Here is a 243,793-nt window from a genome sequence, read left to right as displayed (position 1 = left end):
GAGACACAATGGGTGAATGAATGAATGAATGAATGAATGAGGGGTTATCGCCCCACTCAGGCTAGGTGGCCGGGCACAGCCTGACTCCTCTCCCATAGCCAGAGTCTACCTGCTGCTTGAAAATTCAGGATGGGTATGAGAAAGCCTAAGCCTCAAGCTTTGCTTAACCAAGCAAAAATGGCACAAACTGGGTGACAAAGCAGAGAGCTAGCGAAATCCTCCCCCGAAGTGGACCCTGAGCCAGCAGCAGGGGCCCTTGGGCAGGTGACCCAAGAGATAGATGAACTGCTCCCTTGATTGCTGCATGTCCTACAGCCCCAGCCCCAGCCCCTCCCCTCCCTCCAGGGATGTGGGCAATGCGATGTTGGCATGGTGACCAGTCCGCCTGTCTCCCCCCTCCTCTGCATCCTGACGACAAAGAGGCCCTGAGGAGTAGAATGGGGCCCTGCGGGCTCTACAGGCTCAAGAATGGTCGGGAGAGTGGGGTCCAGAAACTGAGGGGGCCTGGCTGCGAAACTCCTGCGGTGGGGAACAATGGAGCCGTTGCCCTGGCAACCAGGGGAGGCCTCTCCCTGGGGCTCAAAGCTGAGTCTGGGAAGAGGTGTCCTAAGAGAGGGAGGTTGGGAACAGAGGAGGGGAGTGCCTGTTCTCAGAGCCGCCTGTCCCCCAAGGAAGGGGCAGGGGCCTCCTTTCCAGAGAAAATGATCAGAGTCTCTGTGGACCGTTCTCCAGGGCCTCTGAGGGAGACTGGGTGAGAGCCGGTCTCCAGCTCCCAGAGTGGGGCTCTGCTGAGTGGGTGGGGGACGCTTGCCTGCAGCATCCGATGGGGACTCGGCTCTGAGGCCCACTCCTCCTCCTCGCGGGCCTCCTGGGGGCTGCTTTCAGGGCCCAGGGCCAGCTGTGCAAGGGATTCCCCCCAACCTTGGGGCTGTCCTGCAAACTCTGGGGTGTGGGAGCAAGCTGTGGGTACAGGTGAGGTGGGAGGAGTAGGGCCACGTTCTCGAGCCTGATGGCAGACCCTTGCCCTGAGGGGTCCCAGGGTTTTGCAAAGGTGATAGCATCTGGAGCAAGATGGTCCTGGCTTCAGCTCCGCTCCATCACTCGCCATCCATCGGCATGACCCTGGGGAGATGGTTTTGTCTGCGGCTAGGTTTCCCCAGCTGTAAAGCAGGAAGGACACCAGCCCTGGCATGTTGGTATTGAATGCAGGGGACGGCCCCTGTGACGCACAGGGAGGGCGCAGAGTGGCCCATGGTGGGTTAGCTTCCCTTCCCTCCCTCGGCCACATGTCTCTCCCGCAAGCAGGCACCTGGATCCCTGGAGGGATCGCCTCAGCTCTCCCCAGGCTATGGAGATCCCCCATCAACACACACACATTCTCCCTGAAAGGCTCCCCTGCTCCTATTAGCCTCCCGAGGAGCACAGTCTGTGAGCGTCCTGGGCAGGACATAACCCTGTTGCAGTGACCAGAGTTGTCTTTGAGAATGGCCAGTAACAGGTGTCCCTTGCCTTCCTGAATTTTCTCCTTTTCCCCTTTGGACGTGGGTTGCTTTTGCCATAAAGAAAACGTTAAGGGGAGATGAAACACACCTTATCAAATGCCTGAGCACTCCGAGGTGCGGGAGGTGGACATGCCGGGCCCTGGGTGTGCCCTGGGCCTAAGGCCCATTGTGCTTGCCTGAAGAGAAGCCGGTGGCTGAGGGGGAGCCCGCCTCAGTGCGTGGCCACCTGAACAAGAGGACCCAGAGCGGGGGCTTGGTCCTGCACCGCCAGGTGCTGTCCCCCTCTGCAGTCAGCACCCCACAAGACCCGGGAGCCTGCGTGGGTGTTGGGGGGTGAAGGCGGGAGTCACGATGCCAGCCAGATGCCTTGTCCTTGCAGAACAAATGGGTCCCTCTTGTGGCCACGAGGCCTCATGGCAGGGGTTTGCCATCCCTGTGCCCTCTGCTGTGGCTCAGACAGGTGCCTGAAGGGAGGGCCACAAAGGACTCCGGAGCTGGTCTGGCCAGGCTCTGGTGTACCCAAAGTCAAGATCATACCTGGCCTGGCTCCCCGAGTCGAACTGGACCACAAGGCTCTTCCTTGCCTCTTCCCAAGCGAGAACTTTGTGGAGACTGAGACGCAGCCCTTCTGAGAGGGCTCACCACACTCAGACCCTGATGGGTGGGGTGAGGGCGGGGAGGCTGCTGAGCGGACAAGCTGGGTGCGGGGATCTCGCCCACAAAGGCGGTCTCAGATCAGAGATCGGACAAGAGTTCCCATACTAATTCTGGGGAGTCTCTTATGTCAAAGTCCTGGGCTGGGCTCGTTGTGGGGTGTGTGGGCAGAAATGAAGAAACTTCAGAAAAGGGCACTTGTGGCTTTCTGGTGCCCTCACCCTAGTTAGTGTGTTCATTCCAGACAGAAATCACCTGGGACACGTGGAGCAGCCTCGGGGGGGGGGGGTTGTGAACCCCTCAAATTATATGCAAAACACGGGCTCAGGAGCATTTTCCTAGAGACGGTCCAGAGCTTTCCCCAGCTTCTCAAAGGATTTAGAAGAACCAGAACCACAGTGAAAGTAGATGAGACCAGAACTTTCTCATCTGATGCTGTACGGGCCCCTTCAAAATGGTCACCCTGGTAGGAGGTAGATGTACTCAAATGATACTGTCTGCTTCCGTCTGGGGTTCCTTCCGGCTGTCCTCAGGGGTAGCTTTCCAACCACGGAGGGATGTCAGGCTCATTTCTCCCTGACCACATCTGGCTTTTGTCCCCAGAATGACCCAGCTTCATCACCCACCTTAGTCACCAGCTTTGGATCCAAATGACTGTCAGCCATTTCCAAAAATGCCATCCACCTTAACAAGGCAAAGATTTGTCACCCTCAAGAGCATTCAAGTGAACATGACAGCATTGCCGCAGGAGTTCCTGAAACTTACTTTAGAACTCCGTCCGAGTGGGCAAAGAGTATATAAAGGTGTATAGTCTTTTGTGTTGACTACTTTAAAGGGTCTGCTAGATCAGTAAGAACTCACTGATGTGACTCGGTAATGATGAATTGTAAGCATAACAGATAAACTAGCAAGACCCAGAAGGTGAGATAAAGGGTCAAGGAATGTGTAGAGGCAGTCAGAGAATGAAAGAGTTGTGGTGGCCAAGAGTGTGCCATCATTCATACAGCATTCAAGAGATTTCTCGATGTCCACTCTGGAGCCTCGGTGAATACGACAGGAGCTCTCAGTGGATGAAGGAGAGAGACCCTGCTTGTGTCACGTGTGCTAATACCCAACATCCAGGGATACAAAGGCCCTTTACTAGAGATTTCAGTACATTTTCCCATGTGTAGATATCTGGAAGGACCGGCACTGCTCGTAAAAGAAATTTACTCATCATGCAATAAATATTACTGAGCACCTACCATTGACCCTGTTCAAAGTGCTATGGCAAGTAAAATCTCCTAAGAAGCTTGAAGTCTAGTAGAGGAGATAAGTATAAATACACAGAAGGGAGAATGTGATCGAAGTGTCACAGAAGAGATCAGACAAGGGGCTGGGGAAGGCAAAACTTGGAAGGCGGCTGTGGTCAATGACCTTAATGGTTTTGGGTCCTCATTCCTCTCTGTGTCCGTGCCCATTGCCATGGGACTTGGCAGCACTCCCTCACTGAATGCAAGTTGTAATTCCTGTCTCAGGACAATGCTATTAGCACAGGCGACACAAGCAGGTATTTAAAAGCGCTCGTGTGATTGGGCTTGTTCTCTAGGGCTTCTGTCATTGCCCCAGGAAGAATATTCTGGGCTGGCTCCCTGGTCCCAGGAGAGCCTCTGGAAGTAGGCAAGGCAAGCAGAACCGATGTTCCAAGAACAGGGAAGGAGGTGAGGAGCCTGAGTGCCCCGATCCAGTTCATGGGTCAATCGGTGGTCACCTCGTTTTGATGACATTCCCTAACACAAGGAATTGAATCTGTAATTGCATTCCATTTGAATGCATAAATGGAAATGTCAGTAGGCAGATTGGTTAGAGGCTACCATACCAGCCAGGGGCAGGTCTATGAACTCCCTTCATGTCCCTTCCGCCTCTTCATCCTCTGTAGCCAGCGGCGGGGAGCTCCCTGGATTGTGAACATCTCTGCACCCGGAATGCCATGTGGTCTAACCCCTTAGTTACCAAGTTTGGTCCTCAGTGACTCAGCCTGGTGTCCAGCTGCCACCTGCAGGATTTGGAGAGTAAGGGCAGAAGTTGGCCTGGTCCTTCATCCCTGGGGCCCCTGGTCCTCACTAGCTTTACTCAGAGACACCTGACTATAGAGAGAATGGCCGCTGAGAACAACTCCGGACACATTCTCAAAACTCTTGGGAGATGCCTTAGTGGAGAAGCCCCAGGATCTCATCTGCCATTTTTATGAAGGCAACCTGTGGTAAGGGTCTGTCTGACTGGGCCTTACTTTCAAAAGGGGTCTGGGCTTGTTTCCAAATAAGAGGTACCTCCCCAAAGGAGCTGGACATTTTCAGAATAGCTGGGCTTTCTGTAATAGGGCCCCTGCAGAGATTTTGGGGATGAAGGGCATGGCCCAACTCTGGAGGAAGTAAACTCGAGACAAAATGGGAGTGTGCTCTGAAGCCAGTGGGTCTGAATGTCTTTTTTTCCATTTGAGCCCTTATGAAGAATGTAATTCATGTTTATCAGTAGCAATGTTTCTCACACAAGGGCTCATGTTCCCCAGGGGGAGGTTCCAGATTTCTTGGGGGAAAGGTCATATGTGGTATAGAATTGGTCTCTCCAAACTTCCAGTCATGAAAGCACATGGAGCACATACACTGGAATCCCCTACCCTCAACTTCGTCACACGCTATGGCCATGTATAGTAAATACTGAGCTAATGCAAAGTCAAGAAAGATAAATCACCAGATGCCAGCAACACTGCAACAACCCACAAGGCCTCAAAAAATCTCTATAGGCTGAGGAACTGTGGTCCTAGGCTCCACATAGGGCCAGGAATTAGGACTCCGGGACAACTGAGATTTGCAACTGGGCTGTGTAAGGACAGGAGATAGGGATGAGACTCTGTCCACTAGGTAAAATATTAGAACTCTCAGCCTCCTACCTGTGGGGAGGTGGGGCCCGAATTCCTTCTCCATACAGGGTGGAAAACCCGCAGAAACCTACGTGAAAATGTGTTTGACTTTGTAGAGATCCCAGTGGAGACCATCTCAAAAACTTCCTTTAGAGGGAGGTGTCCTCAACCCCAAGTGCTTGCGGGATTACCTCAGATGTTAACTTCTGCTAAAGAGAAAAAATATAAAATATATGAGGAAGTCCATCACCACTCATTAATTAACAACAGTTTTCCTTGGATACCTTTTGTGTGGCAGGGGTTAGAGATACATCAGGGTATAAAACAGTTAAAAACTTACTACACTGTATGTTAACTCACTTGAATTTTAAATTAAAAAAAACAAACAAAAACTTTGCAGTTAGAGCTTACTTTTAGGTTGGGAGTGATAGACAAATATGCATAGTAGACTCAATGATTCAAGTTATGGAGAGAAGTAAAGCAGGAAAGGGGATTAGGACATAGTGGAGGCAGATGGCGTAATTTAAAATACCATGATCAGGGAAGGCCCACAGGTGGTGAGGTGAATCAAGTGGGTGTCTGAGGGAAGAGCAAATGCAGATGCCCTGAGGCAGGAGCATGCTGGAAGTTTCAAAACATAGTCAGGAGGCCAGTGTGGCTGAAGAGGAATAAGAGGGAAAATAACAGATGAAGCCAGAGAGGTGAGCCAGATTGGCTTTTTTGGTAAGGCTTTATGGCATTGCAACTCACTGGTTTTAAGCAGAGAAATGACACAATCTGACTTATGTTTTAACAGGAGTTAGGATCACTCTAGGATTTTTTGACCCAATTAACTGGAAGCAGGGAACTGAAGATGGGAAGACCAAAGTTAGACAAGAATCTTTGGGAAGGATAAGGAATTCAGTTTTGGACCATGTGAAGATATGGGGTAGACAGATAATGAATCTGGGGCTAAAAGAGGCTATCTATGCGAGGTATGAATTTGGAGGTCACAAGCATGGAGATAGGATCAGAAACCACATAACCAGATGAGATCACTAAGGATGTGAGAGAATACGGAGAAAAGCAGAGATCTAAAGACTGAGAACCAGGGAATTCTAGCATCGTGGGGTCAACAGTCCACATGCCCAACAAGTAGAACTCATTCCTGATGAACAAGAAATAATAGATTTGAAAAGTAAGAATGCTGAAAATGTTCGGGTTTTTAAAAGAAAGACTAGCATCCACAAAACAAGGAGAGATCATGAAACATGAGCAGGCAGATATGATGAACAGGAACCACACAGAAATCCTACGAATGAAAAATATCACTACTGCAACAAAAATCTCAATGGATAAGCAGTAGACTAGGCACAGCTGAAGACGCAGTGGATTGGAAGACAGAATGAAAGAAATCCACCAAAGTGAAAAACAGATAAAAAGTTTCTTCAGGTGGCATTTCTATTAAATGCTCTCACGGGGCAAGCTCCTTACATTCCAGGTTAGGAATCACTGTTGGAAGCAGTCAAACTTTTGAATCGGTCCAGAAATGGAACAAAACTCTTAACATGAAGGAAAAAGTAATTTATTTCTAGAATTGGGAAGATGTGGTGGCAGGATTGAAGACCTCTGCTAACAAGAGCTAACATTTGCTGGCTGTGTGGTGTGTGCCCGTCCCTGCAGGATTCTCACCAAGGCTCTCCATGAAGCTTACCTAGATGAACCTCAGGATCAGCGCTTACCTGAGGGGATGTGACTTTGTGACTTAGATGATTCTTCCTTTCCGGGAAGGTCAATTATATACCCAACTCTCAACACTTGCTGATGGTGCATCTTTCCCAGTCAAACGTATCATGCTAATAAGTTCATCAACCATAAAGTCTAGTGATGGATTGTTTCTCCCCTCACCTTGCCATTGTGGAAAGAAAGGAAGATGAAGATGACCCAGGACTTGAGAGGATCAGATCCAGAGTTATCGCTGGCTTCTGAACTGTCCACGTTAGCCTGGTTTTAAAGAAAAAACACACTCCAGACCTATTTTGCTCATAAACAACTTTTATTTTTGTTCTCAGTATGTGCCCTTGAAGATTCCAAAATGTCTGGAGTTTCTGATTCTCCTGGGACCAGAGGTGAAAGCATTGCATGGAAACACTCAACCTTGGCGCATCGCTCTCTCCCGAGGAGCTACGTTTGAAGGCCTCAGAGAGAGGGAGCTGACACTCACACCTTATTCCAAGATGGGTAACACAATGAACAAAGAATTAGTAAAACATAGACTCAGTCTGTAGAGGGCTTCAAATATATATATTCTATATATATAAACCTGTTATATAGGATTTCAACTTATTGGTTTCCTTGTGATTTGTAATTAAAGTACAAATGATATAGAGGTTGTACACTGCTGCTTTCCCCTTCTCGGCGCCCCCCTCCCTCCCCAACATAAATAACATTACAAAGGTCAGGTGATCCTAAGAGTTTTTGTGGTTGTAAATATTTTGTTTTTAAAACTCATTTCCCCTTGCTCCCCTGCAAACTACCTCCGAGGGTTTGTGACATAGCAGCATGGACCGGACGCGACGGGGGACGGCATATGGATCTAACGGCGAGAGCGCACGACGTTGCTCCTCACTGGCACCAGATGGGCTTCTGCGTTTCCACTGACAACAGAGGCTGCGACAGGAAGCGGAGAATGTGCGACGCGGTTTCATCCTCCGCCAACAAGGAGGAGGCGGAGGACGGCTGGACCACTGAGAAAAGCCCTAAAGGCATCGAGGTTTTGGAGACAGAGAACAGCTCCAGAAACGTCTTGGCTCAGTATTTACACGGTATCTTTCCGCTGCATTTTCCTTTTGAGACATTTGTGTTTCTGAGGTTGGCTGGGCGAAGGGGGGACTTAAAAACAAAGACAAACTGATTCCCACATACGTAAAAGTCCTGCTGTAAGTCTTACTCAGTTATTTTCACACACATCATTAAAAGTAGATACTGACAATGATTGGTTTCTTTTCTTATGCTTTTTTTTAAGAGCATGAGAAGAGCAAGAAATGAGAGAGAAAGAGAGAGAGAGAGAGAGAGAGAGAGGAGGGTGCACTAAGGAGAGCGCCGTCCCTTCTTTAGCATTAAGTGACACTGGATGGTCTGGATTCGGTTCTTGGCCGGAACGAACTCAGGCTGCAGCTTCAGCGTCGACTCATACCACACCAGGGCCTTCTCAAACTCCTCCTGTGAGGGGCAAAGGGACAGATGTGAGAGGGATACCACCACCTGGCTAAGTATGTACTGTGACTTCTTCTTCCTCGAGAAGCACCTCTGTGCTAGGAGCAATCCTGCCGTGTTTTCTCAAGGGACCCACATCTCTGAGGAAAACTCTGAGGTCTGGAAGGGACCACCACCCCCAAGGTACAATATCACAAAGAAAAGGAAGGCAGAGCCCAAGAGCCAGAGGGGAAGGGGAGATGGACTTTAGAAAGGTCTGACCCAACAGTGGGAGTAATCCTGGAGGTAACAGTGAGGACCAACACTGCTGAGTACCGGCCGTGTGCCAGACACTGTGCCGGGTGCTTTATGAAAACCCTCCATTTAATCCTCACAGAAACCTCTAGAACTGGGCCTGGCAAATGCTCCTTAGGCATCTGCCTGAATTTTCTACTATAGCTAGAAAGATGGAAGTTAAGTATCTGTTAAGTGCTGTAAATTTTGAAACAGTTTTTTGGTCTCTGTAGCATTTAAAGACATGAACATCGTCTGGAAATGACTGTTGTCATATTGAAGGTATTAATCTTTTACTTAGACCAATAGTCTCAAAGAAGAGTCCAAACCAAATGGTTAAATGACTTCTTCTAGGCAAATGAGAGGCAGAATTCCTCATTCATAGTAGCAAATTTCACATTCACTGGGGACAAAAACAGATGCTTCGATTTTAAGAAGCAGAGAAGGAAATCTGCACATTCAGCAATACCTACCTGGCCAAATTATACTCGCTGCCTTTCAAGTCAAGGATGACACATAAAACTTACAGCTTCAAGCTGCTCATTCTATTAACCTTTATTGAAAGGACCTTGGGAATCGCCCCATGTGGGACACCAAGCTTTAGATGAAAATGCATGGCATGATTCTCATGTTAAATTCAGCTATGACAACTTCCAGGGGACCCCTGGGGATTTAAGTTCTGAACTCCGTCCTTGTTTCTGACCAGAATGAGGGTTCTGGATGATGGCTTTGCCATTTTCTCTGGAAATGGTATCCTGTGAAACTAGTGGCATGCCACCATTCATGAAACACGTGATGAGCACATAGTATGTGCCAGATGCTGTGACATGCTAGGAAGAGAAAGATGAAGAGGAATCTCTTCCCTAAGGAGTGCACTGTCTAGGGGGAGAGACAGATACTTAAAAAATTATAAAACAAGGCAAAAATATGGCAAGAGAGACATGTACAGGGCCTCATGAATGCAGTGACACAGGTACCTAGCCCCACCTGAAAGCAAGAGAGCCAGCTAAGGTTTTCTGGAACAGGTGAAGTCTCCAGAAAATTGTAGGTAAATCTGACTCTATTGTTAGCGTGACAATCACCAGGAGGAGCTACACAGTTGCAAATACTTAGATGAATTTCCTGTCCCTTTTTTTTTTTTTTTTTAATTCACAAACTCCTTAGCCATGAAATAGACCTCTGGTGGAGCTAGCAATCGGAGCCACAAAACACACAGGGAGCTGGAGGACACGGACACCATCAAGCGAGTTTGAAAGCAAAGGTGTGCCGGGGAGGGACAGCGGCGGAGCTGGCATGCCCTGCCCACCCCAGCGACCTCACCATCGCCACGTAGACGTTGCCCAGCGTGAAGTGGTTCACAGCAAAGTGTGGCGCGATCTCTACGGCCATGGTAGCCACTATGACGGCGTCGTTCCAGAGCTTGGCGTTGTGCAGGATGTTAGCCAGGCTGATCAGGGGCACGTCCTGGGAAAGGAAGGAGAATGGTGAGAAGGAAAGGATACTGATTTCTGAGTTTTCATTCCTGGTGGCTCCAATCCTTAATAATGCAGTAAGTTCTTCCTGGTAAGTGACTGAGTAATACAGCTGAACCTGCTGGTCTTCTGTTTGCCACTGGTCTGTGACAGATGAGCAGGCTGCATGGGGACATAAACCAATGCATTACTTTTTTCATTAGGAAAGTCTGGCCTCAAAACACAAAGCACAAGAGTCAACTGAGTAAACAATCTGCTTAGTGAAGTTGCTGGTGTACTGCTGGGGCAGGTTCCTGACTCGCTGCAGACTCGTACGAAACAGTTCGTGGCCCGACACCTGTCCACAGACCACACTTGGGAGTCTTGCTGTCGGAGAGTCAAAGTGTCTTCTGCAAGGTCCACGGCATCATCTGCTTGAAGCAGGGGCCAGCAAACTCTGGCCTGCTGGCCGGATCTAGCCTGCTGCCTCTATTTGTAAGGTTTTTTTTTTGGAATGTAACCATTCCTGTTCCTTTACGTATTTCTGTGGCTGTTTCAGGCCCACACGGCAGAACCGAGTGGCTCCAACAGAGGCTGTCTGGCCCGCACAGCCTAAATTTCTTACTGTGTGGCCCTTTACAGAAAACGTTTTCTGGCCCCTGACCTAGAGTATCCAATGGCTGGAAGTACAGAGCACAGAACGATGGGCTGAACAAGTAGCAACCCAAGCAAGTACCACCTGTATCACACTGTACAGGGTTCTACAGGCAATACAGAAGACCTAGGGAAAAAGGAACCCCCTTTGTCCTTACTGGACACTCGTAGAATGAGGTCATTATATAACTTGCCTAAGGTCACAAAGCTCACAAGAGGCAGAGCTCCGGACACCATTCCATACGCTGCCCTTACGAACCAAGGACACACGCGCCGTGTCTTCAGGAAGTCTGAGATGTGGAGGCGAACACAGAACTCAGCACGTGTGGATACAACTGCGCTGTTAAAAAGCTGAACGTTCTCAGTCATCACAGCAATAACTGGCATCTTTGGAAAAGACTGATGTGACACTGAGTTAGCAGGGCTTTTTGTTTTTGTGGGAAAGGTGAAGTCAGAGACGAGGAACTGGCCAATATGTAAGAAGAGATGGAAACTGCATCGGTTTCAGTGTCTGGAAACAAGCTTAGGTCAGCAGTATACATAAAACAAGCGTCACAGGCCTCCAGGCCCCTGGGGGTAAGCTAATCCCAGAAGGACTTGTGGGGTGACGGCCTGCCTACGCCGGTGTATTTGTTGTACGTTGGGTGGCTCTGCATACGGTGGAAGGGGCATTAAATGATGGAATCTTGAAGACCTTCCCCCTTGTTCCCATTTTCAGAGGCAGGGAAGGCATAAATGGGGCTGAAGTTTCTTCCAGTCTATGCTAGCATTTTGCCACTTTCTTACTGGCTGGGCATGAGGAAGCCTAGGTGAAACCTCATAACCAACAATGGAAAGGACCAAGAGCCAGAAATTTGCACCTCTGAGTCCCACTCACCTTCATCTGGTGTGGAGCATAGTGGAGGGCCTGGCGGAGGCAGTCGATGGCCTTCTTTCCTTGGCCTTTCACTCTCCAGTAGAGGGCTGCCATGCTGGAAAGGACCCAGGATGTCTGGTTCTACAAAGGAACGGTCAATTGAAGCTTAAGTCTCTTAAATATATATATTAGAGAGGTTAGTCCCTTGCCTGTGACATGAATTACGGATACATTCCCTCAGTTTTCTGATGTCTTTGGACCTATGGTTTTTTGTGTGATGTAGGTTTTGATGTCCACAGTTCAGCTGATTAATTTAGATGGCTTCTGGATTTTCAGTTGTAGCTGACAAGGTCTTGCTTACTTCAAGGTTATCAAGAAATTTTACCACGCTTTCCCCCCAGAACTTTTATAGTTTCATTTTTCACATTTAAATATTTGACCCATTTGAAATTTAACTTGGTGTAAAAGATATGGCTTCAACTTAGATGGTTACTAAGTTGTCCCAATAAAATGTAACAAATAATTCATCTCTCTTCCCCCAGTGTACCTTTACCATATACAAAATTTCAGCACTTAATATAGGTCTAATTTTGGAGTTTCCTATTTCATTTGCCCCCTTTGATATAGTCTCTAACTCCCAGCCATTACAGATGAAGCTATCAGAAAACTTACCCTATTTTCTACCTTCTTTCTTTCTTCCAATCTAATTTTTTTGGTAATTTTATTATTCTTCATTGTCAGGGCATGTAGTATTTATATTCTGTTCTATCACCCTATTTCCCATATTTGTTTTCCTATTGGTTTTGCAGTTAAATATATTCATTGATCATGACATTACTTTTGTGTGGTTTCCCCAATCATCTCGTGGTTGGCTGAGGTTCAGTCCAATACTGTTGGTGGGAACAATATTCTTGGGAGATTGTTACGGGCTGAATCGTGCTCCTCCAAGACACATATGTTGAAATTTCAGCCTCTCATACCTCAGAATGTAACTGTATTTGGAGATAAGGTCTTTAAGGAGGTAATTAAATTAAAACGAGGCCATCAGTGTGAGGGCTTAATCCAATAAGACTGGATTTATATGAAGGATTTACAGGAGAGGAAGAGATACGTCAGGGTCCTGTGTGCAGAGGGATGACCCTGTGGAGAGGCAGCAAGAGGCTAGCCATCGGCAGCCAAGGAGGGAGGTCTCAGAGGAAACCCACCCTGTCAGCACCTGGATCCCGGACTTGTGGCCTCCAGAAATGTGAGAGAACAAACTTCTACCGTTTAAGGTACCCAGTCTGTGGTGCATCGTTACGGTAGCCCTAGCAAACTAACAGACATGTCCAAAACTTTTTGTCTGCAGCCTTCGTACCTGAAGGACAGCTGGCTCATTCTTTCTTTCCTTGAATAATGTGTTGGCATTGTTCCATTGCCTGGTGGCTGCAAAGGAATCTGAGGCTGCCTGACTTATTCCCCCTTCTTAGTGACTTGGTCCTTTTGACTGGTTTCTCAAAAGGATTCTTTTTTAAAACTCAAATTATCTTTCCTTAATGCCAATGTTTCACACATACAAAAGAACGTTTATATAATTATATATACATATAACACGATTATATAAAAATATACACCTATGCTACAAAACATAAAGTAACGAATATCCCAGAAGCTGCCACCCTAGTGAAGAATGAAGCTGCAGCCAGCCACCTGTGTCTAGCCTCTTGCCTTTTCTCCAGAGGCACACACCATCCTAAATGCTGTTTGTTATTCCATTGCTTTTTAATTTTTTTTATTTAAAGCTTTTTATTCATTTGAGACACACACACACACACACACACACACACACACACACACACACATAGAGAGAGAGCGAGCATGAGCAGGGGGAGAGGCAGAGGGAGAGGGAGAAGCAGGCTCCCCACTGAGCCAGGAGCCTGACGTGGGGCTCGATCCCAGGACCCTGGGATCATGACCTGAGCTGAAGGCAGATGCTTAACCATCTGAGCCACCCAGGTGCCCCTCCATTGCTTTTTTAAACACTGTTCCATCTCTCTCTCTCTCTCACACGCACACACACAATTTGCTTCAACAATACTCAGTGTACTTAATCCCATGCATTATAAAAGTGGTCTATAAGGAGTCTTCTGGGACTTGAAGTTTTTACTGAATACTCTATTTCTAAAATCCATCCATGTTGTGTGTAGCTTTAGCTAATTTCCTTGCTGCACAATTAAATGTCCATTAAGTGAATATATTATACTGTATTTATCCATTTTCTGTAGATGGAGGCTCTGAGTTATCTCCTGTTTTTAAGTTTTCTGTTGCAAATGAATGTGCAGTTTCTCCAGTCTAGAGTAGGTACCTAGGGGTAGGATTGCTGGTTCACAAGAAATGCAAATGTCCAACAGAACAAGAGAATGCTAACTTGTTCCTTACAGGTGCTGCAACAATCTACAAACCCATCATCAATGTTTAGAAGTGCTTCTTGCTTTGTAGCCTAATTCTTGGTGTTATCAGTGGGGGTAAAACAGCATCTTACTGTGGTCTTGGTTTGCATTTCCTGATGATTAGTGAGACTGAAATTGTTTCTTGAGTTTATTGGCCACACACATCTTCTTTCAGTGAAGTGTCTGTTAATATCTTTTATGTACCTATTTTATTATTTATCTTTCTCATCAATTTGTTTATATGTTCTGCCTATCAGTCCTTGTAGGTTGAATGTGTTACACATACTTTCTCTCACTCTGGCTTATCTTTCATTTAAAAAATGCATTTAATTAAAAAAAGTTTAAACTTTAATGTAGTTGAACTTACATTTTCTTTTCTAGTTAGTGCTTTAGTATCTTAAGAAATCATTTTCTATTCCAAGGCCAGAAAGATCATCTCCCACATTTTATTCTAATTTTTAAGGCTTTGTTTTTCATACTCAAATCCTTAATTCAAATGGAATTCCTTTTTTGTGTTAAGTTGTGAGGTGAGGATGAATGAGCTCAGCAATTGCCCCAGCACAGCTTCCTGCAAAATCGCCCCTCTCCCAGCTGATCTTCCACAGTCCAATGTATGTCAGAGTCCGCCTCAGGACTTTCCATGTAGTACCCCCCAACCCCGTCATTATTTCTGTTTATTCTTGAGCACACAGCATATGCCTTGTTTTATAATTTTTCATAAAAGTAAGGCAATTCTCACAACCTTATTTTTTTCAAGAGTGTTATGTCTATTCCTTACCCTTCCATATAAAGGTCTGCTTTTCAAGTACCATAAAAAAAACCAAACTTGTATTTTGATTATAGTAGCATTGACTCTATAAATCAAATTAGGTAAAAGTGACATGTTTACGATGTGTGTTGTCTTATCCATGAACATTATATATCTCTCTATTTAGGTCTTTTAAAATGCCTTTCAATAAAGTTGTATCACTTTGTGCAGACAGGGCTTACAAATTTTTTGTTAGATTTATTATTGGGAACTTTATATTTCTGTAGCGATGGAAATACACTTTGAAAATTGTATTTTCAAATACTTTTTGCTGCCGTATAGAAACGCAGCTTATTTTTATTGACTTCACAGGCAGCTATCTTGATAAAAATGTTATTTCTAAAAATTTGTAGATTCTTTTGGGTTTGCTATATAATCACATTTCTGAATAATATTTTGGTTTTTTTCTTCCTAATACTTACACCAATAATTTTTTTTTTTTTTAATTTACTGTACTTGCTAGGACTTTTGGTACAAATTTGGAAAAAAGTGGTGATGGTGGGCATTCTCTTTCCTGATTTTGAAGAATTATTTTAAGTATTTCCCCATTAAGAATCATCTTTGCTGTGGGGTGCCTGGGTGGCTCAGTCATTTAAGTGTCTGTCTTCGGCTCAGGTCATGATCCCAGGGTCCTGGGATTGAGCCCTGCATCAGGCTCCCTGCTCTGCGGGAAGGCTGCTTCTCCCTCTCCCACTCCCCCTGCTTGTGTTCCGTCTGTCATATAAATAAAAAATCTTTAAAAAAAAAATCTTTGCTGTAATACTTTGTTGATTCTTCTCATGAGATTAAGGAAGTCCTGTCTATTCTTAATTTGCATTAATTTACATCATGAATGGTATCACATTTTATCAAATACAATCTACTGAAATAACTTCATAATTTTAAGCCTTTAATTTGGTTGATGAAATACAGAGTTTTCCTAAAGTCAGACCGTTTTTGTATTTCTGGGATAAACCCAACTTGATCAAGGTGCATCCTGTAAAAGAAAAATATATGCTGTTGGATTTAGTCTGTTAAAATTTGGCTTTTTGTTTTTTAAAGATTTTATTTATTTGACAGAGAGAGACAGCGAGAGAGGGAACACAAGCAGGGGGAGTGGGAGAGGGAGAAGCAGGCTTCCCGTGGAGCAAGGAGCCTGATACAGGGCTTGATCCCAGGACCCCGGAGATCACGACCTGAGCCGAAGGCAGGTGCTTAAGGACTGAGCCACCCAGGCGCCCCTTGGCTTATGGTTTTGATACCTATGTTTGTGAGTGAGCTTAGAGTATAATTTTTCTTTCTCATAATGTCTTTGTCTAGTTTTGTTTTCAAGGTTACACTAGTCTTGTCTCAAGCAATTAACCGGAAAGTTGTTTCCTTTTCCGCTGTCCAGAAGAGTCTGTTTATACTGAGATGGTGTATTTCTTAAAAGTTTGATAGAAGTCATATGTAAAATAAACAGACCTTATATTCTTTGTGAGAAGATTTTTTTTAACCTACTGCTTCAATTTATTTGAGTTATGATACCCAAATCAATTTGGGTAATTACATTTTTCTAGAAATTTGTCTTCTTTACAAATTGTTTTCAAGTTTATTGGCATAACTGTATCATTTTCTTATCTTTTTAGCTGTAGTTCTGCTTCCCTTTTTCCTCAGTATTGGTTATTTGTGCTTTATTTTTTCTTGATTAATTCTGACTAGTGCTTCGAAGAAACAACTTCTGGATTGTGGATCTCTATTCTACCTTTGGTTTGTTTCATTGATTTCTGAACCTAATAATAGAACTTAAAAATGCAAGAATAAAAAACTGATAGAAAATAAAATCTATACAAATTCAGAACTGTAGCTGTAGATTTCAATATGCTTCTCAATAACAGATAGAATACACAAAAAAAGGGTAAGGATAAAGAAGACATGAACAATATTATCAAACAACTTGACCTAAGTGACATTTCTAGAATACTCTAACAGTAGTAGTGTTCTTTTCTGATGTACATGGAACATTCACCAAGACACATCATTTTCTGGCTCGTAAAACAAGTCTGAATAAGTTTAAAAGAATTTAAGTCACACAAACTATGTTCATTTACTGCAATGAAATTAAATTAGAAATCAATTAAAGAGATCTGGAAAATGCCCAATAGTTGGAAACCCAAATAACATACTTCTAAATAACTTAGAGATCAAAGGAGAAGTTAGAAGGAAAATTATAACCTATTTTAAGCTGAATGAAAATACCAAAAATTAATGATGAAATGTATGGTGACTAACATAACATAATAAAATTAAATTAAAAAAAACTGAATGAAAATACGACAAAATTTGTGATATGCGGCTAAAACATAATTTAGAGGGAACTTTTAGCACTAAACACCTACCTTAGAAAAGCAAGGGATCAAATCAATAACCTAAACTTCCACATAAAGAAACACACACACACACACACAAAACCCCAGCAAATTAAATCCTAAGAAGCAGACGAGAGGAAATCGTAAAGGTAAGGGCAGACATCAGTGAAAGAGAAAATAAAAACAACAGGGAAAAATCAACAGATCCAAAACCTTGAGTTCTTGGTTGTTGGAGAGGATCAATAAAATGGATAAATTTCTAGTCAGTCTGATCAGGAAAAAAAAGAGAAAAGATACAAAGTACCAACATCAGAATTACGACAGCATATGTTACTACACATCCTACAGATGTTAGCACAATGAGAAAAAACAATATTATGAACAATTTTATGCTAATAAATTCAACAGCTTAGATGAAGTGGACAAATTTCTTTAAAGACACAACAAAACTCACTCAAGAAGAGAGATAATTTGAATACTTTTATTAAAGAAACTGAACTTGCCCTGCCCCTTGTTACATATTGTTTTTGAGATTGCTTACTTCTTGGGGGCGCCTGGGGGGCTCAGTCGGTTAAACCTCTGCCTTTGGCTCAGGTCATGATCCCAGGGTCCTGGGATCGAGCCCCGCATCCGGGGAGCCTGCTCCCCCCCCCACTCCCCCTGCTTGTGTTCCCTCTCTCGCTGTGTCTCTGTCAAATAAATAAATAAATCTTAAAAAAAAAAAAGATTGTTCACTTCTTGGCTTCTATTTGTTATCATTTTTTGTTGCTGTTGGTCTGATCCTTAAAGGCTTTTGTCTTTTTGCCACTTCTTGTTTTTTTTTTTTTTCTTTTGAGCCTCCCCTTCGTACCTTCATTATTTTATCCTCAAAATTTGGCATCTGTGCATTCTTTTTAATGGTTAAACTTAAATCTTTACTCAATATTTAACGTAAAGTCCAAGCAATGTGTTAATTCTTTCCTCCTAAATGTTAAGAGGCCTTGTGAACATCTTAACTCGGATCATCCCACCCTCAAATGCATATTGTTTGGTACAGTATTTCAGTTTAGCCATTTCTCTTAAAAATCCCACAAACTATCATTTTCTACAGACATGTTTGTTTGGGTTTGCATGCCTGTATCATTTTATCTGCTTAGCAAATCTTTTGTCTCAGACAATTCTTTGGCTTTCATATAGAGAAGTTCCTTTAGGTAGGACTCTTGGTAGTAAACTTTTTCCAGTTATCTTTAAATGTCTTTATTCTTCTCTCATTGTAAGGTACACAATTCTAGGGGGGCCCAGTATGCTTTCAAAACGATCATCTGGCTTAGATAGTTGCTATGAGAAACAGGCTGTCATTTTAACGATCATTCCTCTGTAATCTGTCCTGTCTCCATAAGGGCAGAGATCTTTGTCTAAATTTTTCTTCACTGACTTATCCCAAGCACTTAAAAAGTATTTGGTACACAGTAGGGCTTTGCTACATATTTGTGGATGAATAAATTCATGCATGCATGTTGTGGTCTTTATTAAGTGGTCAGATGCAAATCCAAAATTCTATAATCTGCTCTGTGGTACTGTGGCTGGAACTCTGCAAACCATAGTTCTCCTTTGCCAGCAGGCTTCCTGTTGGGGTCTGCAAATATGCACACTAGGAGACTGGAAGGCAAGAGGGGGAAGGGGCTTTTTTCTTCCTGTGTGTGTGCTGCACCTGTCAGTGTCATCTGAGCAACAGCACCTTGCACTCCCAGACCCAGCCTCACTGCATCCCTTCAGCAGCCAGGCTAGGCTCCCTCTTCAGAAGCCAGAACTCCCACTTGCCAGAACTCCTCCTGTGAACGCTTAGATTTTGAAAACCCCACTGCCTGCCTGTTTCTCTCATCCCTAGGGGTGGGAGCCAGGCCCAGCAGTTGGTATCTCTAGCTTACCAGTCAGGTGTTCCCTTTTTTTTCTTTTTCGCCCTCCCACAACAATGTAATCCATTCTTTACCTTCAGTTTGCTCTTCTGAATTACCTAATGTCGTTTCTGTTTTCCTGACAGTACCCTGAATGAAACAGATGCTTTTAAGATACCTTTGTCTTTGCTGTTTTACTATGATGTAGCTAGGCATGGAATTCTTTTTATTTATCCAGCTTGGAATACAGCACGCTTCCTGAATCTGTTGATTCACTTATCTTGTCTCTATAATATTTTAGGTAATTTTTTATACACAAAGCTCTCAATTCACTAGTTATTTGCGTCTAATTCACCCAATGAGTATTCAACCTAAACAAATATATTTTTATTTTTATTTTTTTAAAGATGTTATTTATTTGACAGAGAGAGACACAGCAAGAGAGGGAACACAAGCAGGGGGAGTGGGAGAGGGAGAAGCAGGCTTCCCGCGGAGCAGGGAGCCCGATGCGGGGCTCAATCCCAGGACCCTGGGATCATGACCTGAGCCGATGGCAGGCGCTTAAAGACTGAGCCACCCAGGCGCCCCTAAACAAATATATTTTTAGTTTAAGATGTATCAATTTGTTTTTTTAACTTCCTCATTTCTGATATGCTGTTTGCTCACCTTTGAGATAACATTTAAAAAATATTTTATGAGAAATTTCAAACATACACAAAAGAAGACAATAGTATAAGAACTTCCATGCACTCATCACCCAGCGTCAACACTTATCAACTCATGGTCACTTCTGATTTCCTCTAACCCCTCATCCATATTAATCTGAAGCAAATCCCAGACTTCATATAATTTCATCAGTAAGTTTTCCAGCGTGTACCTCTAAAAGATAAAAACTCATGATTAAAACATAAGATTAATAAAGCTTGCCTAAAATATTGAAAATTATCTTTTAATATCAATAGTCCTGTTTCCCCTGGTTGTCTTATGTAAGTTCGTTCTGCTTTTGTAATCTGAATCATAATCTAAATAAAGTCCGATTGTCGCCATTGGTTAGTGTGTTCTGTAAGTCTCTTGATTTCTAGGGTTCATCTTCATCTACTTTTTAACATTTCTGTAGAAGAAATGGGGTTATTCATCCTGTTATTTTCCTCTGACTGGATTCTGCTGATGGCATCCCAGGAGCCATCTAACATGCTCCTTTGTCCCCTGTATTTCCCATTAGTTGGTAGTCAGAGGCTTGACTGGCCTCAGATTTGACTTACCGAGGAGGGAGGGTGGCAAAACACTTCACAGGTGGTAACGTGAACGTCCAACGGCACCCCACACAGTGTCTAGGTGTATTTGTGAAGTTAGCAGTGAGTGATGATCACTGCCATAAATTAACTAGGAGCAGCAAAACTGTAATATTCTAATTTTATCATTTCTAGTTTACTGGTTGGAATATTCCTATAGATTTTTTTTCTCATCAATGAATCATTTACCCCAAAGTACAGTTCATTTAGAAAGGAAGGAAACATGTTATTTTTTCTTTACATTAAAAAAAAAAAAACCAACCAAAAAACAAAACAAAACAAAAAACTAAGTTGTTCCCATGCATCCCCCAAGACCAAATCCTCATAGTGAATTTGGGAGTTTAAATATCGTTTAATATATGTGATGTGTTCCACCCACTCAGTTGCTTTGTTGATTTTTGCTGCTCAAAGTGTTCCATCTTTGGCCAATGGGAGCATATTCCAGTTGGCTCTGAGTTCTTCTGACACAAACTTTGTTGACTTTGGGGGCCTCTTTGCTTTCCCAGACTTGGTAGAAGCCATTTCTCCAAGGAATTCTGGTTCCTTTTAGTGGAAAATGGTATCCAAACAGTATCTGGCACAAAGTGTGCTTACCAATACTGGGTTACTCACTGATACTAGTCTTTTCATCAAATAAGTTAGGAAATGTGTAAATACACGAGAAAGTTTTGCTATTATTTCTAATTCACGACTACAGACATTTACTTAACAACATTCTCACACTTTTATGTCCTTCACCCGTACCCAAACTCTAGTTCTCAACATCAGCAACAAAATTACTCGTTTATTTTGCATTGCACACACACAACCTCAGAACAGTATCAATATTATTAACAATACTATTATTGAAAACGAATAAGGTTTTCTTTTGTGCTTAGGGTAAATCCCATCAAGGGAGGCAGTCAAATAACTGTCTTTTAAAGTCACTTGGAATAGTTCCTCTTGATGTGGTTATACCACCAACTGAATACATAGTTGGGCTCACTTAATTTTATTTTTAATTAGGAATTGCCTTCTTAAAATTTGTTTTGTAATTATACAAAATATTTGTTTTCAAAGTCAAGTAGAAGAGACAATGTAGATTCAAGGAAAACTAGCTTCATGCCCAGTCTTTCCCGTCCAATTTCTTTCTTCCCTCTATGGAAAACCATTTAAAAGTATTTTTAAAAGTTACTCTTCCATTTTAAAATATCTGTTTCTCTCTACATACATCTCCCACCTTGCCATTGTTTAAAAAACAAAATATTGTAATCAGAGAGATGATTTTCTCCACTTTTCCTTTTTTTCACTGGCTATATCCTGGAGATTATTTCATAGAAGTTTATAGAAATTGTCTTCATTCTTTTTGACAGCTGTAAAAGACTCCATTGTGTGGATGTTCACACCCAATAAACACCCATGGATGAGTTTTTATTTAATCAGTTTCCTTCTGTTGGGCATTTGGGTTGTTTCCAGTCTGCTATTACAAATGAGGCTACAATCAACAGCCTTATTCATAGGTATTTTTGTATTAATTTTTTTGCCAGTATATTTTTAGAAAAGATTCCTGAAAGCTGGCTACACAGGTAAATGAATGTATAATTTTGCTAGATATAGTCAATTTTCTCTCCATAAAGGTTATTCCACTTTGCCTTTCCACCAGCAATGTATGAAGAGCAGTGCCAATTTCCCCATAGCCTCACTGAGTCTATCAAATTTCTGAATTTCTGCCAGTATCATTGGCAAGAAATATCTCACTGTAGTTTTGATTTGTTCTTTTTCTAGCTTTTTGAGATAAAAGCATAGATCACTATCCATTTAAGGGCTATAAACTTCCCTCAAGCACTGCTTTAGCTGCATTCCCACAAGTTTTGAAATGCTTTATATTTGTTATCATTCATTTAAAAATATTTTCTAATTTTGCTTGGGCTTTCACTGACCCATGGGTTACATAGAGGTGTACTGCTTAATGTCACCAAAATTGCTGAGGATCTTCCATCTATCTTTTTGCTTCTGATCTTTATTTTTTTAATTTAATTCCACTATGGTCAGAAAATATACTCTGCATATTATTTCAATATTTTAATTTATGACTCAGCTTATGATCAACATGGTAAATGGTCCACGTGCATTTTTTAAAAATTTATCTTAAGTGGGCTCCATCCTAACATGGGGCTCGAACTCATAACCTCAAGATCAAGAGTTGCATGCTCTACCAACTGAGCCATATGCTTTTTTAAAAATGAGAATTATGTCACAGTTTAATGCAACATTATATAAATATGTTAGGTCAAATTTGTTTTTTAGCAAGATGGTCTATATTTTTACTTTTTTTTGTCTGCTTAGTTCTATCACCTACTGAGAGAGGTTGACATCTATTATGATTGCAGACTCATTTGTTTCTCTGTATAGATCTGCCAATGTTTAATGCTTGCCTTATTTGAAATTATCTTATTGGTTACATACAGATTTACAATTTTCTATATTCCTGGTGGACTGACCACTCTATTATTATGAATTGTCTATTTCTGTAGTAATGCTTCTTCCCTTAAATTCCACATTATCTGATGTTAGTATAGTTAAACCAGCTTTCTTTTGATTAGTATTTATCTATCTTTTTCCCATCTGTTTAATTTCAACTATTTAATATCTTATATTAAAGTGTGTTACTTGTGAACAGCACATAATTGGGTTCGGTATTTTAACCCAGTCTGATAATGTTGGTACTCTAATTGGAATACTTAGTCCCTTTGTAGTTACTGTCATTACTGACAGTAATGATTGTGCTTATCTCTATCACTTTACTATTTCTATTTTATTTTACCCATTTTTATATTTTACATATAACATATATTTCTATTTTATATTCCTTTTGTCTTCCTTTCTTGCTTCTTTACTGAATTAATCAAACGTTTTCTTATTATTCCATTTTTCCTTAACTATACATTCTTTAACTGTTCTTTTAATGATTAGCCTAGAAACTATAATATGCATCTTTAAATTATTCCAGACTAAAAATACAAATTATTACTTTAATTTTACTACTTCCCTGGTAATGCTAAAACCTAACATCCTGCCCATGTGTACTCATGGGAAAATTAATCTCATGTGAATCTTTCAGCTGTGTTCCCCTGGAAACCTAATAAAGGTAGAATGTCAGCCATGTTACCAGCCAACACAGTTATGGTAAAGATGACCTGACTAAACTACAGTGGACTGTGAGAACTGTGACCATTCCCGAGTGTGACATTTCTTGGCCCTTGTTGGAATTCTTGGACTCTAGGCCCACCAGACTCTCGTAAAAGTTACTGGTTCCTATATGGAACTTGCGAGTTCTAAACCAGGGTTGTGCCCACACTCAACTCATGTGGTCTTGATCCCTTACGCCTGAGCTGTCACTTGGGGGAAGAGGCAGATAAGGGGCAGATAACTGTCCCCAGGACTGCTGCCAGACTGCTCTGGGACCTTTTTTTTTTTAAAGACTTTATTTATTTATTTGACAGAGAGAGAGATAGCGAGAACAGGAACACGAGCAGGGGGAGTGGGAGAGCAGGGAGCCCGATGTGGGGCTCGATCCCAGGACCCTGCGATCACGACCTGAGCTGAAGGCAGACGCTTAACGACTGAGCCACCCAGGCACCCCGGCTCTGGGAACTCTTGGAAAACACGTGAAAAGCTGCGTGGCTGGCTTACTGGGTTTCCTATTCTATCCTTCTGAGTGAAGGCAAGACCACAAGTGCACTGAGTTGTGCGAGTATAAAATATTTATCTAGCTGTCCAGAAATCCACTGACAGTGGATACTGCTGAGTGGTGGCAGCAGCGTAATGGACTTTCATATCCTTGGTTCAATGTGGCCAAGGCACTGTGACATAAAAGAATGCCCAGGGAGATGCAGATGAGACTCAAGTCTCAGTGGGGGGCCAATTTTCTCAGAGTCTGATGGCAAAAGTTTGACATTGTGTGACAGAGGATAAATCTTTCCATTGTGGGACTAGATGAAAGCTGGAGACAAATTTATGCTGACAGAAACAGCCTATTCCTCCCCTCCCCACTGTCCATGAAACGGAACTGACCAGAAGTGCAGCTCTAAGTGGGCTGGCTGGCAGGAATGACATTGCCTTGGGGTAGCTGATGCACTTGGGCCAAACTAGGCGCTGATGCTCGGCAAGGGGCAGGGAAGAGACTCGAGCTTGACTGTGTTTGTGACCGGGGCTGGAAGAGACAAGAGGGTGGAGCAGCTGGGTTGGCTCTGACCAAAACTGGGTTGGCCACAGATCTAATGAGCATGGAGTGGTGCCCATGAGCCCCTGGCTGGGGGAGTGGGGGACAGAAGTGGGAGAACTACTCTGCACCAGCACACAGGTCGAAAAGGGCTAGGTGGCAAGCTGGCACACAAACTGGCTACACTGGCAATGGCCACAGTGTGGTGCACATCTGGGGTGGCAGAGGTTTCTGAGCAGCTCATGTGGAAGCAACCTGGGGCAACCTGGGGCAGCACCCTGAGGGTTTAACCCTCACATGGGGACTGACCAATGTCATCTGCGGACACTTAGTGATAATTAATGGCAATGCAAACTAAAAACTCCTTGGGCTTTTGAAGAAATAACAAAGGATAATGACCATTCTAAAGTTGGAAGCAAAGAGGATATGGACATCCTTGTTCTTCTGTGAGTAATAAATGAGAAAGGGGTGCTTTATTTGTCATCACTCTCATTTTCTAAGGCAGTGGTTTCAAAATATGATCTTCATACCAGCACTATCACCCAGCAGCTTACTAGAAATGTCCATTTTCAAGTCCGACCCTAGTCCTACTAACTCAGGAAGCCCAGCAATCTTTTGAGTCTAATAAGCCCTCCAGGCGATTCTGGTGGACCCTGAAGTCTGAGAGTTGTATTAAAGTTAGTAACTCAAAGTCATGGAGGTTGGTCTGTGAGCCCACAATGGAAATGGTTACTAGATTAACCTTCTAGTTCTATTCTCCTGAAAACCTAATAAAGGGGGAATGTTCTCTTACAGGCAAGGTAGCTTATAGCAAAAATGACCTCAGTTGGTAAATTGTATCTGGGTGAGGAGAACTGGAAATAAACTATAAACACCTCATGGAAAGCCAGTTTTGAGCTTCTGAGTGCCATGGTTCTTGTAAATAGCTACGCCCTTTCCAGGACTTAAGGGGCTATCACAAAAGATACTGGTTTTTATATGGAACTTGGGACATCTAAGTCAGGATAGTTCCCACAATACATCATTTGACTTGTTCCCTTGTACTTGAACTGTGACTTGGCAGCAAAGCATGGCAGGCAGAGAACAGTCCCTGGACTAAATAAGGACTCACAACTGATGCTGTTGTACTTTCCTATCAGAAGATACTACTGTTATTACTTTGTACAGTCATACTCATTTATATTTACTCTTAATATTTACCCTTTCTGTTGCTCTCTGCTCTTTCCTGTTTCCAGCCAGGATAGTTTTCTTTCTGCCCAAAGAAATTCCTTTAGTGATTTTTAGTGCAAGTCTGTTGGTAACATCTTTCAGTTTCTGGCAGTCTAAAATCTTTATTTAACCTTCATTTTTAAAAACAGGTATAATTTACATAGAAATGCTCAGATCTTAAGCAAAACATTCACTTTTGACTACTAAAGACATGGAAAATTTCCAACACTCTAGAAAGTTCTTTCAAGTTGTTTCCCAGTCAACCCTTTCCTCCACAAAGCAACCAGTGATCTGATTTCTAACACCGTAGGTGAGTTTTCCTGCTCTCGAATTTTATGTAGTTGGAAATCATACACTATGCACGTTTTTGTGTCCGATTTCTTTTATTAGCATAGTATTTTTGAGATTCATCAATATGGATGTTGGATCTTTCTTGCTGAATCCATTAGTATAATTAGTATCCATTGTGTAAATACACCATTGCTCATCCATTCTTCTATTGATTGGCACCTCACTGTTTTTTTGGCTATTATGAATAAATCTGCTGTGAGCATTTTTAACAAGTACTTTGTGGACATGTATTTTCATGTCTCTTTGATAAATATCTACCAGTAAAATTCCTGTATCATATATGCTTAACTTTTTAATAGACAACCAAACTTTTCCAAAATATCTGTACTGTTACACTTCCACTGCCAACACATGAGAGTTCTGGTTGCTCTATAGCATCTCCAACATTTGCCATTACCAATCTTTTTCTTTTAGCTCTTCTAATGCTAGTTAGTGCTTCCTGCTTCAAAGTCTATTTTTTTTTTTAAAGATGTTATTTATTTGACAGAGAGAGACACGGTGAGAGAGGGAACACAAGCAGGGGGAGTGGGAGAGGGAGAAGCAGGCTTCCCGTGGAGCAGGGAGCCCGATGTGGGGCTCGATCCCAGGACCCGGGGATCATGACCTGAGCCGAAGGCAGACGCTTAACGACTGAGCCACCTAGGTGCCCCAAAGTCTACTTTTTCTGATGAGAGTATCGCCCTGTCACCTTTTTTTAATTGTTTGAATGGTATATTATTTTCCATCTTCATACTTTCAATACTTCTGTACCTGATATTTAAAGTGTTTCTCTTATAAGCAGCATATAGTTGAATTTAAAAAATCCATTCTATACTAAATGCATAAATTATATAACTTTTTTTTTTTTAACCTAACTATTGATATGCTTGGGATCTATACTTCCTATTTTACCATTTGTGTTTTATTTTCATGCGCCTTTTCCTTTCCTTTCTTTAGATTAATCAAATGTTTTATATTATTCCATTTTCCTTCTGTTAAATTACATTTTAAAACCATTGTTAGTAGTTAGCCTAGAGCTTAAAACTGTATTCTTACTTATCACAGTCCCATGCAAATTATTACTTTAGTACTTGGCTGATACCAATTAAACCTTAAAACTTTTAAACTCCATTTACTTCCCTCTCATCATCTGTTATTGTTACCGTGAATTTTAGTGATACGTAAAAGTGCAGCGCCTCAGGGTCCTGCAGGTATGATTTTGTACAGCTACTGTTCAGTCACATTTGTCTTCCTGGCGTTCTTCAGTCCCTCTTGCATGTCAATATTGCTATCTGGGATATTTTCCTGAGAACCTTAATTAATTATTATATCAGTGCAGGCCCACTGGTGCCAGATTCTCTGAATTTTTGTTTCTTTGAACTCATCTTTATTTCATCTTAATATTTGAAGGACATGTTTGCTGGTATAAAATTCTGGGCTTGCAGTTTTTTTCTTCTGGCTTGAAAGATGTTGTTACACTGGCCTCTGGTTTCTATCATCTCTGTTGAGATGCTGTCAGTCCCGTTGCTCCTCTGGAGGGACCCATGGTGCGTTAAAGATGGGCCATGTATTCTCTGTCATGACTAGCAGACGCAGGACGTTTCCCCTGCCTTTGGCTTTGAGCAGGCACGTGGGCACTCGCCTCGCTTGGACAGAGTGGTGCCGCTGCAGTTCTGGCTACGCATAGGCTCTCAGAAGCCTGTGTGCTTCTGCTTTCCCCCTTGTGGAGCCCCGAGCCACCATGGAGAAAGGGCCAGCTACCCTGCTGGAGAGACTCCTGAGACAGAGCTTCCCAGCTGTGCCCCAGCTATTCCAGCCACTCCAGCAGACGCATCAGACGTGCGAGTGAAAGCGTCTTTGGTGGCTAGTCCGAGACGAGTCTCTCCATGTCTGCAGTAGCATGAACGACTCCAAGTGAGACCAGAAGAAATGCCCAGCTGAGTCTAGCTCAGACTGCACAATCTTGAGCAAATAACGGTTTTGTCTGAAGCCAGTAAATTCTGGGGTGGTTTCTGAGGCAGAAGTGGATAACTGAAATACTGTTTGGTATCCAGAATGGAGTGCTGCCATAATAGAGACTTAGAACCTGTGGTGTTCTAGGACTGGGTTGAATACAACTGGCTGAGCATCAGTGAGACTATTAACGGAGGCTGGACAAGCACGGAGGAAATCACTGTTGGAGGCTGGAGAAGGGGCAGGCTTACCTATTGGCAAAACAAATGGTGAGGCTGTATCATGGAATACAGCAAAAATACCTAACCACGTTGTGGATCTGGCTAGGAAGACTTCCAAGAAGAATGCTGAAAGTGACAAAGGGTTTTTGAAAAATCCTCTATAGTAGGGTATTAAGAGAGAGAGAATTTAAATAAGAAACTGTGCAGTTTTCAAGCAGAATTTAGAAAAAATGCCTTTAAGCTTGCCAGGTTAGGAAATGAAAGTTTTTCAACAACCAGCTTCTCCAATCAGCATGAGGTTTTAAAGTAAAAAAAAAAAAGAAAAAAAAATCCAGAATGTTACCAGTAAAACTATGGCCTCGGGGTCAAGCTCAAATCGGAAGCATGGCAGTAGGACCCTTTGTTACTCCCGCCTCAGAAGGAGGTAGATGTAAGCCTCATAAGGCTCTTTCAGACAAAAAACGTCTAAAAATCTTAAGGGTATTTACACCCTGGACTCACATTCAAGGTAGACAGGGGCCTTCTTGAAGAGATTTGGGGAGTAGGTTCTGTCTGGAGTGACTTATAATTTGAAGGTCTACAAAGTCTTTTAAAGGGGTGGTGCAGCTTAGACTACAAGGGAGAGAGAGGTGGGAAGCAAGATGAGTGAGCTCTTCAATGGCCAGCCCAGGCCTTTCTTACAGAAAAGGAAAGACTGCTCAGAGAGAAGGGTCAGGAGCAGAGAAGCAGATTAGGAAACCAAGCCCAGGAAACCAAAATGGGCCATAATCAAGGAATAGTCCTTGAAACGCAAGTCATCATGGGAACTGGTGACATATGGCCAGACAGGGTTCAGAATCGACAGGGAACAGTGACTGCTAAGTCCTTCCCGTTTCCTCTCTTTAAAACTGCCATGACTTCCCTATTCCTGCCATACTGTCATGTCGTGCGAGAAGCCGAGTTGATTCTCTCAATCCCTAGGTTATAGTACCGCCTTAACATTACATGGTAATAAACTGGAAAGATACCTCACCCTAAAGTAATTAATTTTAGTTTTACAAAACCCCCTCTTTACATAAATGCCACACAGAAACAGATGAACAGTCTTAGAAACTCTGTTCTATGTTCTCTAGGCTCTATGAAAATGCAGTTTTACAGATATTTTGTTTCATCATTTCAAGAGAAGAAGATATTTAAAGTTGTGTTTCCCATCCACAATCTGAAATGCCAACTACTCTTCTCCACCAGAAGGACACCTGACTGATGTCATATACTGTGATTCCATGGTTGCCAGGACCCCCATCTCCATGTACCCACGCTGGAGTAAAGAAGACAAAACTGATGAGGTAGGTTTCACCATGGAAGGTAAGCAAAGCCGCCACAAAGAGTACTACTAACTGAGTGATGGAAAAAGGAATGGAAAAGTGATGGAAACTTTCAGTGATGGGTTGTTTCATGTCCTCCCTTTAGCTACTAAGTGCTGCGTAACTCACGGAAGAGGTCAGAGCCACTTCGTGGCAAATCATCTGGGAAAGTTAGAAGGTGGACGAACAGTAGTTTCCAGTTTTCCTACAGGGTGACTTACCTTTTCCAAAACCTTGGCAATTCGTGTGCCAATTTGTTCGAGTGACTGCTGTGGATATTGGTCTTTGCCAAGATTCTGCAGTACCTGGTGCAGGGAAAGATGGCAGGTGAGAGCAATGAAAGGAGCAGGATCTAGGTGACGCTGCTGATGCTGAGTTGGACACTAGAGCCCAAAAGCAAACGGCGGCTCTGGGGTACATGCTGTGGCCCTGCTGGTCGGGCACTTTGTGCAAGATGTGTGGAAGCCTTTATAGTGTCCCTTCCACCCCCTTCCACTTAACAAAAACTACAGACATGTAAAACACATTACAGCAACATTATAAAACAGAGTAATTTAAAGAAAATTAAAACTATCTGTAATCTTGTCACCTAGATGCAATCACTGCTAATATCTTTATACTGATCTTTCAGGTGTTTTTCTGAAATAATATGTATACACACATATTACTTCTCTCACAGAACATGGGATCACACTGCATATTGTCACCTATATTTTCACATAATATGAAGATTTCTTCATGCCAATAAATGTATCTCTACTACATTTTTCTTGAGGGCTCCCACTGTATACTATCTTATATCTATACAACATTTATTTAACAAATCTCTATTCTTGGACATTTGTGGTATGTTTCTCCAATTGTTCTTCTTGGTATACTGTTTGCTAGGTATATGTCAAGTCTGTTCACCTTCCTTGCCTTCTTAAGAATGCCAACAGGAAAGTAAGCTGCCCTAAATAATTCTTAGAAGAGTCTCTGTCTGATGGCAAGCTGAATGCTACCTACCTTGAGGAGTGAATCAGAATTAAACTTTCCTGGCCATTAAAAGAAAAGCATAAACTCAATCCCAGGGCCTGAAAGAAATTAGGCTTAGCCTAAAGTCACCAAGATGACAGCCAGCTGAAAAAAGACAAAAAAATATGGCTGGCCACTGGGCTTTCTGCTATCAGCTGCATCATCGCGGTGGTGCTAACAACTATAGACAGGCTGAATAAAGCTGAGCACTCACCTCTGTTAACTGACTCTCACCCGTGTAGTGAAGGCTGGCCCGGTTGGAGACCCCATGCAAGTGGTCCAGGGTGTGCATGCTCGTGGGGAGATTGCCGTTGCAAAGAGGCTCCATCGCTGGTTGCTGTATTGGAGTGGCAAAGTCGATGTGTTCTGTGATGCTGAAAAATGGAGATTGCCACATTAGCCATGGAAAACCTGAGTGGGTAGAGAGCAAGAGTATTAATAATCAGCTGATCGTAACTTCACTATGTTACTAGGACTGTCTGAAGCCACAGACTCACAGACTGAAGAGACCTCAGAAGTCATCTAGTCTGATCTCTCATTTTACAGGTGCAAGGATCCAGGGTCTGGCAATAACTGTCTGTTGAATGTATGAGCAGAGATCATACCCCAGGTCAAAGGAGCAGTGCTGGAATCTGAGTCCTGAACTCAGTGATTTCCTGGTCCACTCAAGCTGCCTCCTTTCTATGCACCATGGTGTCTGGTTTGGTCACTGCCACTGGCCACTTTTTCTCACTGGAGAAGTTTTGAACCTGGCAGGTTTTATTCTAAGATTTCTTTTTTCAGTGATAAATACCCACAAGTGGTTCCTATCTTTTATTTTCCCTTTATGCACAGAAGCCCACCCCACAGAAAAAGTGACCTCAAGTCTAAACAGTACATTTTAAACAGATGTAGCTGGTCAATATATCTATGCATAAGATGTTTACTCCCTTCTGTAGTCCCAAAGCGGTCATTTTCCTGCTATATGCAGGCTCAATGTTATATGCTATCATATATGCTGATATGGCAAACTAGCATGGTCAAATTTTATTTCTAACTATTTAAAGCTTTCATATATATTAGGCAAACATTCATTCATTCTTTATTCAGAGCCTACTACATGTCACACACCAGACCTATAAGGACTAACAAGACACACCCAATCCCTGCTGTTATGGTGCCTGTGGTCTTGTGAGTGACTGAGTTACTACACATGTTATAAAAGAGGAAAACAAGGTACAACGTCAGTACACTATGGGGGGGTATGTATCTCCCCCTGCTGATGGAGGAAAGGGGTGGTTAGTGAAGGATTCCCTGAGAAGTAAGATTTAAGTCAAGACCAGAAGGATGAGTGTGAACAAACCAGGTGGGAAAAAGGTGGTGAGAACATCACCGCACGCAAAGGGACACCACCGGTGTGAAGGCCCCGACAGGAGGGCGGGTGGTGAGGATGGAAAGACACGTAGCAGCAGATCATGAAGGGCTTTGTGGACCATGGTAAAGAGCAAGAAGAAGTTATTAGAGCATTTTAAGAATTATTTAACTTGTATTTGAGGAAGGAGTCTGAGTACTGTAGGGAGAAGGGGCAGAACAGAGTCACGAGTGGATAAAGCATGCGGCCCAGCTAGGAGTCTACTGAGTGAATGGAAATGGAGATGATGGGGATCTGTTTAAGGGGGCAGCAATGGAGACAAAGAAAAGCCGATGGCTTTGAAAAATACTCAGAGGGTGGAAAGGGTAAGAATGGGTAACAGACCAGATCCGAGTATTTAAGGGAAAGGAATCATTAAGGATGACTCCCAGGTTTCTAGCCGAAGCTCTGCTAGAGCTATCTACTAAGAATAAGAAACGGGGGCACCTGGGTGGCTCAGTCATTAAGCATCTGCCTTTAGCTCAGGTCATGATCCCAGGGGCCTGGGATCGAGCCCCCCACATCCAGCTCCTGGCTCAGCGGGGAGCCTGCTTGTTGAATGTATGAGCAGAGATCATACCTCTGCCTCTCCCCCTACTCGTGCTCTCTATCTCTGTATCTTGAATGAATAAATAAAATCTTAAAAAAAAAATTTTTTTTAAATAAAAAAGAAACAGAAAACACACAGAACAATGATTTTTTGGAAGGATAGTGGACAAGAAAATTATGAGTTTGGTTTTCCTGAGCTTGAGGTGTCTCAGAGGTATTGAGGCAGGGAGGCCAGGTAGGTAACCGGACAGATGGGTTGAGGAATTTGAAGAAAAATCTGACCTGGAGATTTGAATTTGAGAGCTGTCAATATATTGGTGGTGACAGATGTTCTGGGAGTACATCAGTCTGACTAAGAGTGATTCTAAGATAAGAAGGCTGAGAGGTAAATCTTGGGGAACTCCAACACTTAAAGGGTAGAAAAGGAACCAGCAAAAGAGAATGAGTATTCAGGGAGGAAAAAGTTATCAGAGGGGCAACCTTGCTCAGCTTGTGTCTTGGTGGGTGTTTGTAAATATGGATATGTTCTGGCTCCCTTTTTAAGTATATAATGTTAGTGAGAAACCACAGGTTTTTCTACAAAGAGGGATCCAGTCTTCAACTCTAAGTAAGTTACACACTTCTGGAGAGCTTACAAAGTGTGGGGGAAGGCACTAAGAAGGTAAGGCACATTCGCTGTTTCAGTACAATGGGCTGTGCCCACCTGTGGCCTGTGGTCAGCAATGGTCATCCTCGGAACCACCAAGCCTAAAAAGGCCGACTCTTCTAATAGCTGCTGACAAAGAAGGGCATCCCTGAAGTCAGCGGAGGCCCAACGGGTTCACTGGAACACAAAGGCCATGAAGGAGGGAGAGGTTCAAGATACTCACTCAATGTTTTTTGAAGAAACTGCAAGCCAGGTACTCACGATGGCAGTCAGCTCTACCCAGCGGAGTTTGAGGCACTCGTCTGGACTGGGCCATCCCAGACTCTGGTAGTCACGCTTTTTTCCTAGAAGGAAAGTATGTCATCAATGGACATAACTGCAAAGGAACAGAACCCACAGTGTCTTAGGTGCTGGTGATTACTTCACCCAGGCTGGTGTGCTTGGAGGTTCCCGTCATTCTTCTAGTCTTTAGGATTTTTACCATCTAGAGAATTAAACTCTTGTCATTCACAACAAAGGCAGTAAGATTATCTGAGTAAAGTCTTAGACTCAAAGACAGATGATGAAGTAAAAATAAATGAGTCCTTTGGATTTAAAACTGATCAACATAAGATAAGAGCTAAGATATTCTTCAGTGTTAACATCTTACCAAATTTCATTTTTACCCCTCCCAATTTTGATTTTATAAAGACAACTCCAACTTAGGAGAAGCACTTATGGCTAAAGCAAGGTTTCTCATCCTGGCAGTACGGACATCGTGGGCTGGAGGATGCTTTGTTGTGGGGGCTGTCCTGTGCATTGGAGGATGTGTAGCAGCACCCCTGGCTTCTACCGCATAGAACCAGTAGCACCCTCCCCCAGATGTGACAACCAAAGTGTGCCCTGGGAAGACAAAATCACTCCTGGTAGAGAACCACTGTTATAGAGAAAAGCAGCAGATGGGGAATAATGGTGATAATGAAAGGTTATCATTTATGTCCAGAGCACTTACTGTGTGTTCAGGTCCTGTGCTAAGGGCTTTACATCCAGACTCGTTTCTCAGATTGAAAAAATCTCTCTTCTCAGAGAGATCAAGTGACTTGCCCAAGGTCGCCTGGCTAGTATATGGCAGAGCCAGGATCCAGATCCAGGTCTGAGTCTAACAAGTATACTTCTAACCACCATGCTATTTAAAGCTATATTGGGCTTTTAAGGCTCTGTTAATGGACATCCTTCACAGGTACTACCTTTTGTGTATAGGCCCTTCACTTAGATTGAGTCCCCAAGAAAAGAACAGAACTAAGTCATGTCTGGGAAGGGGTCTTCTGGAGGACTTACAATAGAATGAATGGACAGGAAGGAGAACTTTGGTTCTGTGTGACTTTTTTTATCATGTAGGAATTTACCAATGACAGAAAACTGTTTGAGGTATAAGCAGGGCTTTAGATTTAAATAAAATAGAAAAGAACAGTTTGGAAGAGTTTCAAATAAACCCTGTTTACTTTTTATTTTATTATTTTATTTTTTTAAGATTTTATTTATTTATTTGACAGAGAGAGACACAGCGAAAGAGGGAACACAAGCAGGGGGAGTGGGAGAGAGAGAAGCAGACTCCCCACCGAGCAGGGAGCCCGATGCGGGGCTCGATCCCAGGACCCTGGGATCATGACCTGAGCCAAAGGTAGACAGTTAACGACTGAGCCACCCAGGCACCCCAAATAAACCCTGTTTAAATGAATAACTGAAAGAATTAAATATAAGTTTAACAATAAAGCTTATTTTTCTATTATGTTTAAAGAAATTCACTTGAAAAACATTTATTGAGCATCTATCATAAGGGCCTGGGAACTGTGTTGAGACACTAGGGATACAGAGGGGAATAATACAGAAGGGGCCTGCCCTTGAGTTCACAGTCCTGTGAGGAAGGTAAACACAGATCCTAGGATACAACAGGATGAGTGCCAGAGTGAAAGTATAGGACAACTGCACGGAGGTGAGAGCAACTAATTCTGCCTGAAGGTACTAAGGAAGGGAAGGCACGTAGAGTCTGAAGTTTAAGGACGAGTGATCTTTTAGCACTGCTGAGGTGGCAGGGGGCATTCCAGGCAGAGGGAACAGCATGTGCAAAGGCAAGGGGTAAAATAAAAGCATGGCTAGTTGAGAAAAATAACAGCATGAAGGCTAGAGACGGGCTGGCTGCTCGTACCCCACACGAGGGAGTCTGGACTTCCTGCCGTAGGCCGTGGGGAGCCTCTGAGCCCACATCGCCCCATCTTGTTCACACAGGAATATCCTAAGAGATTCCATTACATGCTTTGTTGAAATCTAGTTACACTGTGTTTATGGCACTTCTCTGGTCTTCCAGTGTGGTAGCCCTCGCCAAAAGAGGAAATGAAATTAGTTATGCATTATTAGTTTTACTAATTCTGAGTAAATCTACAGTGGTCCTTACTGATCTCCACTCTTCCCCATGGGCTCACAATCTATCTGTTTTATAATTTGCTTTAGAACTTCGTCAGGATTTTTCATGAAGCTTATCTCTTGGGAGTGAAGAGAATCCAGATTTATTTGAAAACCAGGATACTGAACCTCTCTGGCCATTTCTTCCAAGCCTTAGAACTTTTCACGTTAGTGACAGTAAGTAGTTCCCTGATGTCACCTACAAGTACATTCAGTGCCCTCCATGGGCCCACCCACTTGAATCCACTTAAAACCACTTAAGTGCTTTTCTAGAATCTCAAACCATACCAAGCTTTAAATTTCACTTTTACAAGAAATTTTTAGTTTTTTGTTTGTAAAAGTAATATAGAGTTATTATAAATTATTTAGAAAATGGAAAAGCATGTAGAAGAAAATAAAAAATCACACATATCCCTATCAGTACCCAGAGATGACTACTTACATTTTGGTATATTCTCTTCTATACTTGTTTCTATGTACTTGTTTATTTCAGCTTCTTTCATCAAATCTAAGCGGTCATAAACTGTAACGTGTACATTATTTTATATGGTATAAGAAAGAAAAATACTGCCAATTATTATGTAAAATATCATCAGTTGTAAGATGTATCTCAATTGTAGAGATATGGAAATGTGAACAAGTGTAATCATAATACAGTATATTTACTATTTTACAAAAACTTAAGTATTCTACCTGCTATTTTATAAACTGCTTTTGTTCACTTACTAAATTACAAGTGTCTTGGCAGCACAGTACATAGCATGGACATTCTGTAATTTATTTAGGCAATTACCAACATTTACATTTTTTACAATTTTTTACAATTTTTTATTATGATTTACAATTTTTTTACAATTTTTTTATTTTTTATTATGATAAGCGACCCCATGATCAATCTTTGCACTTCTGTCTTTGGCACCTATAAGATGATTTACCTAGGGTAAATTATTGGAAGTAAAATTGTTGGTATATTTTTAAATTTTCTGATATATATGGTCAGACGATCCCAAAATTCATCTCATTAACTCTGTGTATTGCACATTTAAAGACAGTTTGAGAAGCAAAAATGGCATGTTGCTGTTTGTGTTTGCCTATCTTTGATTGCTAGTGAGGCTGAACATTTTGTCACATGTTAAGTGGCCAATTGCACGTGTGTATTTGGTAAACGGTCTCTGTACTTGCACATATCCTACTGAAATGCTGTATTTTTCATACTGATTTGTCGGTGTTCTTATTTTTTTTAAAGATTTTATTTATTCGAGAGAGAAAGAAAAAGAGCATGCTAGCGGGAGGGGAGGGGCAGAGGGAGAGGGAGAAACAGATTCCCCGCTGATCGGGAAGCCCACGGTGGGGCTCAATCCCAGGACCCTGAGATCATGACCTGAGCCGAAGTCAGGCACTCAACTGACTAAGCCATCCAGGTGTCCCTGTAGGTGTTCTTTAAAAGATACTGATAATCAGTGCTTATCACATAGTCTGTAAAAATATAAATATTCTTCAAAAATACTTTGTTTCAGTCCTTTGCTTTTCTATTTTACGGTGTTTTCTGGTGCCAGAATTTTTCTTTTTCTCTCTGCCTTAGAAAGTCCTTTTCCACCTGGAAAGTATATAAATATTCATCTAAATTTTCTTTTATAATTTCATTACATTTACTATTTAATGGAACTTTCATTTCCATAATGATATTTTATATTTTGAATACCCTTTTCCTTGCTACAGAAGACATACCTAGTAGAGGAAGTGTTGCTTTCTTTCTGGAACCTGTTAACACACAGTGTCACCCTTAAACAGTAAAGCTACTGCATGCAGTCAACTCCAGTCATGACAAAATGTCCTTTTTGGTGCCCTTTGTATTTTTCACAAGTAACACCTCCCTCCAGGATTTAGCCAAACTGACCCCATTCTTTATATTTTATTATGTGCACCCTGCTTTCAGCTTTGGTAAGTACACCAAATTAAATAAGACATGTTTTCATGAATTTACCTTGAATTTTTGAAGTCTAAGATAGTGAAAATATCCTTTAAAAAAGAAGATTTTTTTTAAAAAGAAATTTGATCACCACTACTTCATTGCTAGAAAAGAAAGTCTACTGGGCCCATGGCAATGGCCCTGAACCTGGAGTCCCAAGAAAGATGCACTCCGGGACAACCATGAACCCTAAAAGTACATGACAAATTCTGATGTATATGCCTTTTTCTTGGGAGTCGTTCTAAAGCATTTATCCAATACTTAAAGAGATCTCTGACACATAAAATATTAAATGTTAATATTTATTGAGTCCTACGTGGCTAGTTCATTTAAAGCATTTTACATGTATAACTCCTATAGTCCTCACAACCACCCAATAAGATATATATGATCATATTAAACTAGACTATCAAGAACTAATAGGATATTTAAGCTCAAAATGATAAGAATATAAGCCCAGGGGCGCCTGGGTGGCTCAGTCATTAAGTGTCTGCCTTCAGCTCAGGTCATGATCCCAGGGTCCTGGGACTGAGCCCTGCATCGGGCTCCCTGCTCAGCAGGAAGCCTGCTTCTCCCTCTGCTGCTCCCCCTGCTTGGGTTCCCTCTCTCACTATGTCTCTCTCTGTCAAATAAATAAATAAAATCTTGAAAAATACTAAAATAAAGCACTGTCCTCATTTAAAAAAAAAAAAAATAAGCCTTATAGACAATGGTAAAAAAATCAAGTAATGTCACAACAAACGTTTTATACCAATGACCGTTTCTTCGTTCACTTAGCCCCATTACCTTCTCATCTGATCTTCAAGTCACAAACATATCCTTAGTGAGAAATAAGACTGTGAAATCTAAAAAAAGAAACTGGCATATTAAATATTCAAATTTACCTTGTGGCCCAGGAGATGCCACCTTTGGGCCAGTGATCTCCAGGTTCGCTTGGTAACGCTGTACATTTTCTGCTTGATTCTGTTCTACCTTTTTCCCAGGAGTTTTCTTATGATCTCCTTTGGGTTTCTTTACACGTTTGACCTGGAATGTGATCTGGAAAATGGAGCCATGTTGGGGACATATTAGACCAATTATCAAATCTGTAAACACTGTGGATATTGGTGGCTTTAAGAGTAACCGAACCTCGGGGCGCCTGGGTGGCTGAGCTGGTTAAGCTTCCGACAGGATCTCAGGGTTGTGAGATCGAGCTCTGCATCAGGCTTCACGCTGAGCGAGGAACCTGCTTAAGATTCTCTCTCTCCCTCTGTCCCTCCCCACCCCACCCCCCTCTTGCACTCTCTTTCTTAAAAGAAAAAAAGAGTAACCAGTCCTGTGCTAGAGCTTAGAGCTGATTCTCTCCTTCCGTTTAATTTTTACAGATCTAAGTGAAAAATGTTTAGTGAAATAAACAAAATAACAGCCTTGAAGGGTGTATAGAGGAAACTGAAAATGAAGATGTCTGAACTGGGCAGCTGCAGGCATGCAGGCTTGGAGTGCAGCTCAACAGTCTTCTGCTTCCGCTGCCTCCTGGAAGAGCTAGCAATACAGACAGAAGTAAAGGGAAATGCTTCCTGAAGAACAAGGCCCACGTGAAGACTGACCGGAGGGTGGAGTAAAGTGGTGCCACACCCCCAAGAGAAACATCACACTTTGCACCCCCACCACGACCTGGGCTACAGTTTGGTATGAACTGACTTGGCAAACTCTCACCCATTCTGTGGCTTCATCATCTTCACTTCTGCAGTCTCCGTAGCAAGAGCTTCTGGCCACTCCATCCTGGGGACCCTTCTTCAGCACTCGTATCCCCTGCAAGTCCAGACGCCGCCCTTTCATCTCCAGGGCTCCCCCAAAGCCATCCAGGGGCCATGCCTGTTGAAATTCGTCCACCAAAGCCAGTATCTCTTCAGACATTTTTGTTTCATCTGAATTCTCCATCTCATCAGAACCATTGCTCTCCTCAACCACTGTACCTGAAATTCGAGTGCCCACATGTCATTAAAAATTACGTAGTACTGTGCTCGCTTCAGCAGCACATACCCTAAAAACTACGTGGTACTCACTCCAGTACTTAAGTGACTCCAACCTTGCTGTTTGAGCAGCTTTGGCTCTGCTTAGAGGAGATTTGATAGCCCACCCATAAAAATGCCACTCATCATCCTCAAAATGCACAACACAACATCCTCCCTGCTGTGTAGCTTTGTCAAAAGCTTGGATAAGGACAACGGTAGCAGTGAGGTGGCAAGCAGGCACTGATTATATCACTGGTGAGCAGGGGGGGTGGCTATTTTATAAATGTATTTTTTTTGGAAAAAAAAAAGACCCCTTGCTTTAGATATAAGACACAAATGGCAAAGATGAAATTTATTATTATGTTATTTATTGAATATGTGGGATTCTTGACGCTTTCTTCAAAAAGCATATGACTGACATACCATAGCTGCATGTCCAGGCCATACAGTCTAACTGCCTTACCTGAACGATTTGTTTAATGGGAAATTATCCTAACTCTACATTCAGGCTCCTATTTTCACTAATGGCTAGTATAGGAAATAGTGATGGAACAGTGTAATGTTTTCCTAAAATGGTTATCAAGACATTATTTGTTATGTTGCTCAAGTTTCTTATGTAAAGACTTCCATGGATGCTTCCCAGTGCAATGGCCTAGAAAAATTCTTTCTCCTGAGAAGTCAGTGTTTCCATTGTTATACATTAAAGGTTACACAATCCTACGGGTTCCCCTCTATGCCTAGATAACTAGAACATGTAGGGCAAAAATTTCTGAGTTTCTTTTTTTTTTTTTAGATTTTATTTATTTATTTGAGAGAGAGAGAGAAGGAGAGAGAGAGCACGAGAGGGAAGAGGGTCAGAGGGAGAAGCAGACTCCCTGCCGAGCAGGGAGCCCGACATGGGACTCGATCCTGGGACCCCAGGATCATGACCTGAGCTGAAGGCAGTCGCTTAACCGACTGAGCCACCCAGGCGCCCCTGAGTTTCTTAATAGAATGCTTTCCTTTCTTAAAAGAAAAAAAACTTTATTACTTAAACTTTTGCTATTTTGAATTAATGGCTGAATCTTATATTGCGTGTTCCATGTAAGTTACCTGCAATCCTTTTTGGAAGTAGATAGGGTACAAAAAGAAATAAAATAGAATGCCTGCTTTTGTAATACGCATCTACTGGACAACCAGAGAGCTCGGGGTTGATTGCTCAGAAAATGCCAGTCTACATTATCCTCGTTAAGCTATCCCAATAACCTTCAGTTGGTAATTCTGGCTCGTTCAGTGATTTAGAACATGGAATTACTAAGGCCAAGGTCAGGAATCTCATTTTCGTATTGACCAGACCTGTAACCATAGTGAGTTTCGTATTGACCAGACCTATAACCACTTTAGAAATGCAGAGTATTAGTCTCTGAGGAGGCGTGGGGTGAGAAAGATGGCTGACCATCAAGGCTTAAAGCAACGTAAAGCTTTGAGCCCTACTCATAGAGTGTCACTCTTGGCTCTGGTGGCATCTCTATCTTCCATCCCACTTTCTATTCCAGAAAGTGGGAAGGTCTGTTGTCAGGCTGGGAGTACCATTAGAAATCTGCTATTCTTTCTTGAAAAAGCTAGAAGGCTCCTCCATTTGTTAACAAGTGACCCTGAAATGTACTGTTGTCCTTTCAAGTAGGTTTCTTTTAGCTTTTTGAACGAATCTGCTGGTTTTTCTTGATTATTATCATTATTATTAATGAAGTTCTGAGACAAGCATAAAGTAAAACAGGGGTTTGCAAAGGCATTTTCTTTAGGATATTCAGATAAAAATGGTTGGTTATTGCCCAAATTATGTGGCAAATAGTATAAATGTAGGGTTGACAAAGAGTTCTAATTTTCAGTTTCTATCTTGTTTACTACTATATCTTGTATGTCCAACATTGTACCTGACACTTAAGAGGCACGGTTGTAGAATGAGTTAATGGAACTTGGGAATAATTTGGTTTGTGAGGTTCTTGAGGATCTGCTGCTCCTACCTTTGCCTTGTCCTGGTGATGGTTCAAGACTTCATAAACTCTAAGGTTTACCTTGTCATGTGTTAAAGGCAGGCATCATGTCTTTAACATAGTGTCTGGCATACTAGATGATTTACAATTTTCTCAGTAGCTAACTCAAGAAAACACCTGGACAGGGTTCCTATGAGGAACCCAAAAAGCAACTTAATTAGAAGAACTGCCTGCCGTCTGACTTGTAGCAACAGAGTTCTAAGTATTCCTCATGTTATTTTAGCTTCCTCTCCTTCCTTGTCCTATGGCCACCATGGGCTTCCCTGCACCTAGTCCTGAGACAGGAAAGAGTTTTTGATAGATTTGGCTGCAGCCAAGAGTATGGGCTTAAAGAAAAGTAGCTTTTGGCCAAAGGTAGACTGCAGGTAACTAATTCCCCAGTGTATAGTTAGAGTTGCATATGGACGCTGTGTTTGGAAGCCTTATTTCCATTCAGTAACTACTACTATTTAGAAAGCATTCTAAATAAAGTTGTTCAGTTGCAAAGAATTCTGCAAGCCCAGTTCCAAAGGTTAATGCTCCCCTACACCCAGACCATATGGTAATATATATATATATATATATCATTACTGAAAAGTTCTTAGAGAAAGGGCCTTTCATTGACGGAAACTGGTATTCCAATCAAGACAAACTATGGAACTTGTTGTAGGCTTTTGCGGCTGGCAGCCACTAGTCCTTTCAAAGGCTGTAGGGGTTGCGGTAGTAGCAATTCCTAAAGAACAACACTAAATAAAGGTGAGGAATGGGGAGATAATAAATGAGCTATGAGTTAGAAACAATAAACCAATCTTTATTTATTTAGAACCTACTATGTGCCTATCTCCGCGCTATGAGCCATATAGGTGGGAACAAAAAGAATCTGACTTTGAGGAGTTAAGTACAGTTCAACAACATGGGGGTCAGGGGCGCTGACCCCTGCACAGTTAAAAATCCATGTAGCTTTTGTTTCTCCAAAAACTTACCTACTAATAGCCCGCTGTTGACTGGAAGCCTTACCAATAATGTAAACAGTCGATTAACACATATTTTATTTGCTATAGGTATTATATATTTTTATAATAAAGCAAGCTAAAAAATGTTCCTAAGAACATAATAAGAGAAGATAAAGTACTATATGGTATTTATATTAAAAAAATCTGCATATAAGTGGATGTGTGCAGTTCAAACCTGTATTATTCAAGGATCAACTGTATAATCAAGTTGGAGACACAAAACTATATAAACAATCAGAGAACAATTACACTTAAATACTTTTTTTCTAGAGGAAAAGCGTAATTGAGTGTGGTCACAACATGCTTCCTAGAGGAAGGCAGCCTACTGAGGCAGGATTTAGACAGGCAGGCAGAGGGCCAGAGAGGGCACTCCTGAGAGGGAGGAGCTTGACTGTGTATACTCTCCCACCCATATGTACACATACTGATGCAGGCATAAGGAAGGCAATACGTGAAGGCACTACTAATTTCACATGAACTAGAACAAAGAATGTATATAGATGATATCAGCAAACAAGATACTTAGGGAAGGTGGGTGACATTGAGGATGTCTGGGAAAGTTGGGAGGAAGATTCATGTTCAAGGGAGCCTCCTGTTTGCTAAGCAGAAGAATAACAAGAAGAGAGCCATAATGTGGCATATAAATGCCAGAGTGGTAAATCAGCTGGCATACTCGGGGGTGGAGAAGGAAGACAGAGGAGAGAGACCAGTTAGAAAGGTATTTCGACAATCTCTATATAAAGTTGTTTAAAGAGAAGCTGGCTTAGGGTGAGAACTATAAAAGGGGAATTTTGAAAAGGGAAGAGAAAGAGGTACATGAAGAAATTTCAGTGGAGAAAAATAGAATTTGGTGGTTAAATGGATACAATGACAAAGAATAGGGTAAGTTCAAAGATAATTTCAAGATTTCAAAGCCTAATGTGAAATAGGGCCCTTTTTACGAAATGGAGTTTTAGAATCTGTGAAAATGAAAATAATGCTATCTACAAAGACTATGGAATTAGGAGAGGGCACTTACCATGTTGGGATTTCAGACACTTATTAATTCATTTAAGCATTTGTTGCCTGTGTTAAAAAATGTGCTGAGGGCTTGTAATAGAACCACTCATGGACCTATGGTCTGGGTTAGAATGGACGGAGGAACATATCTCCAGACACTGTCTAATTCTGGAAATACAGAATTCAGGTTTGGAGAGAGGTCTGGACTACAGCAGGATGACAGAAAGTTTTAAATTATACTTGAAGCAAGAAGAAAAAGTAAAATATTAGGATTGCTGCTTGTGGGACCAATGGTATAATATAAACTAAAAACAGAGAAACTGAGATCCCATATCTCTATTATTTTCTTTATCTTCTTTAACATGTACCATTTTCATACTGGAAAAAGGAGAATAAATATTATGAAGTAAAGAGACTGTGAGCAACCACAGTGAGGCTTAGATGAGTTCGGGTTTTTTCACTTGGATGAATACTATCTCAGGATACTAGGAAAGCTTAGTTGAGTTTGAGCCACGTCAGATAATCTGTCAAGAATCACAGGGACTCGGAGAAGTGTTGAGAGACGAAGAGAGGTATATGTTGTCCTCAAAAAGAAAAAAAAAAAGTAGAAGAAGAAGAAGGGGAGGAGAAAGGAGAAGAAAAAGAAGTCCAACATAATCTTGCAATGTTCCAGACACATCTGAAGATTCATCGGTAAGTCTGGCACCGCAGTTTAAGAGATTTTCAAAGCAGAGCACATTGATAGAAACATGACTTGGTGAAAGTGCCCAAAATCATATTACATGAAGGACTGAAGATACCAAAGTGACCCCGTGGAAGGAACAGTAGCTGACATAGTACACACAAAAAAAATCAGGCTTGAAAAATATTTACTAGACTTTTTCTTCTTTTTTTAAACGTTTTCTTTATTTCATGTTTTGACAGAGAGAGTGCAAGTGTGGGGGGAGGGCCAGAGGGAGAGGGAGAGAGTTCCAAGCAGACTCCATGCTGACTCCAGAGCCTGACGTGGGGCTCAATCTCACGACGCTGAGATTGGGGCCCTGAGATCACGACCTGAGCAGAAATCAAGAGTCAGACGCTTAACCGACTGAGCCACCCAGGTGTCCAGAAAGATTTTTTTTTTTAATTCTATAAAGATTACTTTGAGATTGGTGAAGGTACTAAGCGCCCTAACCGGAGTTGTTCAAGGAAATAAGGAAGCTGAAGGAAGCAAAAACATAGGGGGGTAGGGTAGGTAGGAAAAGAGTCATCTTCAAATGTGATTTTAATGAGAGACCAGACTGACTTTCGTAGCTTCAGCGGGCAGGACCAGAGATGAGAAGTCACATTTTAGCTCAATATTAGGAAAGACCTTTGAACGGTCAGAAAGTGGAATGGGCTACCAAGGGAGACTGAGCTCCCTGTGCCTGGAGCAGAAGCCGAAGCCACACAATGACTTGTTAAGGACACTCCTGAGAGGGAGTGGAACATCAAAAGATGAGCAAAAGAAAAGTGACTGTATTGGGTAAGAAACAGTATTAATAATCTTGGAAGAGAGGTTTGTGTTAAGAAGAGTTTTAGGAAGAATGAAATGAAAGGTGAGTTCTACATTCAAAACAAAGCAGAGTAACAGCAAACAGGTAAAGATCACACATTCGAAGAGACGACCAGCAAAAAAAAAAGTCCTTCCTTCAAAATTTGACTCAAAACATCTCCAGAAACTCTTACAAGATTAGTACTAGAGTACTAATCAAGTACATAGGCTTGAGTACTAGAATGTGGTTTCTGAAGGCAAGCAGGGCACCTTCTACCTCTGAGAATGATACCACAGAGAAATACATCCATCTCATAAAATAAAAAGAATATACTGCGGAATTAGACAAATTTGGTTTCAAACAAAGACTCCACCACCATAGGGCCTTCAGCAGTTCTGTCTTGAGCTCTAGTATTTTCTTTAAAAGGCAGTGATCTGGTTTTGAAGTCACAGTATAAAGCTACAGACTTCCTTAAGATTTCATGCATAAACAATGGCATAATATTTAAAGCCAGTAATCACAAAGCACAAAAGGCTTAAATGAAATCACTCAGACTAAGGTAGGTAAGGAAATTCACTTCTGAGAAAAAAACAACAAATCATCAATTTTCATTTGCACCAATGGTGTTTTAGCTGGGTCGGTATAGCAAGAGAAAACTGGGGATTTCAAGAAGATAATCCAGAAAAGCAAACAGATAATCTTTCCTGTAACAACTCTTGTGCAAATGTCAGTGTTCCCTAGATGTTTATTGAGCAGATACTGTGTGTATGTACTTGTGAGGACTTCGGTTCACAAGCATCCTCTAAGTCTGGAAGCAGTAGAGTCACACCTATGTGTGCAGAAGTGAACACTGACTGAACTCCAACTGTGTACTGACCTCTAAAAGAAATGTTTCATTTAAATACTAATCACTTGAGGCATTTTTTTGTTTGTTTTTAAATTAATGAAGTAAGGGAAGCTCAGAAAGATTAACTTGCCCAAGATTTAACAACTAGTTGGTGTTGCTGCAAGGACATGGTAGCGGAATCTCTTAACTACAAAGCCTATGCTCTTCCTTCCTTATCTAAAGTTTATTGAGGGGGCACCTGGGTGGCTCAGTCTTCAGGCATCTGCCTTCGGCTGAGGTCATGATCTCCGGGGTCCTGGGATGGAGCCCCGCATTGGACTCCCTGCTCCGCGGGAAGCCCGCTTCTCCCTCTCCCACTCCTCCTGTGTGCGTGTTCCCTCTCTCGCTGTGTCTCTCTCAAATAAATAAATAAAATCTTAAAAAATATATAAAATAAAAAAAAATAAAGTTTACTGAGGAGGATTTTTGTATTAGATGATGAGGTATTAAAGCAGTGGTTTTTCCAATGTTAATCAGTGACACAATTTGTACCAATCCTTAACAAAATGAGAAACATAAAAAGGATATGTATATAAAATTATAATAAGCACACACACACACACACACACACACGCATGCACATCCAGATACAAATTTTTGGAGTAAGGTTGCTGACTGTTCATTTTTGAGAAAGACCTTTATTCTAAGATTGTCTTTGTACTTTTTGACATTAAAATTTTCTTTGCTTTTATAAAATAATGGTAACAGCAGATGCTAGTTTTCTTTAAAAATGACCTTACTAATTAAAAAATAAAGTTCTAATTCATCAACCCCCTATTTCTAAGACCCACAGGCAAAGGGTACAATGCATGGGATCAGAAGACCTGAGGATGAGTTTTAGTTATGCTATCTACTGACAATCTTGGGCAAGGGACCTAACTTCTCTGAGTCTCAATTTTCTCATCTATAAGATGGGCTTGATAATAATATCTATTTCACACAATTAACACATTAATTCATAAGTTTGTAAATTATATATAAGTGCTGCTGAAATGAGCATATGTTTGTAAATTGTAAAGTGTCATAGAAAGGTAGTGATTATCATAAGTTTATGGTTACTGGAAAGGGCTTAACTGTATGTCTTTAAATTTTCCTCCAAAAATAGAATTTTCAAAAATTCTTTAATGTCTATCCTTGGCTTTTATTATAACACACTATTTGCATTTTAAAAAATGGAGTTTTTCTCACTCTGATAACCACACTACAGGAAGCCTGCTGGTATAAACATACTAACATACCATGAGTATAGTCCCTGTGGACCTGTTTGTATCTAGGGAAAAGAAGAAGGTGCTCCCGGAATTCAGACATATGGTGAAGAAAAGTCAGTACCTGAGAGTGAAACTAGTAAGAGTCATCATTATACTATGGATTGAATTAGCAATCTGTAAAAGAATCCACCCTAAGACACAGTCTGCATGAGGCTGAAGGGACTTGGAAAAGACCCCATCTCAGCCAGGGTAACCATACTGCCTTTCCAGTACAGGGATGGGATGGAACGGCATGGGGAACACAGGACTAAAGAAACTTAACTCAGGCACTAGGTTATAATCTATCTCAAACAATGATGTACTACTTGGAAAATGAGACAAACAGCAAGATTCTGGTTGGGTTTTATTCCGAACTGTCTGAAGAAAAAAAGAGTCTAATTTGGTGGTCATGAGTGTTCTGGTCATTAGGGAGCTGTATTATATTGGAATAGGAACAGTTTGTATAAGTTGAATAGAATACCCCTTGCTCGGTTTCATCTGTGGTGATGCTGAGTTTATCAAGCAACCTCATGATGTCCGTTTGGTTGTGTGGGTACCTGATGCCAGATGGAGACAAGAGGCTGCCAGGTACCAGAGTGGAGCAGCTCCCTCGTAAATGAACAAACCGTCTATCTAGTTTAAGAATCCATCTCTTTTGAAATGTTAAGTGGAAATTAGTTTCCTTTAAGCCCAATGATTTCTGACAGAACTGATGAAACTAATTTTCTAAACCTGCAAAGGTGAAGGTCACAACTTCCCCTCTGAGGTCTAGCTTGCTTCTCTTAGACATCATTTTTTATATACAATACCACTTAGGAGGAAACACAGATTTTGTAATTCCTAAATATGCTAATCCAACCTACACAGGAAGGCAAATGCCACATTTCATTACTTTAACAAATGTTTACTGTACACAGAAATATACTTATATAGGACGTGATATATAAGAAGTTCACAGTCTGATGGGAAATAAGACACATAAGCATTCACATCGTATGAAATGTGCCTTGACAAAAAGTGGGAACAAGAGAGCATACGGAGCAACTAAATGCCTGGAGACCTTTGTGAATGCTTCACAGAGGAGGTGATATTTAAGCTGGATCTTGGAGATGCGTTACGGTCGTTGACATCAAGCAAAGAGTACACAGGGGCTATTCCCAGCCTGTGCAGACATGGAGGCTCCAACAGCATGGCATGTGATAGAAATGGTGGAAGGCTTATACATCCTGCTATGTAGAGCACCCGTAGATGGTATCACCTGGAGACAAAACTAAGGACCAAATTGCCACATCTCCTATACTATGATACCTAGATTCTTCCTATAGGTAGCACAGAGCCACTGAAAATTTTAAACATAGGCAACTTAACCTAATCAGATCTGATTTTAGAAACAACTCTTCAGACACAAAATATATTAGTAACAGGGGTTGCTTCTGCTTTTAAAATTTTGTACCAATTACATGTACTATCTCTCTCCTACACACACACACACACACACACACTCTCTCTCTCTCTCTCTCTCTCTCTCTCTCTCCATATGCAAACAAAAGTAAAGGACTAGATATTGGAAATTCAATTATGAAGCTACTGTGATTGCCCAAGCAGAAATGAAGAAAGTCTGAATTCAGGCAGTGGCAGAAGGTATAGATGAAGAGATAAACAGATGCAAGAGGTCTTGGATACAGTGGTGACTGGGTGAGCTGTGATGCCATTAAGAGATAGCAGGGATATAGGAATTAGAAGCAGTTCAAGAAATAGGATGAAAATGAGGACAAGTTCAATTTTGGATATGTGCAATTTGAAGTGCCTATGGCACACTGAGACAGAGACCACTAAAAAAGTGGAAATAAGATCTAGAGTTGTAGAGAATGTCCTAACTGAAAACAGAGATTTGGAGTCACTGTTATACTCAAAAGTATCTGAGACACCAAGAAATAACGCACAGAGGGTTAAGAAGAGGGATAAGAAAAAAAGACCAAGGTTAAGATCCTGCGTAACCCAACAAATAAGGGGCAAAGTAAAGAATAAGTCAAAGAAATCAAAAAAGATGTCCTGAGGACAGGAAGAGAGCCAAGAGCAAGTGATACCCTAGAAGCCAAGAGGAGAAGGAATAGAGTTTCAAGAAGCGGGGAGCTGTGCAGAGATCCAAATGCAGCAAAATGGTTAAGAAGGATGAGTACTACAAAGTCATTCACATTGGCAATTATACATTGAATGATAATGTCAAGAACTGTTCAGTACAGCATAGCTCAAACTGTGGTTGTAGAATGGAATTTTAGGAGAGGGCCTGGTAGGTATGTCTATTATTCCAAATCTTTAAATATTATTGGGTTAGCGTAAATACAAGTTATCTTGCTTTTTTTTCAATGACTTGCTCAGTAGACTCCTGATATTAAGAAGAAAGACTGGTATATAAATGAATCAAATTTGTCCTAGCAAAATAAGACATGGCGGTGAAAGAAAAAAGAAAGAAGTGTGAAGAGCTTTTTCACATGCTAGCCGGTCTTCCATCTCACACCTGCAGGTCACCCTTGTGATAATGAGTGGCTATTAAAAGAAGAAAACTATTTACGTAGAGAAAAGCCTAAACTCAAAGCTTGAGAGTTGATTTTACCCCAGAAGCACAGCTCAGGTCAAATCAACTTACTTTCAAGTCTAAGGGCATCTGAATCCCTCCCTGAATTCTCAACAGAGAGTACAGGCTCCTCCTCTGTTCCTGTCTCAGAGGGCTCCTCTTCGGCAGCATCCAGTAACCGTGAGTTGTCAAAATATTTCTGTTTGTCATGGCTGTTGTCCAGGGTTTTCTCATGACAATGACCTCAATGACAAGAGACACAGAGACAGCATATTAGAAACATCTCTCTTAGGTAGTCCCATGGCTCAAGGTCTTCAAGGAGCAGGAAGAGCAAAAAAGATGACAGTGTTAGTTTTTCTCCAGCAGGACACACCAAAATCAGTGAGCTGGAGCACCTCGAGCCAGATCTTTATTGTGACTCAAGATTTTGCACTGAAGTTCAAGTTTCACCTGCTAGGCCAGCATAAGAACCAAGTGTTTTGGGGAAAAATTATGACAACAAAGATCAAGTCCCAAGATCTTGTTTCATTTATAATGAATGACTGTGAAATATTTCTTTGAAAGTCAGAAACATCACAAAAAAAGTAGTTTTCCTTCTATTTGCCTTTCAAAGGTGAGAAATGACAAATTAGTACCCGAATAAGTCTGGAGACAGATGAACTACAGCAGAGAAATATAATATCCATTCTTACATCACAGCTTAAAATGAAAGATATATCAAAAAGCAAAGGATTATAAATTAAAAACCAAGGACTTAAAGAGGGATGGTGGTGGCAGGGAATCCCATGTTTAAGACTGCAATATCACAAAGATGTGAATTTTTTCTTTTGGAAAACAAATTCTGCTCATGGAAAGATTTACTATAATGTAAAAGGTCACATCTGGAATGTAATCATTGTGTCCTCTGTTACACTGTGGTATATATAGGGAGCCTGACCTCTTGCTACAGTTTTGCCAGTGAGCTGAAGAGCTCTGATCCTATTACGGATTGTGTGTTTATATGGATAAAGAGCCACTACCCTGCTCTACCTGATCACCATTCTCCGGGTAGGGGAATGTGTTAGTAGGCCGGTGTGTGTGATGTGGCAGTGATCTGGCCACCTGAGGACTCCTCTTCCTCTCTTACGTTTGATGTGCATCGTCACTGAAGATGCATGCTCAGTGGAAGCCTACACCTTTCCTCTCATGGAACAATTCTTCGGGTAAGAGTGTCTAAGTAACTTCCCTCCTTTACCAGAACATTCAAACACGCTCTACAGGTTTAATAGAAAACTGCCTCAAAGAGATGTATGTACCCAATTAAGCTCTTTCTGCAGCAATGGAAGTACAAGAAGTCTCTTTCTGGATTTGAAGATTCCCTTTTAGATTTCATAACTGAGGAAATCACTTCTCATGCCATTTCTGTTACTGTGCCAAGAAAACCTAATGGACTCAAAACCTTTCCCAACTCATGGAATTTGGAGTAAGGGGACTGCACGCTTAAGGAGTCATTTTTATTTTCCAGTTCTATACTCTCACACATCTGAGGCTACCATATTTAATAAGGTTACATCAGAAACCGAATTTTTTTGTTTCAGAGGAGCTTTAGCTCTCAAGCAGCTCATAAGCAACTTGGGAAGACAGTAAATACGGGACAACAAACAATAATGAGGGAGCATACTGTGCAAACTAGGTGCTTCAGAGAATGAGCTTTGAGCAGGTAAAACTTGAATTTTGAGCAATAGGTAGGACTTAAAAACGGGGAACTACAAGAAAGGGAGCCAGTATCTGCTGAGTGCTTTGTATTTTTTCTTCTATTTACCCCCTCAAAAATGCCTTGTGAAATAAATGATTTTCCTTTTACAGATAAGGAAACAGAGTCTCAGTGAAATTAAGTAACTTGCCTATGGTCAAACAATAAATAAGTGGTAGATCTGAGACTTCAGTCAGTTCTACCCTACTAGAAAGCTGCTTGGCTTTCTACCCGTCAAATGCCACCTCTTTATTAGAAAAGAGAAGGTGGCACTGTACGCAGGAAGGAATGATGTGTTGAGCAAAGCAACACGCACAGGAGTTCTCATTTGTGTTTGGGAGATGATGAGAAGCACAGTTTGAGAGATGGAAGGTGTGTGTTGCGGGTGGGTGTGTGTGTGCACACACTGAAGGCTGACAGGAACGATGCCAGGATCAACAACAGTCGCTGTCTTTCTCCAAATTCTTCCGTGAGAGAACAGAGGTAGAAGATTGGTTTCCACTTCTGTCTTTACCATCTAGTATGTGTAGGTAAGTATGGAGAAGCTAAGCATAAGAGCATTAAAATAAAGCAGTGACAACAAACAAGTGTACACACCCAAATGACTAAAATTTACTACGAAGAACATCACACTTCCTGGGGACAACTCTTAACTGGGATATAAATAAGCATGACTATTAAAAACACAGGGAAAATAATGATGACAACGATGTTGATGATTTTCACACATACGTTATTCCCAGTGACTATTCATTCTCTGCTTTCAGCTGTGGTGAGTTTGCCTCTAAAGCATTTTGCACCTTGACACAGGTTGAGTGAAACAATGTTACAAAAGCAAAGGACAAACCTTTAACACTGGGACCCAGTAAAATTCTGTGTTTTCTGCAGTTGATGACTTCCTCCTCCAACCTCTGCCTCTCTGATTTTTCTCTCCCACTCTCTTCCCATTATAAAAATTTAATTGGTTTCATCTTTTTAAATGTCTGCAATATTTAAAAATGCCTCATAGGTAATTTATAAGATATGATGTGCATAAGATCCTGAAGCTAAAATTAGTCCTCCTGCATGACCTCAAACCCAGACGCCCTCTTGAAGCAAGCCTTGTGCATTCTAAGAATGTCTTGTCCTCCAACTCAGGAAACTGGGGCCAACATCTCAGAGAGAGAGGGCAGAAGAGGGGATTAGGGAGAACTGGGAATAAAAAGGAATAAGAAGTTTACGTTATAGTATTTGTTGCAAGTAGGAAGACTCAAAATGATCAAGTAGAAGCTACATGCTTTAAGGAGTCACTTTCATTTTCATTAACAAGTTAGAACAGTTAATATAATAGGCTGACAGTTAAAGACAGACTGGTTCAGGGTTCTGTTGTGATTTAAATAATTATCTAGGCTAATAATAAAAAGTCACATTGCCTATCTTTTAAATTGCTCCTTTTGGTTGTCTGAAGGAGAACTGAGGCACTTCAAAAAGAAGGAAAGTTTCTGTTCTTCGGGCTAGAGTATAGGTCTACTCTAGCTCAGAGGGGAACTAAAAAAAGTTGCCTACATGGAAAAAAAATGTCACTTGTCTTCCCGGCAGAGGCAGAGATGATGTCCTCCTTAAAGAAATACAAGAAAATGTTGGAGAAAGAAAAATGGAAAGATACCTAAGAAGTAACAAGTCGTCTTCCATGCATACGACTATTATTTTTTGCTGATGCAGAAATGAGGAGATTCTGTGTCTGAGACTAACTTTGAGAGGTACGACTTTTTTTTTTTTTTTTTGAAGGAACTACATGATTTAAATGAAATGCTTTAGATAACAAGGTCCCAAGTGAAAATGGAAACACTTTTCTGTGCTTAATGCTCTATACTTGCTTGCAAAGCATTTAGCATCTAATTCAAATCCTGACAGTTTGGTTTTTCTTGGAAGTGGGTGACTACACAGCAATACCAACTAAGCATAAAACTCCAGGTAGGGTAGTTCTGATTCTGGAATTGTTATGAGATCTTAGACATATCAACATCCTTTTCTGTGGCTAGAGTATCACCTGCATAAACTGAATTATTAATATTAACCTATCCTACAAGGGTGTTCTGGAAAACAACTAAATATTTAATTTATCTTGTCAAAGCATTAAGTCTCCTAAGGCAAAGGCACAATTTATCCTGTGGCTAAACAGGTTTTCAGAGTAAACTAAATTCTCAGGAACTCCTATCATTACTAAGGGCTAAGGAAATCTCCTATTTTCTCATAATTCTGTTTACAGAGGTCCCAGAAGAATACTTATTTTCTAGAATTGGGTAACCACTTACTCTTTAAAAAGAATGCTTACCTTCTGAATCTTAAATATTGGCAAGACATTCTTGGTTGGGTACTTTAGGATCCTTTAGGATTAGTTACAACAAAGAAATGCCACAAATAAATTGAGAGGTGTCAGAACTTTGAAAGAGCCAAGTAACTAACTAGTGCTAGTCAAGCAGAACCAATGAAGGCTCATGTAGTTCTGTTGTGCTTACAGCATCGTGGCTAAGAGCTCAGATGAGCCGGACTAAACAAGTTCCAATCCTATTTCTACTACTTTTTTTTTTTTTTAAAGATTTATTTATTTGAGAGAGTGAGAGAGAGAGAGCACATGAGAGGGGGGAGGATCAGAGGGAGAAGCAGACTCCCTGCTGAGCAGGGAGCCCGATGCAGGACTCGATCCCGGGACTCCAGGATCATGACCTGAGCCGAAGGCAGTCGCTTAACCAACTGAGCCACCCAGGCGCTCCCTATTTCTACTACTTTCTAGCTGTATACAGCAGGGCAAGTTACTTTTACTCTTTTTGTGTATCAGTTTCTTCATCTGCAAATTGAGCTTCATGATAGTGTCCACTTCACAGAGTTGCTGAGATTCAGTGTAAGAAGTGAGACCATGGCCTAGCACACGGTGAGCTATTAACTGCTGTCTCTCCGAAAAGCTGCAAAGGAATAAATTATCCCAACGTCATCTCTTTCACCAAGGCCTTCAAGCTACAGCCTAACTCAGTCTCTGGTATGAGCAACTGGCTCTAGGAGTCACCAAGGGATCTAATTTCAACTGTCAACATATGTGCGTGTGTGCGTGTGTGTAAGAGATGATGAAGGCAGTACAGAGCTCATTTCTACCGGGCTTTTAAAAGAAAATAGCAATTAATTGAATCCTAAAGTATTTAGCACATTTAGAAATTTGCCTCAGTTTGCTCTGTGCTTTCTGAATTCAAGGCCTTACAATATGAAAACAGACCACAGATCCTCTGTTCAGTTAAATTTACCTCTCTGCACCCCAACAATGCGTGTTATGTTGTGACATATTAAAGAAGGCTTGCTCCAGTCTTCGCCCAAATTTTTCTTGCTCGAACATACTTTTCCCCCATACAATAAATAAGTGTAATACTCCTATGCTTCCTATTATATAATGATTTTTTCTAAGACATAAATAACTGATTTATAATGGGAACTAGAATTTGAATTTTATGTTGCTGAAGGCAAAGTAACAGATGTTAGAAAAATAGCCTTTGTGAACAGTGGAATATTCTAAAGATATTCCTACTCTCCCTCTTCTAACAGGATCATATTATACTCTAAAGTCTCCTTTCTTATGCTCATAAGAAAAGTTACCTTACAGGAGGCATTGTGGTGCATTCAACTAAATATAAGGTACCTGGGTGGAAAATACAGGTAACACTGTCCCCTTAATAGACATGAGTGTTTTATAGTATTTGTCTTTCTCCTTATCTTTCTACTCAACTGCACTCAAATTATGTAGCTATATAACCTGTTTTTTTTCTGTATATAGGTAACACTGTGAATGTTTTACTGTAATTTTAGATACCTCATAACTTCACGATTTTTATTTCCCTAGTAAGATAATCTTTTAGAAAAGGTAGTAAAATAAATCATGATGTGAACAGAAGTATATCTTTCAGTTGCTCATCATGCAAAATTACTTTAAAATATTAGCAGGAAATGTTAACTGTGGGTGATAGGTGGGGCTTGGTACAACACAAAGTACTAAGTCTATTTGGAGGAGAAAGAAACCTTTCTGGAAACAGGTGTCTTTATGATTTCCACCTCCAGAGGTTGTGACAGAGTTCCTGTAGACCTGGTTCCAAGAACATTCCACGGTATGAATTTGAATCCGGCCTTAGCTGAAGCCTTTCTGTATACACGTGAGCAAATCAACTTACTTCTCTGTGTCTCGGTTCTTTATCTGACATGAGAGGGCTCCTGGGACGCAGCATAGTGACCACCGTGAAGAGGGGCACGCAGAGCTCCCTGGGTCTGGGTGAGACCTAGCCTGCTGATGACCGTGCCTGAGACAGCAGGGAGGCAGTCTCACCTCCTGTGCCCTGTGCTGCGTTCTACTTAGGAAAGACAAGAGAAATCATTTCAACAGAAGTACTGGCTCCTTAGACTTGTTCTCATTCAGCAATTACTGCCAAATGAAATTCTTTGCAGGAGGTTTAAACTAATGGTTATGTACTGACTGACCTTAAATGTGCAATGCCAGATAGAAAACAGACCATATTAAAGACTTGAAATCAGCAACTTCAGAATTACAGAGGCTTTCCCTCCTGGTGAGGTGCATGAGTCAGAAGCAAGTTCAAAAAAAAAAAAAATTAAGAAAAGTCTATGACCTCAAATACAAGTGTGTGTGTGTGCGCATGTGTGTGTGTTTTCCTTTTACTACATATTCCAGGTCTGAACTCTATGCTGGGGACCACTCGGTCCACATACGGGAGGGCAGTCTGCTTTGCCTAAGGATTCAGAGCTGCACCGGTTTCTGTAGACTTCTATTCCTGGCCTCCGTTTAGAGGAGAACAGTGAGAGCTGGGTGTAAATCTGTCTTCCCATGTAGCCTTCTCTTAAGTGACTGTGGCATAGAGGGCAAAGTCAGCCGGCGGAGACACAGACACCATAACCTGTGGTCCGTGGAAGAAATGACTCCAGTGATGTAATCCAAACTCTCGGCAGCTACTGTTTCCTCTAGAAATGTGAAAGACCAGATTCGATCTCTAAACAAGGGAATTCAAACATGCACCAGAAGTTCACTGTGGAAGATCCTCCCGTGCAGAAAGTATACTGAAGAAGAAAGCAGTTAACTGCCACAGCTGCTAGGAGTACCACTGGAGTCTCAGGAGTAGTCACTGTCACAGTATTAAACTGAAATCTCTGGTTTCGTTCAGCTGAGGCAAATTTGTTTCAAACGAGTGTGCTGGGGAAATAAACCCAACAGGTTTTCTCTGACTTACTGATTCACCCATAAATGATAGTTTTTCCCCAAGGGTCAACAAGGACATTTGTTTGTAACTTTCGTTAACAACAGTGCATACGGGGAGTGAGAGAATGCAGGCTATGAGACACGTCAGCTTCTAGTGGACAAGAGAGACAATATGGTTCCTTTCGTCTTCTCCCTCCTATGATGTGGGAGCTGCAGACCTTAAAAGAAGATCTGTATCTATATATGGATATTGGTGTAAAGCATTCTGGGTAAACAGTGGGTGGACACAAGTTAATTACTCTTTATTACCCTCAGTAGTTCAAACTTGAAATATCACCAGCTACTTTGCCATTTAAGTACATTCTATGTGCTAAATAAGGGGGGGGGGTGCAGAATGCATGGTGGGCCAGAGTATGAAAATGAAAAAAAGGACTGGTTCCTGCTCTCAGCGAGCTGAAGAAGTCTTGTAGGACAGTTGTGTCTCATACACAAATAACTATAATGGCAAGACACGGGAGCTGAAGGGGAGGAACAGGTAGAATGATCAGCTACAGATTACTTATAATTAAGGGGCTGGGTAAGGCACATGGCAGAAGTGGGCCTTGAAGGATGGGTAAGATTAGGGTTTTTGTGGGGGGAGGGCCTGATGGAGGGTGAGGAGGAGCTGCAGAACCAACACGAGCAAACCCAGGGATCCGGGAAAGTGGGGTGTGTGTAGTAACCGAAACAGGCTACCCACAGTATCATCCTCGTACATTACGGTTTGTTACCATTTCCACTGACTTGGCCAAAGGCAGAATGATATTAAACTTCTTATGTGGTCAGTGAGCTTAAATTCTGCACATCTATCTGAGTCAGCCACACACACTTGAGTTGGTTTCACTCAATTCTTAATACTTAGATTAAGCCTACAAACAGGTGGTAGGGCAAGAGGCTTAGATTTCCCAGCTACCCACAACCTTGGGTGTTTATCATTTGACTCTTTCTCCTGCTGCAAGTGAATGGTCACCTGATGATGTCGAGGAAAGGAATCTAGCAGGAAAATCAATAGACCTTAGCTCTGGTCCTCTTCCTCAAAATACAAATGGAGCCACAGAGATACGCATAGTGGGGAAGGGAACCACCATCAGAAGCACTTGTTGGGCATATCAGGCTTGCCTTTTTTTTCCTATTGCAAGGGTATTATGCTAGGTCAAGGCCAATAAAATCTCAGAGGCTACTTGGTCTTTTTTTTATTCCTCAGGGTAAGTGACTTATAAGGATGTCTTTAAATGAGAACTCAAGACCCTACTAATTCTAGAATCGATAAGGACTTGAACCTAGTAATATCTCATAGGACTCGGATGTGAAAACAAAGAGCATTAACAATTGTCCTTTTCATTGGAATGGGTAGTGAGTATGATATTTAAACCAAGGTTATTTTTTTTAAAAAGGCCACTTAAGTCTCTCTACCATAGAACATTTTAAGGAGGGCCTTATGGATTTCAGAAACAAAGTTCCCTAGTTGCCTGACTGCAGACACCACTTCGTGTGGAAGGGATTAAGACAAGCACTTTGATTAGAGCATATCTAACTCCAAGTATACACAGCCAAGGCACTAAATCAAGTAAAAAGCAGAGAGAAATTAATGGTGCTATCACACTTTTTCCTTTTGCTTTATGTCACCAAATGAGAGCTACCTGGAGGCATTCACCTGGGCGGCCACTTTGCACATAACATGGTTTCTAAGACCTTACTCTTTTCCAATTTTTAACATTTATGCTTTTTAGGCAGTGAGAGAGGTGGCAAACTGTTTAATTTTTTTGTTCATGTTAGGTTTTTCCATAGCTATATTTCACATTGTCACGGGAAACATGGCTATGCTATTACAGGTGCAGCAGGAACAGGAACATTTGATCAACACCTGGTACGCTATCAACTGTTAGTGACCTCCAGCTCTTTTTCCTGAAATTTGATATGCTCGTTATTTTTTTATAATAACCACTTCAGATATGTGATATGACTGGGTTATTAATCAATGCCTGATAGCTAAAGAGGTTTAAATTGCTTTGAGTTTGGCAAATTTTGAATGGCAAATCTATGCTTGTTGTTATAAAAAGCAATTAAATGAGAAGACAAATCCAAAGCTGTGATCTTTTCAATAGCTATGAAATTTGATTTAAATTTCTCCTGCACTTTCAAGATCATAACCAAATAAAACCTTGGTGACTAAGAAAAAGTAAGAGATTACTGAAATTTTCTTGGTCAAAAGAGCAGAGTAGTTTAGTATGATATACATTTAACTACTAGTAATGACAACACTAGAAGAAAAAAAAGGGGGGGGGGAACAAAGCCAGAATTCCACGTACACAGATAGATGCCAGGTATCCTCAGCCACATGTATTTTAAAACTAACTAATGTTCTTTTGTAGTGATTATCAGGTTCAACTGCTTTATTTCCATCAGGCCATGAAACTGAGTAGAAATCATGCAATGATTAAATTTGTAAAGGGGTTTAAAGACTTAGTGCTCATTGTATTAAACAAAAATTTCAAAACTGGAAATTCACTTCAACGAGTTGGCTCACAGCACACATAAAGAACTTACTGAGGCACAAATCACTTAAAAAAAAAAAAAAGAAGAAGAGTTCAGGACGCCTGGGTGGCTCAGTCAGTTAAGTGTCTGCCTTCGGCTCCGGTCATGATCCCGGGGTCCTGGGATCGAGTCCCACATCGCGCTCCTTGCTCAGCAGGGAGCCTGCCTCTCCCTCTGCCTGCCGCTCCCCCTGCTTGTGCTTTCTCTCTCTCTCTGACAAATAAATAAATAAAATCTTAAAAAAAAAAAAAGAGTTCATTCTACCAATGTAGACTGGACTTCGTGTGTGTGTGTGTGTGTATGTGTGAGTTCTGCAATCAGAATGATCTTTATGAATGGGGAAGAGTCATGCAAATGCTTGCTATGTGAGATGGCAAAATATCTCTAAAAACATCAGCAACAATGAATGGAAGTTGAAATTCAAAAAGAAAGACAGTAACCAATGAACTTGCCTAAATTATAGAATTAGCTGCCTTCAGTTCTAATCAGGAGACTGATCTACAACTGCAGTGACAAACCATATTAAAAATATCTTGTTCAATAATTAATGAGGGCTAGATTAAATAGATCCCATCTTGCTCATCCATCCTATTTTCTTGTAGGTGTACAATCACTTTGTCCATAGTGATATGAGTGTAGGAAATCACAGTAAGCTCCTGATGTACAATGGAGCCTACATACAAAGAAAGATGTCCAAATGTAACTTCTCAACCCCATCTGTAGATAAGTGATCATAAAATCTGATTACTTATGCCACCCAGTGGGTATCCTCAAACTACACACAGAGCAGAAAGGAGGCAGAACTGTGTCCTAAACCTAATTTAGTACCCAAAAATATACCTGACTTCCTTTTGGAGACTCAAGATAGTAACCCTAATACTGATGGAGACCATTTGCACACCTCAAGTGTTAAGCTCTGTAATTCAGAGATATTACAAATTTATTTTTAGATCAGTGAATAAAAGTATTCCATAACTGAGTAACAGCCTCCAGTGCCATCCCGTCCTCACTGACGTCAAGCAGTGCTACAGAAAGGTCTGTAGTGACAGCTCAGTTGCTGCCCTGAGTCTCGGTCCTCCTGGAGCATCACAGACAAAGCTGCACTGATTCAGTTCCAACAGACCATGGAGAGTGAATAAAATCACTCGCTCTGTGTATACCACATGCTGAGGCTTGGAATACCCTCCTGATAAATGCCCTCTTGCTTTGCTCACCTGGCAAAATTTTCTATTTTATTTCAAACATAGTTACTTTTTCAGTATTTCTAACAGGTGAATTTTAAAAATCTTCCTTATTTGCATCTTATTATTAATACTTTTCTAAAAAAATGTTTCTTGGTATCATTATCTACTGGCTTTAAAGTTATTTTAATCACTGGGTGACAGGCTGAAACTTGAGTTACAGTTTAGAAACTACGCCAAAGCTCTGAAAGTAAGAGCTCATTTTAACACTTCTATTATCCTCAGCTTTATTTTTGTTTTAGTGTAGCTATCTCCCCATTTGACAGAAAATACTTTTGATAAAATGAAGTCACCAATGACTTTCTAAATTGTTAAGCCCAGAGCATTCCACACTATTCATCTGCCAACTACGGCCGTGATTTTTCCGTAGGTACCAGCACCATTGTTTACATGTTTTTCTTTAAACGGATTCACTGTTTAATCTTAGATTATGTTAAAAGGGGAAATCAGTATCATTTTTCATAAATCACAGATTTATACATTTTTATAGTTATACATTTTTCCTAATGCCCATCAGAATAAACCATAAGTATTAAAATTACTTTAAAAATTTTTTTAAAATACTAAAATTATTTAAAAAGGTTAGCCTAAGTACCACCTGAAAGCTGGTGCGCCTCCAGTGCTATCTGTACCATACTTGGGGAACCAACACAGAACAGACTACTATTGATTCCTTCTTCCTTCTCAAACCCTCTGCTCTTCTGACCTTCAGGATCTAGCTCCCCCCTGGCTTCCCAATACCGCTCTAACACCTTCACTGGCTCTGCTCCTTAAATACTAGTATTTTCTAGGATTCCAACCTGGGCCTTTTCCTCTCACCTTGCACACTCTCTCTGATGAAGCCAGAGGCATCTCTAAATGAACATGTCTGTCACTGAACTTATTCTCCAGTCTTACATCAATGCATAAATGGTTTCTTTTCCATTTTCTCTCTCTTAATTAATGACATTGACATTTATGCAGTTAACCAAAGTGAGAAACTTCTCTGGTCAACTCACATTCTGAGTCCACTGTTTTCAGCCTTTCCTGTCTCAACATTATCCACAACACCCTCTGCCTCTCTTCACTCTGATCTGACAACTGTCCTCTCTTTTCACTGAGAAGCAATCAAAAGTCCACATCTATACCTATATATTGTCCCTGCTCCTATCTCAAGACAACCCCTATCTTACATTTGTGCCTCAGATGCCATCCCCCCATCTACTCAAGAACTTTGCTTCTATAATTAGCTTCTTTCTTTTTTGCATCTTTAATTTCTCCTTCTTTACTGGATCAGTCCTATGCAAACATACTGCAAAATTTTCTATTTTTGGAACAAAAATTATCTTTAATCCCACATCCCTCTCTAACTTCCATCCCATTTTCTGCTTCTCACTATAGCAAAATTCCTTGAAAGAGTTGCTAGCCATCTCCACAAATGTCCTTCACAACCCATTTCATACAAACTTTTAGAAGACTGCCAACAACCTCCATGTTCCTAAATCCAATATGGCTTATTCCTTGTCCATCTAACTCAACGTCTTAGGATGCATCCGTTTGGTGCAGCAATAATGATACAATCGATCACTGCTCAAAACATTTTCTTCATTTCTTGGGACAAAATACTTGCCTGATGTTCCTACTGTCTAGCTGGCTGTTCTTTTATTGTTCTTTCTCTTCTCAACCTCCTAATGGTGACTGGAATGCCCTAGTAATTCACTGTTGACCTACTTTCCTTTTTATACTAACCACTGAGGAAACTTCATCCAAGCTCATGATTTAAAACACCACTCCTAAGCCCATGGCTCATAGATTTTCATCTCTAGCCTGGGGCTCTTCTCTGACCATCAGGACACTCATATATCTAACTGCCTCCCTAACACTTGCACTGAAACATTTAATAAGCAATGCAAACTTAACATTTACAAAACCAAACTTGTTTTTCTCCCTCAACCTGCTCCTTTTTCAGACTTTCCTATCTCATTAAACAGCACCAATGGTGATTACAAATCTCATTAAATAGCAACAGTTGCTCAGGTCCCAAATTTAGGAGTTACCCATGAACTCTCTTTCCTTCATTTCCCACATTCCCTCTGGTAGTGTCTTGCTGGTTCTATTTTCAAAAATGCACCCCAAATACAATGACGGCTTCTCACCTTCTCCTCCTTCACCTGGCTGGTCCGAGCCAATATCATCTTTCACCCATATTTTTGCAACAGCATTCGTAATTGGTCTTCCTGCTTCTGCCCTTACCCTATCACAATCTATTTTCACTAGAGCAGCTAGAGGAAACCTGCTAATATGTAAATCAGATCATTTTTCTTATCTGCTCAAAACCTTCCAAATCATATATTTTTCTCTTGGAATAAAAGCCCAAATTATTAGAATGGTCTGCAAGGCAGTAAAGATATGGTTCTATCCTCCCCCCATCCATCTCTGTTTTCATCTCTTCTAAGTCCACTGCAACCATACACGCCTTCTTGCTGTTCCTTGCAAAAGCATTTGCAACAACTATTCTCTCTGGCTGAAATGCTTTAATGCTCTATGTCTGCATGGCCTAAACCCTCACCTCCTTCAAGTCTTTGCTCAAATGTCACTTTCTCAGTGGGGCCTCTTTGAACAACCCAGTTTGAATCTCACCCGACTTGCTGCTCTATTTCCCCTTTAGCACTATCTTCTAACATACTAAATAACTTCTTTATTATATTTATCATCTGCTCTGTTTCTCTCCACTAGAATGAAGCTCCATAAGACCTGGATTTTTTGTTTGTTTGTTTGGTTTCCAGTTCCTAGAATAGTGCCTGGCAGACAAGAGGTAATAGTTGGATGAATGAATAACTAAGCCACACTCAGTCTCCTTTAGTTAAAACATTCTGTTGCTTTGGAAGGTTATATCCACCATCAAATTTTACTTTTTTCTTAAATATTATTTGGACAAGTTAACAATCTATAATAACTTGAGGATAGCTGTGGAAAGATCTTAGGCAGGGGCCAATAGGCTCATTCCTCAAAAGAAAAAATATTTCAAAAAGTTCACATCAAAAACCAGAATGTATTTAAAAACTAAAATGAATAACTTATATTTAACGTCTTTCAGAGGCTGAAGTATAAAAAGCCACTGGCTATCTGAATTTGACTTACTGTCCTAAGTTCTTATGAAAACCTAAGGTAACCATTCTGTTCATGAAAGCTAAACACTGGGAATCCCAAAAGATAAATGTTACCTACTGAGATAATAATGCAAGCACAGCCACCAGCTCTGTGTTCAATCCAAGGCTATGTGGCCATCTAATGACACAGAATTCAGAGGAGACAAAGGTGACAAGCTAAACTGAAAGGGACTGTTTTAGGTGTGCCTTTAGGGTTATGACTGCCCCCCATAATCTAGTTCAGGTTCATGTTTTATACAGGGATGTACGTATCTCTTTTCAGTGATGACATAAAAAGTCAGTGATTATACCACTTTCACAAAAAATGTCTCAAGAATCCACAAGTATGAATTATTTTAATCATAGCAGTGGAACAGGTTATGACTCATTGGGAGTAACAGAATTCTGCACAGGAACCACACTGGCCTTGGAAGGCAGAGGACTCAGATTTCAGTCTCGGCTCTACCACTCAGTGACACTTGACTTGAGTAACTCATAATCTTTGCTTCTAAATTCATAAAAAGGGCTCTTTACTTATCCCCCCTCTACCACAGAGATACTTGTCAAAGGATAATTTGTTAACCAAATAATTAAAGCCCTAAAAAAAGTAAAGAAATACAAAAATCTAAACACATTACATATAGAGAGTTACATTTGGCTTTGTTGCAAGATATGCTTGCATTTTAGGATTCTGAAACCTGTAGTAAATTAACCAAAGTTTTAATTCTTCTTACAGAAATAAATGGAGGGAAGTTAACTAGTAACCCATGGCTACTAGTTAAATATAGCATAAAAATGCTATAAAAACTGGATCTTTAAGAGGGTGGCTCAGTCACTGGGCGTCTGCCTTTGGCTCAGGTCATGGTCCCAGCATCCTGGGATCGAGCCCCGCATCAAGCTCCCTGCTCGGCGGGAAGCCTGCTTCTCCCTCTCCCACTCCCCCTGCTTGTGTTCCCTCTCTCGCTCTCTGTCAAATAAATAAATAAAATTAAAAAAAAAAAAGACTATCTTGTTTTTTAAAGCAGACATCTTCATTAATTTTTATGAAGAATGTCATAAAGCAAAGGTCCTTAATTGCAGGTAGCACGTGCTGGATAGTCCACAGGAGGGCAGCAAAATGCAAGATTTCTTTTTCTTCAAAATCTAAACTCCAGGTAAAATTGTTTTCAGCTACAAGTTATAAATCTACAGAAATTAAGGTTGAAGAGCACAGACTAAAACCATAGGTAATGAACCAAATTATAAAAGAAGATATGATTTAGGTAAGTAAAATTATTAGGTAAATAAAATTATTAGGTAAAAGAAATTTCTTTCTCTAGTGGTGAAAGCTTTCATATACATATTATAGAAAAACCTGCATAAAATTGTAAGCATACCTAAGTATTAAAGTCTGAGTTCTACTGTACAACATTTATCCATCATTTCTAAAGATCTGGTCAATATTTTTAAGTTGGCATGTGTCTCAGTGAATTATGAAAAGACCAGAGAAATACAGGGTTAGATGCTTAATTATATTCAGCAAATACCAATGCCATTGTCACTGGCATACCTGTAAGCATCTCATGTAAATGAAGTCTAATAAATATGACCTGCCATTGGTCTGATGTTTTCTAAAGAAAAATAATACTGGATAAAAATACTAAAGTAAAACCATACATATCAGAGACATAATAATAATAAAATAATCTAGACTGATTAAATAGTAGAAAAATACCTTCACTAGATCTAACTGATTTGCAAATTAGTGAAGTTGAAGGAAAAAGTACTTAGAAAATATTTCGGAGTAATAAATGCTTGGAAAATCTACTGCATGTATTTCTGGACTTCTCTACAGGTTCAATATTTAACCATTCTGCTTATACTGTAATTAAAATTTATTTTCCATTTTTGGTCCTTAGTTATTACCTCATGAAGTTTTATTCTTTCTGACACCTTTATTCTTTCCAGTTAAAAAGAAAAGTCCTTATTTTAGTGTTCAGCAGTGAAAAGAATTTACTTATACTCGAAAGCACTGAGTTTATTTAACAGATTCCATTTTACTTTAAAAAGGGCCAAGTATGTTGTTATTGAAGAATGGGTTTGTTAAAGCGGCACATACAGTTCTATTTAAGTTAAATCAAATTGTAAAATAACAAACCAATAAATGTGGTAAAACAGCATGTATTTCAAAGCTGCCACAATAAATAAATGTGGTAAAACAGCATGTATTTCAAAACTGGTCTTTTCATTTTAATCAAAACTGAAAGTGCTAACTTCCCTTTTAATAGTCAACTCAAGAGTAGACAATTTAAAAATCAATCTATTAAGTTTTCCTTCCCAGCATCCTTGAAATGGGGGTGGTGATATAAAACTACCTATAAAAGAGAAGAATTTATTAAAAGCTATTCAAAGGAGAGAGAAAGAGATGATGTCAAGCACTTGCTATATAAGAATATACACACCTAGCACATGGCAGTCAATAAAAGTTTGGAAAAACTGTCAGGTAAGTAATTATGCATTGACACATTTTTCAGCTATAAAGCCTTTACAAGTGGAAACATTTTGTAAGCATAGTGATTACGTTTTTTTAAGTTGAATGAAGTTGCATTACCTGTGCAAACATTCCAAGAAACATACACTGAAAATCTGTGTGAAAAATTCCATGATTACATATGAAAACCAGTAAAATACTTGCTTATGTTAACACACTGCCTATGCCTACAATTTTAGCATTAAATTCATATTACCCGGGGGCGGGGGGATGGGTTAGCCTGGTGATGGGTATTAAAGAGGGCACATTCCACGTGGAGCACTGGGTGTTATGCACAAACAATGAATCATGGAACACTACATCAAAAACTAATGATGTAATGTATGGTGATTAACATAACAATAAAAAATGATTAAAAATAAAATAAAATAAAAAAAATAAAAAAAATTCATATTACCCAAGAGATTATACTGTTACAGCTGCTATAAAAATAGTTACTAACATGGATCTTTAAGGAAAATTTGTTGAAAATTAACAATGGTCAGAAAATTATTAAAGAAATGTTTTCTACGAGTAATTAGCTATTTTTTATCTCGAAGAAAAGCTTATCTGTAAAGCTTTTAAATGGTAGCTTTTCAAACAGACTTTCATAAGAGAATGACAGGTTGGGATGGAGTGGGTAAGGGCAGCTGAAATTCTTTTCTAATAAAAATCAACATGAATTCCTTGATTACTATATGGAAAAAGAATCATAAGCCTTGTTGATATCTTGAAAACTTCATACTATCACAATAAACACTTTAGATAATGTGTCAGACATGCAGGATAACTTATAAGGCTTATTTCAGTATTGCAAAAATGAAAAAGCAAAAGGCAGACAATCATCTGAAGGTACAGAAATGCCAATCATTATTCAGAGGTTTTTCTCTTTTTTTCCTCAAGCATTTAGTAAAGCTCAGAGATAGAGGAGATGAAACTGGGTTTTCAAATAAAAGAAGTTTATGGTGCCTGCGGAGATACTTGTTGCTTTGAAGTTTCAGCTTTTCAAAGCTGGAACTCAGCAAAGCAACTGTTAATGTACAGGATTCCTGTGGAAACAGTAATGCAAAAACACTGTCAAAGAAAAAATCAATACGGAAATGAACTCAGTATTGTCCATGAAGTTGTAAACTTAGAAAATGCTATAGCATACATTTCCATCAGGGGGCACCAGTATTTAGCAGATGGTGGATTCTCTCCTAAAGTAATTAATCGCAACATAAAAGGGGCTAAATTAAAAAAAAATTTATTAATGAGCTCTCTCTGAAACAACTAAAAAAAGTATTCCCTCTTCCCAAGTCAAATTATTTTCTTTTTTCTATTAGATGAAGTAATAGTATCTGTGGGATACCTGGACAACTAAATACTAAGATACTACAACTTTGTAAATTTGTTTCAGGTTATTAGTTTCCTGGGCTAGTTGAAATTATGCTCTGGGGAAAAAGCTCAAGACAACTGAATTCCTTCTCTTGACATGAGTGACATAAAATAATAATAAATTTCAAGAAACTGAAATCCTAAGCAAAAGCATGTAAAGTAATATTAACAAAAAGGCTTTTTAGAAGAGGATCACTATATACATACAAACTCTTCTTTCCAATAACAGGAAAGAGGCGAGGAAGATGATACCAGGTAAAAAATACAAGAGACTCTATAATAAAAGCAGCTCATTGAAAAAAGTGAAATTCTGTTTACAAGGCTACTGTCAGGTAATCTAAGGAATTTAAGACACCCCAACATATTTTCTGGAATTAAGTAAGAAGATAAAGATCCATAACTTGCCAACATAACATAATAAAATAAAAAAAAAAAAAAGATTCATAACTTGCACCACTAAGGTCGAACTATTTGGTATTATTACGAATTTCTAATGGCTTACTTTTATCTAACACCTATCATGTGATAAGGATCTTATTTAATCCTACCAACAAGTCTATGGGACAGATTTTCCCTTTCATTTTATAGATGAGGACAGAAGTTACTTCACAGGGATTAGATACATAGCAATGGCAGAGCTAAGCTCGAACATGAGTCTGTAGGACTCTGTTGCATCGCTGAACTGTTGCATTGCTAACACATTGTCTTAGGCTTTCAGCATTCATGCAAGAACTCTAGTTTAGATCCTCTGTGGATCGGTACTGACCCACAACTGAGCTATGGAGTTATGCTGCTACTAGATTTTTGGTTTCTTCACTAAAAAATTGGGCTCTGAAACCTAAAAATGTAAACACTACTTACTGCCTGTCATTTCATTAAGATCTTAAGGCAGACTAGTACGGTGAATCTGGAAAACCAGTTTGAGGGATTTTTTTTTTTCTTTAAGTGAAGGAGAAGGACTGATAGTGCTCTGCTTAAATATTACAATCTGACCTGAACATTAGTAACAAGGCACCCACGGTGAGTTCTACATCAAGCTTCTGAGGGTTCACATATATGTAAACCTCACCTGTCATAACTCAAATCAAACCCTTTTTATTCTTGTAGTGTAAGTTAAACAAGTAAACATAGTGGAACCCTTATGGAGTTCTAACTGATGGATTTATAATAGTTACAATAGTTCAGACAGATATTAACTCAAATATTTTTTTTACCCAGATGGACACACTTATGCACATTCATATATATATATGTATATATATGTACCGGTGGCTGTGGGAGAAAGTGGAAGAATGAAAGAAGATACCCCTTAATGTCAGGAGACTACTTTAAAGGTGCAGTCAAGATCTGGATCATCTTCACTGAAAGGCTACGGATATATTTCAGTGAATGAGGATCAAATCTTCAAATGCTTCAAATCTTATTGCAGATTATCTTTATGGACAGAAAATATATCCCTTACCATTAATATTGGTCATTAAAAAACATCACAGGTTTTGGGGTAAGAAAAAAAATCTCACAGTCTATCAATCTCAGTTGAATCTACTTTAGTCAGCCTTTTTTCAACTAGGGTTCTAGAAGAGAATTAAGCCCAATACCCTAAGGCATCTGTATATAAGTAATGAATTAATTTCCTTCCTATGTATCTAGAATTACACTAGTGATATAAAATCCCCGGGAAAAACTGAGAAAAATCATTTTCTGTGTTCTGCTGATCAGAATAGGAACCCTGGTTGAGCTCATTATTTTGCCAGCATTTAACAGCTGCTTACCACTGCAAACAGAAGAGGTGATGTTGTATAGAAAAGGATAAAACTGCATACAGCGTATCAACTTCAGGCTGTTTTCACATTCTGGGCATTTGGTAGTTAATTTCAAAGCCTGTCTAAAGGCCTCAAGTGCCCCACTGATATTCTTCAGAGCAAGATAAGCATTTCCCAGGCTCAAAAAGGTCAGGGGCTGAAAAGAAAAAAAAAAAAATCAGAAAAATGTTAATGAATTAATATTTCTTGAGAGTTACAAAACTTTTAAAGTATATGTCTTTTCGCTTCTTTTAGGTTATCCCATAATAGTTCATGGCAAACTGTCCATTTTAGCTACATCAGCCAATTCTACACTGTAACAGATATAAATTTATATTTTACCTTTTTACTAAAATAAAAAATAAAGTGTGTAATATACACTAGTCTTAAGTGTACAGCTCAATGAATTTTTATATGTGTAGCTCAATGAATTTTTATATGTATATATATCCCTGTAACCACCTCTCATCTCAAGATATAAAACATTTAGAATGTTTCTAACACCCCAAAAGATTCCCTTGGGCAACCCAACCCCAATCCCAGATGTAACCAGTGTTATGTTCTATCACCAGAAATTAGCTCTACCTGTTCTTAAATTTCATATAAATGTAATCAAACAGCATGTTTCCTTCCATGTATATATAAACTGTACCCTTTTGTAGATTCTTTCACTCAGTACAATATCCAAGGTTTAAGAAACTTAAGATGTATGTGCTCATTTTCCCTGGATATATACTCAGCAGTGGGTCTTAAGGTAGGTATATATTTAGTTTTATGAGATACAGATAGTTTTTTTTTTTTTTTAAGATTTTTATTTGTTTGAGAGAGAGAGTACGAGTGGGGGTAGGTGCAGGGGGAGGGACAGGGACAAGCAGACTCTGAACTGAGCGTGGACCCCAAGGTGGGGCTCAATCTCATGACCCTGAGATCACAACCTGAGCCAAAACCACGAGTTGGATGCTTAACTGACTGTGCCACCAAGACGCCCCACAACCAAAGAGTTTTCTAAAGTGGATGTACAAACTTACACTCTTATCAGGAAGTATGAGAATCTACTGACTTAGGACTGTCAGTCTTTTAAATTTAGCTGTTTTAGTGAGATGATGAAGTAGCATCTCAATGTGGTTTTAATTTGTATTTCCTTGATTAGTAATGATGTTGAATATTTTGTCATGTGCTTATTGGCCATTTGGATATCTTCATTTCTGAAGTGCCTATTGTTTTCCCCATTAAAAAAAAAAAGGTTGTCTTTTTCTTACTGATTTGGAGTTCTTTACACATGTACTAGATATGGGTCCTTTGTTGGAAATATTTATTGCAAATATTTTCTCCCAGTCTGGGGTTTGCCTTTTATCCTCTTCCTGGTATCTCTGACAAATAGAAATTCTTAATTTTGATGAGGTTCAGTTTACAGATATATACATGTGTATGTATATATAAAAATATTTATATATTTATACAAATACATATTTTACAGTCAGTGCTTTTTTAAATCTTTGCCTACTATAACATTATGAAGACCTTCTCTTATTTTTTCATCAAGCTTTATTGTTTCATGTTTCACATTTTGGTACATGATCCACCTCAACTGTATATGAAATTCGGGAGAAGTGAAGGTTCATTTCTTTTTCCATAGGGATATCCAAGTATTCCAGCACTACTTACTGAAAAACCAATAGGTGTCCCCACCCCCCTGAACTACTGGTGTGCCTTTGTCATAAATCAAGTGACCATACATACAGGGCCGATTTCTAATTTTTCTGTTGTGTTCTATTGATATGTTTGAGTATCCTTGAGCCAATACCATACTGACTTAATTACAGCAAGTCTTGAAATCTAGTAATATAAGCCTCCCAACTGTTTTTTTCTCCCCCTCACCTGCAAATTTTCTGGCTATTCTACATTCATTTCTGTGTAGATTTTAGAATCAACGTATCCATTTTACACATACATATACATGCAATAGCTGGGAGCACAGGATTAAATCTATAAATCAATTCTGGAGAGAACTTACATTTTTTAAAAAATTTTATTTTATTTTATTATGTTATGTTAGTCACCATACATCATTAGTTTTTGATGCAGTGATCCACGATTCATTGTTTTCATATAACACCCAGTGCTCCATGCAGTATGTGCCCTCCTTAATGCCCATCAACGGGCTAACCCATCCCCCCACCTAAGAACTTACATCTTCATAATACCGAACCTTCCAATCCATGAATATAATGTCTCTCCACTTATTTGGGTCTTCTTTGTCTTAGCAATATTTTGCAATGCAGTAGAGAAATCTTACATATCTTCCTTTAAATTTATTTCTAGATATCTGATTTTTTATGCTATTATAAACAGTTTTTGTATCCTATTTTCCAATTGTTTGTTGAGACTGTTTTTATAAGCAGCCCAAAGTATTTTTAGGTCATTTTAGTTGAAATACACCTATGCTTGGTAATTTGTATTTGCTTGTATACAGACCATTTATTCTACACTTATTTTATCATTAAAAATATTTTAAAGGATCTAAGAATGTTTTATTTTCAAACTGTACAATATATCCCTATGAAAAGCAATACCTATGATTTATCCAACTACTAGCTTGTTTTTTTATTTTTCTTCCAACTACTTGCTTTTGATTCAGGCTATTAGGTCACCCATAATATCTCACTATAACCAAGCCAAGGTATACAAAATATTCCAGATTACAGAGGCATAATCTAAGTAGCTCTCAGATTCCATTTAAAATTTTACTTAGAGGTTTATACCCAGATGCAAAATTAAATCCCATATTTAGATTTCAAAGTGTCTTTATATTTTTACATAAGGAAACAAAATGTTTAGTCCTATGATCAGAATGATGGTTGTGCAAATATCTCATACTGAGATAAACTAATTAGTATTTTGGGAAAAAAATGAATTTTCATCAGTTCATCCAGAAAATAACTACTGAGTGTTTACCAATGTTTTAGATACCGGGGCTACAGCAGAAAATAAGAAAGATAAGTCCCTGCCTTTGTAGATTTTTAGTCAAGCGTCACAAAACCATGGGGGATTAACACAAGCATGAGAAGAATGTGATGGAGAAGAGTATAGCAGGGAAGAGACGTTAAGTAGACCAGAGTGGGTAACAGAGTGCCATTTTAAATAGTGTAGGAAGGGAAAGACTTACTGAGCTTACTGAGTAGTTAGTATTTTAAAGGATTTTTAAGGAGATGAAGCAAGATATCAAGAATCTTGGTGGAGTGAAGTATTCCAAACAGAGAGAACAAGGTGCAAAGGGGCTGAGGTGGGAGCATGCCTAGTATGTTCAAGGAACTGCAGAGGTAAGTGAGGCTAGAACAGAATGAGCAAAGGAATGATTGCACGGGCATGAGGTCGGAAAAGTAACAAGGTCATGTAGGACCTTCTACACTATGAGTTACATGGAGAACCACTGCGGAGATTTGAAGAGACAAATGACAACATCGGACTTTTTATAAGGATCTTACTGAGGGGACAAAGGCCAAAAGCAAAGAAGTAAGGCAGGAGGCTAATGAAATAATTCAGATAAAAGATAATGGTGTATTGGATCAGACAGCAGTGGAGATGATGGTAAACAGTACAATTCTGGGTGTATTTTGAAAATACCAGCAAGGTTAGGTAATAGACTGAATTTACCCTGAAAGAGGAAAAAAGGTATGAAGGATGGCTCCAAGTTTTTGTCCTGAGCTACTAGCTTTACTGTTTCCTGAAATGGGAAAGACAGAGAAGACAAGACTGGAACAATGTAAAGGAGCTTAGTTTTAAAGTATGTTTTAGACATCCACATGGAGATGGTCAAGTAAGCTGCTGGATAAAGGAGTCTGTAGTTTAGAGCAAAGGTGACAGGTGATTCAAGAGGGAAACACAGGGTTCTCAAGATGTGGTGCTGGAACAACCGGATGTCTATGTGATATGAACTTTGATGAATGAACTTTGATCCCCACTCAACATTACAAAAAAAATTTAACTTGAAATGGATCACAAACCTACATGTAAAACCTAAAACTAAAAATCATCTAGAAGACAACATAGGAAAATATTTTAGTATATTTGAGTCAACTATGTAAAGACAAGTAATAGATAGCAAAACCAAAATAGAACTAATTGTTTTCAAACTTCTTATGAGGATACCTTAAATCTAACAATAAAAATCAAGAGAAAAGACAGGCAAATTGAAGGGTATTTTTAAAAAGATAAGATAAAAAGAGAAAATATTTTTTAATGTATGATGGAGTTAAAGATTTTGTATAAAGAGTTTGTATAAAATAAAAAAAAACCCTAAATTCTAACAAAATGAGCAAAATGCATACACAAAGTTTTACTTTAAAAATACAATTAAAGGGATGCCTGGCTGGCTCAGTCTGTGGAGCATGTGGCTCTTGATCTTGGGATCGTAGGTTCAAGCCCCGCATTCAGTGTAGAGATTACTTAAAAAACAAAACAAATCTTTAGAAAAAATTAAGTAAGAAAATAAAAATACAATTAAAGGATAAAGAAATTTATAACACAGGAGTGAAATTTTTTAAAGTAAATTTGTTTTACAAATGTTAAGTCAGAGCCAGTGTGACATGGCCAAAGGGTGTGAGCTCTGTGGCCAATCTCCCGGAGTTCAAATAAATCCATGCTCTGAGACTTTTGGTAAATCCCTTTGGCCCTTTCTTTATCTATGAAATGGGTAAATCTTATCTCACAGGGTTGTTGTGAGGATTAACTGAGTTATCACATGTAAAGTGATCAGTATGGTGCCTGGGTCTAGTAAACAATAATAAAAGTTAGCAGTTAGTTCAATTGCCCAATTCTGGTGAAGCTACAGATGAAATGAATACTTTCCAACCTTGATGATGGCAATATATATTGGCCCAAATCTTTTGGTACATGTTTGGCATTTTGTATCAAAACCATCAAAATACTCATTCGCTTAGTAATTCCACTGCTAGCAATCTTTCCTAAGAAAATTACCTGGAATGCAGAAAAAGCCTTATGCAGAAAACCATCAGTGATAATAGGTAAACACTATCAGCAACCTAAACATCCAACGACAGAGGAGTAAACTGTGATACATAAATTCATAAGCAGCCATTACTGATGGCTAGAAAACCCAGGTGGTAATAAAATTTTTTTATATGGTAAGTTCTAAAGATCACCAGTGCAACAGTGCTGCAACACTATGAAATATTTGAATAGAAGAAAAACTTACAGGAATCATTTCCAAATGTTGATAGCTGGGGGGGAGAGTGGGGATTAAGGTGTATTTTTGTGGTCTCTATTCTGATCCACTGATTTATCTTTTTATTATTATGTAGCACCACGATATTTAACAACTGAAATTTTAGTGTAATTTTTTCAAATATAGAAAGGCAATTAATCTCTAAAGGAGCTCTTTTTTCTTCAGAAGAATACTGCCTCATTGCCTTGGCTGGTGGCAGTAGAAGGTGAAACAAGTATCGCGGGAATACAGCTGTGCTGAGCCTTCCCTTTGGGGGCCCAGTCATCACATCCCATATATAGCATCTGTTCCCACTGTACCTACACCTGGCCCATAGCAAACATTTGATAAAATATTTGATATACTTTGGCACCAGGCCTGTTGTACAGTATAGCAATTACAAACTTTGGCTTAAAATCTACCTGTGAATTTGTGTATTTCTAGGGAAACTCTTAACAGGCAATATTTTCTTCTCATGCTTAAAAAATTAGTTCTGAGATATCACAAATAAACCTAAACCACTCATGCACACTTCTTTTAAAAGTTTTTTTGGAGGGGCACCTGGGTGGCTCAGTCCTTTGGGTGTCTGACTTCGGCTTAGGTCATGATCTCAGGGTCCTGTGATTGAGCCCTGCGTTGGGCTCCCCATTTGCTGGGGAGCCTGCTTCTCCCTCTGCCTCTGCCCCTCCCCTGCTTGTGCTCTTTCTCAAATAAATAAATAAAATCTTTTTAAAAAAATAAGTAAAATAAAACAATTTTTGGATATAAAACTTAAGAACATGTAAACACTAGGTATAAGAGCAATTCTTTTTTTTAAGATTTTATTTATTTATTTGACAGAGAGAGAGTACAGGCAGGGGGAGCAGCAGGGAGAGAGAGAAGCAGGCTCCCACTGAGCAGAGAGCCTGATGTGGAGCTCGATCCCAGGACCTTAGGATCATGACCTGAGCTGAAGGCAGTCGCTTAACCGACTGAGCCACCCAGGCGCCCCGGTACAAGAGCAATTTAATTGTGTATTTATTATAACTGTATTTCATCAAACCTAAGATGTCATCAATTGTAATATGCATCGTTATTTCAGAGATGTTAAAATATTAAAAAAGAAGTTGTATCTTAGAAACTATGAACTAGAGTAATTAACTACACAGCAGTGATTAACTCCATGGGCTGCATGTTGGAGGTTCAGGGCACGAATATTAACCCATCTATCTATTCTTATCAATGCAACCTTTAAACTGTGTTCTGGCTTGGTTGGTATAAAGCTATCTATAAATTAAAGCTGTAAAACAGTATAATATTAAGCAGCAGGCATACAGTGATGAGTAGATAACGAGATGTTTCAGACTGACATAAAAAGTGGCAGTATATTTTTAGCAGCTATGTCCCTCTTACTTAAACATAAGTTCCTAAAAATAAATTAACTACATAATTATAAATTTCACTCATTTAAAATAAAGAAATGACACAAAACAAGAGAACTACAGGCCAATATTTGTGATGAACATAGATGCAAATATCCTCAACAAAATACTAGCAAACTGAATCCGACAATACATTAACAAAAATCATTCACCATAATCAAATGTGATTTACTCCTGGGATACAAGGGCGTTCAATATTCGCAAATCAATGTGATACATGACATCAGTAAGAGAAAGGATAAAAACCGTATGATCACTTTAATAGACATTGAAAAAGCATTTGACAAAGTACAACATCCATTCATGATAAAAGGCCTCAACAAAGTAGGTCTATAAGAAACAAACCTCAACATAATAAAGGGCATATATGAAAAACCCACAGCAAACATCACCCTCAATGGGGAAAAACTGAGAGCTTTTCCCCTAACGTCAGGAATAAGACAAGGATATCCACTCTCACCACTTTTATTCAACATAGTACTGGAAGTCCTAGCCTCAGCAATCAGACAACAAAAAGAAATAAATGGAATCCAAATTGGTAAGGAAGAAGTAAAACATTTACTGTTTGCAGATGATGTGATACCATATATAGAAAAGCCTAAAGACTCCACCAAAAAATTATTAAAACTGTTTAGTGAATTCAGTAAAATCATAGGATACAAAATCAATGTGCAGAAATCTGCTGTATTTGTACATACTAATAATGAAACAGCAGGAAGAGAAATTGAAAAAACAATCCCATTTACAACTGTACCAAAAATAGTAAGATACCTAAAAATAAACCTAATCAAAGAGGTGAAAGACCTATACTCTGAAAACTGTAAAACACTGATGGAAGAAATTGAAGAGAACACAAACAAATGGAAAGACATTCCATATTCATGAATTGGAAGAAAAAATATTGTTAAAATGTCTATATTACCCAAAGTGATCTACACGTTGAATACGATCCCTATCAAAATACCAACAGCATTTTTTTTGCAGAACTAGAACAAAAAATCCTAAGATTAATATGGAACTACAAAAGACCTTGAATAGCGGAAACAAGCAAAGGAAAAAAAGAGAGACAAACCAAGAAACGGACTCTTAGCTATTGAGAACAAACTGATGGTTACCAGAAGAGAGGTGGGCAGAGGGATGGGTGAAAGAGGTGATGGGGATTAAGAAGGGTGCTTGTGATGAGCACCAGGTGATGTATGGAAGAGTTGAATCACTATATTGTACACCTGAGCCTAATATAACACTGTATTTTAACTACAGTGGAATTAAAATTAAAAAATAGAAATTAAATATATCTAAGAGAGATCTGTGAGTAAAAACAAGAAGATACAGAAAAATGTCATTAGCATGATTCTACATTTGCACAAAGTAAGACAAATCAATATAAAAAAAACATATCAAAAATAAGACAAAACAAAATCTGTTTTATATCATCTCAAAGTATGCAAACTCTACTCATAAAAATATGAGGTTTTTTTATGCCTTCCCCAGAAAAATACAAATTGTACCCTGAATTTGAGTTACCCCCACATAGTACATGGAGCTACAAAGAAACATAAAACCTCACCTCAGAGCTATTGATGGCCAAAGCTTGAAGTAGCAGCTTAGTGGCATCAAGATGGAGACCATAGTGAATCAAAAGGTTGGCCAAGTTCACAAGAGGAATGTCCTGGTATTGAAGTGGAGCCAAATTCAAAGCCCTCTGAAGACAAGCAATAGCAAAAGTGCTGTTTCCTACTGCTCTCCAGTAGAGTCCAGCTTCATTGAGTATCAGCCAGACAGGGGCATTTGGCTGAAAAACCCAAAATATCTCAGTTAATACAAGAATACAGTACTAGTTCTAACAAGGATTTTTAATGCATGCACTTTAACTTTTAATTACAATTACTAAGCATTTAAATTTCAGATGTCTAAAGCAGGTGACTTACCTTATTAATAGCGTGAAATAAGAATGACCCAATTTCTTCTTCTGGGATAGTATAGTTATTAATACGGGAAAGCAAAATCTGAAAATATCAAAAGGAAGACTGACTCAATTGAAAATAACAGGGAAGACATTTGAAAGAATTCTATAGATAGCAGTCTTTACCTGAGCTCCTCAGGAACAGCTAATCTGAATAGATAGTTATAATCATATATCTTATATATAAAACATGAGGTCATCAACATACCAACAGGTGTTGACCTGCTTACATGAATGCCCTAGTTTCCTCTAACTAAAACATGTTAAAAGATGTATATCACATATACTATTAAGGTGATATACCATACCCCATTAAAGTCAACCTAAGTATCTAAAATCAAATGAGAAATTATTCAAAAGACAACAGTACGTAACACATGATGCAACAAAAATCTTCTATCTTTCCTAGCTGGAAAAGCACTGGATTCTCAATTATGCCATGTTCTTGAAACATGTTTATAACTTTGAGCAACTCTAAGGTAGGGATCATGGTCTATTTATCTTTCCTAGCATTCCAAACAGTGCTTGGCACATAATGTTTTTCGCCTCAGTAAATGTTTGACTTTAAGTAGTAACTGTTCATACTTTTAAAATTAAATTTTAAAAAAGGTTGTTGTGATGGTCTGTTTTCTCTGCAAAAAAGTAATTTTTTCATTTGTATCTAATGTAGAACGGTATGTAATATAGAATGTAGATACCATTCTAATGGAATCTAATGTAGAACTAAATTTCTAGTCAGTAATAAACATTCCTAGTTATACATAACTAGTAGGAATTAAAGAACAAAGCATAACAGAACTTATCTACAGTATCTGTAGTTATCAAATTCATACAAACTTCCAAGGACCTTATATATAAGGCCAAAGCAGGGTTGATAAGGCCAAAACAAGAATCTTCAAGCTTTCAATTTATACAAACTCCTGGAGGCCTGAAGGATGCAAAGCTAAATTGAAGTGGTTAGAATGGCCTCCAATAGATGAACTCTGCAAGTAAACAGAGTTCTGTGTTGCTCCTCCCTGGGGCACTCTTATTAGAGAGAGTGCTTATGTGGTCTGTGTGACCAGCACACTTTTCTGGCAATCCTTCAATAGCATGAGTGTCTTCTTAATGATTCCACCAATTCTTGACCTCTGTTCTCAGTTTTAAAAACTTTAAGTTCAATAACTGCCTTCTATCAAATTTTTGTTCCATCTAAGAGGCTTGTGAAGTCACCCAGAATGGACGGCAATAAACACCAGCCTAAGTGAGCCTTACTTTTCGTGCATGGTCATCTGGCATTTTGGCTTTCAGATCCATGCGGACCTCTAATTCTTTGACTAAGTAGGACAGAGTCTGGCTTTTTCTGAAGTCAGTTATGGAACAGTCGGGGGTTTGGGCCTCTTCTTCTGAAGAATAATCATCACTGTTGAGTTCGTGGATCCTGGCACAAGAAAAAGGAACAAGATTCATATTTTCAAAGTTTGGGTGATTTCAAGATAAAGACTTAACCTTTCAAGTCCAAGGCTGGTGCTCTCAAAGAACTGCCAGATGACAATCATGCAGAATCAAGTGCTTTGCCAAATCCATCAGCACTTGCCTGAGTCCTTTGTTTTCTGGAGGCAGAAAATATGTTGGCAATTCCCCGCCAAGAGGGACTCTAGGATAGCTTTCTGCACAATCTGCTCTTTTAGGCCAAAGAATATGCTGTTTGTCCTAATAAAGAGAAAAAGTTCTCATAAATTTTCTTGGATTCAATATTTCAACATGTTAAATAAACTTTTAAAAGAACATAAATATACTAGGATAATTGAACAATTTAGTATTTTAAAATAATTGTAGATACTGTGGTAGACTCTATAATATTCCTTCTACTGAAGACTATTAGTCTAAGTCAGTAATTCTACCTGCTTTACCATAGACTGGTTCGGGGCTGGGCAGGCCTAAGTCCGCTGAGCCTAATGAGATACAAGGAGAGGGTTGCTTGGGGCTTCTGGGAAAGAAAAGCCAGTCTTAGTCTCTTATGCCACATAGGAACAAAGAACATGTTGCTCCAAGTTGCTGCTACTGGCTGTCACCTCATGACCGTGAGGAAGACAAGCTTTAGGATGAAACCAATACCGTGGTTCGTAAATTGAAGAAAAGGAAAGAAATGGGTCACTGACGACATCACTGGCCCATTGAATCAACCAAACCCAAAGCTTGCTCTGATCTCTGGACTTTCTGTAATATGAAGCATACTTTCTATTAAGCCAATTTAAAGTTTATGATTTGTCCTGAAAGCATATATAAGCTTGTAAAACTGGCACAGAAAACTACTTTTCCCTGAACTAAGACCTTTTCTTTGCCAATGCCAAAATTTAATAATTGTTTTGATTTGTAAAATGTTCATTTTCCTAAATATAAATAACACACATCACAAAGGCTTACTAAACTTAAATCTTGAAGCTATCAAACTTTGGGGAATTTATTTTATATAGAATTAAATCTAAGTGGCTATATTAATTCTGGTTGAAAAGAACTCGATTAAATTCTAAAAATTTAATATTGAATAAAAAACACACGGTATCTGTCCTTATACCTTGGTATCCCCATGGGCTAACATATAATTATTTCTTAGCTAGCTCAGAAGTATATATTTATTGGGGCGCCTGGGTGGTTCAGTGGGTTAAACGTCTGCCTTCGGCTCAGGTCATGGTCCCAGGGTCCTGGGATCAAGCCCCGCATCGGGCTCCCTGCTCAGCAAGGAGCCTGCTTCTTCTCCCTCTCCCTCTGCCGCTCCCCTTACTTGAGCTCGCTCTCAAATAAATAAAATCTTCAAAAAAAGAAATACATATTTATTAACTTATTATCTGTATCATCTGACAGAATGTAAGCTCCACCAAAGAGCTGGCATACTATATTCATAGTACCAGCCTGACGCACAGACGGGAGCTCAATAAAAGAAAGCTGATTAAAAAGTGGAATATAGCTGGCTCTTGAACAGCATAGCTTTGAACTATGCAGGTCCACTTATACATGGATTTTTTTAATAAATATAGTGCAGTATATAAATGTATTTTTCTTCCTCATGACTTTAATAACATTTTCTTTTCTCTAGCTTATTTTATTGTAAGAATACAGTACATAATACCTACAACATAAAAAGTACGTGTTAATATAGTTTATGTTCTCAGTAAGGCTTCGGTCAATAGTAGGCTATTAGTAGTTAAGTTTTTGGGGAATCAAAAGTTATATGCAGATTTCTGACTGCATGGGGAGTCGGCCCCTAGCCCCCAAGTTGTTCAAAGGTCAACTGTATATACAAGCATATACTTAGGTCAAGTTTAGAAACTTTCTAGGGTTGGTAATTATACTCAGAGCTCAAAGTTTTAAACTAAAATCAGAGTGTCTGTATGCCCCACTTGATTGGGCAGAAGACCGCAAGGCAGACCCTGTGTCTTGCTACTCTATGACCTAGCAGACTGCCTTCTGTTTAATATAAGTTGACTAAGTGTTTGCTGAACTAAGCTGAACAGTCATAGGGACCGTATTATTCAATGAAGGCGAGGGCCAATGCTTCCAGAAATCTTGTCTGAAAAAACTGCATCATCCTCTATTAACTTACCCTATATGCATCAGAATCCCTCCCCCAGATCCAGAGAATGGAATGGGCTATGGGAGAAGACTTGACCAAATCACTGATATCACTCTGATTTGCCTGAACATCAAAATTCACAGACATCATACTGGAGGTTGATGAATCCTCACCAAACTAGAAAATGAAAAGAAAAGTTGAATCAAATGGGAAGCAGAAAAGAAGTTGTGACCTAAGATTTAATCCAACCCAAAACATCAGTGAATACTGAAACCCAGTAGGAAATCTGAAAGTAGGTCAGTAATAAAGCAATCAGATCTTTACGTTTTCAGAACTAGGCCCCAACGCTATTCTCTCAGAAAATGCCTAGTTAGCAACTTTCAATCAACTATGCCATTGGAGTATGAGAAAAATGGCATGGATTCTTCCTTTCTTTACTGTCCCCCTACTTCCTTTCTGTGATTTAGTCTCTTTTAGGGTTAAAGGTGAGCTGATTCTCTAAGAGGTTTGGCTCATTATTGCCCTCCCCTATCTAGACTAAAATGATTGCTACTCTATAGAATTAGTGTGCTGTGGTAGAAGCAAGGGAACTTGAAAAAGGGCTCTCAGGAGTTTAATATAGCTATGACTTAGGCCTCATAACTATTATACAATCAACTCCAAATATAAATACAGCCTTCCTCCAAACCAAGGTAAATCAGTTTGATATTCTTAGGGGATACCCAATTCCTGTGTATTTCTAAAACCTTGTTGGATAAGAGAATGGGACCAGGATGGGAGGGAATATAAAAGAATGGATTCTTTCACTATATAAGAGACGCAACTTATGGATATTTAACACTGAAGCTACACTTTTACAGGGGAGTCTTCCAAATGGTCTGTCTTGAGACCATCATGATATCCAAAAGTTATCTTGGTTTCCGTCTCTATCATTTGTAAATATCACTCCCTTTTTCCCCCCCTTAAACTAATGCCTGGATTTAAGACAGGGAGCTATAGGGGCGCCTGGGTGGCTCAGTTGGTTAAACATCTGCCTTTGGCTCAGGTCATGATCCCAGGGTCCTGGGATTGAGCCACACATCAGGCTCCCTGCTCAGCCTGCTTTTCCCTCTCCCGCTGCTGCTCCCCCTGCTTGTGCTCTCTTTCTCAAATAAATAAATAAAATCTTAAAAAAAAAAAAAGGGAGCTATAATATCAGATGTTAAGTCTGATCTCCCTTGACTGTGTTCCGAAAGGAAGCTTTTGGTCCCTATTACTACTTCTCCCCTAAACGGCCTCTTAATTTTTGCTTCTTTTTCTCAATGAGGTCTGGGTTTTTTCAGATTAAAGAGTACTAATTTTTCGTGGTTTGTCCTCCTAAAGAAGCTGTTCTGATCTATTAATTATCTTAACTACTTATCTCTGGAAATTCCTGTATCTATGATTAAAGACATGATAGGTTTCAATAGGATATGATGAATTTTACTTTATTTCCAACATCCCTTTGCATGATATTTGGAACTCTGGTTGTGCTTACTATCTGTATCAGCCCAATTAGATGCTCTCTGGTACCATTATAAATATGTGTTATTTCTTCCCAACTAGTTAGCCTAGGATTGTATGCATGTGTATGACTGCATGTATACGTATGGATATACACAGAGACAGAAAGAGAGAGAAAACATCCATGCATGTAGCAATAGTGCTTAATAAAAATTTTGTTGATAATGATCATTTTGTTAATGTTTTTAGTTGAAGCAACATAATAACTGGACTGATGACTTTAGGAAAAAGCATGGCTACTCTTTTCCAAATTTTAAATTACTGGTCTTACTTTAATAAGTTAAAAGGGAGATGAAGGCTTTGAGTTAAATACTAGTAACAGCCCAATCTAGCTCTCATGGTAAAGGAGGAAAGAAAAAGACATACAGCTAGTACGTGGGGGAACTGGAAATGTCATGCATGAAGTAACTGAGAAATCTGACTACGAAATATTTACATAGACAGTCTATGAAATCTGACTTCATAAACATACTCAAAACCTTAAATTAGTCACAAATCTGGGGATCAAATATACAAGGAACCGGGGGGGAGGGAACAATATTACTCTTAGATACGCAAAGTTATAAAAACTAGAAGAGACCAAGAAAAAGACCTGAACATAGTCCACATTTTCAAAAATATCTCCACGATGGTAGCGCACAGGTTGGTCCCACTGGCAATGTAAACTATGCTGCTGGTTGACTAGACGGCATATCTGATGATTTCCTGGAATAAGAAAGGAAATTGCAATTGTTGAGAAAGATCAGCAATGCCAACATGATTTCATTTAGTTTCAGAGCCTGGCAGAGTACTACACAGGCGGTACTATAGAGGGAAACACTCATTAATGGTTAGCTAAATTAAATCATTCTAAAGAAGCCTCAGTTTCTCCACCTATAAAAAACAAAGGGGCTCCACTAAATCACCAAAATATCTTCTGGTAATTACATTCTATGACAGTAAAATCTATTGATTACATTGTTTTTAGAGACTTCTGCCATTTCTCTGGAGACAATCTGTTTTATGTACTTCATAATTCTGTTTAAAAATTATATACAAGAGCCCTGGTTGTACTGTAGTACAAAGCAAGCAGTAAATAACCCCAAGAACTGAACATATTCTTTATATTCAAAATAGCAAAGAAAACGTATTAGGTGGATTGTAAAATGGACTTTAAATGGTCACAGCTAAGGGTCAAAGACTTAAGAGGGCTTCCAGATCAATATATTTATCAAAGGAGAAGTATATAATATAAGGGACTCTGTTAATTTATTCTTTGGTGTCAGCTGTTAGATCTACTCCCTTAGGGTTTTATCAGAAATGAAACATTCTGGATATAATCAAGTCACTGATAACCTGTCAACCCACGTGCCCTTAGACAGTGGTTCTATTTCTGGGTCATGGACTCTAAGAGATTTTAATAAAAGCTATATATGCCTTCTTCCCAGAAAAAAAAATTGTGCACATACATATTACTGCATGTAATTTTGGGGAGGATTTCATAACCACCTGAAACTAATCCATTGACCCAGGTTAAGAATTCTTGCTTGAGAAAAATTCTAGCCTAAAATCTTACTTCTAAAATAAAATATTTGTTTTTAAGGGAGGAAGAAAAGTAAGACAGCCTTATTGCCAGCGTTGGCTTGACAGTGTGGATGCTTTGTTTCAAGGGTGTGTCTGACCTGTGTTTACTTGGTATGAGGCCATGTTACTCACATTGTGTTTTCAGACCAGCAGCAACAGACATTAACTAGGAACTTGTTAGAAATACAGAATCTTAGGTCGTACCTCAGACCTACTGATCAGAATCTGCGTTTTAACAAGGTCTCCAAGAGACTGGAATGCATACTAAATCAAAGTGGGCCGAACAACTGTTGTTAAGACTTCTAGGATCTAAAAGATGTAATTTTTACTTTAAAATGTGAATTTAAAAAAACCTAGAGAGACCAAACCAGCTCCCAAGGCCTGCTGGTATACCCGCTATGATGACTTGATTTTAAGACTGAGGGAAGTCATAAGCACAACTTTATACTGCTTTAGGGCTACACAAAAGTTATGAAAGTAGAACATGCTAGAAGTGAACTTCCTAACCTGTCTTTAATTATTTGGAATCAATACTCACCTAATTGTGCCTCTTTTGCCATCTGTGTCTCATGGATGATATTTCTTAAGATTTGCTCCTCCTGAATCAGCTTATGTTTTTCTAGGATCTCCTGCTGTCTCAGGTAGTGGTCATGCTGTTTTTGATATTCTTTCAACTCATTCAGTGTTCTCTGGAGGGATCTTAACATTTTTTAACACCAGAAAAAAGTTACAGAGCTTTAAAACTGAATTTTTTATATATATATTTTAAAGATTTTTATTTATTTATTTCAGAGAGAATAAGAGAGAGAGCACATGAGGGGGGGAGGGTCAGAGGGAGAAGCAGACTCCCTGCTTGACTTGATCCCGGAACTCCAGGATCACGACCTGAGCCGAAGGCAGTCGCTTAACCAACTGAGCCACCCAGGCGCCCTAAAACTGAATTTTTAAACCCACTTACTGCATAGATTTTTCTGGTCCTCAGCAATAATTGCTAGTTTTTTCCTTTTAACATACAACCACTGTACCACAAGTTTAGAAATGATGGGGCAAAATAAATCTATTGTTTTATTAAAACTTAGAGGCAAAAAGAGGATGCAAAATTCTTCCCTTACATACGACTATCTTGACAGTAAATGGTGTGTTGGACTGTTCAGGTACCTAAAAGATACACAGCAACATAGTATAAATCTTGACATATTCAACAACTATTTCCCTCCACAAAGTCTGTATTAGTTCCACAGACATTCAAAGCCACCTTCTCATCTTTTCTTTTGATTCTACATAAAGACAAGGTTAAAAGAAAGGGCCAACAGTACCTTGCTCTTGAACTCTAGCTCCTTGGGTTTGTGGATTTAGGAAAAAATCATAGAAACCTGGCTTAGTAAGAAATATTCTCTACCACCTGGTATCAGTAAATCAGCTGCCTGATTATACTGAATCACAAAATCCTTTCTACCTATTACATTGTAACACATGGAGGTTTAGGAGCTGTACAGATTGTGTATGAGAGAACCAATTTGCTCAGCCAGGACAAGTTCTGATCAGGTGTAACAGAAGCCAGGTATAAACAAGTAAGTGGTCATTTCTCCCTTTTCACCACATTATGCTTTAAACTGACTGGAAAATAAGGAAATGCAATAGTTTAATGAGTTCCAAATCTCCATTTAATTCTCTAATAATCAAAGTTGCCTCAAAACATTAAGGCTAATTCCGTAAGAAGAACAATTCATTTCGAGTTATGTGATGTTTCCTAACAGGCCCTGCTACTTATGAAATCAAATACATTTTTATTAAGTATATTGCAAGGACCAAGTATAACAGAACTTTATCACTGTACAATTTACAGAAATCTGATTAAAATATGGGCCAAATAATGTTTCTCAATGTCACTTAACTAACGTAACATTAGCCCAACCCTAGCAGCTAAAGGGGAGAAAGATCAAATACAGCACGTGCAAGTGATTTTACTGACAATATATTCTGTGGAAATTAAAACATAACCGAATTACTAATTATCTGGCAGCACCCCCACTCCATCTGACTTCATAAAGGTAATCGATGGTCAGAAGTATAAAGACCTAAATGACAGAATTTATGCAAACATTCTCTAGTTCCTGGAATTCATACTGTTAAAGATTGCTGTACACAACCCCTGAGCTGTGCTAAGCCCCCTGGATCCGGGGAAAAGGGATAGGACAAGCAGTCGTGAAGAGGTGTTTTTAATTCTAAAGAACAAATTAACACTGACATCACCCTACACAGGTCTAATCTAAGATTCTACAGTGCTAGGGCTTCAGTGAAATTTTCTCACCCAATTACCTATGTTGGGCTTCCAATTTCTGCTCGAGTTTTTGCTGACAAAGGACAGCATGCTTCCTCTTTATAGCTTGCTCAAACCCAGGTTTGGCCTGCAAAGCATGGTCGTAACAGAGCACTGAGTGGTTATACTCCCCCAGCATCTGAAGAGACAAAAACAAACACACACATATACACACACAGAGGAGGAAAAACATTAGCCACAGCGTGGGTGGATCTGTCCAAACCCCCTAATGACTTATGAGATCACACTTGTATCTCACTCTGTAGTGAACATTATTATGAACATTATTTTTGATCAGTGACAACATAAGATATGCTGTAAGACGGCTTACCTAGAAAATATTGCTATCTCCAGAAGCATACTCTGCAGGAATTTATGATTCCTATTAATTTTTCTTTTTTGTCAAGAGGCTAGGACTATTAGGATACATTATTGTGTTGACTTATTTTCCCCCTAACTTCTTAATTTCCATTCCCTTTTCCTTGTTCAGACCAAAAGAGGAAAGGGAAAAAGGTATTTTTTAGTTGAAAATAAATTTTTTAAAAAAGAAAACAGCAACTGGTTTGCTCATGAAAACAAAAAGTTGTATTTACTGCATATATATTTCCCAAAGTGTAATAGCTGGTGAAGAAGTCACTGTCATCCAGAGCTGCGTGGACCACAACAGCAGCATCTGCAGAGAAGTGCGCTCTGTGCAGAACATTTGCCAAGTTGACCAGGGCAATGTCTTTATTGTGCCTAAAAGAGAAGGAGAGGAGCAATTAGGTGTTAGGAGAGAAGTGTGTGCTCCATGATTCCATATAACTACTTGATAAAGGAAAATTACATTCGAAGTTATTGAACTTAGGAAAATAACTTTGAGTGTACTGATGGAGAAAATAATTTAAGAAAATCATACTGTTACATTTTTATATAACTGATGATGCTTATTCAATCTGACAGCTACAAATTTTGCACAGAAATAAGGTCGGGCAGACATTTTATGATTTTAAAATGTATTTAGGGCTCATTATTTGCTTTGAGAACAATTTAATTTATGCTAATTCCTCCAGGCAAGGTCCGTATAGTCAAGTTTCAAGTGAATCAGAGGGTGTCTACATTATATATTTTTTCCTTAATAGAAATCAGAAGAATTTTGTGCTATTAACAACTGTGAACTCTTTGACTTCTGTCATATTTTTGTGATGGGACTAAATTCTTTGAACAGGAGTAGAGGAGAGTGTAAGTACAACACAATGCTTCCTCATATTGTTTTCTTACGTACTGCTTCTTTACCAGTCCTGAAATATGTGGAGAATCAGGAAGTCCAGAAAGGGAGAAATCTTACCTGGAAGAGAAGTGAAGTGCTCGCATGGCACATTCCACTACTTGATATGGCTCATTCTTTATTCTCCAATAAAATGAAGCCATGTTATACAGTACCCATGAGGAAGAATTCTAGAGATTAAACAAATAAGATGACAATCAAACACAACTCAACATACTTTCTTCGACTTAGAATGTTCAAAATGAGCACCTTCACTATTCAGTCTCTTCTGAAATTTAAGCTGAAGAATAAGACATTACACCAATGAATAAGCAGGGGACAAGGTACCAATAAACTACACCTGTCAAAAGAGCCGCATGATCACCAGTTGAGCAAGTTAAGTGCCTTCAGGTGTCACCTCCACAGAGGGACCATTCAACTCCAAGCTCTTGTTCCAAGAGTTCGGAAATCAAGCTGAAAAGCCCACCAAGTGGCCCAAAAACTTGTTAGTTCCTATTTCAGGACTTTACAAGTTAGGACCTAAACTACTTAGAAATGCCAGTTGTTCTAACATGAAATTCCTGAAATTAACAGTTTCCTATTTATTTAAATATCTGAATGGAGGTACATACATAAGCAAAAGACAGGTTTATCCTTTTGGAAACGATGAATTTTTATTTGTTCTTCTTTCATCTGTGTTCACAATACAAACCTTCACTGCTAAAAACAGTCTTTAGTATAGAGTAATAAGTCTATTATTTAGTGAAGTTAAACAGAAATTCAAATAGGTTTGCTCCTTCTGTGGCTTGGATTTTTTTCATCTTGTAACATATACTAAATTTCAACCACACAGAGGTCAAAACACTGAACTGGACCATGACAAAAACTCAATGTAAATAGTTTAAGCCCATGCAGAGAAATTTCAAATTCAGCATGGCAAAAAAAGTCATATAAAGTTAAAAAAAAAGTCAAAGTTTAAGACAAACTGGGAAAAATATATATGACACTCATTGTTTATTATCTTTAATACATAAAGAGCTCTAAAAAGAAAGACAAGAATACAAGACAAAATACGAGAGAATACGGGCCAAAAACATGAACAGACAATTCAAAAGTACAAAACAATGGCCAATTAGCAGGAAAATAATGTAAAACTTAACAAAGAATATAAATAAAAAAGATACAAATTTTCCTTTTACAAATTTGCAAAGATTAAAAAGAATACCAACACTCACTGTTGGCTACACTGTATATTAACTTCAGATATTAACTGTAGAAATGTTAGGTGAATACAGTATTTCTGGGGGACAGTTTTACAACATTTATGTAAAAAGCCTTAAAATATGATTACCCTTGGACGCTCGAAATTCCACTATTAAAATTTTATCTTAGGGGGTGCCTGGGTGGCTCAGTGGGTTAAGCGACCAACTCTTGATTTCGGCTGAGGTCATGATCTTAGGGAAATGAGATCAAGCCCTGCATCAGGCTCAGAGTTCGGAGCCTGCTTAAAGAAGCTCTCAATCCCTCTCCCTGCCCACCACAGCCCCCATGTTCTCACTGGTTCTCTCTCTCTTAAAAAAAAAAAAAAAAAAAAAAAAAATTTATCTTTAGAATAACTAAGTTTTAACTATAAAGATGTGTAAGAATAAAAATACAAAAGACTATATTGTAAGACAGTAATTATCTCTGAGTGTTTTTTTACTTCCTCTTTTATACATTTTTTAATATAGTCTGAATTTTTTCCACGAGGAGAAATTGTTTTCTTCAAAAATAGTTATTTTTAAGATTAAAACTAAGTATAATTCTGCATTAATCAGCCTTAAGTATTCTTTTCAAGGAATGTATAGGATTTGCAGGTGATGCAAATGAGGGTCTAACACTTGTGTAGGTGGTTAAGGGATATGTGCCACATTCTTTCAGAACTGACTTATAACCTGGGTTTCAGTCTGTTTTGACAGCCCTTTGAGAAAGTTTTTTTTTCAAATCAACAAATGCTTTGATTTTTATCTCTTATATTCAGACTTTACATTGTGAATTGGGACCAAAAAATCTATTACAAATTCTACATGAACAAGTGAAAACACTGTGATAAGTAGAATACTCTGTACATCATAGTATATTGGAAGTAAGGGAAAAATATCTTTAAAGAACTTTTTCTGTTAGATTTCTCATAAAATTCCCCCCACAAATCTATAAATGTTTGAATGTCACTATCAATACTTTCTCCTTTTCTTGAACACTTTTTTCCCTTGGCTCTTAGGAGACCACATTCTTCTGGATACCCTTTTGGATCTCTTCTGCTGGCCTCTCCCCCTTTGCTTGACAGCTAACCGTGGGAGGACCAAGGACTCAGAGTAGCCTCGTCTCAAACTTCACCTTCCTCCAGATGACCTCATCTAGTCCCATGGCTACCAACACTCCCTACTTAATTATCCTCTATCTATATAGCCAGCTCTGACCCCTCCTGGAGCTCAAGTCTCATCCAGGTATTTCAAATTTAATGTGACCAAAACAGACTCTATCTTCTCTTCCTCCACCCCAACCCTGCTCCTTCTTCAAGTTGCTCATGCCAAAACTTCAGGAATTAGCCTCAATTCCTCTTTTCCCCTCATACCCTACATCTAACTCATCAGCTTCTAAACTTCTAAACGTTTCCTGAAATGGTTTAAGTTCTTCCATTTCCAATACTAACCATTAGAACTGATCTCTCTGTTTTCAGTTTGAGTCCCTTCGGTCATTTCTCCAACTAAGTTTAAGAGTATATTTTAAAAAATATTAACTAAATTATATCATTCCTCTGCTCTAGCTTCCCAGCACTCATCTCGGCACCCAGAGTCTTCACCCTAGCTTTCAGAAGCCTACTTAGAACGGCCCTGGGCTACTTCTCTGGCTGCATTCCCTATCGACCTCTCCTTTGCTCACCAGGCTCCACCTTATTGACCTTCACCTGTTACAGATTGAATCTTTGTGTCTCTCCCTGCGCCCCCCCATTCCTATGTGGAAGCCCTAACCCAGTGTGACTGTATGTGAAGACAGGGCCTGGGAAGAGATGATAAGGGTTAAATGAGGTCCTAAGAGTAGGGCCCTAATCCAATAGGGCCAGTTCCCTCATAAGAAGAGGAAGACATACCAGATCTCTCCCTCCACACGTACAGAGAAGGGGACATGTGAGGACACAGTGAGAGGGTGGTCATCTGCAAGGCAGGAAGAAAGTCCTCTGCAGGAACTGAATCAGCCAGCACCTTATCCTGGACTCCCCGACCACCACAATTACAAGAAAGAAGTTTCTGTTGTTTCAGCCACCCAGTCTGTGGTATTTTATGATGGCAGCCTGAGCAGACTACTACACTACTGAGCTCATTAACGGCTTCAGAGCCTTTGCCTTGGCTTAGAATGCTCTTCCTTGATCTCAGACAGTTGGTTCCTTCTTCTCATTCAGATATTGGCTTAAATTTCACCTTTCCAGAGAGGATGATCCCAACTGTTCAATCTAAAGTAGCCACACAATTACCCTCTATTTTAATTTTCTATAGACAACTTACCACTATTATCTACTTTCAACTAACCATCCTTTGAAGGATATTTTAAATCCTAGGCCAGTTTTCCTAGGTAGTTTTTATTACTCATCAAGTTCTGGGGCTGCAATGTTTTACATTACCTTCATAAAAACAAGATGAAGACAGTAACTTAACTACAAAATCATACACACACACACACACACACACACACACACACACACACACACACACACGTGTATATATATGATGTATTTGAATAAACTCTATATAAATGTTGCCCTTTCACATCTGAAATGTATCGAATAAACTCTATATAAATGTTGCCCTTTCACATTTTACTTAGTACCATTATAATACTGCTTAAAAACTAGCCTCCATTTTGGGGTGCCTGGGTGGCTCAGTCGGTTAAGCCTTCTGCTCTTGGTTTTGGCTCAGGTTGTGATCTCGGGGTCGTGGGACTGAGCCCTGCATCAGGCTCCACGGAGCCTGCTTGAGAGTCTCTCTCTCCCCCTCTTCCTCCGCCCCTCCCCCCACTCTCATGTGCTTGCTTGCTCTCTCACACTCTTTCAAATAAATAAATAAGTAAATAAATATCTTAGAAAAGAAACTAGCCTGCATTTTATGATACAACTCAGGCACAGAGAAGAGTAAAAAAAAAAAACAAAAAACAAAACTGTTTTCTAAATTCCCACATGTTATGCAGAATGATATATTTAACTTCTTGGGTCCTATTACACAATTCCCTATTTCATGCTTTTCAAAGTAGATGGTACCTTAAAAGAAAATTTTAAGAAGACTTTATTGTTAGTGGTGGTTCTTTTCTTGTCCAGAGAACAGTGACGATCTATGTATTGGGTAGATATTTCAAAGACACTAATGTTAAATTTTCTTTCACATTCAAAATATATAATCTAGCCTATAAGCCCTGCTGCTTATCTTGGCTTATAATTTCCTTTTTCATGAATTAGTTTATTTTTTTATTTTTTAAAGATTTTTTTATTTATTCATTTGACAGAGAGAGACACAGCGAGAGAGGGAACACAAGCAGGGGGAGTGGGAGAGGGAGAAGCAGGCTTCCGGCAGAGCAGGGAGCCTGATGTGGGACTCGATCCCAGGACTCTGGGATCATGACCTGAGCCGAAGGCAGACACTTAACAAGTGAGCCACCCAGGCGCCCTTCATGAATTAGTTTAAATAAAACTTTTGGCATCCCTTCCTGGTAAAGAGGACTAGACTACCAATGTTTCTCCCTAGCTTTGAACTACATAGTTTACATTAATGTAATCATATTTAAAATCATCCTCTAGACAAAAACAATCTAGACGGGTTATTTTCTGAGAAAAAAAGACCTTCTGTGCACAGAGTCTCCGGCTCTTTCAATCACTGATGACTTACCTTCTGCAGGCCTTCATGAATGAGGTGACCTATGTCATCTATACTTCTTCCTAGTCGTTTAGATAAATATGTGAAGACTGGATCTTCTTTAGGTAATAGAGGTGCAGAAAGATTAACTCTCTCTTGTACACCCTGAAGAGAAGAAGAAAAAAATTGAAAAAAACAAAACCACATACACAGAAAAAAGAGATCACAAGACAAAAGGTCACAAGTAACTCAGTATCTTATAGCACTTATTTTAAAGGAGTTTTAAGAAATAGGATATGTTTGTAAAATTATAAAGCTGTTTAGAAGGGGAGAAGAAAAAATATTTATAAGAGACTAAATTACAGAAAAAAATGTAAAAAAAAAAAAATCCCAAATCTCTCTACTTACTCGCAGGTGTTGAAAAGCATGTATACTATATGGAAGTTCTAGAATTTTGGTACAATCAGGTTGCTCAGGGTCTGGAGGGACAGGAGATTCTGTGTCTATATAATCTTCAGGGCTAAAATCAAGAAGCCGGGAGCAATAAATGAATGAAAGGTAAAAAAATGTCTTAATTTTTCCCTAACTGAACTATATTCTCATAGCATCTCATCTTTACAATCAGTATTAGTCATCATTCAACCCTTTTCACGCAGCAACTGTTGGGAGGCAATATTTTAGGAGTTTAACTTAAACGAGATAAATCAAGAGACAGAAAACAGTAGGTAGACCAAAGAACGTTACGATTATGAGCTTTTTAAAAGTTTTTTTAATATTCTTCCCAGAAATGTTAAACCAATTTACACTTCTGTTGACAGCCTCTCCACATTTTTACCAGTTACTGATTTTTAAATATTTTTCCCCATTTGATAGGTGAAAACTATCTAAATGGTTTATTTTGTACTTATTTGATCATTACTGAGAGAGAGGTTTTCCACATGTTTATTGGCCATTTGTATTTCTTTTACTATAAATTGTTCAATCTTCTGTGGTATTAAGTATTTTTAATTGATATTTAAGAATTCTACGTGTAGTGTATTTTGAACTTTCAAATTTCGATAAACTCATCTGTGATTGAAGCTTATCCTCATTAGATAAATAATTTCTTATTGACTTGAGAAAGGTCTATTCAAGAAAACGTTAATTTTATTTCTGGAAAGAGAATTTCTTTACCTGATGTCTTTGCTTTCCAAAGTTATGTATGTGCCATCATACAGATCCAGGTCCCCTAAGGGCACTTTGGCTTTGATGCAGTCTGGATCTTCTTTATTATGTCTCTGTTCCAGTCCTGTATCTCTGTCCTCATTCTCTTCTATATGAATTTTTTGAGCAACTAATTGCTTCTGTTAAGAAGACAATGAGAACACAATGGATTTTTCTAATATCTGTCTAAATACCACGTAAGAGAAAGGAGAATTTAAAATCCTCTATATGAAGGAAGACAAGGATTCTGAACAAAGTAGTCCCCCCTTATCTGTAAGGGCATCTTCCAAGACTCCCAGTGGATGCCCGAAACCACGGATAGTACCAAATCCTATATATATTGCATTTTTCCCTATACATATATACCTATAATGAAGTTTAATTTATAAATTAAGCACAGTAAGAGATTAACAATAACTAATTATAAAATAGAACAATTACAACACTATACTGTAATAAAAGTTATGTAAATAAAAGAATGGGGTCTCTCTCTCTCAAAATATCTTAGTATACTTTACTTATCCTTCTTGTGATAATGTGATATAATAAAATGCCTACATGATAAGATGAAATGAAGTGCATGACGTAGGCATTGTGACATAGTGTTAGACCATTATTGACCTTCTGACGATAGATCAGAAGGATTATCTGCTTCTGGACCACAGGTGACCCATGGGTTACTGAAACCACAGAATGCAAAACTGTGGATAAGGGGGAGTTACTTAGTTGATATAAATAAGCTTCTCTAAACAAGTGTCCATATACAGAAAGTAACAGTATATGACATTTATGATAATGGCAGCTGAATACCTTCATAATAGGATCTCTGACTACCTATAAACTGCATCTATCAACTTAACTTCCCTGGAATAGAATGGCTCAGCAATTAAAACTACCTTGAATTGTCCACACATCATATTTCAGTCCTTCAAGACATCCAGCATGTTGGGCGCCTGGGTGGCTCAGTCGTTAAGCGTCTGCCTTCAGGCCAGGTCATGATCCCAGTGTCCTGGGATCAAGCCCCGCATTGGGCTCCCTGCTCTGCAGGAAGCCTGCTTCTCCCTCTCCCACTCCCCCTGCTTGTGTTCCCTCTCTTACTATGTGTCTCTCTGTCAATAAATAAAATCTTAAAAAAAAAAAAAGACATCCAGCATGTTGATACTGTGGACTGGAATAATTTCCCCTAATGCCCTGTATTCCAGGTGAATTCCTGCTACTCACAATTTTGTTTCTTCAAACATATAGAGGAATTACATAAAAACCTAAGTTTCCACCACCCACCCACATCTATCATATGATAACATTTGCCATACTCATTTCAGATTTTTTAAAAAGGAAAAATAAGGTAGTTGAAACCTTTCTTTACTGCCTTCAAAATCCCTCTCTCCCTTCCCAAAGTTACCACTATCCTGAATTTGTTTGATGTATCACTTCTGTGTATATCTTTACAAAATATTACTATATTATTCTTATTCTCTTAAAATATTTTATATATATGCATATATGTGCATATATATCCATATATATGTCCCAAATCAACATCTAGCATTGCTTTCCAAGCTTAAAAACTTTATGTAAACAGTATCATCCTATATCATTCTACAACTTATTTTTTAACCTTATTATGTTTTTAGTATTTATCTACAGTGATCAGTACAGCTCTAAATTTTTCATTTTAACAGATGAATAAAAATGTATTTATCCATTTTTCTATAAACCTTTAGGTTGCTTCTTTTTTATCTTTTTGCTATTAAAAATGCTGTGATATTCTTATAAAAGCCTCCTTGTGCACATGTATAAAAGACCCAGAAGGGGTAAAAATATGGGGTGCAGGGGACATATGGGATGCACATTTTCTGATTTAGACACTGTCAATCTGTTTTTTAAAGTTGTTATAACCACTAGGATTCTACCAACAGATTATCATAATACCCATATCCCCACAAACTTACCAACATCACATTTTTAGTTTATGTCAATTTGATGGGCATTAAATGTTATGATTATTGGGGTAGACTGTATTACTATTCATGAATCTGCTGCAACTCCTTACAAAGGAGTCAACACATCACTGTTCTGCTTAACTCAGATGTGGCCAGTATGACTTACTTTGACAAATGTAACATGAGATGTGCCACTGAATCCTCTGAAGGGAAACATTTTTTAGAGCCAGTGTATGCTTTACTGCGCTCTTTCTTTTCCCTCAGATACTGAGAATGGCAATATGCCTGACAGTGGCTGTTCTGTCAGCCTGGGTTCTGGCATTTGAACCAGAGTGACAATTAATATGACCTTATTGTTTTAAGCCATGAAGATTACTGGGATGTTACTAAGTGATGTTTCCACTTACTCATTCCCTCCTCTTTTCCCGTAGATAGGCTATACTATATACTGCCCTATGACGTCAGGCTTGCCCATGTGACTTGATCTAGATGATGGAATGTGAGTAGAAATGATGTCACTTCTAAGTAGAAACTTTAAACAGTCTTCTATGTTTGGTTACTCTTCCTTGAGCCTCCACCTTCCTCCATGAAACAGCACTGAGATTTTTGGGACTGTTTGTTGCCAATGCAAAAGCTGTCATCCACTACAAAATGTAGCCATCTTAACTAATGCAATCATTAATGTGACTGAACATATTTTCATATGTTTATGAGATATTTTGTAACTTGACCTTCCAAGTCTGCCTATTTTCCCCCCTTTTTTTTATTGATTTGTAGATATTTATGAAGAGTGATTCTGTAAACTCATTCTTTATCAGTTATAGGTACTGCAAATATCTTCTCCTGGCTTAAAGCTTATGTTTTAATTTTGTTCATGGTGTCACTTGCTAAAGAGAAACTTTTAGTCTTAAGATGGTCAAAACTATCAGTTGTTTTCTTAATTGTGACTTCTACGTTATTTGAGGAATCCTTCCCTACCCTAATGTCATAAATAAAATATTTACTGATGAAAAACTTAACAAAGTAATAAGGTAAGGGCAAGCACTAGAATAACAGAAATGTAATCTATAGTTCTAATCCTTGTAATTTATTTGTTAAACAAGTTGTGTCATTTGTTCTGCAGAGTCTGCCACTCTATAGGATTTTGCTGATTGCATCTCCTAGGTTCATTTAATGCGTCCCTTTCTTTGTCCTCTGTATTTCCTGAATATTGATAGCAGGATCCAGGGGTTCTTAACTCTTTCGTGTCATAGACTTCTTTGGCAGTCTAATGAAACCTGTAGACCCCTTTCTCAGAGTCGTCTTTTAAATACATAAAAAAAAAAGAGAGAGAATGACAAAGGAAATCAATTATACTGAAAATACTACTTGAAAGGTAGCAATACTCTTAAATTTTTAGTATGTTTGTCCATAAATTTTCCAACAGGATTTTAATTTATTCAGTTAGTTTTACCTTCTCCTAAACATGACAGAAGAGTCTAACAGGCTTTAACTAATCACTGAACATGCTTCATCCCAATTACCTAGCTTTACCTTTCAAAGTGCAAAAAATAAGTAAGTTTAGCAACTTCTTCATCAGTATTTTCACTCATCATTATACATCCTATGCATATCTACTGGGTTTACTTTTCTTCTTGTAGAAGTACATCTTTGATTTTTCTTAAAAGTGAGAGTTTGCAGTAAGTAAACTCTTTGTCAGAAAACATCTTTGTTTTGCCCTCACTCTTGAATGATGGCTTATAAGAACATAAAATTCTAGTTTGATTGATTTTCCCTTAGCACTCTGAGGCTACTCCTCCACTGTCTTCTGATACTTTAAGAAGTCCATCTGGTTGTCACTACTTTGTAGATAAATGGTATTATTTAGTTTCATGGCTTTAAGTCTGTATTTCAATGTCTAACAAATACATATCTGCAGCCTGTACCTTTACACCAGAGTCCCCACTACCTTAATCAAAACCTGATGGAATCAACACTTTTCATTTTCGTTTTCATTGACATGGTGAATGGCATTTTCCCCTTTCATATACTCTTATTTAAGTCTCTTTATATTACATAATACTGCCTCTTAAAACAAGAATGGCAATAAACATATACAATATGTATATGCATCTGAAAATAAAAACTATTTTCTGCACCACTGCATTTTTTTGAACACTGTGGTTAAATAAAAACAGATAAAGCTTCCAAGCATGAAGCAGTATAAATATACCTATTGTCTTACTCCTACTTTTTCAGATAACTGATATTGTTTGTTATTAAGCAAAATCAGTTTATGGAAATCAATGATAGAAACAAAAAGGTCACACTTTATTAGTATGAATAGATTTCAAGATTTCAAAGTGCAAAGTGATTAATGCTTTCACCTCATCATAAAAAAACACACAATAACAAGACCCTGCTCGGGAATTAATAAAAAAATACATTCTTTTACAGAGTATTGAAACCATTCTTCCTTTTTGTATTTTACCCAAACTCTCCTTCTAAACATATGCAGAGAGATTATTCCTTTTCATACTTGATGGAGAAACTTATACATGGAATCCCTGTTCGAGGATATAGTCAGTCAAGAATCAGGCAAAACCCAGGGTAGTCCGTTTCTCTTACTATTGCTCAAATGTCATTCCAATTAAATGTTACTTTTAAAAATGTGATTAAAAGTATATATGAAACTGAGAAGAATAGGGCTTAAGAAATAATGCGCTTTCATTTTTCTTTGAATATAACAGCTCCTGTGAAATGCAACAAGTTTCACCTGCATATCACATTCCCATTGCCTCACCTCCAATTCTTTGAGGTAGTTAACTGTTGTTTCTTGTCTCATTAATATGACTAAGTCATGGGGATGCTTCAAGTTCATTGGTGAATCCACCTGCAAGCAAGCAAGCAAGCAATAAACAAAGCTCAGATTTCATCAACACTTGTTTGGATTCGTGAAGTTTCCTTTAATATGCTTTAAATTACTGTTCAACCACCATTATAATCAGTGTTAGGTGCTCAGTAAAACTCAAGGGGTATTTCAAAAGCGATCGCACATAAATTTCAGCAAAGAGAATGACATGTTCAATAGCTGCCCCTTCAATTCCAACATTAAAGAGTAAGCTTTTGAAGCTAACATTCTAACTTGGTCAGTCATATAAGAAATATTCAAGAAGAGAAGTATTTGGCAACAAATGATAAAGTAAATTCCTTAAAAAGATAATTCACACCTGTAATAATAAAAAAGGAATTGTCTTGTCTTGACAGAACATTCCATATCTGAACAGGTTTAGAGTGATAAAAGGAAAATACTAAAAGCACCTACTTTTGAAGGCTATTTGTGGAAGCCATAAATCAAAGTTAATATAAAATAATCTTGAGATTTATTATTTACAACTCATGTTCTCTGGATCATAAACGGGTGACTATGTTGTTGAAGATGTAGGAAAAATGAACCCTCATATGCTAGTAGCAGGCTTATAAATTTGTTCTTGTTGCCTAAAGGGTCATTTGACAGCATGTATCAAAATGTTAAAAGTGCATACCTTTTGATATGGCAATATTAACTCTAGGAAACTATCCTACAGACATTGTTAAACAAGTAGGCAAAAATAAACACAAAGACGCTTACTACAACCCTTTTAGCTGCAAAAAAAATTAAACACAACCTAAGTCCATCAATAAGGGAATAGGGAGGGGCGCTTGGGTGGCTCAGTTGGTTAAGCTTCTCCTGACTTTTATTCTCAGCTCAGGGTCATTATCTCAGGGTCATGAGTTCGAGCCCTGCATTGGGCTCAACTGGGTGTGGAACATACTAAAAATAAAAAATAAGGGAAGAGGGAAATCCCTGTCTAAAATGGGATATAGAAAGACTAGATCTACTGTCATGAAAGGATGTTCACAATGTATAATTAACTAAAAATAAAGAATAATAAGTATACTATGATATTTTGTTTAAGAAATTACATATGTATATTTATAGATATAGATATATACATGTCTCTATATGCACAAAACTAAGTAACTTTATAGTGGTTTCTTTTGGGAAGCGGGATTAAGGAGAGAGGCACACTCACGTCTATATACTGGTATATTTTTAAACTGTTTATAATGTAGACATAATATATTTATAATAAAGAAAAAACAACACACATGTGCACATACACACATGGTTTCTGAATTTCAGAAAACTCTGACAGTGGCCTTGGTACCTAAGGGATGAGATAAAGTTTCTGCTATCCCATGGTGCTAGACTGGAGCTGTCAAATTATATACCAGCCCTTCAGGAAGTTCCACTTTGAGGAAAAACTATTTTTTGGAACCTCTAAGAAACTGGTATCAACTCAATTAATCAAATTAAGGGCTAGCTTTTTTTTAAGATTTTATTTGTTTTTTTTTTGAGAGAGAAAGAAAGAGTGAGCATGTGTGGGTGAGTTGGGGGAGGGGCAGAGGGAGAGAGAGAATCTCCAGTGGACTCCATGCTGAGCACAGAGCCCTACCCAGGGCTCAATCTTATGACCCTGAGATCATGACCTGGCTTAACCATCTGAGCCACTCAGGTGCCCCTAGAGCTAGCCTTTTAAGTGCAGAAATTAGGCTTGCATAGATCTTGGTGATAAAAGAGTCTATTAAAAAGAAGATTTTAAAGAGAGGAAATAATAACAACATGAAATAAAGTTGGACAGTTGCTTTAATAATATACATTAAATTGGACAATGTTAAGTGACTACAGATAAAACTCATCTCAGAGACACCAGAGGAAAAAGAGATGCTAGTCTAGAGTAACTTCCATACTTTCACTGCAATTATCTGAACTACATAATTATTACTGTACAGTTGTGGATAATTATCATCGCCCATGGTCTTGCTTTTAAGATGAGATCCCTCCACTGCTCCCCCTGGCCTTCCCACTATATTGGAATCTGTATCAAAACTGGACTCTGAATTTAAAAGGTACTAAAAATACAATAGCAAGGCCTATAGTACTTGACCGCCTGAGCTGTAACTCTCCTCTACCAAACAATCAAAGCTAGCAAAAGCCTACAAGCAAAATGCTGGGTTTATCTCAGTAAGAAACAGAAAATTTTCTCTTTTCATAGTATTTGAACATATGCCCAACAGTCAAAGGCATGTAGGGTAGGGAAAGCTACTATAATGGATTGAATATGGACTGAGTTAACTCCAAAGCCCAATGATCTTTTTTACAACAATGTAATAAATTACAGCACACCATAATTTTTATAGAAGAAAATGTAAAAGCTACAGCCAGTGGCCAGACTGCAAAAGAACTTTTCATAAGGAGGCCAAAGAAAGTCGGCTTACTTTGCTACTTTGTCCAGAACTTCAAGAGGTAGCTATTTAGTACAAGACTCTATAAGGATTTTTAAATGAGGTTTTTAGGGGAAAAACAAAACAAAACAAAAAACGAGATGGGGGAGGAATGAGGGAGTATGACAGTCTAATTCCAAAATACCTAAACAATCTGTTCACCTGATATTTGGAGAACTGCAAGAGGAATGAAAGAATGAGATAAATGAAGATTTACACTGAAGAAATACTGAAAGCACACTCTTAGTTTTAGAGTAAAAGGATACTAGCTAATCAGGACTTTCTCATATTTGAATAGCATGGGATTGGCCAACATTCAATTGTGAGGAAGTACTTTTCATTTCCTTGAAGCTTTAAGTTCAACAAAGATATAAGAGCTAGAGGAGGCATAAAGGTAAAATTATTAGCAGAAGGAAGGAAGCGAGCCCACAGACAGCTGTGCTTCTCTTTTAGACATGGCAGCAAATGGCATGGATCTTTGCCAGACAAAGGTTGGTTGCAGATTTATAGCCTGACATGTATTTTTATTGAGGTAACCTCAAGTTCTTAAAAGTTAAGATTTTATAATTATCTTTGGCAATGCCAATCGGCTTGAATTTCTCTCCTTTTGAATACCTCCCCTCCTTAGGTTACAAAAAAGAGTATGCCTGTAAAGACTACAACATACATTCAGCCAATGAAGGTTTATTAAACCTCTATAAACCAGGCCCACTATGTCAATATTTGAAGCCTATGTACTCCAATTTTATACACAATGTGAATGCCTTCAAAATCTTTAGCATTTAGAAGAGGCTGCTATCAGCCCAGGAGCAAAAAGTGACAGGAATTAGAGTGGTAGGTTAAAAAGGACATGACATACACATAAGACCTCAAAGCACCTTGTGGCTTTTTCACAAGGGACAAGCAATCCTACAAACGTCTGTTACTTCACAGCATAATAAATGATACTTGTAATGACCTGAATCATAAAGAAAAAGGAATTATTTTCAATTTGTTCTACTTAAGATGGTGAAAAAGTATGAAATATATTTTATTTATTTTTTTTTTTATTTTTTATTTTTTTTACTTTGAAACGGTTTTATTTTAAAAGGTGAAACTTTATACATCAGTATAAGATATAAAAATTCAAAAGTTCTTGGACAAGTCAATCACACAAAGCTGTTCAATGCAGCAATTAAAGAAGTCACAGAATCCGATCACAAGTTGGATCTCCAGTGGTTCGAGTGTTTTATCTCACACAATGAAGTATGATCAGTTGTAAGATAAAATTCCTCTTCTGCATATTCTGTCCCCAGTCAAGGTCTTCTTTTTTTTTTTTTTTTTTTTTAATTTTTTATTGTTATGTTAATCACCATATATTACATCATTAGTTTTTGGTGCAGTGTTCCATGATTCATTGTTTGTTCATAACACCCAGTGCTCCATGCAGAACGTGCCCTCCTCAATACCCATCACCAGGCTAACCCATCCCCCTACCCCCCTCCCCTCTAGAACCCTCAGTTTGTTTTTCAGAGTCCATCATCTCTCATGGTTCGTCTCCCCCTCTGACATACTCCCCTTTTCTTCCTCTCCTGTTATCTTCTTCTTTTTCTTTTTTCTTAAAATATGTTGCATTATTTGTTTCAGAAGTACAGATCTGTGATTCAACAGTCTTGCACAATTCACAGCGCTCACCGTAGCACATACCCTCCCCAATATCTATCATCCAGCCACCCCATCCCTCCCACCCCCAACCACTCCAGTAACACTCAGTTTCTTTCCTGAGATTAAGAATTCCTCATATCAGTGAGGTCATGTGATACATGTCTTTCTCTGATTGACTTATTTCACTCAGCATAACACCCTCCAGTTCCATCCACGTCGTTGCAAATGGCAAGATCTCATTCCTTTTGATGGCTGCATAATATTCCATTGTGTATATATACCACTTCTTCTTTATCCATTCATCTGTCGATGGGCATCTTGGCTCTTTCCACAGTTTGGCTATGGTGGACATTGCTGCTATAAACATTGGGGTACATGTACCCCTTCGGGTCCCTACATTTGTATCTTTGTGGTAAATACCCAGTAGTGCAATTGCTGGATCGAACGGTAGCTCTAATTTCAACTGTTTGAGGAACCTCCATACTGTTTTCCAGAGGGGTTGCACCAGCTTGCATTCCCACCAACAGTGTAGGAGGGTTCCCCTTTCTCCACATCCCCGCCAACATCTGTCGTTCCCTGACTTGTTAATTTTAGCCATTCTGACGGGTGTGAGGTGGTATCTCATTGAGGTTTTGATTTGGATTTCCCTGATGCCAAGCGATGTTGAGCACTTTTTCATGTGCCTGTTGGCCATTTGGATGTCTTCTTTGGAGAAATGTCTGTTCATGTCTTCTGCCCATTTCTTGATTGGATTATTTGTTCTTTGAGTGTTGAGTTTGATAAGTTCTTTATAGATTTTGGATACTAGCCCTTTATCTGATATGTCATTTGCAAATATTTTCTCCCATTCTGTTGTCTTTTGGTTTTGTGGACTGTTTCTTTTGCTGTGCAGAAGCTTTTTATCTTGATGAAATCCCAATAGTTCATTTTTGCCCTGGCTTCCCGTGCCTTTGGCGATGTTTCTAGGAAGAAGTTGCTGCGGCTAAGGTCGAAAAGGTTGCTACCTGTGTTCTCCTTTAGGATTTGGATGGACTCCTGTCTCACGTTTAAGTCTTTCAACCATTTGGAGTCTATTTTTGTGTGTGGTGTAAGGAAATGGTCCAGTTTCATTCTTCTGCATGTGGCTGTCCAATTTTCCCAACACCATTTGTTGAAGAGACTGTCTTTTTGCCATTGGACATTCTTTCCTGCTTTGTCAAAAATAAGTTGACCATAGAGTTGAGGGTCCATTTCTGGGCTCTCAATTCTGTTCCATTGATCTATGTGTCTGTTTTTGTGCCAGTACCATACTGTCTTGATGATGACAGCTTTGTAATAGAGCTGGAAGTCCGGAATTGTGATGCCACCAGCTTTGCTTTTCTTTTTCAGTATTCCTCTGGCTATTCTGGGTCTCTTCTGGTTCCATACAAATTTTAGGATTATTTGTTCCATTTCTTTGAAAAAAGTGGATGGTATTTTGATGGGGATTGCATTGAATGTGTAGATTGCTCTAGGTAGCATTGACATCTTCACAATGTTGATTCTCCCAATCCATGAGCATGGAACGTTTTTCCATTTCTTTGTGTCTTCTTCAATTTCTTTCCTGAGTATTTTATAGTTTTCTGAGTACAGATCCTTTGCCTCTTTGGTTAGATTTATTCCTAGGTATCTAATGGTTTTGGGTGCAATTGTAAATGGGATAGACTCCTTGATTTGTCTCTCTTCTGTCTTGTTGTTGGTGTATAGGAATGCCACTGATTTCTATGCATTGATTTTATATCCTGCTACTTTACTGAATTCCTGTATGAGTTCTAGCAGTTTTGGGGTGGAGTCTTTTGGGTTTTCCACATACAGTATCATATCATCTGCAAAGAGTGAGAGTTTGACTTCCTCTTTGCCGATTTGGATGCCTTTGATTTCTTTTTGTTGTCTGATTGCTGTGGCTAGGACTTCTAATACTATGTTGAATAGCAGTGGTGAGAGTGGACATCCCTGTCGCGTTCCTGACCTTAGGGGAAAAGCTCTCAGCCTTTCCCCATTGAGAATGATATTCGCTGTAGGTTTTTCGTAGATGGCTTTTATGATATTGAGGTATGTACCCTCTATCCCTATACTCTGAAGAGTTTTGATCAAGAAAGGATGTTGTACTTTGTCAAATGCTTTTTCTGCATCTATTGAGAGGATCATATGATTCTTGTTCTTTCTTTTGTTAATGTATTGTATCACGTTGATTGATTTGCGGATGTTGAACCAGCCTTGCAGCCCAGGAATAAATCCCACTTGATCGTGGTGAATAATCCTTTTAATGTACTGTTGGATCCTATTGGCTAGTATTTTGGTGAGAATTTTTGCATCCATGTTCATCAAGGATATTGGTCTGTAATTCTCTTTTTTGATGGGGTCTTTGTCTGGTTTTGGGATCAAGGTAATGCTGGCCTCATAAAATGAGTTTGGAAGTTTCCCTTCCATTTCTATTTTTTGGAACAGTTTCAGGAGAATAGGTATTAATTCTTCTTGAAATGTCTGATAGAATTCCCCTGGGAAGCCATCTGGCCCTGGGCTTTTGTTTCTTGGGAGATTTTTGATGACTGTTTCAATTTCCGTAGTGGTTATAGGTCTGTTCAGGTTTTCTATTTCTTCCTGGTTCAATTTTGGTAGTTGATACATCTCTAGGAATGCACCCATTTCTTCCAGGTTATCTAATTTGCTGGCATAGAGTTGCTCATAATATGTTCTTATAATTGTTTGTATTTCTTTGGTGTTGCTTGTGATCTCTCCTCTTTCATTCATGATTTTGTTGATTTGGGTCATTTCTCTTTTCTTTTTGATCAGTCTGGCCAGGGGTTTATCAATCTTGTTAATTCTTTCAAAGAACCAGCTCCTAGTTTCGTTGATCTGTTCTACTGTTCTTTTGGTTTCTAGTTCATTGATTTCTGCTCTGATCTTTATGATTTCTCTTCTCCTGCTGGGTTTAGGCTTTCTTTGCTGTTCTTTCTCCAGCTCCTTTAGATGTAGGGTTAGGTTGTGTATTTGAGACCTTTCTTGTTTCTTGAGAAAGGCTTGTATTGCTATATACTTTCCTCTCAGGACTGCCTTTGCTGTATCCCAAAGATTTTGAACAGTTGTGTTTTCATTTTCATTGGTTTCCATGAATTTTTTTAATTCTTCTTTAATTTCTTGGTTGACCCATTCATTCTTTAGTAGGATGCTCTTTAGCCTCCATGTATTTGAGTTCTTTCCGACTTTCCTCTTGTGGTTGAGTTCTAGTTTCAAAGCATTGTGGTCTGAAAATATGCAGGGAATGATCCCAATCTTTTGGTACCGATTGAGACCTGATTTGTGACCTAGGATGTGATCAATTCTGGAGAATGTTCCATGGGCACTAGAGAAGAATGTGTATTCCGTTGCTTTGGGATGGAATGTTCTGAATATGTCTGTGAAGTCCATTTGGTCCAGTGTGTCATTTAATATCTTTATTTCCTTGTTGATCTTTTGCTTAGATGATCTGTCCATTTCAGTCAGGGGGGTGTTAAAATCCCCCACTATTATTGTATTGTTGTCAATGTGTTTCTTTGCTTTTGTTATTAATTGGCTTATATAATTGGCTGCTCCCATGTTCGGGGCATAGATATTTACAATTGTTAGATCTTCTTGTTGGATAGACCCTTTAAGTAGGATATAGTGTCCTTCCTCATCTCTTATTACAGTCTTTGTTTTAAAATCTAGTTTGTCTGATATAAGGATTGCCACCCCAGCTTTCTTTTGGTGTCCATTAGCATGGTAAATGGTTTTCCACCCCCTCACTTTCAATCTGGGGGTGTCTTTGGGTGTAAAATGAGTCTCTTGCAGACAGCATATTGACGGGTCTTGTTTTTTAATCCAATCTGATAGCCTGTGTCTTTTGATTGGGGCATTTAGCCCATTTACATTCAGGGTAACTATTGAAAGGTATGAATTTACTGCCATTGTATTACCTGTAAGGTGACTGTTAACTGTCTGTTGTCTGTGTTCGTTTCTGCTCTTTGCTGCTTTTAGGTTCTCTCTTTGCTTAGAGGACCCCTCTCAATATTTCTTGGAGGGCTGGTTTCGTGTTTGCAAATTCTTTTAGTTTTTGTTTGTTCTGGAAGCTTTTGATCTCTCCTTCTATTTTCAATGATAGCCTAGCTGGATATAGTATTCTTGGCTGCATATTTTTCTCGTTTAGTGCTCTGAAGATATCTTGCCAGTCCTTTCTGGCCTGCCAGGTCTCTGTGGATAGGTCTGTTGCCAATCTAATGTTTCTACCATTGTAGGTTACATATCTCTTCTCCCGAGCTGCTTTCAGGATTTTCTCTTTGTCTCTGAGACTCGTAAGTTTTACTATTAGATGTCGGGGTGTTGACCTATTTTTATTGATTTTGAGAGGGGTTCTCTGTGCCTCCTGGATTTTAATGCCTGTTTCCTTCCTCACATTAGGGAAGTTCTCTGCTATAATTTGCTCCAATATACCTTCTGCCCCTCTCTCTCTCTCTTCTTCTTCTGGGATCCCAATTATTCTAATGTTGTTTCGTCTTATCGTATCACTTATCTCTCGAATTCTGCCCTCGTGATCCTGTAGTTGTTTCTCTCTCTTTTTCTCAGCCTCTTTATTTTCTATCATTTGGTCTTCTATATCGCTGATTCTCTCTTCTGCCTCATTTATCCTAGCATTTAGTGCCCCCATTTTTGATTGCACCTCATCAATAGCCTTTTTGATTTCGATTTGGTTAGATTTTAGTTCTTTTATTTCTCCAGAAAGGGTTTCTCTAATAACTTCCACGCTTTTTTCAAGCCCAGCTAGTATCTTTAAAGTCATGATTCTGAACTCTAGGTCCGACATCGTACTAATGTCCGTATTGAGTAGGTCCCTGGCTGACGGTACTACCTCTTGTTCTTTTTGCTGAGGTGATTTCTTTCGTCTTGTCATTTTGTCCAGAGGAGAATAGATGAATGAGAGAACAAAAGGCTAACAGGTTTACTACGTCCCCAGCAAATATACTGTATACAAATCAGAAAAGACCCGAAACCAGGGGAAAAGAAAGGGAAAGAAAGAAAAAAGAAAGAGAAAAAGAAAAAAAAAAGAAAAAAAAGATAAAAACAAAAACAAAACAATTCAAAAAAGGCAGAATATGATCAAATATGATCAGGCTAGTGCATAGATCAGTGCCACACACTAGATTTTGGGCGTATTTTGGTCTGTTAGAAAAAAGTGCCTCCTAAAATTTTAAAGGAAGAAAGACATATATGTACAAAATAAGGGTTTATACAATGAAGGGATGGAAGATGACTGTAAAGATGAAAATTATAAAAGATTTTATAAAAGGACTTGGTAAGATAAGTTGTTTGAAAAAAGAAAGAAGATTTAAGGAAAAAAAAAAAAAGGAAAAAGGGAGAGAATGTGATCAGGCAGGAGACTAGAACAAAGCCATACACTAGTGATTTAGGGTATATTTTGATCTGTTAGAAGAAACTGTACCTCAAAATTTTAAAGAGAGAACAACTTATATATATATGCCAAAAACAAGGATAACTACTATGAAGGGATAAAATATGACTCTAAAAATGAAAAAAAAAAATGTTTTTTTTTTTAAAAAAAAGGGATTTATAAGATGTTGGTTGAAAAAGGGAAAAAGAAAAATAAAAAAAAGTCAACAAAAATTAACTTTGATGAAATAATGAATCATGGTAAAAAAAAAAAAAAAAAAAAAAAAAAAGCCATGAATCTATGTGCAGTATTCCCCTAGCGCTGGAGTTCTCCTATTCTCCTTGATCGATCAACTTGGTCTTGGCTTGCTGGCTGTTTGTGTTGATCTTCTGGGGGAGGGGCCTGTTGCTGTGGTTTCCAAATGTCTTTGCCGGAGGCGGAATTGCCCCGCCCTTGTCGGTCCGGGCTAAGGAAGCTGCTCCAGTTTGCTCTCAGGAGCTTTTGTTCCCTGCAAGCTCTCGGCACAGCTTTGGAGGACCAGGGCGAAAATGGCGGCCTCCCAGTCTCCGCCCGGAGGAGCCGAGAACTCAGGGCCCCACTCCTCAGTGCGCCCCCAGAGAAAAGCAGTCACTCCCGTGTCCCCGGTCTCCGGCCGCTCTCCATGCTCACCCGGCCTGTGATCGAGCGTTGCTATCTCTGGCACCCGACCCCGCTCGGAGTCTCCAAACCCAGCAGATCCCTGCAGTGCGTTCCCGCACCGCTCCTCCCCGGGAAGGAAGGGGAGTCTCCCCGGATCTGCTGCTTGTTGGGTCCTTGCTGGGGGAGCCGTGCCCCGACTGGGCCGCAGATCACAGTTTATGGCAACCCCGAGCTGAGAGCCCGCGACTCTGCTCCGTATCTGCAGCCGGCTTCCCCGCCCCGACACCTGGGAGCTCTGCCGCACTCAGGCACCCCCGGTCTCTCTGTGACCCCAAGGGTCCTGAGACCACACTGTCCCGGGAGGATTCCACCCCCCGCTTAGCCACTGCAGCGACGTCCCTCCGCCGAGCCAACTTTTAAAAGGTCCGATTTTGTGCTCCGCGGCTCTAGCACTTGCCAGAAGCGGCCGGCGGAGGCCCCTCCCCCGCCGTTTATCCTCCCGAATATCGCCTCGGATTCACTTCTCCGCACGTCCTACCTTCCAGTAAGTGGTCGCTTCTCTGTTCAGAGAGTTGTTGCTACTCTCCTGTTCGATCTCCTGTTGAGTTCGTAGGTGTTCAGAATGGTTTGATCCCTATTCAGCTGAATTCCTGAGACCAGACAAAATCTAGGTCTCCTACTCCTCCGCCATCTTGCTCCGCCTCCCATGAAATATATTTTAGAGCAAAGTTCATACTGCAGGGAAAAGCTGACCGAATATTTGGAAATTAGCTATATGGAATTGTATTATATAGAATGATTCATTCTCTAAGAGTTCTCAATTCAATTTCATCTTTCTCTGAATACATTATGTAAGTGCATGTGTCCAATTATATAGAACAGCAGTAAATATCTTACTCATATCAAGTTCATTTTCATATATTTCAAAATTTGCTGCTGTCTCTATCATTAACACCTACATTTCTAATCTGGAGCCCTACCTCTATGAATTCAGTAAATTCACATGGTAACAGGGAAAAGTCACTATATAAGGATAATTCATTCACTGCCAAATCAAATAAAGGGTGAATACTTTAAACTTAAAATAACCAGTCTAAGGGTATAAACATTTTTGAGTTCTACAAAGGCATGAGCGAGTCCATCACTTTCCACTGGTCCTTTATGACAGGAAATTGATCATTTCCATTATAATATTAATTCCAGCTCTCATATGCAACTTATTCTTCACATATGCTGAACATTCGTACCTCTTACTTTTTGATGGTATTCAAACGAGTACACGAGAGCAGCATTATTGAAATCTTATACTACACCGTACCCGTTTTTAAAAAATTCCCTTTAATTAGAAACTAGGGATGGAATATTTTAAATCTTTTATTCAGAATTTTGGATTATTTACTGAGACAGTATGATGGAAAACATAAATAAAAATCTTCAAAGCAATGAAGATTTTACCTCTACTTTAAGTGATCCCACTTAGTAGGTATTTCTAGTGTTTGCTATCTCGTATCTGCAATTCCCTTCTTGGGGCAAAAACACCTGCCTCGCTTGGCTGGAAGCATCCTTCCCCACATGGGAAGCCCTAGTCAGTGAATTCCTTTCCCTTGGTCATGGTGATTATCTCCGAGAAGGGTTATCAACCAAGCGGTCGGTTGGCACTAAAGAGACTGTAATCTAGAACTTCTGTTTGAGTTATGGGGACCAGTCATCTCATATGGGGTTAAAGAAATGGAGAAGTGAAGACAGAGAACAAACCTATCATGGTTATACTGTTTCAGCCATGGATCAAACTGTATCTGCAGCACTTAGAATATGTTCAAACATTCCAATAAAAATTTTCAATACAGAAGTCTTGATGCTATTTCTCAACATCTGCTGAATTTTCTTGGGCCCTCTGCCTAGGGTATCCTCTTACTCTGGTGGCTCTCAGACCTTCCCTTGCACATGCTAATTCCCCTACTTGGAACACTCCTACTTGGAACTCCTACTTGGAACATAACCTTATGCTTTTGGTGAAAGCCAAATGACTGGGCTCAAATGACATTTCTTTTGTGAAGCCACCCTTCTCCTGAGCTCCCACGGTACTCTTCACATACTTCTTTAATAGTGTTTATTATATTGTTTAATTATTGTATGTCTGTCTCTCCAAAAAAATTTTTTTTGTATTCGTCTTTCTACTTCCAGTACTTAATAGGCTTTCAGGTACATGTCAGACACTTAATACACTGTTGATTCCTTGATGAAGTTGTATGATGTCACATCTGTTAGAGAATCCATCTCCATCGGCATTATCATTCAGTGATGACTATCTGTAAAGGAGGCCTATGGCTAGTCCTCAGGAATCATGACAAAATAAGTCCTTGACAGGTCTATGACTGGCTATGTGACCTAAAGCAAACCACTTTCCCTGCATTGGCTTCTATTTCCTCATCTATAAACTGAGGGGACCCAACCTGATGACTTCTAAAGTTCCTTATACTCTTCATATCCTACCCCCATAAAAGATTTAACACTACTATAAAAGCATCACATTTTTACCAGTCTCACGCACCACTGAGGTAATCTAATGTTCAAATGAATGAAATGATCATTCTTCCAATTAGCCCGGATAAATCTGTTCTCATTCTAGCTAGGGACTCTTTCCAAAGCTGCAGCTAAAAGTTTCTTTTCAAACTGTCAATTTGTCAAATTAAACCAAGGTTCCAATTAGCAGTGGCTATTTATTTCTGAGCAGTGAGGTTGCTCATTGTATCATGGGCAAAATTAGCTCTCCCTGTCCTTATGCCACTTAATTCTAACAAAGTTCAACTGGAAAAAAAAATTTCTTTTCTGATCATAAGCTAAATATGTATGTTATTGAAAAACAAATACATTATGGATAATATAAAGAAAATTAAAGTTACTGGAAACGTCACCTTCCGAGATACCTGTTGTCAGATAACTATGTCAGGATAACTTCAATGCGCGCGCCTGCGCGCGCACACACAGACACACAGACACACACACACAGCTACGCAGATAAATATTTTTAAAAAAAACAGGATCGTATTTACTATATTGTATCCTTCCCTTATTCACTCTTTCTTAAATTTTATCAGATTTCTTCCTCAGGAATATAGATCTATATAAATCTATATCATCCTATTTAGTTAATATTATATTAAAGTTATTTATCCAGTTTCCTACTAATTAAAATATGGGCTTTTAGTTATTCTCCCTTTTTAACAATATTGAGATGAGTATCCTTATAAATTTTTTTGATTGCTGCCTAATTATTTTCTTCCTAAAAAAAGAACTGCTAGGTTAAAGGGACTGCACTTTTAAATTTATATTTTTTTGCTAATTTTTCTCCAGAATAGCTGAGTCAACTTAAATTCCTAACAACAGTCACGAGTTTCTACACACTCTTAAGAACACAGGGAAAAGGGCGAATACATTTTAATCTCTTTGTTGGCCATAGGTATTTCTTCTTTTGTGTACTTATGAAAAAATCTTCCTCATTGCCTCACTTTAAATCCATCTGATAGTTTACATCACAATTTTATGAACAGTGGTTTCTAGATGGTGGGCCTCTAGGTGATTATCTTCTTGTTTTCTGTTCTTCTCAAACAAACACATTTTTTTTTTTTTTATTGCTATCTACCGGTCTTTTTTGAAAATGAAACTTTAGAGTGCTATACATGTATTTTTAAACAGAAAACAACTGTAATGACAAAAAAGCTTAGGTCTGAGGAACAGTCTTGTAGCTTTTCCTTATATATTCATAGAGAAAAAGTACCTCTCCCATATGTGGGGCCAGGCAAAACACTTCAAAAAGGTAACATCTTTTGTATTTTCTTGTTCCTTACCTTACTCTCCTCAGATTTTTATCCTTATTTCAAATCTAGTTCACTACCATTTTCAAATGACTGCCCAAAGAACCCTCACCTTTGTGACTCCTGTCAGGCAAATTCAGGGGCAAGCAAGATGAGTTCAGAAGGATGGAATGAGGGAGACAGAAGTCTGTTGCCCGACTGCATGCGATTCTTTCCTCAGGATTCAAGTCTAACCATCATGGACCTGCACCTTCCTCTAGGTTGAGAGAAGTGCAAGTTCACAAACAAAATACCAGTCCAGCCTCGCCTCTTGAGAGGAACTTACATGGGCTCCTGGCTATAATAATTTTCAAAACTCTAATATAGGAGATCTTTTACTAGAAATACTATCAGATCAATAAAACACTATCATTATGAACTATCAGGACTTGGAAATATTTTTGTTAAAGATGATTTTTTTTTGGCCATTAGGGTACTTGTACAATATGGAATTTTAAAGAGAAATTAAAAAAAAACATGCCTCAGTTTTATATCAGAAATCAGGTTATCGAAACTAAAATAAACTTTAAACAAACAAAAATACTAAATCTTGATCACATGAATTTTAATGGCCTGATATCTCTATTTTCTAATGTTTTACCCTCAGTTAGATTTTACCTTCTCATTTTCACAGTTCCTGGAAGATAAAGTTGTAAATGCTTAAATGCACTTAAAACAATCTAGGTATTTGAAGTGTATCATACAGCTATAATCTAGACTGGACCACGTACAGTGTTGCAGCCAATTTTTTAAAACACTTTTTATTTATTTATTTAGAGAGGTGGGAGAGAGAGAGAAAGCACAAGTGGGAGAGGCAGAGGGTGAGCCAATCTCAAGCAGACTACTGAGCAGGGAGCCTGACACGAGGCTCAATCTCAGGATCCTGAGATCACTACCTGAGCCGCAATCAAGGACACTTAACCAACTGAGCCACTCAGGCGTCCCTGTTGCAGCCAATTTTATGAGAACATTCAAATCACACAATCACCATGTCCTCACTGAAAGCAAGTTAATAACCATTTTCAACAATAACAACAAACGAACAACTTCTTATAAAAGCGCTACCAGTCTACATGTTCTGATTTGTGTCACCAGGAAACATACAAATAACAAAATGAATAAAGTAGACAATTTACAACTTTACAAGAAAAGAAAACGAATTGCTGGATCAGGACTCAAGAGTCACGGATATTTCTCATTTGTATATTTATGATATTCTTGTAAATATATACAGAAAAATGTCGCTGTGCAGGTAGAGCTATTTTATATTTAACTCAGAAGTGACTCTCATTCCAGCAGCCAATACTTATCAAACACAGAATAATAGCCCAACAAAGATGTCCATGTCCTAATCCCAGAACCTGGGACTAGTTAGGATACATGGCAAAAGTTAATTAAAGTAGCTGATGAATTAAGGTTGCTATTCAGATTACTTTAATTAAGACAGAGAGTATAACCTGATTATCCAGGTGGGCCCAATTTAATCACAAGGGTCCTTAAAAGTGAAATAGGTAGGTGAAAGAGAGAGACGTCATTAAGAAAGGTCAGAGCCAGGGAATGTGGGTGGCTTCTGGAAACTAGAAAAGGTAAGGAAATGGACTCTCCCCCAAAACCTCCAGAAAGATATGCAGCTTACTGTCCCCTTGATTTTAGCCCAGTGAAACATGGGTTGGACTTCTAACTTATAGAACTATAAGATGTTAATTTTGTGTTGTTTTAAGCCACTAACTTTGTGGTAATTTTTACCAGCAGCAAATAGAAAACTAATGCAAGTACCCACTAAGTTCAAGGCATGATGCCAGGCTCAATGGTGATAAAAAAGCACGTGTGAGCTTGAAAGTTCTTAGATGGATACTATGGACTGAACTGTGTGTCTCCCCAAAATTATATGTTGAAGATGTAACCTCCAATGTGACAGTAATTGGAGACTGGGCCTTTGAAAGGTAATTAGTTTAGATGAGGTCATAGGTTTATATGACAGGATTGGTGCCCTTATAAGAGGAGACATCAAAAGTTTGCCTTCTCTTTCTCTCTGCCATGTGAGGACACAGCCAGAATGCAGCTCGTCTGCAAGTCAGAAAGGGAACTCTCACCAGAACCTGATCACTCTGACACTCTGACCTTGGATTTCCAGACTCCAAAACTGTGAGAAAATACACTTCTGTTGCTTAAGTCACTCAGTTTATGGGATGTTGTTGACAGTCAAATTAAGATTTGTTAAGCAAATATTGGAAAAGGGACACTAAAATGAGTGCCAGAAGTTGAACCTTAATTTTATCATTACTCAGGTGATGGCAAACTCAACAGTCAGGAAATTATTTTGCTATTTCATGCTAGAAATCACTGCTATAAGACACGATTGAATAAAGTTCAATTTGATTACTCATCAAACAGTATTAACATGGGGGAGGGTCAGCTTGACTAATTTCTTTTACTGCAATCCCAACAAGTGTGAACTAAGCATTAACGACAAAGGTTTAATTTTTCTATGAAGAAAACCAAACCAAACTGAAGGCTCCTTTTCATACTTTCACTGATGGGCACAACACTGTTCGCTAGGGCAATGGATGGGATAAGGGGTCTTTCACTAGGATCGGATTATATAAACAAAGATGACATATCCCAAACACTGTCGGGCATTTTCAAACACTCCTGATGTAGTCCTTTAAAAGGAGGATTTGGCAATATCTAAGAAAATTAAATATGCATTCTTCAAACCAGGAAATTCCATTTCAAAGAATTCATCTTACAAATATACTCACAGAAGCATGCAAAGATCTATGAATGAGCATGTTCACTCACTGCAATATTGTTTGATAGTAAAAGCCTGGAAACAATCTAAATGGCTATCATTAGGGAACTGGTTAAATAAGTTATAGAATAGCCATTCAACCAAATACTATGCATTTTTAAGAGTAAAGAGAGTAGCTTTTCATTTCTGACAGATATCTACCTCTTATTAAGTGAATTAAAAACTAGTCATGAGATAAAATGTTTCCAGTTGTGGTTTTTAAAAAATCTATATGAGGCAATTGCATGGGAACTTTTTGGAAGAATACACAAATAATTCTGTGATTACTTCCAGGAAGGACTGTGAGTGGTTATGAAACTTCCACTTTTCATTTTATGTCATACTAAGTAGCTTGAAAAAAACGTTTTGAACTATGATCGTGTATTTTAGTTTTAAATTCAATTATAAAATTAAAAAATATATTGGTGTATTATAGATAAAACTACAGAACTATTTTTCTTTATACTGGTAGTAATGCTTAGCAGTACAGAGAACAGAGCCTAGGATGGGATCTGAGCTGGAGTTCACACACTGCCACTTCCTACCTTCATGGCCTTGTGCAAGGAGTTTAACCATACTCAGCCTAAGTTTCTGTATTTAACAGAGAGATCAATACACACATCTTACTGGGTCTACAGGAAAATAAAATGAGATATGAATATGAAAACACTTGGTAAAGAGTTCAGTCAAATAGACATTAAATTTTATTACTATAGAAATAAGTCAGAGAGAGACATGTATCATATGACCTCACTGATAAGAGGAATTCTTAATCTCAGGAAACAAACTGAGGGTTGCTGGAGTGGTGGGGGTGTGGGAGGGATGGGGTGGCTGGGTGATAGATATTGGGGAGGGTATGTGCTATGGTGAGCACTGTGAATTGTGCAAGACTGTTGAATCACAGATCTGTACTTCTGAAACAAATAATGCAATATATGTTAAAAAAAAAAAAAGAAGAAGATAGCAGGAGGGGAAGGATGAAGGGGAGTAAGTCGGAGGGGGAGACGAACCATAATAGACAATGGACTCTGAAAAACAAACTGAGGGTTCTAGAGCGGAGGGGGGTGGGGGGATGGGTTAGCCTGGTGATGGATATTAAAGAGGGCACATTCTGCGTGGAGCACTGGGTGTTATGCACAAACAATGAATCATGGAACACTACATCAAAAACTAATGATGTAATGTATACATTACAATAAAATGTATTTTTAAATACATATAAATGTATAAAATTTATACATATTTTATACATATGTATTATGTATAAAATAATTTTTATTATTTTTATATAATAAAAATAAAATTTTTAAGAAGCAAATAAAAAATTTTTTAAAATAAAAAAACTTTTAAAAAGCAAAAAAAAATTGTATTACTATAAAAGTTACCTGTTCTCTTCCCCGAAGCGGCCTGAAGTGGCCTCTGAAAATGGTTCCCTATTCGTTTGACCCAGAAAACCCTAAAAAATCATGCAAATCAGGAGGTTCAACTCTTCATGTTCACTTTAAGAACACACATGAAACTGCCCAGGCTATCAAGGGTATGCATATTCGAAAAGCCACCAAGTATCTAAAAGATGTCACTTTGCAGAAGCAGTGCGTGCCATTCTGTCGATACAATGGTGGAGGTGGTAGGTATGCCCAGGCCAAACAGTGGGGCTGCACAAGGGTCAGTGGCTCAAGAAAAGTGAATTTTTTACTGCACATGCTTTTTAAAAAAAATTTTATTTATTTATTTGACAGAGAGAGGCAGAGAGCACAAGAAGGGGGGGCAGCAGGCAGAGGGAGAGGGAAAATCGGGCTCCCTGCGGGGCTCAATCCCAGGACCCTGGGATCATGACCTGAGCTGAAGGCAGACGCTTAACCGACTAAGCCACCCAGGTGCCCCATTACTGCACATGCTTAAAAATGCAGAGTCATGCTGAACTTAAGGGTTTAGATGTAGATTCTCTGGTCATGGAGCAAATCCAGGTGAACAAAGCCCCCAAGATGTGGCATAGAATTTACAGGGCTCATTGTCGGATTAACCCACACATGAGCTCTCCCTGCCACACTGAGATCCTCACTGCAAAAGAGCAAAGTGTTCCTAAGCCAGAAGAGGAGGTGGCACAGAAGAAAAAGATATCCCAGAAGAAACGGAAGAAACAAAAACTTATGGCCTGGGAGTAAATTCTGCATAGAATAAATGCAAATAAAAATAAAAACAGAAAAAAAAAGTTGACTTTATCCCAAATTAGAGTCGCTTCCATGTATGACTGTATAAAATGCAAACTCTGTGAAGGCAGGGACCATATCTCCCTCACAGCTGTATCCCACCTACCTAACACAGAAAGCATTCCAAGATGTGTGTAATGAGCTAGCTAAGTCTGCCAAATATAATGGCACACAAAAAGCTCTCAGCAAATACTTGCTCAAACAAAAATGTTCCTGACTCCATTTGACCACTTTTGGCATGTATCATTCCCTTGAGTTTTACTAAGGATTAACTACCCATCTCAAATCTCCACCTAGCAATTAGACTCAAGGTAGAAAGGGCTGTTGGGGTGTGGTTGGGTGTGGGTGTGTGGGTGGGTGGTGTGTGTGGTCTCTCTTGCCGGTCACCTGATTTCAATTTAAATAAGTGCCTCACTGATAAGTAAATACTGAAATAAGATGTTAGTAACAAATACATAAATGAGTTCTTTTCAAAAGTTAGACACATGAAGTAGTTAAATAAATATGGAAAGCACAATCTGATCTGTCCAGTGTGAATTTCTGGTAGTAGGTCCTGAAAACAAATATGTACTTTAGCTTATATAAAATTGTCATGATGGTATAGATTTTTAATAAATGCTTCTTTTGTACATGTTTATAATAAAGAAATGTCTTAATGTTAAATGACTTACCTAAATTTATACAGTATTCAATAATTTAAATAATGCCACAATCTCAAAGTTCTTTGAGCATATCATCAAAGGTATGTTGAAGAGGTAATATATCTAAATAGCCAATCGGAATTTAGGTTATCTGAAGCACCATTTTACAACTCTGGTTTAGAGATACTACATTCTTAAAGAAGTCTTAGTCTAGACCTTTTATTTTTAACAGGGAGAATGAATGAATTGGCTTGCCCCCTTTAAAGTAAATACACTGTGGGGCACCTGGGTGGCTCAGTCCGTTAAGCAGCCAACTCTTGATTTCGGCTCAGGTCATGATCTCATGGGTCATGGGATCAAGCCCTAGGTTGGGCTCCATGCTCAGCAGGGAGTCTGCTAGGGATTCTCTCTCTCCCTCTGCCCCAGCCCCTGCTCATACACACACACACACATGCACGCACATGGGCACATGCTCTCTCTCTCTCTCAAATAAATATATCTTTAAAAAAAAATAAAGTAAATGCACTGTGCTTTCTCCAGACTACCAAAACGATGGTGGCCCATCACTGTGCTGATATGCAAAAGCTATTACAAGTGTGAATAACTGGGGCACCTGGGTGGCTCAGTCAGTTAAATGTCTGCCTTTGGCTCAGGTCATGATCCCAGGACCCTGGGATCGAGCCCCGCACTGGGCTCTCCGCTCAGCAGGGAGCCTGCTTCTCCTTGTGCGCATCTCTAATAAATAAATAAATCTTTTAAAAAAGTGTGAATAACTGCTTGCACACATACATGCAGGTACTCTCCCTTTCTCTTAAGTATTCAATATTTCCTGAGCGTTTATGATGTTTCAGCCACTGTTTCAGGCATGGGGGTTTCCTCAGTGACCATACAGAGTTCTATGAAAAAGTTAATATTTTCATTGAAAGACTGGCAATAAAATATATATTACAACAGAAAATAGGTGCTATGAAGAAAAATAAAGCGGAGTAAGAAGACAGTGATGGAAGGAGATGCTGTTTTAGATAGTGTGGTCAAAAGACAGGTGACATGTGAATAGAGACTTGAAAAGAGAGGTGATGAGCCATAAGGATGTCTGCAGAAGTTTTTCAAGCAACAGAGGGAGCAGGAACAAACTAACTTTGTGCTCTAAAGACCACCCCAAAGGCCAGTATGATGGCTAAAGCACAGCACACAAGAAGGAAAGTGGTATTTGGGGCACAGAGATGGTCAGGGGCCAGGTTCCAGATCTTGCAAGGGCCTTACAGGCCATGGTAAAACTCCCAAGTTTTATTCTTAAAAGTATGATGGGAAACCAATGAATGTCTCCTGATGCTCTTTCCTTTTCTTCCTCTACATCTGTTAAAGGAATCATAGGACCAGACTTTGGATCTGGGGAGAAAAGACTCTGTGATGCAAAAGTGGGAGCAAGGAGGCTGGTTAGCAGGCTACTGTGCTTAGGTCTAAGAGGAAGATGAAGAGAGTCTAGACTAGGGATGGAAGAAGTATGGGTGGAAAGACATGGCTTGATGCAGGAGACATTTTGGAAGTAAAGTTGACAGGTTATTGATTAGGTATGAGACATAAGAGTTGAGGAAGATTTTGGACCTGAGCAATTTGGTAACAGGTGTGGTGGGATGGGAAATAAAGAGTTCAGTTTAGGACATGATGTATTTGCGGTGTCTATCAGACAGCTAAGTGGAGATGTTGTGTGGGCAACTGTCTGGAGTTCAGGGAGAGACTGCAGATATGATTTGGGAGAATCCTCAGAATATATATCATATTTTATGCCATGAGACTGCATAAGATCATCTGATGAGCACATCAGTATTTAAGATTCACAAAGAAAAGAGGAATTCAGCAGAAGAGAATGAAATGTCATGGTCAGGGATTCAGAAGAAAGCCAGGAGTGTATGTCCTGGAAGCCATGGAAGGAAACAGTTCAATATGGTCTGAGAACAAGTGCTGGCTGGGGAGGTCAGAGGTTAAGAGAGATAACTGAGAGCAGAGCACAAATCTGGCAATAAGGCAGGCCCCGGGATATCGTGACAAGAGTCCCAGGGATGAAGGACTGACTGGAGTGGCTTTAAGAGAGATCTATACAAAGAGAGCCCATGAGCACAAACAACTCTCTTGAGGTGCCTGGCTGAAAGAGCCACCCAACAGAGGAATTCCCCTTGCTTTTGCCACCATGGAGTCTAACTGAGATGCAGGTAGGGCTCACACCCTGCTCCCTACATTCTGGAGTGCAAAGCTGTCCTAATTTTTGACCCGACCTACTGGCAAGCCCTCTTATTTCTCACTGTCAGAGTGCCTTCTGTTCACTTCCACCAATGCTGCTTCTAAACTGCAACAACTGCTGAACCCCACAGCTGATCCTAATCCCCCCTCAACAATGCAGCTGCCATTTCTCATCCATCTCGCTTCTGCCCTTTCTGATGATAGTTTTGTTTTTTTTTTTCCTTGTCTCTTGTCACCTCTCCATACGTTTCAATGCCTGAGCAATAAAGCTGACCTTTTAGATATATCATCAGTGACAAAGGATTACTTCCTTTGCATACACGATCTGACCACAGAAGACAGTCCAAGAGTGATCTCTGAAAGTACGGCTCTTCTCACGTGCATACAGCACCTTTTATGAAGGCCCAATGGCTGACTCACTGAGGAGTTACTTGGAGCTTTAAAGATCTTCCAGGAGTCTGAGGCTTCCGGTAGGCTAGCCTCCAGGATGACTATTACATTAGTGAGTACTGTAATGCTTCAATCACACAGTAGTAAATTCCTGAAGGGCAGGAACCGGTTCTCACACTGCTTTATGTCATCCATTTAACAGACAACTATTGTAGCCTAAGGGATTAAGCATGAAAGATGCAGGAGGTGCAGAGAAGACGGATATGGCTTCTCCCTTCATGGAGCATGTAGTAGTCTAGTAGGGCATTTCCACAGGTAAATTGACACAATATGGCATGGTAAATGTCCTTAAGGGAATACAGGATACTATGAAAGCACACAGAAAGAACAGCTTATTCAAACTTGGGCATTAGAAGCTTCTCTAAGAGTGATGTTTAAGTTGTGAAGAGTATTGAGTTAGCCAGATTGGGAAATTTCAGGCGAAGAACATGTGGAAGGGCCCAGAGGCAAGTGAGAACAGAGCATATATCTGGGGATACTGACAAGTGTTAAATATAGCTAAGATGTATATGTATGTATTTTGAGGCGCGGGTGAGGCACTCAAGAATGAGCAAAGATAACACTAGAGACAAGGAAGGGCCAGATCACAAGACATGTTAAAGGAGGACCATATCCTGGGATATGCACCAAACTAACTGTTCAAGGTAGTCTTCCTTGGGGAGTGAGAATGGAGAGAGGTGGGAGGACTTCACTTTCTTACTTTAAATACTCCCATAACATCAAGCATTTATTTTTACAATGCCACACATTACGTCTGTAATTCAAATTTGTAATTAAACAAAACGAAGAAGGTTTTAAAAGATTAGTTTAGGGGCACCTGGGTGGCTCAGTCATTAAGCGTCTGCCTTCGGCTCAGGTCATGATCCCAGGGTCCTGGGATAGAGCCCCGCATCGGGCTCCCTGCTCCGCGGGAAGCCTGCTTCTCCCTCTCCCACTCCCCCTGCTTGTGTTCCCTCTCTCACTGTGTCTCTCTCTCTCTGTCAAATAAATAAATAAAATCTTTAAAAAAAATAAAATAAAAGATTAGTTTAATTGCACTGATGAGAATGGACTGGAAACAGGACAAGACTAGGGCAGGGAGAACTATTAGGAAGCCGTGGCAAGAATCAGGTGGCCTGAATTAGAGCCACAGTAGTGGCTATGGCAAGAGATGTAATTAGAAATGGATAAAGAAGATGTGGTGTATATATACAATGGAATATTATGCAGGCATCAAAAGGAATGAGATCTTGCCATTTGCAATGACTGGATGGAACTGGAGAGTGTTATGCTGAGCGAAATAAGTCAATCAGAGAAAGACATGTATCATATGACCTCACTGATATGAGGAATTCTTAATCTCAGGAAACAAACTGAGGGTTGTTGGAGTGGTGGGGGGTGGGAGGGATGGGGTGGCTGGGTGATAGACAGTGGGGAGGGTATGTGCTATGGTGAGTGCTGTGAATTGTGTAAGACTGTTGAATCACAGACCTGTACCTCTGAAACAATACATTATATGTTAAAAAAGAAAAAGAAGAAGATAGCAGGAGGGGAAGAATGAAGGGGCCGAAATTGGAGGCGGGGATGAACCATGAGAGACAATGGCCTCTGAAAAACAAACTGAGGGTTCTAGAGGGGAGGGGGGTGGGGGGATGGGTTAGCCCGGTGATGGGTATTAAGGAGGGCACGTTCTGCGTGGAGCACTGGGTGTTATATGTAAATAATGAATCATGGAACACTACGTCAAACACTAATGATGTAATGTATGGTGATTAACATAACATAATAAAAAAATAAATAAAATAAATAAAAATAAAAAAGAAAGCAAAATGGAAAGATCTTGGTAAGGAATAAAGGAGACAACTAGATTTCTGACTTGGGCAAATGGGTGGATGGTGAACGGTGGGATCTTTCATTCAATTTGGGAAAATGGCGTGACACAGGTGTGGGTAGGGTAAAAATGAGATCTGGTCGTATTAAGCTTGAAGTACTTAGAGGACATTCACATGGAATTAAAAGTTTAGAGAGATCCTGAATTTATAACCCTGGAGAAAAAAATAGGAGTTATAGAAAGAAAGGTGACTATTCCCTGCATATATATACTAATTTAAGTCCTGAGAAAAGATGAGATTGCCCAGGTATATGTAAAGAGTAAAAACAGAAGGCTGGAACAGAAGTTGGAGGTAGAGCAATATATAAAACTGAATTTCTCAGAATGATCTGTGACCCATCTGTATCATAATCTCCTGAGGGGTTTGATAAAAATGGAGAATTCTTGGCTCTACCACCAACCTACTGAATCAGACACTTTAGTGGCCTGGGAATTTGTATTTTAAGCAAGCACCCCAGATTATTTTTGTGCAAAGTGAAGTTTGAGAACTGCTGATCTAAAAGATGAGTGGAGGAAGAAGGGCCAGGGAAAAGAAAAAAAGAAAAAAAGGTTAAGAAGGACCTGTACTCTGCTCACCCTCAAGGAAAAATGAGAATTTCATGTCACAGTTGCCATTGGAAAAGTGCATATTCATCAAAGCACAGTGGGCTGGTGAAAAATAAGCAGACAATAAATATTTGTTCAATAAGTAACTGGGAAAAGTAAAGTTATAATTTACTTCTGTATATTTATAAGCTCCTATTAACTACTGTAAGTATAAACAAAGTTAACACCTGGGTGATTTATAAGAAAAAAAGGTAATAGTGGGAAGTCTAAAAAAATGGATTGAATGAGAATCGCTTTGATGCCAACGTCTAGGACAAACTGCAAAGGTTTAGCAAGTTAGTGAATAAGCCACCATGACCTCTCAGGTCCAAGTAAATCCCTCAAGTGTATAAACATAGAAACAACACTTTATGACAAAAAGATGGGCTCGAAAAGTACTGAAAGAAAGCTGTCAGCTTCATAGTATCATCTGGATGCCCTCTCCCAGATGAAGCAATTACTTAGTATCAGACCCAAATTAAACCACTCCTTCACTTATAAACTATTAAAGACCAAGAGATTAAGATTTAGCCTGTCTGTCCAACTAAATCCGACAGCTCTTGCCCAAATCACAGTTGCTGAAATAACTGCCTGTCAAACACTTCTTATGCCAAGGTTGCTAGGCTTCAGAGCATCTGTTTTACTAGAAACCTCATTTGTTCTAAGCGGTTAAAAGGATCTGTACTCTATAACACATTAGCTTGAGAGAAGGCAAAATGATTAAATAACCCCAAATTAATTCACACCTAATTCACACCCACTCCCAACTTAAAAGTCACCACAAAATATTCTGCAGAGGTAAAGCAAACTGGCCAAGAGAAGACTTTTTACTTCATTATTCCCATTTTTCCTTTTCCTTTTCTTTCTATTCTTTCATTTGTAGGTACTATGAAGCGGGCGGGAGTACTTCAATCTTACTGAGTACAAGCTGCTCACCTGCATGCTACTACAGATTTTTACTTAACTGCTATCACTAAATGCCACTCATTAGTTGTGTGACTTTGGACGACTTTCTCTCCTATGAGTTGTACTACATATCTTTTAAGAATTGTTTCCAAATCTAAAGTTCTATGGATCTTAGAGAAGAGGGAAACAGTAGCCAAGAAAAGAAGTATTATAATGTTATGACAGAGTTGGTAATGATTATACTCTTTATTTACTTCAAGTTTTAGACCTCCACTTATAAAGAGACTATCAAGAGGCAATGAACCCAGGGCTAGAAGTACCACTTTTGAATTCAGTAAGTCTAAGACAAACTGGTAACATTTCAGGAATTCATCTGTTACCTGGTAATTTAGAACATGGAATGTTGTTTTTTCCACAGAAATGATGTGATACATTAATGGTTAGGATCTTAGGCTAATTCACAAAAGTTCATTTAACCTTCCATTCAAGTGACTCTCCAGACGGTTTTGGTAAAAATAGAAAATAAATGTTGCCATACTAGTAATGAAGAAAAAAATAGAAAAAAAGGAAACAAAAAACCCACAAAATTTATCTTAAAGCCTATTCTTCACAATGAAGTCAACCAAATGATCCACTGACCTGATTACACATAGATCCTCCTAGTAATCCAGATAATAGCTCACTACTTAAGTCCATGGACCCCAAGGATCCTTGCTTTATTTAGGGTACAGGGGTCACTAGGTGATCAGAGGTATGTCAAAGCCCAAAGCTGGGAGAAAAACCTATAGTTGAGGAGAAGCGGAGCACCTTTTCTTAGCTGTCCCTTGACTGCAGTGGGACAGGAACTTAGAGACTAGAGCATTCTCTTCACATCCCAGCTCCATGATTCCCTGGACAATGCTCCGGGGAGTTCAGTGGCAGCTCAGTGAACATGGAACCTAAAAACATATAAGACATGCTTCCCAGCTCAGGCAGGGATTGTGGAAAGGAACAATTCCCTGAGCTGCCACGCCAAGTGCTCACTACTTGCTACTGCCAGAAGCAACCACAGCTCTGACAGTGAGGAGGCTGCCTGGAGGAATGGCTGCTTCCGGCTCTAACTGAAGCCCCATTTCAAGCCCCTTACAGATCTAGGGCTTCCAACACATTTGCATGTTCACAAGTCAGCAGTCCCTGACTTGTGGGTACTTTCCTTTATCATTTGCTAAGGCTTGAAATAGAAAAATCAAACAAATGTTCTCTTCTTCTGGGAAGAACTGCTTAATGTACTTAAAACTTTAACTATAGTGATGTTAACTATCCCTGTGTAAATCTGTATTTTGGGCAATTCAGATTTTTAATTCATAAGTACTTCTCCAGTTCAAAATGGAAAACAATTACCTCTTATATCTAATTTGGACAGGTTTAAATATCAGGCAAAGAGTTTCAAAAGGTATTTGCCACTCTAATATTCTAAGATTGCCATTTCAGTTTGCCCTTAGCCCTCTCCCTGATATTAGACCACTTTAAAATTAAAGCACCCTTCTGTTCTCATTCAGTTATTATAACGAAAAACAAGTAGCAAGGCATTTGGTACATCAGTTAAGATATCATTTATATATATATATTTTAAAGATTTTATTTATTTGAGAAAGAGAGAAAGAGAGAGAGCACGAGAGGGAAGAGGGTCAGAGGGAGAAGGAGACTCCCCGTCGAGCAGGGAGCCCGATGCGGGACTCAATCCCGGGACTCCAGGATCATGACCTGAGCCGAAGGCAGTTGTTTAACCGACTGCACCATATATATCATTTATATATATAATATACCATTTATATATATATATGTCCTATATATATGTACAACTTTTAATTGTTTCTGAACATATGAATAGATTTGTAGTATACCCAAATCCATATACTAAAGGATCTTTCAATTCTTTAATAACCATAAACAAATGTGATAATTAATTACAATCAAAACTGAGGTTTGGATTCTGCCTGCATTCAAATTACTGCCAGGAAGGGCAGCATGGATAATGCATACACAACTATCAGAGTGGCACTCAGAAGCTGATCATGTATTCAACTCTCTTACTTTATTTATAAGTGTTGCTTTTCCCTCAGATTAAATCCAACTTTCCTTCCCTGGCCTCTTCTTGTTTTAATTTAAATTTATTCGAGGGAGAGAGTGCACGCATGGGGAGGTTAGGGGGTGGGCAGAGGGAGAGGGAACAAGTGACTTCATGCTGAGCTCAGAGATCATGGCCTGAGCCAAAAACAAGAGTGGGTCGCTTAACCAACTAAGCCACCCAGGCACCCCCTTAGTCTCTTCTTGTTATGCTGTAGACACCAACTTTATTTCTTCTGATATAAAATTTTGTGGTTCTCTGAACTTAACATTGTAAATGCTATGTAGCAAAGTATTGGAAAATTCACTGAAAAAGATAATTTTTAAAAGCTTGTAGTAAAGAAATCTTGCTTTCCTAACTTTAAACCTAACTACTAACTGCAGGGGTACTTGGCAGATTTCCGAAAGATTCTTCAGATTTCTCCCTTTCTGAGGCAAGTTAACAGTAACCCCTACCTTCCCCCCCCCCACTAAAACATAAGTATCGAATGTGCAAAAAGAAAGAATTTGGTTTTGGTTTTGTTTTTTTACACAAATCAGGTTCTACTTTCCCATTGCAAGGTTCAGCAAATAATACATTTCTACCAGCTTTCACTTTTCAGATGGGCTACTTCCTTGGCCGAGTGGCAGGACACCAAAATGGGAGGGAGAAGTCAATGTCATAGTATATAAATAGCTGTGGCCAAAAACAATATTGCAGAAGAGCCAATAGGAGAAGGGCTCCCCAAATTGCAAGAGTGACTTAATTCCATGTATCCCTTCATGAGGGCCTCAGGGAAAACTATCACCAGGAAACAAAAGAAAAGGGGTGGAGGAAGCAGCCAGGACTCACAGAAGATTTCTAACCTTTTGTTAAGGAAAGAACTAGCAGTGTTTAATCTAGTTTCTGAAACACACACCTATCTTTTAAATCTAAAATGGTATGGCCATGAAAAGGAAATTTCTTCTAATATGTTAGGTATATAGAAAATGCCATCCAATAAAAAGCCAGTCCTTTTTCTCACATATACTGAAAACCACTCACCAATGCCAACCCGATTTTTAAATTGTTTAACTCACTCATTATACTTGAGGTAAAATTTGCCATCACGTGAACTTCACTTTATACAAAAGTAAACCCGGCATTGTGTTCCTATCATCATTCATTACACGCAACCCAAAGGTCCATAATTTCACACGATAATGATTAATACATTTGAAATCAGTGAGCTAAATTGCACGGGGCACACAATTCACTTGCTAAATGTTTGCTGGACTTTTCAGGATTGGTCTCAAGTGTTGGAAGTCATTAAGTTTACCAAGATTCTGTAGCAGAGCACACACACGTAGTGTTGAGGGATCAGCAGCATTCACAAAATGTAGGCAATCATAAAGTTATGTAAGAAAAGCAATCTCTCCTCTGAGCAATTCGGGCACACAAGAATCCAGGAAATCGCATATCCTCCTTGCGGGGCTGGGTCACAGGAACTAGGTAAAGAAACAATGCAAAGTACACTGGGAAACGAGGGCAGTTTCAGCTGAAAAGATGCAGGCAACGCCACCAGAGGCATCTTCAAGCATTCCTTCGGAAGGAAAGTGTGTGTTGTCTCTAAAGAGCCCCTGCTGACCTGGGTAACGGTACAAGCTGAAACCACCACAGCCCGACACATGTGTAAGAGGAGACTGGGGGAAGAAGCATTAGATGACCCACTGCCCAGGAGTGCCGAAGCTGTCACCGCCCTGGGACTCGCGCACACCCCGGCGCTGCCACATGCTTTCTACTTCTTCGGGGAGGGCTGGTGACGCGTGGTGGGCCCGAGAGGAAGAGGCAAGGATAATGAATCTGCGGTTTCTAAAGCCCAAGCACTACAAAATGTCCCCAGAGTCCGACCCCCCACGGCCGGGCGACTCTACCCACGCGGCAAGCTACCCCAGGGGTGGAAGGCTAAGAACTTGCAGGAGGCTGAGGCGAGGGCCAGAGGACAAATGGGGAGGGGGCTACTCCGGGTCTGAGTACTAGGATCGCTCGGGCCGCGGCGCCGGGACCGTGGGAAGGTAGGCTGGGGGCGGGACCGCGTGGAGCCAAACAGCCAGGGCCCGGACCTGGGAATCCCCCGGGGCGAGGGCGGGCGCGGGCGGAGAGGGACGCCCTGGCCGCTACCTGCTGCTGGATCTTCCCGTCCTCCGTGACGACCCAGTGCGTGGTGGCGAAGGCCCCTCGAGCCGCCACACTCAGCAAGGCGGAAAGGCTGAGGAGCCAGCCTGGGCCGGAGCACGGCGGCAGCTCGCACCGGCCGCGGACCCCTACTGCCGCCGCCATCTTGCCCCCCCGGCCCGGCTCCTCACACCGGAAGCGGAAGCCGGCCCCCGCCGCCCGCCATCTTGGGGAGGTCGGCGCTGGAGGAGGTGGAGCCCGGGAGGTGCTGCCCGCTGACGACCGGCTTTCTCAGCCTCGGTTTGGGCGGCGGGACAGCCGGGTTTGGCTTCAGGTCGGAGACCGCTTTTTTGTTATTTTCCTGTACGCGATTCGATCTCGTGGCGTGGGAACCAGAGGGAGATAAAAGTAGTGTTCTAGGTGGAGCCTAAGCCGAAATGAGAGGGCTCTGTGTGTGTGTATATATATTTACATATATGTGTATTTATTAAAACCTTGGTTTTCATTTTAGTTCATTTTTATTTCTGGTTGTGTCATATAGTTGAGAAATAAAAGGTATGTTTTCGAAACACTTAAGGGAGGAGATGGATTCTCTTTTATTCTTGAAGTCTCGCAGTAGTGGAAGCTTCAGAGTTGGGCGTGTTGTCAGTCTAGGGCAGCGCTGTCCAGTAGAAGTATGTGAGGCGCGAGCCACATATGAAATTTTTAAAAACTGAAATAACGCATTTGATTTAACCCTTATATACAATACAGTATTAGTTCAATATAAAATCTGTACAAATTCCTGAGCTATCTTATTTTTAGTACTAAGTCTTCAAAATAGGTATGTATTTTAGACTTCCAGCTCATCTAAATTCAGACTGGCCGGATTTAGGGGCTTAAGAGCCCCACATGTAGCTAGTAGCTACCTTACTGGGCAGCACAGGTCTAGGCTGGAGGTCTAGATCAGGAGACCAACAGCATTGGCATCACCGGGCAGTTTATGTGAAATGCACATTCTTGGCTCTTTTACCCCTCCCCACCAGATTCTGCCTTTCAGCAAGAGCCCCCGTGACTGGTATGTACATTAAGAAGCACTTCTCTCTAGTGAACCAACATGTAGGCCAAGCGACTAGCCTGGCTTCTAGCTTCTAGTAAGATAGGTTGTTTGTTTTAGGTATTTCAGGATTGCCTTCTGGCTTTGTGTGTCATTTTGTGTTTAGGTTCATTATGCTTTTGGTTTTCTCTTTGGGAAGAGGAGGCTGAGAGTTTTGCCTGACCGCCTCCCTACCCTGGCATATTGCTGGAAAACAAAAATAATTGCCAAGTGTTTAAACATCTCTTCGTACTATGGAAGCAACGACCACAGCATTGGTTTTTAGTTCTATCTGAAAGTAGCTTTTCTTAGAGGATTGAAGTAATGAACATTCATCTCTCTAAAAATGTGTGACTTACCCACTTTTTTGCCTAGTTCTCTGCTAGACAGTGGGTATGGAAATCTGACCACTGAGCAATGTGCAGTTTAGTGGAATATTGGCAGGTTAACAATTGAAATATAGGATAATGGGGCTGTATAAGGGCACATGTGTAGAAGGGAGAGCGGCCAGCCAGGTGAAAGGCTTCAAGCAAAGGTGCTGATTCAAGCAGAATAAGCAATACATGTGAAAAGGTGAAAACATTGTCAGGTTGTAAAGGTTTCTTCTATGTCTTACCAAAGAATTTAAACACAGACAATAGGAAGTGCTCCAGAATTTTGAAATAGAGAAGTGGCAAGTGAGTCTCCCTGTTCTCAGCATCTTATTTTAAGGTGTAGACATCAATCCTCTTACCTGTATATAAAGTTGCTAAGTAATGGCAATTGTCATCATCTAACGTTTGTTAAGTGTTTTAATACATACTGGCACTGTACACACATAGTAATCTTTGCTGACTTACCAGGCATAGACTAGTTAAGTAATTTGGCCAAGATCATATAGCTAATAAGTGGCAGACCTCAGATTTGGACTCAGATCTACCTGATTGTAGAGCCTGAGCATGGCTGAAGGATGGTGAGGAATTTGAGAGAAGCCCCAACATCACCTTTTAGGCCACCAGCAATTTCTTTGACACTCATAAGTTAACCTGTAGAGGGGCGGAATCATAGCTTCTGTAGCTTTAATGTACCCCAGGCCTCTACTTTCCCTAGATGATATCCCTTGTCCTTAGGGATCCTGTATTAGTTTCCTGTTGTGTAATAAATTACCATAAATTTAGCATCTTAACACATGTCTATAATCTCACTGTTTTCATGGGTCAAGAGTCTGGCATGGCATGGCTGTGTTCTCAGTGTCTCACATGGGTGATATAAGGCTGCTTTCTTTCTTCTCCAAGGTTTGGGGGCCTTTTTCAAAATCTTGGCAGAATTCAGTGTTCTTGCTGGCAGCTGACTGAGGCCATTCTCAACTCCACCCACCATTCCTTGCTACCATGACCTTCTCAACATGGCAATTATTCCTTCAAGGGAAGCGGGGAAAATGTCCACTGCTTGAGTCTCTGACTTCCTCCATTTCTGATTGCTGGGCCCAGATTTAAAGGGCTCATGTGATTAGATAAGGTCTGTCTGAATAATCTCTTTTGATTAACCCCAAAATCAATTAATTTGGGTTGATTTGTAATCTGTCAGTGGACATTTGGGTTGCTTCTATATCTTGGCTGTTGTAAATGATACTGCAGTAGACATAACAGTGCAATATATCTTTTCAAATTAATGTTTTTATTTTCTTTGGGTAATTACCCAGTAGTGGAATTACTGGATTGTATGATATGTCTATTTTTAATTTTTTGAGGAGCTTCCATGCATGGCTGCATCCATTTACATTCCCACCAACAGTGCACAAGAGTTCCTTTTGCTCCACATCCTCGTCAACACCTGTTATCTGTCTTTGATTCTAGTCTTCTGATAGGTGTAAGGTTTTGATTTGCATTTTCCTGATGATTAGTGATGTTGAACATCTTTTTATGTGTCTGTTGGTCATCTGCATGTCTTTTTTTTTTTTTTAAAGATTTTATTTATTTGTTAGAGAGAGAGAGAGCACAAGCAGGGGGAGCAGCAGACAGAGGGAGAAGCAGGCTCCGCGCTGAGCAAGGAGCCCAATAGGGGACTCTATCCCAGGACCCTGGGATCATGACCTGAGGCGAAGGTAGACGCTCAACCGACTGAGCCATGCAGGCATCCCGATTTTTTTTTTTTAATGTCTATTGAGGTCCTCTGCCCACTTTTTAAAAGAAATTTATTTGAGAGAAAGTGTGTGTGTGAGTGGTGGGGGGGGAGGAGCAGAAGGGGGGAAGACGACTCCCTGCTGAGTGTGGAGCCCAGATTCTGACCTGAGTGGAAACCAAGAGTCAGCACTCAACTGACTGAGCCACCCAGGCGTCCACCTCTGCCCATTTTAAAATCAGATTATTTGTTGTTTATTTTTTGGTGTTAAGTTATTTATATATTTTGGGTATTAATGCCTTAGCAGATATATCATTTACAAATATCTTCTCTCATGCAGTATGCTGCCTTTTCATTTTGTCAATGGTTTCCTTTGCTGTGCAAAAGGTTTTTGTTTTTTGTTTTTTTGGTTTTTGTTTGTTTTTTGTTTTTGTTTTTTGGTGTAGTCCCAATACTTTATTTTTGCTTTATTTTCCTTGCCTTAAGAGACATATCTAGAAAAATGTTGCTAAGGCCAATGTCCAAGAGATTACTGCCTATATTTTCTTGTAGGAATTTTGTAGTTTCAGGTCTCACATTTAGGCCTTTAATCCATTCTGAGTTTGTTTCTGTGTATGGTGTAAGAAAATGATCCTGTTTCAGTCCTTTGCATGTAGCTGTCCATTTTTCCCAGCACCATTTATTGAAGAGACCATCTTTTACCCATTGTACATTCTTGCCTCCTCTGTTGTAGATTAATTGACTAGATAAGGGTGGCTCAGTTAGGTGACTGTCTTCGGTTCAGTTCATGGTCCTGGAGTCCCAGGATTGAGTCCCATATCAGGCTCCCTGCTCAGCAGGGAGTCTGCTTCTCCCTCTGACCCTCCCCCTTCTCGTGCTCTCTCTCTCTCAAATAAATAAATAAAATCTTTTAAAAAATTGACTAGATAAGCATAGGTTTATTTCTGGGCTCTCTATTCTGTTCCATTGGCCTATATGTCTATTTTTGTGCCAGTATCATACTGTTTTAATTACTACAGCTTTGTAGTATATCTTGAAATTTGGGATTGTGACACCTCCAACTTCTTTCTTAAGATTGCTTTGGCTTTTTGAGGTCTTTTATGGTTCTGTACAAATTTTAGTATTATTTTAGTTCTGTGAAAAAGATTGTTGGTGTTTTGATAGGGATTGCATTGAATCTGTAGATTGCTTTGGGTAGTACAGACATTTTAACAATATTTGTTCTGGGGGCACCTGGGTGGCTCAGTTGGTTAAGCGACTGCCTTCGGCTCAGGTCATGATCCTGGAGTCCCGGGATCGAGTCCCACATCGGGCTCCCTGCTCGGCAGGGAGTCTGCTTCTCCCTCTGACCCTCTTCCCTCTCGTGCTCTCTATCTCTCATTCTCCCTCTCTCAAATAAATAAATAAAATCTTTAAAAAAAAAAACAAACAATATTTGTTCTTCCAGTCCATGAGAATGGAATGTCTTTCTATTTGTTTATAGCACCTTAAATTTCTTTTGTTAGTGTTTTATAGTTTTCAGAGTATAGGTCTTTCATTTCCTTAAGTTTATTCTTAGGTATTTTTTTTTAAAGATTTATTTGAGAGAGAGAGAGAGAGAGAGCACAAGTTGGGGGCAGAGGGAGAGGCAGGCTCCCCACTGAGCAGGAAGCCCAATGCAGGGCTCGATCCCAGGACCCTGGGATTATGACCTGAGCCGAAGGCAGATGCTTAACTGACTGAGCCACCCAGGCGCCCCTATTCTTAGGTATTTTATTCTTTTTGGAATAATTATAAATGGAATTGTTTTATAAATTTCTCTTCCTGATACTTCATTATTAGCATATAGAAATATGATTTCTATGTATCCTTCAACTTTACTGAATTCATTTTTTACTTATAATAGTTTTTTGGTGGAGTCTTTGGGGTTTTCTTTGTATAGCAACGTGTCATCTGCAATCGTGACAATTTAACTTGTTCCTTACTGATTTGGATGCTGTTTCTTTTCCTTGTCTGATTGCTGTGACTAGGACTTCCAGTACTATGTTGAATAAAAGTGATGAGTGAATATCCTTGTCTTGTTCCTGATCTAAAAAGGAAACACTCTTGGTTTTTCACCATTGAGTATGATGTTAACTGTGGGGTTTTCATAATATGGCCTTCATCATGTTGAGGTATATTCCCTCTAAACCCACTTTGGTGATGGTGAGAGTTTTTATCATGAACAGATGTTAAATTTTGTCAAATTTTTCTGTATTTATTGAGGTGATCATATGATTTTTATCCTTTGTTTTGTCAATGTAGTGTATCTCATTGATTGGTTTGCAAATATTGAACCATCCTTGCATCCCTGGAATAAATCCCACTTCATCGTGGTGAATGATCCTTTTAATATATTGTTGAATGCAGGGCGCCTGGGTGGCTCAGTTGGTTAAGCGACTGCCTTCGGCTCAGGTCATGATCCTGGAGTCCCGGGATCGAGTCCCACATCGGGCTCCCTGCTCAGTGGGGAGTCTGCTTCTCCCTCTGACCCAACCCCCTCTCATGCTCTCTCTCTTTCTCTCTCTCAAATAAATAAAATCTTTAAAAAAAATATATATATTGTTGAATGCAGTTTGCTAACGTTTTGTTGAGGATTTTTTTCTTCTATGTTCATCAGAGATGCTGGCCTGTATGTATGTTTGTTTTGGTAGTATCTTGTAAACTCTTGAGCAATTCTTTTTTCAGTTAGTTATACATTGTTAGCATCTGATGGCAGGAAGCATTTCCTATACAAATATATTTTTGTCTTCCAGAAAGCTTGGTTAGTTTGACTTTTACTTACTATCTCTATAAAGTATAGAATTTTTGAAGCTAGGAATTGGATAATGATAAAATGAACTTCTGGATTGTTTCCTCCTTTGGGCCATTTTATCCGAAAGTTGCAGAGAATCTCCATACTGTTTATTCCTTAGAGAAAATACAAGATATAAAGATACCTGAGAGAGTTAACATTCTGTTCAAATTCTGTTATCTTTTGCTTCATGGTAAACCAACTTAAATTTTAGTGGCTTAAATGTTTAATTTTAAAACATGATTTATTATATTTCAGTTTGTTGGCTGGAGTCAGCTGGGTTGGTGGTTCTTCTGCTGTTGGTTTGGGTCACTCATGGGGCTGCATTCAGGTGGGACTTCAGCTGGGGCTGGAATGTCTTGAAGTGGCTCAACACACATCTAGTACTTTAGCTGGAGTGGCTGAAATGGCTAGGGGTGGCTATGCTGTCTCTCAGGGTAGTTATAGAGGTTTCTTACACGGTAGAAGCTGCCAGGCTCCTTGAGGGCCAGCCCCAGAACTGGCAGTGTCACTTTTGCATTCTACTGGTCAAAGAAGGGAATAAGGATAGCTCAGATTCAAGGGGAAAAGGAAATAGATTCATCATCATAAATGAAGCAGCCATATTTAAGCAGAAATGGGAGAAATTATTGGCAGCCTACTCTGCATATAATTAATTCCTTTAGAGGGATTTTGAATTGATAGATGCTGATAAGGTGGGTAAGGACGGAGGCTAGCTATGGCTGGAAGGGCTGGAGAGGTCTGTCTCCCCAACAGCTATATGCAAAGTGAATAGGATTTTCAAAGAGGAGACAGAGGATACCTAAATAGAATAATTTCATTTAGAAATAGTTTGCCAAATAGATCAAGCAGTCTGAAGCATGAGGACTACTCTGGATGAGACCAAATGTCCAGGCTTCTAGTTCACAGTGACACTAGGGCTGCTCTGAGGGTAGCATGATGGTCAGCCTTAAAAGAATTTTCCTGATACAGACTTACCAGACAATTTATTGAAAGCCTTGCAGCTGTTACTATATTTGGGGAGAACAGTTATATTTGGGGCGTAATTGTATTGTGACTGTTCATTCTGTAAGTAACTAATGGCCATACCTACTCCCACCCCCAGCTTTTTACTCCCACATACACTCAAGTTTCAGTATCCTCATTTTATGATGAATCCAAGTTCATTCTATTCAAACCTTTTGTGAGTTTGTGCTTTTTGACGTCATCACCCTATGGCAAGCTAAATTTTAGTTTTTCCTCATAGGAATACCATTTCCTTTTTTTTTTTTGCTCTTCTCTGTTCCTTTTCTATTTATTTCTTGAGAAATACCAACTGGAACTGTATGTAGTATTTCATCTATCTAAGGCCTTGTCTCAGATCTTGTTTGTAATACCAACCTTTTATGACTAGAATTTTATGGGATTTTATTTGTGATTGCATTAGTTTTAGGGAGTAAATGTACAACTTCTGGGAATGAATCTATGATTTCTTAGGTTTTTGATAAATTAGGTTTCATTAGTCTAAATTTTAGTTTCCATCACACTTATTAGACTTGAATCTCATTTGCTGTTTTCCATCCACCCAGAACTGCTCCGAGTTCTTTCTTCCTATGGTTTCTAACACGGGGAGATCATGTGCTGAGGCAGCACACAAGTGGATGGTCCTGTACCCAACTTGGGAGGAAAGGCTTCCCAGGGAGAGTGAACTCTAGTGTGATCTGAAGGATGAATCCTAAGTTAGCTGGATGAATGGGGGTAGAGAGTGGGGGGTAACAGTGATTTTCTGGACAGAGGAAACATGCCTCAGTCTCAGAGTACAGTGCCCTCTGAATTAGTCAAAGTAGTTCCTTATCATAGATGAGGAATTTAGGAGCCCAGGGGTTGAAACTAGGCATCTAAAAGCTTTGGGATAGCCCCCGACCCCCGTTTCTGTTTTGTTTTAGCACAGCCTGGTGCTCTTAAAGCCAAGTGTTGTGCAGGTTTTGTTGCCTCCATCTCAAATGATTTTTCCCTGACCTCTTTACTGGGCTGGCTCCAAATCCTCATCCAGGTCTCAGCTCAGATTAATAGACTTTTCCTAACCGTTCTTTCTATGCTAAGTCACATTAGAATGCGTTTGTTCTCATACTAGTACTCTCTGAAATCAGCTTACCAGGCCCGCATAATAGAATGTGAGCTCCCATGAGTTTGCCTCTCTTGTTCACCGCTATATTCCCAGTCTGAAACACTGCCTTTTTCATTGAAAACTTACTGTGTACCAAGCACTGTTTTAGGTAGTTGCAATTATCAGTGAGTAAAATACAAAAATCCTTACCTTTGTGGCATTTTAGCCACATTACATTCTATCAGGGAGAGGCAGAATAAACAATGCACAAGTAAACTATACAGTATGTTAGAAGTTGGCAAATGCTTTAGGGAACATGTGGTAGGGTTAAGTGGGATTTGGAGTCTTGGCAGGATAGAAAGGGGTATTGCAATATTTAATCTTCCTTGAGAAGGTGATCTTTGAAGATTTGAAGGAGATGGAGATGGAGTTAGATAAGAGATAGAAAAGAAAGAGTGGCTACAGGGACCAGCTAGTGCAAAACCCCTAAGGCAGGAGTGTCTTTGCCTCGCCTGCATGAAGCTAGCTGACTGGGGCAGAGCGATGGGGAGGAAGAATAGCAGCTGAGGTCAGGGATGGAAAGCCATGGCAATGTTTGTTATTTATGAGCCACTGAGCAGCTTTAAGTAGGAGTGGATGTCTGCTGTCATGTTTAGAACAGTCTGTAAAAGAGTCAAGTGTAACAGCAGGGAGATCCATTAGAAGGCTGTTATGAAATTCTAGGCAAGAAATGATGGACATAGAAATTTGGCAGTCCTCAGCATATAGGTGATATTAAAGCTAGAGGACAGGCTGTGATCACCAGGGGAAATTAGTTATCTTGTTCTATCCATCTAAATTTTGGCTTTAGAACACTCCTAAACATTCTTGGTGCTACTTCAGGAAGACTTTTAATAAAGGCTGGTTGTCAAATTAAGAAGTTCCGACTTGCTTTCCATATTAACTTGAAGATGGAAATTATTTCCTAACAATTTGGCAAGGATGTATCTGATGTTTTGCTTCAATAAAAATAACCAAATCATTTTTTTCGGAACAGCGTATTAACTTTTAAAAATAAATCTCCAAAAATGAAAATTAAAGGTAACTTGCAAGACTGAACTCCTTGAAGGCAGGAGAGCCATAACTTGTCCATCTTTATATTTTCATGGTCTAAAACAGTTTGGCACAACAGAAACAATCAATAATGTTTAATGGATATCCAGGAATCTTAAGTTATCATAATCATAACACATCAAGACACAAAACAAAATTACAAAAGGAAATTTATTTCAAAAGCATAAGGGAACATTTACATTTGAACAAGGTGATAACAGGTGTCTTGCAAAAGAAAAAAAATTCATGGCATGAAGTTTTTCTTTCAAATTTTTGAAGCAAAAATAACCTAAGTTGTGCACTATTGCCTTTGGAAAGGTAAGAGGAACAATGAGGTGGTAAAGGAAGGAACACAGTCAACTCAGTATCAAACTTGAGAAAGTAAAGTCACTTCTGCTCAGCTTTGAGTTTACAAATATGCTTTAAAAAAGAAAAAGAGGAAAAAGTTAGACTTAATGTTCAAATTTATATAACTGTAGTCCCAATACAGTTTCTGTACTTGAAATGGCTTTAGGCCACCGGCTGATGCCTCTGAGGTCCAGACTATCTGGTCACAGTTTTCAAATGGCAATTCTATGTTCCTATGTCTGTTCAGATTCCAAGGGAGCTTTAGGTTCAGCTCATAGTCTTTTGGAATGTTTAAGAGATTATTGCCACCACTCCATAGTCAAGCTGACCAACTTCTTTTGCTCACTTGTATCATTCTAGTCTTTAAAAAATATTTTTCCCATAAACATGTGCAGTAATTCTAACAAAGGGGTTTTGCTTTTTCCCCAATGTAGAGGTAACAGTAATGAAGACACCTGCATTAGAATCACAAACTATTCCTCAAAAAATATGTCAAACTACTAGAAAATGTCATTCAGGCATTGAATTTGAATAGCAAACTTGGGGAGGGAAGATTAACTGTGGAACAAAAATATATGAAACATTCAAATGCAGAGCAAAGGGCCTATGCTACTAAAAATGCCCATGACATTAATCACTCCACAAACCCCCCGTCTGTTGTTTTAACCTAAAGAATCTATTAGCTAACTTATACAATAATTTTGATTAATAACCTGAGAAGTTAAAATCTTGAAAGTGGCAAAAGCAAACCGAGAGAGCATCCCTTGCTTATTGGTACACCATGTTTTCAAGTCACTTTTCCTGGGTTGCCCTGGTTATTAAATCCCCAAATTCTAAATTATTCTATCTCATCCTGTAGAAACCTATATGTACATCAGATTCAATATTTTGGCTGTATTTCTCCAGCAGGGATCTCCAAATTTATCTTTGAAAATGCAGCCTTTGTTTATTTTTAGTTTTAAATAACAATAATCATGTAAGTGCAACTGACTCAAAATTCCTCACTACTGGGAGGAAAACCTAGGTAACAAGTTAATAATGGATTCAGCCTCAAAAAGGATCATCACCGTGTCAAAGACTACCCGTTCCAGGAATTTTAAAAAAATGATTTATGTTGTGTAGTCAAGTTTCACAGCATGCATGTATATATACACACATATATGCTTATGTATGCATGTATATTATACATACACATTTCTATTCAAATAGTAAGATCCCATAGTCAAAAGTTTATATCACAACATATGGAGAAGAGTTAAGTAAGCAGTGTAAAGCAACTTACTTACTCCTAAAAATGTAATGTCATTTCTACATTTTAAGAAAGCTGATAAGTATTTTGCTTTTATAACACTAGGTAGGAAATGCCTAGCAGCTTTATTAAAATTAACAATGAAAATAAAATGTTAAGATTGACCATGACTCTTCTCCATATGTTGGGGAAGAAAAAAAGAGAGTAGAGGAAATCAGTAACCTTTCAACTGATCATCTTTACCAGTTATCAGAAACAGACTGAATTTCATTACATTTTAGACTTGAATAGATTTCAATAACAAATTACCAAGATGTTTAAAAGTAAAAGATTCACAATATGAAGTCTGAATAATGATGATACTGCAAAAACAAGTCAAGATTGTGGACAAAGCATCCAAAAATATCACTGTGGTTTTTACCTTGGACACAACCATGGTCTGTTACAAAAGTAGATCATACATACAAAGGTATAAAGAACATTAAGTTTTTAGCTGAAGGCAGCAGTCCTTTTAAAGGGACATCCCCGGCAATCCAATGAGTAGTAGAATTTAAGTATATTAAGCTCATGACAATGCTGAAGAATGTGATGTCTTATTCAGTAGAGTCTTCCCCGACTACGATTTCCTCGTGCTCCCCAACCTCGGCCACCTCTACTTCCCCTGAAGGCTCCTCTCTGCTCTACGAAAAAGCGAACAAGGGTTTAGGTCTTGCTCAGGACTTCATGGTACAGCAAACACAGAAGAAATGTAGCCCGTAGCTTTGAGTGTATAGCAGTAGGCTCTATAAAAGCAGCACTGGTATTCTGCTAGTCTATAAATTCAATTGTACATAAAACCAGGGCAACATATATACTAAAGCACATATTCAGAGTAGGTACTCAATTAAATGTATCCCTCTAACAAGATATTTCAAGGTGACAATGTTATAACTACATTTCTTCGTTCTTTGTTTTGATGCCTATCACTACTAAAGATAATTAAACTACAAAATTTCTATACTTGATATGGAATTAACAAGCCACTGGTCTTCAAAAGCTAGTGCCATGAATGCAAAATACCTTAAATTATCAATGATCAGTTTTGAAAAATTAAGCTAGACTGACAAGCATACCTTTCAAATGCAATGAATGGGCAATCTGTTTTGGTCACAGTATTTCAGGCACCTGGACTCACAAAAATGCAGGTATAAATGCCAACAGCTTTTCTCACTGCTTTATCAGCTACGTGAGCTGCTCAGAGTACTGCCAAAAAGGTGATTATGTGGCATACTGATGCAAATTAAGTATATCTTTTGCTGAAAAATCAAGTCACTTGTGTCATACAGTAGAATGAGTCTTTGATTCATTCACTGGTTACTCTCTTTTTATAGCTCCAGAGAACTATTCCTTTAAGGAGTCTTTCCAGTGAAGAAAATTGATTGAAGTTATCAGCCAGGTTGGACTTTTCATCATACATAAATAAGTTAAGAGTCTCAAACTTCTAATTCCAGAGATCAAATCTCTTCATTGAACTTTCAAACTTCCTCATTGCAGCAATCTTGTTAGGAGCAATAAAAACCACCTGGCGTTGCCGTTTTGGATCCATAATGTTGAATGCTTGAAAAATTCCTATTAAGTCCATATTGCAATCATTTTTTTGCCATTATGGCTAGAAATATAATTTGGGTAATGTTTTGTTTTTTTTTTCCCCCCCTCCAGCAACCATGAGTTAGAAAACTAACTCGACCTTTCCCCAACTTAGCCAATATTTATCTAATAGAATGGGATCTGATTCAAAGTCATCTTTCATGTCATGGCACATTTTTCTAAGTTGATCTGTTTGAAAGCCATTTAAATGACACCACCATGTTTATTCCCCCTTGAACATATTCAGAAAATCAGAGGTGGTCTGAGGGTAGGATGCTCCCAGTAACTGACGGAGTAACTGCATCAGGGAGTGTAGCAACCCTTATGTAGGCTGTAACTCTTGCATTTTTGACTGTTTAAGACTTGGCCTCATCTATGCAGATGTCAGCACATTTTCCCCCTACCGTACTCATTATAAAACCTTCATTTTTCGGTTAATTTAACAACACACTTAACAAATTAACATCTTTATAGATATCATTATTACCTATAAGCTACCTGACTACTAAAATACACCCTTTCAATTGTTTTTTTTTCCTTAAGATTTTATTTATTCATTTGAGAGAGAGACAGAGAGAGAGAGAGCGCACAAGGGAGGGGAAGGGTAGAGGCAGAGGGAGAAGCAGGTTCCTCCGCTGAGCAGGGAGCCCGACCCTGGGATCATAACCTGGGCTGAAGGCAGATGCTTAACTGAGCCACCCAGGCGCCCATCAATTGTTCAGCTATATCTAATAAGTATATTATATACACTGTACGAAGATATTATTTGATATGGTTATCTTTTCTATACTGGCTTTTTTTTTTTTTTAAAGATTTTATTTATTTATTTGACAGAGACAGACAGTGAGAGAGGGAACACAAGCAGGGGAAGAGGGAGAAGCAGTTTTCCCACTGAGCAGGAGCCTGATGCGGGGCTCGATCCCAGGACCCTGGGATTATGACCTGAGCCAAAGGCAGATGCTTAACCGACTAAACCACCCAGGCGCCCCTACTGGCTATTTCTTTTTGATCTGCAATGGATGCAGCCATTCCTACAGTTCAGGGAGTCTCCAAATTTTCTTTTTTTGAAGGGCTCCAACCTGAGGGACCATTCTGCACTTTCAGGATCTTTTCAGTGGTTTCAAGCTTACATTACTAACTTGAAAAACCCCTGCTCCCAGTTAAAATTATACTTTAAGTTATTTTTACATTCTAGAAAGGTAAAAGATGAAGGACACAAGTCACAACATATAGCATGTTTAGTACTTCTGGGTTACTGGGCAACTCTGTATACAGGAGGGAAAACTAAAAATGAGTAGATGTTTGTAAATACTTTGATTGAAAATGCACCAGGAATTTGAACTGAGTTCATATTTATAAAGCAAATAAGAGACCCTGGTTACTAAAGTGATACTTGAATAAGGAAAAGAAGTCTACGTAAGCCTGCCTGAACTCAAAGAACAATCACAAATTCTGGTTCCTCTTCTATGATGAATAAATTCAGGCCTATGACACTGGCACAGTCTATTTCTTTGACTGTAATAAGACAGTATATCAATACTACCTGATTCTCTAATAACCAAAAAGAGTCAATTTCCTAACCCCTCAGCATACGACTTTACAATAAAAAAAAAAAAAAATCCAACCAGTGTTCAGAAAGATAAAACAAAACGTGAGTTTGACAGACACAGAAAAGTGGAATTACAATGATTTTAGCAAATGTGGTTAAGAAAATCTATGTACTAAGTGACATTAAGAACACAAAACATGTTCTCCTCTCCAACTTTGAGGCAACACTGACATCCCAGAAAAAAAAGGCAACGTGCTTCTTTCTTCTGGACACAATATCAGTTCCCTAAGAAAAGGACATAAAAAAGGTGGAAAAAAAACTTTACGTAGATAGGTCTTCCAAATCTCATCTGTAGTACCAAGAACTGTTTTCATTTGGATGGGTAAAAGAAAGCTAAAAAAACTCTTAAAATTCCTACTGTGAGAATACCTATAACCTGTTAACATTCAACTCCGAAATGTAAAATGCTAGCAGAAATTTTGCTGCTACTTTCCAATAAAAAGAGTCAGAGTTTAGTTTGCTTTGTAATTCTGTTTATGACCAGCACCCAAATGACAAGGTTGACCCCTTTAGGAATATTAAAGTGCTGTAATATCAGACACAAAAAACAATTAACAGGAAAGCTTGTTCTGCCCTTGCTACTTTGAGGACTATGAACAACTATAGTTATAAGGGGCTCAGATTTTTTTCTACTAACAGTGAAAAACAATCACAATCCAAGGCTTTGTATTTTTCACATCTCTTTTCCACATGCATTATGTCATCTGATTCTCACCATCAGGCAGCCAATGAGTTTCTTAGGGCAGAATCCTCATGGAAACTCTAAGAGTAACTCACTTGCCCAAGTGACAAGGAATACAATTCTCTATGTATTGCCATTGCTCTCAATTACTTTAAGTCAAATATAGGATCTGAGATAATAGTTGGATTTTAAGAATAATTCTCATAGACACATTAAATCATACAAGTGACTGAAGACAATCTTTTTTGCAATGAAATAGCAGAACCCTTTCCATTTATAAAATGTTTTCACAAATACTGTTTTTTTTCCCCCTCTTATTTGAAGTTTTTAAGAGCTCTGTGTTATCCCTATTTTTCAAGTAAGAAAAGAGGCTAAGAAATGCACATTTACATAATAAGTAAAAAAGTTCAGTGATCTTTCCTACTCTAATTTGCCTCCAAGTCTGACTGGAGTAGAAGGGTCATTTCACAATCTAAAAACTGCCTTTCTATGATGTTTGCTTTTTATTTAGCTATTGTAGGAAGATTTTAATGTCACGGTTATCTCACCTTGCAAATGATTATAGACAGTGTATGTTTCAGATTGTGTTTTAAGAATAATTACTGCAGCATTAACTCTGGTAAATTAGACCAGTCATAAGCATATTTGGTTGTATTATTAAGCTTTGTCTTAAGCAAGGTTAAAGAGCTGACTCGGTGATATTTCATCCATTCTTCTTTGAAAGGATCCATCACGCTCTCAGTCAAATGAAACAAACTTTGCTTCTTCACCAGCACTGGGAGAGAATGGACTAGTGGGAAGCTCTCCTGGCACCAGTGGCTAACGCTGGGAGGGAGACTGCACTCTGGGCAGTGGAGAGAGACTGCAATGGACACATCTTCCTTGCCAGATGATACTTTTAACATCTGACTGCACTTCTAGGACTTCTCCTTTTGAAATAGTTAAGAAGATGGAAGACAAGCAGGAGGCAGATAAGGTCCCAGATCATTAATATCATCACATCTGCCAGAAGCTATAACTATTCCTGAGGGAGAATGCACACAATGTCTTCCCTTGACGTTACAACAGGGAAAACCAAGAATGGATGGTTCATGCCAACTTTGTTTTGTTACTTCCTCTGAATACAAGAGACATATTTTTCTTTTCTAAGTTCTTTTCTAAGTATTGCATGCTCAATTCAGTGAGCCCACAAGAGAGGGTCAGAAAGGAAAGGGGTAACTTGTTTCCCTAAGAGCTCTAGTTTCCCAAGCTAACTCAGAAGTCAGTGGAAAGAGGTATTGTATATGTAAATATATATAATAATTAAATTAAAGTACAACACAATTTCTGCCTAATTTCTCATATTGCTTGTACCCAAACGGAAACGCTCACCATAATTAAAGTTGCTCAAATTGCTGCTGTATTTCCCACTAGGAGGATTATATATCTGCCTGGCATCCCTTTTTGGTCCTGCTGGAGATTTCTTGGGTGGTGAACCGGAAGTTGTATCTTCATTGGCTCTCTTTTGCCTATAATGGTAAGAAGAATGGCAATAAAAAAATTCTATTACCAGAGGACATTAAAACACTTGTAATTTAGCATATCACTTACAAAAGACATCCTAAAGATGATAGTCACATCAGAAAAAAGGAAATAATGTTCTGAGGTCATCAAATTAACTGTGCCTTAGTTATGCAGACAGTGCCAGAGGGCATTTACAAGGCTTGAAAATACTCTGGAATATGTGGCTACAAAATCTTATGTAAGGACAAGTGACTAAGTTGTAAAATTCATCAAAAGTCTAGTTATGCTGCAGAAGTACAGACAAGCCTGAAAATTCCAGGGTTGTATTCCACCCGTTTATTTGATAAACACTGCAATTAGACTTTATATTTTAAGTCATGCTTATTTTATTTACATATTTTAACATCTTATTACGATTATTTAACTGGTAAGGTACCATTTTGTATAATAAATATCTGAATTCAAATTTTCATATTTATAAATCTTAAATATCAGAACCCTTAAATCTCTTTTAAATATATCTTACCCAATTTCAACCTTCTGTACAGGTTTCCAGGATAATGTTACTGTGCTTTTATAAGAAGGAGGAATGTGGAAAAGATCCTAAAAAGACAAAATGAAGACAAGATTTCTAATATATCTGGTGGTACAGAGAATGGTGATGAGGGTAACAAACATGGAGACATCTTAAAGTTTAGGAGAGAATAAGCTCTAATCTATTCTTGTTCACCTAAAAAAAAAAAGTTGCCTGAGAAAAACAGATGATTTTTTTTTTTTACAAATTATACCTATTAAACTTCATTAATGTCATTTTGTATACATCACTTCAAAACTGTAGCTAAGTTTTTTTTCTTTTTCTTTATTTATTTGAGAGAGAGTGCAAGCTTCAGCACGAGGTGGGGGGCAGAGGGAGAGGCAGAAGCAGACCCCTGCTCGCTGAGCAGAAGCCTGACATGGGGCTCAATCCCAGGACACTGGGATCATGACCTGAGCCAAAGGCAGATGCTTAACCGACTGAGCCACCCAGGCATCCCTAGCTAAATTTTTTCTAAACGATCATTTAGAATTCCAGGATAAAATATATTAACTGTATTAAACGATGTCTTAAGTATTTCTTTTGCACAGCTGCAGTCACCAAGGTGCTTTAAGGGAAAAAGAATGGTGCAAACTACATTTGCTTTTGCAGACTTTTAAGTGGTTCAAAATTAGAACAAAATTAGAAAACTAAAGCCCTGGCTAATCATATTTTTCTTCTTCTCAAATATCTATAAATTACCAATAAGGGAAAAACCCACAAGATTTAAATACCAAAATATTAGTATGTGGTAATGCAAATGTTTGCTGAATTTAAAAGTTAAAGTAATCTAGAACTGAAATAATCTAACGTCAAGATATCCTCAAAACTTGGATGGATTTCTAAATATATTTATTCTTAGTATTTTACCTTTCTTATCAGCTTTAACTTTGATTTTTTAGAAGATTTTATGTATCTATTTGAGAGAGAAAGTGAGTGGGAGGGATGGGGTGAGAGTATCTGAAGGAGACTCCATGCTGAGCAGAGCTGAAAACGAGGCTCAATCCTGTGACTGTGAGATCATGACCTGAGCTGAAACCAAGAGTTGGACACCCAACCGACTGAGCCACTAAGGCACCCCACTCTGATTTTTATATGTAGGTAAAATTTGATTAAACTGTGTTCTTTCCACAGTTAAAACATACTAATAAAATCACCTACTATATGAAACTTAAGTCTACTGTGCCAGATAAATGCAGGGAATTAGTGATAAAGTCCTTTGGATCAAAAATGCTTGAGGTTTCTAACTGGACTGATTTAACATATGATGTTATTAAAGGGATTTTACTTTATATGAGAAAATGGATGTTGGCTCTATTTGTGGTATATATATATGTATGTTAATCATATTCTGTACTTTAAACTGATACAATGACATGTGTATATTCTCAAAAAAATCTCACATTTTGATATATGAATTCAGTCTGAAATTATTATTTTTAAGGTTTTGAAATGAGTGGTGGCTAAAATTATGCAAAGAGCCCAAATGTCCATCGACTGATGAATGGATAAAGAAGATGTGGGGGGTGTGTGTGTGTGTGTAAGAATATTACTCAGCCATCAAAAAGAATGAAATCTTCCATTTGCAACAATGTGGATGGAACAGAAGTGTATTATGCTAAGTGAAATAGGTCAGAGAAAGAAATAGCATGATTTCACTCACATGTGGAATTTAAGAAGCAAAACAGATGAACAGAGGGGAAGGGAAAGAAAAATAAAATAAGATAAAAATAGGGTGGCAAACCATAAGAGACTCTATAGTTAAGACAACAGAGGGTTGCTGGAGGGGAGGTGGGTGGGGGGATGGGCTAAATGGGTGATGGGTATTAAGGCACTTGTTGGCATGAGTACTGGGTGTTATACGTAAGTGATGAGTCACTAAATTCTACTCCTGAAACCAATACTACACTTACTTTAACTAACTTGAATTTAAATTAAAAAAAAAAAAAAAGTAAAATTATAAAAATTTTCTTAGGAGATGGGAGTATTTGTACCTCTTCTCTTTCCATGATACTCATTCCTTAATGTCTCACTGTTGCTTTCTCTGAAAAGTTTCCCTCTTTTCTGATAAAAAGTAATTATTCCATGGGATTTTTACCAGATTAGTGTTAGGGTATACCACTAGTCCTAATTTTGTTACTGTCAGGCTTTGTGCTCTAGGTGTTACAAACATCAGTGCTTTTTCCACCTGGCTACAATACTGTTAACTTATAGGAACAGATGATGGTTACTTTGTTGTGATTCTTCTTTTTTCCCCCTCAGATTGTCTTTTGTTTAGATTAATGGATACTTGGGGAGGATAAAGAGAATTGAAGGGTATTTATGGTTTAATGGTACGGTACATCTTAGTCTACAGTACAGAAAGCTCCCAATTTATTACATAGACAAGTTAACAGAAAAGACCACAGGGAAACATTTCATGGGCCACACAGGCTTGTCCATCTTTAATGTAAGCAAAGCAGGGTTTTACTGGCCATTTGAAAGGACCCAACAGACCACCCGAACTTAAGTCAGTGAAATTTCTGAGTCTAAATGTATTTGTTCCAATGCTTTTGGGTCAGAGAAAATCTGCATGCCTCCCTTTGTTTGCAGTATTTTCTGCAGTAATGTTTAAATAAATAATACAATGTATGACTTTATGATAGCTACAGAAATGGCACTTGGTATCGTAAAAAGGATAAAGCCTTAAAAGGCTGAAAGTCTGGAATACAATGGTATCTACCCTTTAACAGTATCATCACAGACCTAAAAACACATGGATAACCTCTTGCACAAACTTCCTAGCTAGCTGGAAGGACTGGGTAAGAAAGGAACACTTACCTTGATTAAAACATTAATATTATTTGTTATTTTCAGTGCAACAACTTTAATCTTGTTCTGCAAAAGGAAAACAAAATTAAAGTGCCAATAAACTTTTGTGATGCATATCCCATTCCCATATAGAACTGGAGTGATTACACTTCTCTTTCAGAATCATTTCTGCTTACTCCCACTTCTTGACTCTAAACCAGTGTAGAGATGGCAAAGAAAGCAAATAATCTTTATGTTCCCTTGACAGGTTAGAACATTAAACTGTTATTTACCATTTATCTGAAAAAAATGAGTGAGAGACAGGTCATATGTACATAGGAGTTGTTTTAAAAGTCATCAGCTTAAGTTACAGGAAGACATAATGAAAACTTAAAATATTTCATTACAATTGGGATGAAGATTGATTAAAATAGGTGAGATCAGAGAAATCCAAAAATCCCAACACAAACACACATATAGTTTGGTTTAGAATTTATCTTTTTTTTTAAATTGCTTTTTTAAAGCAATTTAATCTTTTTTCAATGTAAATTGATGTTTGGTTTTCCAAAAGGTAAAAATTAAAGTATCACAAATGTCAATCAAATATTTGAACAAAATGTGCTAATGAGACCCTAATGAAAGACTGGTATGTATCTAAATTTGGGAACACTGTTCACAAACTTGAAAATACTCAAAATATTTCAACAAGGATAAAAATGTAACTTAGCAAATAACAAGGCAGACAATCTTCTAACATCATATTGTATCTTCAACACAGACTTATATTACCAGTTCAAATGAAGTCAAATGTTACATTTCAACATATGAATTGAGCCTGAATTTGTACTACATGCTGGCTATTATAAAAAATTTCCTTACAAGATGTGACCCAGTATTCTTACCTCTTCTGTTTTTAAGGCCTCGCCTGTTTTACCCTGCAGGGCCAAGCGAAGTTGTCGGATATAAACCTGCAGTCCCCGTGCAAAGTATTGCAACCTAAATAAAAAAGTATTGGTTAGTTAGCAAATCACTACTTCAACTTTGTTTTTAAGCTCAGAGAATCTTCTATTATAGCTAAATGTTCTTAACAATTTTTTTGAAGAAATTTTTTTATTATCAATATATGATCCTAAGAGATACATAAATAAGTGAAATAAAAAGTTTTCCTTTACCAAAAACGGGAATAAATCCATACTCAACCTGGCAAGGGAAAGATTTGTAACACTGTGTTTGTTATGTTAACCTGTAAGGCGTGGTCAGAGTGACCCATTCAGGAGCCATGGATTAGAATCAGATGGCCTGGGTTCTGCTCTTTCACTGGCCAACTGAAGGTCAAGTGACTTTAGACAAATCACTTACCCTCTATGTATTTATCTGCACACAGTGTTTGATCCCCAAGGTCTAGTTAAAAATAAAACATAATTGCTAATCTGAGAATTTATTACAAACTCTCATAAATTTCAAAGGGTTCGAAGAAATACCCTTTTCAAGTTTGTTCCCAGATAATATGTGAAAAAAGGCAGTATACAGCCCCATCTTGCTGACTTCTAGAACTCTGCTTAATAACCTGGTATCATTTTTTAATTTTTGCAGGAATTTCTTAACTTGTTGCTTCTGACCAAATGTTTCACCAAGTATTAAACCACTGCCTTACCAAAGAACAGAGGACAGTAACAGATGTACAGTGGCCAAGCATTTCAAAATTTAAGATGTGAAGTTGTTAATAAAATGAACAAAGTGTGTTCATGAAACGACTTATTTCTCCAGTGCTGCTCCCTTAGAACACGCTAAGACATTAACAATGGCAGCTCCAATTTACATAGTACCCACTATGTACCAGGCACTGTGCTCAAAGCTTTCTATTCACTGTCTGATTCTCAAACTCTATGAGGCAGGTGCTGTTATCATTTAATGAACTGCTGAGGAAAATCAGGGGGTTAGAGAGGTTGGGAACCTGCTCAAGATCATAAAGCAAGTGAGGAGCCTGAGTCTGTTTTTGAAAAAGTTCTCTCCCCCATATAGATTTGTTGCACCACAGGTTTATATACATTCTTGTTTTATGGATCTTCTATTTTGTCCCACCAGGTAAGGAAGGGTGGGGAGACAGCTCTTGTAAAAGGAAAAGAAAACCAAGGGAGTATCAAGATAGCCATCATCTTTGCCAAGGATTGGGCCACTTCAATCATACATCACCTAATTTTAAAATCTTTCAGTTTTTCTGCATTCAGTTTGGCCGTTAAGAAATCTGGAAGTTTTCGGCCCAACTGGTGAAAGCTGTACAACAAACATTCCACATAGCTGAACTGCAGCTTGGGTTCTTCATTACCAGCATTCTCCCCATTTTCTGCTTCTTCTGGAGGGAGAGGCATATACTCCTAAGAGATGAAAATATAGAGGTATTTGCAATCTGCTGTAAATGCTCTAATTATAAACACACAGTGAAGTAACTGCAGGGCATGCTTTTAAGGCATGAAGCATTAAAAACTACCAAAATCAGAAATTTAGGTAAGATATTCCTTTTACCTACCGGATCAATGACCTAGCCCGTCAACCCCTCCATATTAACCTATGTTGTACCTGCTGCCACCACCACCACCGCTACTATTACTGACAGTGAAGTAGCTAGTAACATTAACTAGGCACTTACACAAATGAGGGAACTGAAATTCTGACAGCTTAGGTAATTTTTCTATGGTGAAAAAGTAAGATGAAGAATCAGGATTCAATCTAGGTTTGCCACCAAAAGCTGATGCTTTTAACCACTTTATTATGCTAATTCCAAAAATCTTTTCTGAACATTTTCCCACATTGTTTGAGTCCCCTTACATTCCAATTACTGCCAAAGGCTGTCACACTCCGGTAAGCTGTACAGGTCTGGAAGAGCTCCAGATGTTGGATGACTCAATTCATACTATAGGTCTAATGCTTATCACTCACTGTGTCAGTTATACAAGTGCTTACATCCAACAAGAAAATCACTTGGTGATGCTGATAAGGATTTTATCAGATGGCCTATTTTTTCCACAATTATGACTTAAATGATTTTATTTCCTGGCTGCTATAGCTACTTGGCCTTGGGCAGCAACCTGGAGCAAACGTGAAAAATATTTTGATAAAGGAAGAGCAGAAACACCTACTATAAAAATCCTGTATTATCTTTTATGCAAACCGTCAACAACAGAAAAAATGCCAAAGATTTTCTTTTAAAAGTAGACAACAGGAGCGCCTGGGTGCCTCAGTTGGTTAAGCTACTGCCTCCGGCTCAGGTCATGATCCTGGAGTCCCGGGATCGAGTCCCGTATTGGGCTCCCTGCTCAGTGGGGAGTCTGCTTCTCTCTCTGACCCTCCCCACTCTCATGCTCTCTCTCAAATAAATAAAATCTTTAAAAAAAAAATAAAAGTAGACAACATGTGGCCTGAACAACCAAAAACACTTGCTTAGAATTATTCTATCTAATCTGAATTTCAAAAGTTGGTTCTCTAGAAATTACATCACACTATTACATACTGATTATGCCATAAGAAAAGAAAAAAGTTCTTACCAATAACTTATCAAATAGTTTTCTTAAATTTGTTTCTAGCTTTTCCATGTCACCACAAAATGAACTCATCTCTGCCAATAGTTTCAATACCTAAAACACAAAATTCACTGTTATTAGTATTATTTTTTTTGAATGGGAAAGGGCTGTAAGGTAAGAATGATTCTAGATAACTTTTTAAGGCTGCTTTCTGCTACAGTTTAATATTGTACTAAGAAGAGACACTAAGGAAGAACTCTTAACAGCAAAGAATTATTTACTAACATTTAGAATAGGCTTCATTTGCTATTAAATTTAGTCTCTGGACACTAACTCAAAGTATCGGTAACTGCTACTATTCTTGAGGTCCATTTTTCTTTTACTCAATCCCAGTCTAATAAGCCAAACTCAAGCCCAGTCTAATAAGCCAAACCCAAGACATCTGAAGCAAATGACAGCAACAGTATACAGTGGGTCTCTTCTCTATCCCAAAAACCTAAGAGGGAAATGGCACATACATTTCCACATTTCAGCTCAATTCAATAATCATTTCGTGCCTTTCAGAATCGGGCTCAGCACTAGATTCTAGGGCTATAGAGATGAATCAGTGAAATGTGGAGAGAGAAATAAATGTTACACGTGCTGTGAAAAAAACGTATATGTACATTACAGCAGAGATACAAGGACAGAGTCCTCAAGTATACTGGAGAAGGGATAAAGGATATTTTGTATTAACCCAGTTTAAATCTGGCTCTCTCAATTATGGATGGGGTAGCAACAGTCATGAATTAAACACCTTGTTTACAAGTATTAAGGCTACAAAGAGAGAATCATGAATACTATAGGCAGTGCTTTCCCATTGCAGCAAACCTTCATTAAATTCATAAAGCATTCCTATGTGATTAATCCTGGGACAGATTACTAGCTAGCCATCATACCTTTATTCTCTTAGAAATCAAATCTCTGTTATTTATGTTAAAATATGGGAATGCCTTTTTAGTACTAAAAGCAGACATTTTTCTCTTACCTCCAACTGTATATCGAGACCCTCCACTGGTGTAGTCAAGGAACTGAGGTTAGGGAGAACCTGCTCACAGAAGTAAGTCACAAACCTTGTGGAATGCACATTTTTCTGTAAAAATCCGAGAAACAATGAGTTGTCAAAAAAAAGGGGGGATACTCTTTCAAATATAATAGCAGAATGTCATTCAATAAATACTGAGCATAACATCAAGTACTGTGGCTATAAATACAATACAGTGCATACCCCAGTGCACCCCAGAAATAACCTTGGTAGACAATATACACTCTGTTACAAAGTAATCTGGAGCATTTGGACATCTATAAATTCTCAAACTCTTCCTCAATTCTCACATCAAATTTTTGGGGATATTTTAGTGTTGAATTTTGTACATTTTTCAAAAGGGAGGAGTCCTTTATACAGTGTTTTTCAAACTATTCTATGCACATCCTGGAAGACTCATGGCCAGGGGAATCACAAAGCCATAGAAAAAGAGCATATTTACCTAGAACAACGATCTGTTAGAAAATTTAAGAAAAAAAAGCTAAATTACTAACCCAAATGGTTTAAAAACTCAGCCAAACCATAAAGTATGATGCAAAACTCTCTAGACTTTAAAAAAATCTCTAAGCAAGACTTTAAAAAGAAATTTCTTGCTGCTTTGGGCTCTCACCAACCCCACAAGGCCTCCATAAAGTAAATATTCACTCTATTGTCTTACTATTTTATGCAGAAGTTTGAGGAGAATGCTCAAGTGAGTATCTATAGAAATATAAGCTTCAATAGAGTAATTAAAATAGCAACTAGGTAAAACAAAGAGCTCACAGAGAAGAGGGGTACTGCCTGCCGAGTGCACTGTAAGAGCCTGTCCACACAGTCGGGATCCGAGGGATTGAAGGTTTGCTCCAGGTCGGCTTGTTCAGCCACGAGTTCTACAAGTTGCTGCCTTCCACTCACTGTCTGTAAGCTTTTTAACCCAGAGAGTATCTTCATGAACAGGACAAATTCTTCACCAGTCACATCTTCTAGGACCTAGAAAAAGACAATTCAGAATTATAGTATTGGCATCACTTGAATGGGAAAGAAAGAGCAATACTGAAAAGTGTAACAAATTTGTCCTGTATTAAAGTCAGATTGCTATTAATATTTCTGAAATACCAATGAGAGGACAACTTCTGGCTTCAGTCAATTTAGCTTTAGAGTACACCAGGCATTCTCATTGGAGCGCCTCATTGTCTCCAAGGGAGCAAAACTTGGTTCTTGGAAAATTTACTCTTTTTTTATGTATAAAGTACAGATACACAGAGTGCATAAACAGATACAATGGCATTAAAATTTCACAGGAGAACAGCTAAGAAAAAATAGTCTAAAAAGGCTCTCTTTGTTGGGGGGGTGGTAAGAGCAGAAAAAAAAAAAAGTAGAAGACTTCTATAGTCAACTGCCAAATTAGATTCAGTTTCCTATATTTAAGAGCAGCTCAGGGCACCTGCCTGGCTCAGTCAGTAGAGTATGCGACTCTTGATCTTGGGGTTGTAAATTCAAGCCCCAAGTTAGGTATAGAGATTACTTAAAAAAATAAAACTTTAAAAACATACAAAAGCAACAACAGTTAATTAATTCACATTAATATGGCAATTGTATACAAAACAGGAGATCATACAAACCTTAAGTGCTCCACATCAGTGGGTCTAAGCCTTTCTATTCATTGACCGAAGAAACAAGCAATCATGACATACTCCACCAGGTTATTAGCTGGGGCACAGGTAAAATATGTTGATATTCCCAGCTGGAGAGCTGCTCCTTTCGCTCTCACTGAAGAAATCTCATCAGTAAGCAAGTGAGTGGTGGTGTTAGAGACAATTTTGAATTTTCCTGAACATATATATAAAAGCAATGATCTTCAAACTTTGGCACTTTATGAGTGAAAAGTTCGCTGTGACAAACCTTGCGAATCTTAGCATTTCTAACTATGCTGGTGCTGGGAGCACAAACAGGCATGGTCTCCTTATAGTGATATGGGGTAAGATGAAAAAAAAAAAGGCATTTCAATGTGTTTCCTTGTCATTTTGAAATGATCCAGAATACTACAGGAGAATATCCTAAAAGTGGGGAGAGGAGTGGAAATTAGGTAAAATTTCCTGAAGGAAATGATTTGCACAGAGTACTGAAGAATGCATAAATTTTGAGGATAACACCACAAAAGATTTAAATGTGATCACATCCCTTTAAATTAACATGCTGATTCATCATTACTGATGACCAAAGTGCAAAATACAAGAAAAGCTTGACGTTCTATGGTGATTTTAACAGAATATATCATTTTATACGTAAGCTACATACTGCTAATTTCATTTTTTTTTTTAAGATTTTATTTATTTGAGAGAGAGAGAGTGAGGAATAGAAAGCACAAACGGGAAGAGGCAGAGGGAGAAGACGACTCCCCACTGAGCCACCCAGGCGCCCCATACATACTGCTAATTTCAAATATGTTCTTTTGCTTTAAAGAAATCCTGTTAGGGGCGCTTGGGTTGCTCAGTCATTAAGCGTCTGTCTTTGCTCAGGTCATGATCCCAGGGTCCCGGGATCAAGCCCCGCATCGGGTTCCCTGCTCTGCGGGAAGTCTGCTTCTCCCTCTCCCCCTCCCCCTGCTTGTGTTCCCTCTCTCTGTCAAATAAATAAAATCTTAAAAAAAAAAAAATCCTGTTAAATGATGACTGAAGCTTACCTTTTTGGATTCAGTTAGTATAAGTTCCTCTACTTCCTTTGTTAAGACTTCATCTGGTAAAGTCTTAAGTTTTGTAGAAAGGAATTTGATTGCTCGTTCTCTAACAATGTCCTCTCCTTGAAGTATTTGGCTAAACAAGCCACCTAAAGTCCCTGCAAAACAAAACAGTTGTGTGTAGCAAGTCAATTCTGTATCTTCATGAAGTTTTCCCCTTTAACTCATTTAACAGTTATTTAACAGTTATTTCTTTTCCAGTGAGTTAAGAAGCATCCTGAATATCATTGATTCTGGCTAAATTAGTCTGAAATATCTACAGCCCCAACCATAACAGTAATCACATGCTTGTTCGTGGATTCAGAAACAACCTGAGTATGACTTTCCCTTTTTAATAATTATTAATAAAAAAAGACCCAGGTATTTTGGAGAATTTCTTTAATGTGGCGAAGGGAGTCTTCCAACAAATTACCAATGGAAAAGTTTGATCTGTTTTTGCAATTACTTCTGCTGGTTTTTTGAGTCACAAATATCTTGTGCTAAGTAACTTTTTTTTTTTAAGGTTTTATTTATTTATTTGAGAGAGAGCGCACAAGCAGGGGGAGCAGCAGGCAGAGGGAGAGGGAGAAGCAGGCTCCCTCCCCGCTGAGCAGGGAGCCTGATGCGGGGCTTGATCCCAGGACTCTGGGATCATGACCGAGCCAAAGGCAGATGCTTAAGCCACCCAGGCGCCCCTGCTAAGCAGTTTTAAAGAACACTTAGAACTTTTATGAAACAGAACTCAGGGTGAATCTGACTTTATCCTTAATGAATAATGCCAAGCTGCCCAATTCTTTTTTAACACAACAAGCACAATTCAGAACAAGAGGTGGCCTTACCTTTTGCATCCATCTTAAATATACTTAACAGGGCATTGTTCACTAAGTTAAATTCTGCAGAGTCATCTGGAGAGAGAAAAAGTAGTACAATGTGTAAAATGAAAAATATCATATGCTTCATTTTCAAACCTAAAATTCAACATAGTTTCTCATAGACTACATTGAAAGCAGAGATACAATTAAGCATTCTTCTCAGGTACCAAGAAAATACACCTTCCCTATAAAGGTAAAGAACCTGATCTGGCATACCAGGAAAGCTTTTACGTTAAGATGGTACAATTAAAAAACTACAGGAAATTGGGGGGCAGGGGGGAGTCATGATACATAAACATTCCCAAAAGAATCACTATGTCTTTATAAACAATTAAAAACAAAGGAAAACAGCATTAGGAATTAGATAATCACAATCCAATAAGCTTCAAACTACTGATTGAAAAAAAGAATTTTAATTTCGATTAGAAGTAGTACCTCCAAGCCATAAAGAAAAAAAAGCTAAAAACAGAGTCACTTTTTCAAAGAGAAGTTATATTTAGATAAAGGGTAATAATAAAATTCCTTACCTGTCTGCAGAAGTTGAGTTAGTATATCTGCCACCCGGGGAAGATTTTCTCCAGTGGCAAACTGAGGCAGCTCTTTAATTGCTTGCCGTCGAATCTGAATACGATTTCAAACAAAAAATTAAGCAAATACCATCATCAACACAAACAACAATCCCAACCTTTAAGGAAAACTAAAACCACAGAGAAACCACAATTAGGGGCACACGAGTCACAAAAATATAAAACATGAGACTTGTAGCAGTTTTAGAAATAATTTGTTCCAATTTAATAGTCAAGCTTCACAGAATAAATATGTGGTAGAAAGGAATGTTAAATACAATTACCTGATTGGAGTAGACAGATTTGAGATCATAAGCAAAGTTTATATACTGATTACATGTAACTGTTGGGTCTTTACTACCTTCGGGCATATACTACAGTAGCCCTTATGGCTAGAGTGGCAATGACCTATCTAGTAACTATATTTACTTCAGAATTTCCAGTATTAACTACTTAACATAACATCTGTGAATGTGTTCTGTGTACTTAATCCCAAATTTGTGGTCCTGGCTTATTTAGTTTAAAATAAAAATGGATACGACTTATTTTTTTTAATTTACCTTTATTATGTTATGTTAGTCACCATACAGTACATCATTAGTTTTTGACGTAGTGTTCCATGATTCATTGTTTGCGTATAACCACCCAGTGCTCCATGCAATATCTAGCAAATTGTGCATGAAATGTTGGCGATTCACTAATTTCATTTGAAAAGCCAGGAGGTGATATTTGAAAGTTCTCAGGAACCTGAATCAGCAGCCAGAAATGCTGACAGTTAATTCTGTTTCAAGGAAAAACTATTTCTTCTTTTTCTAGTAGTCACATGTAATGATTACACAGACCAACTATTTTTTTGTTATGCATAATATTTAGGGGTGTTGAAACTATATGATGTAACACTTAAATATCTAAGCAAGTATAAATTGATTGAAAACTAACATTAGTCTAATTTCATGTGCACAATGTGTAACAATCTATGAAAAAATGTGAGCCACAACCCATTTTTTCCAGTGGATAACAGATAAGCAAAACAAAATATTTTGTGATTCTATGGATTTTTCAGTTGAAAGGTGGTGAAAGAGGGAATACATTTTCGCAAACATAGATTTAAGCCTCAGTATGGCATCACGCCAAACGACACTGCAGTATTTCATTGTGCATGGATATGACTGGTGCTTCAACTACATTAGCCGCACATAGGAAGTGTCTGAAAATGGCAAGTGAGACATATGAAAGCTTGTTGAAAGCATCAATCATAAACTTACTGATACATCTTCATCCTCACAGAGGTCTAATTGTGCATTGATAGCAGAATCAGCCAATTCTGGAAAATGTTTAAAGAATTTCGGAATAAACTGGGCTGCTAATCTTTTTTCTTTCGTACCACCTTTCACACCATCTAGTATCACTTGATAGGCATCTTTATGCTGAAAGAAAGAATAAGGCAGAAAAGAAACAATTTTTAAGGATGGGAAGCTAAACAAACTTGAGTCTGCTTTAAATTAGAAAAGTTTTACATAGGCTAAAAAAAAGTAGGGCTTATTTTTGGAGTTTTACTGTTTAAATTGGACACCTATAGTCCTACCATCTTCTCCTCTGCCCCCTCCCCGCCCCCATGCGTTATTTGTCAGTGGGGAAAGAGAGAAGGATGACTCGAATTTTAAATGGAGAAATAAGTTTGTTGATGCACCAAGGCTTCCTTGTACTAGTGATTACTGACCTGACCTTGTAACCATATTCATGGTTAAACATTATAATTAATATCATATCACAGAATTCTCAAAGAATTGTGTTACATCTACTTAATCATATTTATCTGATTTCAACTAGCATCTTGATGAAGGCGGAGAGAATACAATCTTGAAATTAAGCAATAATAGGAAGGTTAGGAAGCTTTTTTGGTTTCATTTATTTTATGATACAAAAACAAATTCATTCTAGATAGTTAACTTTGGATTTAGATTCTAATGTTACATGTTTAACTTTTTATTAGAATACATTAAAAACTCATTTGTTTCCTTTTATTTATTTTTGAGAGAGAGAGAGAGAGGGAGAGAGAGAGAGAGAGAGAGAGAGAGAGAGACAGCACACAAGGGTGGGGGGGAAGGGAGAGAGAAAAAGGGGAGAGAGAAAGGGAATCTCCAGCAGACTCCATGCTCAGCACAGAGCCCAAGGCAGGGCTTGATCTCATAACCCTGAAATCATGACCTGAGCTGAAATCAAAAGTTGTATGCTTAACCGAATGAGCCACCCAGATGCCCCTCATTTGTTTCCTTTAAAAAAAAAAAAATTCAGAAGTGCTCTCCCTTAGATACTCATAATGTGAAGGGTCAACAAGTTCCCAATCCCCCTTACACCTTGCCTCTAAACCAGTCCTTTTCTTAAATGACAATGATCAAGCTGGCAAACAGGAGTAATAAATCCTGAGATTATAGATACATCTTCTGTTTGGACATACGAATAAAACTTCTAATTACTGAAAAACATTAAACATTATAATAATGATACCAAATGTACACACAGCATAGTGTTTACTTACTGTGTTCAAGGCAATGCTCTGTTTTAGATTATGTGCTTTAGATACTTCCATGCCATCAAAAGGAAAATAACCAATAAAAATTCAGTGGGTTATAGAATTGCCCAAACTTTAGTTTTATAATAACTCTTTTCATGGACAATACTATGTTAAGTGGAAAAAAATAAAGCAAAATGCGAAGTTACCTGGGTACAGTAGGATCTCAATTAAGGATTTTAATAACAGAAATAAAGTGTTCTAGGATCAAAAAGGCTACAGTCAAAATTAGATCTTTTAAAGGTACAGGTTTTAATATATTCTGCAAAAATACTGGATTGAAACTTCAAATACTGCCACCTATCTAAAAAACATAAATTCTAAAAATTAGTTCCAAAAAACTAAAATCCCACCAACTGACTGACAACTCCTTTTAATATCTTAAACATAACACCAACTCCTAAATAAGAAAAATTTCCTGAATTAGGTTAGCTTCGTCATGAAGTGCAGACACAAAATCAGTCGTTAGGAGTTAAAGCATACTACACACTTTTTAATGCAAAGGTTTGAAAAATTATGGCTAACTTCTCTACCACTGTACATTCCTGTGGTTTGTCTCATGTCTTCCAGATAGACTTCATAAAATCAAAGTTTTAAACAGTTCTGACACCCTTACTTCTTGCAGGGTATCAAATCCAAGTTCCTTTAAATCAAACAAAGCTTTACTTATAAAGCCTTTTGAAGAAAATCCTTACATTATCTAAAATTAATTGAAGAATCCCTACTTCAAACAATTCATTCTCTTGTCAAGAAAAAAATATCTGAATAGAGTAAAAAAGGAATCATTAGCGACATTTATTGAAAGCCTACCGGGATTGAGTAATGCCTTGTGTACATGCCTCACAGTAATCCTGTGAGTTAGGTGTTACTACTATCCGTATTTTTTAGATGAGAAAACCAAGACTCAGAAAGTGAAATAATCTGTCCAGAGCTACACAGCTAGACAAGTAGCAGATCCAGACCTGAACATAGTTCTGATAGGCTCTAAAGTCAAGACCTGTGCCTAATACCAAGCCTCTTTAAGTTCTGAGATCTTTGTTAACAAAGGAAGAGAGAAAGAAAGCTTGCCAGATCTAGGACTGTCAGAGGGAAAACTTGAGTCCTAAATAGAGGCTCCATACAGGCATGTACACTGAGATACAGCATCCCAAACACAGCAAGTCCCTTGAAAAGTTAAGCATTTTAACATATTCAAACTAGAAATCTAAGTTTCTACCATTTGTAGGCATCAGTTTTACCAAATAATTTCTATAAACGTTACTAACAGACTTCACACTGATTACCCTTCATATAACGCAAAATAAAATGCTCTTCTTTGCCAGCTCTTTGTCTTCTAACTGTAGCACAGGGACAAGACTTTTTACAGAATCTCCCTATAGTTGTTACTTCTGGTTTTCCAAGTAGGAAATAAAATATGTGATATTTTCAATGATCACAGTGATTTAGTGACAGGTAGACTGTAACCATAATAAAGCATTTCAAATACTACACAGCATGGCTTATTTTTTTCTCTTCCAACACAACAGTATATTTCAGCTAGATAAATAAATCTGTGATCCTAATAAGTTTTAATTGTAAATATTTTAATGCATTTCTGAAACTATGTATTTGTGTGTGCTTTTAATAGCTAATTAAAAAAGCAAACTCTAAAGAAATCACTAAAATATTTTCAAGTAAAAAGTCAGCTACAATAAGATCCACATTCAGCAGATACCTTCTACAATAAGAAATGTGATAGTGATTGTCAAAACACAACCAATATATTTAAGTGATCAGTGACATGCCAGGTAAAGCCATGTTTGAGACCAGGATGCGGCTTCTAGGAAATAAACAATTATTTTATTTATTAAGATTTATTTATTTATTTTAGAGAGAGAGAGGGCAGCAGCGGGAAGGGGAGAGAGAGAGGGAGAAAGAATCTTAAGCAGACTTTGCCTGAGCATGGAGCCCTACACGGGGCTCGATCTCATGACCCTGAGATCACAACCAGAGCCAAAACCAAGAGTTGGCTGCTTAACTGCACCACCCAGGTGCCCCTAAACATTTATTTTAGAGAAGAAATGATATAGTTCCAACAAACATTTCTCAAGTATGACATAAAAAGAAAACGGATATGCTAAGCTATATTACTTTCTTCTTCACTCAATTTATAATCTAGTTTGTATGTAATACTGAATTAACACTTTATTTAGTGAAGTATAGCTGACATACAGACATCCAACACAGGGATTTGACAATTCTATATATTACTCAATGTTCACTACAATAAAGTGTAGTTGCTGTCATCATCCAACATTACATTATCGACAATATTCATACTTTTACCTATTTCTGAAGGATTATAAACTTGGTCTGTGATTTTAGCTTAATCATACAAAAAAAGAGTGCTATTTCATGAAATATAAATCAATCAAGCTTACACTCTTCCATGAAGAGCCAACATACTCCCGGGTAAGAGAACAAAGGAGAAATTGGAGTTCAGACATTATATTGATTTTTTCTTAAAGATTTTATTTATTTATTTGACAGAGAGAGAGAGAGAGAGAGAGCAAAAGAGGCAACACAAGCAGGGGGAGTGGGAGAGGGAGAAGCAGGCTTCCTGCTGACAGGGAACCCGATGCAGGGCTCGATCCCAGGACCCCGGGATCATGACCTGAGCCGAAGGCAGATGCTTAACGACTGAGCCACCCAGGCACCTGGCATTATATTGATCTTAACTCAGCCTAACTGCCCCAGTCCTTTCACAGGTGTTTTTTTTTTTAAACTTTAAAATGTTTTTGACTACATAATAAAAAACTAAATATATCTACATTTAAAAATTAAGTAAATTCAGAAAAATTAGAAACAAATGTAGATAATGGACAACAGCTTGCTCTATGATGGCGAGTTGGGCGCTCTAGGCAGAGCACAGTGGAAAGGGGGTTAGGGAGGTAATGGAACACTGGGCAGAGGAAGGAGAACGGAAGGAGTAGTAGCAGAAGCAGAGTGGGCGGGAAGGGAAGCCAAATAGTAGGTGGAAAACAGGAGCTACAAGAGGGAAGCAGACAGACTGGAGGGTTTTGAGGCATTAAATAATGCTTCACTTAAAATCTATCACTCGAAGTTTCCTTATTAGAAAAGACACTCGTGGTTTAAATATATGATGTGAGAGTATAAAGTTCTCATCTTCATTCATATATATATATGTGTACACACAGTAATTACATTTATATATCATTTATTATATAACATATTAACTGTATAATTATAAACTTTATTATTAATATAATTATACCTGCTCTTTCTTTGAATATATTTCTTCAACTTTAAAGAAAAAATGTCTACTGAAGGGCAAGGCACAGTGCAAGGAGAGAACAAAAAAATGAGTCTTAACCTCAAGACTTTATAATTTGGTAAGGGAAGAAGAGAAGTCCTCACGTGAAATAAAATATAAATCTGAAGTACTATAAATGAATACACAGCGTCAAGGAGGTTCATCAAGAGAAAGATCTGATCTGTTTGAGGAAAATTAGCTGAAAACCTCAGAGAACTTGTGTTTTTCCTAATATATTCAGAGAGCATTACTCTCAGAGGAGAATTGACAGTAGTGAGGACGGCACTCCCCTCATGGCAGCAGCATGAGCAACTGTGGTACTCCGCTCTTTGACAAAGGATAAAGATAAAAATAAAAATAAACGTTAGAAGGAAGTTCTAGACTAAAAACTCAAATATGGTCTCAGAAATGTCCAGATAGGTACCTGCCAGGAAACTCAATGATCTTGACTGCAAACCTTGTAAGTTAAGCGAAAATCAGGCTTTGCTACACTACGAATGTAAACACTTTTTCTCCTTAAAAAATAGTGTTCTTTCATTAAGTTGGCTCTTACTTTTAGTTAAAATTCACATGCAGTATCCTGAAACCCACTATCTTTTTTGGTAAGCAGTTTTAGGACTTTCTCTAAAAGGGGAAAAGTTATTACACAATAGAGCAGAATTGGTAGCCATATGGGTTAGTCCAGCTTCAGTCCTCCCAGAATTCACTGTTTGAGGCTGAGAAAATCACACTTCATTATGCACAGGTCGTTTTGTCTCAAATAGTTCCTGACAGCTGTCATTACAGTGTCATGAAGGTACCAATCTCACATCATGCTAAGGAATTGTGCTAAAATTTTAGCAACTGGCACAGTGTTTGGCACATGGTAGGCACTCAAAAAATGTACTGAATAAATGAAACTGTGGGCCCTCACTGAAGCCTGAATGAAAAAGCCCCTCTCCTGTTTTTCACAAACTTCTGTCTCCTAAGCGCTCTTTCCAAATTAAAAGCAAGATTTTTTGCCTTGAGAAAGACATTTTTGACCTCTTGAGGGAGAATTCTCAATCTTACCTGGTATTTAAGATTAAAGATGACATTAAGAGGAAAATGTGAGCAACTCTCAATTATTCACAATGTATATGTAAATTCCAGTTTGGATTCTATTTGCCCTAAGAGACTCTAAGTATGTGGCTGTCAACCTTTTTGCTATCCAGAAAAGAATGAGGGAGGGGGTATGGGGCATGACTATGTACACAGTTTCTATGCTTCCCTAAAAAATTTCTGATCTACCTCTTTGGGAGAGCACCATTTACAAACTGAGGATCACTCCTGGTTTCTACCCCATCTCCTCTGCTGATCTGCAACAAAGTCAATTTTAGGTAGAACAATTTGCTACAATATTCCTCAAATCTGTCACAACGAATGAGAATATCTTCACTACTAAATCTTTCTAGGACCAACAACAAAATCAAAATATGACTGATCATAGTTTTTCCAATCTTGTCTTAATGGGCAGAAAATTTCTCCTTCAGTACCGACCTAACACACACCCTATATTTATCTACAACAGACTGTCAGTATATTTCTCATTGATGTCAAAATTCCCTACTGAAATGGAAATATATTTGGAAGGAAAATAATCTGGAACTTTCAACTGGTATATTTACAATTCTAGGTTAAGCTTAAGGAAGGTCCTGACATCACAATTTCTGGTGGTGGTGTTCAGCTGGGAAATAATTTCCCTGAATTACACATGTCCAGAAAAAGGGGCTGGGTGGGGCCGTGCCACACAGCCTTGCTAATGTTAGTAGTAGACTACAGGATCTTCCTACTCCATGGGATAGACAAGCAGAAGAATCACAATAAGTTCTAAGCACCGAAATAGAATTTCTAACAACAATGATCAAGATTACTTCTGGGAGAGCCTGGTTCTTTTCCCAAGAAACACACACACACACCCTACGCCCCCCCAACTCCTTAAGTTCAATGTACTCCAGTACTTGAAAACTCACAAAGAAGCCCGTATGGTCAACTCAACACTGCTGAAACTGTGTGTCTTGGGGAAACACTGCGGAGAGCTCTTGCCAGACAACTCTATTTAAAGCCGCTCTCTCCCCCTCCCCCCTGCCACTGCACGGTCCCGTTATATTTTCTTCACAACACTTTCCGAGGCGGGTACCCAACTTTCTTATTTATCATTAGTCTCCCTCACTAAAAGTACCTTTGGGGAGAGCACGGTAACTTTCTATCTTGTACCTTCAGCGCCGGGCACAGCGCCTGGTGTATAGTAGGCACTCAAAAACGTACTGAATAAATGAAATCGTAAACCCTCGTTAAAATCCGGGCAAAAGGGCTCCTCTTCTGTTTTTCACAAACTTCTGTCTGCTAAACACTCTTCCTAAATTAAAAGCAGATTTTTTGCCTTGACAAAGACATTTCTGACCTCTTGAGAACTCTCAATTTAATCTTCCGATGGGCTGAGGTCCACCGGAAAGGAGAAAGACTTAAGAGCAATCTGCAGGGCAAGGCTCGGGGTAAGAATTAACGGGGGGGCTGACGAGGCTGAGTTAGGCAACACCACGGTGAGAAAAGGCTGGTCAAGCGAGGCAGAGGGACCTGGGACCGGGATCTGCGCTCTCCCTGGCGAAGCCGGAGTCTACACTCCCAGAGGGGCCCACCCCGACGAAACAGCCGGGGCGGCTGGGAGCCCGCGGGAGGACGAAGCAGCAGCCCCCGCCCGGCCTGGGGAGCGCTTTCGAGAGGCCGCGGAGCACCGGGCCCTGCAGGCCGCTCGGGGACTTACCTGGCCCACTTGCTCCGTAGCATCGGCTAAGATGCCATAGTTGCGATAAAGCTCCTCCACGGTCGGCATCGTGAGCGACAAGCCCAGGGCCCGCTCCTGCTGTCGTCGTCGACGCCGGCGCCACCGCCGCCTCTAAAGTTCTCCAAGCCCGCGACCCGCACTATTACGCCTCCAGCTGCCGCCAGTGCCGCCGCCAGTCACCGCGCTCAGTACGGCTCCGCCCCCAACGTCTACGTAAAGACGTGCGCGTTGGGAGCGGCCTTCATTGACGGCCGATGCACGGCCTGGGGTTATAGCGCCCTCTAACGCTTGGCTGTGCAAAAAGCGACAACGATGATTAATTAGCTCATGATCCTTTGAAGGATTGTGCCTGGCCAGGAGCACTCGGTGGGGGGTGGAGGAAAATACAAAGATGACTGCGTTTCTGCTCTTAAAAGATCTCCCATTGTCCAGGAAAGTGATCTTAATGGGAGAAAAATAGGATGAGGGGTCGGAGAGTTTCAGGGTTGAAACATTAAACTATTATAGATGATAAATTTCAAAGCCAGATCAGTTTATGCAGAATATGCCCAGGCAATGGTCACAAAACAATTCCCTGGCTCTTGTACTCCTCGGTCAGATTAAGAATATTAAATGGGTGAGCCCGGTGATCGGTATCAAGGAGGGGACGTATTGCATGGAGCACTGGGTGTTATATGCAAACAATGAATCATGAAACACTACATCAAGAACTAATGAGGTACTGTATGGTGACTAACATAACATATAAATAAAAGAATATTAAAAAGGATTAGGGAGCAGAAGGAGAGGAATTGGTGAGGTTTTGTTTTGTTTCTGAGAGAAATGTGCTTAGAGATGTGAGTAGCATAGGGCAGTGGCCATCTCCTTCCCTCAAGCCTGGGTCCATTCTGAGGAATCTGAAATATGATGCCTGTAGCTGGGAGTTGCAAAAGACTGGTTCCCGATGTATGCTGAAGAAGTTTGAGTTTCCTGTGGCAGCAGAGTGGAGGTGACCATGTTGAGACCTACCTACATTCCCAGATTTTGCTGGAAGAAGGGTGTTGGAGTGATTTCCTTGTGCCAGAAATGGGCCATGCAACAGAGAGAGAAAGATCCATTCAGAGTCCTGCTCCAGGGGTCTTTGGCCTGAGACTGAGAAAGACCCATGACAAGAGTCAATGGCAGCAGGAACTAGGTGGTGATTGAGAACAGCAAATTAGCCCTTCAAGGGAGTCCTACAGAGTGACCCATGTAAAAGGCTTGGTCTCTACCAGACCAGAGAACATCTGGATTACTGCACAGTTCAAGACCTTTCTTATGTACTCATTTCTTCTCTCTTCTTGCTCCCCTTATACCTAGGAGGGCTCAGAAACTGCCTTCCAAATTTAGTCATGGATGAGAAGCAGAGGGGCAAGAAGGAGGCCCCAGCTGGAGCAGAAGAGATCTAACTGCAAATCAAATTTGGAATTTGGGTTCACATGTTGGAATGGACATTTTAATTTCTGAACTGAGGACTGTCTTTTAACTAAAAGGGAGCGGAAAAGTCATGGGTCTAACAGAATTTCTGTCTGGGACCAGAATGAGATTACTCCACCTGAATAAATCTTAAAGAGATCATGGAAGACAATAATAGAAGTGTATCTTGATGACATCCCCCGAGTTAGTGTCATCATCACTACATCAATGTAGTGTCGGGTGTATGTGTAAAAGTAGAGAAAAGGATCAGGGGCAGGAAGTGAGATTGTGTGTGTTCATGTTTTGCTTTGGCTTCGTGTTTTAATTCATTACAATAAGAGTATGCTAATATATACATGCTATGTGTTTGTATGTCTCTATATAATTTACATACCGAAAATTTTAAACATAAAAAAAGACAAAGATTCAAACAGTGTTCCTCTGTTCCAAAATATAAGCTAATCATACAAGTTCTTTCCAACCTAATCTTACCTAACATTCTAGGCAGTTTTATTCAGCACGATGTCCTTCCCTTCCTGGTGCCGTCTATTAATTAGTAAGCCGCAGTAATCAGGCCTGTGAACTCTTCTTGTTTTCTTATTCCTCTCTGACTCTCACTCTCGGAGAATGCTTTAAATCATTTTATATTTTTCTCTATTTCCAGCTAGTCACCTAAGCTAAGGCCTAGGACTGATAATGTTCATGATAATGCTGCTGCTGGTGGTAATAACAAAAGTCATTCTACTAATAACCAACATAGACTGAGCAATGATGAGGTTCTAAGCACTTTACATGAACTGATTCATAGTATCACCTCTGTTTATAAACGGGCAAACTGAAACACTGAGATATGAGCTAAGTTGCCCAATGTCCCTTAGCTGGTAAATGGCTCAGGTGGGCTTTGAGTCTTGGCAGGTGAATTCCAAAGCCCATGCTCTTTACTATGAAAGTATATTGCCTCTCATCCCCAAACTGCACCCCCTCCATCCCACTACATTCAGTCAATCACAAGTCTCAACTCTATACCTGAAATCTATCACATGTTTATCTCTTTCTCACCCTTCTTTCTGCCCCAGTTCAGGCCCCATTGCCTCATATTTGAGTGATGGTCACAGCTTCTTAAAAGGTTTCCTTGTCTCCAGCCTCAGTTGACTCTACTTACTGAGTATCTTTTCGTGATTTTGAGTTTTTTCCTTTAATTAAACAAAGTAATATAAGAATAGGGCACTGTCATAATTCATTCAAATACTACAAAAATATTTCACATAAAACCCGAATGTTCCTCTTCACATCTCTCTTCTCCAGAGATAACTATGGTGACCCATATGGCTTATATTCTTATAGACCTTTATATGCAATGTATAGTTTTAAACATATATATGTAAATAGGAGCACATTGTACATTTTGTTCTGTGCCTTGATTTGGTTACTTAACCTATGTTCTGTAGATCTTTCCATGACAGTCATGCCTAGTATCGATGTACCATAGTTTATTTCTTTTGGGGCATGTAGGTTGTTTCCCATTTTCATTATTACAAACTCTGATAAATGGGTGATTTTTATTTCTTTCTTTGTGCTTTTCTATCTTGTCCAGCTTTTCCAAAAGGGGTTTTGTAGTTTTACATATATTCTCTCTCTTTGCCATTGGATCTGTGAATGGGTTCAGAGGTCATTTTTGTAGAATTCCCTCTCTTCTTACAAAGGCAAAATTAAATCTCAGAAAAGAGAATTGAATTGGCTCAGCTGAGGTCACATATCTGCTTTGGTCCAATCAGTTAAGACCAAGAATGCAACATCATGGGACGCCTGGGTGGCTCAGTCGGTTAAGCATCTGCTTTCGGCTCAGGTCATGATCCCAGGGTCCTGGGATCGAGCCCCACATTGGGCTCTCTGCTCAGCGGGGAGCCGGCTTCTCCTTCTCCCTCTACTGCTCCCCCTGCTTGTGCTCTCTCTGTCTCTCTCTCTCTGTCAAATAAATAAATACAATCTTTTTTTTTTTTTTAAAGAATGCAACATCATACAAAGGAAACATAGTTCTAGGGGCCCATGTTACAGATGGAGGAGGTTGGGACTGCTCCCATAGAAGGGAGAGATGAGGAGGGTGTCGATCTCCTTTTGGGGCAATTGCTATGGCATCCTCTACCAATCGGAATGTTTAAAGGCCATCTGGATTCCATTCTACCAAGCTGCGTGCTTGAGTAGAGGTTGTGTTTTTTTTGGCTTAACTATTCCACAAGTATTTATTGAACGCCTCTTATGAGCAGGTACTCTTTTAGGATGCAACCAGGCCAGGGAGGCATGAAGCTTACATTCTGGTAGAGGGAGAGAAATGATAAACAAAATACTCAAATAAAATGCATTTGGTTTACAACAAAGCAATAACATCAATATCTAGTACAACCAGCCGAGAGAAAGTTCTCATAGGCTGACACAGTGGTATGTGACTGATGACCCAGTCTGAAATTAGCTTTACAGGGAGGCGAAGAGATCTGGACGGTTGTCTGATTTACCACTTTGCCCGGAAACTTGTGGTGAACATCTCTTTCCTTTTATTGTTCCTCTACAACACTCAATTCTTTCCAGCCTGGATTGCAGTTGTTTGTATACACCACCACTAGATAATAAAATTTGGAACTATTTATTATTGGGCAATAAATGTTCAGTAAATGAAGGAATGAGCTAAGGAATAAACAAATGAATTCAAACTTTCCTGACCATTTTATTACAGTATGGCAAGTGCTCCTACAGATTCCTTGGCAGTAGGAATTTTTTAATTCGTTTTTAATTTCATTATTTTATTTTTTAAGGCAAACCATTCCCTCTGTCTCCTTACCTCCCTTTCCCTCACCTACCTACCAATCAGTGGCATCTGCCCTAGCAAATTTTGACATTTCCAGTGCTGTGACTACCTTTGAATCTACTTATTTTGTAATTTTGAGATTGGGTTTAATTTTCTATTAAATATATGTTGAAAGGCTTAAAGGACCGCCCCCCTCCCCTGCCATTATTTTATATGCCTTGTACTTTGGATCAGTCTGAAAGCCTACATTCTGAGAGCTTTTATTTTAATCCAATTTCTGTCTTCCAAGGATGCCTTTTTGATTCTAGCAGAAGAAAAGATCATGGTTCCCTACATATATCAGAGAAAGATTAAGGTCCAGCTGGGTCTTAATTGAACTAGTGATGATAACAATAGCAAATATCCATTGAGTGTTTACTGTGTGCTTAATAGCATGTGAGCTACAGCAATAACTAAATCTTATGGAGAGCCTGTGATCTGCTAGTCTTCATCCTAAATGCTTTACGTGCTTTCACTTACAATGAGCTTATGTGAGGTAGCTTCCAGCATTATGCTCATTCAAGAGATGGAAATATTGGGATGCCAGGGTGGCTCAGTCAGTTAAGCATCTGCCTTCGGCTCAGGTCATGATCCCATAGTCCTGGGATCGAGCCCCGTGTCAGACTCCATGCTCAGTGGGGAGTCTGCTTCTTTCTCTCGCAAATAAATGAAATCTTAAGAAAAAAAAAAGATGGAGAAGCCAAGGCACAGAGAATTTAAATACCTGCCCAGGATCACATAGCTGGTGAGTTGAGGTTTTGGGGTTCATACCCAGGCATTCTAGCTCTGATGGTTGGGCCCCTAACTACTACACCTCACTGTCTCTTGGTTAAATGTGTTTCTTTCTTAGATGGGTTATATTATGTCTAGAATCTTGCAGTTCTTTATCAAGGCACAACCTCTGAATCTAATTTGAGCCCAGTTAGGGGAGATTTACATGCTTATCAGTGAAACCCACTTTATATGGTTGTGAAGAAGATTAAATGAAATAGTAGACGGGCTGTTCCAGGCCCACAGTGAGTGCCCAGTCAACCTGAGTGCCCTTCCCTTGTACCATTGTAAGATCTTATTCATTTATATTTCGAGAACAAATGGTCTTTGGTCACCACAAATTGCTCTCTGGAGGTACGTGCACAGGTTCTGGGGATTAGGAAGTGGACATGTCATTTTGGGGACCACCATTCAACCCACTGTAATGGGTTAAGAATAGATGCTTGGGAGTCAGACAGCCCTGATTCTGGCTCTGCTGCACACTCCATAGGTAAGAGGTTCTTTAGGGCAGGGTCCATACAAGTGTCTATTCTTCTTGCAAATCAAGGGTCAGCGTTTCCTTTCCTCTCCATCCCAATATAGAGAAGATGACAACTGACGCTGACTTCCTTTTCCTAAAACTGCAGTGAGCTTGCATTCATCAGAGTTCTCCAGAGAAACAGGAACAATAGAATATGCACACATAGAAAGACATTTGCTATAAGGAATTGGCTCACACAGTTATGGAGGCTGGCAAATCTAACTCTGAGGTGTTGCCAGGCAGGTAGAGACTCAGGAAAGTGGGCGGTGCAGTTCCAGTCTGAAGGCAGTCTGCTGGAGAATGTTTTCTTACTGGAGGTAGGATTTTTTTTGTTGTTGTTGTTCTGTTCAGGCCTTTAACTGATTAGATGAGGCCCACCCACATGGTGGAGGGCAATCTGCTTTATTCTGCTGATTAAAATGTTACTTTCAAGTAATAAATAAAATCTTAAGAAAAAAAAGGGATGCCTGAGTGCCTCAGTTAGTTAAGTAGTTGCCTTTGGCTCAGGTCATGATCCCAGGGTCCTGGTATCGAGTCCTGCATTGGGCTCCTTGCTCGGTGGGGAGCCTGCTTCTCCCTCTACCTGCCACTCCCCCTACTTGTGCTCTCTCTCTCTCTCTGACAAATAAATAATAAATAAAATCTTTAAAATGTTACTCTCATTTGAAAACACCCTTGTAGATACACCAAGAATAAAGTTTGACCAAATATCTGGGCACCTCTTGGCCCAGTCAAGCTGACATGTGACATTAACCATCACAGGGCTTAACCATTTGATTCTACAAACACTGGTTGGGGGCCCATTGTGTCACAAAGCCCAGGAACTCAGACCAGTTTCCTAAGCAATAACCAAGACTGGGAGAACAGCCAGAGGAAAAGTTGAATTGTTTACCTGGAAAAAAGCTCTGGAGGAGCAACCTGAGGGTCAGCTAGCTCACATCCTCCCACAGTCTGCCCCCTGTTGGAACACAGTAGGCCCACATGTTGCCCAAGATGGTTCCTGCTACAGAAGGGCAGTTGAGAGGCAGACTCAACAAGTGGTTAACAGCACTGGATTGGAAACCCAACAGAGGAGGCCAATCACATTTTTACCCCCGTGATTTTTAGCAAGTTACTAAATTGTTCCAAACCTCAGTGTTCCCATCTTGAAATGGGAATTGTAATTATTCCACATCAGAGGGTTGCTGTAAGGTTAAAATGTGAGCACATCTCCCAGAGCCTGGCCCATAGTGATGGCCTAATAATAATTAATAATAATAATAACGGGTACCATGTTTTGACATGCTCCTGGGCATCCCCAACTTCCAGATAAAATGACTGAGACTTAAGGAAGACCAGGAGAGGTTAATGGCAGCAGTTTGTATTATTAAAGCTTCTCTGCCACTCAGTTCATTTTACTCCTTCAGCCTCCTTTTTTCTATCTTCAGGTAAGAGCAATTCCTACATTCATGTGTTGCAAAGATTGAAAGGATATAAAGTACTCTGAGGATGAGCAACTTGTTTTCTTTTAAGGAATTTGGGCCTATGCCTTAGTTATTAACTCCTGGCATTACTTATTTCATACATTTGAAAAAGCCTTACGCTTGGACACTTTGTTTTGCAAAGTGCTAAAAGCTCTGGAAATTGGCTCTCGGTTTCTTAAATAAGGACTTTGTAAAACTCAGAGAAACCATTGAGAATGGTTTCTCTAAGCTAAAGAAATTTCATGTTGTCTGAAGTGTGGCACATGGGGCAAAATGTTTCATAAATATTGTCTCTTTTTTGTTGTTTTAATTTTTTTTCATTTGAGTATAGTTGATGCATATTGTTACATTACTTGCAGGTGTACAACCTAGTAATTCGACATCTCCCTACATCACCCACTCACCACATGCATAATTACCGTCTGTCACCCTATAACGCTATTACAATATCATGGACCATAGTCCCTATGTCGTGCCCTTTATTCCCACGACTTATTCAATAACTGGAAGCCTATATCTCCTACTCCTTTCACCCATTTTGCTCATCCCCCCCATGCCTTCCCTTTGGCAACCATCAGTTTTTTCTCTGAAGCTATAGGTCTGATTCTGCTTTTTTTTTCTTTAAATTTTTTTATTGTTATGTTAATCACCATACATTACATCATTAGTTTTTGATGTGGTGTTCCATGATTCATTGTTTGTGCATAACACCCAGTGCTCCACGCAGAACGTGCCTCTTTAATACCCATCACCAGGCTAACCCATCCCCCCACCCCCCTCCCCTCTAGAACCCTCAGTTTGTTTTTCAGAGTCCATCGTCTCTCATAGTTCATCTCCCCCTCTGACTTACTCCCCTTCATTCTTCCCCTCCTGCTATCTTCTTCTTTTTTTTCTTAACATATATTGCATTATTTGTTTCAGAGGTACAGATCTGTGATTCAACAGTCTTGCACAATTCACAGCACTCACCATAGCACATACCCTCCCCAATGTCTATCACCCAGCCACCCCATCCCTCCCACCCCCCACCACTCCAGCAACCCTCAGTTTGTTTCCTGAGATTAAGAATTCCTCATATCAGTGAGGTCATATGACACATGTCTTTCTCTGATTGACTTATGATTCTGCTTTTTGTTTGTTTATTCATTTTTTTGTTTTGTTTTGTTTTTTTAGATTTCACATATTAGTGAAATTGCATAGTATTTGCCTTTCTCCGTCTGACTTACTTCACTAAGTACAATACCCTCCAGGTCCATCATGTTGACACAAAGGGCAAGATCTCATCCTTTTTTTTTTTTAACGGCTGAGTAATATTCCATTATATATATATATATATATATATATATATATATATATATATATATATATATAGACACTTAGGCTGCTTCCATATCTTGGCCTTTGTAAATAATGCTGCAGTAAACATAATGGTGCAGATATCTTTTTGAATGAGTGTTTTCATTTTCTTTGGGTAAATACCCAGTAGTGGAATTATTGGAACATATGGCATTTTTACTTTTGATCATCAGGACATTTAACAGTTTATGAGTTAATATAAAGAAGCAGTAGAACCTGGGGCTGCCCACCTTCCTCGCTTGGATTGGTTGCCAGCCCTGTGGGATCTCAGAGGGTGGACAGCATGTGAGAGAGGGAGGGAGAGTAGCTGAGACGTTGCCGTGGTTGCTGCTGATAATAATGGTAATGACAATTACAAAAGTGACACTTCACCTATCATTTGCTCTATGCCTTGTGCCTCTCCCTTTTCCCCTTCTGGTTTGGGAAGTATAGGCTTAATTTTGTGCCATATCATAGAAGTCAGGAGGTGACATGAATTTCCAAGCTGGCTCAGCTTGATTGGTGACAGAGGTGGGATTTGAACTCTGATCCATCTGACTTCAGAGCCTAAGCTCTTAGATTCTACAGTTTTGTGTCTTCTCCACTTTTTTGCAATTGCAGAAGCCGACTGAAACTGACAAGAAAACTCCTTCCCTCCACTTGCTTTCCCTTCATGAAGAAGGAGCAGAGACTATTCCCTCCCTGCTCTCCATTCGTTAATCAAAACAGGCTTACTGGGTGCAAAGAGATGAAGGGAGGAAAAGAATACATGAATTAAAAATACAAAAAAAGTTGCCATAGATCGTGTCAGGTGCTGTGATACAGAATGACAGGTGGACATGGAGCTTGGGGATGGTCTCTGTGAGGACAAAGCAGTTGCTTTAAGACCTAGAGGATAAGAAGGAGCCGGTCACTTGGAGAGCGGTCCAGAAGGGGGAGCTATTCGCATGGCTAACTTACTTAACTTTTGAGTGTCTCATTCTCTTCATCTGTAAAACGATGATAACAATAGTAATGAACTTCAAGGTAAAATGATGAGGATTTAATGAACTCAGTGTAAAATGCTTGCATCATTGCCCAGCTTGCATTTTTATTTCATGGCTGTCTCTGCCTGTAGTCCTTGGGTAGTGGTGGCACGAGCTGTCTGTATTCCTCCCTCTGTCAACCTGTGTCTTAAAACTCAGCCCTTCACTGGCTTTCATCAAAACAAACAAACCACCACCACCACCACCAACAAAAAACCCACAAGCAAACAAATTAATCAAAAGCATATTAATAAATGATAAAAACAATTTCATTCTTATGAAGCATTCATAAATTTTTTAAAAAAGATTTCTTTATTTGAGAGAGAGAGAGAGAGCATGAGAGAGGGTAGGGTCAGAGGAAGAAGCAGACTCCCCGCTGAGCAGGGAGCCTGATGCGGGACTCAATCCTGGGACCCTGGGATCATGACCTGAGCCAAAGGCAGATGCTTAACCGACTGAGCCACCCAGGCACCCACATTCATCAATGTTTAAAGTCCACTTTACTGAAGACTTGGGGATCACAAGGGGGAGTGACGTTAGCACTCAGAGGTCCATCATCTTGTGAGTTTCCTCTTTTCTTCCTTTCCTGTGTCTCTCTCTCTCTAGAGCAAGACTTTCTTTCCCCATCTCATGCATAGATGTTTAGCTTCTCTTTGTGGCTTGAGCATGGCACAAGTGCTCATCATTCTGTGTGCATTGCAATATTTTTCCCAAACAGAGGTGATGCTGTTACTAGGCAACCTGGTTTTGTTAGGCTCCATCTTGCTCTGCTGTAGTAACAAACATCTCTGAGATCTCAGTGGCTTAAAACAAGGAAGATTGATTGGTTGCCCATATCATTGTCTTTTGTGGGTTTGGGTGACTTCTTTTTTATTTGGGTGTAGCTGACTCACAATGTTACAGTAGTTTGAGAGGTACAACATAGTGGTTCACCATCTCTATACCTTATGCTGTGTTCACGACAAGTGTAGCTACCATCTGTCACCATGCAACACTATTACAATATTATTGACTATATCACCTAAGATGTAGGTTTGGGTGACTTTTTAGGGCGGCCCCCCTGCATACAATGGCTCGGTGTTGCATTCTATTTACGTGAGCTGCCAAAAGTCACTGCAGCAAGATAAGAGTGTCATGGAATTGAGCCCCGCCGATTTAAGTGATACTCACTTCCTCTCATATTTCACTGGTGAGAGCAAGGTGTATGGCTCTGTCTAACAATGAGGAGGAGAGAAGTACAGCCTTGCTTGTGCCCAAAAGGGGAGGGAAACAGGACATTGGCGAAACGTGTTTCATGTCTGGTGAAAAAGTGATCTTGACTTCATTACCTTGAGACAAAGTGAGGGGCTGCTAGAGCAGGATGAGAATCCAGAACTCTGGTCATCCATTCTGGAACCCTTCCTCCTGGACATGATACCACCATAAGGGAAACTAAACACCTACTGAGAACTTGTGTTCTGAGATCAACTCCACCCAGACTATGCCTCGTGGAAACAAAAAGAGAGAAACATTTAAGTGTGGTTTCATTTCACAAACTGGACACAATAAAGGTACAATGATTCTGAGTTCCTTTTTGGGGGAGCATTTCATCTACATTGAGCAGAATATTCGTAGGGTACATTAAAATGCTTCCATGTCATGTAAAACATCAAAGCTCAATATATCTTCACAACAAGAAAATCAACACAAGTTTAGCTTTTGTGAAAAATATATCAGCAGTTGACTTTGAGACAAATTGTCAGGCAAATGCAATCGCTCAGATCAGGCCTGGCCAATGGTTGGGGCCCATTAAATCTTTGTGGAATGAATGGATGAATAAACTCTACCCTCCACCCAGCCCTATTGCATGTATTCATTCAACAACAAATATTGAATGCCAATGTGATACATGATTACTTTGGGGGCTCCCAGGGGAACATCCCTCCCAGTACTCATACCCTGGTAATGACCTCGCACATTCAGCCCTGGGCTCGCTCATATGACTTGCTTTGTCTGAGGGAACGTCAATGAGGATGATGCAAACAGAAGCTTGGTAAACACTTGTGCACTGGGGCTGATGCCACCAGCATGGGGGTGGGGGGAGATGTGGTCCAGCCTTCCTGAGGATGAAAGAACATAGGGAGAGAGCAGCTCAGTTATTATGGCTGTCCCAGCTGAACCCACCCCCCAGTTCATCCTAGAGCTGAGTGAGCCTAGGAGAACGGCGGCAGAATGACATAAACCATAGCACTGTGAGATGTAGAAAATTCTTTGCATAGGTCAGTGGTCAGCAAGCCTTTCCTGGAAAGGGGGCCAGATAGTAAATATTTTAGGCTTTCATACAATTTCTGTCGCGATGACTCAACTCTGTCATTACCGTGTGAAAGCGGCCTACGGTGATATATAAAGAAATAGATATGGCTGTCTTCCAAGAAAACTTTATTCTCAAAAACACGCAGCAAGCCGAATTTGGCTTGGACCAGAGTTTACTGACCCTGTTTTAGGCTACTAAGTTTGGGACAGTTTGTTTTGCTGGGGTAAATAACGGAAATAACCTGCCATCTTCTTCTTCTCCCAGGTGTCCTTGTTCCTGGGAAATTTCCACGGCTATGACTTCATTCCTGATGACTCCCTGGGGTGGAATGCCCTCATTTCTCAGGCCTGGCCCTAGGAAAATTAAGAAGTCAGCAGCATATGTTTTTAGCTTCCCTGTCGAAAGGTTCTACGAGGGCTAAAAAGAAATGGTTGTGGAAGGTGCCAGCTCCTAAGTTCCAAATGAGTGGAGGAGACTCTCGTCCTGCCCCAGGACCCCCAGACTCCATAAAGTCTGAGCAAAATGACTTAAAGCTGCATAAGAGGCAGTGTCCTAGGAAGTGTCCTAGCCTGATGGTCTCGTTATGTCATTAGAGACTCAGCTGTCCCCTTAAAGTGGTGGCTTCTGACCCACAATCTACACATTGCTCAGAAGCCCTCAGATTTCCTGGAATTTCTACCAGAATTTCTAGAACTCTAAGTAATGGTCTTCAAAAAATCGGAATTATTGCATAAGGAAGGGTTAATCACCAAGGAGATAGAGAAGCTGCCCTGTTATTATTTCTGTTCTAGTTGGCAGTATATCTGGTACTGATTCTGGAATCAGGCTGCCCAGAAGCAAATCCTGCCTCCCATCCACTTAATCACTACATGACCTTGGGCAAATCATTTAATACTCTAAGCCCAAGTTAACTCAGTTATAAAATGGTGATAATAATAGCCTTTACCTTTATGATTTTTGTGATGATTGAATGATGTCATCCATGTAAAATATTTGTCACAGTGCCTGGCATATACTAAATATTCAGTAAATGGTAGCTTTTATAATTATTGACCCACTGCCAGTCAATTCAGCAGAGTTTCTGAATTCTGTAGATTTTTATAGACTATTTATTTCATTTCCTGAAGTGTTCTCATCTCCCCTAACTCATTTATTTGCCTAAAAAAATTGGGGGCTAGGTAGCTCAGTAATAATCTCAATTTAAGGGGGAGGTAAGTGAGGTTGAGGTGTTAGGTATTCTTTTATTGTTCCGGTTATCCTTACCCTTGCCCAGGGAAGTGGTAAGAGACAAGTATCTTTGTCCCCATCCTTGTTGCATATACTCAGTTTACAGGTCTGAAGGAAAGAGGCAGGGGCGTGGCAAATACAAGAAATAACTACCATTTAAGTGTTGCAGGACAATTTCCCAAGAAGCATACTGAGATTTCCATGAAACAATTTCACTGGAAAGTGCTCTCTGGGTCGACGGCTGTGGGGAAGGGAAGGAAGCAGGAACAGGCAGAGGGAAAAGTTGGGGTGGGATTCAGATGCAACAAAGGTCTTGGTTATCCCACCAACTGACCAGTCACTGGGTGTGGGCCACACCCAGTGAGAGGTGTGACCTGGGGCAAGGCTGCCATCTTTGTTTGAGAAAAAGTTTCAGGACGGACACAGCTGGGAGCGTTCCGCTGTCACCACTCTGTGCTGAAGATTTTGGGGGTGATCTGGGTCTATGACACATCCATGTCCACAACATACAGCTTCTATTGTGTGCCAGGCATAGTGCTATGGACCGTCATGTACATCACTACTTCATTCAAACGTCACAACAAACATGAGGAATAACTTATGAAGACAGCTATGATACATTTAGTGCCTATATGTCCAGAGGTTTACAAACTTTTAGTTCTTGTAATTTTTTTAACAGCTCATCAAGGTTGAAATTGTTTTGTGCATCTGGTGGAAGAGAAAGTTCAGAAGAGAAAATTGGAAGTTCCAAAAAGCCAAGTGAGTGCTCAGTACACGAACCCAGCTCTGTTTCATATTGGAGCCGGTGCCCATCCCACTGGGCAGTACTGACCCATTTTCCAGATGAGGAACTTGATGATTAGATTAGTGAAATTAAATGACTTTCCTGAAGTTCAGAGTTAGTTGAGGGCTGAGGTGGGGCTTGAAGTCAGGTCTTTGGGGTGTTCTTTCTTATGTACCATGCTGCTCTGGTGGAATGAGAAAGTTGTACATTGGGAAAAAGGAGCAAGACCATGACATAGTGAGGAAACGGCAGCTGAGATACAGCATAACTTCTCTTGAACCCTGTTAACTTCATCCTTGATGTTTCAAGGGCTTTCAGATGCTTCCTGATAGCGACAGTTTATGGGCTTTGAGCGGTTCACTAGGGCTGCTGAGAAGGCTTTAGGAAACTACCTCTCTGTTTTGCTCCCCCGTCCACCCCCTCTGCTCCTGTATCAGCCCCTAGGACCTGGCCACGACTTCGAGGAAGTAGGTGGGGAGAGGCTAGAAGATCTTCTTACCTGGGAGTGTGAAGTTACCAATGAAGTCTGGTGCTTTTGGCGGTGCTGTTTGCTGTGCTCGCTTTCAGTTGGGGGCCACTAGATGGCGTTCACCCTCCATTCCTGAGGCTTCGGTTGCCAGAGGGGCTGGAATGTCTCCCTCCTTTCTTGTCCTGTATTAACAGTATTAATAGCAAATAGTTATTGGGAAGTTACTGCGTGCCCAATAAGTTACTATGTTAAGTTCTTTACATAAGTTATCTCGTTTAATACTTACCATAACCCTTTAAAGTAGGTATTGTTATTCCTAATTGACAAACGAGGATAAGTAACTTCCCTGGTAACTAACTTGTGCTGGCTGGGCGAGCTCCCGATTGAAATCAGGTTGTCTGACTTAGAGCTCTGACTTCCACCTTCTACCGGCTCCTGGGTCATTATATAATAACGACAACCGAGTGTTTACTGTATACCACAGTGTGTTAAGTGGTTTGTAAAGTTTACTTCATTTAAAACTCAAAATTTTCTCTCCCTCCCTCCCTCTCTCTCTCTTTCTCTCACACACACAGAAACAAAAGTATGTGAGGTGATGGATGTGTTAATGAACTTGATGGGGACAATCCTTTCGCAATATGTATGTATACAAATTGTACATTTTAAATATCTTGTTAATTATAACTCAGTTAAAAGAACTCCATAGGATCCTGTGTGGAAATCACTCCTATTCTCCTTCATTTAAAAACTAAGACAGTGAGGGGTACCTGGGTGGCTCAGTCGTTAAGCGTCTGCCTTTGGCTCAGGTCATGGTCCCAGGGTCCCAGGGTCCCAGGGTCCCAGGGTCCTAGGATCGAGCCCTGCATTGGGCTCCTTGCTCAGCGGGAAGCCTGCTTCTCCCTCTCCCACTCCCCCTGCTGTGTTCCCTCTTTTCCTGTGTCTCTTTCTCTGTCAAATAAATAAAATCTTTTAAAATATATTTAAAAAATTAAAACTAAGCAAAAGACAAAACCGTATGATCTCACTTATGTGTGAAATCTAAAAAATAAAGCTCATAGATATAGGTAACAGATTGGTGATTGTCAAAGGCGGGGCATAGAGCGTAGACGAAATAGGAGAAGGAGGTCGGAAGGTACAAACTCCCAGCTATGGAATAAATAAGTCCCAGGGATGTAATGCACAGTACGGTGACTATAGTTAATAATACAGTAGTGCATATTCAAAGTTGCTAAGAGAGTGGATCTTAAATGTTCTCATCACAAGAAAAAAAAATTGTAACCATGTATGGTGACAGATAGTAACTAGAGTTATTGTGGTGATCATTTCTCAATATATACAAATATATATATATATATATTTTTTTTTTTTGCAAGAGTGCACAAGTGCTGGTGGGGAAGGAAGGGCAGAGGGAGAGGTAGAGAGAGAATTCCCAAGCAGACTCCTCGCTGAGCGCCCTGGACTCTGAGATCATGACCTGAGCCAAAATCAAGAATTGGACACTTAACAGACTGAGCCACCCAGGTGCCCTAAATATATATACTTTTATTGAAGTATAGTTGACACACAATGTTATATTAGTTACAGGTGTACAACACAGTGATTTGACAAGTCTATATGTCATTCTACGCAGCTACCATCTGTCACCATACAATGCTATTATAATACCATTGGCTATTAAGTATTGATTTATTATGTTGTACACCTGTAACTAACACAATGCTATATATCAATTATACCTCACTAAAAACATTAAAATAAAAGTGAGAAGATTGAGGGATAGAAAGGCTAACTAATTGCCAACTTACAGCTAATAAGTGGTGGGACCCAGATCAGGATTCAGATTTCCTAGGCTGTGAATCCCAAGAAGGTCTACCCTCTGAGGGGTCACAAAAAATGAGAATACTGGAGGACCTGGATTCCAGAGTCACCCTAAGATTCTCTCTGTGTGTACCTTTTGCTTCTTCTCAGTGGGCTTACTCTGCTGGGAGGCAGCCCAAGCTTTGAGTCAAATTTAGGTTCAAATATTGGTTCCAGTGTTTTCAGGCTCTGTGGGACTTCTCTCAGCTTTTGCTGCCTTAGTTGTCAACATGCAGACATTATGGTCCCAGTACTGTTGTGTTACTGTAAACTCACAGGCCAGGCAGGGAAGGGGCATTCAAGAAATGGTGTCTTCTTCTCCTCTCTCTCAGAGTCCCCATGGCTGAAGGAGGCCCAGGAGGAGCATTGGGTACCACTTTTCCCAAGTGGTCAGAGGTCATTTAAGACTGATGCCAACTTTTCTGAAGATGCTGAGAGAAGCAATTATTTAATCCATTTGTTTGTACATTTCCTCGATGTCTCTCTCCTTTTCTAGTCCAGCATCTGCCAATAGAACTTCTTGCAATGATGGAAATGTTCTATATCCGTACTGCCCATTATGGTAGCCAAGAGCCACTTATGGCTTTTGAGTACTTGAAATGTGGCTTGTGAAACTGAGGAAATAAATTTTAAATTTTATTTGATTTTAATTACTTTAAATTGAAATAGCCAATCTGGTTATCTACTACTTTAGCAGAGAACAGAGCTCTAAATGGTTCAGTGTTCAGTGTTGCCTCCTCAGAGCCTGGCATAGCATGTGCTCTTGGAAAGGGTTGGGTAAGTAGAACAAAGATGTTACCCTAGGAAGTTAACAGTCTAGAGGCTCAATTAGGCCACCACGTGTAAACTCAGTTACATTCATAATCTCTACTTTTGAGTTAAAATCAGTGATCTGTGAAGAATACTGGCTCTTTCCATTTTTCCTATGGAGTCTCTCTTCCCTAAGGCTCTAGCTCTCTCTCTTTCCTATGGACCTAGTGTAAATTTTTCATCATTGTCATCATCATCATCATCATGATTCATTGAGCATATACTGAATGAATGAATTACATCATTTAATCAACAGAACTCTGAGGGAGATGATTATCTTACATCACATTTACTGAACATTTATTATGTACCAAGTATTCTAACTCTTTACATGTTCATAACCTCCCCACTCTCCATGGGTAGGTGCAATTATCATCATCATCATCATCATTATCATCATCACTCAAATTTACAAATGAGGATGCTGTGAATAGATGGGTCGAATAACTTGCCCAAGACTATACAGCTAGTAAGCAGCAAAGCCAAGGTTTAAATCCTGGGAAACTGGGCTCTAGAAATTATACCGTCAGGTTCTGAGAGTTACCATATATGTATTAACTCTTAATCTTCATAATAACCCTATGAGATGGAGATTATAATGATCAGACCCATTTTACAGGTGAGGAAACTGGTTGAACAAGGTTAGGTAGCTTGTCCCCAATCATACAGGTGGTTAGGGCTGGAGCAAGGATTTGAACCCAGGTATTTGGACTTCAGTAGTCACCCTCAAAAACCACTAGGGTGGAAATACTGGGTTGAATAGTGTCTCCCCAGTCATGTCCTTCCCAGAAGCCCAGAATGTGATTTTATCTGGATATAGCGTTGTTGCAGACGTAATTGGTCAAGATGAGGTTATAGTGGAGTAGGGTGGGCCCTTCATCTGGTGTGACTGCTGTCCTTTTAAGCAAGAAGAGGAGAAGAGACACACAGATGCACAGCAGACATGGCCATGTGGAGGTGGATGCAGACATCGGAGTGACAGATCTGTGAGCCAAGGAATGTCGAGGGTTGCCAGGAAAAGCATTCTCCCCTACAGGTTTCCGAGGGAGCGTGGCCCTGCTGATGCCTTGATTTCATACCTCTAGGCGCCAGAACTGGGGGAGAACAGGTGTCTGTTGTTTAAGCTATTAGGTTTGTGGCACTTTGTTCCAGCTGCCCTAGGAAACTAAGACCGTGGAGTACGCATTCCAGGATCGAGAGAGGGCAGACCATTCTGTAGCCTGCTCACCAGCACAAAGAAGCCTAAGCTTTGAAGTCTTCCCAAGAGCTAAGGTCGAGGGCATGTTTTGTGGAAGGTGGCGGAACAGGCAAGCGAATAGAAGAGGCAGCCTGACTTCCTCCTTCAGTGACTGTATCTCACACAACCAGGAAGGTGCAGTGCTCGGTTGGCCCTGAGTACAGCTGTGAAGGTTCAGGCTTTGGAGGCAGACAGACCCAGGTTTACACCAGGTTCTTACTATTACCTGGTGACCTTAAACACATTTGTCAACATCTGCAAGCCTCAGTTTCCCCCTCTGCAGAAGTGATACTCTTTAACGTGAATGCAGTTGGGAGGATTACATAAAATACTATAAAGAATGCCCCTGGATGCCCATATTAAGCCCTCACTGAATTATGGTTGTTTTTCTTCCGGGAGTTGACAGACTGAGGAAAGACAGGGCCTCCGGCCTACATGGTTTATGTTCCCGGGCTGAACTCAATGATCAGAGGTTTGAACCTACAGTCTCCAAGGTCTTTTGCAGTTCTATAATCCACCCCTCTTTTTGGCCCTTTGCAGACTTAACAGCTGAAATCAATGAAATATTTTGCTATACTCTTTTCTTTCCTAATCCAGTAGGTGGCAATACGCCTCCATCATTGTTCTTTATCCAGACTGGGCTCTTCAGCCCTAGTGCAGGCTGTGTTGTGGAAGGGGCCACTGCGAGTGGCTGAAACAATTCAGACTTAGGGGCCTCCTTTGGGAAACATTAAGCCCCCCTCAGCCCCAAAGAGGCCTCCATCTCCTTCCCAGAGGGACTTCCCTAGAGCTTTTCTGGTGATTTTTATGCCCAATACAGCAACCACAGATACAAAATTTATATTTGTAACGAGAGACCTTCTATTTTGTTACCAGAAAGAGGGTAAATCATCTTCCAGCGGACTCCCAGTCCTAATGGTTAAGAAGTAAACCCCACCTCACTGGCAAATCTCATGGTATTTTGCAAGGCATCTACATGTCTCAGTGAATTCTGGATCCACAGCGAGGGCACCACCTGGGAGTTTCTTAGAAATGCAGAATGTCAGGCCTCATCCCAGACCTGTCCAACCGGCATCTGCATTTTAACAAGCAACCGAGGTGACTCATACTCATTCAGGTTTGAGAAGTTCTGGTTTACAGGATCCTCAGGAGAAAACGATTCCTCCTGCCTTCCCATAATTAGTTCTTTTAACTCAGCAGAGAATAATTAGGTAGCATTGTCATCAGGTGTCATATTTACAAGGGGTGTTTTTACTCCCCAAGGACATTTATATATCATCCTATTTGATCGCTTTGTGCAGATTCCGGTGGGGGGGGGAGGGGTGGGGGTGGGAATCAAACTACAGCCTAGAGCACATGGTCCTCCTTCTGACCAATCCTCAGAGGGTCAATAGTAGCCTCACGCGGGCGCCTGGGTGGCTCAGTTGGTTGGGCGACTGCCTTCGGCTCAGGTCATGATCCTGGAGTCCTGCGATCAAGTCCTGCATCGGGCTCCCTGCTCGGCAGGGACTCTGCTTCTCCCTCTGACCCTAACCCCTCTCATGCTCTCTCTCTATCTCATTCTCTCTCTCAAATAAATAAATAAAATCTTAAAAAAAAATAGTAGCCTCACGCTGTATCAGGACGTCACAACGCTGCGTCCTTCTCATTTCATCTCATCACGTAGGCTTTTTGTCATCTCCTATCATCACAAGAAGGGTGAGTACAGTGCAATAAGATATTTGGAGAAAGACCACATTCCCATAACTTTTATGGGACAGTATAGTTGACCCTTGAACAACACGAGTTTGAACTGCACGGGTCCACTTGCATGTGGATTTTTTTTCTTTTTTTGATAAGTACAGTCTTGTAAATGTATTTTCTCTTATGATTTTCTAACCTTTTCTCTTCTCTAGGTCACTTTATTGTTAAGACTACAGTGTATCAGTGTATCATACAGATAACATACAACAGATGTCCTGCACGCACGACTTTATGGTATCGGTGAGGCTTCTGGTCAATAGTAGGCTATCACTAGTTAAGTTTTTTTTTGGGGGGTGTCAAAAGTTATATGTGGATTTTCAACTGCACAGGGGCTTGGTGCCCCTAACCCCACCCCCTGCCCCTGCTTTGTTCAAGGGCTAACTGTATATTGTTATAATTATCCTATTTTTTTATGAGTCATTGTTATTAATCTCTTACTGTGCCTAATTTATAAAATAAAAGTTATCCTAGGTATGTATGTATGTCATAGGAAAAAACACAGTATACACAAGGTTTGATACTGTCTGTGGTTTTAGGCATCCACTGAGGGTCTTGGAGTGTATCTTCCATGCTTAAGGGGGGACTACTATAATAGAAATAAGAGCTGACCTTCAGTCCTCACTATGTACCAGGTCATATAATTATGTTAAATGCATTATTTCATATAACCCTCCTTACAATTCTAAGGAGAGGGTACTATTATTGTCACCATTTCACAAACGAGTAAATGGAAGAGTAGAGAGGTCGATACACTGGTCCAAGGCCATGCCGCTGCTAAATGTGTGACTGATCTAGAATTATAACCCACACCAGTAGGACTCCAAGCCTGAGAGTTTAACCATTACAGCTTAAGTTCTCCCCGAGGGTTGTATGAATTCCTGGTATATATGGCATTTTAAAACATTTGCCTGGGGCACCTGGGTGGCTCAGTCGTTAAGTGTCTGCCTTCGGCTCAGGTCCCGATCCTAGGGTCCTGGGATCAAGCCCCGCATTGGGCTCCTTGCTCAGCTGGAAGCCTGCTTCTCCCTCTCCCACTCCCCCTGCTTGTGTTCCCTCTCTCGCTGTGTCTGTCAAATAAATAAAATCTTTAAAAAAAAATAAAACATTTGCCTGTATTTATAATATACTTTTGAGTAAATCATTTTAAGCTTAAAATTATTAATTATTAATAATTCAGGACAGTTTCTTCCCCAATGTTCAGTCTCTTCTCTTAGTACCTGTGTTAATTTCCTATGGCGACCATCGGTACCACAAACCAGATGGTTTAAAACAACAGAAACTTATTTTCTTCCAGTTCTGGAGGCTAGAAGTAGAAAAATCAAGGCTTCCTCTGAAACCTGTAGGGGAGAATCCTTCATCACTTTTTCCTTGCTTCTAGTGGTTTGCTGGTAATCCTTGACGTTCCTTGGTTTGTAGCTACACATTTCCAATGTCTGCCTCTGTCTGCACCAAGCATTCTGCCCACATGTGTCTGTTTTCTCTTCTTACAAAGGCACCGGTCATAAATAAAGGGTATTTATTGGATAAAGGACCCACCCTACTCCAGTATGATCTCATCTTAACTAATTACCTCTGCAATGATCCTCTATCCAAATAAGGTTACGTTCTAAGGCACTGGAGTTAGGACTTTGACATCTTTTTTGGGGGGCGGGGGGGGGGATACAACTTAACCTATAACAGCATCTCCTAAGATAGAATAGTGGCAAAGCATGTGGGTTCCAGAGCCAAAGTGCCAGGGTTCCAATCCTAGCTCTGTCACATAAGGTGGGTGACTTAGAGCAAGTTACTTAGACTAACTGAGCCTCACTTTTCTCCTCTGTAAATCAGGAGAACCTCATAGGAATTTGTCATGAATTAATACACCTACAGCACCTACCTAGAATGATGTAGTAGAAACTGCCAGTGTCCCTCCCAGATCCCTTTACCAGTTGGTGTCCCCATTCCCATCCATTGTTAACAGCTTACACCAGTAGCCTTCTATGGAGACTTGTCCTCGTCTGCGGGACCCACCTTGTTGGAGATGCCTCGGATGTTGATCTCTCCTGCCTGGTTCACTGACCAAGGCTAGACTTTGAGACTTTATCTCAGCTCTTTCCTAATGTTTACTCCCTTATAGGTCCTTCCTGAGAGCATGGCCTTAATTGTCCTGATGCTCTGCCTCAGGTTCTGCTTCTCAGGGACCCTATTTGACATGAATGCCCAGGATGAAAGCATTGGACTGATGTTACCATTTTCAAGGAGCCAGGAATTAACCTCTCAGTCTTCCTGCCTTTTTTCATGATTTGGTACTGCAATTAGGTCTCATTTTTCCTGCCATTAATCTTACGATGTCAAGGATGGTCAAGTTTTTCCCATACACACTGACTGGTTCATGGGCTGAGACACCCAGGGGAAGCATCTCCTTCATTGCTACTGGTCACCTCTCAGAGTGTGTGCAGACCCCAAACGCTTCACCCTACTTCCACCCTGGACTGCCACAGGCTCTTCCTTGCTTCACAGTGTCTTGCCATTTCTTAGCGCTTGCTACTCAGTCATTTGTATAGAGAGCCAAGTCTGCTTTATAACAGGATCAGGGATTAGTAATTGTTTTTGCATCAGCCCAACACAGTTCTACCTGTCTGTCCCCAGTTGCGGACACCTTAGCCCCATCCTTACTGCTATCATCATAAATAGCTACACTTAGTGAAAGACTAAGGTGTGACAGACTTATATAGTATATATAATAACATGGAAATTAGTTTTAACCCTTGAAAACCCTTTGAAAGGGAGAGTGATATCCTCGTTTTACAAAGTACAGATGGTCGGAGAAGTTACATCACTTGTGGTCATGCAATGGTTAAGTCGGTCTCGGAATCATGACGATCTGGTGGGGAAAGCAAGTGTAACTCTCAAGTTCCTTGTTGAAAGTACATTCTCTAAAGCACTCAAACCACAAACCACTGATTTTTCACCCTGTGAGTAGCACTTTTAATAGCTGGGGTCCTATTCCCTGCCTAGCAAGGTGAATTGGTATCTTAACTTCTTAAATTGTTCTTTTCCTTTTTTCTCCAGTCGGGGCTTAAAGTTTTCTCCTATCTTTTTACTTCTATCTGCCATCTCATCCTGCTTTGAGCTTCTGCACCAGCATCCCTGCTCCACCCCCATTCCTCAAACCCCAGGCTAGCAAATGCATGCATATTATTCACCCGTTTCCTTCTGTCCCCAAGATTTCATCTTCTCCAGCATTCCATTTATGTCACTCAAGTTCCAATTAATCACAAAATATGCATTTCAGACTCACATTTAAATCAAGGCGTACGTAATTCTTAACTTGCCATAGACTTTGAGAAGGGGTGTACCGGTCATGTCCTTTATCATAGTTTAAGTATAATGATGCCTTGGGAAGATTTCATTAATTAAGCTCCCAAACAAGGCCTCCTTCTTTCTTCCTGGTAGCCCAACCATTCATTAGAATTAGATTATTTTGAAATCATAACTTGGGAGAAATCTGTGTCAGACATCTAAGTTTCTTTCTTTCTTTTTTTTTTTTTTAAGATTTTATTTATGTGACACAGAGACACAGTGAGAGAGGGAACACAAGCAGGGGGAGTGGGAGAGGGAGAAGCTGGTCTGCGGAGCAGGGAGCCGGATGCGGGGCTCGATCCCAGGACCCTGGGATCATGACCTGAGCCAAAGGCAGACGCTTAATGACTGAGCCACCCAGGCGCCCCAGATATCTAAGTTTCTTAAGAAATCATGGGGGTCCTATGAAATTGCATAGAGAAAGCTTTGCAAGTGAATGTATCCACTAATGGACTCACCACTTACAACAGTTCCCAGTCAGACATCCTTCCCTGATCAGCCCTAGCCTCTATCCCCTTATATATGTGGGTGGCTGTCAGGTTCTTGATGATTTATGAAGGGCAAACATCTGATAACTGCAGTTCAATGTAAATCAATTGCAAAGTGAAACTGGGAATACTGCAAAAGGTGTAGGATTTCACGAAGTCAATGGAATTGATGTTGGAAGGCTGTCTGAATCACACGCATACTGTTTGGCAAAAGGATTGGGAAGAATGCTTAAAAATTGAAGCAGCTGACAAGGGTAAGGATGCCTGAGTTTCTTCAAGAGAGAACGCTTAGAATATCAAATGCTTAAGAGAGTCCCTTGGGAAAACCGAGAAACACTTTATATTTTCCAAAAATGCCTCTCTTTGCTCCTGCTGTGCAAATTAAATATGAAATCAAGAATACACCATTGTGCAGTCATACAGTTTGTGGAAAAATTATGCAAAAGGAATCAATACATGATACATTCTTTGTTACGGAATAATAATGACCTGAATTTTGTTAAACATAAGCAAAAATCAACTTTTCCATTTTTAACAGAGAGCCCCTGACAAAGCTGTTTTTTCACTATTTACTGTGACATTTTGCTCTCCTTTTATAAAAGTAGCTTCATTCTATAGAGATCAAGGTCAATTACCCTTGGAGATCAGAGAACTTGCCCTCTTGGAGCTTATGGTCTTATGGGGAGGCTTTCCTAACCCACCGGGGACAGGACAGTGATGAGTGAGAGGTTCCCCCTTTGCCAGGTTGCAAGTACAGTTTCACTGTAGGAAGGAGGAGAAGAGAGAGGCGGGAGAAGTGTCTTCGGTTGCCCCAGTCTTTAGCCTGGCCCTGGCTTTCTTTGGCTTCCAAAACGACTCTGCTACTACACAAGCCTTTCCACCCGCCGCTGTCAGTAACGTGTTGACAAGGCTCCTTTGTCGGCTTCCTGAGGGAGCTCTTGAAAAGTGCGTTGGGAATTCAGCAAAACACCGGGGCTCTAACCACTTGAATGAGACAGAATTAGAAAATGGTTTCAAATTGAAAACTTAATTTTCAATTAGTGTACATTCAGGCAGGAGTGGGAGGGATTAAGGGATGGCAGCTTGTTTGGTTAACATGCTTTTTAGAAGACATGCTTGCAAGCTATTCGTTAGCTTCTTCCTTCCTCCCCTTCCCACCCCCCACCCCCCAAGTGCTCCTTGCTCTGTGATTTGGCAGCGGCTGCTCAGGGGCCCGCTGCGTGCTCAGTCCCTGACGAGCTCAGATGCAGATGGCAATGGCAGCAGCCTCAGGAGGTGGGATGCAGCCTGTCACCTCTGAGACTGGCTTGTGTGTGTCATCCTTGCTGTGGACCCTGTGGGACCACAGGTGAGCTTGTCACCTCTAAAGATGCATGCCCTCTGATGACTTTGCAAAACACATTCAGAACACATTTTTCTCTCTCCAACGTATTTTATCATAGTTTGAGGCTCTCCACTGGGCAAACATACTCAGTATAACTTGAACGTTTGGGATTCGTGATAAGAGTGGAGCTGAAGGTGGTCGAAGAGATGACGTTGGGTGTAGGAGATGGAAGGGGCTGCCCATCGGGGGCATGAATGGCTTTATTCGTCCCCTAGTGTCTTCCTTCCTGTCTTTAGTTGGAGCTCCCTTCCTCCTCTTCCCTCCCTTCCCCCCTTTCCCAACCAGAAATACTTAACGGGGCTTAGAGTGTTCTGGCAACCATGGTAGGTTCCCTTTGGTCAGCCCTGTTTTCTCCCAACATTTTGCTACCTGTGATGAGTTCACTGTGGAGTCAGTGTCTCCAAAGCGCTGCCTCAGTTCACATGTGAGCACTTTTCACAAGGTGTGTTTACAAGCACTGGAACTGGAAATCACTAATTCAGTTGGCAGAGCGATAACTTCATTAGGAACTTCCTTCTGTCATTAGCAGGCTCGAGGAAGCAGGCTACAGGGACTAAACACGCCATCTCAGACGCAGCAGGCAAGACTGCTGGCTGCTTGGCAGGCGCTTTTCATCTGTTCTTCTAACTTCCAACTCTTCTCCGACACAGCAAAGTTGGCAGCGACGGGTGGAAGGGAGCCTCCCGTCCTTCTAACAGACGTGGCTGCTGGCTCCGCAGATCTGACACTAGGTAGGGTTTTCCTGACTTCTTCTCTGACCTTGGCTCACATCCCAGCCCCAAGCTCCCGGGGACATCTGCTCCCCACGGATTGGCCTCAACAGATTCCAAGTGCCTTTACTTAAGGCTCTCTCAGTGAGCGCAACCCTACGCTAATTCCTGCAAGCCTTTCTCAAATGGACCGGTGTCTTCAGCCACCTTTGTGCAAGCCTCCCCAAGGTCAAACTGCTCTCCAGAGAAATGATCACCGCACACTGTTTCTTTCATTAGTCTTCTCATGCCAACGAGCAACTGTTGTTAATTCTCTTTTTCCACCATCCAAGCTGTAGCCTTCCAGCCAGGTTCCAAGAAATGCTGGATTTCACTGAAGAAAGGATGAGAGGGAGACATGTAGTGGCTCAAATGCTAACACAAGCTTCCAGACTGACAGAGGGAACATGGGAAGGAGAAGTTTTGAAAAACAGCTTCTGCTAGACAAACACCAGTAAATCCTCACAGCTTAGACACAATTAATTTAGAGAAACAAAATGGAAAGCTAGGATTTTGGAATTTGGATGGGGCTTAGAAGTCTTGTAATCCAGCCCTCTTGTTTTATAAGCAGGCAACTCTGACTTCAAAAGGCTAACGGGCCTGCCCAAGGGACTAGGGAATGGTAGAGAAAGGTCTCCAAAGCCTGTGACTCTCCTGTCTCCTGCTTTATTCACTATACCACATGGCCTGTCTCTTCTTTCCCTTTGTGAAAGCAGTTGAGAAGGTTTTTGGTGAAGGGGTCAAAGCTCACCTACTTATGATTTTTAAGGATGCCAATATGCTCTTCCCCAGGATGTAGGGGCATATCCATCAGAACTCCTTCAGATGCAAGAGACAGAAATACAACTTGTCAGAAAGGAGAGGTCATTAGCGCATGGAATCTAGCAGAGATTGGCTGACCAGACGGTAGAAATCTGGGGCAGGCGAAGGACTAGAAGGAGGACCAGAACATCACTAGCCCTTTCATTGTTGTTTTTTTTTTTTTTTTTGGTGTCTCTTGCATTCTTTCCTGGAGACTGCTTCTTTGGCATCCTTTTTTCTTTTTTTCTGCATGGAGAGAAACCATTGTTATCAATAGATCTGTGTTGTGCCTTATAGCTCTTAACATTGGAGAGGATATAATCACGCAATCTCAATATTTGGAAAGTGTCTGCTGGCTTGGGGGGTGACGAGAGACTCAGGTGGCCTCCCCTGAGCCAGTCATTTGTAGCCAAGTGGATGAGGTACTGTTATTGGCCCTGCTTGAGTCAGGGCCCCATCCAGGACCAAATATTTGTGCTCACAGGGTTGGGATCTGTACGAATGTGGCTCCTCCTATATAAACCTCATGGTTCCAGCTTTCATGTGGGGAGGATGGGCAGGGAATGACATTTCCACTGGGAAGCAGGTGCTGGGTAGACAAAATGACAGTCATTCTACCATCAGGGCTAACCCTGTCTCCTCTCATTGAATGAATCCTATTTCACGAGATGACATAAGGCAAATTTCTGAGTTTTTTTTTTTTCAGTATTTCCCACCACCTTTCCAAATACAAAGCAATTGAAGTTGACAAAAATATATGGCAAAAAAAAAAAAAAATTCCCGTTGAAAGCATCTCATTGGACTGGTCAAATTTGAAAAGGAGAAGCATTAACGTGTCCCCTGCTATAGCCTAATGAATCCAACCCTTGAATTTATAAATAACAGTATATTCTTTACTGTTGAGTTTGTTCATCATCTGTGCCCATTCCATCCCGTTATGGTTGTGAGCTCTCCCATTGGTCTATTCTAGAGAACTCAGAGGCCTTAAAGTGATTCTAACACCTTTACATCACTGGGGGGATTTTAGAAAGCTCCTTTTTTCTTCTTTTCATAACAACCTCTGGAGTACAGTGTGTTTCATAAAGTGAATATGAGTTATTGTTACTGTGAAACTCTGAAACTTCCATTCCTTCTCCAGGTTCACACTGGTAGCTTTCCTGATGCTAGGGGATGTTTCACTGGTTCCAGTGATTATTTTATCCCATTCATCACGGGATGTACAATTAGATCAGCAGTCAATAGAATAATAATTGTAATAACATTGATACTTATTGAGTGCTTACAAGGCGCCAACTACTGTTATTTTTACATGTTTTAACATCCATGATCCTCCGAACAACCCCAGGAGTTTAGTACAATTAATATTCCTCCTTTGTAGGTGGAAATAGTATAGCAGCACAGATAAGTTAAGTCACTCGCCAAGGTCACACAGCTGGAAACTGGCAGAGTTGGGATTTGAACCCGGACCATCTGGTTTGTGGTATGTGCATTAAAGCATCATGCTAGTCCATCTCTTAAGTGGCCAGACACTATTATGGGACTTAGGAAGTTTTGGAAAAACTTGTTCTACTTCCTTATACACTTTACCTACCTGTTGAATAAATGACTGATCGATTGAATTCAACGTACCTATTTTACCATAAAAAGTAGAAATAATCCCGGAACAATATCCTATTAATTTTGATTAGTAAATTACCCTCAAATTCAACAGATATGTTTTTTAAAGGTTTTATTATTTATTTATTTATCGGGGTTGGGGGGAGAGAGAGTGTACAAGCAGGGGAAGTGGCAGGCAGAGGGAGAAGCAGTCCCCCCACTGAGCGAAGAGCCCAACGCGGGACTCGATCCCAGGACCTTGGGATCATGACCTGAACCGAAGGCAGACGCTTAACCGACTGAGCCACCCAGGCATCCTCAACAAATATTTCTTGAGTGTCTGCTACGTGCTCCAGCTCATCCACTCGATACAGAAGTACCATGAAGTGGGTGGTACGGTCTCCATTTTACAGGTGAGGAAACTCAGACTTGGCTAGGTTACATGATTGCCAGAGTCACATGGAAATACGTGGGCAAGCCAGGATTTGAACCAGGCCTGCCTCACGGTCGATGAGCTTAGTGCTCGCTGTCATACTTGTTAATGAAATGAATCTGTGAGATGTCTGCCACTTGGCAGAGCAGATTTTAATAGAGAAGGAAGGTGGAAAGTGCATGACCTTGCGTCCTTGCAGGAGGAGAGGTGAGATCCCTTGAAGGGTCCGAGGGGGCTGGTGCAGGAAGAAACCGAAGAGTAGATGTGATAGGCTATCCTAGAGAGGACCCGTTCTCTCCGTTCGCTGCCCAGAGAGAAGGAAAACATTTACTTAGCTCACATTTTTGGAAGGCTCTGGCAATTAGGGTGTTAATATTCTGCATAGTCACAATTATGCTATAACTACCAATTATGGGAAAATTCTTCATTTTACTGTAATGTAATTACATTAAGTAACACCAGTCGTGTCAGTGCAAAGACTGGGGCAGCCTCGAATTATCCACTGCACCCAGACACCTCAGCCTGGGTCAGGAATAATTGGTGTAATGCAGATTTGCCTTTAGGGGTAGGCCTCAGTTTCCCTCAGAAAAGCTTTTCTTGTCTTCCGATCCTCCCTTGTGTGTGTGTGTGTGTGATTCGGCTGTGTTTAAAATCTGGAAGCAGGGGCGCCTGGGTGGCTCCGTTGGTTAAGCAACTGCTTTCAGCTCAGGTCATGATCCTGGAGTCCCGGGATCGAGTCCCACATCGGGCTCCCTGCTCAGCAGGGAGTCTGCTTCTCCCTCGGACCCTCCCCCCTCTCATGTGCTCTCTATCTCTCATTCTCTCTCTCTCAAATAAATAAATAAAATCTTTTAAAAAAATAAATAAAATCTGGAAGCAGATGAGATGCTAACGTGCCCAATCTAGGTGTGACTTAGTATTTCCGTCAGCAAGAAAGGATTAGGGAGGAAGTTTCTCTAACAGGTGGTGAGACCCCCTGAGGGTCAGGACTACCTTTATTCTTCTTTCACCATTGCAGGGGACAGGGAATGAGACTAATTAACACATCCTGAGTGTCTCCCTTATGCCAGGGACTGTGCTAAGCACTTTATATATGTTTTATTATTAATTCTCCAAACAGCTCTATAAAGGAGATATTAAAATCCCCATTTAATAGATGAAGAAACTAAGGACGAGAGATCAAGCAATTTGCCCAAAGCCAAAGAACTAACAAGTAGTAGAACCCAGCTTCATTCTTTGGCCAGTGCCCATGCTCTTTCCACACCTTCCTGAAGGTGGCTTATAAATATTTATTGGATGCAGATAGAGCTAGGCTACACATATTTGCATGTGAGGACAGTCCTTTACTTTCTGGTCTATTTCATCAACTTTTTCAGACCTAGATCTCTCGTTTGGTTAATTTCTAAAAACTCCTCTTTTCTTTTCCTACATGATAAGCCAAATCCAATTCTTTTCAGTATTTGGAGAGGGCCTTCCGGTGATTGTGTGTATGTGTGATGTATACCTTTTAAAAAGGTCAATCGATTGTGAAGTTGATCTGAATGAATATCCTCGGGCAAGACTGAGGTCTTCGAAGGAAAAACTGGACTACTGTGAGGCGAAGAGACCCAAAGGTGTGATAACGCCAAAAATGGTCTTAGTTTTTAAAATTTCTTTGGTATTTGGATTTGGCAGTGATCTGATCTAAAAATTAAGGGAGTGCCACCGATGTTGTGATTGGTATTCACTTGTAAAATGAATGATGTGGAGGCCCCCGTGGGTTTTCAAGTTATAATAGCTGGGATTACTTTGTGGTATTTTGCAGACACATAGTGTTTTGTTCATCCTTAATCGATTTCTTCTCATCCTAGGGGCAGCAGAGGCAAGAATAGGCATCCCCATTTCTGAGATGGAGACACTGGAATGAGGGGGGATGATGAAAAACCAGATTTACCTTGGGAGTGCATCAGCACAGGTCACTGGTGTGAACTGAGGTCCTGAGAATCCGGCCTGATGGATTTTAGTTCACCTTTTTTTTTTTTAATGTTGTATTTACTTATTTTTAAATATTTTATTTATTTACTTGACAGAGAGAGAGACAGCAAGAGAGGGAACCCATCAAGGGGAATGGGAGAGGGAGAAGCATGTATCCCACGGAGCAGGGAGCCTGATGTGGGGCTCGATCCCAGGACCCTGGGATCATGACCTGAGCCGAAGGCAGACACCCAAGGACTGAGCCACCCAGGCACCCTGATTTTAGTTCACCTTTAAAAAGAAATAGATATTATTACAATGGAGGTCAGCAACTGACCTGTACCGTCTGTGGGATTTGGAGCTTTTCCTGACAGATGGGCCTCACCTTTCCAAATGATTTTTTTTTTTTTTTTTTTTGCTTATATTAAGTCTCCTTGGAGAGGCTTTTATTGGTTTCTGTGAAATCAGAGAAGTTGGGCTTTTCTGTTTGGACATTACGATAGTCAGTGAAACTACAACAGGGCTTCTTAGTTAATTAATATCTGGAAGAGAGAGCCATTACTTTGGAAAAACCCTCAAGTGATTTCACGGAGAGGATAAGTCGGGATGCCCCTTCCAGAAGAAGCCGAGGAGGATGGACGAGGCCGGAACCTGGAGGAGAGAACACCTCGGGAAAATCCAAAGTGGAAATGCGGCCCCAGTGGGAACGCACCCAGGACTGCGGTGAGTAGTTATTATAGTAGTTACTGGAATGACCAAATGTCCAGAGAATGGCATGGAATTTTCAGGGCTAACAAAATTTCCTCTAAGTTTTGATCTGAATTCAGAGTTTTTGATCTCCTTTTTATCCTAAAAGTAATCAATGCTTCTGATAAAATTCAAACAGTTGGAAGGGATATAAAATAGGAGACTCCCTCCCTCTTTCTTAACCCTCCCTCACACCCTTTAGGACTAACAACTATAAATGATTTCTTGTGTTGCCCATCCAAGATCATTTTAAATAAACACACGCATGTATTTATGTGTGTGTGCGTCAGGCTCGTCCTATATTTCCACAGCCATATTTTGGGCATTGTTCTATATCATTAACCATAGGTTTACCTTGTTCATTAAAAAGTTATTACAAATTGTTGCTGTGCATGGATGCACCATTATTTCCATTTCTTTCTTTCTTTTTTTTTTTAAGATTTTTTTTATTTATTTGAGAGAGAGTACAAGCCGGGGAGAGAGGCAGAGGGAGACGGAGAAGCAGACTCCCCGCTGAGCAGGACCCTGGGATCATGACCTGAGCTGATCGCAGACGCTTGACAGACTGAGCCACCCAAGTGCCCCTCTTTTTTTTTTTTAAAGATATTATTCATTTATTTGAGAGAGAGAGAGAGAGAGAGAGACAGAGATAGCGACAAAGATAGCAAGAGAGAGCACAAGCAGGGAGGGGAGAGAGAAGCAGTCTCCCTGCTGAGCAAGGAGCCCTATGCAGGGCTGCTGGGCTTGGGCTCAGGACCCTGGGATCATGACCTGAGCTGAAGGCAGATGCTTAACTGACTGAGATACCCAGGCATCCCCATTTCTTTTCTTTCTTTTTTTTTTTTTTTAAGATTTTATTTATTTATTTGACAGAGACACAGCGAGAGAGGGAACACAAGCAGGGGGAGTGGGAGAGGAAGAAGCAGGCTCCCTGCTGAGCAGGGAGCCCTATGCAGGGCTCAATCCCAGGACCCTAGGATCATGACCTGAGCCGAAGGTGGATGCTTAACAACTGAGCCACCCAGGCGCCCCCATTATTTCCATTTTTATCGGTGGTGGTGGTGGTGGTCATTTTTTTCTTTATCATTTTTTAAAAATTGTTGTTGTCATTGCAAATAATGCTACCCTGCGTGCTTTTTGTATGAGTTCATTTTAGAAACCTGAAGACCAGAGTTGGGAGTATCTTTAGAGAACAGTGAATTCAAGTTCCTTTATTTGCGGGTGAGAAAATTGAGATCAGACAAAGAAGAGAAGTGACTTTCTCAGGATTATACATTCTATTATGGTTTAGCCACGTATACAATCCTGATTTCTTGACTCCACAATCTTTCGTGTCCTGGAATTTAGATAAAAATGACTATTGTGGGGCACCTGGGTGGCTCAGTTGGTTAAGCATCTGACTCTTGATTTCAGGTCAGGTCATAATCTGTGGTTGAGAGATCAAGCCCCACATTGGGCTCCATGCTGGGTGTGGAACCTGCTTGGGATTCTCTCTCTCTCTCCCTCTCCCTCTGCCCCTCTCCCCCCCCCTAAAAAAAAAAAAAGAAAGTGAATTGAATATTCTTTGAAATAAATAGCTTGTAGGCTGGGTTTGCCATTCTTCCCTTATATAGTTTTCTGTTGGGGCTGCTGCATGCATATGGATGCATGTTGTACACTGCACAAAAGCACCTAGGCTAAGAGGTAAGCAAGAGCTGAAATCCACAGTGGGCTCTACTTGCTAAGCTCTGAAGTGGGCCTTGGTGCTGCATCAAAATGATTTTCCCAAACTGGACACTTTTCTCAGAATTGCCCCAAAGCACCTCATGGGCTAGCAGAAATCCTCATTTCTGGGATAAATATTTGACCCTAGAACAATAATGCAGCTTATTTTATCTTATGCAAAGGATGCAATACTATTTATTTTAGTAGAAACAGATTTCCAGTATTGTTCACACTTTCTCATTCAGTCTTCCTCAGGGCTGACAGTTCACATTTGATAGATAATTGTGTAGGATTAGGGCTACAACCTGCTATCATGGGTAGGTTAAATGTAGTAGTTGAATGTGGCAGACAGAGAGGTCTCTCATGGGCAGAAGCTCTTGATTTCTTTGTGGTCTTGTACTCAGCTTTCTGGAGCAAATGATGTTCCTGTCTTGTGAAGCAATTTGTCTTAGTTGCAGTTGTGAAGCAGATGAGCCTATTTTTCAGGTAAGTTGTAGCTTGAGCTGCATCCTCCTCCCTACCTGTTTCAGCTCAGATCCCCCACTCTGCCTCTGAGCTACTAGCCTTCAGTTTCATGTCACAAGGAAACTGTTCGGCTAGACGCTGTTTACCACAACAGCTCTTGAAAAGTTACTCTACTTTTTTGGACACTGATTCTTGTTTTTGGTATAATGACTCTTATTTTAAACCTCAAAACACACTAACAAATGCTCTAAGGAGTGATATTCCAGCATCACATTTATAGGTAAAGATGGACCAATCCACTGTTTCGACTGATATATTACTCAATCTGTGTTTGTTTGGGTATCCTTGGTCAGAATGAAGTAGATTCAATTTTTTTCCCCATTAAAATGAATAAAAATATTGTTTTATTTAATGACTGTTAATGTAGTACAAGATTTTCAGGAGTGAATCAGAGTCATTATACAAAGGGTAGGTGTAATGGATCATGGCCTGTTGAGTTCAGGGACCATGGCTTTTCATTTTTATGTCCATGGTACTGTATACAAGCATGTAATAGGCCTTCAGTAAAAGTTTGTAGGATGAATGAATAAATCCTTTTTACAGAAGTGCAGGGGAGATATTTTCCAATAGACACTATAGGGGTTGTGCAGCATAATCTCTTCTTTTCACACTGGGAATGGCTTTTGGCATTTCCTTATTTGAATTGGCCAGGAGCAATGGAGCAATCTTCCTAAAGGTGGAGCTTAGATGGGCACATATTTGCTTGGCACTGGAATGATTTAGCACTGTGTTTTGCTCAGGCTTCTTGAGAAAGGCTAAGCCGTGGGTGCCCAGGTGGGTTACTCCGTGAGGCAGGTAAAGAAGGGAATAGTGGAATGGATCTTCAGGAACAGGAATGGAGGAAGCCTGAGCTGCTGGGCGATCGCCATCAGGAGGGGCGGATGAAGTCTGTAGGGAGGAATCATTATGAAAAGCTAGAAAGTGGTAGAGCAGGGGTGGTGGGGGCCCAAGGAGGAGGGGAGCTAGTTCCGGGAGATTTCTAGGGAGAAGGGGGAGGAGGGGCCAACAAGCATTAACTTGTGGAGATGTCAGGGGCCGGGGGAAGGCAGCTCCGCAGGAAGAGGCAACAAATTGAGGGCTTTGATTTCCACCACTCAAGAAAAGTGAGAGAGGGGCGCCTGGGTGGCTCAGTTGGTTAGGCGACTGCCTTTGGCTCAGGTCATGGTCCTGGAGTCCCGGGATCAAGTCCCGCATTGGGCTCCCTGCTCAGCAGAGAGTCTGCTTCTCCCTCTGACCCTCCCCCCTCTCATGCTCTCTCTCTCTCTCTATTTCATTCTTTCTCTCAAATAAATAAATAAAATCTTTAAAAAAAGAGAGAGAAGTGAGAGACAGGAAAATAGAGACAGAGAGATGGAGAGAGGATGAGAGATGGGCGATTCACAGACTAAGAGAGAGAAAAAGGGAGAAACAGCAGGGAGAGGGAGAAGGGGAGGGAGGGAGAATGAGACTAAGAAAGACATTTAAAACAGAAAACAACCAAGACCGAGACAGATACAGAGACACAGAGACACAGAGAGAGTCAGAGAGCACGTTACTTGCTCTGCTGAGAGAAACACAGTGGAACAAGGAAGGACCGCATGTTAAGCACCTGTCTAAGGAGCGGGAGCCCTGTAAAATGTCACTTCCTAAAGAGGAGCTTGCCCTTGTCCTGCAGGGGCCTGTGGGCCTCGGGTCTCTGCACACGGTGGGTACACACTCTCATTCTCCAACTGGCTGGCTGCATACCCCTCCGGCTAAAGAGACACACGCCAAATACAAGATCTCGTAGGAGGTAAAAGGATGTGAGAAGCCAGGAACTAAGGCAAACATTTGTTCCTTGGATGGAGGTGACAGGAAGGCCATCACCTTGAAAATACTCCTCAGAGTCCTGTGTGATGTTGCCTTGTGCCTTTCTTTCTTTCTTTCTTTCTTTCTTTCTTTCTTTCTTTCTTTCTTTCTTTCTTTCTTTCTTTCTTTCTTTCTCTCTCTCTCTCTCTCTCTCTTTCTTTCTTTTATTCTTTCTTTCTTAAATCAAAACTCATTGAGGCAGAGAAATCCCTTTCTGGGTGTAGGTTGAAATGAGGATATTCCTGTTAAATTTGGGGAGCTCAGGTTCTTCTGCTTCAGCTACTAACTGACTGCCTTCTTTGCTACTCAATAACATGGCAAATCAGATAATGTAAACAGGGAAAATCTAGTGCTTTTTTTCATTAAAATGTGGCGGGACTAAATGGGCCGCAGGAGACCCTCCTACTCCCAGGGTTGGTGAGCAGGTGAGATATCCTGCCCCCACTCTCCTGCTGGGGACCCCATGAGACTCGTGGGTGGTGTCTTCCATCCTTGCTGGAGACAGAGCAGCCCTGAGGCTGGGAACAGGGCATCAACCCGCTCTCCAAAGTGGTTATGAAGAGCTGTATCCACCATTGCCTCCCTTCTTGTATCAGAGGAAGGATGGTAGATGTTTGTAGGAATAAGCCATTTGTGGTTTTGTGGAAATGAGTACCTCAGATTTGAAAGCTTATGTTGTTTATGTGTATTCCTAAGTGGGGGTACAAACTGTTAAGTCTAATCTTTCATGGCCAGCAGACCCTGGAAGACCACCAAACATGGATAAACAGAAAAAAGTGGGAAAGGCTATTTGGTTTTCCACAGGCCAGAAATCAGCTAAAGAAAGGGGCCTTGCAGCCATTCACATTTTTGGATCTTCAATTTCCATTATCAATTAAAAGACAGTAAACTCTTATCCCGAATAGAAGTACAATTAGATCCAATAATGAAATCATCAAGTACTATTGAGGTGGAACTTGGCAGTAATTAGTTTTTTGATACATAAATACAATTTCCAAATGCAATTTATCCCTAAGCCCAGGCTGCTGATTCAATTCCCTCTTTTTGCTATTACCAGGGAATGTGTGGTGAGGTATATTCCAATTCATCAGGGCTGTGTCTCTCCACAGAGAATGAATTGAGTTGCCTGACACCTGAAATTACTAGCTGGACATGGAAGGGAGGTGTTATGTGACTCTTACGGGAACTGGGAGTGGAGGGTGTGCCCCCCACCCCAAATCTCATTGACATGCGAATCACTCACACCAGCTGATTCCCTGCCCATCCTGTCGTTTTTTCAGTGCCTGTCTCTTTTCTCTTTCCTTCTGTTTCTGATGCTGCCCCTTCATTCATTTGTTTGTATCTTCATCCATTCAATATTTCCTGCGAGTCTACTATTTTTGTACTGTGTAAGGTGCTGGGATATAGCCGTAAGGGAAGTAGGTGCATTTCCTGCCCTCTAGGGACTGTTAATCTAGCATTCAACATTAAAGAAATACTTGTTTAGTTATAATTGTGGTAGTGCTATGAAGGGTCCCATTAGAGTGTAAAATGAGGTCTCTACCCTAGTCTCAGAGTTCCAGGAAAGTTCCCCTGAGGAACGGACATTGCAGCTTTGATCTGAAGTATGAACAGGACTTAGGCAGAGAATTTAGAGAAGCCCATCCAGGCACAGAAAAATCTAGAAGGAAATTTAGTACAATAGAGAGACAGGGAAAATGCCAGTGAGGCAGGAACAAAGGCAAGCAAGGGGGCAGGTGGATGAAATAAGGCTGTGTGATAGCAAAGAGCCAGATCGCTCAGGGCCTTGTAGCCCTTGTTCAAGATTTTACATTAGGAGTTATTTGAAGATTTTAAAAATAAAGGAACAATATGATAGTAATCTTTAGTTGCTAGGCTCTCGTCAAGCTCAATAATGATGTACCTCTTAATATGGAAGCTCTATTTGATGGCCTTTCGAGTCAGTTTCTGAGATTCCAGCTGGGAGGAAGGTGTAGTGGGTGGCAGACCCTGGACCAGTGACTTATGATGTCAGAATTTCAATGCTCCAGTGTTATGAAGCCCTAGCAATCATAATCAAAAATACTTCAGGCAAAGGTTAAAGATCCATGTTATGGATTCATCAGATGAGAAAAATACCAGCTTCTATATGAATGGATGTATTTATAAAGTTTTGGCAGAGGTATTTCCCCCTTGTTACCTTCCTCACCCAAATTCACCTAAAAAAAATACTCAGATCATTTTAATTTTCTCCTTACCCCTTGGGCCATGGAGGGCCATAGGACTGACTTTGGGTTCTTTCTACAAAATACCAGAGTGAAGTGTCTGTTGACCCAGTTTTCTAAATGAATAGAGACTGTACTTTCAGTTGTCCTAGCATGTTGGTTAGGAGAGGGTAAGCTGCTGTAACAGATCTGACAGAAGGGCAATTAGAAGAACCAAAAAAGTCTATTTCTCCTTCATACAACAATCCTGATGTGAACAATTCAGGTCAGGGAGAAAGTTTTGCTTCTCTCAGTCATTTGAGATCCCAAGCTCCTTGCCAGTCATTACTCTTTTATCCCCTGAGACGTTGTTATTAGCTGTGTAAATAATGCTAGGTTGTTGCTACATTGAGATTCCAGCTGGTGAGAAAGTAGAATAAAGCCTCCCAGCAGACATTCCCAGATATCTTAAGTGGCACACATCACGTTTGCTCACATTGCATTGGTGAAAACTCAGTCCACTGTAAGAGCTTAGTCACTCATGGTACATCTAGCTGCAAAGGAGACCGTGAAATAGAATCTGCATGGCTGGCTGCAGTTCTATTACTATGGAAGAATGGAGAGTGGATTTTGATGGATAGCTAAGATTCTCCACCATACCCACTGTGGTAGATTGAGGGCCAAATGGCTCCAGTTCTTCACATCTCCCTCTGTCCACACTCTTTGCAATGAGACATTGAAGCTCCTCTCATCAAGAGATGGAGTCTGTTTTCCCAACCCTTGAGTTTGGACTGGGCTTGTGCTTTGCTTTAGTCGATAGAATGTGGTAGAAGTGACGGTATGTTGGTTCAAGCCTGGGCTTCAAGAGAGCTGTGTGTTTTCCTAACCCCCTCCGCCAACACACACACAACCAAAGCCATCCTTGACAAGTTCTGATAGCTGTGTGAGAAATGTGTGAGAAATGTGTGAGAAAGCCAAGCCAAGATCCACGGAATTGTGTACCCAGCCCATAGCTAACCACAGATGCATTAGTGTCTCCAGCTGGGGCCAAAAGAGCTACTCAGCTGACCCATAGATCCATGAGCAATAATAAATGCTTACAGTTTTTAGCCACTGGGTTTTGGGTGGTTTGTTATCTTAGCAGGAGATAACTGATACAGTTCTAGATATTTTCTTCCTATCATCATGTAGCCTCTGGGATTGATTAGAAAGGAAAGATAAAAGGCATGTTACCAATATAAAAGGATGTTAAACTGGGAGTTTTGATTGAACTAATAAGATAGACTTCTGTCACCAAAATAGGTTGTGTTATAGGCCAAACAGTAAAAAGAAGTTCAAGGTAGAGGTCCTAGAAGATTATTTAGATATCACCATATTGAGGGCATAAAAGGATATTGAATAAAGATGGGGAACCAGTTTCCAAGGATTGTTTTCTTCGAGCATGTTTACTCCAAAGTAGAGGCTACAGTGGAGTGCATGCTTCTTCTCTCAGATCTAGTGCCAAGAGACTTCAGCTGGACCATTTGGAGAGCTTGACATGTGTTCTCTGCAGTTGAAAGACACAGTGGATTACTCTGCTTCATTCTTACCCAGGAAATTCCAGAGAACAAGAGGTTAAGTGGTGAGTGCCTTGATAATGTAATCTGGAAGTTTGCTGTGTTTTGTGACTGGCATATAATGCCAAAACTTTCAAGGTAAAACCATGTGGGAGTGTGGACTGAATGTGGATCTTGTATGCAAGGGAGATAGTATGAGAGTCAACTTAGATGTAGCCAAAGCAGGCCCCCTCGAGGGCAACTGTACCTTGGTGGAAAGGAAGTTGGCAGTGGTTGCTGGATTTGTGGGATAGCACAGGGAGTATTTCAGACTGCTGGAATAGAATATATTTGCCCAGGTCAGTGGTTCTCAACCAGGGGCGATTTTGCCCTCCAGCAGACATTCAGCAATGTCCGGAGACATCCTTATTTACAGCTAGGGGAGATGCTACTGGCATCTAGAAGGTAAAGGGCAAGGAAGCTGCTAACCATCCTTTGATGCATGGAAAATCTTTCCACAACAAAGAATTATTCAGACCCAAATGTCAATAGTGTTAAGATTGAGAACTCTGGCTTGGATCAAGGTGATATGGGGAGCGGGGGGGTCTTTGAAGAATGAGAAAAAACACCTATGAGAGAAAGCCAGGTTTAAACATATGCCAGGCTCTGAGAGCACAGAACCATCTGGAACATGCCAGTCATGTGAAGATGTTCCTAATCCCATAACATCTCCAGCTTCCCTGCTTCCACCCTTCACCTCCCAACCCCCAGCACCACTGCGGGGACTTCAGAAACCTTGATGGTCAAGAAGAGGAAACAGGATGGAAGTGCCAGGTGGAGAAGGTGATAAGAAAGACCACAACCCTCTTTTCACTGAAAGTGGGTAGTTTGCAGTCAGCTCCAGCTGAGGAAGGGAAATTTATCATTACACTGGGTTGGGAGTTTGGAATATTCCACTTTAGAATTATTATTTTTTTGAAAGATTTTATTTATTTAATCATGAGAGACAGAGAGAGAGAGAGAGAGAGAGAGAGAGAGAGAGAGAGAGAGAGAGAGAGAGAGAGAGAAAGGCAGAGGGAGAAGCAGGCTCCCAAGGAGCAGGGAGCCTGATGCGGGACTCGATCCCAGGACCCCGGGATCATGACCTGAGCCGAAGGCAGACCTTTAACCATCTGAGCCACCCAGGCACCCTCCACTTTAGAGTTATTGAGTTGAGACCGTGTTTACAGCTTAAAGTAGCCCGAGGACTCCCTGGAGTGAGCAGAAATGTCTTGGGATCTACTTGAAATTTTATCCGGAGCTTTCTAAAGGAATATTGGGTTGAAAAATAAAATAAAGTTACTGATTACATTCCCAGGGTCCTGCCTATTTTATATGCCCATTACCTTAGCAGTTACTGAGCAGCCACTAAAAGCTGGGAACTTTCACAGATACTCCCTCATTTAACCATCAGAATTAAGGAGAGCAGCTGTTTTTCTCTTAGTGTTTGAAGTGTCATGATTATTCGTACTTTACAGGGAGGAACCTGGGGCTTGGAGAGTTGAAGTAACTTGACCAGATCGCACATTCAGGAAGGGTTGGATGGTGGGACTGGAGGCCAGGAAATGCAGGATGTGGTTTCAGTGATTTCCTTCTTGTGGAAACACATTCACTTCCAGAATCCTGGAATCCCACAAAGTTATATTCAGGCATGTAGCAACATCTTACACTTCTACGTTAGTGCGGTCAGCTGAGAGGGCAAGAGAAGAGTTCTTAATGCACTGCACACTCACTGTCTCCAAGAAGGCATTTAGAGCTGATCTTTTCAGGTTTGGGCATGTGGAGAGAAGAGTCCAGAACTGAGTCCTGATCCAAACAGGTCTCTGCGGAGCTGGTTGAATTAGACAGATTTGTGTCCTTTCTTCCTGCACGCTGACCAAAAGCCTTCTTCACGGCACTTAGAGGAACCTGCATTACAGCCCACTTCACATTGTTTTATAATAATTACTTCTCATGCCTTTTTTTTTTTTTTTTTTGCCAGTTAGGTAATCTCCTTCAATTTGAGGCTTTTTGCTTTACTCATTTTTACATCTGTACTAGACCCTAAATATAGTGGATATTTATTAAGTGTGGCATAAATAATTGATCCCTGCCTTCAAGGAGTTTCCGATGTGCGGTGGGGAAATATGAAAGAGAAAGTTGTGGGGACTCCTGGGGAGTTCAGTCGGTTAAGTGTCTGCCTTCGGCTCAGGTCATGATCCCAGGGTCCTGGGATGGAGTCCCGCATTGGATTCCCTGCTCAGCTGGAAGCCTGCTTCTCCCTCTGCCATTGTCCCCCTGCTTATGCTCTCTCTCTCTCTCTGACGACGAAATAAATAAAATCTTAAACTATTTAAAATATAGAAGAAATTAAAAAAAGGAAAAGTTGTAATATAGTATAAATGTTGTTATTTCTGTTTAAAAATACATGTATGTCAGTATGTGGACCAAAAATAATATCAAAAGAACTCTGCACCAAGTGGTTAACAGTGATTACCTTTGTGAGGTCAAATGATGGAGGACTTTTCTTTCGTTTAAAATATTTCCAGAAGATTTTATAGTAAGCAGAAGTATTTTAGTCATTTGGCATTTTAGTATTCAGTCAGGGACTATAATAAGATACAAATACGAGAAATGAAATACTATCTATAATGCAGTGATATGCGTGATTAGTTTTAAAATGAATGAGCGTGCAGCAAAGTATAATAGACATTCAGAAGGAAGTTGAGACTGGACTGGGGGCAGTCAGGGCAGCCTCCAGGAGAAGGACTTTGAATTTTACTCATTATCCAGGACTTTGAAATAGATTTCCAAAAGGCATCCCAGTCCCGATCTTCTTATTTGATCTCAGGATCTTGTTGTTGCTTCTAGAAAAGCCACTGCCATCTGTTTTTGGAAGCTGGCACCCGCACCCGGCTGCTAATTTGGACTTCTAAACCACTTTAAAAATTAATGGCTTTATAAAAGGTCTGCAACTCCCTCTTAAGAGTTTAATATCATATTTATAAACTCAGTCTGTGTTGAGTTCCAGCATATTGCAAATAATTTACAGTGTTGTCCTGCTCAGAGCATAACTAATGTGGATCCACAGCTGTGCAGATAACTTTTCCTATCAGCGGATGATAAACTGTAAGTGGCCCCATTTGGATGCGGGGAAATAGTCCAGATTTTAAAAGCTGCATCAGTGCAACTGGGATGGAAGTTGTATAGCAAAAGCTTCTCTTACCTGGAAATATCTCAGTCGTGGTAAATACAGCCAGCCTCATTGCTACTAATTATTGTACCTGGGAAGAGTGGGCCGATCATGATGTTTATGGCCCTTTGGTCTGTTTGCATGAACGCTTTCCTGAGCAATTGCTAAATAGTTTAGAAAGTGGGTCAGCCAGCCCAGGGGCTCTGAGGTCAAAAGGCAATATCTGGATGGAATGTTTGGATTAAGATTTTGGATCTGGGTTAGTTGCTTCATGAAATGCATAATGGGTATATTTATGCCTTTTACTTGTGCCTCAACATTGCTTTAGCAAATTCTCAGTGCATTTCAGAATCCTAGAAACCAGCTCTGCTCTTCCCTGGCAAACTAGGTGTGAAGTTCTTGCCTTCCAGGTTCCTGCATAAGATTCAATCTACCTGCATCTTGAGACTCCTGCTTACCCTGACTCCATTGACAGCCTGTGGGGTGAAGTACCAAGGGTGTTTGACGCTAAATTTAAGTTGAAACCTAGTTGAAAATTTTACAAATTGTTCTATTCAGTTAGGTTGAGTCTGTGTCTTCCCTATGATTTTTATTCTTCTTTGTCAAACATTCATTAATGAGCACCTACCATGGACTAAGGTTAGTAATTGGTACTTGGGACAAATGTTAAAACACACACACACACACACACACACACACACACACACACACACACACACACACACACACACACACACACCCCAGAAGCTGTCTTTTGTTTATCCTCTTGTCTCAGTCTAGAATTCCCTTTCCACTTATGAACCTGGTACTTTGGTATCATTTTTTTGGGTAAATATAAACACTTGCTTTTATTTTAAAATTGTGTCCTGTAGAGTCCTGATTCTTGATGAATTGCCCCAGAAACCACCATGGAAGGCAGGAGAGAGATGCCAGCTTTCTAGAGAAGATACGGGCTAGCTTGTCCTGACGATCAACTAGGGTGACTATAGTTGCTCCTACGTTATATTTGGAGTCTCTGATAGCTTAGATGATTTGGGGGGATGGAGTGGTTAAGTATTCATTCCCACTCTCTTTCTGCCTCCATGGGAGAAGACGACCTACCCACCCATTGAGGCTGAGCTTGGCTGTATGATTTGCTTTGACCAATCAGATGTGTGTACAGGTAACAAGGTCCCATTTCTGAGCTGGGGTGAGGCATTGCTCTTTCTACTCAGCCCCCTGGGAGCTTTCAAAGTCAGCCACAGGAAGAATATGCCCCAGGCAACTCAAAAAATGCTTAATTTTATGACACTGATATGTTTGCGGTTGCTTATAATGCAGTAGTAACTGATACGAATGTCTAGCTAAGATCTCACTTAGAGTAAATGTTTGCCCCTTTGTTCATTCATTCATTCCCATTCAAAAAAATATTGAGTGCCCTTATATACATCAGGCAGAACATCACTGGAATAGGTGGTTTTTAAAACCTATTGGTTTTGCTCATCATCTTGACTTTTGCTCGTTACGTTTGATGTAAAGAAGTAAAATCAAGACACACCCTCAAAGGAAAAATAGTACTGAAACATCAATTTGAGAAGTGACAAAGAACTGACAACAAATTAATGTCAAATATACATATATCAAAACACTCTTTTGCAAAAGAGATGCCCCGTAATGAGAGGGCTGGCTACCAGGATTTACAGTTCCAGTTCTTGCTCTGGACATTGCATGCCGAAGAACCCCAACGGGAGTCCCCGACAATCTTAGAGGCAAAGTGGGGGCTGATATGACAAAGCTAGCTTTCTTCTGCCCTGCGTGACTATAGCCTATCTTTCAGGCCTGGGGAAGGTGCCAGAGCTGATCTGAATGTATTTAGGATGAATCTTCTTAATGATCTGTCAAGTTCAGTGGAATTGCCAGACCCGAGCTTTAATAACTTCCTGGTTTTTAGTACCTGAGCCTATAAAAATGATATACAGGCCACAGAGGATATGAGAGTGGCCAGGGTGCAGTGAAAAAGCAGGTGCAGGGAAGTTGGAGCTTCCATCAGAATAGGGGGCACGTGTAAACCTATCCGTCTGGGTCTCTGGTTGTGCACCTGTTTTTGCAGCTAGAGATGGGACAGATAGGGGAGGGGTGAAGCAGCTAGGGACAAAATCATGGAATAGACAAAAGCTTGACTGTGGAGGCCCTCTGGCCTCCCTTTTCACAAAGCCTTCCCGAATCCTGCCTTCTCTCGTCCTATACTCATTCAATACCCATCCTCTTTGCAATCTATCCTATTTTCTTCTCTCAAAGGCATTGATCTTCAGTTGTCTTATGAGCCACAGTGTTTTAGGACTCAGTGGTGTTTAGAGTTATAAGGAGCAGCAGTCCAGACCCTTCATTTTATAGACAGGGAATTTGAGACCCCAAAATGGACTGACTCCAAGTATATTGCCCAGGTGGTCAGTCGCAGACCCACAACCGGGTCTCTTGACCTCAGACAGTGTCCCGTCCAGTACTGCAGTGGGAATTAATCTCTGCTAAAGGCTTGAGACATTATCATCACCCTGAGACTCTTGAAGAAAAATATAATAGAGACACAAAGAGATGAAGGTATACTCAAGAAATTTCTGGCTCTAAATATAGCAAGTGGGAAGACATTTCTGGACTAAGGAGACTTCCAATATCGCTCAAGTTAAGCTCTGTTATCTCTTTTTCTGCCTGGTAGGGGAGGGATCTTTTAAAATGAGAGACCCTCCAAATTTACCTGGTGTGAAAGAGGGGGCTGTCTTTTCAGAAGTTCAATATGCATGGACACTTTGAGAGCTCTAAGCCACTGTAAAAGTCCCATACTGGCAAATTCTACCATAGCAAATGTGATTTGGCACCATTTTGAAATATTAAGGGAGATTCCCCTTTCATCCCTCATTTCTTATATCCCTAGGTGCCCCTCCCCAGCGCTCTCCCCATGCATTCAGATAAGGTATTTTATGCTTACTGCCTTAGTGAAGGACTGACGCAACAGAATGCAGTTAAAACAAAGAATCTAGGGGCGCCTGGGTGGCTCAGTCGTTAAGCGTCTGCCTTTGGCTCAGGTCATGATCCCAGGGTCCTGGGATCGAGCCCCACATCGGGCTCCCTGCTCAGCGGGAAGCCTGCTTCTCCCTCTCCCCCCCACCCCCCCTTGTGTTCCCTCTTGCTATCTCTCTCTCTTTGTCAAATAAGTAAATAAAATCTAAAAACAAAAGCAAAGAATCTAGGCCTTGAGGGGACTAAATAATGAGTGAGGGCAAAACTTCAAGCCACAACCTGGACAAGACCTCTGGAAATGGAGAGGAAGAGGGTTGGAGAGAAGAAAATTTAGAAAATGGCATTTTGCGGGGTTCTGCACCTTGTTCACTCTTTTCTGAGTTCTAGGGCAAAAAAAAAAAAGATCTTATAGGTAATTTTAGAGCTCTGTCTGGGGAGAGGAAATCTGGTATTACGTTTGTTAACTAATGTTGTGACAAAGTACCCCAAATAATGAGGATTTACCTAGCTCATGCATCTGTGGGTTGGCTGGGAAGTGGCTGAAATGGATTTGTCTCAGTTTGGTGGTTCTGCTGATCTCAGCTGGGTTTGTTTATTCACATGTTTGGGTGTTAGCTGGGATCTGATGATCTAACTTGGGCTCAGATAACTGGAGAAGCTTGACTCTGCTCCACATGTTTCTCATCCTCCTCAGGCTAGTGGTCCAGCCTGGGTATATTCTTAGGGCTATAGTAGAAGTATAAGGGAGTGAGTGGAAACATGCAAAGCTTCTGAAAGCCTACCCTTGGAATTGGCACAATGTCCCTTTTATCTCATTTAATTATTCAAGGAAGTCATGTGACCAAACCATAATCAAAGGGTAGGGAAATATAGTCTACTGGAAGAACTGCAAAAAGTATGACTACAGGGAGTTATGAAGAACCAAACCAAATGCACAATTGACCATACTCCTCTTTTCTGAGTAAAACCCAAAGAGAGGGCAAGACCTCAGCATTTCATGGGAGCAAATAGTTGTATTATTTGTCTAGAAGACAGCTGGGCTTTAACTAGTCACATAATTTACCCACATCCCATGGGAATATTTCCTGTGGGCCATGGCATAGATGTAACACAAAGAGATGGACCTGAAAGGGTGTCAAATGGTTATAACCCAGCAATGACACACTGGTTTAAGGGCTAAGGACCACATGGAATGAAGGACAGTTACAGGGCATGCCTATATGATGCATGATACCAAAGACTGATTGTCCTCTTGTTCCAAAACCTTGGCACTATGAAAATTTTCTGGAACTTAGATGTAATCTCTAGAAAAGATTAGTGTGTGTTAAGTGGAGAGTGGGAAGGAGCGGGTCCCAAACTAGCTGGGGTTGAGGTTCGTTTTTGTTGTTGTTGTTTTTTTTAAATATTGACATTTACTAAAACATCTTACATTTTAATTTTTATTTTTATATTGTTATGTTAATCACCATATATTATATCATTAGTTTTTGATGAAATGTTCCATGATTCATTGTTTGTGCATAACACCCAGTGCTCCATGCAGAACGTGCCCCCTTGAATACCCATTACCAGGCTAACCCATCCTCCCACCCTCCTCCCCTCTAGAACCCTCAGTTTGTTTTTCAGAGTCCATCGTCTCTCATGGTTTGTCTCCACCTCTGACTTACTCCCCCTCATTCTTCCCCTCCTGCTATTTTCTTCTTTTTCTTTTTTCTTAACATATGTTGCATTATTTGTCGCAGAAGTACAGATCTGCGACTCAACAGTCTTGCACAATTCACAGTGCTCACCATAGCACATACCCTCCCCAATGTCTATCACCCAGCCACCCCATCTCTCCCACCCCCCACTACTCCAGCAACACTCAGTTTGTTTCCTGAGATTAAGAATTCCTCATATCAGTGAGGTCATATGATACACCTTTCTCTGATTGACTTATTTCACTCAGCATAACACCCTCCAGTTCCATCCACGTCGTTGCAGATGGCAAGATCTCATTCTTTTTGATGGCTGCATAATATTGCATTGTGTATATATACCACTTCTTCTTTATCCATTCATCTGTCAATGGACATCTTGGCTCTTTCCACAGTTTGGCTATTGTGGACACTGCTGCTATAAACATTGGGGTGCACGTACCTCTTCGGATCCCTACATTTGTATCTTTGGGGTGAATACCCAGTAGTGCAATTGCTGGATCGTATGGTAGCTCTATTTTCAACTGTTTGAGGAACCTCCATACTGTTTTCCAGAGGGGTTGCACCAGCTTGCATTCCCACCAACAGTGTAAGAGGGTTCCCCTTTCTCTGCATCCTCGCCAACATCTGTCTTTTCCTGACTTGTTAATTTTAGCCATTCTGATGGGTGTGAGGTGGTATCTCATTGAGGTTTTGATTTGGATTTCCCTGATGCCGAGCGACGTTGAGCACTTTTTCATGTGTCTGTTGGCCATTTGGATGTCTTCTTTGGAAAAATGTCTGTTCATGTCTTCTGCCCATTTCTTGATTGGATTATTTGTTCTTTGGGTGTTGAGTTTGATAAGTTCTTTATAGATTTTGGATACTAGCCCTTTATCTGATATGTCATTTGCAAATAGCTTCTCCCATTCTGTCGGTTGTCTTTTGGTTTTGTGGACTGTTTCTTTTGCTGAGCAAAAGCTTTTTATCTTGATGAAATCCCAATAGTTCATTTTTGCCCTTGCTTCCCTTGCCTTTGGCGTTGTTTCTAGGAAGAAGTTGCTGCAGCTGAGGTCAAAGAGGTTGCTGCCTGTGTTCTCCTTTAGGATTTTGATAGACTCCTGTCTCACGTTTAGGTCTTTCAACCATTTGGAGTCTATTTTTGTGTGTGGTGTAAGGAAATGGTCCCGTTTCATTCTTCTGCATGTGGCTGTCCAATTTTCCCGACACCATTTGTTGAAGAGACTGTCTTTTTTCCATTGGACATTCTTTCCTGCTTTGTCGAAGATTAGTTGACCATAGAGTTGAGGGTCCATTTCTGGGCTCTCGATTCTGTTCCATTGATCTATGTGTCTGTTTTTGTGCCAGTACCATACTGTCTTGATGATGACAGCTTTGTAATAGAGCTGGAAGTCCGGAATTGTGATGCCGCCAGCTTTGCTTTCCTTTTTCAATATTCCTCTGGCTATTCGGGGTCTCTTCTGGTTCCATACAAATTTTAGGATTATTTGTTCCATTTCTTTGAAAAAAGTGGATGGTATTTTGATGGGGATTGCCCTGAATGTGTAGATTGCTCTAGGTAGCATTGACATCTTCACAATGTTGGTTCTCCCAATCCATGAGCATGGAACATTTTTCCATTTCTTTGTGTCTTCTTCAATTTCTTTCATGAGTATTTTATAGTTTTCTGAGTACAGATCCTTTGCCTCTTTGGTTAAATTTATTCCTAGGTATCTTATGGTTTTGTGTGCAACTGTAAATGGGATCGGCGCCTTGATTTGTCTCTCTTCTGTCTTGTTGTTGGTGTATAGGAATGCCACTGATTTCTATGCATTGATTTTATATCCTGCTACTTTACTGAATTCCTGTATGAGTTCTAGCAGTTTTGGGGGGGAGTCTTCTGGGTTTTCCACATACAGTATCATATCATCTGCAAAGAGTGAGAGTTTGACTTCCTCTTTGCCAATTTGGATGCCTTGGATTTCTTTTTGTTGTCTGATTGCTGTGGCTAGGACTTCTAATACTATGTTGAATAGCAGTGGTGATAGTGGACATCCCTGCCGCGTTCCTGACCTTAGGGGAATGGGAATGATATTCGCTGTAGGTTTTTCATAGATGGCTTTTATGATATTGAGGTATGTACCCTCTATCCCTATACTCTGAAGAGTTTTGATCAAGAAAGGATGCTGTACTTTGTCAAATGCTTTTTCTGCATCTATGGAGAGGATCATATGATTCTTGCTCTTTCTTTTGTTAATGTATTGTATCACGTTGATTGATTTGCGGATGTTGAACCAACCTTGCAGCCCAGGGATAAATCCCACTTGGTCGTGGTGAATAATCCTTTTAATGTACTGTTGGATCCTATTGGCTAGTATTTTGGTGAGAATTTTTGCATCCATGTTCATCAAGGATATTGGTCTGTAATTCTCCTTTTTGATGGGGTCTTTTTCTGGTTTTGGGATCAAGGTAATGGTGGCCTCATAAAAGGAGTTTGGAAGTTTTCCTTCCATTTCTATTTTTTGGAACAGTTTCAGGAGAATAGGTATTAATTCTTCTTTAAATGTCTGATAGAACTCCCCTGGGAAGCCATCTGTCTCGGGCTTTTGTTTCTTGGGAGATTTTTGATGACTGCTTCAATTTCCTTAGTGGCTATAGGTCTGGTCAGGTTTTCTATTTCTTCCTGGTTCAATTTTGGTAGTTGATACATCTCTAGAAATGCACCCATTTCTTCCAGGTTATCTAATTTGCTGGCATAGAGTTGCTCATAATATGTTCTTATAATTGTTTGTATTTCTTTGGTGTTGGTTGTGATCTCTCCTCTTTCATTCATGATTTTGTGGATTTGGGTCATTTCTCTTTTCTTTTTGATAAGTCTGGCCAGGGGTTTATCAATCTTGTTAATTCTTTCAAAGAACCAGCTCCTAATTTCGTTGATCTGTTCTACTGTTCTTTTGGTTTCTAGTTCATTGATTTCTGCTCTGATCTTTATTATTTCTCTTCTCCTGCTGGGTTTAGGCTTTGTTTGCTGTTCTTTCTCCAGCTCCTTTAGGTGTAGGGTTAGGTTGTGTATTTGAGACCTTTCTTGTTTCTTGAGAAAGGCTTGTATTGCTATATACTTTCCTCTCAGGACTACCTTTGCTGTATCCCAAAGATTTTGAACATTTGTGTTTTCATTTTCATTGGTTTCCATGAATTTTTTTAATTCTTCTTTAATTTCCTGGTTGACCCATTCATTCTTTAGTAGGATGCTCTTTAGCCTCCATGTATTTGAGTTCTTTCCGACTTTCCTCTTGTGATTGAGTTCTAGTTTCAAAGCATTGTGGTCTGAAAATATGCAGGGAATGATCCCAATCTTTTGGTACTGGTTGAGACCTGATTTGTGACCTAGGATGTGATCAATTCTGGAGAATGTTCCATGGGCACTAGAGAAGAATGTGTATTCCATTGCTTTGGGATGGAATGTTCTGAATATGTCTGTGAAGTCCATTTGGTCCAGTGTGTCATTTAAAGTCTTTATTTTCTTGTTGATCTTTTGCCTAGATGATCTGTCCATTTCAGTCAGGGGGGTGTTAAAGTCCCCCAGTATTATTGTATTGTTGTCAATGTGTTTCTTTGCTTTTGTTATTAATTGCCTTATATAATTGGCTGCTCCCATGTTCAGGGCATAGATATTTACAATTGTTAGATCTTCTTGTTGGATAGACCCTTTAAGTAGGATATAATGTCCTTCCTCAACTCTTATTACAGTCTTTGTTTTAAAATCTATTTTGTCTGATATAAGGATTGCCACCCAGCTTTCTTTTGGTGTCCATTAGCATGGTAAATGGTTTTCCACCCCCTCACTTTCAATGTGGGGGTGTCTTTGGGTCTAAAATGAGTCTCTTGCAGACAGCATATCGATGGGTCTTGTTTTTTAATCCAGTCTGATAGCCTGTGTCTTTTGATTGGGGCATTTAGCCCATTTAGATTCAGGGTAACTATTGAAAGATATGAATTTAGTGCCATTGTATTGCCTGTAAGGTGACTGTGACTGTATATTGTCTGTGTTCCTTTCTGATCTATGCTGCTTTTAGTCTCTCTCTTTGCTTAGAGGACCCCTTTCAATATTTCTTGGAGGGCTGGTTTCGTGTTTGCAAATTCCTTTAGTTTTTGTTTGTCCTGGAAGCTTTTGATCTCTCCTTCAATTTTCAATGACAGCCTAGCTGGATATAGTATTCTTGGCTGCATATTTTTCTCGTTTAGTGCTCTGAAGATATCTTGCCAGTCCTTTCTGGCCTGCCACGTCACTGTGGATAGGTCTGTTGCCAATCTAATATTTCTACCATTGTAGGTTACATATGTCTTCTCCCGAGCTGCTTTCAGGATTTTCTCTTTGTCTCTGAGACTCGTAAGTTTTACTATTAGATGTCGGGGTGTTGACCTATTATTATTGATTTTGAGAAGGGTTCTCTGTGCCTCCTGGATTTTGATGCCTGTTTCCTTCCTCACATTAGGGAAGTTCTCTGCTATTATTTGCTCCAATATACCTTCTGCCCCTCTCTCTCTTTCTTCTTCTGGGATCCCAATTATTCTAATGTTGTTTCGTGTTATTGTATCACTTATCTCTCGAATTCTGCCCTCGTGATCCTGTAGTTGCTTATCTCTCTTTTTCTCAGCCTCTTTATTTTCCATCATTTGGTCTTCTATATTGCTGATTCTCTCTTCTGCCTCATTTATCCTAGCGCTTAGTGCCCCCATTTTTGATTGCACCTCATCAGTAGCCTTTTTGATTTTGACTTGGTTAGATTTTAGTTCTTTTATTTCTCCAGAAAGGGTTTCTCTAATAACTTCCACGCTTTTTTCAAGCCCAGCTAGTATCTTTAAAGTCATGATTCTGAACTCTAGGTCCGACATCGTACTAATGTCCGTATTGAGTAGGTCCCTGGCTGATGGTACTACCTCGTGTTCTTTTTGCTGAGGTGATTTTTTTTGTCTTGTCATTTTGTCCAGAGGAGAATAGATGAATGAGAGAACAAAATGGTGACAGGTTAACAACGTCCCCAGCAAATATACTGTATACAAATCAGAAAAGACCTGAAAGCAGGGGAAAAGAAAGGGAAAGAAAGAAAAAAGAAAGAGAAAAAGAAAGAAAAAAGAAAAAAAAGATAAAAACAAAAACAGAACAATACAAAAAAAGCAGAATATGATCAAATATGATCAGGCTAGTGCATAGATCAGTGCCACACACTAGATTTTGGGTGTATTTTGGCCTGTTAGAAAAAAGTACCTCCTAAAATTTTAAAGGAAGAAAGACATATATGTACAAAATAAGGGTCGATACAATGAAGGGATGGAAGATGACTGTATAGATGAAAATTATAAAAGATTTTATAAAAGGAATTGATAAGTTGTTTGAAGAAAGAAAGAAGATTTAAAAAAAAAAGAAAAAAGGGAGAGAATGCGGTCAGGGAGGAGACTAGAACAAAGCCATACACTAGTGATTTAGGGTATATTTTGATCTGTTAGAAGAAAGTGTATCTCAAAATTTTAAGGAGAGAACAACTTATAAATATATGCCAAAAATAAGGGTAACTACTGTGAAGGGATAAAATATGACTCTAAAAATGAAAAATAAAAAAAATTTTTTAAAAAAGGGATTTATAAGATGTTTTTTGAAAAAGGGAAAAAGAAAAATTAAAAACAAAAACAGTTAAAAAAATTAACTTTGATGAACTAATGAATCATGGTAAAAAAAAGCCATGAATTCTATGTGCAGTGTTCTCCTAGTGTTGGAGTTCTCCCGTTCTCCTTGATCGGTAAACTTGGTCTTGGCTTACTGGCTGTTCGTGCTGATCTTCTGGGGGAGGGGCCTGTTGCCATGGTTCCCAAATGTCTTTGCCGGAGGCTGAATTGCCCCGCACTTGTCGGTCTGGGCTAAGCAAGCTGCTCGGGTTTGCTCTCAGGAGCTTTTGTTCCCTGCAAGCTCTCCGTACAGCTTTGGAGGACCAGGGTGAAAATGGTGGGCTCCCAATCTCCACCCGGAGGAGCTGAGAACTCGGGGCCCCGCTCCTCAGTGCGCCCCCAGAGAAAAGCAGTCACTCCCGTGTCCCTGGTCTCCAGCCGCACTCCGTGCTCACCCGGCCTGTGACCAAGCGTTTCTATTTCTGGCACCCGACCCCGTGTAGAGTCTGCAAACCCAGCAGATCCCTGCAGTGTGCTCCTGCACCGCTCCTCCCAGGGGAGGAAGGGGAATCTCCCCGGATCTTCCGCTTGTTGGGTCCCTGCTGGAGGAGCAGTGGCCCGACTGAGCCGCGGATCACAGTTTATGGCCACCCCGAGCTGAGAGCCCAGGCCTCGGCCCCGTCTCTGCAGCCGGCTTCCCCGATCCGATACTTGGGAGCTCTGCCGCACTCAGGCACCCCCGGTCTTTCTGTGACCCCAAGGGTCCTGAGACCACACTGTCCCGGGAGGATTCCACCCCCTGGCTTAGCCACTGCAGCGACGTCCCTCAGTGGAGCTGGCTTCTAAAAGTTCCGATTTTGTGCTCCGCAGCTCTAGCACTTGCCAGAAGCGGCCGACGGAGGCCCCCTTCCCTGCCGTCTATCCTCCCAAATATCGCCTCGGATTTACTTCTCCGCACGTCCTACCTTCCAGTAAGTGGTCGCTTCTCTGTTCAGAGAGTTGTTGCTACTCTCCTCTTTGATCTCCTGTTGAGTTCGTAGGTGTTCAGAATGGTTTGATCCCTATTCAGCTGAATTCCTGAGACCAGACGAAATCTAGGTCTCCTACTCCTCTGCCATCTTGCTCCGCCCTCTCAAACATCTTACATTTTAAAACTCACTGAATTAATTCATTTGAGTACGCCAACAACAAAGCACTCTAAATAATATAGACCAGCATAGAAATATAATCTGAGTCACCTGTGTAATCTTGAGTTTTCCAATAGTCACATTAAAAAATATAAAAAGAAACAGGTGAAAATGAATTTTAATATATTTTTATTTAACCCAATATATAAAAAATATGAGCTTAATTTTTACCACTAACTGGAATGGGGCATTGAAATAGAAATTAGGTTCTAAAATCACATTTCTAGCACACCTGACTTTCTGGTTTACAACTGATACCAGTTTGCTCTACTTATAAAATTGTTCACAGGTTCTATTTTCTGACTTATTCATTTCTTTCTTAAGCCTCTATATTTCCAACATCAACACTAGTACTTGGCTTTCTTGTCACTAAACAATATTTTGTCTTTTATAACTCTGTCAGAGTCACTGAATACAAAAAGAAATCGTGGCGTTGAGATGCAGAGGCTAGATGAGCAATTAACCTCACCCACTGAATGACTTGGTCTAGAATACCAGCCTTGTGACCCATGATTCAAATTCGTACTGAATGGCCATAAGAGTTATTTCACATTTAGGACCTTCTGTATTGCCCTCAAATATTAAATCCAGGAATATTCCGAGTCCACTGTGCATTTTTTCTCATTTGAGCCCTCACCCAAACTCCTACACTTCTCCCACTCCTTCATAATGAAGAAAGTCAAGAGTAGGTTGGGAAGATTTCAATGAATATTTAAACATAGCTCCATTTTTTCCCTCCTTAAGGATGCTCTCAGTCGTAACACCGACACAGTTTCAAGTGGTGTTAACATAGTCTAGTGAATTGAAAAATGAAAAAAATTTCTTGGACATACTTTACTTTCAACTTTGTAAACAGACTATACTAGAGTTTCATTCCTGAGAATACCAGGGTTGTTTTTTCTCCAACGAAAGAGAAAAAAGGTATTAGTTTATTTATAGATGATATCACTTACTGTTGTGGGGGGGTAGATCTGTTGGCCATGGAAAAACTCAGGGTAGGTAATGGGCAGATTAAAAGAAAGAAAGAACCATCAAACAGATATTGTACACTTTGTCCAAATAGCTTATTTAAATTTTAAAAAGACCCTGTGAGGCATTTGGCATTATTATGTTGCAGTAATGTTTACTAACCATTCTCATAACCCAGGTGAGTTTCCTTTTTAATACACTTGGTTCTACTAGAACTTTGTGGGGAGCCATCTACCTGCAGAGGATATATGGACACCTACAGAATAAATTCTGGTGGAAATGGTCATCTGTCATTCCTGTTGGGTGGTCACCAGGCAAGGGGCTGCTAGAGGATAGAACAAAATTCCTCCTCCTTAGAGGCTGGCTTTGATGGTAGGACTCATGTGCATATAATGAGAAACTCTCTGTTGAGTAAAAGTAAGGCAGTTCCCTGGCAAATACTCAGTCTAACATGGCTCCTGGGCTCTCAGACCACACCACTTGTTTGTGTATTGGGGTAGGTAGTGGGAATGCCGGAGAGGCTTTTTGGAAACCCTCTAGTATCAGATCTGGCCACAGCAAACCCCCCAGATCCAGTGTATTTCCTCTCTTACCTCCCTCCAAGCCCTCACCATCCCCCAGCAGGAAAAACACACACATTCTCTCTTCCAATTTCAAGCACAACTGTGAGCATCCCATTGAAATGGGTTGGGTGATCATATCCTGCTGTGCTCCTTCTGTGGAAGTAAAATCAAAGCTCACTCAGGTTCGTTGTTTACCCAAATCTCACGAGTGAGTAGCAAAATGTGGATTAAAATTTTGGTTTTTTTTTTTTTTCTGATTCTAGCAGTCATGACATTTCCACAGTATCAGAACATTTTAGATCTGGCCCTAACTAATAAACACACATTGTGAGCAAAAGGGGAAAAAAAGCCATTTAAATTTAACGCTGAGACTGACAGTTTCCACGACACGGAATGTGCTGTGCAGGAGGAAATAAGTCTGCATTCCCTCCTCCCATGTGCATGCTCAGTCCACAGCTCAGGCCGTGGCTGGATTTGAGAGTTCAGTAAGGGATATTAACTAAAATGACCAGAGCAGAAATGGATTCCAGTTCCATTAGAACTCAGCCTAAAAGCACTTTCCTTCCTTTGAGGGATGCAAAGATCAAGTGAAAGGCAGTTGCCAGACTCTTCCCTGTTTCCTGGAATCTAATGGGCCATGAGGGGAGGGATGTTCTTGCAACTCTAGATGCAGCTAAAGAAGGCACTCTTAAATGGCTGCTTGGGGATTACAGATGTCTCTTTCTTTTAAAACACACTTTGTCCATGTGACCACCTCAGGAATTTCAGAAGCCAGTTCCATCCTTTTCTTTCAGCTTGATCTAGATGCAGGCATGGGATTCATTGATTGATTCATTTAATGAACAATAATTAATTAGCTCAGGAAGGAATTTCAGCAGCCAATCTGAGACCCTCCATCTCCCAGCTGGGTTCTTTAATTAGAGTCAAGCTCAGAGGTGATGGATTGATTTATTCATTCATTTATTCACCTGTTTTCCAGTTGGCAAATCTGTGTGCTTGGCAATGTACTAGGTTAATGTTTCCAAATATGTTTCTTTCTTTTTTTTTTAAAGATTTTATTTATTTATTTGACACACAGAGAGAGAGAGAAAGAGAGAGGGAGAGAGCACAAGCAGGGGGAGCGGCAGGCAGAGGGAGAAGCAGGCTTCCTGCATGAGCAGGGAGCCTGATGTGGGGCTCGATTCCAGGACCCTGGGATCATGACCTGAGCTGAAGGCAGCGGTTTAACCAACTGAGCCACCCAGGTGCCCCCAAATATGTGTTTCTTGTAACTCTCTAACAGAGCACAAAGCTGAACACTATTTATTAACAGGGTGTTAAATGTGTTAGAAAAATGTGTAGCTATCATATCAAACTCATAATTTCATGATTAGCATTTCTTAGCATGTAGCTAAAACAGAGAACTAAAAGAGGGTAAATTGAAAGAAAAAAAATTAAGTAAACAATAGTAGGGGTGGGACTGGGTGTCTGCACATCAAATGTGAGCCTTAGTCATATCTGTATGGTCCACAGCACTTAGCACAGCCTGGCACAGAGTAGGTGCTCAGTAAATATTTCTTGAATGGACTGAGTTCCCGTTCCTGACAAACACAGTGCTGGGCGGGAAGGTTTCTTTGGTAGATAGGACTTTTCCCTCTGGCTTCCCACTGCTCTCAAAGTTCGAGCTGGAACGTTTTCTCTAAGAAGCATCAGAAATTTAAGGATGAATAATAATAATGGAATTGATAATAATAGTAACAGCTAGGTAATGAATGTTTCCTGTTTTCTAGGCATAGTTTTAGGTGAGAACACACATCATCTTTCATTTCTAATCTTCGCTATGACTCTGGGCATAAATTTCAATACTCCCTTTTACAGATGAAAAAAATACAGGTTTAGCAAGATTGAGATCACTTAGCTGCATGTGCTGGAGCAAGAAAAGGAGTCCTTGTGTACCTGACACCAAAGGCATTTGACACTCTGTTCCTCTGTGTGCTACTGTCCACTGAGAATTTTTTTTTTCAAATGTGGCTCATAAAGCCATCCAAATTCTAATTTATGTATCCCTTATTTGATTACAGTTCAGGACTGACTACATCAGAATGGCAGTTCAGAATGGCTGAATTATCTCCCCACCACATTTGGGAAGACAAGAAATTGTACCCATGCTGCCATCAAGCCTTCCAATTATATTTTTCATTTCATTACACACACACACACACACACACACACACACACACACACACACACACGTCAGCCAGCTTTGAGCTCTCTTGAAAAATCTTTGAATTGTGGATTTTACATTAAGGCTATATCTTGTAGCAATAGTGGAGAGCAATGGGAAGAGGAAGAAGTGAGGGACGTCAGCAGGGATTTGGTAAAATGAGATCAGGTGACCATCTCTCTGACTGCAAGACAAGAAACAAAAAGTAATCTAGAACTCTGTCCTCCAAATTGTAATGACTATGCTTGCCTTTCTTTGTTATCCCAAGAAAGGGATAATAAAGGCCACCATCTTTCAGGGAGTCTCTGTAGGACATCCCTGGTGTACTAACCACTTCCAATCATGCCAAGCCTTTTCTTCCGGCCACTGTGTGTCAACGAGTTCTGTGCAGGCTTAGACCAGGTGAAGCAGGGGCAACTCAAGTGCTCCCCCCTCTCACTTCTTGCCATGGACCTCTCTGACATCACGACAGTGGCCACTGATCAGAATAGATGCAACCAGCAAATGTGGAGTAGTCAGTGCCCTGTGGCACCTCCCATGAGCAATGGGAGACAGAAACGGATAAATAAAATGCTGCCCCTTTATTTTCCTGGTGGGGGTTCTGAGTTGGACTTTGGTAGGTGTCCAGGAAGGTGCTGGTGGATCCAGCAACCAGTAGCCCATAGTGGTGGCCAACTCAGTAACACAACCTTGTGGTCTTCCTTTTTATTTTGACTTCACTTCTATCCATTATCTCTTCCTGTTCCCAGGAATAATGTTTCCAAGTAAACTGTGCGCACATAATAAGCCTTTGCTTTAGGTTTTTAAAAGGGACAACGCAGGCAAAGAAAGATTCTAAGTGTAATAATAATGACTAACTTAAATTGGCAGAGCATTTTACAACGTACTAAGGTTTTCATGCAATACCCCTTTTATCTGCACAACAACAAAGTTATACATATATGTATGTAGATATGCAGTATGTAGTACTTGGATTATTATTATTCTCACGTCCCAGATGAGACAGCTGAGATTCTAGGAGGTAAAGCAGTTTATTCAAGGGTATGAAGAAGGTAATGGTAGAGCTAGAACAAGAATATTGGTCTTTGAGATCTTAGTCCAGTGTTCTTTCTACTTTGACATTTATTTTTTTTTAAGATTTTATTTATTTATTTATTTGTCAGAGAGAGAGCAAGAGAGAAAGAGTGAGCACAAGCAGGGAGAAGCAAGCGCCCCACTGAGCAAGAAGCCCCATGCGGGACTCAATCCCAGGACACTGGGATCATGATCTGTGCCGAAGGCAGATGCTTAACTGACTGAGCCACCCAGGCATCCCTACTTTGACCATATTTAGAGTCCTGGAACCACATGCCTAGAATTTTGCAATGGGAGCAGTATTCTAGAATTTTGCCGTTTCTAGACTTCAATAGCCAGTATATTAAAGTCCATGGTATATATCAATGAAATTATTCAAATGACTATATGTGTCCACTTAAATGCAGCTTATATTTCCTGAAACTTTTCTTAAGCAAGTATTCAGTTCTTTTACTTTTGTGGGGTCTGATTTGAGGCCAGCCTGCTTCGTAAGCTGCTTACCTCCTCAGAAAAATATTAGGAAGAAGGTATGGATAGTAAAAATAGCTACCATTTATTGAGAGTAGGTCACTGCTCTAAGTGCTTTTCATGGTTATCCTGATTAATCTTCAAAGATCCTGTGAGGCAGGTACCATTAATATCTTCATTTTGAGATACTGAAGCACAGGGACATTAAGTAATTTACCTAGGGTCACACAGCTAGTAATTGATGTGGTCAGCCTTTGAACTCAAGCTGCCCCACTCCAGAACTCAGGCTCTTAAACATTATGCTATATTGTCTGGGTAAAAAAGTATATTTAATATTGCTCATTTTATATTGAATGATAACTCTGCTGCTCAATTCCCCTGAGTCTGGGAGAGGGTTGTGACAGACTTTCTTCTGCCAGCATCCACTTTTATTGACTCTGTTTTACAAAATATAGCAAAGTCATGACTACATTGAAGTTATTGCTCTGCGTATAACACTAACATTCAACAAAGACCCCAAGAAGAGGGTTATTTGAGAACTTGATCGAACGTCTAGAGTCTCTACAGGCATCGTATTGAAAAATTAAGATTATCTATTAGAATCTTTTTAATGTGTATTAGAAATTATTTCTAAAATTAATCATTCTTAGGTTTAAAAATTAAACATTAAACTGCTAAGGAACTAAGGTTTAAAAGTTAAATGGATTTTTAGACTACTCTTGTAATCCAATTTTGGATTAGAGTGTGGATCATCCATTGTATTACAAATGGCAATCCAGTACACACAGGATTATAGAAGAGCTCCAGGTACCTTCTAAGTGTTGAAGATGAGTGATTCTCAAACAGATGTGGGAAGAGATGGGTTGGAATTACATAGGGCAGGGTTACTTTTCAAGGTGATTGTACCAATGTATACTTTTTTCAGCCATGTAAGGGGTTTCCATTTTCCCACATCTTCCACTATGCTGGTGTTACCCAGATTTTAAAATTTTGCAAATCTGACAAATATGAAATGGATCTCATTTCTGTTCTATATGGAATTTCTTAAATGAAGGAGGTTGCTTATGAAGTACCCTGTGATCTTGAGAGCCTTATCAGTAAGTCTCCTTCTTTCCCTACATCCTGTCTGTCATTTAGGCTAAGCCATACGAGTTGGTGTCACATGAGAGAAGTTCTGTCTGGAACAGCAATGTCCACAAAGTAAGCATAAAGGAAGGTATGATATATAGGTAATTTCTGCCCAAGAAATAGATGCCCTTTAGCAGAGATTAAAGAGGAGAAAGCAGAGGTGACAGAACTCCTGCACTATTATCTCCTTAATCATTAATGGCCTGGGGTCACCTGAGATGAGGCTATTTGATATCCAGTAAGGGAAAGCAAACTAATGTTTTTTTTTTCCCTGCACATCTGATTTGCTCTATGTAAAAATATTGCCCCATAACTCCAATTCAAAAATACCTGAGCTCCATCTGCCAAACCTTAGCGTCAGGTGCTATCTCAACTAAGCACTTCATCTGTATTGTTTCCTTTAAACACCCAAACTGTCCTTTCAGGAGGTGGGGCAAGGTGATTGTTCCCTTTCCAAATGAGGAATCTGAGAGCAGTGAGATAAAAGGAGACTGCACCAAGCTGCATGAGTATAGGTGGCATTGCTATGCTAATCCAGAGCAGACTGGCCCCAGACAGGCACACCTGACCACTGAATGATCCAGATTCCAATTGGAGCACCCATTGGTAGTGGTCTCAATGGAGTGTCATGGACATTAGGAAGACCAGACAGCTTTGAATTCTGTTCCTGGACATCATGGTCAGAGTAGCTTTGGACTTTGGACTTTGAGCAAGAGGTAATACCTTTTAGCAAGTGCTGCCAACATGATTTCCTGGGATGACAGGCGCCAATCTTGACAGAGGCAGGAGATGGGCTTTGGAAGCCTTCAGGGATATGGTAGATTCAATTAGCAGGTGAATGACTTAAAGGATGATAGAGCACCGTCATTTGAGAACTTGGCTCTGGATCCAGTTAGACAAGGTTTTGAGTCCTGACCTCAGTTATTTCTTACTGTTAAAACCTTAGGTGAGCCATTTATTCTCTCTGAGCTCTTCTGTGAAAAGTGGATAATTATGTGGATTATAATTATTTGTGGTTAAATGAGATACTATAAATAAAGCTTTAGTGCACTACCAGGTATACAGTAGCTGCATGATGGGAGCTGTTGGATGGCTGGAGAGAGCATCGGGGAGGTCTGGTAGTATGCAACAGATAGGGAGTAGGACTTAAGAAAATTGCGGCTGACTTTTGTAATATAAAATCGCGGAGGGAAAAGTTAAGACAAGTAGCCAATGGATCTAGAACTGTGGATTTTAAAAAGCTCCAAGCACATAGCCACACCCACACCTGGGCACTTAGTGCTATTACCCTACGCACGTGGCTTACGTTGGAAGGCAACGATCTGAGGCAGCTGCTTCAACTTCATTTCTGAGAGACTATCCCTGAGGAGACCTGTTTCCATGGGTGTCTCAGGTTGGATTCAGAAAAAAATTGCAGGTGAGACCGGTTTTACTCTTCTGAAGGTTTGCTGTTTGTAGTGACAAATTCTCAAGGCTTCTAGGGGAATTTTCCAGAAAATAATAGGTGGAAGGAAAAACCAGGACTCCAATTGGGTAAAGTCTTATGACTTTCTCATGGGTGGAGAAGGGTAGGTTTTCTGAATGAGGAAAGAATATGATACTTTGTAGCAGCAAGCTATTCTTTAAGTGGATGACACAGCTGGCTTGCCGTCCCTGGGACATGTGGTTTGATTCATTTCCTCACCGTTAGGTTGGATGAGCACTGAGTCTCCTACACTAACCCCCCGAAAGTGAGTGCTGGGGTGATGGTGTGTGAGAGCCTGTCTGGAGCTAAGCTAATTAGCTGAGTTAACTGGTTATGGCATGTATTGCATTGCCCTGGGGTTCTGTGTAGGTATGCCCATAAAATGGCAATTTTTCCCTTCAGGCCCTAAAAATTAAACTCTGGTGCCTCAGAGGGAGCAGGAGGAGAGACAATACTGACAGAAGAGTACCAGGTGGTGAGAATGCTGTCGAGAGGAGATGACTGTTTTTATTCTGTCTTTCCTGAGCAGAGGGCTGTTCTGATGAACTCTGAGAGAGCAGGTGAGACCTGGTGAGGATGAGGGGGTTGCTGTGGGGCAGCCGCCCCAGAGGTTAAACACTCATTGTCCTTGTGTCTCCGGGAGCCTGATATTGATGACACAGCCGCCTTGTTATTTCCCCCTTTCCATCAAACTGCTTTTATCCAAGAACCATTAATCTTGCACTCTCTCTCTCCGGGTGAGGCCGAGACCAGAGGGGGCTGGAGGTGGCAGGTACCCTCGGAAACGGTGGCTCTAGTGTCTCTAGGACCAGAGAGAGAGAGGGGAGCAAAGCCCTAACCACTGTCATGGGTCAGGGGAAAGGGGTATGCGGTCTTTTTTTTTTTTTTTTTTAAGGACTGAAAGAGTAAGGGTTTTACTTGTTCCTTCAGCTGTCCATTGTTTTTCTTCCTCTGCTTATTAATCTGTAGAGCAGATATGACCAACCCAGAGCCTCTGTCTGAACTGAATTTTGTTCCAAGAACTGAGCCTCATCCTACATGTTCCTAGGTTCTCTTTGTCTTCCCTAAGCTGATCTTCTGGGCAGTTGCTATAGTCAATACTTTCCCCCAAACTTCTGTCTCCCCCTCCCCCCACCAAGGATCACTTCTAAACCAAAGTGAATCCTCTTTCCTCCCAGGACTCTGCTAACTGGTACCCCCATTGGAGGCATCAGCTCATTTTTTGCCCGGGTCCTCTGATACTGAACATTAAGCCCCACATTGTCTATGGATCCAGAGTAATTTGCTTTTTATTTATTTATGTATTTATTTATTTAAAGATTTTATTTATTTATTTGACAAAGAGAGACACAGTGAGAGAGGGAATACAAACAGGGGAAGTGGGAGAGGGAGAAGCAGGCTTCCTGCTGAGCAGGGAGCCCAATGCGGGGCTTGATCCCAAGACCCCGGGATCATGACCTGAGCCGAAGGCAGATGCTTAATGACTGAGCCACCCAGGTGTCCCCAGAGTAATTTGCTTTTTAAAGAAACAGACATGATGTCCTGTACTTTTGTGTGGTCTGCTGCCTATAAGAGGTGGCAAAGGCTTATGTCGGCCTCTGATGGTTCAGATCAGTTCCCAAAGGTAATCCTGGGTCTTCTCATAGTTCCTGACAGTTGTTGCCCTTGAATCTAAAAAGTGAGCAAATTAATCCCAATGTGAAAGAGACTGATATGAAACAGACCCACAGGCCTTCAGGGTTTTGTTTTTTTAATTTTATTACATTTTAATTTTAATTCCAGCATAGTCAACCTACAATGTTATATTAGTTTCAAGTTCAACAGTTCTATATCTTACTCAGTGCTCATCATGGTAAGTGTACTCTTAATCCCCTTCACCCATTTCGCCCATCCCCCACCCACCGCCCCTCTGTTGACCATCAGTTTGTTCTCTGTATTTAAGAGTCCGTTTCTTGGTTTGTGCCTCTTGTTTTTTTTGTTTCCCTCTGTTCATTTGTTTCATTTCTTAAATTCTACATATAAGCGAAATCATATGGTATTTGTCTTTCTCTGACTTCACTTAGCAGAATACTCTCTAGCTCCATCCATGTTGTTGCAAATGGCAAGATTTCATTCTTTTTATGGCCAAATAATATTCCATTGTGTGTGTGTGTGTGTGTATACACACACACACACACACATATATATATATATACACACCACTTCTTTATCCATTCATCTATCTATGGACATGGGCTGTTTCCATAATTTGGATATTGTAAATATGCCGCAATAAACATAGGGGTGCATATACCCTTTCAAATTAGTGTTTTTGTATTCTTTGAGTAAATACCCAGTAGTGCAATTACTGAGTCATAAGGTAGTTCTATTTTACTTTTTGAGGAACCTCCATACTCTTTTCTAGAGTGGTGGCACCATTTTGCATTCCTACCAACAGTGCACAAGGGTTCCTTTTTCTCTACATGCTCTCCAATACTTGTTTCTTGTGCTGTTGATTTTAGCCATTCTGACAGGTTTGAGGTGATACCTCATTGTAGTTTTGATTTGTGTTTCCCTGATAATGAGTGATGTTGAGCATCTTTTCATGTGTCTGTTGACCATCTCTATGTCTTCTTTGGAGAAATGTCTATTCATGTTTTCTGCCCATTTTTAAGTTGGATTATTTGTTTTTTTGGGTGTTGAGTTGTATAAGTTCTTTATATATTTTGGATACTAACCCTTTATCAGATATGTCATTTGCAAATATCTTCTCCCATTCCATAGACTCCTTTTTAGTTTTGTTGAGTCCTTCACTGTGCAGAAGCTTTTTGCTTTGATGTAGTCCCAGTAGTTTATTTTTGTTTTTGTTTCCCTTGCCTGAGACACATCTAGAAAGATGTTGCTATGGCCAATGGCAAAGAAATTACTGCCTGTGCTCTCTTCTAGGATTTCTATGGTTTCAGGTCTCATATTTAGGTCTTTAATCCATTTTGAATTTATTTTTGTGTATGGTGTAAGGAAGTGGCCCAATTTCATTCTTTTGCATGTTGCTGTCCAGTTCTCTCAACACCATTTGTTGAAGAGACTATCTTTTTCCCATCAGATATTCTTTCCTGCTTTGTCGAGGATTAAGTGACCATTAAGTTGTGGGTTCATTTCTGGGTTTTCTATTCTGTTCTATTGATCTATGTATCTGTTTTTGTGCCAGTACCATTCAGTTTGATCAGCCTTGTAATGTAATTTAAAATCTGAAATTGTCATACCTCCAGCTTTGCTTTTATTTTTCTAGATTTTTTGACTATTTGAGGTCTTTTGTGGTTCCATACAAATTTTAGGATTGTTTGTTCTAGCTCTGTGAAAAATGCTCTTGGTATTTTGATAGGGATTGCATTGACTCTGTAGATTGCTTTGGGTAGTATGGACGTTTTAACATAGTTGTTCTTCCAATCCATGAGCTTGGAATGCTTTCCATTTGTTTGTGTCATCTTCAATTTCTTTCATCAGTGTTTTATAGTTTCAGAGTACTGGTCTTTCACCTCCTTGGTTAAGTTTATTCCTAGGTATTTTATTATTTTTGGTGCAATTGTAAGTGGGATTGCTTTCTTAATTTGTGTTTCTGTTGCTTTATTATTAGTATGTAGAACTGCAACAAATTTTTGTACATTTATTTTGTATCCTGTGACCTTACTGAATTCATTTATCAGCTCTAGTAGTTTTTTGGTGGAGTTTTTAGGCTTCTATATATAGTATCACATCATCTGCAAATAGTGAATTTTTACTTCTTCCTTACCAATTTCGATGGCTTTTATTTCCTTTTGTTGTCTGATTGTTATGGCTAGGACTTGCGGTACTATTTTGAATAAAAGTGGTGAGAATAGACATTCTTGTCTTGTTCCTGATCTTAGGGAGGAAGCTCTCAGTTTTTCACCTTTGAGTATGATGTTGGCTGTGGGTCAGTCAGGTCTGTCTTTGGCAATTTCTATAAACCTGTGAAGTATTTTGAACTGGAAGAAGCCACCTTGCTGGAGATGACAGAATTTGGGCTTTATCTCTTGATAAAAGCACAATACTTGTTCACTCTAGCCATTTAATGAATTTAGGAAAACTATAAAAATCTGGCCCCCTGTGATGATTATTATGTTCTGAGGCAAAGTGCTAGGAGGCTCAGAAGGTGATCTCAGGCCTTGGTGTTACTCATCCCATCTTCAGAACTCCCTTGCTTAACATCAGGGGTCAGTCCTTCACCACGAAATCCTCCTCCAGACCCAGGGTCATCCATGTTACATGCTGAAGCATGTTTTTCAAACATCTATTCCTAGGATTGGTGTATTAGTTAGCTTTTGCTGTGTAACAAATCACCCCAAGATGTAGGGGCGTAAAACAACCACCATTTATTTGCCTCATCATTCTGTTGGTTGGAAATGTGGGCTGGGTCCAGTCAGGTGGCTTTTCTGTTCTCTGCTGGGCTCACTCATTTATCTTAATCAACTTCCAGACTGTTCCATGGCTGGTTAATTAGCTTGGACTCAGTGGGGATAGCTTATCTCTACTCCATGTGGACTGTCATCCTACGGCAGGCTAACCCAGGCTTGGTCACGTGGCCAGTGGGCAAGATTTTGAGACTGTGTGGAAACTGCAAGGCTTCTTATGGTTTAGGCTCTGGAACTTGTATGTAGTCTCTTCTGCCATATTCTTTTGCTCAAAGGAAGTCACAAGAGCAGTCCTGATTGGAGGGGTGAGGAAATGAATTCCACCTTTTTTTTTTTTAAAAAAGATTTTATTTTATTTTTGCATGTGAGTGAGAGAAAGAGAGAGAGATGAGGAGCAGGAGCAGCTGGGAGGGGCAGAGGGAGAAGCAGACTCCCCGCTGAGCAAGGACCCCGATATGGGACTTGATCCCAGGACCCTGGGATCATGACCTGAGCTGAAGGCAGACACCCCTAAATTCCACCTTTTGATGGGAGGATCTACAAAGTCATATTGCAAGAAGTGTGAATATGGGGAAGGGAATAATTGAGACCATATTTTAAAAGCAATATTCTACAGCCTGAAGAAAGCTTGTGTTTCTTTCTTTTTTTTTTTTTTTATGTTATGTTAGTCACCATACAATACATCATTAGTTTTTGATGTGGTGATCCACCATTCATTGTTTTTGTTAACACCCAGCGCTCCATGTAGTACATGCCCTCCTTAATACCCATCACCAGGCTAACCCATCCCCCCACCCCCCTCCCCTCTAAAACCCTCAGTTTGTTTCTCAGAGTCCATAGTCTCTCATGGTTCATCTCTCCCTCTGATTCCCCCCCCTTCATTTTTCCCTTCCTTCTCCTCATGTCCTCCATGCTGTTCCTTATGTTCCACAAATAAGTGAAACCATATGATAATTGACTTTCTCTGCTTAACTTATTTCACTTAGCATAATCTCCTCCATCCCATCCATGTTGATGTAAAAGCTGGGTATTCATCCTTTCTGATGGCTGAGTAATATTCCATTGTATATATGGACCACATCTTCTTTATCCATTCATCTGTTGAAGGGCATCTCGGCTCTCTCCACAGTCTGGCTATTATGGACATTGCTGCTATGAACATTGGGGTGCGTATGGCCCTTCTTTTCACTACATCTGTATCTTTGGGCTAAATACCCAGGAGTGCAATTGCTGGGTCATAAGGTAGCTCTATTTTTAATTTTTTGAGGCACCTCCACACTGTTTTCCAAAGTGGCTGTACCAACTTGCATTCCCACCAACAGTGTAAGAGGGTTCCCCTTTCTCCACAACCTCTCCAACATTTGTTGTTTCTTGCCCTGTCAGTTTTTGCCATTCTAACTGATGTAAGATGGTATCTCAGTGTGGTTTTGATTTGAATTTCCCTGATGATTAATGATGATGAACATTTTTTCATGTGTCTGTTAGCCATTTGTATGTCTTCTTCAGAGAAGTGTCTGTTCATGTCTTCTGCCCATTTTTTGACTTGATTATTTGTTTTTTGGGTGTTGAGTTTGAGAAGTTCTTTATAGATCTTGGATACCAGCCCTTTATCTGTAGTGTCATTTGCAAATATCTTCTCCCATTCTGTGAGTTGCCTCTTTGTTTTGTTGACTGTTTTCCTTTGTTGTGCAGAACTTTATCTTGATGAAGTCCCAAAAGTTCATTTTTGCTTTTGTTTCACTAGCTTTTGGAGATGTATCTTGAAAGAAGTTGCTGTGGCCGATGTCAAAGAGGTTACTCCCTATGTTCTCCTCTAGGATTTTGATGGATTCCTAACACTGAGGTCTTTCATCCATTTTGAGTTTACCTTTGTGTATGGTGTTAGAGAATGGTCGAGTTTCGTTCTTCTGCATGTGGCTGTCCAATTTTCCCAGCACCATTTATTGAAGAGACTGTTTCTTTTCCATTGCATGTTTTTTCCTGTTTTGTCGAAGATTATTTGGCCATAGAGTTAAGGGTCCATTTCTGGGCTCTCTATTCTGTTCCATTGGTCTATATATCTGTTTTTGTGCCAGTACCAAAATGATCACTGCTTTGTAATATAGCTTGAAATCAGGCAATGTGATGTATTCAGCTTTGTTTTTCCTTTTCAACATTTCCTTGGCAATTCAGGTTCTTTTCTGATTCCATACAAATTTTAGGATTGTTTGTTCCAGCACTTTGAAAAATGTCATTGGAATTTTGATCGTGATGGCATTGAAGGTATAGATTGCTCTGGGTAGCATAGACATTTTAACAATGTTTATTCTTCTGATCCCTGAGCATGGAATGCTTTTCCATCTTTTTGTGTCTTCTTCAATTTCTTTCATGAGTGTTCTGTAGTTCCTAGAGTATAGATCCTTTACCTCTTTGGTTAGGTTTATTCCGAGGTATCTTATGGTTTTTGGTGCTTTTGTAAATGGAATTGTTTCTCTAATGAAAGCGTGTGTTTTACTTAGAATAGATTTTTTGTCCAATGGAGTTTTAGTTTCTGCAGGCCTGAGGAAAACACTAAATTGCATTTTTTAAATTTAAAATCAATTAATTAACATATAGTGTATTATTAGTTTCAGAGGTAGAGTTTAGTGATTCATCAGTTGCATATATCACCCAGTGCTCATTACATCAAGTGCCCTCCTTAATGCCCATCACCCAGTTACCCCATCCCCCCACCCACCTCCCCTCCAGCAACTCTCAGTTTAGACTGCATTTTTTAGGAATTTCAAAATATAGGTCCAGAATTTAGAGGTCTCCATGGGACTAACTGAAATGCCCTCTATATCTCCAGATATCAATGCAATGCCCAACACAAGTACTTTAAGGGACTGTATTTTCATGGATGTTCTCCTTGGTTCTTAGACCATATTAACATCATTTCTGTTGCTAGCCCTTCTGTCATTGCAAAACTAATACTACGAATTGTCACCAAAGGACAACATACCCAAATCTTCACTATGATTTTAATTACATATGTTTTGATTTATCTGAGGTGATCCAATCAGTTGCCCTGTTGATATTTCCATATTCACTTCATTTGTACCTTTCATGCATGTATATTTTACCCAAGGCATGAAGATATCTCTGTTGTTAGGAGAGTTTGAGTATGTGAAGCTTGGCTTATACTGCTCTTTTTGAATCAGCCTCATTGAGGGTCTGCTTAGTCTTCTTTGTGTGGGAAGTGATGTAGGAAAGGGCCATGGTCGGTCTGATTGTCCAGAGTCCAATTTTTATATGGAAGATACATTAAAAATTCCTTTCCTTGGTTATCACATACAACTGAATTCAGTGCAAATGTTAAGACAAATCTAAGAGTTTTTTTCAATTACTCTTTTGGACTGTCCCCATCTGTTTCCTTCCTTATGTGAAAAACTGGAAATTGACTGCATAATACAAGCATGGTGGCTTATTTATGGTTTTTGATAGAGCCTCCTGCATGCTTCATTGTGCTTTATGAAACTCTAATCTATTCAGATTATAAATCTTCTCTTCTGCTTTTTGGTGTCAGCTTCCTGCAGGCCCCAAAATGTAGTAAATATTAAGATGGTAAAGCTTTAAAAGTATACTGTGGGATTTAAAAGTTAATCTTCTACTAATAAGAGCCTACTATGAGACAGGCCCTGCATAGGCACTTTAAATACATGAAGTAAATAATTCTCACTGTACTCCTTCCATGTAGTTTTTGTCCTTATTTCATATATGAGGAAACTAAAGCTCATAGCAATTAAGTAGCTTACTTAGAAGAGCACAGAATCAGTTTGTCGCTAAGTTGGTATGGGACCAAGGTCAGCCTGATTGCAGAACCAGTTCTTTTTATCCTACAATGGGATTCTTAATGTGATAATGGCCTCGGACTGCTGAGGCATTGCTACCATCATTTTGTGGGAATGCGCTTATGTTTTCCTGGAAGATATAGGGAAGTTGATTCTCTCCCCATCTTTATGATTTCATGGCATAGTTACAAGATAGAAGTAATTTTTACATGAGATTGGAATTGTAGACCTTGCACAAACTTAGGGGAAAGACACTGACATACCTTAAACCTGAATTTCAAGATGTAACATGCACGTTACTATAAGGTTTCTCACTATCAGTGTCTTTTTAAAAACTCTCAGTATAGATTGGTGGCAAGGCTGCTAGCCTCTTCTCTCTTGACCCAGAATTAGGTCTTGATGGTCTTTTGAATCCTTGGTGAGGTTCATAAATGAAGGCATCGGGTCAGATTCCAACTTCCTCTTCCTAACACCTCTCCTTATTATTATTAATTATTGTTGTAAACTGAAGTTAGGGTACATGACAGCTGTTCCTGTAAATCACATTATCAGCCCTATGTAGGTAATTCAGCCTCCTTCTTCTTCGTGGATTACTTCCACTCCGGGGCTGTGTATTTTGCTTCAGTAGTTTGGCTCTAGTTGAAAACCATAGGTTTTGCTTCAAAGCTGTTTGTTTCCAGAACAGCATCTCTTGGGAGAAATACATTTCTCGAATGTATTCCCAAGTCTGGGAAACCTCAAAAATTAACAACACACTCTAGTTTATGAAAGGTTCAGAAAAAATACTGCACTTAACATGTCTGCTTAACTGTTTAATGCTGGACAGAAATCAAGAGCTGCATTTTGGACCTGTTACATTTAAGTTGCTTATTTCATATCTGAATGGAGATGTCCAGGGAGAAAGTAGATATGAGCCAGACACTCGGGGAGAGATTAGATTTAGAGATAAATGTTAGGGAATTAATCAGCATATGGATATCATCTTTCAAAAAAGAAAAACTTTCATGGTGTTAAGAGCACTTAACATGGGACCTATCCTCTTAACAAACATTAAGAGTACCTTCTTGTTGACTATAGGTGCAATGTTATACAGCAGATTTCTAGACCTTACTCATCTTACTCAACTGAAACCTTATGCCTGTTGATTAATAACTCCCCATTTTCCCTTCCCCTTAGCCCCTGATAGCCCCCATTGTAGTCTTTGATTTTAGTGTATAGATGTTTTCTAATGCTATGGGACTCTCTCAAGTATAAATAAAGAGAAGAGGGCTGAGCTTGGCCCCGGAATACCCATGACTCTAAGTGGTAATAAAATTACATTAAATAACATGGAAAGCTTTAGAAGACACACATAAAGGGAATATATTAATTAGTATTTTAAAATTGAAAGTTGACCTAAATAATATTAACTTACAGAAAACAATACTAAGTATTCAGTGCTTTTAAATGTAATTTGGGACTTAACATGTCAAAACACTGTCAGCTTTGCTTAAAATAATGACGTGGATTAAAGGGTTCTTATGCTCCTAACAGACCCTTTTCTCAAAAGTCTATGTATATGTGCTGCCAAAGCAAGCACTCAAAAGTCTATGAATAGAATACACAGACTTCTTTTATTTATGGGTGCTTCTGTTTGTGCTCTGTAGAAACTCCTTAATTTTAGGCCAGGATAGGTGGCTTTGGCTGGAGGGGTTGAAAGGAAGACAAGAAGGTAGAGGGAAGAAATGAAAATACAACCTTAAATGAGCAAGGGGACACATTCAGAGTCACACATACAAATATAGAGGAAGTAGTAGGGAGATAAAATGATTAATACATGTATCACTGAAGGAAACAGTGTTAAAATACATTCATTGGGGCCCATACTTGATGGGAGACAATTCAATTACAAATGGGTCAAGACTTTTTTTAAAAAATTTTTTATTGTTATGTTAATCACCATACATTACATCATTAGTTTTTGATGTAGTGTTCCATGATTCATTGTTTGTGCATAACACCCAGTGTTCCACGCAGAATGTGCCCACTTTAATACCCATCACCAGGCTAACCCATCCCCCCACCCTCCTCCCCTCTAGAACCCTCAATTTGTTTTTCAGGGTCCATCGTCTCTCATGGTTCGTCTCCCCCTCTGACTTACTCCCCTTTATTCTTCCCCTCCTGCTATCTTCTTTTTCTTTTTTCTTAACATATGTTGCATTATTTGTTTCAGAAGTACAGATCTATGATTCAACAGTCTTGCACAATTCACAGCGCTCACCATAGCACATACCCTACCCACTGTCTATCACCCAGCCACCCCCTCCCTCCCACCCCCCACCACTCCAGCAACACTCAGTTTGTTTCCTGAGATTAAGAATTCCTCATATCAGTGAGGTCATATGACACATGTCTTTCTCTGATTGACTTATTTCACTCTGCATAACACCCTCCAGTTCCATCCACGTCGTTGCAAATGGCAAGATCTCATTCTTTTTGATGGCTGCATAATATTCCATTGTGTATATATACCACTTCTTCTTTATCCATTCATCTGTCGATGGACATCTTAGCTCTTTCCACAGTTTGGCTATTGTGGACATTGCTGCTATAAACATTGGGGTGCACGTACCCCTTCGGATCCCTACATTTGTATCTTTGGGGTAAATACCCAGTAGTGCAATTGCTGGATCATATGGTAGCTCTATTTTCAACTGTTTGAGGAACCTCCATACTGTTTTACAGAGGGGTTGCACCAGCTTCCATTCCCACCAACAGTGTAGGAGGGTTCCCCTTTCTCTGCATCCTCGCCAACATCTGTCTTTTCCTGACTTGTTAATTTTAGCCATTCTGATGGGTGTGAGGTGGTATCTCATTGAGGTTTTGATTTGGATTTCCCTGATGCCGAGCGACGTTGAGCACTTTTTCATGTGCCTGTTGGCCATTTGGATATCTTCTTTGGAAAAATGTCTGTTCATGTCTTCTGCCCATTTCTTGATTGGATTATTTGTTCTTTGGGTGTTGAGTTTGATAAGTTCTTTATAGATTTTGGATACTAGCCCTTTATCTGATATGTCATTTGCAAATATTTTCTCCCATTCTGTCGGTTGTCTTTTGGTTTTGTGGACTGTTTCTTTTGCTGTGCAAAACCTTTTTATCTTGATGAAATCCCAATAGTTCATTTTTGTCCTTGCTTCCCTTGCCTTTGGCAATGTTTCTAGGAAGAAGTTGCTGCGGTTGAGGTCGAAGAGGTTGCTGCCTGTGTTCTCCTTTAGGATTTTGATGGACTCCTGTCTCACGTTTAGGTCTTTCAACCATTTGGAGTCTATTTTTGTGTGTGGTGTAAGTAAATAGTCCAGTTTCATTCTTCTGCATGTGGCTGTCCAATTTTCCCGACACCATTTGTTGAAGAGACTGTCTTTTATCCATTGGACATTCTTTCCTGCTTTGTCGAAGATTAGTTGACCATAGAGTTGAGGGTCCATTTCTGGGCTCTCGATTCTGTTCCATTGATCGATGTGTCTGTTTTTGTGCCAGTACCATACTGTCTTGATGATGACAGCTTTGTAATAGAGGTGGAAGTCCGGAATTGTGAAGCCACCAGCTTTGCTTTCCTTTTTCAATATTCCTCTGGCTATTCGGGGTCTCTTCTGGTTCCATACAAATTTTAGGATTATTTGTTCCATTTCTTTGAAAAAAGTGGATGGTATGTTGATGGGGATTGCATTGAATGTGTAGATAGCTCTAGGTAGCATTGACATCTTCACAATGTTGGTTCTCCCAATCCATGAGCATGGAACATTTTTCCATTTCTTTGTGTCTTCTTCAATTTCTTTCATGAGTATTTTATAGTTTTCTGAGTACAGATCCTTTGCCTCTTTGGTTAAATTTATTCCTAGGTATCTTATGGTTTTGGGTGCAATTGTAAATGGGATCGACTCCTTGATTTGTCTCTCTTCTGTCTTGTTGGTGTATAGGAATGCCACTGATTTCTATGCATTGATTTTATATCCTGCTACTTTACTGAGTTCCTGTATGAGTTCTAGCAGTTTTGGGGTGGAGTCTTTTGTGTTTTCCACATACAGTATCATATCATCTGCAAAGAGTGAGAGTTTGACTTCCTCTTTGCCGATTTGGATGCCTTGGATTTCTTTTTGTTGTCTGATTGCTGTGGCTAGGACTTCTAATACTATGTTGAATAGCAATGGTGATAGTGGACATCCCTGCCGTGTTCCTGACCTTAGGGGAAAAGCTCTCAGCCTTTCCCCATTGAGAATGATATTCACTGTAGGTTTTTCATAGATGGCTTTTATGATATTGAGGTATGTACCCTCTATCCCTATACTCTGAAGAGTTTTGATCAAGAAAGGATGCTGTACTTTGTCAAATGCTTTTTCTGCATCTATGGAGAGGATCATAGGATTCTTGCTCTTTCTTTTGTTAATGTATTGTATCACGTTGATTGATTTGCAGATGTTGAACCAACCTTGCAGCCCAGAGATAAATCCCACTTGGTCGTGGTGAATAATCCTTTTAATGTACTGTTGGATCCTATTGGCTAGTATTTTGGTGAGAATTTTTGCATCCATGTTCATCAAGGATATTGGTCTGTAATTCTCCTTTTTGATGGGGTCTTTGTCTGGTTTTGGGATCAAGGTAATGGTGGCCTCATAAAATGAGTTTGGAAGTTTTCCTTCCATTTCTATTTTTTGGAAGAGTTTGAGGAGAATAGGTATTAATTCTTCTTGAAATGTCTGATAGAATTCCCCTGGAAGCCATCTGGCCCCGGGCTTTTGTTTCTTGGGAGATTTTTGATGACTGCTTCAATTTCCTTAGTGGTTATAGGTCTGTTCAGGTTCAATTTTGGTAGTTGATACATCTCTAGGAATGCACCCATTTCTTCCAGGTTATCTAATTTGCTGGCATAGAGTTGCTCATAATATGTTCTTATAATTGTTTGTATTTCTTTGGTGTTGGTTGTGATCTCTCCTCTTTCATTCATGATTTTGTGGATTTGGGTCATTTCTCTTTTCTTTTTGATAAGTCTGGCCAGGGGTTTATCAATCTTGTTAATTCTTTCAAAGAACCAGCTTCTAGTTTCGTTGATCTGTTCTACTGTTCTTTTGGTTCTAGTTCATTGATTTCTACTCTGATCTTTATGATTTCTCTTCTCCTGCTGGGTTTAGGCTTTGTTTGCTGTTCTTTCTCCAGCTCCTTTAGGTGTAGGGTTAGGTTGTGTATTTGAGACCTTTCTTGTTTCTTGAGAAGGGCTTGTATTGCTATATACTTTCCTCTCAGGACTACCTTTGCTGTATCCCAAAGATTTTGAACAGTTGTGTTTTCATTTTCATTGGTTTCCATGAATTTTTTAAATTCCTCCCTAATTTCCTGGTTGATGCATTCATTCTTTAGTAGGATGCTCTTTAGCCTCCATGTATTTGAGTTCTTTCCGACTTTCCTCTTGTGATTGAGTTCTAGTTTCAAGCATTGTGGTCTGAAAATATGCAGGGAATGATCCCAATCTCTTGGTACCGGTTGAGACCTGATTTGTGACCTAGGATGTGATCAATTCTGGAGAATGTTCCATGGGCACTAGAGAAGAATGTGTATTATGTTGCTTTGGGATGGAATGTTCTGAATATGTCTGTGAAGTCCATTTGGTCCAGTGTGTCATTTAAAGTCTTTATTTCTTTGTTGATCTTTTGCTTAGATGATCTGTCCATTTCAGTCAGGGGGGTGTTAAAGTCCCCCAGTATTATTGTATTGTTGTCAATGTGTTTCTTCGCTTTTGTTATTAATTGCCTTATAAAATTGGCTGCTCCCACGTTAGGGGCATAGATATTTACAATTGTTAGATCTTCTTGTTGGATAGACCCTTTAAGTAGGATATAGTGTCCTTCTTCATCTCTTATTACAGTCTTTGTTTTAAAATCTAATTGGTCTGATATAAGGATTGCCACCCAGCTTTCTTTTGGTGTCCATTAGCATGGTAAATGGTTTTCCACCCCCTCACTTTCAATGTGGGGGTGTCTTTGGGTCTAAAATGAGTCTCTTGCAGACAGCGTATCGATGGGTCTTGTTTTTTTAATCCAGTCTGATAGCCTGTGTCTTTTGATTGGGGCATTTAGCCCATTTACATTCAGGGTAACTATTGAAAGGTATGAATTTAGTGCCATTGTATTGCCTGTAGGTGACTGTGACTGTATATTGTCTGTGTTCCTTTCTGATCTATGCTGCTTTTAGTCTCTCTCTTTGCTTAGAGGACCCCTTTCAATATTTCTTGGAGGGCTGGTTTCGTGTTTGCAAATTCCTTTAGTTTTTGTTTGTCCTGGAAGCTTTTGATCTCTCCTTCTATTTTCAATGATAGCCTAGCTGGATATAGTATTCTTGGCTGCATATTTTTCTCATTTAGTGCTCTGAAGATCTCATGCCAGTCCTTTCTGGCCTGCCAGGTCTCTGTGGATAGGTCTGTTGCCAATCTAATATTTCTACCATTGTAGGTTACATATCTCTTCTCCTGAGCTGCTTTCAGGATTTTCTCTTTGTCCCTGAGATTCGTAAGTTTTACTATTAGATGTCAGAGTGTTGACCTATTTTTATTGATTTTGAGAGGGGTTCTCTGTGCCTCCTGGATTTTGATGCCTGTTTCCTTCCTCACATTAGGGAAGTTCTCTGCTATTATTTGCTCCAATATACCTTCTGCCCCTCTCTCTCTTTCTTCTTCTTCTGGGATCCCAATTATTCTAATGTTGTTTCATCTTATCATATCGCTTATCTCTCGAATTCTGCCCTCGTGATCCTGTAGTTGTTTCTCTCTTTTTTTCTCAGCCCTTTATTTTCCATCATTTGGTCTTCTATATCGCTGATTCTCTCTTCTGCCTCATTTATCCTAGCAGTTAGTGCCCCCATTTTTGATTGCACCTCATCAATAGCCTTTTTGATTTCGACTTGGTTAGATTTTAGTTCTTTTATTTCTCCAGAAAGGGTTTCTGTAATAACTTCCACGCTTTTTTCAAGCCCAGCTAGTATCTTTAAAGTCATGATTCTGAACTCTAGGTCCTACATCGTACTAATGTCCGTATTGAGTAGATTCCTGGCAGACGGTACTACCTCTTGTTCTTTTTGCTGAGGTGATTTTTTTCGTCTTGTCATTTTGTCCAGAGGAGAATAGATGAATGAGAGAACAAAATGCTGACAGGTTAACAACGTCCCCAGCAAATATACTGTATACAAATCAGAAAAGACTTGAAACCAGGGGAAAAGAAAGGGAAAGAAAGAAAAAAGGAGAAAAAAAAAATACAAAAAGAACAAGATAAAAACAAAAACAGAACAATACAAAAAAAAACAGAATACGATCAAATATGATCAGGCTAGTGCATAGATTAGTGCCACACACTAGATTTTGGGCGTATTTTGGTCTGTTAGAAAAAAGTGCCTCCTAAAATTAAAAGGAAGAAAGACGTATATGTACAAAATAAGGGTTGATACAATGGAGGGATGGAAGATGATTGTAAAGATAAAAATTATAAAAGATTTTATAAAAGGAATTGATAAGTTGTTTGAAAAAAGAAAGAAGAAGATTTAAAAGAAAAAAAAAGAAAAAAGTAAAGGGAGAGAATGTGATCAGGCAGGAGACTAGAACCAAGCCATACAGTAGTGATTTAGGGTATATTTTGATCTGTTAGAAGAAAGTGTATCTTAAAATTTTAAAGAGAGAACAATTTATATATATATATGCCAAAAATAAGGGTAACTACCATGAAGGGATAAAATATGACTCTAAAAATGAAAAATAAAAAATATTTTTTTAAAAAAGGGATTGATAAGATGTTGGTTGAAAAAGGGAAAAAGAAAAATTAAAAAAAATAGTTAAAAAAATTAACTTTGAAAAACTAATGAATCATAGTAAAAAAAGCCATGAATTCTATGTGCAGTATTCCCCTAGCGCTGGAGTTCTCCCGTTCTCCTTGGATTGATGAACTTGGTCTTGG

The 243,793-nt window shown here is 39.9% G+C and overlaps 2 protein-coding genes and 2 long non-coding RNA genes across 15 annotated transcripts; 2 read left to right on the top strand and 2 right to left on the bottom strand.

Moving 5' to 3' along the window:
• Positions 1-7,069: 7,069 nt before the first annotated feature.
• TTC17 (tetratricopeptide repeat domain 17) lies at positions 7,070-129,162 on the bottom strand. Of its 10 annotated transcripts, none has more exons than XM_027580161.2 (26): positions 128,967-129,015; positions 98,946-99,035; positions 97,402-97,465; positions 94,191-94,360; positions 93,426-93,537; positions 93,051-93,182; positions 88,219-88,328; positions 87,485-87,629; positions 86,891-87,030; positions 85,110-85,270; positions 83,601-83,713; positions 81,497-81,643; positions 79,490-79,605; positions 79,168-79,333; positions 77,879-77,956; positions 77,518-77,742; positions 69,276-69,462; positions 49,791-49,961; positions 39,174-39,433; positions 38,363-38,516; positions 33,294-33,414; positions 30,700-30,859; positions 29,693-29,776; positions 11,506-11,625; positions 9,844-9,987; positions 7,070-8,256 (listed from the first exon to the last, which is right to left on the bottom strand). In XM_027580161.2, exons 7-26 carry the CDS (start codon positions 88,299-88,301, stop codon positions 8,125-8,127), a joined length of 2,907 nt encoding a protein of 968 aa, XP_027435962.1. In that variant the 5' UTR covers positions 88,302-88,328; positions 93,051-93,182; positions 93,426-93,537; positions 94,191-94,360; positions 97,402-97,465; positions 98,946-99,035; positions 128,967-129,015; the 3' UTR covers positions 7,070-8,124. The 10 variants fall into 10 exon arrangements, 8 of the variants coding, with proteins under 8 accessions (XP_027435962.1, XP_027435957.1, XP_027435959.1 ...); XM_027580155.2 differs by lacking the exon at positions 97,402-97,465 and adding an exon at positions 128,125-128,293 and having other exon boundaries at positions 8,049-8,256; positions 128,967-129,066; XM_027580153.2 differs by lacking the exon at positions 97,402-97,465 and having other exon boundaries at positions 8,049-8,256; positions 128,967-129,161.
• LOC113914708 lies at positions 93,491-99,034 on the top strand. The gene is made up of 3 exons (XR_003517512.1): positions 93,491-93,575; positions 96,595-96,662; positions 98,893-99,034. It is a non-coding gene; the product is annotated as an uncharacterized LOC113914708 (long non-coding RNA).
• Positions 129,163-129,181: 19 nt separating the features above from the next.
• LOC113914709 lies at positions 129,182-147,173 on the top strand. The gene is made up of 3 exons (XR_003517513.1): positions 129,182-129,294; positions 145,053-145,155; positions 145,691-147,173. It is a non-coding gene; the product is annotated as an uncharacterized LOC113914709 (long non-coding RNA).
• On the bottom strand, positions 138,278-166,127 carry API5 (apoptosis inhibitor 5). 3 transcript variants are annotated; one of them, XM_027580162.1, is made up of 14 exons: positions 165,909-166,127; positions 158,507-158,668; positions 157,203-157,296; positions 156,643-156,708; positions 155,771-155,922; positions 153,871-154,077; positions 153,052-153,156; positions 152,049-152,138; positions 150,700-150,881; positions 149,409-149,502; positions 148,537-148,593; positions 145,669-145,745; positions 145,011-145,147; positions 138,278-140,402 (listed from the first exon to the last, which is right to left on the bottom strand). In XM_027580162.1, the coding sequence occupies exons 1-14, from the start codon at positions 165,975-165,977 to the stop codon at positions 140,320-140,322; spliced, it is 1,575 nt and encodes a 524-aa protein (XP_027435963.1). In that variant the 5' UTR covers positions 165,978-166,127; the 3' UTR covers positions 138,278-140,319. The 3 variants fall into 3 exon arrangements, with proteins under 3 accessions (XP_027435963.1, XP_027435965.1, XP_027435966.1); XM_027580164.1 differs by having other exon boundaries at positions 138,278-140,397; XM_027580165.1 differs by lacking the exon at positions 138,278-140,402 and adding an exon at positions 141,169-143,182.
• Between the last annotated feature and the right edge of the window lie 77,666 nt (positions 166,128-243,793).

The sequence above is a fragment of the Zalophus californianus genome, chromosome 11 (genome assembly GCF_009762305.2).
Source record: "Zalophus californianus isolate mZalCal1 chromosome 11, mZalCal1.pri.v2, whole genome shotgun sequence".
Lineage (NCBI taxonomy): Eukaryota > Metazoa > Chordata > Mammalia > Carnivora > Otariidae > Zalophus > Zalophus californianus.
Note: the sequence above shows the minus strand (reverse complement) of the source record. Positions and strands in the feature narration are given on the sequence as shown.

Coding starts and splice junctions, on each gene's coding strand:
- TTC17 (XM_027580153.2), bottom strand. CDS start 129,125: ATGGCGGCGGCAGTAGGGGTCCGCGGCCGGTGCGAGCTGCCGCCGTGC. Junction 87,630..88,218: donor GCACTTCACTTCTCTTCCAG/GTAAGATTTCTC, acceptor CTTCTCTTTTAG/GCACAATAAAGACATTGCCC. Junction 79,334..79,489: donor CCAGAAAACAAAGGACTCAG/GCAAGTGCTGAT, acceptor TTCTTGTGCCAG/GATCCACGAACTCAACAGTG.
- API5 (XM_027580162.1), bottom strand. CDS start 165,977: ATGCCGACCGTGGAGGAGCTTTATCGCAACTATGGCATCTTAGCCGAT. Junction 152,139..153,051: donor GTCTCGATATACAGTTGGAG/GTAAGAGAAAAA, acceptor TTTGTGTTTTAG/GTATTGAAACTATTGGCAGA. Junction 148,594..149,408: donor AGGCCTTAAAAACAGAAGAG/GTAAGAATACTG, acceptor TTCCTTTTGCAG/AACAAGATTAAAGTTGTTGC.